A 261452-nucleotide genomic window follows, 5' to 3' on the forward strand; every position below is an offset into this window, starting at 1 on the left:
CAACCATGAAACGATGGTATGCCGTGTTCGTTAGCAACCGAAGGGCCAAGGTATATCTATGACCCGGGATTGGGCGCACGGGGGATGCCCGGGCAAGATGCGAGCATTAGATTAATTCCGTACGCGAACCGATACGCGGGGGGGGGGCTAGTAACGAACCCGGCCGTACAGCGTACAGTGAGATTATCGACAAATGATGAACCCTATGGTGGCTTGAAGCCTGTCCAAGCCCTTTTCCCGTGGATTCGTGCTCGGATGCAGTAATAGACAACATGCTCGTGTTTTTTTTTGTTGCTAGTTACTGGAAACTTTTCTACCGAACGAAAGCCCGGACAGGAGTTCGTTAATCGGGCGTTTCGGAGGAAAGTTTTCTGGAATTTTCCACCGGGAAGGTAATTTTGCACACTCATCAGCCTGCTTACAGTCGGGAGATAGTTTAAACCTTTGGTACGATGATACCGTTTACATCATCATGACGGTATGCTAAAAATTGAAAAGCACACCCCGAGGGCATAATTTAGAAAGTCAGTGACGAAATTTTGCTTCCGCTACTGACTAGCCAGAGCGCCATCCTATCTGCCATGGGGCAGGACTCTGTGTCCGTTGCAGTGTCGTTGCTGTAAAGCAACAAAGTAACACGAAATGTGCATGGCCGCCTAAAGTAAGTGATGGTTTACTACAAGAAACTTTGGATGGTTCGCAACCATAATGAATATTGAGTTTTTGGTACTAATAGGATTTTTAGTACATGTACTTAGTACAATGTACTAAGACCATTCTTCAAGTGAAATTCTTTTGCAAAATTAAAGTGGTAATACTGGTCTCGATTAATTTAAAGTAATTTGGGTGGCTCGGTGATTGGTATTGGTAGAGGTCTTCAGACAACAGGACCGGACCAAAATCCCACCCGGAACAATCTCCCGTACGACAGGACTGACTGTCCAGCTACGGATAAATAATGTCACAGAAAGCCAGAAATGCCAGGTCCAGGCCTGAGCGGGGTCCGATGGTGGTACTGTAGCGGCGTCGGTCTTCACACGATGGGATCGAGGTAAAAAATCCCATCCGAATCGGAGTCCCGTAGCAAGGACTGACTGTCTAGCTACGCGGTAAAAATAATGGTCAAACGAAATTTAAAACAGATTTGTTTAAATTGTAATTCCATTTTTACATATGTTTAAAACGAAAGAAGCATAAGAAGCAATAATATATTTTAAATAATGGTTGTAACAATGTAAGAATAATTAAAAACAATCATGTGAATCATATGAACTAACCTGTATGTAATCATTGCTAGAAATATATTCAATGTATTTAATCCTCTCTCCATTCTTTACTCACGAAAAATAGCCTTACATGAAACTAACGAAAACCGATTTTCTAAAATGTTGCCAACTTCGCCTTTACATCAGTGCAGGATCGTCTGATTGACAGTGACGGTAATTTATGCACGTGAATCTCGTTCTATCCCGCCGGCTAGTGCTCCATAAAAGTAGGCAAAGTTCCTTGATTATGCACTCACAGTCACCACCATCACCTTCATTTGCCTGCCATGCGGACCATGCTTCCATGCCTTTGGGGTGTAGCCGGTTTGTAGACACCCGGTGCTGGCAACGGTTTAATACGTATGGGCCAAAAAGTACTTGAACTATTTCACAGTTTTTGGAAATTAATTTCGGACCCACCCACCGGCACCGGTATGTATGGACCGGACTGTATGCTGAAGAGATTTTGAATTTCAAATTCATCACCGTTACTCAACGCGTTGCCGGCATGGGCATCGGCATGGGACTCCGGTACAAACGGTGCGGGAATAGTGAGGGTGGTGTTTGTTTTGTGCACATTGCGCGAGCAACCATTAGGTCATTATCATCGAAATGTGTATTTTGAGCTGTGTTTGACTTTTTTCTTCCATTCTTCTTCTCACCTCCAACCGGGACGGGGGGATTATACGCACATCTTCCACCCGGTGGGAGATAATCCGCTCCCTGGTGCTTCGAGTGGTCATGCAGTGGGGGTGGTCCTTCCATATCGACACTTTACAGACAGGCATAGTGGAAATGGTTGGGCTTTTATTTGGACAGATTTTAAAGTTGTTGCAATTATTGTACAATTAACTAATATTGCTTCCTTATATTATTACTAAATTGTTAATAAATTACAAACAAGATGGTAAATAAAATAATAATTTTAAAAGGCAATTTGTAATGTCAAGCAATGTTGAGTTGAACAAAAAGTTAGTCAAAGATGTGACATTTTTCTTAAGCATGTATAAAAAGACTATTACTATTCATTCAATTAATTCCAAGTGCAAAAATGTAATCAAATGAAGAACTAGGAGAATAATTAATATAAATTTTATGCTTATTATTGTTTATTTTTGATTGTTTGTTGTTTTATTTTATGATTGTATGTTTGCAGACAGTTGAATTCATTTTGCATGTATTCCTCTCAACTTTACATGTTCAGTTATGTTATCTTGCTTTTAGAGTAATTGTAGATCTACTTTAGATTTTATTTTTCGTTTTCCCAATAATTGCCTTGTGTTCCATATTGGTCTGCTCATTGTTCTTTAGGAGTGTTTAACTGCCTTTTTTTAATATTTAAGGGTTGAAATTTAAAATTATTTATAAAAAAATGTGTCTTTTTACAACACAATTGCAAAGTAATTAATATGAACGCAAATACTAGAAGTTTAGATAGATGTACTAAGAGATACTAAGCGATGTACTAAATTGTACTAAAACAAATGCATTCTTTACTACAGGACGTTGCATATTCCTATTGTCGGGTGCCAAAAGGAAGTAAGGGCAAATGTTTAACAAAAAATTATTCATTTCACTGTTTATTTTTTCTAGCAAGTGAAGCTTATTTCCAAACATTAAGTATTAGTACCTTTATATTCGTTTGGTAGTTTTACGTCCCACAATGTCCCACTGTTGCTTCACAAGTGGTCATCCCGCTGCAGTGAAGCACTGTGAGAAAAGTAAACCAACTACGATCACACCCTAATCCGTTCGTTCACAGGGAATCTGGATGGATGCGCAAAGCAAAAAAAAAACAGCCTTACAAAATGGCTAAACAGAGTGGGGGGATGAGGGGGTAAAAATGGCATTTGTTATGCCATAGCTCATTCCATTTATTTGCCAGCATTCCTATTGTTTCCACCAGCTGGACAGCATACTTGTTTTTTTTTTCTCTTCTGCCGATGAATTCTTTCCACAGAATGTTTCGTGTGCTGTTTACACTCGCGATGTCCATTTGTTTGGTTGCCTGGGTTTTGCTTTTAACTGGTAAAATAAATAACACCATTAATGACACCACCTGCTCGCGCTGCTTTAACGCCGTACGAATACTAAGCGACCACAACCCTCACCACGAAGCGACGCATCTAACGCGGTCGAATTTGTTTTGGGCTTGGCTCCGAATGCTGTTTTTTTTTCTTCTTGCGTCTTGTAAGCCGCTGGTGCATCATCATTTCCGGTTTTCACAGTAACATCTTCCCGAGGGGTAAGCTGGTGTAGGTTTCTAATCCCTAATTTATGGTTTTGCGCTAGCCGTGGAAGCATGCGCGGAAGCACACACACGAATCGGGGGTCCGATTTAAAGGTTGACATTCTTTTTCGGGTTATATTGTCGTTAGGCACTGCCGGGGAGATGCATCTTTGCCAATTCAACGCAGATGATGCAGCACCCACACCCACACAAAAGTCAGGCCTCCAGAAATCATGCACGAAGCGCGAAGAAAGAAACGGAAAGACACATTTTGTAAAGCGGATTGTTTATGGGTCTTTATTGGTGACGATGTTGACGCTCCGCTCGACAACATGTACACGAAAATTAGGCATCGCCGATGTTCGACACGTTATCTGGCGTGTTTGGAAATAAATTTCGAATCTTTAGTGCGTGCGGCACCGATAAAGCATGAGTTATGGAAGTGCAAGATCGGGCAACATGCGCACCCCTAATGGCGTTGCCCGCCGGTCTCTGGTTTGCTTAATGAGCAGCGAAAGGCACCAAAGTAGGCAGTGAGGTTTACAAGTTAATAATGACAACGATGACCTTGTAAACGGTAGCATCACAAATGGGAGTAATATTGGATTGTGATTTACGTCCCGCTGCGTAGCGTTGAATTAAAGTATTGTCAAACATTTCCGTTAAATATTTTCGTCTCAGTCAGTGTCTGAGAGTTTCAATTCTACGCTACCAGCATTATAGCGCTCCTTTAGGGGAAGAACTCTTCCTTAAATCCAACTCTGTCAACGAAGAATACCTTCCTGTAGGCAATAGACTGAAGAGGAAAAAAAATCAATTCTCCAGTACTGCACCCGCTTCTGCTTGCCTTACATTATGACAGTTTCATCACGTCACGTCATGGCAATGGCTTTTTCCCCTCTATCCGGGAGTTGCAATTCCTACAAACGAAACGAACACTACAATTCCTACGATGAGATATTAAAAATTGCAAAAAACCCCCCATGAACCGTTCGCATGCGACGAATATTAAAAAGCAACCAACCAGCACCGGCGGATCCCCAATCCCGGGAAAAGTGTTCCCGGGGATTCTTTCGAGTTTAAAGTTGACGTTGACAAGCGAGAAGAATGTGGCAAATATTTTGTGGCCCCGATTACAAGAAGGGGGGCTTGTGCTTTTGCGTCTTTTGCCGGAAAATGTGAACAAAACCAAGGGGTGAAGATAAAAAGTGGTCCCAGACAAAACAAAAACCCCCCCAACCGGGTGAATGGTCTTCACCATTTTGTGGACCACGGCTGCAAGCATTTGAAGGGCACGCAAGGAGTCACGGGTTGCAGAAAAATATCAGGCATCAGGAAAATTAAAAATTTGCACCCAATTTCGCCTCGCTGGTTTTCGCAACGCGCGTTGTCGTCGATCCTTTCCGTTATTATTATTATTTTGTCATGTTGCATTTCGGTTGCATCACCCATTCAGTTACGTTACGGCCATTTCCGCCTGCACTGTTTGGTGTATGCTATTAATGGGGCTGAGATGAAGTATGCCCGGGTGTAGTTGTTGGTTAATTGGGCACTGCGTGTGTTAGTTCACATTAATAACACCATAACAGTGCCGAAATAGAACGAAAACACGTTGCTATGGGGGGAGGGGGGCAATTTTCGGGGAGTTTTGGGTGAAAAGTTATTAACCCAAGCACCATCTGGCACATCGAGTGGTTATGTTCTCCCCTTTTGTAGGAACCTTGTCACAGCCATATGTTTGTTGTACGCGACTAAGAAACATTTGCGAATGTGTTTGGAAATTGACACATTATTAATTGCAGGCATAGTGATTGTTGTTTTTTTTGCCATTAAAAATTAACTTTAAGCAATTAATGCTTCTTTCTGTTAGAAAGCGGGTTCTTTAATTATTGGTTACAAGTTAAGTGGTTTCGTTGAACTTAATTACTCATTTATTATTTGATAAGAAATACATGCTTTCTGGAAAATTTTACTTAAATTTTCAGTGTTATTTTGCACTTTTGTAAATTTCTGTTTACTTCTGTTGTTCGTTTTAAGTTTAATGTTATAATTTCTTTCTTAAAATTGTGTCATATTCTATGTTTCTATATGTTTGTTTGTTTTTCTCACACATTTTTTGTCGGTCTCATATTTGTAGCACACTCCTCCATTATTTTAACACTTAATAATAATTATTTTAACACATTTTTACTGAGAAAAAGTCTAATATTTTTTATGGAAGATATAAATTAATTTTTTTTTTATTCGTTAGAACGGCCTGGCCGTATCGACTTATTTTACCACGTAGCAGGATAGTCAGTCCTTGCTACGGGGGATTGGTCCAGATGGGATTTTGGTCCGGTCCGTTCGTGTGAAGACCGGCTCGGCTACCATCACGCCACCGGGCCGCCCCATATAAATTGGATATATTATTGGATATATATTAATATAAAGATGATTGAATTATGTAATATTTTCAAAGTTTTTAGATAACAATACCTATTTCCTGATTTTCTTTTGGTATAGGTTAGGTTAAATTAGTTATTTTATTTTATATTTGAATAATTTCGCAGTCAATTTTTACATTGTTTTCACCTCGTTTTGACGTTGTACACGTTTTTTCTCTAATTTATTCCCTTCTTTAGCTTTCTGTGTTTTAGATTGCAATGCAATGTTTAATATGTGTTCTTTGTTAGTTTTGTTCATTTTTCTATTTAGTTTAACAGTGTAAAGTTGTTCTAAAACTACACTTATTTATTTCTAGTTGATTAATCTATTTGGTATATTGTAATTTTTGTCCGCAATCTGTTTATTTGTCATACCTTTCAATATTATTATTGATTACTGTTTATTTATGTTTGTTTTATGGAATTTTCAATTAAAGTTTTTAACAATGCTATTCAGGGCGGTACTAATTTGCTTTACACGTTTTTATAAACACTTCGTAACAAAAACAAACCAATTTAAATTAAATTGATTAATGTCATAACATTAATGAATTTTTTTAGTAGAATTTAAATATATAACATCGCTTCACCATTGCCTGAACCGTTCAAACATACATTCGCTCATATATTTACATACGATTAAGCACCCACTTTCAAAAGTACTATCTTTTATCAATTTGTTATTTTATAACCCGCAGTATGCGAATTTTAATGTTTAAATTAAATGTCCCTCCGCATGGTGTTGAACGGTATGCGCTAGAGGTGTGGGCCAACATCGATCCACATATTTCTCCCCTCCACCCCGTGTTTGGGTGTGTGGGTCATGAGAATATCCTTCACCTCGAAAAACATGCTCCAACGAAGACATAAGACTGCGTGTTTATGTATGGGGGGATAAAATAAAATGGGTGAGAACAAGAGAGAGAGATAGAGGAAGGAACAAGAACGTACGGTGGGTGCATAATTGACGAGCCGGAAGTTGGTTGGAATAAAATGTGAATTTCGTGTGGCACCAGCATCATAATACCGGCCATGCTCAACGAGCCGTACTATTGCCGCGCGCAATAATTTTTGCATAAAATCCTTCGTCGCACAGCTCCATCTTTCTTGCCGTTTCGTCTGTCACACCGCGGCTGGCTAATGGGAATGTATCACCATCAAGCGGTACTGCTACCGTTTTCGGGTCAATTTTTCGCATAATGCGTCTCAGCGTCGAGGCGAAAAGGGTCATGCGACCCCTCTAGACCTGATGATATGTAAAATTACACAACAGAAAAAAGAAACACATACACACAGGGCCACCCTCCAGGTGGGCAGGTGACGTCATGACGGTTTAAACCTGATGTTGTGGCACCGACGGAGCGCCCTCTGGATGGGGTTGGGTCGCAACCAGCGTGTACAACATCCATTCGCACGGGGGGAACCGTTGCGCTTATGTTTGCGCTTGCGGACGACACACGACGGCACTGGGACGGGACTTTTGCGGAAGTGCCTTCTTCTGTTGTCTTCCGCAAATAGTGAGCACCCACCCATGCGTGTGCTGCGTCCCACCGTACAACGTTCCGGGGTGCGTGTTTTGTGGCACTTGTGGCTTACCGCTGACTTTCGTGTAGAATGTTAAACGGAGTTGTCAATTATGAAATCATTTTATGCGAAGCTCATACTCAAGACCCACGCACAAGGTGCATCCGGTGGTGGTATCGTAGGGCAGGATGGGCAAGATTACTGCATGTCGAGTCGAGGCAACAACTGCAACACCGGTTGGGCCATCGGAAGAAACGCGCAAAGAGTTGTTCGTTTCGTTTACACCTTTTCGGGTGGTGACCCTGTTTGGACGCTGTGTGCACGTTGTTTTACAATGTCAACCTAGGGGTTTATTTTGCTTCATAACAATATCACGAAGCATTGTGGCGAAAATGTTTCTTTGTTTGAGATGTAATTATACTTATTCACAAACATATAGTAGCTGTTGAGTATATTCAACGGTCGATACGAATGTGACAGCTGGCTTCGATCGATTGACGGTAGAGGGCGCTGCATCGAGTGGCGAAACCGATCGAGCCGATGGCACCCGAGTTAAGAGAATCAACGACCGGGAGAAAGCGTACTCAAAACTCGATTTGGCAAATAAAGATTGCTAAAAGAAGTCCGTTTTGTGGGTTTTAATTATGTGATCGGCAGGCATGTCATGTGATTGATTAGAAATTGAATTTGTTTAACTGCACAGACAGCAGAATCCGAGGAGTCGGAAAAAATCATGTACGATTCTCTGTCTTCAAATTTCTTTGTTCTAAGAAATAAGTTATATACATTGGGTTTTCATTGCCGTAGAAGCGGCCTTAACCTTACCATCAGACCTTTTTTGTAAATTTTACCTTTCTCGATGTAGTAACGCGTCTACAATCACTTCCACTATAAAGTATTATTTTTGTTATAATGTGGGTTTTTTCATATCAAACTTGATTATAAGAGACTCAGGTTTAAGATTCTTGGAATCAAATTAATAGTATTACTTATTACTAAACACACAATATTTCTAATTATTTCTACTCGAAAGCAGCTCATAGTAGAGAATGTTGAGCAAATACCACCGAATATATAATATTCTTATAATAGCATAAACTACTTCGTCTTCGCCGTGAAACCTGCTGAAATGTACTTAAACTTCAAGAATACATCAATTATATTAGTCTGAGGCTGCACCTGATCAAAGACTATTTATTGAAAGTGATTACGGCGGAACTGATGTTCAAGTCTAAAGCCCGACAGTGAAGCACCCACAAAAAAAGAAATATAGTGAAGGAACGTGCCGTACCATCAATAAACGCCTTAGTGATTAACGTAAATTTATGGCGCTCACTGTTGGGATGAATTCAATGGGATCGAGTAAGATAGATTGTCTTCTCAATTGGAGACAATTACTTGATAGCATCGTTGTACTGACACTCAAAGTGAATGGTAGAGTGCTGTTCGGGATTTAACCTGAGCTAACAAACCTGTACGGCGCAGTGAGAATAAAGCTACCGATACGACTCTTTAGTGTGCTAGTACGTTCATTTCCCACCGATAAATGAAGTAATACAACATAACTTTATTCCTTTAACTGTTTCACACCCATTTGAAGCTAACGATACAGTAAATTCTAAAAATAAAACTGTTTCTTTGTTGTAAAAATGACTTAATAAATATTTGTAGGAGTCCAGTAAAAAAACTTAACAAATACTGGTGAAAATATATAAATAAAAAGTTGATAAAATTGTTTATGATTTCATCAAATCCATTTCGCTATCGTCTCGCTAATTGATTATTAATCGATCATTTATGTTTGCAACAAATGGAAAAAAATCATTAAAGAGTATCTGAATCAATATGAAAGCCGTCGTAAATAATAATCGGCTTTATCGTATCGCTTATGATGACTTGTGATCAATCGTAAAACTAAAGCGTTGTGAAAGTAGCTGCTACTTTTGATAATTTTGTCATTTCAAGAGGGAAAAAAAACCCAATTCTTTTTTGTACGCCACGCGATCGATTGCTCAGTTTCGCTCCTAATGTGGGGGCTATTCAGGTGCGGAATCTGATCTGCGCGACAATGTTGACGAGGACTTTGCTTTAACGGGCCTTGAATTCATAAATAATAAATTGATCCTTTATTCGAACAGAAACTGGGAAGTTTTATTTTTTTCCATGTTTTTGCCTTCGGAAAGAGACGTCGACTTCCCGGCACGACAGGTGCGAAGCGGAACCAACGTTTTTTTTTGTTTTGTTCTGCGTGCCGACAACAACTGCCACTGGTTGTGTGATCGAAATTCCACTTCCAACCTTTACCACATCGGGAGGTGAAATTAAGCACCAGCCTACTTTGCTAGGAAACACACAAAGAAACAATCTTCCGTTTGCATAAACCATCCTAATCAGATGGCAGCGTGGGGAATGGGTAGCTCGCTGTTCGCTTTGTATCAAGCACCGAATCAATAATCCACACCGAGCACAGTGTGCGAGCATTATTGTTTCACCCATGGCTCTAATTAATTAGATCTTTCTCTCATTTGTGTGATTTGTAAAGTTTTCCCTTCGTGGGTCGATGGAATAATTTCCGTGCCCGAACTCGTCGGTGCTAGGAAGCGATCAACAGCAGCTGATTCCGCTGATTAGGTCGTTACTATTCATTCATGGAATATATTTTCGAAAAATTGTTTTATTTTCATCCCGCATTTCCAGCCGCCGAACCGATGAATTGATTTCTCCCATGAATTTATGTTTCCCGAACTACGCAAATATTCAAATCACGTTCGCTTTTCATTGGCAGCCAGGCCAGGCCCGCTCGTTTGGGGTGTGGAACAGATGGATCACGGTGGTATATTGGGGGAAACGACTCGTTCGTCCGCGGATCGATCAAGACATTTGTTGATAATCGAAGTGGATCTCAAAACAGTAGCACCGATGTTTAAGTGGAAGGCTTTCGAGAAGCTAATAAAAAAGCTTTTGATTATAGTTTTGAGAGTGCCTATTGTAACATAAATATTTTTAACATTTTTTACTAAAATATCAAATTTTCGTTAGATGTTTAGAAAATACATATTAGATTACTATCGTTTACTTAAATTTTAGATTACCGTAATATTTAAATAATATAATATTCATGCACATGATAAACATGGAAAAGCGCAATATTATTCTTGATGCTGAAATATAGTCTTATTTCGTTTAATCAATTTGTAAAAAAATATAACACAGTTTTGGAACATGAAAGCAATTAAATACTAAATAAAAAATAATTCGTACTAAGGAAATAAAATGAAAAAAAAAACAAAAGAATTGAAACGATGGCAAAAAAAACAAAACATTATCTTAAGGAATAATAAATTAATGTCATTAACATGAGCGCACGAAAGCAGGTAAAAAGTTTAGCAAATTTTTTAGTTTAGATGTTTAAGATGTCTTGGTACAAGAATTTAAAATGAACAAACAAAAAATCTTTGAAAATTTTGCCATAACATTTTTTTCTTAGTTGTGAATTAATGATCTTTCGACTTATATTTATTAAGTTACTCAAGCAATCACTCAAGCAGTCACTCACAGCACAATTTTCAATCTTTCCCAAGCTGTCCGCATGCCTCTAGAGGATTTTGGTACGTAATTTCCGTTTAATTAAATTTAAAAATGTTAATAATTATTTTAAAAAAAACTTCACCAACAATTTCATTTTCATTTTTTCAAGACATTTTTAATAATGGAAAATATTGCAAATATCGCATCAAATAATCAAAAGCGAACTCAAGATGAATGACGGTTTTACTAAATGCACACTCAGTACAGTCATCAAATTGAAACGTCATCTTAAGGGGGTTCGCTCAAATAAACAACTATCCCCCATTGGTACGCTCTACATCACTCCACGTCTAACGCTTTTTGCAGATTACTGCACGTCCCCAAAACTTACAACTCGGTTGTGTTGAACATGAATAAATTAATCGTTTTATCTGACTTGCCCGTCGACCGCTGGACCAAACCTGGACGTCCGAAAACCACTGTCGTAAGTGTTATGTTATTCCAGGTTGAAATAATGTTTGGCGTTCGGTGGATTTTCTGTGATTTTAGCACACACTCCCACAGAGAGAGAGTTAAAACGTCTGGGGTACGATAAGCACCATTCCAGCAGGATGGTTTGGAACAAATTTGTAATTTGTCCACTCCACGCTGTCACACTTGAGCTGACTGAGGTGGAGGTGGATGTAAAAGTCGGCTGGTCGGAATGTATTCGGGAATCGTTTCATAGTGCTTCCGGGGCGGGGGGAAAACTTCGAGTTCCATTCCCGGGGATTATTACCACGAGCGTTCCCATTCCGGTTGTAAAGAGATTGAGGGATGATGGTGGTTTATTCTGTGGGGAATTCGGTGCACTCGTACGTGTACACCTCCCATCAGCATCGGTACCACTTCGCCGGCACTGCCACTGGTCTTTCCGGTATTGGTCGAGTGTATATTATTGAATTACTGGTCCGTTGATCATAAATTTTCGATGAAATCAACCCCTTTTTTGATGAAGGGGAGAATGTATATGCGTTTGCGAGCAAGCCAAAGGTGGTTCGATTGGTCTTGAGGTATAGAAACACACACACACAGAGCAATAATGGATGGGGAACATGGCGTACATGGACAGCCGTGTCCTGTTTGAAGTTCGTTACGGCTACGATTCGATGCGTAGAATTTAAAGTACATGTTAAGTGCAAAGTTGTACAACCATTGTACAGCTACTCGACAAAACGTTAGATTCCAATCCGGTAAAACACACGCAAAACACATTCCTAAAGTCCTATTGACAATCCCTATTTAAATCTGGATATATTCATCTTCCACTTTTGGTGCAAATATGAAAACCATATTTGCATCGGAATGTGTCGCAACGAGTAAAGGAACAACGAGCGAAACTAATATTCGTTTCCTCACCTTCAACTAAACCTTCTCCCCAAACTGCTTCGTCCCCTAGAACCCGAGCCATTGCTCCAAAAGTTCCACAAAAATCCCTTCCCCGCAGCCGAAAGTGAGAGTATCCATCGTGGCCGAGGGTTCTAATGGAGGAACGCCATTACATTCGGCAACGGCACGATTGTAATCGAGGGAAAACCAACATAATTTATGCCCAACGGCCACCATTTCGAAAAAGGAATCTAATCGGCCAGGAAGCACATGGAGCATGGAGCGAAGAATGGCAAGAAGCGCTGTAAGAGAGCTCGGTTTGGTTCGTTGGAGGGAAATGGAACAGGCAAACTAATGCGTCTGCCCAGAATATCCTTCCGCTTTTCCCTAGCGAGTGGAGCAACGTTTTGGGTTGCGTTTCGGGACACTAACCACACACACGTCCCTGGTTTGCTTTGCCCGCATCCCGTATCCTTGGCTGCCGAGGCGGATTATCCTTGGCTTGTGGAGGTACATTGATTATTTGTTTATAACGCTGGTGCTCTCCCGGACGCGGGGTATGTGACTGTTTCGTTCCGTACCATCGGAATCAGCGTGTGATGGTGTTTCGCCGATCAGTAATCAGTGCGTCCATAGCGACCGGTTGTGTATGAGTATGACCGACCAATTGTCCATTATTGTGTCACCCATGAGTCGTGGTCATGGAAAAATAATTACCATTCGTTATTGGATTATTAGGCGCGTAATCATGGGGAATGTGAAAATAAAGACCCAACAATGAGGGGTGAAAATGGGTATGACAGATCAGAGGTATTGAGTAGCGACAAATATAAAGCAAACATACAAACAGTAACGAAATACAAATGATTGCAATGCTTTAGATAAGGTAATGGAAATTTAACCGAAAAAAGGGCATCATATGTGGGATTAAGCTCTTTGGATGTCTAATGTGTTTAAATTTGTGGAAGCTTTAACGGAAACAACTCAGGAGGGTGTAAAATTCGAACGAAGGAACAGTAGGCGGATTTCGGATTGCTGTGGAAATAAAATGTTCGTCTTACTCGCTTGGTAGTTCAGATGGTATAGAGCAAGGTCTGTGTAGGATAGAGGTCGAGTAATAGCCAAGATTCGCCAAGTTCACCATTTTGGATTTCATTTGACATTTCGTCGCCCGTGTAAGATTCCTTGCGTCTAGCCTACTTGTTTACTATATCCCGATTAATCAACACAACTCCACACAAAACATTTGAACGAAAAAGGGCGTCCAAACGTCAAATCACGTGTAACGAACTTTTGGCTACTTGTCAAATTGCTCTACATTACTCGACCTCTATCCTACACAGACCTTGGTATAGAGCGTTTATTCAGGAACAATTTTCTGACGTCTGTTTGGACGAAACGTAGTACGTCTTCGCTAGCTCCGTTGATGCTTCTGAGTCGAGCGCTTGACATACGCTTGAATTATGTAACTCTCATTTCATGTAACGCTTCTGGCAGAACAGATTATATTGAACAGATAAGAATCAGATCAGATTGAACAGAATGATCAGATCAGAACAAAATAATGGGAAGAATAGGAAGAAAAGCACTTCAGATAAATACCGAAACATTCAAAGTTTTCAAACATATCGTTTAAACTATTCTGATGTCTATTCTTGCTTCATTAATTGAAATAATAGCTACATAATCTCCAAGTAATCTCCCTTTATTATTAATTAGTTCATTAACATCACCAGTAAGAAAGAATGATATTTTATTAACTTTTTCTTTATTATTTTTATAATAATAATTAGCTTTTTTTATTTTTTTATCAAAAATTAATTTAAAGAGCTAGTGTTCTTCAATCATTTCAGCACCAAACATTCATTCGTTTCGCGGGGTCTGCTGCACACAAAATGCACCCAATTCCTATCATATTCCCTTACTGAAGGGATGCTTCACTGACTTTTCATTTTGCGTTTGTGCTGTGGTCCGTGAGGATTTTTGTTTTGCGTTCTTGTTTGCTAAAACCGTAATTGCCAACGAAACGTTACATCTCCTCGGCATCTCGGTTTGGGTGGAACAAATCATTCTGGTTCTGGGATTATTTTTTTTTTGCGCACTGCTCTCCTTTACAGTTCATATCAATCCGAGAATGAATCGAATAGGATGTCTTTGTGATTTGCTTTGTGCTTTTACATTGTTTGGCGTTTCGTTCGGTTTATGGTTTGATCTAGTTTATGGTTCGCTTGTTTGCAATTTATCTGTCTGTTTTGTCAACGGTTTGGTTTGGGATCGTTTTTGGGAGTGAGGTTTGTTGTTGCTGTTGTTTTGCCGGTTTTACAAGTTTCACCAACCATGCCTTCTTGGATTTATTTTCTTGGCATGATTCGTCGAAAAAATAATGAACTCTTTGCACTGGAGCAATGCACCATTTTTGTATACCACAGGGTGTCTTGTTGTCTATCTGTCTGCTTTGATGGTAACCAATATTGGCTCTGCTTGAAATATGAAGTAACAAAAGGCATAATATTTATTACGTTTATTTGCACTTCAAAATAAGTTTTAAGGTATAAATAAAGTTCTGGTAAAGATGATTTATTTACATTGCACCAAATGTAAATGCAGATGCACGCAAATTGATAATAATTCTATTGCAATGAAAAATCTTTCATCTGACGAATACAAACAATTTTTCTGTTTTAAATTGAATTGAAAATAATTTCAGGGCTTTTATAGCTAGTGGCTGGATGTTCAAACAATTTTAAGCTTTCTACATCGAGAGAGTTCCAAATTCAATTAAGAACGCGTAACTGAACGTATATTGCGTTGGTTTTTGCTCACTTTGCACAGTTTTTTCGAGATGACACCGTTGAAACAGATATGTAAAATGGAACAAGAATGAAAAAGCGTTAGATGTTTTCTGCTCCATAGGCAGATAATTCAGTTATGAATGTAAAATGTGAAATGACAAAAACGTAAAATGAATCCAAATATAATTTAAAATTAAGTTATGGATGAAATAAAACATGCACAAGTAATTATGTCGGTTATACCAGTGATAGTGAACTTTCTGAGGATAGCTCCCCCCATATCCCATGTAGGCCGTTCCCTGGCATGAAAGACTGGCTATCACAGGTACGGATACACTAAAGTCAAAGTAGAATAGTATCTGCATTAATAGATATCTGCATTACATTTGGCAATACTTAGTTCTTAGAATTCTTAGAACTACTCACGCTGCAGCGCCCTCTTCTGGCAATCACCTACAATGGAAACATAGTAGACGTAGGGGGAAAGATTTTGTGATGGATACATTAACGACATCTCTTTGCTACCAATAAGGCCTGTGCCAAAGAGATGGGCTAACTTGTCTACTCTTCAATCTAGCGCTAGAGAGGGTCATCTGCGACTCGGAGGTGGAAATTTCGGGGACCATCTTCTAGAAGTCAATCCAGATCATGGCATACGCTGATGACATAGACATCATTGGTTTTCGACTCTCTTACATAGCAGATGTTTACCAAAGGATTGAGCAGGCGGCAGAAAACCTCGAGTTAGAGATTATTAAAGCAAAAACCTGTGATGTCCAATCGACAATGGAGGAGACACTACTACGAGCTCTATGAGCTGTCCGGTGAACTCACTGTCGTTCGGCGGATTAGACTCGCCTGGCTCCGGTGGGCTGGTCACGTCATGAGAATAACACCCAGCCCCAGCCCGTAAAGTACGTTTAGGTCGTCCACATCGACAGAGCTGGAGTAATGACGTTGATGCGTGTACAGTTTAGAGAGCTAGGTCATCTGGTGTCATTCTAATGGCTTAATCTACTCATCAAGTCTTGGCGGATCTAGATCTAGTCTAGTATAATACACAATAATATTATAAGTTCATTGTACTACTTCTAGTTCTCGTCTCTCAGCGTCTCCTAGATCATGAGTGTTGAGATTACAGGACTCTATGACTCACAGACATTTGTTAAAATTAGGGAAATAAGAGTTTAGTACTACGAAATGTGTTTTGAGTAAAGAAATATTTTGAAGAGGTTTAATCTAGTAAACTTTTATAAAAATCCCTTAAATTGAGATTTTAAACTTGGCTTTATTTGATTGGTCAAAATTGAGAGATTGAGATGTACTGCTAAGACTTTCATATTCCAAGTGTCCAAGGTTAAGGAAGCACCGTAAGACATACACAACCTGTTGAACACTGTAAATCAATCTCTAATTTTGTTTTAATCAATGTCATCAAACATTTCCAGCTATCGTCAAGATACCAGATGGACTTAATAGAATTAATTTAATTTTTAACCACAGCTGTCACTTGCCTGTGGTGTATGCTGTCTTGCCCCAACGGAACACTTTCTCTCGCACTATATGCGCGCTCAAGAAGGGTCAGTGTGTACAACATCACACCACAACCCGATTAAGGTTCTGGTTTCCTTCCTGTGTGTGGGGGGTTGCGACTGTCGAACAAATAGTGAACCAAACGGCATGCCTGCATCCTTCGGCGTCTAATGGTTTTTGGTCTTCTCGATGTTTGGTCCATTCGATCGGTGCGCCAGTCCATTTTCAGTGACTAATCAAACCAATCAGCATCATTGGATTCGGATATCTGTTAAGGCAAACTAAGGCTAGATTTGTGGGCCGCGTACGTCAATTGAATTAGCTGCACAAGGGGGGTTTCTCAGGTTTCGCCCCGCGCTTCGCTGTTGTGTCGCGAGATTTATTCAATTACGGGCTCTTGTAACGCATTCGAAGCAGCACAATAATAATGATGTCGGTCGCTTCATCTCGCCCACACAAACATGCTCCCCCACCCCACGGTACACATGCTCAGCCACATGCTAATGGCCGTTAGACCGTCTGGAAGCGATGCGTTGCGTGCGTGTGGAGGTGTACCCGGAGATGGGCACGATGACGCTCGGGTTTGTACTCTCGCCGTGAGGTGTTAATCCCGAAAACTATTGCGCATCGTCCGTGCATTCGGGTTCACATTCTGCTCAGCAGTGCTGTTTTATACCATCATCGGTAAGGAGTGGATCACGCCGGGAAGGGGAAAGCGGGCCAGGATGTGTGTAGGTTGAATTATGAGTTAATTAAATAATCTGAAGCGCATTCGAAGAAAGGTTGTGTGGAGATTTTGAGCACCACAGGCATATACACAACAGGCGAGACCGTAAAGGAGGTTAAATATGATTGATGGCGATTCCATATTTACGCTGGCCCGCTTTACGGTCGATGGAGACGGTTGAGTTTCGAATTTTGTGCGAAACCAAATTCGCAAGAGAGAGCGAGCGAGTGTGGCAGCGATGCAGTTCTGGTTGGATGGTGTTCCTTTTTCCTGATGCCCGTCGTGGGTTTTGGGTGTGCAAAATTCCACAACAAACGTTCGGATTCGATATGCCAGCAGGATGGGATTAATGCATCGGATTTTCCCACAGCACGCTTTACGCTGACGTGGCTGCGGACGTACGAACCGCAAAAAGGGGCCCGTCAGAACGTCGTGCGTCCCGCGAAGTAGCGCAAGATCCACGTAGCCGTTGCAAATGTTTTGACAGATGTCAAGATGGCAGAAAATGGGTAGCTTGAGGGGATTACATTAATTGCGATATTTCGCGTCCATTTGTAGAAGAATGTGGAACAAAGTCGGTGCGCGAGATCGATTGCACCCAGGGCACGGAGGGAGTAAAAATGGCAACATTGGAACACGAGCGACTGTGTGTGTGTGTGCGTGTGTTGAGCAAAATTTCATCCGAAAACAGGGCAAACTCGGGAAAATTGGTTCAACCCTACCGAAAAACCGTTCATCCCAACTGTCGGTGATCAATCACCTGGCCCGTAAAACCGCATTGGTTGCAAATTAAAATCAACAGCAAGCGAGCGAGCGAACAGTTTATTTAGGCTCGTCGTCCAGGCAGTGAGCACTGGATGAACCCTGCAGCAATGTCGGACTTGATTGATATCCTGCAAACTGTGGACGCGTGTGAACCCTTTTGCCCAATCTCTGTTGCTGCTTTTTTTTGCCTTTGCTTTAAGGGATGGTAAAGCTAGAATCACGATTAACCAAACATCATTTGGTGTGCAAATAATGTTTGCTGTCTTTGTACTAGAACATTACGAGGTTTGTTGTTGGGGTGCATTACATCAAATGGAAGATAAATAAAAATATTTCCAGGTAATACAACCAACACAACCCTTAGAACTCATCCCCGAATGGAAAGGGGTTTAATTAAACTCTTGGTTATAATTTTTTTGGTGTATTTGGGGATTGCAGGGTTTTCGAGTGCGATTGGTACAGCTCGAGCCATTTTTGGATTCTTTTCAAGTTGAACTGGAATTTGTAAATGTCTATTATTCGGAAGCTTTTACCAGCTGAAAATGTCACAAATCATACAATAAGTTAGAAAGCTTAAGCTTTTAGCTTGTATCTGTCAAATAATTCAGGTACCGGGCTGTATCATTCTGAGTAAAGTACATAGCGTTTTCACATAACGAATGATTGATAAGGGATCATTTTTGCTGAACCACAATTTTGAGAAGTTTAGATTTAAGTTTAGAAATTGAACTTAAAACTCAATCCATTTAACATAATGTGTAATTCTGGTAATTAAAATAATCCTTTATTTTATTGATTTCATTAAAAATTGTTTATTTACATTGTTAGCACACGGGAAACATAAACAAACTTGGTTCAGACCAGCAGGAAAATGCTTTGTTTCGACATTTGTTGAGCAGCTGGCCGAACCTTTCATTAGGAAAACAATCTAATTTTTTTTTTCATAGGCTTAACGCAAGGCCTGTGTAGGATAGAGGTCGAGTAATAGCCAAGATTCGCCAAGTTCGCCATTTTGGATTTCATTTGACATTTCGTCGCCCGTGTAAGATTCCTTGCGTCTAGCCTATTTGTTTACTATATCCCGATTAATCAACACAACTACACACAAAACATTTGAATGGAAAAGGGCGTCCAAACGTCAAATCACGTGTAACGAACTTTTGGCTACTTGTCAAATTGCTCTATATTACTCGACCTCAATCCTACACAGACCTTAGGCTTAACGTTTGTATGGGGCGCTGAAAGCGGATAAGCCGGGAAACGTCAAAACGCATACAAAAAAACTGCCTTAGAGTATGATTTCGACCTTGTAGGATTGGAAGCTAGTAAACCTTCTTACATTATAAATCAGTTGAGAAACCTTAGTGCATTAGTACCAAAATTCAAAAAAATCCTAAAAGACTCCTCGTATACCTCAACAAATTCCAGTTCAAATTGAAAAGAATAGACAAATAATTCTGACTTTTCCCCACTTAAACTCAAAACCCCTGCCCCGGTACACCATTTTGATGTAGTTATTCAGTAAAAGCCACACATAAGAAGGATGTATTTTTTCCGTTGCGCAACCAGCACCAGCACGTGATACCATAGATATATTTCTGTAGCGGTAAGCTATCTACATCAAACGCAAACATTACTCGCATTTATGATGTACAGTGCGGCGCGCTAGATTATACACCGTAATGGCAGGCTGGCGCTAATGGCAGTTCATCCATCGTAATGTTTTGTTTTGCTCCGGTATTTTGGGAACGGTGTACGGTGCGGGTGGAAATATAATTTGTTCTTCCGCAGTGTTCTGCCGCCAGGTGAGACGAGATACGGGATAAGATAAGCACTGCAAGCAGTGGGAATGTTTTCAACCGTCAAATATAATTAAGATGAAAGAATCTGCAGACACTGCCACCGTGCGTGGAAGGAGAAGAAATATTAAGAAGAAATTAAAACACTCCCATCGAGAAACGGGGTGGTATGAGATTAGAACCCCGGCCTGCTGTGGCCGTGAAGAGATATGCAGGATTAGTATCAAAGGCAGCAGCAGCCGGTAGTTACACTATACAGCGGGCTCAGATTCATCCAGGTAGAAAGTTAAGCAGAACAACAGCAAAAAAATCTCCGAGAACAGCAACTGAAAGCGATAGCGGGCTGATGTAATTAAAAATATGTAAATGAGAGTCTATGTGCCGTGAAATCGTGGAAGAAAGCGTTAGTGTTTTTTTTTTGAGCCACAGCCATGAAGAAACCACACCAAGCCATGTAAACCGTAATGTTGTGCCGTCAGTTTTGTGTGAAGCTGTTGACCAAGGTAATGGTGTATGTGTGTGTGTGTGTGTGTGTGCTGGCTTAATATTAAAACCAGCACTCATAATCATAGTAATGCGCTAGCGACAGTGCCTGGGGGCGCCACGAAAACAGACGGGCGGAAGAATATCTTACAGGTGGAGGTTTTTTTTTGTGCATGTCTTTTGCGCTTTGCACCATGCAATCTGGGCGAGGCGATAGTGAAAATATGGAAATATCAAGCTGCTACAGTTTACAGCTGGAACAGTTTTAATTATGGCTTTGATTTTGTTCTTTGCCTAACCTTCCGACGGGGCTGTTTCTTGAAGCTTGAAGTTCGCTTGTTCTACTGATTTAAAAGTTGCTACGTTGTTGGGGTGTAGTTATTAATATTACAGAAAAATTAGACAAAATTAATAAGTTATATACTCTCTATTACTAAATTTTTCAGTTTTATTATTTTTTTTAAAGATGAAACAATCATTTTTATATATTTTTTTCTTACATTCTAGGACATTTTTCTTAAAGATGATATTTACAAGTTGTTCTAAATTACCGTCTACGGTAGCTTGTGCTCGAATATCAAGGCAAAGAACCTCATCACTCTTGCAGACATCGGATGGCATGGTAAGTGTTGCTATTCTTTTCTTTCTAACAGGGTTTCTAGTCTTAGAGTCTTTTTTGTAAAGCTTACGAAAGATTGCGTACCACCGCGTAAGGAACTTTTCAACACAATTTAGAAGAGCGATTTTTCAAAATTCCAAAAAATTGAAATGTTTCTCCCCATTGCTATTTGTGATGCCTCCCTGTAAGAAAGTTGCAAAAACCCCTGCATTATACAATTGATTTTTGTTTTTGCCATCAACCTGCTCAAAGAAGCACCCAATGGCAGTGAGTGAGTGCCAACAACGGGTAGACACAATCCATTGCCATTAAATGGGAATGTTGGCACTTAAGAGTAGATTTACGCGATGCTTTAGCTATCGTTTCCTGCCAGTAATTAGTTGGTGTAGTTTTACCGTGATTAATATCGGTTTGGTGTTTGATTTCTGTTTTTCAAGCGACGACCAGAGACTTTCAATTCCAATTTCTTTGGGAACTTGTTTTTGCTGACGCTTTCGTAAAGCATTATCATTTAATTTCGCAATTGATCATTCGCATTCTTCTTGCCCCATCGATCATAAGCTTAATTCAGCACTGTTGACATTTTTGTCTGATAAGAAATTTATCTCTTTCTCAAGAATGGTTTATAAGGAAGACTTACTTATCTGGTTCAGTTATTATTATATCTTCGGTTTGAAAATTAATCCGAATCGGCATTGCGGACGGTGGGTTGTCCAAGATTCTCCCACGACAGTCTGGTAGACCAAGAGACCTGCAGAACACGAAGAAGAAGTTCTCTAAAATATCTCACTTACTTTGAGGAGTTTATTACTTTGTATAAAAACTTAAAGTTGCTTTCTGCATGCGTAAAACAGCTTCTATCAAGCATATCTCCAACGATTTTATAAAATATGGTGGCTTCCAGTAATAAAAAAAATCTACTCCCATTTAAAGGAATCCCTTCCACAAAGCGCGATAACCTCGTACGCTTATTTAAGACCAGCGTTGAAAAGCATTCACTCACTCACGCATTATTGTATTTCCGCGCCGTGGCATTCCAGCACAATGGGCCCATACTGCTGCTACCCCTTTTTCCCGGGGTGCAGTTTTACCGCACCGGCACGCAGATATCGCTCACTCGCTATCGCCAATTTTCTTCCCCGAGGGGTCGAATGGTCGTGGGCGTGAATTTCTGCCATGTTTAAAACCACCGCGCCACGGTACACAAGTCGGCGGTACTGTGCCTTCCGTATGCCGCGCTGGAGACGTTTAGCTTCCTTGCGCGCCGGCAAGCCGATGTGTTGATTCGCCATTTTGATAACCGACGGATACCCCACATGTTTCCCCCGGTTTTTGCCAGCTTTTTGCTTCCGGCAGTTTTGTGCACGCTGTGGCCTAAATGTTGGACCAAGCGTGGCTAAGGTAGCGTCCTCCCGTTCGGTTTCGTTTGCCGGGTTTACCGTTTTACCGCACGTGAAGTTATCGTCTTGATAACGCAAAATGGTTGTAATGACAAAGCCCTCGAGCTGGTCAGATAGGGTTTTGGCTGGAATATGGGGTGGGTTTTTTTTGCGGAACCGAGTGCCGACGGTACCGTACCAATTGGTACGAAAGGCACCGGTGCACCGTGTACACAGACACCGTCCGATGGCGGGTACTGCCATCCAGGGGTTGCTTTCCCGGACATGCTCTTTTTTTTTTTGTTTTGGAGAATGCCATTTCGTTAGGCGACAGGATAGAACCTATTTGCAGCCGCAAATCAGCATGCGAGGTTTACGACGGTTCATGCGGTTTGGAAGACGCTAGTTGTACGCTGGATCGATAGCATATGCCAATGGGAAAGATTTGCCGCTTAAAGAACCACAATAAAGGGATGAAACCGCAAAAGCGATTACTCCAGCTGGTGCCCGTGCAGGGCTGAATGTTTGGCAGCATTGGATGTTTGTGGTGACCTTTAAGTCGGGCGGAGTGATGTATGCGAGTTTGAACCAAAAGTGGTTGCTATTTTCAGAACGATCTTTTTCCTTTAAATTTGACAGAATGGGCTGAGGTTGGCCGCTGAATTCTGGTAAGACATTCTGGCTGGATGTTATTTGATGCTTTATTCCATTTTTATACGAGGAAGATTATTCTCCATTATTGAAAGTATGTTTAAAAAATTTTAGATTTTTTACTAAATTGTTATTAGGTACGATCAGACGATAACGAACTTTACGCACACTACGACAAAAAATCTTTTGGAAAAATATTTCAAAAAGTCATTCTTGTGTAATCTCCCGACTAAAGTCAGTATAGGATACAGATAGATACATTTGGAGTAAAATGACAAGTAGGCGTGGGAACGTTTTTGACAGTTAGATGAAAAATTGTTTAACGTCCATATAAAAGTGTTGCTACGTAGCGGGGATTCTTCCCAAGAGTGGACCAAGTAGGCATTTAGGAACCCGAACTTAATACAAATTGATATAATAATATACTAATTAATATACTGATTAATACAAATTAAGGAAGACCAGAAATTACCATTTAATCCGCAAAGGTAGCAGCATAGAAAAGGATACCATGTTTTACAGCATCTTATAAAGGTATTTAAGAATCTTTTTTACTGCTTGATTCACTGCAATTCTTCATGTTTTTTACTGTGAATTCTTCAACAGAATTGCGAGTGTGTTTCCGGAGTAGTTGTTTCATCTCCGTTGTTTACTTCTCTGTTTATATAGAGAACAATTTATCAAGCCTGCAACAAGGAGACAAAGAATTCTGTGAGGCAAAGTCCCAATGGTCAAGATACAATCAAATGCTAATAGGAAAAATACGTAATATTGCTACAAACTTCAGGAAAACATCTTTTGAATGAAAGGCTCGAATAAATCATCGGCAACAATCAGTTCAAACCACACCAGCCAAGAGAACTGGTTTTCTTCATCAGATTGATCATTGCACTTCCTGTTCCTGTCGATTAAGGACTCGCGATATTATCAAATATATTACCAGGCATATCTGATAAAATGACACCGTATGAAATCTAAACATGTATGTTCCTGTTACTGGAAGGGCATCACTCAAATAGACTGTATCTAAGAAAAAAGTCAGAAAAAAACTTGGGTAATCTGAGGAATCTGGTAGTGAAAGACGTCAACTTTCGACGATATTCCCGGAAATGCAGGAATGCATAGTAAGCACCATAGGGTATAATTTGACTTAAGGTTCTTAAGAACTGCTTAAATGCAACTTGGAGTACTCCTGTTGAAATGATATTTTGCATATGAGCATCACAGTCCAGGTGGGAGCTGAACGCAAACAGGGCGTGTTCGATATGTTTACGATACATTTTATTCGTGATAACTGACCAAGGTTCGAGGCTAATAAACTACAATGGCCAAATATCTAAAACACGATGCAAGATGTCCAGATCAGACAAATGGCTATCTCAGACTAAGAGACGAAGCCGCTAAGGCTCAATGTCTGTAAAAACCTAAAATAACAAGAATAGCTCTATGTGACTTGGATTATGCTTTGATTATAGTTTTTTTTATAAAACCTAAAGTTTCCCGAGATCCAACTTATTGAAATAAATTAAATAAAATTAACAACGTCAACTTATTGCGAGAAACTCTCTTTTTAAACATCATTGAGTTTGCATACACATCGGGGTTCTGTTGCATAGACCTGTAACCAGGCCGATTACCTAGTCAAGTGCCAAAGTTACCAACAATCATTGACGGATCCTACGGCATTCGATGTAGTGTCATTTTAGGCCTCGTAGTGAAGGTGATGCTCCTGTTCGTGCGAGGTATGAGAGTAAATGGGTCCCTTGAAGGTTGGCGAGCTTGAAGGAGACTTAAGAGTCTACTGGTGGGCGTCAACGTCCAAGTCTCTCATTGCCTTAAAGTAGTGAAATCCACCGCAGTAGCTACTTAGTGTGTGTATTTTGGTAGTTATTTTTTGTAAACACTTTTTCATCTAACTGTCAAAATCGAGCTCAAAATGGCGTACTAGATCTGGGTGATGCATCGACCTGTATTCCATATAGACTTTCCGATATTCTTCCGATAATTCATCATAGTAACCGTTGATGTATGGTCAAATGTCTGTTGAATTTCAAACAAACGTTTCGTGTCTTCCAACAACTCTTGGAAAGCAAAGACGGCTCAAATATGATTCGCGAACCCTCGTAAAACACGCCAATATTGTCACATAAAGTGGTCAACTTACAAAACTTCAAGCAAAAATCATTCCAATGTCGTCTAATCATACCTTTTTAAAATTCGTACAACGTCTTGCTAGAATTATTCTACTTTTAGGCAAGTGGACACAAGTCTCTACTACTGCTGCAGTCGGCTTATATGAGATTCTGTTCACGAGTTTCTGTGTGCTAAACGGAATTCCGAGACAGACCGCCCTGTTTTAAAGCAAAATAAATTGACTATAAAAGAGGATAAATGCTATCCGAACTAATTATAGCTTAAAAGGAAGGCTCCAATCAACTGATATGATTTTCTCATCCACCCGAACCTGATAATCCAGTCGAGATAGTGTCCTCTGCAATAAAAACCGCATCCCGTGCTATTTTGCATAAACCTCCACCCACACGGCACGGCACTGCAAAAGAACGCCACCGGACGGCAAAAGTCCATAGTTGCCACAGTCAAAATTGAATCCCCCATGAAATGGTTCTGCAAAACTTTGCGGCAAATAGTTCTACCGTACATTGTGCGGCAACATGCCACTTCTGTAGGGAGATTATTGGCAAAAGATTAAAATTTATAGCCAGTGATTGTTTTTGCGCTTTTGGTCCGCTTTCGCGCATACACAGGTTGCACCTTGGCTGGCGCAAATAGAAAAACTTCTCCGGGACACACCCTGTCCGCCTTCCGGCGATGGCCACCATTCGTTCCCGGTTATCCCGGTGCCGAGGACCCCAAGTTCAAGTCATTGTTTGCGATGGCAGGTTTTCCGTTTTGCGATAGTGCTGATTCAGCAGCGCCGCACTGGAGCATCTTGCCGGAGCGTGTACAGGTTTTTACGGGATGGGGGATATCGTTTCGTGACGGGCCCCGTCCCGAACGGAACGGAACGTGAAAGAAAAAGCCACCGAAACCTGCCATACCCGGAAGGTTTGTCGGTCGGAACTTCGCCTCTTGTGCATATTTTTATGCTGCATCAGCCCGCATCCTGTGACCGGGTTGGACCGATTTTCTAATCTAAATACTTTCACGGCCATTCGAGGGACGGTTTGGGGTTGCCCGGGGTTGGAAAAGGGGGGGATGGATAAAGATTTTACCAAATAAATCCCTTCGCCAAACCCTCGCAAAGAAAGGCCACATAGAATGGGCAATTTCTTTGCTGCTACTTTCTGCCACTTTTGAGTGGGAGGGATTGTTTTTCTTTTTTCGCTCTTTTTCCCAATATGATCCTCAACTGCGATCGGTTCGTCAGGGGCAGGTCCAGGTGCAGTCATATTGTGTCTCGCAGGAATGTTAATGCGGTGCTATTATTTTATTAACATTAGAAACGATCTAAAAGCCTTGCAGGGCATTTTTGTCCAGCTGCCAGCTTCATCTCTGCCGCGGAACCACCGGGTGCGGATTGTATCGGTTCGTTAAGGTGCCGTACCGGGAAGGTTGGGTCTAGAGCAGACAAGTGGCTTTTTCCGAATGGGAGCCACCCCAATGCATTCCTTCCGATAGCCGGTGCGGTTTTGGTCTTAACCCGGGACTAACCCGAACCGAACAGCCGCGCCATTGTGCCATATTTGTGATACTTTCTAGCGCGTTGATCCGGCCGCCATAGTCGCGGCCGTTGTTTGGGAGGCTGGAGGCCACGCGCTCAGGTTGCTTCAAACGAAAAAAAAACCAAAATTGACCGATACCACGGAAGCCTTCTAAACCTTCGCTCCGTACGATGCTGGACACGCTTCCGGTGGTCAAGCATCGCAAACCGGCACCAGCTGCACGAGGCAAATGTCCAGCTATCAGCTAGCAAGATTGCACCCGTACCCAAACATGGCTATTAGAGTAGTACCGGGCAACAACGCTAAAGTGGCTTATCGTAACATTGTGTTGCTACAGTTTTACGGCAAACCGACACGAGATGCACGCGCCTCATTGCGCCCGTTTGAAAATCACGTATCACACACCGGCAACACGCACGCAAACTACTGGACCTTTTTTTTTTTTGCTTTTAATCTTGCAGTTTGCACGGAGACGAGTGCGCGCCTGTTTGTTTGGCATTGTGGAAAAACAAAACCGAGCGTTACTACTGACGCTGGTACAGGCGGGGTACACATTCCAATGCGCCACGCTTTGTGGGGTGCGCGCGTAGGAAGCAAAGTTTGCCAATACCGTTATATTGACATATCTGATTGATAAACATAGAACAACGGCAGAGGTAAGTGCAGCCCTTTAGTGAAAGCATTCGATTATGTGGAACTCTCGTGGACTTCAAAGGTTGTGAGCTGGAAGATGTAGGTAATAAAGAAAGAAACGTTTTCAAACAGAGTGTGAAACATAAACTTGATGAAACATAAACAGTTTCAAAAAGGAGTTAAGTTTGAAGTTACGAATAGTGACTCCCTCTAAAGTCACTCAGTAAGAAGGAATAAGGAAATACTCTGTAAGAAGGTATAACACCGAAGAATCGACGTCGGCACTTGCATTAAAGAAGTGTCCAATATGAAGGGACTGTCACTTTCAAATGAGGAGATAACTTCTGTCAAAGTCGACTCTGATGACGTTTGGTTAAATAAAAAGAACGATTCAAAATGCAAAATGGAAAGGAAATGTACGGCTAATTTCTGTACAAATAATTGTGCAAAAACACAAGCAAATCATTCTATACATTTCCAATCTATAAAGTAAGATGTGAGAAGTGGGTGAAATATTGCGATTCTCTGGAATTGGAGGAGAAATGCGAACAAGGAGGGTTTCAAGCTTTATTAGAAAATATGTTGAAATATGTTTTCTTTCTATATACATATATTCTATGGAATTTTTGGACTCTTTCTCTCTGTCTTTTAACGCAAGCACCTTTACGTATGGTTTCCTAGCCTTATTTGGGTTGGTGTAACCTACAATCTGCCAATCTCAGAAAATGTACAATTAAATAGCAATAATAATCATAATAGTTGTTGTTGTGTGGTTGTTAACAGATGTATACAAGGAATTACAGCATAAAGTCCACTTACAGTTGTATACAGCAAACTGTGATATCAAAAGCCTGACAGTTTTGCGTCTGTGTCAAAGTAGAATAGTAAGCGTTTCTTTATAGAGATGGCGCTAGTGTAGCTAGTGTATAGTTGGAGTGTCAGTCCTGTCGTGGTCCTCTAGAACTCGATTATTGAAGACTTCAAAAGGTGTGTTGAAAGGTGGAAATTCAATGATGGGGTTTGCTTTAAACAAAAGCGAATATTTAGTGGTAATATCATCTCATGTAGAATAATTTCTATTCCTCATGATAATTGATCTCTCTCTCTCTCTTCTTGGCTTAACGACCTACTAGATATTGCCTGCCATTTCTGGCTTACTAGACCTGTTTTACCACCTAACCGGATAATAGTCAGCCTATTATTCGGGGGATCGTAGATTCGATCCACCTTGGGATCGATCCTCCAAATCTGATCCGAATCCCTCCTTGGGAAAAAATGGGAATGTCTTCTTCTTTGGTATTTTACAGAATATATTTATATACATCCCAGAGTAAACGTATTAGAGCATCTTTCGAATTCGGATGCTACGGTGCTGGACATGTTCATAATTTCAACACTCTCTTGACGTCAATGACGAAAATTTGTTTTGTGTAAATATAATTTGTTATTTTAGATTTTTGACGAACTGTAAATGATGCACCTAAGAAACACAAAGTCTAAATAAGCCAAGCAAAGAAAAAGGAGAGATGTATTAAATTAACAAAATTTTTATATATTCGATTTTATTGGGAATGATTCTCGATTCTTAAAATAACTAATGTGTATCCCATTAACAGGTTCTTATCATCACAAATCCCGTACAATTTGCATAAGAATTCTTGTTTTCTTATTCCTCAGATTCCCAACATGACAAATCCTCCGAATCCTCAGAATCATCGCCATGACAAATCCGAATCCTGAAGGATTCGAATCCGGGACTCTTGATTTTTATTTCGATCCTGAATTCTCAGATTCTCATCATGACAAATCCTCCGAATCTGGCCTCTTGTTTTGGATTTCGATCCCGGATTCTCGCCATGACAGATCCGAAGTTTGTTTGAGATTCCAATCAAGATGATTCTGGATTGAGGAATGAATCCGGAATGATCCGATGAATCCCAGAATCAGATCCGATCAGCCCAACACTAGATTGGTCCGGATGGGATTTTGGTCCGGTCCTTATACTACTGTAACCTTTATTATTTATATCAAAATTGATCTATTGTTTCTAATAATTCTGCATTAAAATTTTTTTATTTGGCTAAACTTTATAAGTTGGCGTTTTTGTGGATTCCAAATCCATATTGTCAATTGAATCAATAAAGATCTATTATGGCACTTTACTCCCAAAGGTTGATGTACGTTGATGAGTACAGAATGGGTCCTAAAGGGGTTTGATTGGAGAGTCCGTAAGTAATGAGTTCCAACCCTCGACTTTGAATGTGATGGACTCATCGTCGAGACAAGAGCCCATGGGACCATTTCAAAAATGACACTTGACAAGATTAAAAGAGGAAATGTCTTGAGTTACATAACTTCTTAGTGCAAGACTGCCTGATTATAGGTTTCATTAATAATTTCCTTACAATATTTCCTACGCTTGTGTTATACTTTTCATACTTTTTGCGTCGGGTGGAAATTATGACCTTTACGTTGTCTACAAATAACTTATGGATGTGAGAATAGCGTTTAGTCATACGTTACGCTGTAAAATCGCTCATACATCTTACAAACAGTTCATCCATTTCAAAAATGACACTTGACAAGATTAAAAGAGGAAATGTCTTGAGTTACATAACTTCTTAGTGCAAGACTGCCTGATTATAGGTTTCATTAATAATTTCCTTACAATATTTCCTACGCTTGTGTTATACTTTTCATACTTTTTGCGTCGGGTGGAAATTATGACCTTTACGTTGTCTACAAATAACTTATGGATGTGAGAATAGCGTTTAGTCATACGTTACGCTGTAAAATCGCTCATACATCTTACAAACAGTTCATCCATTTCAAAAATGACACTTGACAAGATTAAAAGAGGAAATGTCTTGAGTTACATAACTTCTTAGTGCAAGACTGCCTGATTATAGGTTTCATTAATAATTTCCTTACAATATTTCCTACGCTTGTGTTATACTTTTCATACTTTTTGCGTCGGGTGGAAATTATGACCTTTACGTTGTCTACAAATAACTTATGGATGTGAGAATAGCGTTTAGTCATACGTTACGCTGTAAAATCGCTCATACATCTTACAAACAGTTCATCCATTTCAAAAATGACACTTGACAAGATTAAAAGAGGAAATGTCTTGAGTTACATAACTTCTTAGTGCAAGACTGCCTGATTATAGGTTTCATTAATAATTTCCTTACAATATTTCCTACGCTTGTGTTATACTTTTCATACTTTTTGCGTCGGGTGGAAATTATGACCTTTACGTTGTCTACAAATAACTTATGGATGTGAGAATAGCGTTTAGTCATACGTTACGCTGTAAAATCGCTCATACATCTTACAAACAGTTCATCCATTTCAAAAATGACACTTGACAAGATTAAAAGAGGAAATGTCTTGAGTTACATAACTTCTTAGTGCAAGACTGCCTGATTATAGGTTTCATTAATAATTTCCTTACAATATTTCCTACGCTTGTGTTATACTTTTCATACTTTTTGCGTCGGGTGGAAATTATGACCTTTACGTTGTCTACAAATAACTTATGGATGTGAGAATAGCGTTTAGTCATACGTTACGCTGTAAAATCGCTCATACATCTTACAAACAGTTCAAGCGTATACAAATCATCTTGGCTTCGAGTCAACACCAACCAGTCCACGGAAGACGGACACACATCTTAGCAGACTTAGCCACCCAACGGCGACTCCCTGCACGGATTCTCACCGCCAGAAGTTCATGTGTCAATCATACAAATGCTCCAGCTGCTGGAAACGGGCTTATGGCGTCAGTTTGGCGTTGAGTGCAGCTGCATGGCAACGTATCCGACTGCGTAGGGTGAATGTTTACCTCAGCGAGCCGTACGTCCTATTTCGCACCAACGCACCCGCCTGGCGCGCGCGCGGCTGGTACATTTGGCCGGTTCGGGTGTGGTTGGGATATGATTTATTTGATCATCAACTCATGCTAAGTGCGCCCACGATTTGTACAACCGATAGCCATTTGTTGTAAATCTGGTTGTGAAATTCCTTTCCCAGATTCTATGGCGTGCCGTGGACAAATTGCAAGATTTGCAGAGCAGTTGGTAAAGAAAACGGCTTGCTTATCGTGGCCGGGTAGCAATGAAAACCAGTACTTCGTTGCACACGAATAGCTTTTTTTTTGCTGTTTTATGCCTTCACTCAAACTCCATTAGCGGCATGAGGTCGAAAATGGTTGCTTTCGTCCTTGACGCCAGTATCATCCCACACGGTTGGTCTAGGAGAGGCAAATTGCTTTTATTCTCTGATAACCTTGTTTGGTTCGGAGGGGTTGTCGCTCGGGTTGGACCCTCAAAATGAATCACTCTGGTGTTGCGTTTCGAAGTGTAACGCGTGGCCATATAGCGTAACATCTAAACGCCACTGCTAACACGTTTTGCATGTAAGCCGTGGCATGAATTGCACCGAATTGCAAATCTTATCCGTGTTAAGGAATGGTACGGTGGGGCACCGACTGCGATAGCAAATGCGTGTAATGCACCGTTTTGGACGTTGACATGTTAAGCTTCACACTGTTGGAAGGGATTTCCTTAAGACGAGTGTCAATCTAACTCGGTGTCACTGTTTGACGTTATGGACAAACTAGATTATTATGAATTGCTAAATGATTTTAACATTTATGGGTCTTTTGGTTATAAATAAATCAATCAATAAGTCAATATATCAATCAATATGTTTATTATGTAAATAAATGAATAAATAAATAAATAAGTAAATAAGTAAAGAAATAAAAAAATAAATAAATAAATAAATAAATAAATAAATAAATAAATAAATAAATAAATAAATAAATAAATAAATAAATAAATAAATAAATAAATAAATAAATAAATAAATAAATAAATAAATAAATAAATAAATAAATAAATAAATAAATAAATAAATAAATAAATAAATAAATAAATAAATAAATAAATAAATAAATAAATAAATAAATAAATAAATAAATAAATAAATAAATAAATAATTAAATAAATAAATAAATAAATAAATAAATAAATAAATAAATAAAATAATAAATAAAAAATTAAATAAGTAAATTTATTTTTTGAAAATACGGCATTGCCGTCATAATGAAATTTAAATTAAAAAAAAAATATTTTTTAACAAATAAATAAATAAATTTATTTTTTAATAAATAAATAAATAAAAAATAAAAAAAATATAAATAAATAAATAAAAAATAAATAATTAAATAAATAAGTAAATAAATAAATAAATAGGTAAATAAGTAAATAAATAGATAAATAAACAAATAGATAAACAAATAAATGAATGAATGAATGAATAAATAAGCTAGACAAAAAAATAAATAAAAACTAATTGAGAAATCAGAAAATAAAAAAAATAATTTAATTTACTCAATATTTATTATTAATTACAGCGGTCATGCATGAACATCAGCATGCATTTGTCAACAAAAACGAAGAAATTTTAGTGTTCATTCTAGGCAACAACAAAAAAAAAAGATTTGAAACATATCCACCACAACGAAGCATTACACTTGTAGATTATTTTCCAATTGGATTGTATCGCGTTAACTGAGCGCAACTGACCTCATGAAATATACGTTTAAAATTTCCGTTTGCCATTTTTAAAATGCACAGTTTTCCACGGTGCCATTTGCAGCATCCGCACGTTCATGTTTTATTTTCCATTTCCACTATGCGATGCAACGCGGGAGAAACTAGTTGACGTACACAGCCATACGTAGAGTGCATGGCTGCCTTGGATTGAGTTAGTTTTTATTCGTCGTTTGGTTTTCTTTTTTCGGCTAATACTTTTGCATGTTTGATTCTGGCATGTAGCAACGGTATGCGTTTTTGCAATTGAACTAGTTGGACAGAAAATCGCCCCGAAAGTGGGCCAAGTGGGTAAATTATTCACAGGGATTTTTTTTTCCTTTTTTTGCAGTGACAGAACTAAATTTTGTGCTCTTTTTCTACTTTTTTCGCAAAAGAACATCTTTTTCGGTACCAACTAGCAAACGTAGATGGGGTTGTCATCTCGTTTTTTTTTTTTGTGTGTGCCGTTCTCTCCCGTTCCCGTTTTGAAATTTTGGAACATCATCACCATACAGCAGAGTGTTTTCAACTCAATTGCACGTGATAGTGCAATATAATGTGGAGGACGCAAGCAAAAAAAAAAGCGTAGATTGTTCTGCATTTTTGGTGAAACATACCCTTCGACTGGTGCTGAGTGGGACCGTTCAGTTGCATCCGTATGATGGGTTTTTATTTTTTCGCACTCTCCTCTGGTACTCTGGGATAGTTTTCCACACCGTTCCATGCGAAGCTTCTTCCCGTACGTACATATTATCGCGCGCACAGATCAACGGTCTCCATTGAGAAAGTGATAGATAGCGATGGAACAGTACGAAAGGAAGCGTATGGATGCAACTGCAGGATGCATCGGTCCCGTGCCGGAATTAAATTTGAATAGGGAATTTATTCAACTCTTCCCGCTTTGCTACACGACCCGTGGATGATGACGGTTCTGGCTGACGATACATTTCCAAAAATATTCACCCCATTCCCCGCTAGCGTTAAACGATGTGAACTGTTCCATCTGTGAGGTGGAATAAGCTTCGGCTAGCGTGCGGGAACCATTTTTCCGACCAAAAGAATCACCTAATCGCAAAGGTGATAAAGTTGTATGCCTGTAGCTTCAGCATCGTTGAGGGGGATGCCTAGACCTAGACCCGCCCGAGCAGAAGCAGCAGACACATTCACCCAAGGTCCTTAGCGGCGAGATAAATATTCATTATTCTCCCGTGCGCCCCCGTAACTCAGTGCTGCTTGTTGATTTCCAAAGCCGTGGAGTTTTTATTGTTGGCCGGGGGATTGGTAGCGGGTGGAACCGAACAGCACGGCAGAACGGCGCTAGCCAAGCTAGTTGCTGCCAGGCGGGAGTGCATTTTCGAATCAATCAATTTCCGGTTCGTTCCGAACGCTTCGGTTCTGGTGCTTTGCTCATCCGAAACGGATGTTAGTGGGAAATGTATCAGATGCCGCTCGGTTACAGTTTTAACATGAATGTGGTTGTAAAACATTAAACAAAATCGGAGGTTGAAATTACCATTGTAGAAGAGATATTTGTTCTTGAAGTTTTTTTTTTCATATTGTCATAAACAAAAACATATTTTCTTTTATTTATACACTCTTTTGCATTTTTTATACTTATTTCCTTCATTAGGTAGTAAATTTGCTTTTTAAAGAAACAAAAACAAAAATTCGGAATGCGTTAAGTTACTTTTTTTTGTTTTATAAACTTAGCGTGACTTAAACGTATTAATAATGAAGCAGTCTTCCACAAAACTGATCGTAATATAATAAACAAGTACATACAAATGAACACAAAAGTGGAACAACACATATTGTAACAAAGGAAAAAAAAACTACCAAACAAACAAAACACAATGAAAAACGTTACAATAACCAAACGGATAATTAATATATTAGAATTTAACTAGGAAATAGAATTAGAATTAATAATATAAAGAATAGGTAAATAAATTAGCAAAGAAACATGTAACGATGAAATAAGAGAAAAGAGAAGAAATAAGATAGCATAAATCAATAAATTAATCGTTAAATTATTTAAAGAAATACGTAAGAACAATTAAATATATTATTGACAAATGTTAGAAACAAACAACGTAAAACAACAGACGAACAGAGAAACAGTTGTAAAACGTGTATTGTGCAAATTAAAAATATTTTGAAACTATTGTTAATGAATGACTTTGAAGTTATTTCCTGATTTTTTTAAAATAAACTAGCAATGTAATGTACGTCGTCCACGTTCAATGGCGCAAAAGGAAAGCACATCTACAAAGCCAGAAGTCATGCAGCATGATGGAGCACCGAACTAGTACACCAAACTAGTTAAAAGTTCAGTAAATCTGCACAAATGTCGTGTGTTCTTTTTCTCCCAAAAAAAAAACCTAAACTAATAAATTCGAAAGATCTAAGACCCCCGTGGAAGATACAGCATCCCCAGCTATGGTCACCGTTCCTTTGTTTTGTTTTCTTTTTCGGGGGGTGCTTCATCTGAAGAAACTCGAAAAGAACACACATCGAGCTGTAACACACCAGTGTACGGTATAATTTGTCACATCATTCCATCGGATACGTACCGCCTGACGATGGAGACAGCATGGACGCAGAAGGCATCGCCTCGGGCGACCCCGTTCTGTACCAGCTACCGGTTCCGGGAGCGCCGTGACGTGCGATGGCGCACGTTTCCTCGGAAGGAAGCGTGGGTGCGATGAGAAATTACTTTTGTGCGCCGTTTTGTATCACAGTTTGTTCACACGGCGGGCACGAATCAATCACACCGTTGTTTTGTCACAACCGTGGGTTCAGCGGGGTTATTGTGCGCTTCTCTCTGTGTGTGTTAGTTTTTTGTATTTCCTTTTTTTGTTTTACTTTTGTTCCAGTTTTTTTGTATTTCTTTGAACTCCGCAACGCACAGTAAACGAAACAGTTGCGTTTTGCTAGACGTGATCGCTTATTTTATGCATGTTTATTATTTGTTTTGATTTGTTTTTTAATGTTTTATATTTAACACTTCAGTTTATTTGAATTATTTAAACTTGTTAAATCAGTTAAATTAGTTTAGTTAAATTTGAGTAAGTCTTTAATTTAAGTTTTAAGAATAATCAATTTTCTTTCTTTATATTTGACCTTTTCCTGTTTTATATACCTATTTTGTTAATTTATTTATCGATCTGTTTATCTTTTTCTCTCTTTATTTATGTATTTCTTTCTTTTGACCGTTCTAAATTCTTTTTTATTCATTTATCTTTTTTATTCCATTAATTAGATTAATATATTTATTGTATTCATTTAATGAAAAATTCCTTTCGTTCATTCTTTTGACAATATGTTTTTTACGAAATTTTAATTTAAATTCTGCTGATAAATAAATCCTTCCTACGATTTGCTAACAATCACTGCTCGTTGCCTGTCTGCTGTAAGAATAGACTGATTTTGTCGGCGTGTTCTACGGATCATCGATAATTATTCATCGTTCAGTGACATTTCGTCAACCATTCCGCCACCGATACTAGCCTCCTGTCGCAAAACAATCTTCCACCAGCGCCAACCAGCGTGAAAGAAGTGCTCCGTATCGCCGAATCTCCGTCTATTGCTTCCATGAGCGGATCATAATGGTTCAGGGTGGAAAATAAATTTTTAAAATTATAACCACTACCAACACCAACAACACCGATAGGCAGCATCATTTCACCCTCCGGTATGTTGCTGTAGATAAGATTGTCTGTTCGAACCGAGTTGTGGCATGCCAATCGGTGCCCGGTTTGTTTTCACAGGACGCTTGACACGGTGTACCGTCGGTTGCGAGTTTTGCCTATCGAATGCGATACTGTTGTTTCTTTTGCCGTCTGCCTGTCTGTCTGTGTGTGTGTACATTTCATCCATAAAGCCCTTAATGCTGCATGTAGCCGCAAGCAACCGAAACCCGGTGATGTCACCATAATCTGGCTTCCAGCCGAAAACCGGGTGTATCCGGGGTAGGATTAATGTTTCTGTTTATTTTCCGTATTATTCGTACCTCGCAGCTTCACGCAGGCCGTACCGCACGGCTGTCCGCCGGTTAAACCCGGCCACGATAGTATCGGCGGGCACACGACCAAGGTAAACCACATGCTGATGCTGCTGCCATTCGATCCATCCGACATCTTGCTGCGGAAGATACGGAAGGAACTACGACGGCTCGCCGGTTCCTGCACGCCGCATCCTTCTCAACCGCGACATCACTTGGTCGTGGTACTGTTTTTCGTCGCTCGCTAGATTGAAACATGCAACGCCGATCTTGTTTCGAAACCGAAAATTCATATTTGCGCTTCACTACTTCACAGTTTAGGTCGAGTCGTTACCGATCGAATTTGTCTGTACGAAAAAAGTACGTACACGTTTAACAGTGTAACGCCGGTGGTACATGTGGTACTGGCTGTAAAATCAACCGTGTCATGTCAGCGGTTGGCGCAAAAGAGTCACTCACCGCATGTACCACTGCAGTCAAAGTTGACGTTCAATTTACCCAGCCAGTGCCAGTGTGCTGAGCCAGGTCGTAGTGCAATGGGAAGGACTTTAGTGTAACATCTTGACATTCGCTTTTGCTTCTCGTGTAACCGTTTTAGTTAGTCTTCCCACCTTCCCGGGGCCCTGGTCCTACCATTCCCGGCTGCTCGGAACATCATCAATATTTTAGAAACGAGATTCATCTTGCTCGCATGCTGCAGTTACTTGACTGAGCAAATAAACTCGTACTCGGAAATCTTTTTGCTGTTTCGCTTCCTTTTTTTTGTTGCCCTTGTCCCATCTTCCATCACAGGGACGCCGGTTTGCTCGGTGTGCAGTTAGTTTACTTTTCTCCTCGCTGATGCTGAGTGTTGTTGATTTCTGGTTGGCAAGTTTTTGTACGCCCTTCGAGGCAATGACTAAGAATCGTGCTTCCGCATGAAATGGTTTTGTACCCTGTGTTGATGTTTTCCTGAGCGTAGTAAAGTTGTTATGATGTACAACGAATGTGTTTGGGAAGTTGCACGGACTGTAGTTAAGTTTGTTAACAGTTTAGCAGTTCGTTATGGGGAATGTAATAAGTTCGGTGCTGGTATGTCATTTTTAACGTCTCTGCTGCTATAAATGTATTTAGTTCCAGTCGGCTGATGACATACACGCACAAAAGTAGCGTGGTATTAATCCTGGTTTTTACAACTTATGTTCGTCATGTTTGAAATGATATTTCATAATGCTCTGTTATTTTGCTGTTGTTTTATTACGTAGATCTTTTTTTCCTTTTTATTACTTACTTACTTACTTACTTACTTACTTACTTACTTACTTACTTACTTACTTACTTACTTACTTACTTACTTACTTACTTACTTACTTACTTACTTACTTACTTACTTACTTACTTACTTACTTACTTACTTACTTACTTACTTACTTACTTACTTACTTACTTACTTACTTACTTACTTACTTACTTACTTACTTACTTACTTACTTACTTACTTACTTACTTACTTACTTACTTACTTACTTACTTACTTACTTACTTACTTACTTACTTACTTACTTACTTACTTACTTACTTACTTACTTACTTACTTACTTACTTACTTACTTACTTACTTACTTACTTACTTACTTACTTACTTACTTACTTACTTACTTACTTACTTACTTACTTACTTACTTACTTACTTACTTACTTACTTACTTACTTACTTACTTACTTACTTACTTACTTACTTACTTACTTACTTACTTACTTACTTACTTACTTACTTACTTACTTACTTACTTACTTACTTACTTACTTACTTACTTACTTACTTACTTACTTACTTACTTACTTACTTACTTACTTACTTACTTACTTACTTACTTACTTACTTACTAATTTACTTACTTCATCGAAGTACACTTTTCGCATTTTCACTAGTTTTGATTTTCACTGCATTGCAAATACCCTGCAATTTCTTTAAGTACCTTTTCCAATACTTCACGTAAAACCGAATTAAAAAAACAAAGAAACATCAAATGTCAAAAATCAGGAAAACCAAACACTGGATACAAATCAAACAGATTACAAACAAGTTAGGTGCTGAACTTTATTTACATTCCCAACACAAGTACAGCAAGGCACACCTTTACCGGAATCAATTAGGAAGATGAAATATGGCATATTTAATCAAATACGCGACCTCAACCTATCGCGCCCAACAATGTCACTGACATTCTTGATTTATTGCCCCCGCCATTATACTTGTACTGATTTCTTTTCTCATCTCAACCCACACGGTTGCGCTGAATATTACACAAAATTTGAAATTAGATTACGAATTCCATACAAGGCGTCCTTTAATGAACAAACTTTACATCTCTTGCAAACTTATCATAAGCACTTCACCATCCATCCGAGCAGCCCACCATTAAGGTAGTATCAGTTTTTAAGATTTATTGGCACACGCAAAGATCAAGTTGGCAATAGATATGCGGAAACAATTAAGAATATTCCGCAAAAGCTTGAGAGCAAACAAAAATCGATCAGGATCGCCGTATTTCGCCCGCTCCAGCCAACCGGCAAATCTTCGCTGCTTTCGGTGTTTGTTGCGGCTGTTCCATGCGACCCGGTCTCGCCACAATGCGGGGCGCCACCATCGATGGAATCCAACAGATTTATTGCCTTTTATTGCAACCGATTTGGAAATCGACATTTTATTACAACGCGCGACCTGTGTGACAGGACATATTCCCATGCCGCGCTGAGGCGTTTTATGAGATCGTTTTAGCACTCTTCCTATCGGTTTCGTCTCACCACGGCCTGCTTCGACCTGACTGTTGATCATAAAAAAAAACGTTTCCTACCATCAGACGTTATTTATCCAGCATCAGGGCGCTTCTTTTTTTGTTGTTGTTGCGTACCAGTCTCATCTTTATTGACGGTTTATGAGAGTTCGGAAAGGCTTTACCTTATTCGCCATCCGCATTCGTTGCGCGGTGAATGTACATAAACGTGCGAACAAACAAAAAAAAAAAGTTGGCTTTAACATGCAAGTCTGCGGATGCGTCAACTGATCGTTCGTACTTTAAATCCACCCTCTCGGGAAGAAGGTAGCTTCTTTGCTGTTTTTGCTGTTCTGCTCTGGTTTGACTGTGTTCTGTTGTTGCAGACACTTTTACTGGTTTCATTTGTATTACCTCTGCCTGTCATGTGTGGTGTTTAATTCTTACTCTGGCAGGTAAATTGAAACAAGGAAGTGTGTTTTTGAGATGTGCAGGAAATAAAAAAATAAGAAAGAAAGACCTAAAAATCAGAAGTTGAACAAAAAGAGAGAAACTTGAGTGAAAAGTATTTCATTGAGTCATTTACGACTGTTGGCATTTATTTATTAAAAAAATACTTCCATTGGTGATTTTTCTCCTTTTTCTTGTTTCCTTTCAACAAGAAAATAATATAAATTACTTTCATTTGATGGAAAACGTTACGCAAGGTTTATTTTTCTTCAAAAATTCGTTCATTCTGATGGTTTTTATTTTATTCACTAAGTGTGAAAACGTGAAATTAGTTATCTTCAGTTTTCTTTATTCTTTATCTTTTATCTTTTATCTTTAATTTATTATTTTCAGATACTATTGATCCGTATTATGCCGATTACCATTGCGATTAATCTTTTATTCTTTTGTAATGCTATGTTAATAAGAACTACCTTCATTTTTTCCAATTTTATTTAAATCATTTATTTTTTTTGTTACAACTTATTTCGTGTTTACTTCAATATGTTAAACAATCTGATAAGTTTACGCTTAGACATTTATTTGATGTTCAACCCCAGTTTTATACATATTGCTCAAAATCTGTCATAATTTATTAGATATATCTCTCTTAGTCCTGTTTTTTTTCATCATTTATTCTCTACTGTCGCTTTTATTATCATTAGGACAGCGAACGAAACTGCCAGTCAAGCTGACTCATGCTCATATACATAAGATAGACAATTTGTAAAATTTAAATTGCTCATCTAACGAACGAATTGTCACACAAATGTCTTTCGAATCATTTGATGGATGGTTTTGCGGTTCGGGATGCTCTGATCCACACGCTGGGTTTCTCGAGCAAGTATTATTCGGCGATGCTTTGTGTGAAACCTACTCTATTAAATTACCATCATGGTCGGTGGTCGGCTACAATTTCCCCCTCTGCAGGCACTCGAGGATCGCGGGCGATGTGTATGTACGCACACGTACATAATCAATCCATCATCGTCTCAAGCGGCACGAGACACTCTCATGGCAAAAACCCCGTTCGTCGTGCCTTACGGAAATTCCCAAACCCGTAAGGGTGGGTGTTGTCAACGAGTTGCAAGTTTCAAGGTACCCTTTTGCTTGAATGACTTAATTGTGGCATTAACAAACATCTAAAACGCAAACGCATTGTTGTGTGGCAATCCATCGTGGCGGTGGGACGTGTTGCGCAAAGCAGGAAATGTCCTCCAGGGATTACTGTACGCCGGGGACGGATCGAACCATTATTTACTTGAGTTTCGACCGCCACCGGCGCGGAGAGACCCATGCATGGTTGAATATGGCTTTCGGGCTGTTCTAGAACCCTAAAGCCACCCAGACAGCTGGGCGTTTGAATGCACCGAATGTCTTCATGCTTTGCACTTCAAAAGCTTAATTATTGACGAGTGGATTTCAGCATTTGTTGTGTTACTTCATTTCATCGCTATCAGCACGCTTCGCTGGAACAATGCAAGCACGGTCTTCCTCACCCCGAATGCTTTCAACACAGGTTCTGGCCCGCTGACGGTAATGTGTGGAAGATGTGAAGTGAAGTGATATCCGTTTTCATCACTTCATAAGCAGGGAGGATGGTTTTCAATTTTATGCCTGCCGATACTGGGGAAAGGCAGTGATATGGTACATTATTTTTACTTCCTTTTTTACACCCTGTCATATCTGGCCCTCTCGCAGAGCTCAGCAGAGCCGTCCGCAGAGCTCAGCACCACCTCCTGCATGCCTGAGGATATGATTGATTACTTCTTTAAGTGATTTCATGTTTAATTTCTTGAATTGCTCGCGCCCAACCAATAAGCCCGTCGGGGAATTCCTCACTGCAGACGGTCTCGCCGGCAACGAGGGACATTTAATCGGACGATTACAAATTCTACAGCGGGGGCCATCGCGAGCGAGGAAGAACTAAAAACTAAAACACATCTCCGTGCGGGGACGAAACCGGATCTGGAAGGATGCGATCGGATGGATGGGCCCTGTAAAGGCAGACGAAGTGTTTGATGGTTTGATTCCACGCGGCAGGCAGGTAATTGAGAAAGGGAGGAAGCGAATGAGCATATCTCCACTGGTTGGGGTGTGCCGGGTACTGCATCATCAATCAACAATCAACGCACCAAGCTGCTCGTAAGCAAATCCAACCTGACGGCTGTACAGTTGCATGCTTTTTTGTTCTTCCCGGGAACGCATTCAAGACTGCAGGTAATATAGTTGATGACGGGTTCCATACTTTTCAGTTGTAATGAATGCTATAAAACCTTCCCGACAGCTTCTCGGTAGAAAATTGTCCAATATTGCCATCTTTGAAGAAGAACTTTACGATAATAGCTCTTTTAGTTATATACAAACTGTCTGTCATATTATTAATTATTTGCTTTAAGATCTCTAATTTGATCTCCTTTATCCTTTTACTCATTTGCTGAGATCTCTTTACTGAGCCTGCAATATCACTGCCCTGTTGGAGGCTTTGAGGGTTTCAGTTTTCAAAGAGTCGGGACATCTGGAATAACACAAACATCTGCAGCAAATGACAGCAGAAAATTGCCAGGGCTCTATATTATCATCCAGGGCTTGTGTCATTGAGATGTGTTCATGGAATTTTTAACCCTACATAACCTAGATAACTAGACACTCAGGGAAATTTGGGGTCGCAACAATGTTTACGAGGTTAATCAAAGAAAGCCAAGGTTTGAGATGGATCAGATGAGGATAATAATGATGGTGATTGAGAGGAATTATTATTACATCGTAGATTACTTCAGAAATGATTTGCATAAGGCTGATTGCACCTTTAATGTCGTCCAAAACTGCACCTATCCCTATACAGCCTGGAAGATGAATGTAATCCTGAGTCTCCGACAACAACTGCTTGCTAAGCTATCCAGATACGGAGTAAACGATGCGCTAGTACGGTGGCTTTCAAGCTATCTAACCAATAGGAGCATTATGGTGAAAATCAACACATCGTTTTCTGCTCCTTTCACCAATTCATCTGGAGTACCACAAGGCAACATTCTTGGACCTCTGCTGTCTGTCATTTTTATCAATGACGTCGTATATGCGCTATAAGATATATGTGCCTGTTTCTGACATTGCTGACTGTGCTACCCTACAGAACTGTTTGCTAAACTTCATGTCTTGGTGTTCCCGTAATTACAAAGGTCACCTTTTCTTTTTGACTATAAATTAGTTGGCAACTCAGTGTCATTCGCGATATAGGTGTACTGTTAGACTGCTGGTTGACACTTCAAGAGCATTACGAACTCACCATGTCCAAAGCGTTCCGTCTTTTAGGATTTATGTGTCGTGTTGGTAAAGACTTTAAGGACCCCAACAGTCTTAAATCCCTCTTTTGTACTATTGTTAGGCCAGTTTTAGATTTCGCCAGTATTATTTGGACACCAACCTAGCAATATAGAATAGATAGGCTAGAATCAATCCAAAGAAAAATTACACGCATACTTTTTATTCGTTTGTCTTGGTCTCGTGTTGCAAGTTATCCATGTTACCGTGCTAGGTGTCTTCTTTTCGGACTTGACTCTCATGACGGCGCAGTGCTTATTTCTACACAAGCTTATCAGCGGCAAAACTGACGCCCCGTCCACTCTAGAACAAATTAACTTTCATGTTCCTAGTAGGTATGTATTTCATGTATACTGTGAGGTTTGGTCTTACAGATCTTATAGCTACACAAGACATCTCTAGTTCTTTCTACAGTGTGAACAAAATGCTACCTTGAATAATTCAGTTATATGGTCTCTATAAAAAAATGGAAAATCGTTCTTCTAGTTGTAGCAGAAGTCGTAACAGGCCTTATTTCTGGAGAATTCTAGCTGCAATTGGATACCTTTCAGCAGCACAGCATAGGAACTCTAATAAATCCAAAAGTCAGCTTTCTGTCTAAAGTTTTCATACTCAAAAACAGTTGTGATCTTGCAGGATACAACTTCTACTTCAAAGTCATCAAAATTGTTATAAAAAAATTAAAACTTCATATAGGCCATCGATACCTGTGAAGAAACGGGAAGAAAAACCTGAAATGCTTAGTACATAAGCTAAGCTGGCAATTGAATAAAGTGCTGTTCATTTATAATTCGGTCACACATCACAAGCTGTAAAAGGACCATAATTATCATGTACGGATGAAATCACGGACTTTTCTTTTAATGCTTCCCATCAGCTTTCGCATAACCGATTTAGCAACTTCAGCAGTTATTTTTTCCACTATTATGCCAATTGTGAGGCTGTTTTGGTGGTTTTGCCTGTCTTTGTGAGCCCTGATGAAAGGCAAAACACACTGTTCCAGACTTTGTAAACTGTTGAGTTCATAGATTTATTGGTTATGAAAACCCTTGTTTTGAGGCCACAGCTGCAGCTAGCTTGCCATACGGGCAAATTTGTCGGCAAAAACGAACTTATAGTTATCGGGGACATCACCCCGAGCTGTGGCAATATAAAATTTTTGGCCAGTAACCTGTCTGAAATCCATTTTCATGTACGTTTCGTCATCCATGAGAATGCATCCCCTGTACCTCGTCAAAACCTGGTCGTACAATTTTCGGGCTCATGTTTTTGCAATTAAATTTTGCTTCAGGGTTCTGCTGGGTTGCTTAGATGCATGAAAAGAGCAGTAGCCTGCTGTTAACCAGATTCTTCTGACGGTACTTATGCTGACACCATATTTTTTACATCCCCATCGGAAAGTCAAGGGTTAGCTTTCAGCTTCCTCAACACCTTCCAGTTCAGCTGACGATCTACTGTTCCTGATCGACGATTTTGTTGGACCTTTCTAGTAGTACTTTGACACTCCCGAAACCGTTCTAATAGACATCCAACTGTAGAAGCGACGATTTTCAGTAATTTGGAATTTTTTCTCCTGGACAAAGTTGGATTTTCTAAGTGGGTGTGCACAATTAATTTACGACATTCCAGTTCCATGGTTAACCACAACTGTACACTTGCACGGACTTTCAAAAACTATTCCACTACTTGGATGCGTGCTCCAATACCTACACATAAATGTCAAAAGTTCCATATAGCACCACCGGTGGCGTTGCTATACATAAAATTGTCTCACCGAATTCTAGATGAACAGCGCTTTACTTGAACTGAAGCATGAATGCTTTAACTTGAGTAACAATTCCAGCTAATGACTGGTGTAATAAAATGTTTTGTCAATTAAACAAAATTTTGTTTAATAGTGCAAAGATATTTAACGATCATTACCCAGAAAATCGGAGCATTCTTCCATGTTCCACCTAATTATTAGCTTTAAAATTTTTAATTAATTCTTGAAGTTTTTATTTAAATATTTAATAATGATTTATGCTTTCGTAAAATCCAGTACATCGAACTGTCATCGTGTAAATAATCCACTGTACGTCACACGAGCTCTTCGAAATCCCCAACTCCCCAACTTCGGAAACACATTCCTCAAGAAAATTCTTACGCGCATGCTTTCATGTCGTATCGGTGTGCGGTAAGGTATGCTTTGCTTAACCGGATTGTAGCAACGAAAAAAAGAAAAAAGCCATGATTCAATGAAGAGATAAGCTAATGATGCTTAAAGAGTTGATTGAGCTTTTGTATTGTCAATGAATCAACTGTTGGCCGAACTGTGGTGCGCTGTCTGCGGGATATCTTCTCATTCTCCTCCTTTTTATTTGCTCATTCAATGTTGTGCGAGTTCTGAAGAAATAAGAACCAGAGTGACTGCTTTGCAAAAGAAGCTACTCCCGGCGTTTCCACCTGATGGGATGATGCGCGACCACAGACCGTTCGTTGCTTGTTATGCATTTATAATTATCCCTCGCTGCACTCACTCGAAACCCTGAATCACGGCCGTCAACTGCGGTACATTGATGTGACTATTAAACGGATGGTTTCCCATCTGTTTCCCAGCCGCATCAGCTTCTAGTTCCAGCACCGTTCCGTTAGTATGCAAAACACACATCCCGACTGTGATAAGTAACCTTCTTGATCGAATGAGTCTCGATCGCTAACCAATGGGATGGGAACAGCTGACGCCAACGAACCCGGTTCCTCTTGGCTTCAAGCTGGATGATTTGGATTGAGAAAAAAAGAGGAAAAGATCAATGCTGTGCCTCGGATTCGTTTATCGGTGACGTTGTCACCCGACGTGATATCCGACAGTGCAATCGTCGTCGGGTGCATTCCCGTTTTTTTTCCACTTCTGTAACAAGACCGTGGCATGGAAATTGGAGGCAAACAGCAAAAAAAAAAGAAACCATCAGTCATTTGAATGGAGATAAATTGAATTCTATTTTAGACGATTGTTCAGTCCGTCACCTCACCGTCCGTTTAATAAGCCACGCTTGCTACGATGCATTCGCAGCCCAGCCTTCATGCAAATGCTGCTTGTAATATTTCACTCGATCGATGATGTTTCCCACCACCGGGTTGATCTTCCTTCATTTACTGAACCGCGCTCCGTCCTTCTGAGACGGGCGTGAGCAGTAAGCAGATGCTTCCCGTATAGCGCTAAATGTTTGGAAATCTGTGAAGCCATTAGTCACCGTACACTGCGTTGTCGGTACACTCCGGTACATTGGTGTCAACCATTATGAATAGTTTATTTTTACACAATCAATAGATTTAATCAAAATTCATTGCCAGAACGGAGGCATTAGCGTGTGCCCGTTTTCTGCACGGTGTTTGTGCATATTTTGCATCCTGCTTGGCATGAGCTTGGAAGCTTGTGGAGAAAGTCTGGATATTGATAAATTTACTTCGGCAGGGTGATAAATATACTCGATGCACATTTGTGCAGGAGCGTGTGGAACAAATAGTTGGGGATGCTTCACATAAAACGGTATGGAATGTTGTTTGCTCATTGTTCAAACTGTGTAAAGGATTGTATTTCTATTGTATTTCTCCAAGACGTAAGAAATATGACTGTTTGTGATGAACAAAATTTCGGAGGATTTACAATCTAAATTGTAAGTTTTGTTATTCATTCCACATAGACACAAATTCATGTCAAATTCACGATCAAAAATGTCAAAAATGATCAACCTAGCCACACTGTACCGCATGGAGGACTGGAAGCTACATTACTAATCGAATATCGATAGAATCGAACGTATCCCCAAAACAAAATTAAACAATATGGACAATTAAATTGGTGGTTTTTGGTTACACTATTATCTTAAAATGCTGTAATTTTACGCTTATGAAACGTTTTCTATGTATTTGATCTGTGATTATTAATCCTCTCCAATTTATAATGATACTTGGTTAATAATTACTTATTCAGAGGCTTACCTTACCCTTTTAGACCTTTCGAGGACATAATGTTCAATTTTACTACTATGTTAGTACTATGTTGTCTTATTTGGACAATTTTATGAAAATGGTTTAAAATTCGATAGAGTATCTTATTTCCTCGAATACTACTACTGTTGATAAGCTAAGCCATGAATTAACAGCAACTAACATTATAGATTTATTTAGTGTTAGCACTACTTCTTAGGTTAATTATGGTCGATTACGGTGTTTTTCTTTTCTAGTGTGCAAAATACGTGTAAAAATCGAGTCCACTAGGATCTCAATCGACCAACTAGGATCTCAATCATAGACATTTGAAAGGATTCGATACTGCGACTTCTCGAACCCTGAGGATCGCCTCTCTTTATGGGTCATTCCTGAGATGAATTATAATGTCTCATGCAAATTGGTTTAGGATTTAGCACCTCTAGGATGTAATTTTATTTTAATAATTAAGCAATAATTGGTTAAAGTCACAGCCTTTTCAGTATCTCTTGAAAAAAGGTTGTACTGTATTAATGGTTAGTCTACTCAGTCATATCACCTGCAGATCGGAAATATGAGATATTTGGAGAAGAAAAATTGCATTCTTAATTTTCTTTTTCTTCTTCTGTACCTTGGCGTAACGACTAATGTTGTGTTTAATGAATCTTTTGTCTGAGTCTGAAATCTTTTGTCTGTAATGAGTAATTCATATGAATCTTTAACGAGGAGTCAATCAAATCATGAGTCGATTCTTAAATGATTGATGAATCCTCGAAATTCCTCGAGAATTATGAATCCTCAGAGATTCATGAATCGTCGAGATTGATGAATCTTCAAAGATTACTGAATCCTCAAAGATTATTAAATTCTCATAGATTCATCGGAAATATAATTTTTTAAATTGCTTTACTCTAAGGACAACGTAAAGCTACGGTCCCTAGAATACAATTCAGCCCGATTGGGTTTAAGCAATCTAGCTTTAAGCATTCTAGCAGTGTTAATACATGGTGCTAAGTCACTTTGGCTTTTCCATGGCATACTTAGCCCGTCTTGATTTCGTGAATGCATTTCGTATCCAATGAAGTATTTTCTCCCGCTCAACTTGTAAATTCACCTGCTCTATATGATTTGAGCTTTTTCATTGGGATTTTAGACCGAGAAAGGCCAAAGTGACTTGTGAAACCCTGTAATAACTTGATCTATATAAAACTTCTTATTTTCGACGCGATAATCATTAAAAACAGTCCTAAATTATGTTTCCGAAGAGATTCAATCTACTAATATTTGAGGATTCATGAATCTCTGAGGATTCAGTCCTTGCTACGGAGGAACGGATCCGGATAGGATTTTGTCTTGGGTCCTGTCGTGTGGGACGGGCACCTTTATCAACTACACCATCGAACCACCCGAAACTGCAACTATTTTATGAAGATGCTTACGAAACTAGCTGCAACCCATTTTCGATCGTTTGACCATCGATTGACAATCGATTTATTTTTATAATATCGTTACCAGCGACTATCGGCTGTTTAGCCGATTGTGATGGAGCGTATATCTCGGCTACATCAAAAAACGAAAAAGTCATCTTCTCTACCATTACCCAAGTAGAAATGTTTATCACGCCTGCTTGATAGTAAAGTTTTCCAATAAAAAAAAAACAAACTTCGCTGTTTTAACCGCACCAACTTTTGTTTGTCATAACCGCACCGTTCGGCAGTCCAATATATAGCGCCCAAGAATAATGCTAGCTACCGAAATTCGTAAACAGCAGAGCCACCGAAGAAACAGCTCCACCACTGCGCACTCCAATGATTACCAGCAGAATTTGTTGCTTTTTTTTGGGATTCAAAAAAAAAGTTTGTGTTTTTATTTACTTCAGCAATATGCTTCTTTACCTCCGCACCATAATGCGCATAGTTTATAAGTTGCGTCCTTTGGTGACTTCTTCGCTACGGCCAAGGGTACAACAATATCGAACGGGGCTGGTTTGGGGGATGATCATTATAAAAGTTTTCCAATTTAATCCACACATATTCACCACGTTCGTCCGTCGTTCGCTTCTCGGCCGTCGATAATACGAATCGTAGTGGCCGGTGGCGGCTTATGATGTAGAGGGATTTTTTCGTCGTCGCTCCCGTAGTCCTGAACGTGGTGAAGTGCCACGTTCAGGGTGGTTTGAAGAAGACAGTGGTGGTTTGAAGAAAACCTCCAACACTACCGAATGGACCGCGCCCCGACTCAATCGCAATAAAACCCTCCACCAAAGCTCTCAATTTTGAGACGTGCTTGTACGGTGCGGGCTCGTTAAAATGTCGCCATTCCGCGACAACATCACGTGGGATAAAAATCTCATCAAACTCACAATTCACAATCGACGCAATCGGTATCGGCAAGCCGTCCTAGACGAGCGGTACAATCGGATTGAATCTTTATGTTGGCGTTAAAACAGGCAGCCCATAAAATAATGTAATGCCGCCGTTCACCGTTCGGATGTGCCGATGGAATGCGATCGAGTCAAGTGTGAAGGATGCTGATCGGAAGCTAGTAAAACGAAAGCATTTTGCAAACTAACCACTCTATCAAGGGGTTTATAAAACCCAAGTCCCACTCCACGGTTTACGTCCCAGTACTTGCAGTATTTGCAGGCAAATGAAACATCGATCGAAAATTCTTGGCCCGTTTTTTTTTCGACTGTTTTTCTTTTGGTTTTTATTATGTTTTAAATGCATAAAATTGACTGCGAAGGATCACATTTTAATTGATGGACATTAAAAGTCGCTCCCAAAAAAAAAAAAAAACGAAACGAAAAACAAGAGGTTGTCATGTCTTACTCCTGTGTGTTTTTCGGTCTGATTCGACTGCTTTACGATGTCCGATCGGGGGGTTTTTGCGAAAAAACAGGGGTTTGTTTGAAGAAAAACTTTAATTTCGTGCCTTCAATTGCTGATCGTAAACTCCGTTTCACCTTTCGCATCCCGAAACTAAAGTGTTTTCGGGGTTCAAACGAATCTGTTCCGTTCGGGCTGTGGCTTGTATGCATACATGCATTAGGTGATGGCGGAGAGGCACAACAAAAAAAAAACGGGTTGAAGTGGCATTACCCACCCAGGTATTGTCGGGCGAATGTGTCGATTTGCTGCTTGCCACTTTTCCAACTTTTTTCCCCGCACAAGTTACGACCGGGTCTGGAAAGTCATAAATTTATCGTATAAATTTCCTGCGCCGAAGGCTTTTTTTGTTCGCTTTACTACCAAGTGTGCACAACATCAGCAAGGAAGGAAGAAAAAAAATACGCCACCGATGCTGGAAAGTTAGGAAGGCAAAAAGCAACACACCCAAAACACGTACTTCATTGCTGTTCGATGTAAAGTTTATGGTGAAGAAAGCAAAAAAAAAAAAAACAGGGAAAAGGATTCCCTGGCTACCGGGTGGAAGCCATCACCATCACCAGCGATCGGCGCGCAACCGTTGACGGCATCCTTGACGGTTGGCAGCGATATTCGGGAAGTAAATAAATTTTATTAGAATGAATCCTCTCACGGCGTTCGATGGCTTCCGATGGGTTTCTTGTTGCAAAATGCAAATCTCCCGTGCCGAACTTTGTCAGCCACTAGACGTGCGTAAAATCAGGCACGTTCGCGTTTGCCTTCGCCCGGAATCGGCCGCATCCGTTATCAGTGGCGGTTTGCCGTTGCTACAGGTTGCCATCGACGCATACTACGCGGTGAAAAACTGACGAAGCTTTGGTAATGTTTTGTAAGAATCCTGTTTATGCTACACTGGTAAGCTGGATGGAAAGTTTCAAGAAGCGGGGGTTTATTGTTCTAAGACTTGTTTTCAATAAGGTGGGTTTTACATACCTTTGGCATTTTAATGGTTCACGTGCGAAGTGAACAAGTTGTTGTTTTACACATTCGCGAAGAGTAACTATGATATTTTTTTACATAAATACTCAAATAAATTAAACAAGTGGCTGAGGTAATGTTGTAATAAGTTAAACGAACTTAAAGGAAATTAAAGCTGATGTATTTCAGCTTCATTTATTCATTGATTTATTCATCTCTTGATGTATTTTTCAACTATTCCTTAGTAATTTTTTAAAGTTTTATTGTATATGTCTTTCTTCAATTCTTTTAATATTTTTTTTAAGTTTTATAATTTATTTATTTATTTATTTATTTATTTATATATTTATTTATTTATTTTTTAATTAAATAAATTGTTTATATATTTTTATATATTTATTTATTTATTTATTTATTTATTTATTTATTTATTTATTTATCCATTTATTTATTTATTATTCTTTTCTTCCAATATGAGGACTTATGTCGTATAATCTTTTTTTCCTTTATATGTTTAAATGTTTTTTTTTCTGTCACTTATTCATTTCATTAATGTTTTTTATTAATCCGATTTTAAAACTAGTCGTTTATTCTTTTACTATTCTGTTGTTTTTTGGTTTGAAATAATAATGAGCTCTCGTTAGTAGCCGAATTAATATATTTTAATAAATCCGTTACATTGCATGATCTTGTTAGTGATAATAGCCAAAGAAATGAGTGGTATGTCAGCTGAACTAAAACGGAACATATTTTTAGGAATTCTTCTTTATCGGCACAACAACCTCAAGATGTCTAAGGCCTGCCATTCCTGGCTTTACTTGATTTTATAATTCCCCGTAGCTGGATAGTCAGTCCAACGTATGAAGGATTGGTCCGGATGAGATTTTGGACCAGTCTTGTCTGTCGTGTGAAGACCGGCTCCGCTACCAATACACCACAGGGCCTCCCCAATTTTACGAATAGTGTCTTCGAATTGAGGGGTCGTCTACTAAATATGTTGAAGCTTTTTATTAAATTCAAAACGTGATAATATATGGTCTTCTTAATAAGGTTAAACAATACAATAACTTATACGGCTAATCCCTATAAACGCCCCCGTGGTATTGCTATGAAGCTGTAATTTATTGTGTAAAAAGCAAACTTGCCTTTATTTTTAACGCAATCATATCAATCAGTCATACGAGGATGTATCAAGACTGCCCACGATACCATATGTGTCGTTGCTGAGCTACCTTTCTTTATGGAATCGAGGCTCGATTCATATCACAATCACAATACGGCTGAACAGCAACAGAGGTTACCATGGTCGTTATCATCTACTCCATCATCGGTGTGATTGCTATAGTTATGATTATCGTTTCGTACTCATCGATTGTTGGTCGTTTTCCTTTTACCTTTTGTGCCGTTACCTTTTGCTGTAACTACAGCTAGCGGATGACCGAAACGAAAATGACAGTCTCACATGAAGATGCTAATAAAGGCCCTCCAATGCGACCGAGAAAACGACCGAGATTAGCAGCATTAGGGGGAATGTTACAGTTCAAAAGCTTCCTTCATTGAGGCTGGCCGGGGATTTCTATCACAGCGTGCAGCACCGGTGTACTGGAGCAGTCTCAAGATGCCATTTACCTTTAACGGTTCACCACCGCCGAGGCCGGGACCGATGGTTGGGTCCGTTCCGATCCCAGTTGACCTAATGATGCTTGTCAGCGCGTACCGGTTCGCCGCACTGTCCACCGTTGCTAAATTGTGAAGACAAAATGTTTATTGTTTGTGTGGTGAAGGCATCTCGCAAGCCACGGCCAGGTGTGTTTCATCGGCGCTCTTGGGGCATGGAGATCTCCAATCTCTCCCCGTAAGAAGCCGGTGCCAACGGTAGGTTCTTTTGTTTCGATGACTCCGTTTGAAGTTTTCGACGACCCCAGACCACAGCACCGCTCGAGAGTAGTTCCGTCACAGAGCCACTATTTATGGTTATTGTAAAGGACCTGCCGACCCAAGTCATTTACGCTCGACTTCAATCCAAGTGGCTCTTTACCGATCATCGTCACCGGTTTGCCAGCGTCGTTCGATATTGCCCTGTAGTGATGGGGAACGTATGGCCGTTGTCTAACACATCTGAACCACCACGCTTTGACACGCTTCATCTCTCGCGGTACCGGTAGCGATGGGTTGAAGAGTATCAGGCTGGCCAGTTGTCTCCCGACCCGGCTCGGGGGCCGCGCGGGAATGTGTGGCACGGCAGAGTGAAAATAAACAGCCAAACTACCTGAAAATGAGAGTGCTTGTGGCCTTGCTGCCATTTAAGGCAACACTCCTTTTAAAGTACTCTCCACGTGCGTTTGGCTTTGGTGCTCGTGCAAATGGCGCGGATGGATGCGAACAATGGCGAACCGGCGCGTTCTAGTTTCTTGCGAGACGAGATTAATAATTAGGTACGGAGATGGCATTGACGTAACGCAGAAGGAACTCCGCCCCTACTCAGTGTTCAATGATGCTGTTATTTTCTGTTTTCTTTTTGGCACCAATTTCCATCGACGTTGACAGATGGTAGAAAGGCAAGGTCGGGACTGTTTTATTGCGGTAAAAATATTTATATTGGGACGAAATTGTTAAGAGTTGTGGAAAAACGGCGTCGTGATGTTAGCCACGAAACGATTTGGAAAATTCTGAATCTAAAAGAAAAATATGTCTAGTAGTCTATGACACTGCGACACAACCTTTCTTTTGCAAAACCCCGTATAGTCACTGTCACAGATTTAGTTAGTAAACAGACATAAATAAGCATCCAACCAGTTCTACTAATATTACTAAGTATAGTACAATCAATCTGGGGTACTACAGATATCATTTAACGCCATGCTATTTTGAGGAACATTACAAAAATTGCTAGTTGAAATAGCTTTCCTAGAGCGATCTTTTTGTTCGCGAAGTGATTCAAGACTCAAGATTCGAGGATCATCAATTTTTTCTTCATTCGTTGGCCATGTAAGGAACCATATTGGCTACAAATCCATATAAGACTACAAATTAGTATTGGTCAAGTGAGTTTGATTGTCATAAGACATATAGGCAATATTTTTTATGATTATTACTGCCTACTTACTGCAAGAGTCCTCTAAGCCACTCACGACCGAGTGTTCACGGTGGTGCTACCATCTACTTAGATTTTGCCTCGTTAATCTCTAACCAGAGGTTTTCTGTTGCCTGTCCAATCCTCTGGTAAGCATCTGCTACATAGGAGAGCCTTAAACCAATGATGTCTATGTTAACAGCGTATGTCAGGATCTGGATTGCTTTACAGAAGATGGTCGCGGATGACCCTCTCTAGCGCTAGGTTGAAGAGTAGACAAGCTAGTCCATCTCCTTGAGAGTTTTTCATCCACCATTTTTAATTACTAATTACTACTCAATATCATATAGAACGACTAGCCCGAATTGTTTTGTTTGATAACTATTGTTGATGCGTATTCTCAGGAAACAGGAAGTTCTGGAACTCAGGAAACAAAATAAATCGAAGTGATATTATTGGGGATTCCAGTGTTAGTAAGAGATCACGACTCCTTGACATTTCTTCTCGTCTACATACCAGTAGATTACATGGACCTAAGAAGGGAATAGTGTAGAGAACGGAGGCTTACCTTCCATTTCCATAGTTAATTGTTGGATATGAATAGTACAGTTTCAGAGTCTGATGGTCCGTGCCCTCCAAAGGAATCAGCGAATAATGGCCGGAATCATACTTTAAGCCAGTTTTTTTTGTAAGCGATTTGACGTTTCCAGGCTTATTGGCTTACAGCTCTCCATACAAATGACCAACTAAGTTAAGCCAAGGAAAAAGGATCAGATTGTTTTCCTAATGAGAAATTCAGTCAGCTGGTCGCATTGTGTGTAATGGTCTGAACCAGATTAGGAAATATAAACAAATATTTTTTTTATTAAATAAATTAAAACAGGATTATTGAACTAGACTTTTTCATGTTACTAATAATCAGACAATTCGATTTAAATTAATTAAATTTCACGGGGACTTGCTAAAATTATCCCTTATGTCATTTCTGTATGTCACAGTGCTTTGTCTTTTACGAATCTTTTCAGCATGAAACAGCACAACAGCTGTATTATTTGACAGATTCAGGCTGAAAGTTTATGCTTTCTAACTTACTCTGGTATGATCTGTCTCAATTTCAGCAAAGGTGGCATGATGCTAGCGGCGCCGGGCTTTACACGAACGGACATGGACCAAAATCCCATCCGGACCAATCCCCCGTAGCAAGGAATGATTATCCGACGCTAGGAACTCTAGTAAGCCAGAAATGGATAGGTAAGTCGCTACGCCAAGAAGCAAGAGAAAGAGAGAGAAGAGAGAGAGAGAGAGAGAGAGAGAGAGAGAGAGAGAGAGAGAGAGACCGATGTGATAAACTAAAGAACAGAAGACATTTCTGAAGATTTGCCCAAAATCAGAAACTAAGCATTCGATTCAGAAACTATTTCTAGTGGATATTCCCATTTGTTGAGTGTTGTTGATTATCTCATATTCTATCTAAAGCAAAGGCTTACTTACTTATCAGGTGTTACAATCGATTCGCGGTCTTGGACTGCTGCACGAGTCCTCCAAACTGTGCACGGTCGAGCGCCGTTACATGCTGCATTTGCAAATATCAAGTCATCTTGATTAAGAGCATCATGATAAACCAAACGTTGTAACGATTTTTTCATGGCACCTTTGATGGCCCAAAAGCCACGAGTTTACGAGATGTTGCACTAATGTTTTCAGAATAACCACAGTCGAGAAGGCTGTGGTTTTATTTGTAGAAACCTTGGCCAGGCTTTGAAATTTGGCAACTCAATGTCAGATAAGTAAGGTTGAGTTAATCAAGTCACCTATGCACTTCCAGCAAAGAAACACTGGTTGTATAAATAATGTTTTGCCACACTTCTCATGTCAATACTATTCAGTTTTGTACATGACAATGCACATCCTAAGCATGGCAAAACCCCTGGGTGTACATTAAATTAATTTGACATCATTTGTGCGATACTGTTTTACACTACACCCAGAATGGGAACAATGATCCACCCTGAATCTTATCAAAATTCTAACATACATCTTGTTGGTGCATAATGTCCAGCAAAAGGGAAACGGAACTGAGCTTGTGGGTTGATCTGTAAGAATGTGACCGCAAAAAAAACACAAGCATACATTCATCTTTCGATGCCATTGCCCCAAGAGTGTTTACCGTACAGCACAGAACCGATCTCATATGCATATCCTCTGCCTCAGTCACGCAATATCACATTTCTGCCTACGTTTGGAGTATGTGGGAACAAGTGTTCTGGATTTTGTTCGTTTTTTTGGTTTTTTTGACAGCACGAAGAACAATTTGGAATTGTTTTTAATGTCAGATGCTTTCTGACACGGAAAGTGATTGCTTTATGCAGCTTTCTTCTCGAAGTTTCGAAGTTGACGGGGTGCGTACAAGCAGTTCGGAGCAAGGGTGGCCTCCATGTACATCCATTGGTGAATTCCTTTCAGTGTTTCAGGAATTCAGAACTTCATCGATATGACGTCCAGGGGAGATAGAGTCTTTCTGCACAATTTTTCATCACACACTGCATGAGGTCTCCGTGTGTGTGGTGTGGTGCTTTGCTATATGCAGATCTTTTCATTTTTTGTGTGTTGTGGCGTTGTGGGTTCCCTGGTACACCGAAGTGTATTGGAAGACATCCATTTGGACGATGGCATGGCCTGGTTCTTGTACTGAACCAAACAAAAAAAAAACAGAAACCACAGTATCGATGTACATCCAAAGCACATATCTTCGCCTTCGATACGACCCCCGGTACACATTCTGGGCGGACCCAGAAAGTGCGCCAAAAGGTGAAACCTGAGATTCCAGTACAAATATGTATATTTTATTCGGCAAATATTGTCCTGCTGAGAGGCGGTTCCGGTGCAGAGGATGCAAGTGGTTTTGGGACGTTCGCAGGGGGATCGGGTCGGGTCTGGTGGTACGAGTTCGGTTTGACATTCTGCTCACTTGCCAAAGACTAAAAGGTTTCGATTATTTTCCTTTCGCTCGCAGGAAAGGAGAGCTTTCCAGGCAGCTTCAGGGTTTGAGAAAAGCTAGTCCGGCCGGTGGCATCCTGGGGGGAGGGTGGTCGTACTCGAGAAGTTTAACACAGAAAGCATCCCTATTGGAACTGTTAGCATGTGAAATGGATATTTGCATCAGTTTGCATTCGGTGTGTGTGTGTGTGTGAAGCGGTGGGTTGGGAAAAGTCTAAAGTATTCTCAAGTTTGTCTATCAAGCCGTGTCATGTTGGAGCCATGTTGAAGGTGGAGGCAAAACGATGCAACATAAAATAGGCGTCCCAATAATGACTCGGCAGAGAACTGGCCATCTAACCACACGAAAAATGTGGACATCCAACACATTTTCATACACCGAAAGACTACCGGACGGAAGTATGAGAACAATTTTGTGCTACTGAGAGCGCTTGTGCGTAATATTTTAGGTTCATAGAAAATTGGCAGGCCGTGTTGCTTGTGTTTTGGCCCACCCGAAGAAAGCAATTATCAAAACGATATGTAGCAGCAAGCATTATTTGGTGAATGGTTTTCCGGACAATTAAAAATTTAATTAACATCTCGCTTCGGGCACTGGTGGAAGCCTTTTGTTCGTACCTCACTTTGTGCGGGAGAGACCTCAGAGCAATCTATAGAAACAATTTTTAATATCTCCATTCAACAAGGATTCTAATGAGGTTTGAATGAGTTATGTTTTGTGTGGATAACTTCCATTGCAAAACTGGACAAACGGTCTTCATCTCGACAAGAAAACAAAATTACGTATCCATAGCGCACTCCGGCTTGAAGTTGGATCTTTTCACACGGTCTCTTAAACTCCGACGTGGTGGTAGCAGGGCAAAGTGTTGGCATTGGCTTTGACAGGCTTGTACCGTATCATTATCATTCGTGGTTTTGTTATTTGACCAAACACGGTACCGTCCATCAAGCACAGGCGGGTTTTTTGGAGGCATAGACAGCTTCTTGCCTCCAGGGGCCTTTGGTGTTTCGGTACCGGTTGATGATGTTGCTAACTAGCACACACATAATGAACAATAGCTCGTGATGTTTACAATAGAGTTCCAATTCGGATATTCTTAGTTACTGAATTAATAGTCCATTATGATTATGGCAAATCACTCTAGAACAGCCAAAAGGCGCAACGCTCACTTGCGTCATCTTTATGTTTAATTTAATTTTTTTTTAGTTTATCGAATAATGTCTGCCTGATGGGTCAACATACAAACTTTAAATTAAGATTAAGCCTGCATTAAGAGCTAAGAGTGGAAACTATTGGAAGGGGATATTTAAAGCGATATATATTTACAAAACGATATTATAATAAAATTAAAAAATATATTATGATATTATAAAAAAAACTATATGAAAATGAAACTATATATACAAATAGCAAAATAACCAAGGCGACCCCAAGAAAATGAGCTAAACAGTGTTCGAGCAACGAACCTTGCAATAAAAACATAAACGGTACACCAACAATTCAATAGGAAACTCACCTTCTAAGCGTCCCACACATTTGCCATCCAAATTTCGCTGTCCACTATCTTGAAAATTTCACCTTCGCCACATGTTCACCCGAAGGGGGCCTGGAACGCTTTACCGGTTACGTTACCGGTACGGTAATTACTAGTTTGATGATTTATAGAAGCCTTTCTGCTATTTGATGCTGCTCGTCTCAACCGTAACCATGGCGACGCGTCAGGCAAGCCGTTGAACTTAGACACGTAGCGTACGAAACGGCAACTGGTCATAATTGAATGCTCAAACCGGGTCCGAGTTTACAGTCCGGAAGGGATACCTGTCAAATGTGACCTGCGGCCCCGAAAGCGTCAAAGTAAAGCTGGATGGATGGAAAAGCTACAATGTGCGCCGTTTTTCCCGCCAAAGGGGAGGCTTTTTTATTGATCCCAGCGTGAACTATGTGGCTGAAGCGTATGACAGGGTTTATAATTAATATCTCAAGATACTGCAGGGTGGAATGGATAAATGGAAGGAGATGTTTTTTTTAAAGAAAAGTCACTAAAATGCCGCTAGTGACCTACATAAAACGAGCGTTACTTTAAGCTAAGCAACAACACAGTTACCAAAAGCTACGTTGTTATCCGGGCGTTTAAGGCATTTCATATTGATGGCTACTTTACCTGGATTATGTTTTAATAATTTTACGAGTTCCCATAACATAAAAGATATGCAAAAGTATTTCAATAGCGGTAAAACTGTTTTACCATAAAAACATATGGTGGGTCAAAATAAAATTTACTAATCAAAATGACTGGTCCGATGGTTCTAGTGTCGCACAAACGAATGTTATTATATTAAACAATATTTTTTACTTCGTGGTAAATATACCGTTACCATTGGGTTGACTTTTCATTTAATTGCATTTTTATTCTTTTTTGAATTAAAATTATATTATGGCACATCGGATGGGCTCACTGCTTTATGTAACAAAATATTCTTAGTTTAAATAAATATAAAACAAAATGATGTCCCTCAAACGGTGGTCGACTTGGATAATATTGGATTCATTAACCCCTGCGGTCGAGGTCAATCTGATGGTACCGCCATGATGGTGAGACGTGAAATACTTTTAAGGAATCATACAATGCGTTATTATTTTTTAGTTGTTTGATTTTTTTTATTTAGATTCTGTTTAACGATGTTTTCAAAACTGTGATGAAAAATTATCGTCGATAGTACCGAAGAACTATTAGTAACAAATTAACGTTCAAAACTTCTTGTAATCATAAACTGTAAATGTATCATGCTAGTATGTAAAACTCACATCATATAGGATTAGTTAAATTATCTCGTGATAGTATTTTACTACTCCTCGTAGTTACCTGCTAGGATCGTTCTGTTCATTTAAAAAAATAACCTGGTTCCGTTCCGTTCCGAAAATAATGGAACTTTTCCAACACTAGGTGTGATTTCATCCCAAAATGGAACTTGTTTGACGTCTAAAAAGCTTCTAATTTCGCCGAAATATTTTAATAATTTGGAATGGTTAGAATTTTTGGAATTGAAAATACCTGACTAACATATTTACGCCATATTTTTGTGAGACTAACGTACGGATTAAAAAAAATGGAAAAAATTTGAACGACATTGAATTCCATAAAGTTCGCTTGAATCCTATGTTTAATAAGCGTTCAGGAAAAATGCTACAAAGTCCGTTCAAGCGGACTACCATACGGCAACTGGTCAGAACCTTAGCGAATGCTACACTAAATAAAAATGTAAAAAAAAATATAAACAAATATGTTGAAAAAGCTTTTTTATGGTTTTTTCATTTTTTTTTTGTTTATCGTCAGCATCTTTTTATAGCTTGGTTATCAAACTTGGCTTGGCAAACTGGCATCGAAGTTTTAGAATTTGTTCTAAGATTTGCTATAAAAAATATTGTCCCCTGCTTACGAGATCCACTTGGGAAGTTTTAAGTATTCGTTAATACGTTATAACTAACCATTTTCCCTTTTTTTGATCGACAATTCTGGGAGATTGAGCTGCTATGCGACTCAGGTACGACTGGTCTTGATAAATTCTATAGTGTGGTACAAATAATAGTAATTGTGTTCTAGTCCAGGGAGTCCAAAGGATTTGTTCATTTGTCATTTGTTTAGCGGCCAGAACTAGACTAATCATTGACACTCTTATAAACTTTTATGACAGGCAGAAAATATCTACCATATGGAAAATCGTTGATCTTTCTCTTTTTTTTAATGGATACGTTACTATGCTTTTCTCAGGTTGTTATATGCACGGTCGTCCGGTGTCATTCTTGTGACGTAGCAAACCCATCATCGCATGATAAGTCTCTCGCAATGAATCACATCCATGCGCACCTATTAGAGATCGCAGTAAGCGCGAAACATTGTTGTGACATTTGTACCCGGTATATCGGTTAGGAATATTTAATTTCAATTTATTTACTTACCATAGTTTAGAATTAACAATGTTGTAAGTAAATAAATATTTATACATGTTAGTATTTTGTATTCTCTCCAAAATGATGATATTTGGTAATGTTTCCCGCAAGATGGTGTGCAACGAAACACATTCACTTGACTGCACTTTATCGCCGAAATGCATGCACATCGATTGCATGCTCGCAGCATAAAATGTATGCGCTTGACTTTAAGCCACACGAATCAATTATCGCAGTCGCCTTAAACACAAAGACCCCTTTCCTTTTCTTTAATAATGTTGCTTCCCCGTCAAACCAAACCTCCCAGCTCCCAGCTCGTGCTTCTTTTGCTCGCAAAGCAAGAAACCTGTTCGAAAGTGTGATTTTTGACTTTTGTTTTTCGAAGCCATACGAACATGCGTTACGTGGCATAATAATAATGTTCCCACGACCAAACAGGATAAGACCGCACGAAATAAAAGCTCTTTCCATGCTTTGGTTGCTGTCAACGAAACGGCGCTAAAGCATAAAATTGTCCTGTTGTCAAAAGCGAGGAACGATTTGGGCATTTGTGGACCGGCGTGTCATGAATGAACGCCAAAAACACAACAAAAGCGCACGATGAATTTATTTATAGTTCGGGTAAGGGTGGCTCGCACACGCACAACATTCCGACAGTCGCACACACAGCCCGAAACGGAAACATTAATGACTGGCAGACCGAAACAGCAAAAAAAAAAAAAAAAACACGCGGTACCCTTACGCCACGATCAAACAGCATCAAGCGGCATGATGGTTGCGGTCAAGCCACATCACGTGCGGTTTTTGGAAAATGAGCTCGTTATCGTTATGCTTCCCGCATGTTGAAAATAATACTTGCGCTTCGGGAAGGATCGTTGCTGTCGTGTTTTTTTTTTGTTGCTTTAATGCGTGATTAGTAACGTGATATGTTTTGAATGTGTCCTGGCTCTGTGCGGACAGTGGGGTTTTGAGCTTGGTTTGCGAAATTTGTAGCGAATTTTTTGCCTATAGTTGCTAACCGATCATTAGGCCTTAAAGGCAATTGAAGCTAAAATGTGTATTTGGGGTAATTAACGATACGATTTAAGTTGGTTTTAATTTTTTTTTTTCATTTCTGGTATTGTACGTTGTTTTATATTTTATTATGTTTCAAATGGCATTTTTCATAAAGTAATGTTTGTTAATAATTTTTTTGTTTTTCTTTTATTGTGATTGCCTTTTTTCATAGGAATATAGTTTTTAATTTGATTATTTCTTTATTTCTTTTGATAAAATTTGATCTTTTCTTGAATTTAAACACATTTATTTAATCATTTTTTCATTCTTCTATGTGATTATGTTTTATTAGTTAAAAGATATAATTTGTGCAATCGTCTACCTCCTGCATTTATTTTCTATTCTTGTTCTTGTAGTTCGTTATTAAATGATTCTTCTATGTGATTATGTTTTATTAGTTAAAAGATATAATTTATTCAATCGTCTTAATCCTCCATTTGTTTTATATATTTTTTTATCTGTTTTATTTGTTATGTAGCCCATTATTGAATGATTCTTCTCTGTTCTATTAGTTAAAAGATATAATTTATTCAATCGTCTTTCTCTTCCATTTGTTTTCTATTTTCGTTTTATCTGTTTTATTAGTTATGTAGCTCGTTATTGAATTATTTGTTTATCTTAATAGCTGTGTTAATGAATTTGATAACTTTTATTTTTTTTTATTTTTTTCCCCCTTTTGTAATATATTACATATTTGTAATAAATAATATATTTTGTAATACAGTTTTTACTTTTTAGAGATTATTTATGCACAGTGATATGAATCCTTCATGTTTGTGAAGTGTTAAATTTGCTACTACTAAACATGAAATTGTTTTATATAATTCCATAACATTGTTTTACCGCGTAAGCTTCACAGCTTGGCATAATATATTATTTTTTTTAACAGTACGGCCATGCCAGTACTTAATGGAATAACAATAAAAAATTATATTTTTCAAGGGCCATCAACCGATGCCCTTAAAGCGGAAAGCCCAGTGGGAGCAGCAAAAGTTCTAAGGCGTACGAGAAATTAATTGTTTGCGAGATTGCCGTTGTCACTTGTTTCGTACCTGACTGCACGCGTGAACAAATCAGCAGAAAAAAAGGGCCCCCAAGTAAAACCCCACTGGTGCGTGGTTACGTGGCACGTTCGTAAAGCTCGTTTACCGCCCCGAAAACGGCCCATGGAGCGTTCCGTGGCCGTGGGCAGCATCGGCAGACGGGCGACACTTACGAGGCGAGGTCATCTGCAGACAGAAAATACGCGATCATCTTGCCGCGAGCCATCCGGTGGGACTTAAGGGCAGAAACACCGGGACAACGAAAAAAAAAACGCGCGTTCCGCTCCGGATGGAACGAAGGTGTCGGATTTTGTCTGGTCTGGTGAGTGAGAAAAAGGGGTTTATGTTTTTGTTTTAGGCTCGTTTGCAACCAACGCACCAACGGTGTGATTCGTGATAGGACACTGCAGTGATCGACAATGTGATGGGCGGTTTGGTGTAAAAAATTAGCATTGAATCGATGTTTCGATGTACGTAGACACACAGGGACAGGTTATCTTTTCCACTTGGATAAACCGCAACTCAAGAGTGAAGAGGAATAAGTGCAACAGCAACAACAACCGTACATTAGTGAACAATAAACAAGAGCGCGTAATAAACCATAAAGAGCAGCAAGCATCATCATTTAAGCACATCTTTTAATTCAATTCCTTTGTTGATAAACATTGATTTTGTCTGTTAGATTGTTCGATCCACAAACCCTTAAATTATCTTTCGTCGGCTATCCTGCAAGCCTGTATAATTAGGGCAAGAAATATGAGTTAAAATGCCTGCATCAACCAAAACCAAAAAACAACAATTTAGTACGCTATTTAATCATACCCGCTAGAGCAGAAGGGGGGGAATAAAAGAACACTCACACACTTTGGATCGTGAAACACAGGCAGAAAGACATTTCACGTATGGGCGTTTAGGTGATCCAGAAGTGGAAGCGTTAAAGCGAAATGCTACCCGCGCACGGTTCATTGAAGGGCAATAAATATAAAATGATTGGACCACGCGTCTGGCCCATTTCATTATTATTATATTTCGTGCCCTGGAACCCAACCTGATTTCTGTAACAAACCCGCCTGGGTTTTTTTTTCTTCTGGCCAGTGTTCCAGGGCTGCCCGGCTGTCCGGGGTGCTTTGTTTATCGTGTGGCGCGTGATTTTGCGTGTCTGTAAGAGCACATGAACAAAAAAAAAAACGAGAAAAAAACATGCTCCAAATGTTCCTTTATCTTTGCGGCTCGTGCCTCAGTTTTATGTTTATTTGGAACGAAAAAAAACTTACTGAAACTTTAGGATACCGTCTCAGTGTAGTGGAAAATATTTACATTAATTTTTTGTTAGATTGATATGTGGGCATAATAGTTTTGCTATCGGCACACACTTTAATTTTAATTTGGTTTAACTACCAACTTGCCCCTTTAATATGACTTCCTAAACTTATTTTGAAGTCACAGATCAAAATGATCTTCCTTTGCTTTGAGTTGATGTCTAGGTGATATGCGAACCACAACCTGTTGATGTATTACACTGCCCATTGTGACACCAGTTGATTTACCATTACTACTATAGGGCAGCTCGTTAACGGCGCCTATCAGCCAACGCAAAAAAACTAAAGGATAATAGGAAGAAAAGAACGAACAGTCTGATAAAAGCCAGAAAACATCCCTCATTGGGGTACCCGCTAAGCGCCCGATAACATCCCTTATCGGGTTGCCCGATAAGAGCCTGATATCATATCATATCGGGCTGTCCGATAAGATACCCATAACATCTCTTATTAAGCGCCCGAAAAGATCCCGATAACATCCCTTATCTGACTGCTCGATAAGGGTCCAATAAGAGTCTGATTACATTCCATATCGGGCTGCTCGATAATATTCCTTATCTGATTGCTCGATAAGAGTCCGATAACATTCTTTATCGGGTAGTCTGACAAGAGCCCGATAACATTCGTTATCGGGTAGTCTGATAAGAGCCCGATAACATCCCTTATCTGGTTGATCGATAAGAGCCCGATAACATCCCTTATCTGACTGCTTGATAAGAGTGCGATAAGAGTTTGATAACATTCCTTATCTTCCTGCTCGATGAGATTCCGATTACATTCCTTATCTGATTGCTCGATAAGAGTCCGATAAGAGTTGAGCAGCCCGATAAAAGCCCGATAACATTCATTATCGGGCTTCCCGATTAGCGCCCGATAACATCCCTTATCTGGCTGCTCGATAAGAGCTCGATAACATCCCTTATCTGCTTGATCGATAAGAGCCCGATAAAATCCCTTATCTGACTGCTCGATAAGATTCCGATAACATTCCTTATCTGACTGCTCGATAAGAGTCCGATAAGAGTTGGGCAGCCCGATAACATTCCTGATTGGGCTGCTCGATAAGAGTGCGATAACATTCTTTATCGGGCTGCCCTATAAGAGCCCGAAAAATTTCCTTATCTAACTGCTCGATAATAGTACGATACCATCCCTTACCTAGCTGGTCGATAAGAGCCCGATAACATTCCTTGACGGGCAGTCTGATAAGAGCCCGATAAGATGCCTTATCAGGCTACTTGATAAAAGTTCGATAACATTCCTTATCGGGCTGCTCGATGAGATTCCGATTACTTTCCTTATCTGACTGCTCGATAAATGTCCGATAAGAATTGGGCAGCCCGATAAAAGCCCGATAATATTCCTTATCGGGCTGTCCGATAAGAACCCGATAACATTCCTTATCGAACAGTCCGATAAGAGCCCGATAACATGCCTTATCTGATTGCTCGATAAGGGTTCGATAACATTCCTTATCTGATTGCTCGATAAGAGCCCGATAACATTTCTTATCGGGCGGTCTGATAAGAACCCGATAACATCCGTTATCAGGCTTCCCGATAAGAGGCCGATACCATTCCTTATCGGTTAGTTTGTTCATTCTTTTCAAAGAACCGCAAGAGGTTGACGGTTCTTTATATTTTGTGACTACATTAGTTGTTACAAAGTGGTAGAATGAAATTTTGTTATTTATTGCTAAATTGATAAATTTAAGATGGCGTTTAAATTTCATAATACGAGCAGTGCGTAAAGTGGCGAAGCATATCCCATGAAGCACTATGTAACCGCGTCCCATACATTTCCACACCTTTTCCTTATTTACCCACGTATAAACATACCGATGTGTGAAGGTGTGAAATAGTTTTCCGCTTATTTATTTGGCAAACAATTCGCAGCACTTTGGTGACTTCACAGCACCACAGCGAGCGCCGGGTGGCCTCGTTTTACACCCATCGTAGCTGTCCCCTAATCGTGTCCCATCTCGGCCAAGTGCCAAGATTCCCATTCGGTGATTGAGACCACTGCTTCTTTCTGTGTGTGTGTGGGGATAGTTTTTTTGTTGTTGCCCAATCTGTCGAAACATAACTAATTAGTTCCTTCAGCGGCGACCGCGGAACGATAACAACAACCTGTCGTCGTCATCATCATCGTCGTCGTCGTCGTCGTTGCAATGCCCGGACGCCAATTGGAATGCCGGACCCAGAAGGTTTTGCCGCTGACATTACAGTCGGCGAAGGGGTGCTGGTTTCTGTGCTGGTTCGTTGTCTTTGGCAGCCAAGCCCACGGTTCGAAACCCACCGGCCAACACCTTAGCGAGGTGCCAATGTCGTCCCGAAGGCAGTGCGCGGTGCCAGAGAAAGTTGGTAACGACCTGCGGTGTGCGGAAAGCGGCGGTGGCACTGGATGCTGCCGGGAGGTACTTGGCGCCGAGTGGCCCACCACATGACATGCCGTGGCTGGAACGCATAGAAACTACGTTCGACAGCGTTCGAAAGAAAGCCCACGCGCTGCTCCGAAGGGGTTGCACATGCACACCGGACCTTACGGCTGCGGGATAATGGAATTTTTGTGCCATGCAGCCAACAGCAACAAATAAAAAAACACACACACAACTTGCGCTTGCCTTTATAATTTGCACTAGTTTCCTTCGCACCGTCATGAGGTAGGTGTTGCATTGCAAATGCAAATATGTTGTACCTTTTCACGGGGAGATCAAGTTGTTGTTCACATTAAGATGTTGTTGAACTAGAGAGCATTATTTACGTACTGCCAAGATAAATGCGGACAAACTTGACTTTGACTGGATCATTGATATGATTTTATTTTTCGTCGCTGTTGATGATTAAGAATTACAGAGCAAAATTACATGCAGCTTAAAAGAAAGTAGGGTTTTCTGTTAGTTATTTCTTAAAGGAGTTGATTCAACATGTCCAATAGGCCGTTCGTTCACCGAACATCTTACTTTAGCTAATATTTATTCTATTGACAAATTCGTTCTAATATACAATTCATGAATTTTACATTATTACAATTACTCTTTTATTTATTTAATTTCAAAATTGCCTAATCGAAAAACACAAACACTGCTTGAGAAAAAAGACAGTTGAAAGTGGTATTAACCAATTAAATAATAATTCTAATAAATAGTTAAAATAATCTATAAACTAAGAATTAAAATTAATCTACGATTTTGAAGTAAAATTTTTTAAAAATCATTATAAGTAATTTGATTGATTGAAATTTGATTCAGATAAATGAATCTGAATGAATTTTTGATTTGAATGAATGAATATGAATCTCTGTTCCAAAGATGATTCCTCGTCGACTCATGAATCTCTCTGCAAACATGATTTTAGGATTATTTTTTCTTTTTGCTTCTAGAATAAGAATGTGTTATTAAACTGTCAATAGATAGAACAATTAAATAAAGCAACCTTTTATAACCGAGATAAGAAGAATTACCACAAGGAAATGTGTGTTTATTTAATTGCACAAAGTTAATTGTGGCCGTCCATCATTGGATAAATGCATAAAAAATATAATTTCGGAATATGTTGTGTTTTTGAGTCAAGTTTTGCTTTGATTTCTGAGGGCACAAGCCGTAAATGGCATGTATGAATTATTAAATTAAATAGTCTGTACAAAAAACGGTAGCTTGATCGGTTTTAACTAACGAATGTCAGCAATGTATTAAAATTCTTATTTAAGGACGAAAAAAAGGACCTTTGCGGATTAATGATTTTTTCGAGAGTCTGGCTTGAATGATTCCATTGAAAACGCCATAAATTTAATAATAAGAATTTGTTATTCAAACTTTTATTTACTTAATTGTTAACTTCAATGTTTTAATTAATTTCCCTCTTTTTTTTGTTTATTTCTACAATTACTCTTATTATTTCAATCAAACTCGCAGCTGTATAGACATCTTCAGCGCAACCAATCAACCAACCAAACACAACCATTAAAAAATATATTATCAAGAATCTTCAAAGAAACTAAGCAAAAAGGAAATCCTTAAAAAGGAAATGCGTAAATAAAGTTTCCTCATCGAAAACTATTGCGCGTGACATGTTTGCTTGGGATCGGGCGACAGTTTTCCCCGCTGCGTGCAACAATCGCTTTGCTCTCGCGTAGTAAGATTTTTTACGCTTCCAAAAACTCCTGCAAAAGAACCGGAGAGAAATGAGAATGAAAGAACGAGAAAGAACTCCGCGAGAATGAGAAAGAAATGAAACACCGATCCGAAAAGAGAGAGAGAGAAAGAGAGCGCACGCCGTATCGATGAGCGGGAGCGAATTGGTCGAGTTTCGTCAAATTTACGATTGTTTACGATTTGTCGCGCTCTCTTCTTTCGGTCGTGCCGTGCCGGGCGAATGCTGGACAACTGAACGAAACCGCTCCACGACGGTTTGGACTGAAAACATTCGTTTAGTTTCTTCCTTTCGGTGTGTGCGGAAGCGTGTGCGGTGATTCCGTACGGCCGTGTTGAATCGTTCGCGTTCGCGGAAATAATACGCGGATTTCGTGCCAGCTTTTGGGGCTAAATAACGCGCGTATCTGGTGTGTCCGCGGGTGTGTGGTGTTGTTCCGTGATTTGGGATGTTTCGTGCGTGTGTTGATAAAGGTAAAGTGGGGTTATCCCAACAGCAAGCTGTGAGTGAAAAGTTTAGCACAATATAGAGCATGTTTGGCGTGAATGCCGTGCACCCCCGTGTGTAGTGTGCACTATCAAATAATGAAATGATTCTGAAAATAATCTTCCTATCACGCACACGCCGCCGTATTTTTGCGAAACAACGCGCGTCGTGTGTGTGGTGAGGTTAAAGGTGCTGTAAATTTCCGATCGAAAAGTGATTCCGTATGGTGGTGGCCCGATTGTAAGCGAAACAACTAGCGAGTCTCCGAGCTTCTTGCCATCGAAATAGCGCGTTCCCGTCAATATTTCGAGAAGGAAAATTCAATCTACGGTTGCAATAAAATGCATTTTACGACACGGATGCGTTCCACAACATCCCGCAGACCTCTCCTTCAAACGAGCCTCCGCCGCATCCTCGTATCTCACACCGTACGGAGGGAGTTATTAATAGTCACATTTGCTGCCCAGGAAGCACTGAAATGCAGCCGAAATGCAACCAATATCTTCCTCTTCTGGCAAGCCAGAGCAATACGCATTTCGACGACGACCCACCGGGGAATGGTTTTTATTAGTACGGAAAATGTGCATGTACCCCGGTGCGTGTGTATGTGGTTTTAATGCCGCCGTATGCGCGCATCTGTGTGTGTGTAGTGTGTGTTTGCTAATGATTTAATTGCTGCTGAAGATTAGTGCAATAAGCATGACGCGCTGTGCCGCTACTAGGGCCCGCGGTGTGCCGTAAATGAGCAGCAAAGGTGGAAGAATATGAAGACGAGGGATTTATTAAAAAGGGCAAACTGCTACGAAGGAGGGGGGATCTTGTGCGTCTACTGTCTGTCGTTTGCATTTTGACAGCGGTTTGGGTTTGTGAATAGCCGCAAGGAATTTCTAATCGAAGCAGGCGTGATCCGTTTTCTCATTCCCCAGTGTGCGTTCAGGCCAGCGATGGCTGTGACAAGTGTTTCGAGAGTTACGCCGGAGTAGACTTTTCCTGTACCGGTTGATGTCAGAATTTGCTGAAAAAGTGTAGTTTTAAAGAAAAGTGCTTTATGTTTAAGGTCTAAACGCGTATTTGCAAAGAGAATAATGAAGAATTATTATCAAGAAATATCGTTTCCTTGTGCAGTTAATCCAACGCGCATTTCTTTCCGTCGTTCAGTGTCCCCCGAATCTCCGGCTACGCTCAATTTATTTGAGTTATGTATCTTGTGTTTCAACGTAGATTTATTTCCATACATACACGCACCCATACGCACGCACACCTTCCGGAAATGTGGTTTCACCTAAAATGAAACGATAAGAAAGCAGCCCCCCCCTGAGAGTGTGTGTGTCCTTTTGGCCCTACGGAGTACGACGGGGGAGACAAATATCGCAGATCGGCACTGGGTAACCTTTATTGCCATAAATCAAAGGATTTATCAGACGTGGTTTTGTGTAGCCTTTGGTTCATTCCGCCACTCTCTCTCTTTCTCTTTCACCCGCAGGAAACGCGTGTCAAACGTCACAAATCGTTAAATCATGGGCCTTTTTCTTGGAGGTTTTCCCCCCCTAGTAGCTCCACGGACTGTTCCGAAACGTATCAGCATTTCCGCGAGAAATGATAACAAAGGACAAACACACCTCAGCGTTTTGGGGCACTTTTTTTCTATTGTCTAACGACCTTTAAACAAAGCTCGGAACTTAAACAAAGGAAATACGCTAGATAGAGTGTTTTCGTACGTAACCTCACTTTTCTGCGAACAGGATTTATTCGAGTCCTGATCTAGCAGCCTGTGTTGCCTATTTTTTTTTTACAAGGATTACTTTGTTGCATGTGTGTGCGTTTGTTTTGCATTTTTCGGTTGACACAAAAAAGGCTGTCAACAGTACGGGAAAAGAGAGAAGTTAAAACATCGCAGTCGAACGGGGAATGTGGCCTTTTATGTTGTGGCCATTTATTGTTATTGATGACGATTTATGGAGAACGGCCTGTGTGTGTGTGAGAGTGCGTGTGCGTATGTGTGCATTGTTTTTCGTTGTAAAATGGTGTCATATCCTTTATTTTCCTGTGCCGTGTCCTGTGCCGGAGTGGCCGATTTTTCGTGCAACGAAAATTGATGACGTTGTGTGATTTGTGGTGTGGGATGTAAATCCTGTTGTGTACATTTACGACTGGTGCGGATGATTTTTGTGCGTGAATTTTTATTCTGAAGTGTCTCTGTTGTTTGGGTTCGCAATCAGAGAATGAACGAGCTTTTGTGAGTTTTTTTTTCTGTTTATGTCAGTCCACACCTAATTTAATACAAAAGGAAATGAAAAGTTAAAAAAAAGTTACAAAAAATGAAGTTAAAGTTGGAAGTTAAAGATGAAAGATGAAAAAAGATGAAAAAGTTCACAAAAATTATTAAAATAATGTGTATTCTATTACAGGAAGTGAAAAGGTTGTGTAAGTTTGTGCTTTTGCTAAACCAAACAAATAAAGTAAATGTAGAAAGTTAGTAATAAAATCACCAAAAGTATGTGAAAAAAGTGCTAAAAGCTAAGGAAAGTTAAAAACAAATCGAAATTTTGTTTTTAAAACGAATAAGAAAACGTTATGTGAACAACCAAATCAAGCGAAAAAGGAAGAGCACGAACAAGTGTTTCAGTGAAGGAGCGCAAACAGCGATCAAATGTACGACGATCTGATTGGGAAAGAATAATACAATCCGAGGAGAAGATCGAACATTGAAATGGTAAGTAAATGAGGGTTGAGGAGTGAACTATTTTTCTATCGAGTTCAATCAAAAAAATATGTTGCTCAGTTCCTTTATGTTGAAGATGCTTTAACTCGAGGAGGAAAAAAATCTTATTTCAATTGAAAAATAAAATGGAAAGCCCATTTTGCTGTTGCTTTACTTGGAGGAGGAAGAGGATTGCGTTTAGTTGTGTGATTATTTGCTTTCCTTTCACCACAATGAATATTGAATTAGTGGAGTGGCGTTTTGCGAAAAGTGTGGAGTTCCCCTGTGTGTTTGGGCGTGTTGGATATTTAGCTCACGTTTCTTCTTTTCTTTTCGTCCGGTACCAAGGGGGGGTGGAGAGCATGGACAGTCTATAATTTAGACCCTTACACAACAATACTATCGAGTGGGTAAAAAGATGCGTTAATGTCTGAGGGGTTGGTTCGTTTTGATTTCGTTTATAAACGTTCAACTACCGCGAAGCTGCCACAACAATATTGGAAGGTGTTTTCCGTTCGATTTGGGTGATTATTTATGAGCGAGAGATGTGGCCGATCAGTGGGTAATAATTTGGCGTCTTCTGGACAGACCGGTTTTATCCTTGTTGAAACTGCTTGCTTTTTGTGTACATGAAATTTTCTCTTCCTAATTTAAAATGGCAGTTTTCTAATGTGGAGTCATTTTTGTTTTGCTCAATAATTACCCTCACATTCGACATAACCCCCTCCGAATGGCGTCTGGGTTGGGGGTATGAACGTTAAAAAGTATCTCTTGAAGTTCGTTAACTTTTTTCAAGCACTCCAAAGTTCTTTGAATGTAAACCAGACAGAGAAGCGCAGATCTGGAATAGCCAACGGAAGATTCTTCGTTGCGAGAAGGTCCTGCTGTGGTTTGCCCGGTGCAACCCAGACACCAGACATAGATGGGTATCGATGGAGGTTTTTGGTGGATTCCTTGTCAAACTTTACGATTCCTTGCCCCCGGAGTCTCTCTGTAACAAGCGCCGTAAAAGAAACCGCAAGAAGATGGGCCCCGGACGTGGCCATTAAAAATATCTGCTCGACAAGATGCTTTACTACGGGAAGCACTGCTCTCCTGAGTGTGATTCGTTTGCTAGAAGTTGTTCATTAAAATCGTATAACTGTGGAGTGTACGTCTTGACTGAGTCAATTCTTGCCACGACGTGAGAAGAGTGGCCCATATAATGACTGGTAGTTAAAGTTTGCACTTTCTGTATGATTCCGTTTCTATTACATTACGGAAGTTTGATTTACCACCGGTAATATTATTCTTTACTTTATCGAAAATAATATTCCTTTCCTGGTCATGACCGGAATACATCCCCCCCCCCCCCCGGCACGTACTTCGCCCTGCCCCTATGTCAATGTTCATTTCCTGAATGCAGCTAAATAAAATATGCACTATGGTATTTTCTGGGGCTGGGAAATGTGTATTTGGTTTACCCCGAAATGTGCGCTCTCTAATGTTACACCTCCCGGTCCGTGTACACACCACCCATAACGAGCCACCTCCTCCTCCTCCTCCTCCCCGTTCCGTAGACGGAACCACAACGATGAATCCGTTGGGATTTGTATGCGGTGGTGGCGGAATAGAATTCATCGACCGAAAACCACGATTCGGCAACCACCTCTCTCGCGCCGCGGTACACGCCACAGTTGCAGAGTCCGTTTTTGTGTTGCCCCTAGACACACACTGGAAACTGGAGAAGCCGAGCTGCAATGAAAATTCGGCAGTAAAGCAGGAAAAACTTTTTCCTGCCCCCGGTGCGCGCACCTTCACAATCTCCAGCCGGCCTCTCGGCATCAAAATTGAGTTCCAGGACCCGGGGGTGGGGAGGAGGAGTTGGGTTACGTTACTGGACGAAACACGGCATAAAGTGTATATTAAGTCCGGTGTGGATTAACCGCACACCATTACTGCCACAACAAAAACCAAACCGGAACCACCACGTCCCCACGTGTGTAGAGTATTGCTGGTAGGGTCTGGAGATGGTAGAATGGTGTGTTATTCCCGAGGCACGTCCCGAGAGACTGTCGCGGGGGAAGGTTAATGTTTGGGTTAGCGTTTGTGAGGGTGGCCAGCACAGGACGATTCGCCTTTAAACTGTTCCGTCTGCGCCGGTTCAGGGAATCTTTGGGTGTAGTTTTAGTCCTGTAGAAAAATAAAAATGAGCACGTAATTCGTGAAGACGGAAGGAATCTTGCCGAAGGGAGGTTGTGTTGTGTATCGTTTTCCAATGGACGACAACATCTTGCCATGCGCGCGCGTTCGCTTGAAGGTTAATGGACACAACATGGGAAACGTTTCATCTTTCGGATGTTTTATGCTTTGCTATGTTCGATATGCTCACTGATAGAAGAATATATATTCGCCGATTGGTCCAACCTAAAAGAGCATATTACCCACCATCTCTGATATAACACCTCATGCTTTACGGTCAAACAATTCTAATCTAACAATGCAAACAGTTCTAATAACAATCAAAATCATTTTGCTGTTTTAATTATATAAAATATTTGACGTTTTACAAAAAAAAAAATCAGGTCAATTATGAAGCAGGCCTAAAATGAAAACGGGTTTGAGTTGAGACGAAGAATTGATGACAGTGTAAATAAGAAAAGTTGAGTTAATTTCGATTAGAACATTGCATCGATATCGGGTAATATTTTCAAATGTTTTAAGCCTTCTACGTTTAAGTCCAAAAAATACAATAACACCCGTGCCTATCCCAACCAGCCAATAACGATCCCTCAACGGATTCCAATAGGATAAAAAAAGCAAAACAACATAATTTTTTACTCTGTCGAATAATCAATCAAATTTGTCATATCAAACCTGGGCGCGAAAGCATATTGATTGTGGTCTATCCCCAACAAAATCCCATTCGGATCCAATCCCTGTAGAATCCCTGTAGAATCCCAATCGGATCGAATCCTTATAGACTCCCAATCGGATCCAATCCCTTTAGAGTCCCAATCGGATCGAATCCCTATAGAATCCCAATCTGGTCGAATCCCCATAGAGTCCCATTGGGATCCAATCTCTATAGAGTCCCATTCGGATCCCATCCCTTTAGAGTCTCATTTGGATCCAATCCTTATAGAATCCCAATCGGACCCAATCTCTTTAGACTCCCAATCGGATCCAAACCCTTTAGAGTCCCATTCGGATCCCATCCCTTAAGAGTCCCATTCGGATCCAAGCTTTATCGAATCCTAATCGGATCGGATCCTTCCAGAATCCCGTTCGGATCCAATCCCTATAGAATTCAAAGCAGTTTAAATCTTTATAGAGTCGGATCCAATCCTTCTAGACTCCCATTCGGATTCAATCCCTATAGAGTCCCAATTGGATCGAATCCTTCTAGAATCCCATTCGGATCCAATCTCTATAGACTCCCAATCGGATCCAAACCCTATAGAGTCCCATTCTGATCCCATCCCTTTAGAGTCCCATTCGGATCCAATGATCCCATTTGGATTATATAAGTCCCAATCGGATCGAATCCTTCTAGAATCCGTCATTTAGGATCCGATCCGATCGAATCCTTCAAGGGATCGGATCTTCGAATCTTCCGAATTCCAATCTTCCCAACATTATTACAGTCGAATTTGGATCAGGACGCTGTAGTTGAGAAGTATTCTATACAAATTACAAAAAAACTTAAATTTTAGTCACATAAACCGTACAAAAAGTAAGAAAATTGAGTGATATCATGTTTTATCGGCTTATAATGTATCACCAATTGCTTTCTCCTTTCACGATCGAGCCTCGTCTATGCACGGATATACATATTCTCCAACAATGTTGTCTGAAGATGCGCTCCGCTAAAGATGTGTTAGCACATTCCGCATCAATCTATACGCGACAAATGCTGAGAAAAGCTTTGTCTGTTCATCTTTCTCAATCCTCGTCCCTTTTGTCGCATTACCTCCAACACCCATCCGGGGTAAATATCAATTAGTCCTCCAGCACCTTTCTGGTATCACATCACAATCAATTTACACTTTTATGCGCGCTCGCCCGCTCAATATGGTTTGGTCACGTTTTTCCCGTCATCGGCGCAAGCACGCGCCGGGAAAAATGACACTGCTGGCTTGGCTGCGAAGCAGATGAATGTCGGGGACTTTGTCATGTCTGCGACAGTCGTAATTGACACATCACCCATTTTAAGAGTAGAAAAGCGCACCGAACCGTTAAATGAGGCTGAGATTTAGCTCGCCTTGTACTCGGCTTGTAGTGTGGTGGTGGTGTGGCGCCTGTGTGGTGTGAGTCATTCACGGTAATTTGCCGATATTATTGTTGGGTTGGTGATGTCTGCTATGGACATAAATTTCATGCCCAATTTCTATCCATTCCAAAAGAATGTCTAAATAAAAAAATCATAGATGCCCGCACTAGAGAGATGTCTAATGTTTTATGCATCTTCGCCGGGGATTTTGTGCGTGGTTTGGCACCAATAAAACACGCAATAAATTAATAATTTTTTGAAAAAAAAATTACCACCACATTTGTTACCATGCTTCAAATGTTCATATTTTCCTTTATTGATGTGATTGCCTGTAATCTTATGACATCATGAGATGCTCTTTTCTTCACCTTTCATAGCGCAATTAAATGCACTTTAAGTTCAACGACATAAGGAAACGTCAAAATATAACGCCAATGAAACCTGAAAATGGAAATTTGAGAATGGTATTTTCCTCCGTATATATTCACTACCGTTGGCGCTGTGTGCTGCTGCACCAGGGCACGATACGCAGGGCTTTTCCCCCTTTTGTCGCTTTTTTGTTGTACAACTGCACGGTCGTAAAACATGAAACCGGCCTCAGCCATGTAGAGCGTCCCCTGACCACCTCTCCCACCCAACTGCTGCTGGTACCTTGTGGGCCACCCCTTGCGCGGACTCTGGTAAAGGTCGAAAGGTAGAGGTGGCAAAAGGAATAATCCACCCTCCATCTCGCAGCCAGTGCCTTTTGTAGACGAATTGTTGTATTTCGTGGCGTGGCGTGCGCGCACTAATGAAGGAATTAAAGATTACCCGAGGTGTGGGGTGTGTGTTCATTTTTTTTTGGGAAACACGAAACTTTATCGGTGGCTCCCCGGTGTCTGACAATGATGACGGTTTGATATCTTAGTCACCAGCAAAATCATCCACCATCCACGCCACGGTGTTTTCCGGTGAGGCTTTCACACTATGGCGGTGCGGTGTGTGTGTGATACCATCCGTTGAAGGAAGTTAAATGAAGAAGCATTAAAAAAAGAGGCATTATTGCTGAGGACCGGTGCTGCCGGTGGTCGATAATCTTGTACCGTGTTTTTGGTCGAGTGGGGTAAGAAAATGATTGAGGCGGGACAACGAAATAAGGGCTTGTTTTAAGATAATCTGTTAATTTACTTACTGCTTGTTTCGAGTGAATTCTGTGTGTGTGGATGAGTTCTCGTAAGGGGAGGTAATTGATAAATAAATTAATATTCTGCTAATGTTGCACTGTTTAAGTAAATCTGATTCAGATTCTTCAGATTGAATTACAGACAAGTCTCTGCAAGCTGAAGGGACCCTTATCTTAGAGAGACTTGCAGCATTGGGAGACATAACATTGAATATGAAGGGACTGTCGGAAATGTTCATCTTAGAGAGACTTGCTATCTTTGACTTCTGAATCTCAGTTATTCAGCTTCATGAAACTCTGAAGATTGCTAAATTTTTGACAATCTATTCAAATGTTCGGACAGAGTGCTGCTAACTCTATGAAAGCATCCATGAATTTGCAGAAATTCTTCAAGGATTAATTTTTGGAGAGTCAACTCAAATGCTTCGAATGACTATTTTAGCAAGACACTACAATGCTTTGATGGAGCGAGATTTTTGGCCCTTTAAAAGATTTAACTAAATAAGATGTTGCTCTTCTTCGGATATTGGAGATCTTCCATGTGTGTGAGGCTCTGCGGCAATCAGCTTCATGTACACTCTTAATGTATTTAGACATCTAAACCTCAAGGATTTCTAGTACTTGCCTACTTAGGCCATATGTGGTCTGTTTAAGCTGAATTATAGAATTGGATAATTATCCAATTCTTAGCTGGAAGAATTGGATCCAATTATATTCTGATGATAGTGACGTCACATTTGGATCGGGTACAGATCTTGACTCTTATTGCTATCACCTCTCGTTCCATATGTTTCCAATTTCATTTATATAGTTCCATCGATTGGCACAATAATTGATAAATACTCTTATGTCTCGAAATTTTACCAAACCTGACATTGAAACCCTATTCTCCCAAATTCCCTAACCATATGATTTTAAAAGTAAAAATATAAATGGAATTCTTACTTTATCAATAACGTCACAGGATAATTATCCAATTCTTAGCTGGAAGAATTGGATCCAATTATATTCTGATGATAGTGACGTCACATTTGGATCGGGTACAGATCTTGACTCTTATTGCTATCACCTCTCGTTCCATATGTTTCCAATTTCATTTATATAGTTCCATCGATTGGCACAATAATTGATAAATACTCTTATGTCTCGAAATTTTACCAAACCTGACATTGAAACCCTATTCTCCCAAATTCCCTAACCATATGATTTTAAAAGTAAAAATATAAATGGAATTCTTACTTCTGTTTCAAGCCCGAGTGTTGTCTACTTCCGACAGTACTACTGCTGCTTGTCTGTACCATCCTGCTACAGGGAAGGGAAACAGCATTGTATTGTTCTATTTTTCTTCATTTAAATGCTTCATCTAGCAAATGATGCTGCCCAGCGCCGCTTCATCTCCTACATGTGCAGTTGGTGGTGGCAGCAGCTGCTATTACAACCATGATTTTTCCTCCCTCTGTCTAATTGCTTGGCAGCATAGAAGCGATGAGAAAGCGAGAGAGAGAGAGAGAGAGAGAGAGAGGGGTGAAAATTCCGAGGGCGCTTTATGCCGCATGTCCCCGGGTCTCTCGGGTGCGTATGTGTCATCCTGACTCTTAGGGGCCCGGCCGGGTCGAACATATGTGCGTTTTTTGTCGTCAGCCACCGTTTCTCCGGGGCCCCTTCGGAAGGGTCTGTTGTGGCCCAGTGTGTCCCTCCCTCTGTTGCTGTGGCTGCTGCTGTGTCATTGAATTGCTGTCCCATTTCGCTCTTTACAGTTGCCCGGAAATTCGATGCCGGTTGAAATTCGAAAAATCAGAGGTGCTCTCAAGCCCCTTCCTTCCTATTCCCTCATACCGCAGCATCCCCTCCCTAACACCCCGCAGCGAAGGAGAAGGAGAGGCGCGTCGAAAAAGGCGCATATACATTTCTGGGTGTCCCAAAATTGGAAGCCACACACTTTGGTATTGTGTGGTGTGGTGATGATGCTGATGATGATGGTGGTGTGTTGGTGTGAGTTACATGCAGTTGATGCTGTCGATCCTTGACACGGGTTGCGAAGCGAACGACCCGAAAAGTGTGATCAACTGTGACGCTACAGGGAGATTCCATCAACGAACAGAAAGGGTCCGAAGGCGAGATCTTTCCACTGCTGTGATCCCTCATGGGTCTTGTATATGTGGGTATGTGTGTGTATGTTTTTTTTTATTATTTTGTGCTATGTTAACTCCTTTTCCGTCCGCTTCCCCGATTTCCGACCTCCGGCACAAAATCAGCTGCATTTTGCTATGCGCAGGCAATTGCAGGCAATTGCTGCGTGCGTCCCGAAGGAAAAAAAAAGAAAAGCAAACACACATACGCACGAAAAAATACTCTCTAATTGATTGCTATGTTGTTTCCGAAAGGTATAATTTTTAGCCATCCCGGCAGGGAAAACTTGCAAACTTCCCTTGCTGGAATGCGCCAGCTGGGGAGGAAAATTTGCGTGAAATTGCTGTTTCGATTTGGGTTAGCCCATGAATCGGCACACCTCAAAGAAAATCGGTAGCTTCGTGTGTGCCTTGTCGATGGGAGTTCGAACGTATAAAAGCCTCTGTCGGATTATCCACGCTGTGTGTGTTGTGTTGCGCCCAGGTAACGTTTAGGTTGAGCTTAACGCTATCAACGGGTAATAATTCGTTGCGATCGTTTGATGACAGGATTTTAATGTTCGTTTTTTTCCACAAACTACGAATGTGAGTCTGGGTGGTCTTTTGGTGATAGTGCTTTTTTTTCGCTTCGCAATTTCTTTGCTTACGCGAATGGGGTTTTTTCCATTCTATTTCATTTAAGCCAACCTATAGAGAACTTAAAGAGAGTAATGTACTCTGTGAGTTAAAAGGGATTTATTTTCATTATTAAATTAATATAAAGTGTCTATTTTTAACATAAACATTATCCGTTTTCCATAAAAACGGTCGCAAAGGTAAAGGTTGAGAGAAGTCTGTTAAAACTTCAATTATCGATTATTTGAAACGCGGCTAACATCATGGCTCACAAACGATTATTATTTTTACGAATTTGCTATAAATAATATATATATATATATATATATATATATATATATATATATATATATATATATATATATATATATATATATATATATATAGATATATATATATATATATATATATATATATATATATAATATAATATATTAATTAATATATAATATAATATATTTATATATCAATTTGGCGAAAAATTTGTTGATTCGTAATGTTTGTCATGTTCACTGAGGAATGTCATGTACCGCCCGGAAGAGATGCTTGAACAGTTTCAATAATTTTATAATTTTAAAGCAATAATCAATATTTAAATAATTAAAAATTATTTTATAAAAAAATAAAAATAAATAAATGTGGGAAAGGGGTTTGACAGGCCTGGTAAAAAAGGATATACGCGGTAGTTACAGGGCAGAGAGAGAGAGAGAGAGAAAGAGAGAGTAGTTGCTATTCGGCAGGCGAATGGAGAAGACTCTAGTAAAATTTACCGAATTATTAGTACACCTAAACCTACGTATCCTTCTCTACATAAATTGTGTATTTGATTTATTTAACAAATTCTGAAAAAAATAAAATTCTAAAATGAATATTTTTTTATAATTCTTAATACCATGAATCACCTCTTGTGAATCCCAAAAAAATTATTCCCATGATGGACGTGACTTCTAATATTCTTATATTCTTTGCGCGTGTATTAACAAAGCACAACTTTACTTCCCAAAGCGGCATTTAATAACTTTCTTTTTATCCAGTATCAGAGCAATCAAAAGCCATACAAAATGGCGCTTGGTGAAAGGGACATTCACGGCAAAGAATGTCACAATGTTTGTCCTTACACAAAAGGAAGGGGAGAGAATGCGTGCGTGTTCGTACTTACGGGGACTGTTGTAATAAATTTTCTGCACGCTCCCGAATGCTAACGGCGAAACGCAGCCCCCGTGTGTAAGTCGAGCACCAGCGCAAAAGTGAGATGTTATCAATTATCAAATATTTTAAATATGGATTTACGCCTCGGGCACAGAACCATTGAGACACACGCTCCTGTTGGTATGGTTCGTTGGAGATGGCGTTTTGTTTCTTCGTCAAGGTTTCGTCACCTCGTCCCTTCGGGGCCTACTGGCAGGTCAACGAATGGAACCGAATGCTTAAGCCTATGCCTGAAGGGCTTTTTGTGTTTTGGAGATAAAAAAACACAAATGTCCTTTCGGTTTGTTGGGGTGACTCCCATTTGGTTGCTGGTTAATCGCCTAATTCCTTAACAAATTGCAGACACCGCGTAGGAAATTGAGCATTTGATGTTGATGCATCTGGTACTAACGCTTGAAGGATCTTTATGCATAATTTAAACCAGTGTTGTTGGTGGTTAACGAAACAGGATCTCCCCCTGTTCTGTTATCGAATCCAGTATTCTAGGAAAGGATCCAATATCAGTCGTTCCATCATGGTTTTATGTGCTTTATTTAAGTCGACTGGTACGAATAGAAGTAATTTGGTTTGGTTTTATTTGAAACGCACTGTACCGGGACGTTCTGTTACGGAAGGTCAGCTACATTAATTATCGCAAGTTGTGTAGTTGAAGAAACTTTTACCAGCAAGCATTGCGGAAGAGAGTTTTCTCAAGCTAAATCTTCCGATCGGCCTTGGGGGGTAGCGATGAGAGATGGTAAACATGGATAGTAAACTTTGCTTAAACGATTTATGTTTGCAAAGACTAGACACGTGACCAGTGGAAAGATTTGCTCCGTTTGCTCCGAACTCTATATGTATGTATGTCCATCGATAAAGTAATATCAGATCAGAGCAGCAAATTAAAGGGAAAAAGGACACGCGCGGACACTGTGAAAAGATGCAGAGGGTGGTAGTGTGTAGTTGCTCAAGATTCGGCCAGCGACATGCGATAGGATTAGGTTGTAATTGGCTCTGCTAGGCAATTACTTTAACTGTTCGAGCACATCGGTATTGATGTTTGTTGTGCTACGCATCCTTCCCTGTGACAGATGGACACTAATTGGTTGATACGAATTAGTTTATTGGGATGAAAGGAAAAGTATGGCCAGCGGACAAAGCAACGCCGTAAGCAAAGAAGAGCTTAAGATATTACTTTGTTTGTTTGTGTGTGGGCGCTCTTGTCAGATTATGAAATAACTTTCAATTTATTTAACAAAACTTATTTCTCTAATTGATTTAGTGGAATGTTAAATATTCAGTAAGTTTACCGGATTTAGCCAGTTGATTTAAAAATATCAGTTTGATTTAAGAGTTTTATATAATATTTTATTATTTTTTTTATTTATATTTAACATTTTTTGAGATTATAGATCAACGCAAGCGCCTATCACTACAACTGCAGCAGGCAAGCACATGAAAATGTAATCGCAGCGCAGCTTATCACAAAACGGTATCACGACGGTATCAAGTACGATCCGACCTGTATAAACGCATTCTGAGAAGGATTTTGACAACCAAACGGTGTTTGTTTTGAACCGAAGAAATATTTACTGCATTTATCGAATTAAAAATGCTTTATTTCGTGAAAAATACAAAAATGAACATCATCGTCTGGAAGTGAATATTTATCCTAGGACCAGTGGCGTATTCAGGAGTGCGGAGGCCCTGAGCAACAATAGTATTAGAGCCCCTAATAAAAATGATTTTCTTATTAAATATATCTTACGTTTTATTTGAAAAAGATGGAAAATACCTGTAGTTCATTTTTTTCTTTAATTTAATTCAAATATTCTATTTTGGTTAAACTTATTGATTTTATTTTTTTAAAGTTTAAATTTGCGTATAAATGAAATGAAAACAATTTGATTCTAGTCGTTTTGGAGTTCATTTGCAACTGTATTTAATTTTGTTTCACTTTTCACTGTATTTAATTTTGTTTCACGTTTTTTTAATTACACTTTTCTATAAGTATGAGCTAAATATTTTTGCGCCTGACTTTGCTAATGGCGAATTCCTGCATAATTTTCTCTGTATCTAGTTGGATTAATAAATCTACATACAAAAGTGCTAAATTGTTTAGCTTTTCTGCTCCTAGTGTATTCCTCAAATATGATTTAACACGTTTTAAAGTGGAGAACGATCATTCCGCTGAAGCATTTGAAGCAGACATTGGGATGGTTAAGAAAATGTTCAATAATATCGCAATGTTTAGGAAAGTGCGTGACATTTGTTTTGTTATGTTATGCATTTCCTGAATGTTCAGTTCTGAACTTTGAATTGTGTCCTTATCTTTCATGAAATGTAAGTAATGTTCTAATTCATTACCTGTAATGCACTGAAGGGTTCTTGGCTCGAACAATTGTGCACACAATTGCTGTGTTCGCCTCCTACCGAAGAATGGTCTAGCCCAAGATCGGGGCATTCTTAGAACAGTAGATCAGTAGACTTTGTCTAATAAAATTATCTTGGATTTTTCCTGCATACTCGTAGCTTGTTTATTCCAATTTTTGCTTAACCCACTTCCTGAAAAAAGTAAATCCTCAACTCTCGTCCTGTCTCAGCTCGGGGCCTCCGTCAGCTCGAGGCCCCCCGCAATTACTTAGTTTGCTTACCGTTAAACCCGCCACTGCCTAGGACACGTTTATACTCCTCGGGTCGTACTGGTGTTGCGGTAATCTGTGCTGCGATTGTGATATCATGTGCTTGCATTGACGTATGTCTGCTTTGGTTGTGGTGTTTAGTAAAGCGCTTGCGGTGATAGGTGCTTGCATTGTTCTGTCATCTCAAAAACCCTGTGACTTCCTAATTAAAACCCACATTTAATTTTCTATTCGAAGCAGATGATATTAAAATTCTGCCAATTGATATCGATAGCGGATTTTACAAAGTCAATATAAAAAAAAAAATATTGCAGGATGGAATGAAAACTCCATTAATAATTTATGACTTTTGTTATTTTTCGTTATTGATAAATGAGCAGTTAGTGAAGTTTTCTTATCATTTCATTCATTTATTTATATTATTACCCTTTAATGCAGGTTTCATCTTTTTTGGGTTGCTTTCATCACCGTTTCATGACATAACTCTTTTCCTCGATTTTAATCATACCTGCAGGTCGCAGCGTTCAAAGGATTTCGCGCTTATTATGCTTGTTTTCAACGGAAACATTTAACACACTTCCACTTCTGTCACATTTTGCATGTCCTGCTATCATGCGCTGTGTGCATCTCGTCTGTTGTACATCTGTTGTTCGGGCACGAAGTGGAACAATAACCTGTGGAGAACACACGGGAAAATAGTGTCGTATGGAACCATCAAAACAAAAATAGTTCTTCCCTTAGCCCTTAGCTGCTCGGTACACCTTCGAATCTATTATTTTCTCGACTCGTTCTACATCGCTCAGCCCTTTTATGCTTGTCATTGATTTGTACGCGTCCGTGGCTGTGGTTGTTTGCTTGCTCTACCTGTGTCCCACAAACATAATCGTTCAGATGCATTCGAATTGGAAGATGGCTCTCGACTTGGCCTGAAGAGGTTCCGCGATCACGTGTACGCTGGCCTCCAGTGCTAGTGTGAGATTCCGGAAAGAGGAGACCCATTCGTTAAAAGGGGTACCCCCTTATCCACAATCCCGCGTTGAAGTCTCTGTGCCCACAGAGAGAACCGGTTCATATTGTAATGTTTTTAGTTCCTCCAGTACAACATGCATTGGTATTCAAAACAAAAACAAGAATAAATGCTAGAGGAGCCGGCCCGGGTTCTTCGCACACTAGAACCCCTGGATGGTGTTGTTTCATTGCAGGGACGCGATATGTGAAACCCGCTGGAGTTACCTTTACAAAAGCACTGGAAGAGATTCTACTCTCGCTGTGTTGGACAGAACCATTTGCCTTTCAGTGATGGTCTTCCTCAAATCATCCACCATATGGTTAGTGGTTTTTATCGTTCCTACGCTTCGTTTGCTCTCGTTTCGTACGTTTTTTTCCTTCCTTCCCTTTTGCTGGTTTAAATGCCACTCTTCTATTGCAACTCCCGGGGTTTCCTGCCTTCCGTGGTGCTGGCTGCGTGGTACTTTTATAGTAATGATATGCTTAATGTATGCACACAGTCTCATACCCGAATGCATATGTAACACGATGGCTTTGTGGAGAAGGTATTGTTACGGGATAGACACGGTGTTTTCCAGACTTGGTAAGCATAAATGAATGCATGAGAGCCGTCCAAAGCTTTTTCGGCCCAAATAAAAAAAGAAAACGACAAGGAACGTAAATGTGAGCGAGTCTCCGGTTTGCCACGGCAAATTTTTGTTCATGACCATGAAAAGTAAACCCCCTTACCGGGGGGTTGTGTGGGGCAAAAGGAGTCCGGCGAGCAGACCGGTGTCCCCCCAACACACACGACGGTAGTTGTTGGCGAATGTCGATCAACACACGGAGAGAAACCATCGTCGAAAAAGGAAACAAAATTGCACAAAAATAAAAGCAAAATAAAAAAATCGTATTATGTTTGCCGAGGAGAGCGAAGACCGAAAGCACGCGAAACCATCGCACAAGAGGCACACATTATGTTTATGGATACCAACTTTTGGGAAAGGATCAGTTTCGGTAGCTGGTTGAGAAGGCACCGAACGCGCTGTCTCGGTGTGTTGTGCCGCGTATAATGCACCACGTTCGCCATTGTGCCTAAGCTCTCCTTCAGAATGTTTGTTTGCACTGTGCGCGGAACGTGCTTGCAAAGTTTTGTTTCTCTGTGTGGGTGTTTTTTTTTTTGGCACACTGCCTTTGGAACTCTCTTCGTCGTCGTCGTACCCGAGCGATACTTTTTATCCTTTATTAAGTGCGATGATATGCAACAATCGTTCCGGATCAATTACATTTATTGTGGGGGTACATGACTGTAGGCGGCCTCCGGGGTGTTAAACGGTTGAGATGAAAACATCAGCCATCATGTTGGTTTTCTTCGGAGATTTTATGAAAAGCGGGTAGGTTTAGTGGGGATGCTGTAGTAGTGTTTATAAATATTGTGTATGTTTGGTGTATGAAAGAAGATCTTGTTGGTTTTTTCCTTTTTTGATTTATTCCTGTGTTTACATTGTTGCTTGTCATATAATTTTTTAATTGTTTTATTTATGGTTTCAACAAGTCTGATTTGTTTAGTAGAATTTGTTTGAAAAACTAAATTAAAATCGCTAAATCGCTAAATAATCAATAAAATAAATAAATAAATAAATAAACATATAAATAATAAATAAATAAAAATATATTTAATAAAACAAACATATAAATAATAAAATAAAAATATAAATAATAAAATAAAAATATAAATAATAAAATAAAATAAATAAATAAATAAAAATATAACATTTTTTTTATTTATATTTCCATTATGACGGCATATGATGATGATCGACATATTTTGTCGAAATTGCATGACTGTGGGCATTTCCTCAAAGTTATGAGCCTTATCCCGGGCTTGCTCGGTTGTTTTATAAACTAAGTTAAAACTATGGATTGCAGTGGCGGATGGTGATAAAAATATAAATTATAAATTTTTAAAATATATAAACAATAATAATAATGATGAATAATAATAATAATAAAATATATAAATAACAAATAAATAATTCAATCGCTTTCAATTTTATTTGATAGTAATTCGTTTTGTATGTGCTTTATGTGATGCATTTAACGAACGTGTCATTGGACAGGTCCCGTGGTCTTGTGCCTTAACAATTGGTCTGGCACTCCGAAGGCTGTGGGATCAAATCGCAACCGTTAACCCCCGATGTTCTTCTGTTACAAATGAGTAAAAGACTCTTGTTTATTTCAGAAAGAGCGCTTTAGGGATTTTTAAGCGGCAATCGCCGTTTGTCACAGCTGATAAAAATAGTCTCTCTTAATAAGGTGCAGGGCCACGAAAGCTGACAAAATGCTGACAAATTTGTCAAAACGGAGCTTTTGTCAAACTTCATTTTGTAGAAGATCCGCGACAAAAAGTTGCCAGAATCTTGAAAAAAACAAAATTTTGCACTGCTTCCTAATTAGGGCATTATGTTAATTTTATTTTTTGTCGGAAAATTATGTTTTATTTTGGATTTAAAGTACATAAATTTGATTTTTTAATGAACTATAACTTATATTTTATCACTATTCCTCAAATCTCTTCTTAATATTTGCACAAAAAAATAAAAATATGAAATCAGTTATTTTTTTGGTAACAACTGACGACAGCTGCTTCGATCATGTGGATATTCTTGTCAATTTATTTTGTCAAAGAGTACAATTGTGTGCGCGACAAAGGCATAGTGGTTTTTCGCAGCTTGTAAAGCTGATTTTGTAACTTGACAAATTTGTCAGCATTTTTTCAACTCTCGTGGCCCTGCACCTACACTCTTTAATAATTCGTCTATTATTGAACTGTTAAAGTGCCCACATACGATTACGATTCGATAGTTCATATCTTTGTTTCTTTCGTTTACAAAAGAAGTTTTTATGTAAAGTTCCACTTCATATTTAAAAGAAATAATAATATTAAATAAATAATATTAAAATAAAAAGAAATCGAGTAAAAACCTTCTCATTCCGCCTCGAATCTTAAATGCTTGTAATGGTTTAAGAGCGATTTATCGGTTTTTAAATTAAGTATACCATGAACGGGTCGCAATCGCAAATAGCAACCGATCCACGAGACCATCGGTCGATTCCAACATGCTTCCGCAATTAATGAACTTTAAAGTTTTGAGCGGGCATAATAATCTTAATTTGCGACTTCATTACTATTTAGTTAATTTGATAATGCGAAAATTTACCTTCTAAATATGATTTACTGCAATCCTTAAATAAATCTTGACTAAACGGTGCGCTTCGCTGTTACATGAATTATTTATGTAATTTATTATCCACCAATCGCTACTTGTGAAACGGTATCAACGACAGCAACTTCTTCGAATTTCGTAGATACCCCGTTATTATTAGCCCGGGAAGCAGCGAATCGCTTTTGATAGGCAAGAATGCGATGCGGTGGTTTAAACTGTGTGGTAGCAAGACAAGAAAAAAACAAAACGGAACCTAAAACCCACTACTTCACGATTTTTGCAACGCTTCACTCGAATCCGAAATGGTAACCCGTTAGCGTTGAGACGGTGGTGGTTTGCGCAATCCGTGTAACGGGGGTGCGGTTGTTTGTAAACAGCGAGAGAGCTACATAATTATTATAATAATCAAATGATTGTAGAGCAGCGCGATGTTTCTATCGTGGCCACAGAATTCGGACCACGCGGGCTGCTGGGTAGCGTGCGGTGCAGACGGTCGTCCGAGATGTTCCCGGGCGCACACGCGGGAAAATCACGGACACAATCATCATCCGGATTGTAGATCTTAGATCATTCGAGCGCGCGCTGCTGGACCTAAAAATGTGTGGATGGATCTCCCCAATGTTGGTGTGGAGGGTGCTTGCGCGTACTTCGCTCAACGCGGGGCCAGGCAAAGGAGTTAATAATGCTCTACATTTTGTGCATGGCATTGGTTTGTGGTGATTTCCTTCTGATTTGCGAACCAAATGCTTCATCCGCAACGGTTCGCGTTGCTCCATTTCGTCATTGTGGTCAAGCTGCAGAGAGAGCCCGCGCAACCATTAATATCTTTTGGGCCACCCGATCACGAAATAGGTTTTACTCGAGAGGAGTTACTTGGTTGGTTCGAGATGGGGGGTGGGTAGTAGCTGTAATTTGGGTTGAACATAATTTTTGCTTTATGCCAAGGAATTTGTGCACTAATGTTTCATTCTTTTTCCCCCCGCTCGGTTGCTGCTGTGTGCGGATGGAATTGTGTGCGAAAAAGGGAGTTCGCGCGTCCTCTCTCAACCTGCTTGCACCCAAATAAGGGATTGAGCATGGCAATGGTTTTTAGATCGATTTGGTTATGATTGAACTTTGCATAAGGCAGGCCAACCTTGCGGGGGGAACCCGCGCGATTTGCTAAAAGACTGACTATTGACCCGCGTGTGCAAGCGCGCGAAGCCGCCACTGTGTGCGATGGTGGTCGTGGTAAGAGCATGAGTGAGTCCATTAAAAAGAAGGGCTCCATGCGGAGAAGGTGGTATTGTAGTTGTTGTTGTGTGAGCTAAGATAACCTTCCCTTTTACCTGTTTTTTTTTTATTTTTCCTTAAGCGAAGCGTCACACCAACTCAGGTCCAAAAGGAGAGGATGCTTTTTCGAGAACAATGACCATTTAAGGGTGGGCAAGGGATTTGTACCGAAAGTACTCTTTACAACCTCTGGCTTTGGCGATGTGCAGCGTGGTTGTTTTGTACTCGCGTTGGCTATGAATCAGCCATTTAGCCGGGTTCCATCTGGGCATCCTCTTCTCGATGGAGCTCCTCTCTCCGGGCTCGAGTGTTTTATGGTGGTAAATGGAATGTCGTGTTATTTCCTGTCATCAGTTTGTTTTATCCTACGGTGTGTTCGCTTTGCCTGTCGGTGTCGTCTTCATGCACCGGGCCAGTCAATAATTGAACGTTGCATGCATGATTTTTCTGTAATTGGAAAGGAAGTGTGTATTGAAAATGTTGTTCTACAACTGGTTTGATGGTGTAAAAAAGCAGTGAAATGAACAGAAACAGAGAAGAGAAAAATCGAAGCTGTCACTCTAGATTTTTTTTTATTTACCCTAGAAAAGTAACTTATTTATGGGGTTTGAAAAGGAAATAAGATGTTTTTGAACATAAAATATCTTCATAAAATATATATTTACTGTTGCTAATAGGTTTTTGCAATAAAATTATTGCAGTTGAGATTTTATAGCAGAAGTACTCTAATTGTAAAATAATTTATTGAACTAAAATCAATTCGATTCCGGTTTTTGTTGACAAATGACTAAGCATTCGAACTAGAATCACCAGTGCACAGTGGGCAAATGTCTGTATAAAAATTGACAAACTAACTACATCGTTAGTAAAAGCCTACAACATTTTCTTAAAAAAAGATATTTAAACTTAGATAAAACCGAAATATCTCCTCTTTTGGTTCTATATTTTTTCAAGAAATAGCCCAACAAACTTTGATTTTCTTTTGTTTTACCTCAAAATAACCAAAACATTTAACAATTTTAAAAACCGGTATATTTAAACAACCAGTAAACCGATTTTTAAAGTTAAAGTGGAGACATATATAGTACAGCTCGTATCAAATAAATCCTCAAGCCTAAAGTGAGTATCGCATAGAGACTTACCTAGTTTATATAAAAAGAACTACAGTTGGTTTAAGATACCCTCAACTGTTCACCACATATTGGCACATATTGGAGAAATTATATTGCGAGCTTCAGCACCATTAGGCTCACTCGAAAAAGAAGCCTCCGAAGTTCGGTTCCATTTCTTGAAACATCATGAAAATCTCAATGTTAAGAGATAATGGACAGCACATTGATTCTTCACGATTACAAGTAAAGGTTGATAGTGATATCATTGAAAAAGATGACACTTAAGAAGACTTTTGAGTCCTTAAATATTAGCTTCACACCGGACACAAACGTTACTAAAGAACCGTGAACAAAAAATGAAGCATTAAATTTGAAGAAATACATATTAAATATATATAGCTGAAATCTTAATAAATGTTAACGTATAAGCAGTATATACTTTAAAGTTAACACAGAAACACCGTTTTTAAGATTTTGTTACACTGCTGTGTTTATGCATCCTTACAAACTCTTTATAATGTTCCTTGATTGAAGTAAAACTAGTCGATGTTTCAGCAACATGATTCCATTAAATACTTTTAATTCTATTAGGAATTTATATTAATTCGTTTAATAGACAATGCGATTTTTATAGCATAGACAAATCGTCAACGTGAACGTCACTACTAGTGTATTTGCATCTAGTCTGCTACAAGTACTTGTAATATTATGGCTAAGCCAGTACAGGCAGTCCTCGAGATACGCGGCTCCTTTTATACGCGGATTCGAAGATACGCGGTGTTTGGAAATTTGACCAGCAGAGCACAACATCTTAGCAAAATGGTGAAAAATTGGTCGAAAATACCTTTGTATGTCATACAAAAACATTTGTGTTCAACTTATTTTAATGTACTCTTTCTAAAAATCGCCTGATTCGCTGAAAACATTAAATGCAGAGAAAGTAGTCGACTCAGTGACTTTGAAGTATAAACGAAATTGCACCACGATTCGACTTACGCGGAAATTCAAGTTACAGAAAATCTTCCCGGATTATAGCGGTACGTACGTAGCCGTAGTACATGCAGACCTCCATATGTACTATTATAGCAAGTCGCTATAATTCGTGAGAGATCCGCGTGTGACGATTCGGGAGCAAAATGGTTTACGCTTGAAAATTAAGAAGTTGACTTCTTCCTTTGTTCGTAACTGTACTAATAACATGTGAGGCTAGTAATATTGCTAGTAATAATAATATTTTAGACAGTCTTTGCTATGAGAACTGATTCAGATGCGATTCTCTAGTCTCGAGATTCTGTGTTCCAGATTCGAAAGGAGCGGGATTATAGAAATTTTTCCATAAAAAGCTTGAATTACTTATATGAACTACGTTGCAGCTAGTTGGCAATTAATTTGTTATTGTATTTGTCGAAAGTTTCCTCAGCATCCCTACCTATATGTAAATTTCTTAAGCTACTCTTTTTAATATGTTATTTTAATTGTACGTAATTTACTCATACCAAATTTTTCTTCCTGTTTCAGTCCTGTGTGATCTCCGGGTTGCACATCAACAACGTACATGCTTGAAAAACACACGTAAGTTTTATTTACTTTTGATGCAGCAGTGGAACATTCAATAAATAAGCCAAAATTAAAATAAGCATCCAACACAATTAAGCAAACGGTTGATAAGAATCTCCACGTAGGTGTTGGTGCTGGTAAAAGTGGCACCTCCAGCGCGGGGAGGGATATTTAAAGAGGTCGTGCACAAATCTACCGTGACGATATTCATCCGCGTTTGTCGGGACGGTGTACCACCGTTCAACCCCCGGCATTAGTGCTGGACAAACTTTTCGCGTCCAGCTGGTCGTGGCGCGCCACCATGACGCAGTATTTCATGTGATTTTTTTTCTACTCCCTACTGCTGCTGCTGCTTGCTGCTGGACAGGGCAGACCCCTCAACACCGCATGACGTGATACCAATTAATTCGCCGCCTTATGACGCCACACCGGCGCATACAACGCCAAAACTTTCCGATGAGTGGAGGGGGAGAGGTGTGGGCAAGAAATTGTGGGATACTTAATTTTAATTTCTACCAAAAGCCCTTCGGCGAAGACTTAGCACGATTTGTGCATAATTCCGCCGCTTGTTTGTAATTTCTCGTACCAACAACCTCCATGATGTTGGGTAGATAAGATTCCCGTTTTGAAAGTATTTTGCCCTTTTTTGTAATGTGTTGTCGGTGTATTCCTATTTTATTTTTGTACAATGCAGTACCACCTGTATATGAGTACGGAAGACCGCTTGATGAGTGTGAGTGATGTGTGGTTCCTGCGTATATCCCAGGGCCTTGAGACAGCTAGGAGCTAGAATACGAATTCCATCTCCCTCCCAGGGAATATTGCTGTTATTTTGCTCAAAAACCCCGACACCGACCTTAGATTTATTAAACGTTTTCGAAAAGTAAATTGGAAGCTCTACCCCGAGCTCTACAGGCATTCCAGTAAAGCATTTACGCCACCGGGTCCATCAGTCGTAGTTGTCGGAATATCCTGCTGGGTATCTTCATTGGATTTAGTAATACCCGGTCTCGCGCTATAAACCGTTTTGGGTGCGTGATGAGTGGTACCGTCTTCTAACGCAGTTTGAAATACGCAGAATTGCGTTGCGTTGTTCCGTGCAAACACATCACCCAAATCGTGAGTCGACAAAATTGATGTAAATAATCCAATTAATAGATCGCCGGTGTACCACCTAAAGGGCGCACACCGAGAACACCCCGCTCCGACCTCTGGGCGTGAATGAAGAATTTGTTTTTAAAGTGTTTGTGAGCGAAGTTGTTTGTGGAGAAGTTGTTCGGCAGTGGATGCAAGAAGAAGGTGGGTCATATCATTCGCGTGCACATTCGGGATGAGATAAATTACTCTTTTCAATGATTTGAATCAGAGTCAAAGAGTGGATTTAAAGATTTCAAACATTTACTCACTTCTTTGAGATTCATTTAAAAGTATTACAATGCATTAATGTTTTAAGCCACTCTTTTGCGTTTATACTCACTCTCACTCTCTTTCTGTGCCGACTACCAGGTCACTCAGGAGTGAGTAAAACTGTTTTATGACTCCTTTTGGATTGAAATAATTTTTGTGGCTGTGATAAATTGTTCTTTATAAATTTTGTAATGTATAATTTGTTTTAATATTAACATATTTTTTGTACATCGCCAGCGGAAAACGCTGGCTTTGCCAGTAATATCCATCAAAATTGTTTATTGCAAACCACAGTAGAAATATAATCTAATTCAAATTGTTTTTTTTACCAAGGATTGTTAAAATTAATGAAAAATGATTTATTTGTACAAGTTTGCATTCCTGGTTAAATTCATAACGAATTAGAATACGACTCTTATTTCCGGTTTTCGGTATCAAGGTGAATGAAAAAAAATTCTTGCTGTCCCTCGCTCCCCCTAATTGACCGATTGCATCCTATCGTTTTATAATATACCATTTTTACTTCCATACCATTTATTTTTTTTTTATTTTTACCATTTTACTTTCTTTACAATAAACCATTTTACATAAAAAGATTTTGATTTTCATAACAACATCATTTATTAGTTCAAATAAAGATTAAAGAGAGATCACTTGGAATAAATCATATAAAAAATTCATGGAAAATAATTCGTATATCACATCCATCCATTAATTATTCTTCATAAATTTTTAATATATAATCACACCTACAGAATTATTTGAATCCAAATGGAGTGATAAAACACTTTTACTCACTTCTATCCATCGATTTCAATCTAAAAACGAATTATCCCTCTTTTACACTCTTCCTGTTTTACTCAATGTATACAATTCAACAAGAGAAACTCACTCACTCACTAACTCACTCATTCTTACTAACCCGAAATGCTCTGGCGGGCAGTAAAATCTGAAGAGAGTGACAAAGAGAGTGACAGTTCGCTCACTCATCATCAGTGTTTACAATCTCAAAAGAGTGGCAATACTCTTTTACTCACTCTTGCAGAGTGATTATAATCCAAAGAGTGATAAACAGTGAATGAGTTTCTAGTCGGCACAGAGAGTGAGTGAGGGAGTAAAAATGCAAAAGAGTGGTTAAAGGAGTCATAAAAAAACTCTTCGTGCTGATTTATACTCATTCACTCTCTCTAAGGTTTCAACTCACTCACTCACTCTTTCTCAGCACGCACATCTCTAGTGCACATACTATCTCGCTCGAAACAACACAACACACCCCCCGTTGATCTAGTCGATTTCCGCAATGGGTCAGGTATTCGTGGCCCTTGCGTCAAATTAAAGTGTAAAAATCTTGACCACGAACAACGGCGGGGGGCAAGTGTGTCTTTCGCCGTTTGCGGTCGAGGCGGCGGAAGCCTTCCATGCTGTGAGGCATGTAATTAGAGTGTTTTAGCTAAATAATAGCATTCCCCTCCCGTAGGTTGAGTGACGAAGAGAGATACAGCGCACAACGCGTGACTGTCTTCGGAGGTGTTTGTGCGGTTATGGTTGCGGTCGTCGTCGTTCCTGTTATTGCGGAACCGTTTGCTTTGGAATTTTTGCTCTGGATGAGTGTCGCTTTTTTGACAGCCAACTCTACCTCACCCCAACTTTGCCAAGCTCGGTTTTGTTGGGGAATGCTGTGGCCAAAGCCCAACGGACAACGGATTTGGACAAGCGTCTTCCTTTTTTTGCGGTACGGAACAATGCCCGTACGGGCTGGATTGGAACACGCTGAATCACGCAGGCCCCCCAAAACACACTGACATGATATTCCTCTTTAAAATCTCGCCCCGATGCTTGTGAGGTTTGTGAGAGAGGAATAGGAGGACCGGCCGGGGGTTCGTATGTTTTTCTGGACATCTCATAGTCACGAAGGCGCTCGCGCACCGTACGATGAAGTCTCTCCGCCAAGGTGTTTGCCGATAATGGTGTCCGGTGTCCGTCCGTCCGGTGGAACTAAAACGTCAAGTGCGGAATCAATTACGTTTCGCTATTAGACGCGTGTTGTGATGCAGTGAATGCTTGTCGAATTTGGCCACACTTCTCGGGCAAAAGAGATGACTCGTCTAAGGGGTGGATGCTACGGTTAAATAGTTGTTTTGGGGTCCAAATTGTCCTGCCGCGAATGAACCGTTATCGGATGAACCAAACACTTTTTTTTCGACCAGTGTGACTTTGTGTTGTGCGTGTGGGTAATCGATGATTCATGAAATGGAGAAAGGTTGCCCCCCCCCCAAAAAAAAAACGCAAATAATGTCAAACTTTGGAATCATTCCGTTTGTTGATTCATTTTAAGGTTATGTTTTGTTTTTTTTGCTGATGTCCGTAACGTTTGCTTTTAGTATCTCCGATGAACTCTGAATCTGCTGATAGATGGGATCGGTACGGGCTCGGTTATGGCTTGATGCATGTCAATCGAATTGGAAAATTGGGATCGTAGTCGCTTTTTCTTTTTTGCTGTTTTTGCTCCGCTTCATGTCAGCACAACCTCGTGGCGGCACTCGTCAAAATGGCTCTCTTTATATAGCGTACAGAGAGGGAGTCCTGCGAGTTTGTCATGTCGTCGAAACGCCAGACTCCACTCGAACGGTTTTTGTTGTTCGTCCGTTGCCTCGGTTTATAATTCCATGCGGAAATAAGGGCACACACGCATCGGTTAAATAACTTCAACTTTAGCATGAAATAAATTCTGGACCGTTACGTACGAGTACACTACTACTGGTGTGGCCACTAGAATCATCGCACGGAAGTGTGGGAGATTTATAGGGACATTCCTGTTGCCCGTTTCTATCCAGCTCCCTTCCAAACTTCATCCAAGCCCATTCGGTTTACTACCGACGAACGAAACTCATTTATTGGACGGAACCTCGGAACTCGGATGCTATGGCTGATGAGGGGAGTACTTCTGTTGGGATGTTGTTTCTTTTTCCCCTGGAACGTTCGACGAGTCCAAAAACTCGTCCAAACCGACCCGGGCAAATAAGCCCACTTAGTGTGTGTGTTGCGAAGGAAAATGAAAATGTCCGAGCTTCAATGTCGGACGATGAAGACACCATCGGAATGGCAAACCTCCCCCCTACTTGGTTACGGGTTGATGATCAGACTAGAGACACTCGCACTCGACTCACGACTCTTTCCCCACATTCGGGGGCGTTGCCATCTTTCATACGGCCATCCTATCATCCCGTACTCCTCTAGATCTCTAGTCTCTCGTTACCATGATGGCGAAAATGAACATTTTGTGCCCACCACACCGAACACAGAGTGGCGCTTCCCGTGTTTGGAAGCGGTCGTCCGCGCTTTGGTGCCATGTCCTTGATTGCCACTGGTGCTGCTGCTTCCTAGCGTGCCTAGACCCATTGGGGAACAATTTTTCGGCTGATTCCCTCCCTACTCCCCCATGGCTTTATTCGATCATACTAAGAAGATTGCTTTCTCCAAACACTTTTTTGGTCGAAAAAAACAGGCACCGAAATCTTCTGCAGAGGGGGAGAGATCGGCAAAGTCCCGGCTTCCCAGTGATGGAACATGGCAAGCTTCACTGTGCTGGAAACTGTTTTCGTTGATTTGGCAACGAGGAAATAACCATCAAACTCTACACCATCATCTCCCTTTTACCATCGTTCTATTTTGCTCCTCACTGCTGTTGGTGTCCAACCGTTTAGATTTTCCATTGGGTTGTAGAAGGTGGTGGGGGAGGGGAGGGGGGGACTAGTGTTGAAAAATTGTCGAACCTTTTTGTGTTTTTTTTTCGGGCAAGGCCAACACCAACATTCGCTCCGAAACCCCGCAAAAAAAAGCAGTCAATGCTTCAGAACTCTGTTTTTCCGCTTTGGTATCCTTTTCGGAAAATGCCTCCTTTAGGGAGGAAAAACGATCCTCCTTTCGCATAGAGAGCGTGTGTTTGGTGTGGTGTGTGATTTCTATCCTTTGCGCCCACAATCGTGTGCATGCGTTTGCGAGGCGATGTTTTCAACCGGACGACACAAAATCGGAAAATTTATATACTTTATGCGATTTTTTCCATTAAATTAACGTTTTTCCCCGTGTGTGTGTTTTTTTTTCGTTTCTTTTTTGACAGTAGGTTTTTTGGGTTTTTTTTTACATTTTTTTGCCATAAAAAATTTCACCGATTCATCCCTGGGAGTAATTTATATCCCAGATTTGTCCGTCGTGTTCGTGTGCGCGTGAATGGGCGCGCTTGCTTGTGATGATATCGGAATGATTACATCGTACGGCCCGGTTGGTTTTGTGTTTGCGTTGCTGGGGCTGTTTTAAAGGGAGCGACAGAGAACATTCTTCTCAACCCTTTTTAATGCGTTCTAAGCGTCTGGATGTTTTTCACCATGCATATCGTCGTGGGGCTTTTTTGAGAAGTTTGTGAGGAGGAGATATTATTTTTTTCGATGTGTCCCATCCAATCAATTTTTTTTTTGGCGAAACCTTATTTTTCGCCAACAGCAGCTTCTCACTGGCTTGGTTTTGCTTGCGCTTTTGTGAAAGAATGCGTTGAATTGGGTGAGAAAAGTTTCCTCTTCCGCCGTATGAATGGAAATTCTGTTTTTGGATTGCAGACAATTTCAAACCTGATAAGAAGGAAACGATGACAGTGACAAAATAATTGTTTTATTTTTGTGTGTTAATTTGGACCGTATTAAAATTTTTTCATTTGGTATACGCTTTTTAATGTAATGCAAGTTATTTGGTTTGTAATATATATAATATTTGAAAATTATATATTTTTAAAGTTCTTGTTAATGTATTATTGTGTTATTTAACGGTTTTATAATTGTTTTACTTGTTTGAAATCTAATTTATCAAGTACAGGCAGTCCCCGAGATACGCGGTTCCTCTTATACGCGGATTAGGAGATACGCGGTTTTTGAAAATTTGACAGCTGAGCTAGTTTATAGCACAAAATCTAAGCAAAAAGATGAAAATTGGTCGAAAATATATTTTTTTGTCACATAAAACATTTCTTTCTAACTTATTTTAATATATTCTTTCTAAAAACCGCTTGATTCGCTGAACAAATTAAGTGCAGAGAAGCAACTCGACTCTGTGACTTTGAAGTATAAACGAAATTGCACCCGGTTTCGACTTACGCGGAAATTCGAGTTACGCGGATTTTTCCCGGGTTTCCCGAGGGCGGATCTCGGGGACTGCCTGTATAAGCTAGAGTTGTGTGTACTGAGTAGGAGTGCGAGAGTGAATTAAAACCTGTGAGTGAATATTTAGGTTCAACTCACTTCGAAGATTTGTTATGAATACTTCGATTAGTCTTTCGCATTTCTACTCATTCCCTCAATCACTCTCTTCTCGCGACTCACTTTTTAAAGATTCTAATCACTCAATCCGAGTGAGTAAACATCCCACCAAACGGTTATTCAAAAATAGTGAGTTGTAACTCGAAAGAGTAGTTAAAGGATAAGTGTAGTTTATTTTGTTTATGAATCTCCAAAAAGAATGTTAAATACATTCGAATACCTACAGTCACTCTTCTGCTCTGATTCATTTCACTGAATAGAGTGATTATTCTCATCTTTAATGCAAAAAAGCAATTGATTTTTTTATATTTAATCCACGAAGCTTCTATTGTCGCTTAATATACGTGTCTAATATTCACAATATATTCAATATAGGAACCAGATTGGTTTGCTATTGCTCCACTGCGATATGATTTGGTCCATTTGGTGTGTTCTATGATCGTGAAAAAAAGTAAGGGCGTTAGGAAATCATTCAAAATCCGTGATTATTTTCTTTTTTTTCATGTCTTACCGAAATTATTGTTATTTATTAGCTCGTTTTTTTTGTTGGCTTTTGTTCACCAAAACATCTTATAAGATATATCAATGTTGCGTACTGTAATTGTACATGACTTTTGCATTTACTGCACCCCTGATTTGTTATTGAAGCACTCGAAACGTTTGCACCCTTTCTTTATAAAAAAACTCTCCCGTGATGCATACATTTTTAATAAATTCTAAAAAATAAGCCGGCTTTATTCACTTGTACAAACATGGCATCTTCGTCGTAAGTTTTAAGGGAGATTAATGTTTGTTTAACCGCTGAATTGATGGTGTTTTTTTGGGAGGAATGGGTTTTTGCATTTAGATGGCCGATATTGATACACGAAGGTATGTTTTATCCAAAGTCTAGAATGCCACTGGCCATATGACACTGTTTGATGTACTGTGGTTTGAAAGCCATCTGGCTTGTCTCCTGTCGAGAAAAAAGGGTTTGAAAAAGTTATTTTCTTGAAACTAAAACGTTAACTACATTACGTACGTTTATAATATAATTGTTTACTTTAATTCCTTCTCTTAATTCCACATCGTTCGTAGTTAACAATGCCAGAACAATGGATTAAGAATATTGCTGTGTTCTCTATATTTCTCCTTGCGATTGAGCAAATTGAATTAAACGTGGTGTAGGGGCGCTTGAGAAGAGATGTTATTTTTTATTTTGCAATAGTTGTGATAAAGTGCGGCGCCCAAAAGGATCAGCGTACAATAATGTTTTTCTTTCTCCCTACAATCCATTACAAAAATAGGAATCTGTTTTTATTTGGGGGAGTAGTGTGCGAGACACCACACACAGAGGATCACGGGCTAATCCACAAAACAAACAAGTGACACTTCCACGGCCCCGAGGCTTTTCCTTTGCCGGACCGGTTGGCGTCATGACAGTGTTTTTCATTTTCTTTCGGGATAACCCACCCCGTCCCCGACATTATTTGAGTTTTACTTACACGTACACGGATGATGTATTCCTACGACTTTTAGCCCAAAGCGACTACTGTACGGTTTGCGTGTCGCCGAAGGGCGAAGAAGTTTCATGAATATGTAAAAGATATTCGGCGTATGATTTATGGTTCATTTCAATCCCGAGTCAGAGCCAGTTGTTGTGGGGGAAGATTGGATTTGGTATGTGCGTTACTAACGATTTCTCGCGATCGACCGTGTCCTGCGGAAGGGCCAATTAGTTGACTGGTGTGTGCGGGTTTAGCATATTGGACAGATCAGGAACGCGCGGTGTATTAGAATGACAATAAATTATTGTGATTTTGTCTGTTTGTTATGCACTAGTGAATATGTTTAACTTGTAACGAGGTTTGTCAATATGAATTTGTCACAGCAATCAAATGATAGTTTCAGGATAAATTAAACACGAACAATGGTTTGCTGTACAATTTATCCAGTTATGTGACAAAAAATAATAATTTGGGTATGGCACTAAAATGACATGTTATGTTTTTTAATTGATAATTGATGAATTGAATTGAATTGATTTTATAAACAATTTTGAAGCTCCGAATTTCGAAATTCAAGCTTAAAATGAATGTAGAAAAATCAGCCATTTTCAATAATAAGTATGAGTGGTATATTTTTATTTTTGTTCAACAATAGAGAACTCGATTTAAAGAAATTTAAATAAAGGACACTAAAATCACTAAACTTGTTATATTTTTTTATTGATAATTGATGAATTGAATAGAATTGATTTTATAAACAATTTCGAGGCTCCGAATTTCGAAACTCCAGCTTGAAATGAATGTAGAAAAATCAGCCATTTTTCAATAATAAGTATGAGACGTATATTTTTATTATTATTGAACAATAGAGAACTAGATTTAAAGAAATATTAATAAAGGACACTAAAATCACTAAGCATGTTATGCATTTTAATTGATAATTGATGAATTTTATTGAATTAATTTTATAAACAATTTCGAATTTCCTAATGTCGAAATTCCAGCTTGAAATGAATGTGAAATGAATATTATTATTATTATTATTGACGATAGAGAGCTAGATTTAAAGAAATTTAAATAAAGGACATATTTCAAACCAAATAAATGAGGATACTTAACAATTAAAGATATTGTTAAGATATTAAAGATATTGAAAGTATAGTGAATTATAGCACATGAATTATAGCAATGAACTGGAAGATAGACAAATAAAAACTTTTTCCCAGATACTGGACATCCTAATAAGTCTAATGACATGTTCGTATGAAGTTAATTGCAAATATTCTGATATAAATATCCTAATTGGTATAATTTATTTATTATAGTATAATTCGTTATCATCTTCTTTCCCACACTTGAGTTGTGAGCGCTGTGTTATTATATTTATTCTCAGCATTGCATTGAAATCGCATTACTTTTGGGGGGAGCCACCATTAAACCCAATCACTGACATCAATCATCTCAAACACTTCCCGTCAAAGACCCGTGGTCGTGGTTTTCCGTATCGATTGTATTCAAATTGTTTTATGGTATCTCCTAACCAGAGCTCCTTTTCATGTTAATATCAGCGGTAACATAAATTTATATGACCTGTTTTTTTTTTACTCCTTCCTTCACCGCGCCCCCGCCCCGGCCCCTGGACGGTGAAACAAGGCGGAAGATGTTTACGGGTAACCGAGTGCACGAATGTCATTCGGTTTTGCCATATTTTATTGCCTTTTACATGCATCGTTGCACGGTGCCTCTGATGCGCGCTGTGTGCCCTCCGAATACCTTACGGGTTTTAAAGCTGGAGCGCTATTCTTTTTTTTTTTGCGCCACCGAAGGAGATGCGACCAATTGTGGATTAAACAAATGTAAATAAAGCCACAAAAAAAGCTTCATAAACTATGGCATAAAATGCCCGGCCACACTGTTCCTCTTCGCCGTGCCGTGCCGTGTGTGTTGTGCACCATTATAAAACCGTCATTGTACATAAATCATCGGCTCTCGGGAAAGCATTACACCGCGCGCCGCGCACTCGCAGGCACACCTCGCGCATATGCATATGGTTCGGTCGTTTATTTTCCGAGAATCAGATCATCGCGCACGGTGCGCCGTTAAAGCGAACCCATCAGGGAACGATGTGACCGCGGGTATATATGGAACTTACCAGCATTATCCATCCTAATCCATCGTTCGGATTCTCGTCCCGGTGCCTTTGCTGTAGCGTTTCGCACTTTGTTACTGCTAGCGCGATAGTTCGCTTAGTGCGGTTTATCAATATTTAATCAACAGCCGGCGAATGATAATTATTGCTGAATGTTTGTTTGGTTGGGGCTTATTATGTCTGGCCCATGGTAAAGGTTTTCATGCACATGTCGTTTTAGAAAATGACTGGGCTCCTTCACATGCCATTCCGGGTTATTTCGGGACTTTAGTTGCGCGCATAGTTCAATGAACGAACGTCATTTTTATTGTGATGGATTTTGATGCGAACAGCATGAGGAAAATGCAGATCCAAGCAATGTGAGTATTTATGCTATTGCGCAAGCAGCTTTCTTCACGTGTGTAAATGTTTCACTTTTCGGTACATTACCAAGGTACAGAGGAAGGGGCTTACTAGCCAAAATAATCCATAATATGTTGCAGAACAATAAATTGCCTCTCAGCAATACTGTCTGTCTGTTGTTTAGGAATGAAAAAAATGCCTTTTAGTTTTGGTTTTCAAAATTTTAATACTTTAGCGTTTTAATCTTTGCAATCTTAAGGTTTATGCTAAGCCAAGAGAATGTGCTCAACTGAATCAAGAATTTTAAATTTAGTATGTTTTAATCAATTCTTAGAAACACATTTTTGTTATAAATAATTATTTTTAGAAACAAAAATTTGTGTCATTCGGAGTTGTTTGACAATTCATGACTAATTAAAAAAATATGCCTGCTGCTGAATAACTCTTAATACATAACGAATATAATTTTGAGCAAAACTAAAGGCACTCTTTGACATATACTGTACAAGGCAGACCCCGAGATATGCGAATTCGGAGATTCGCGGTTTTTGTAAATTTGACAGACGAGCTAGTTTATAGCACAACATCTAAGCAAAAATTTAAAAATTGGTTGAAAATATCTTTTCTTGTCACGTAAAACATTACTTTCTAACTTATTTCAATGCAATCTTTCTTAAAATCGCCTGATGCGGTGAATAAATTAAGTGCAGAGAAGGAAGTCGACTCTGTGACTTTGAAGTATAAACGAAATTGGACCAGGATTCGACTTACGCGGAAATTCGAGTTACCCTTTCCAGTTTCAGTTCCAGTTAGTTTCTTTCCAGGTCTTTTATCTCGGGAACTGCCCGTACTTCTTATTCGCGGATTAGAAGAAACGTGTTGTTTTTATTTCACAAATCAACTAGTTTATGGCACAAATTTTAAGTAAAAAGATTATATATTGATTGAAAATGTTTTGATAAAAAACTATTTTGTTTTTAATTAGTGTCGACGGACGTCTGTAACAACGAAGTATAAACGATATTGCACCTAGAATGCGAGATACGTGGATGAATCGCGGATTAGAGCAGTCTGCTATAATACAGCCTTTTCTTGAGCTATAAAAATATATAACATGAGCTTGAATAATTATAGCATATCATCAGTGACATGCAGTCTACATGCTATTCTTCCAATGAATCACCTCACAAGAAACCTGTGTTCACGGTATCAATGACTGTGTTCGTGCAATTAATTCAATTGCTCAATTGTTTCGAGCCAAATAAAATGTAATAAAATTCGCTTACACTAAGATGAATTTCTGCTTCCCCCGCACGGCGGCATCATCATGATCGGCCGTATAATTGCTGTGACTTTCTGCATCATTCGGCATATTTTGCTGCGCCGCGCGGTTGTTTACGCGCTTTGTTTGCGGATGGAGAAGAGTGTTTGATCCGCTTCTTCCTGTTGGTTGTGTGCCGTGATCCCATGTGTGTGTATGATGTTCCAGGCCCGTCCGTCTGGCAAAACATGCTGGCAGTGCACAACACACAACGCTCTCGCTCTCTGTTTAGCAGGAAATGACTGACAGACCCTCGTTTCTTTCCGTTGATTCGTTTATTTTCTGCCTGCACAAATTTAATTTGCATCGTGGATGAGAATGTCTTCTATCTGCTGATTGATTCGGCTCGGTTCGATCCACCTAAAGCATTGGGTGTTTATGATTTTTAAAACGTATTTTTTTATGTTTCTGCAACATCCCACAGGTTTTGTGTGTTGGGTGAAAGTCTGAATAATTCGGAATGGAAAGTTAAACAACAACGGTAGCTTCTTGCTGGCGTTTTTTTTGGTGTCCAAGGGTGACAAATTATCTTCAAGCGTTTAATTGACATTTCTTTTTTGTGTGCCATTTTCTGCAACGATCATAAAGTTTTGGCATGAATGAAAGAGGTGGTGCCACATCGTTTGAGTGTAGGGGCCTTTCCCTGCTCATTATCGGCAACCATCATCATCAGATGCTGCAACGCTCACGGCCCAGAAAGAGTGTCCCTTTCGGTGGTTCTGCCATCCCATTGCTTTCTTCTCTTCCGATCCCTTTTTCCTTTTGATGCCCTTGTGTTGACCGTTTTTCAGTGCTCTCCAGTTAGGGCTACGGTTCACTGTCACCACCACCCGTATGTTGTCAGAAATATGAAATTGAGCATAATTCTCGTTTTTTTTTCATTTCGTTTCGTTTGTCTTCTTCGGCTCTTGTCCACCGAGGAGCGGGAAAAGCAAGAGGGCATGAAGTCGATTTTTTCGTTCGAGACTCTGTGTGAAATTCTTGATCCGGGAGATAGAATGTGCACTTCCACCACATGGTTGATATTTGCGCGTCATCTCACTGTTTTGGCCCCCCTGGTTATATACATGCCGCTGGTGAGGTTGAGCGGAACCATACGGTGCAAGCGCAACCAGTCCTACTACTAGCACACATTCTGGTGACATAAATACAACGGTGCTGAATAGTCCACGGCACGGACGGCACGTGGTGTGTCTCGCGACACATGGTGTTGACATGCTTGGGTTGGAATATTTTTCGTTGCGCCCCCGGTACATCATATGCAGCATCGGTAGAGCGCAATCATAATTGCTCCTAAATGACTTCTTCGAACACACCATCCTTCGCCCTCTTTCTGGTGCGAACGTTGGAGAGGGGTTGGAAAAAGAAGCACATTAAGCAGCCATCCTTTCTCTCCCCTTGTCGTGGATATCATCTCTCGCCCCGCCCCGCAAAAGTCGATTGCAATAGGGACACAGTGGCGCAGCATATTGGAACAGCAGCGCATAAATGTCAAGCGTCATCATTAATAATGCTCTGCAACAGACTCTAAATTTTGCACATCCTTCTTCTCACTGGCCGCCGTCTCGGGGGCGCGCGCCGCACCGTGATGAACGAGGGGGGCAGCATGACACACAGAGGGAGTTCAATTATTATTGTCAGCAGCAGGAGGCAACATTTGAGACCATTGATATATACTGCGCCAGACAATGAAAGAGGGAAACGGGCACAGTTTGTACACAGGAGGACGACGGACTCATATCGGTGGGAGGAGGATGTTGTTGAGTGAATTTCTTTCTCCGCCCTTATGATTGTGCTTTGGTTTGCGCGTGGACAGCAGTGAAGTTTAATTCTCAATACTACAAATCAAATACCAGCTGTTGCTACTGTTTAGTACCTGTTGGTGTACAGAACGGGGGTTCTGCCGTTCATGGTGATATAGAATGCGAGAATTACTTTAACATTTTGGATATTGGAAATTTACTGAGAGTATTATTGCAATCAGAGACATTTCAAGGAGAGCGATATCCGTAGGTTCGTTCGATCTGGTTGGGCAGGCTGGGGGTGTATTGCTAGCGGAGCCGGTCTTTACACGACAGACAGGACCTGTCCAAAATCCCATCTGGACCGATCCTCCGTACGCGAGACTGACTATCCAGGTACGGGGAAATATAAAGTCAAACAAAGTCAGAAATGGAAGGCTTTTAGACCGTTTGAGGTTACACAAGTCGAAAAATTTGACTTGTGCATTAACTGTCTGTCTGACAGATATTTGGCTTGAGTTAAATTTGAGTGTGTAAACGTGGTTCAAGCCCACGATCTCTGCCAAGCAACGATTATTGTTGGGTAAAGCAGATTCAGATTCATGAATCTGGATGAATCTTTAAATCAAATGAATGAATCTGAATTTCTATTTGAAGGATTCATAAATTATCAAAGATTCTTAATTAATTTTTTTTTCGTTAGAACGAGCTGGCCGTATCGGCAATTAAGAATTCATTATTAGTTTTGGAATCTATAACTATTTACAAAACAAAGCTTAGCTGCCTTATTCCGCTTAATTAAGCCTTAATTAATTGTGTGTCTTAATTATGTGAGTATATTTACAAAACTGATTTCAAAATGACATTTGTTCAATTTCTGCTCTGTTCGATTAAAAAGTTGCACAATTTGTTACCAAAAATACTAATTTCACGAGCAAAAACAACAAAAATTAGAAAATCAAATTTCCTAGAGATTCATGACTCTTTTAAGAGTCGAATTCTGATTCGACTGACTTCTCGTTATAGATTCATGTGAATGATTCTTCGTAAAAGATTCATTAAGCACAATACTAGTACAGTATTACAATAGTACTAATACTAGTACTAATTTTACAATTTGTAACAAATTACATGTGCTGACCAGTTTGCGGAAATAGTATGAACATGTAAACACGATCAAGTTATTCTGTTCATTAAGCGCAAATCGCTGTGCAAATAGTATGAGCGTGTATACCGGCCTTTACGTTCGTTCCCCATTTCAATATAACAGTATATTTTGGGATTTGATCACAATAAACATTTCATTAGAATTCGCAGACTTTCTATAAATTCTGAAATTAAACGAATCAAATGATGCATACGTAGACGAAGTATAAAAAAACATCTATATCCACGTATCAACTATTAAACACCTTCAGGACTTTAATCCTTACAAGCAGATCGTTCCAATGCTTATAACCGCCCGACGTATAGTTGATTTAGCAATTTGAGTGACTTTTGTTACTATAATGAACAATAATGAACAATAATGAACACAAATGAGCTACTTTGAGCAACTATTTCGGAACGGAAATAACTATCTTGTAGTCGAAAACCGGAGGCGTTGAGACCCCTTCTTAGTCATTAAGAGTAGTGTTACACTCAAATAAAAGTAAGAAGACGAAGAAAAATTAGGAATCGACGAATCCAAAACCGAAATTTCTCACGCATATTTCTTTTATGTAGTTGCATTGTTTCTTCATTTTATCATCGGTTATCTTATCAATGGCGATGTTGTGCTGTGGACCATCAGGTTTGAGCTGGACCAACAGCAAGTGCATTGTGCAAATGTTAATTAAAAACAAATCCAACCATTATCTTAATTGCGCTAATGAACGGTCTTAGCGTTGTCAATTATCTACCTCGTAAAGCCCTTCCTGGTTGTACCGATGGGGGGGCTTTTCGCTGTTGTTGTCGTTTGAAGTGATTAATTAAAATGAAATCTCACCGAAATAAAATCCACATTTAACAATCCTGCAACCTGAACCTGCAAACCCCGGCAAAACAGGCGCTTATCACGAAACGTCGCCAGGGAAACGCTTTCGACCACCCAATAAGGCCGGTCGACTGCTGCTGCTGCTGCGGATAATCGATGCGAAAATCGCGCGGCACCTTTAACGCACCTCTCTTTTATCTCGAATTAATTGTGGTTTTGTGGTGGGGAAGTGAACAAGAGTGCGGGCACACCGGGGTGCAGTAGTGCAAACGAATTGAATATTACTGTGCGCTTAATGGCTTGCAGCAAAACCGCACCACAGTTAGTTCTTGCTGTTGTGTGTTGCTAGCGTAAATTGCATCCTTTGCTGATTATCTCGTTGCCGTAATCAAAGCTGAACACAACGGTGTTTGTGTGTGGTGCTCCCATTGCTTCGAGCGACATGGCGTATAAAATGCCTCATTTTACGGACTCCGATCGGACAGCATCCGGTTCAGTTTTGGGGGGAAAGGCACCAACTTCTTCTATTCCGCTCGGAATGTAAATGTTCTTAAGGGAAATTTGTTAATATTTAAATGACGCTCCTGATGCTGTCTCGTGTTTCTTGTAAGCAAGAGCTTTCCAGTCTATTGGCTCCAGTGGATTTGTTGTAGTTTCTATGTCTATACCAGGGGTCTCCAAACTACAGCCCGCGACACTTTTGCTAATGTTACCATCTTAAGAGATTATCTTATTTAAAAATAAAAGTTATAATATTTTTTTTATCATTTAAAGTTATAGTTTATTAATATTCAACACTAGAAATTGCCGTGACTCGCGGGTTAATGTACGTTACAGTAGTTTCAACTAGAGATCTCAATAACGACTCTTTTTGGTGAGTTGACTCTGAGTGATTGAGTCATTATAATGAGCCAACTCGTTTAACGACTCTCTTGAGAGTCAAATAAAAATTTGCTACAACACAAGACTTACACAAACGTACAAGAAAACGGGTCTTTCAATCGATTTTATTTGTAGCGGACGACCTCCCAACGGTGTAAAATTATGATTCCTTGGTTAATTATACTCCATACGACGAACACTTCAAATATTTCACACAGAGCCATCCAAAAACTTTTGTCTTCTGGCCTTTATGCAAAAAAGATATTTAAATCGCCACAAAAAGTTACACGCGCTGTTTGTTTTGAAGCTGTATTGGTTCATTTTCGTTTCATTTTCACTCATTTATACTCTTTTCGTAAACGATTCTCCGACGACTGGTGACAAGTGAGTGAGTGAGTGAGTCAAACGATGTTGTTGTCGTTCGTTTCAAGTCGCACAAAAATGGCAAACCGCGGCCACTGGTAAACGCTCATGAGTGAGTAAAACAAAAAAGAGTCGTTAAAACTTCGTGTGACGAGTGAGTGCAACTCCCTCGTACGTTTCAACTCACTCACTCACTTTTACTCACCTTGCTCATAGCTAGTTTCAACCAACTGCGGCCCGCGGGCTGAAAAGTTTTGACGAACCCTGGTCTATACGGACGAGTAACTTGATCATTAAATTGTAGAAGATACTCCTTATCATTACCCTAGAAATTGAGAAATTATGTAGCGCTTTCGTTTCATTTTTTTATTCGTTAATAAATAAGTTCAAGTTACTCATATCACATCATAGAATTCATTACACGAACATCATCTGCGAACAGTTCTCTCGTCCCACCTAATCTAATATTCTAGGTCACTTAAAGCTCTCATTGTTTTCTTCACGCAAACGTAATTAGTTCACTTACCAATGCACTTTCTTTAATTTTATTTGTTGTTTTGTCTAACAGTATTTCCTCTATATTCACGCAATTGTTTTGCTTTACGATGTAAACTCGGCAATGCGTTTGTTTGGCACAGAAAAGAAGTGTTTGTTTTTATTGCTTACTTGTTTCGGACGGAAAATAAGTCCATTGTTTTAAGCTGTTAATTGGTTTTAATTATTTCGTTTGAAATCTGTTCTTTGTGGTGTGAAAAACTTTCGATAAGATGAGATTTATTGTACTAATTAAAATTGCTCTTGTTTTATTTTAATTTAAAGAAAAAAGTATCAAATTTTTGAAAAAAAAAAAATTCTGGGTTGTCTAATGCTGAGTTTTGAAATTATTCAGGCCCAACAATTCGTTCCACTGCGATGGAAAATTGATTGCCGAAAGGTTTGAAAACAAACATGTGCTTTAATTGAAGATGTTTGTAGTGACGATGGTCCCTTGTGTGTGTTATAGCACATCTCACCATTTAAGGTTAACCACTGAATTTACTTCAATCACTCGAACCACACGCACAATCGGCTATAAAAACGTACCTCCCTTTCAACCGGCGTTGCGGACAAACAGACGGACAGACACGGATAGGGAATGATTGTTGTGTGAGCGTTATGGGTTTATTTCGTTCGCTCTATTCAAAACAATCGGTATCAGTGGTAGGGCCATCGTCCAAGCGTTGGAGCCAAAACTGGAGAAGACAGCGACACGACGGAACGGTTCCTCAAATTTAATAATAAAATAAATGTACGTCGATCATTTTACCACCGGCCGCCACACCGAGAGAGGGTTGGACGCTTCTTCAATTGCGGTGTCATATCAAACCGCTGGAAACCGCTCTCTAGGAAGACGCGGCAGCCCAAGTAAAATGCGTCCGGGCGACCGCGACCACGAGAGGCTTCAAACGCCTTACCAACAACGCCTTCGCTCATCGTTTTGACGTTTTCAATGCTTACGAGTAAATTATGTTTATTTATGTTTAAAACATACATTCACGCACTGCCGCACGGGGTGACGGGTTTTGTTGTGCCTTCCTTTTGGCCGGTCTCGGAAACCGATTCGCCGCCCCATTCCTCCCTCTAGGGGTGGAACTGCAGAGGATTACCGTTCCCTTTCTGCTGTTTTCTTCCATTCTCCATGCTGCTTTTTCAACCCGCTCCCGTTGCATTGCTTGCGTTTTTCCGTCAAAAAAGGCCATTAACCCCCTTTATTGCTTTATTTTTCTTGTTGCTTCGGGTTACACATTTCTCTATTTCAAACGTGTTCTATTGCTCTATTGTGTTCCCCGTGTCCGTTGATTGAACCCGCCCGGGTGTGTTTACATCCCACCCACCCGATGTTTGGGGGGTGTCTGGTGCATGTGATACGTAATCGATTTTCTATTCTCCCCCCGTTTTTTGTTGTTTGTCATTATTTATGTTGGAGAATATATAGGTAGGTTTATAGGTGATGCCCATCTAGTTTGTTGTAGGTAAATTGTTCCCCTGCTTGTGGTGGAACCATAGTGGTTTTGGAGAAGGAGCAACATTTTTAATGGCTTAGCAATAGTAATAAATTTCTGCAACACAGAATAACGATCCTTTTTAAAACTTAGTTATGCATTTTGATGTACTTCATGTATCTCTGCATCTCACGATATTTCTTCTAGTCTTCGGGGTTCTTCAAACTTTTCAGGCATTGATTGAAACTGGTGGTGGGTCATATGATACATTTCTCGAGCCCGACCTGGAATCGATTCCGACTCGTGGGTGCAACGTGTTCCGGTCGGAGTCGGGTCCAAGTAGGTTCAGTAGGTTCGGTAGGTGGAAGGATTCCGATAGGTGCAAGTTGCCATAAGTGACTCCGACCTGTGGGTGCAGCGAGGTTCGAGCTGCAACCTGGCTGTTACTGGATTTACAGAACCTACTCCGACCCGAATTCGTTGCACCCACAGGTCGGAGACGCTATTAGTAGCTTGCACCTACCGAACCTACCGAATCTACCGAATCTATTGAACCTATTGAACCTACTTGTTCCCGACTCCGACCCTAACTCGCTGCACCCACAGGTCGAAGTCGTTTGTGGTAGCTTGCACCTACCGAACCTACCGAACCTATTAAATCTACTGAACCTACTTGGACCCGACTCCGACCCCCGAACTCACTGCAAGGGTCGGAGCCGCTTGTGGCAGCTTGCACCTACCGGACCTACCGAACATATTGAAAATAATGAACCTACTGCAAGGGTCGGAGCCGCTTATGGCAGCTTGCACCTACTGGACCTACCGAACCTATTAAAGCTACTGAACCTACTTGGACCCGGAAACGATGCACTCACTGGTCGGAGTCGCTTATGGTAGCTTGTACCTACCGAATCTACCGAACCTACCGTACCTAGCGTACCTACCGAACCAATTGAATCTTCTGAACGTACTTGGACCCGACTCTGACCCGAACTTACTGCACCCAAGGGTCGGAGTCACCTATGGCAGTTTGCAATTACCGGAATCTTTGCACCTACCAAACCTACCGAACCTACCGAACCTACCGAACCAATTGAATCTTTTGAACCTACATGGACCCGATCTCCGACCCGAATTCGCTGCACCCACTGGTCGGAGTCATTTATGGCAGGCTGCACCTACCGAATCTATTTGTACCTCCGGGTCGACTCGAACCTACTCGGGTCGCTTACGGATGGCTCCGACCCGGTAGGTTCGAGTCGACCCGTGCATCACTAGTTGAAAATACCTTAATTGGGGGCCATTTTCACAGAGGCTTGGAGGCTCTTGAGGGCCGCAGCTTGGAGAACCCTTCTCTAGCCAATAACATTCAGTGCTGGGAATTTAAAAAAGTTTTTGATAAATTCACAATAAGTGAGAAAGTAATCTAATGTCTACAACATTAAAAGAGAAAAGAACGTTTCATTTCAACGATATCTTTATTCTCAATCTTAACTGAGCGTTGCGTAGAAGTTAGAAAGGGTAACGTTGTTTAGAAGGTGGAGTTCATATCATTCTGGCCACACCTGATACCCTGTGCTTAACCCGAAGAAAATTGTGGAAGGTGGTACCATTGGCATCCGAGAAAGTTAATGGAAACTTCCAATACTGCTTATCGCATCTTCGCTTGCCGGCTTGACTCTTAGAACCCTGTGGAAGGTAACGATTATGTCTTATAAGATTGAAGACGCGCTGCAACTCCGTGTTTTAGAAACGTGCCCGAACCAATGATGAAGGATTTCACCATTTTCAGGACACAAACACACACACACGATCCTTTTGCTCGTATCGCCGACCCAGGCGCGCTAGTATTTCATGCCAAGGGTTTGGTGTCGGCAACCGAACAATATCTACCCCGGGAGAGAGGGGTTACGCGTCCAAAAGGATTCCCCGATGGTTATATCGTCTCTCGTCGGTGGAGAAAGCAGCAGTTCTACCTTGAATGTGAGGGAAAAATAGATGAAACCTTCCTTGGCTTACTGTGAAAGGCGTCATTAGGTTTTATGTGCCCAATCGGTAGAAGCGAAGGTAAGATAACGGAAATAGATAGGGGCGCGGCAAGTGCGAGCGTAAGGATAGATAGGTATTTTATTTCACGTATTTTCAGAATCCGACCGGGTCCGCACAAAACTACGCAGTGTGTGTCCTCGTATGTGTGGAAGATCCAGACGGAGCAGACACACGGCGATGATGAAAGATGGCACTTCTTCAGACCGTTGAGAGACTCATCGTCAACGTGTGTCCAAGGGAAAAGGTGGCGCAGTGCTTGAGCAGCAATCTCGTAACTTGAAGATGGCGCCGTATCCGGGTGGTGAGTGTGGCGGAGACTCACCAATCCACTTAGGACAAAAATGTGGAAAAATTGTTCCCAAGATAAGAGCACCGCTTTGCAATGCCATATGTGTGCGCTGTGTGTTCTTTATTGTGGGAGTAGTTAGTTCGCAGCAGCAGTTCGTGCTTTAGTTTTTCGGTTCCCTTTCGGCCCCGATAGTGAAAGGGCCCCGGTCCCCGGGCGGGACGACTCTTCGTTAAGCTCTAGCGAAAAGGTAAAGGATGACTAGAATTGATCGTGCCCCGGTCTTTGATCCACCGTTTATTTCGAGTGGCTTTGAGAACTGAGCAATGGTTAAAGGAGGTATCTGGTGCTAGCGCAGTGTGGGGAAAGGTAGCAAAAAAGCAGAAAGGAAATGTAAATGATATTCTCTTACTTTAAGGCCTCAGGTATATGCGGCAATGATGAAGGTGGGAAAAAGGGGGGGGATCACGATAGTGTGTTGGAGAGGGCAATTAAAATAAAGTTACTAAGTAAGGGATTTAACGTATGCTTTGGCGAAAATGGTTCTCCATTCTTATGGTGGAAGCTTGCTGCAGCGTTCTTGGGTTATATTATTCCGGAAGGGATGGAAGGAAAGCTCATTTCCCTTCGATTTACGACACGACGGAACGCTTAGAATGGTGTCTCCTGTAATGGGAGCAGCATAACTAACAGGTTAAACCAATGTGCATTTTTATGGCGACGCTTATGACCATAAGTGTCCAGCAAAAGTGTTCCTTACGCGTGATGATGGCAGTTTTTTATACGACTTTCAGTTAACGGAGCTCTCACTATGCTCGAGTGCATTTATCTGATGGAAATTTACTTGGTGGCTGCGTTAAACTGCTTTACGCTTACGAGGCGATGATGTTCCTCGCGACTGCTGTCACCAAGCCCCGGGATGTTGAGTAATGTACCTCTCAGAACCCTTCAAGCAAACCTTGAAGCCGAACAGGTTTTTGTGGACAAGAGATGTCTTCCAAAATCCATTAATTTCCTGAGCGCCTATATCGACGCGCTTGCTTGATGCTCCGGTCGTGTTATGCATTTGGAGATTCGAGAGTGTGATTAATGGAGTCACAGGTGCCGAGAATTTACTTGGCGTTAGCGATAGCAGCAAAAGGGACCACAGCGACCCGTGGTACGTCTTGGCTATCACTTCCTGGGAAGCATCGAAATCTTCCCGCCCGTAATACCGAAATCACCTTAAAAGTGAAACACAAACACACTTCAGAGATCATTTTCTCGAAGGCCCATCATTCAGAAGCCGCCAAAGAGAACATCAAAATAAAAGGACAGCAAACAAAGTGTGCGACCCTCTCGGATTGGTTTTGCTGGTGTTTTTTTGCGTGTCCCTCCCGCGGCTATTTACCGAAGAATCCCTGGCTTCTTCGCGGCCCAGTAGAATTAAGGCCCAGGGGTTTTTTTTTGGTTGAAGTCGTCCTGTTTATTTTGTTGTTGCTGACGTTTTAAAATTCCCTTCCGGGCTATGAGAAGAAAGTCTCTGTGGCCAAAATGTGAGTGGGGGAGGGGGGTTGCAGAAGATCGTTAAGCAAATCTAATTTCCCAATGTGGATGGCAAAAACGAACCACACCGAAAGTGAGTGAAGTAGCGAGCAAAAAAAAAAATTGAATGCAAACATTCCTTGTTGATTCAATTTAACGCCAATTTGAAGGATAAAACCATTTTTCGCTCAGGATGTTGGTTTTTGGTCCTTTTTGTGAGCTGTTGTTTTGGGGGGTGGAGAGGGCACAGGTAGATATTAAGTGTCTCGGCGGTCCCCGGTAAAATAGGGAGACTTTGGGTTTATTTGGTTATGTGGTACTTGGGTTTTCGGGAACCGATATCCATAAACCTGGTTTATTTATCGTGATTATTTTTTGTTTGGTTCTTTTGATGAATTTCGTTTAGTTTTATCGCAAAATCTTTATGATATAAGCGTGGGGGGCTTATTTTATTCAATTTACCTAGACACGTGCTTGTTTAGTTAGTTAGGTATAAAATAATTCAAAGTTGGAATATGATTTGTTTCTTGAATGTCTCTTTTCTAACGATTGCGGAAAATTTAATTAGATTTTTGTTGGAATAAATTCTATTTTTGGAGTCGAAAGAAGACTTAGAATTGAAGTGAATGACTTAAACGCATGAATATTTTTTAGGAAATGAACTACAGGAATGAACTCTATTCTCCTCTCTCTCGCTCTTTACTGTACTGTATCCTCGAGAATACGCGGTTCCTTTTATACGCCGTTTTTTTTTTGGAAATTTGACGGCTGCGCTAATTTATAGCACAACATCTAAACAAAAAGGTTGAAAATTGGTCGAAAATACTTTTTTTTGACTTATAAAAGATTTCATTCTAACATATTTTACTGTCTAAATCTGATATTTCTAAAAATCACCAAATTCGGTGAATAAATTAAGTCGCAGAAAAGGAAGTCGACTCTGTGACTTTGAAGTATAAACAAAATTGTACCAGGATTCGACTTACGCGGATTTTCCCGGGTTATAGGTGGTCCGTTATAATAGCGTATCTCGGGGACTGTGTGTAATATGTACTCCATTCTAAAGAAAACACAAATAATTATTCAGCAATTAATGAAACAAATCCATAATAAGTAAACTTGTGAATCCTACAGAATCTTCCTCATCATATCACTACCAAATTGTTGTGATTCATCTCACAATACAGTCAAATGTTTTCTCTTCCTTTTTTTGTAGAGTGTATCAAATGCAATGGAATATTTTCTTGTCTTTGTCAGAAATAAAATTTATTACATTAAGGCGCGTGTGTCGCTATGAAAACCAGCTTGTACAAATTTATTCAACCCCGACGAGTCTTGGTAATAAAATTTTATTACTTTCTTACTTCTGGCATATTCAGCAATAATGTGATGCACGTAAGCCTCGCCTCACTCGCTACGAAATGGCCACCGAAAGCAAAAAGGGGTTTTAAAATAATGACAAATCTTATGACATAAAATTAAAGAAAATAACTCAAAACTTCAAACGGCTGAGCCTCCAGTGGAAGCACATGTGGTGTGGAATCTAATGTGTTATTAAAAATCAATTATATTCTCAACGGGAAGCCAATGTTTGCGCGGAGGCTTCTTGTGGTCGCGGTGGTAGTAATTTTAAATGAAAAACAGTAAAATCTCGTTGGGTGAAAAATTTTCCTCAGGCTCACCGTCGGAAACAAACGACATCGATCCCGGGAGAACGATCCGATGTGTCGTAGTAATTCATGAAAAAGTGGCGTTTATGAAGATTCTTTCGCACCTCTTTTCGGGGAGGTTAGGGGCCGATCGGAAAGAAAAAGACCCCAAGGAGTACGACCTCTAATCGGCGTGTTTCTTCTGGTAGCAGCCACCACGTGATTGCAAGAGCGCGGGTTTGAACGATCCCCGCTACAAGTTGGTAGGAAATTTATGCGATTGTTTATTAAAACGTACCCCACGGTCACATTTAAGCGCGAGAGAATCGGTCGTTATTCGTGTTTCCTTCCAATATGGCTTACCGCAGAGCGAAACCCCTCGCACGGGCACAGAAAAGAATAAACTGAATCGTTTTTCTTTCGGGTTTTGTGTGAATTTGGGACCGGAGCAGCGTGGTGACGGTTTAAAACGTCGGTTTGTTCGTTCTTCCTCTGGAGTTTGCCTGTTTCTGTGTGTGAATGCATATGACCATACCATACCGAGACGCGGCACCAGCATATCGTCAATGAAATTCTTCTCAACTCTGGTTAGAACCATTAAAAATAATCGGTGGCAGCGTTACCATATGTTTCCGTTGCCGGACGGTGTAAACTATAAAGGAACACGCTCAAAATGAAATGAGAAATGAGAAAGGGAAAAACAACGGAGGAAGCGAAGACACACAATTTAAACAAGATTCTACCACCGACCTGCCGCCCGCAGGGCATGTGCCAACCGATGGGTAACCCATTTTTGGGTTGGGACTCTCTTGAGCTTACAAGTGTGCGTATGCGTTTGTGGTCAAGATAAAGGAAACGATTTTTCTTCGGCAATATGTCCAAGTGAACCAACCCGAACCTCGCTCTGTGACATGTGAGGAAATATATTAAGACGGTGCTCTTGTTTTATACAAAAACAAAATAACATTTTGCACAACTTCAGTGGAGTTTGTTGCATTTTGTACAGCGCACAGTAACGGATGAAACATTCCTATCACTTGGATTTCAATGTTTCACGCACTCGCCCTTCTACGGAAGAATTTTATTACCGAGCTAAAATAACCTTTGCTAACAACTCCTCCCGCGCCTGTTTGACCTCTCTGACCGTGAAATGATAATCCTTTTGTGGTGTTTTATTTCGGTTCTGACTTTGACGAGCGAACCTCCTCCGCTCACACACAGCTGTGAAAGAACACAGCAAATTCAAAATTGTTTGGAAAAGTCCGTCGTTTTAAATCGACCGGAACGCCGGAGCATATGGTTGGTTTTGTTATTTTTGGCAGGGCAGAAGTGTTATTTTGAATTTCTGGACTGGTCCATCACACTTTGGACGACGTCCGTTTGAAGGAGGATTTTTCAAAATTAGAATTCTTTGTTCTTCTTCGCTGAATATTGTATATTCTTTCGGAGTTGTGGAATATTAAAGAAAGGGGAATTCATTCGGGTATTTGTAGAATAGATTGAAACATTATATAGGGTAGTTATACTTTAATCCGTTTATACCCATAAGCCTCCTCAGAAATACGTCTTTGCCTAGAATCTGAAGAGGAGAGCCGTATATAAATATGTATGTCGAAGTCTGACAAATATGGCAAGGGTTGCCGTTTTATCTGAAATATTTATCCAAACATTTATCTGGAATATTCTTCAAGGATCTCCTGACATAATGAGTCAAGATCCAGTCAGAACAAAGTCTGGCGTGGTACTTTTTGCAGGAGTTGGCAACTTCTTCAATCAATCACAGAGTGAGTTCTATAAGCAAACAAAATTTACTTTTTCGTTGATCGTCAATCGCAAAGGAACCTTCTTAGGAAGCAATGAGGAAGTCGTAAAGGCGCTGAGCTTAATGATCAAGATTTTTAAGATCGTCCAAATCTGAGGAATTGCCGAAGGAAGGATTGTCGAATATCAGCGCAACATTTATATGAAATGTTCTTCAAGGATCTCCTGACATAATGAGTCAAGGTCCAGTCCAGAACAAAGCGCTACTTTCTGTCTGGCGTGATACTTTTTGCAGGAGTCGGCAATTTCTTCAATCGACCACAGAGGAGTGAGTTCTATACGCAAACAAAATTTCCTTTTCGTTGATCGTGAATCGTAAAGGAACCTTCTTAGGAATCAATATAATGTTGGAAGTCGTAAAGGCACTGAGCTTATTGATCAAGATTTTCAAGATCGTCGAAATCTGAGGAATATGGCAAGAATTACCGATCTTCAGCACAACGTTTGTCTGAAATGTTCTTCAAGGATCTCCTGACATAATGAGTCAAGCTCCAGTCCAGAATAAAGCGCTACTTTCAGTCTAGCGTGATACTTTTTGCAGGAGTTGGCAACTTCTTCAATTGACCACAGAGTGAGTTCTATAAGCAAACAAAATTTCCTTTTTGGTTGATCCCTCAATCGCCAAGAAACCTTCTTAGGAAGCAATATAATGTGGAAGTCGTAAAGGCCCTGAGCTTAATGATCAAGATTTTTAAGATCGTCAAAATCTGAGGAATATGCCAAGGATTGCCGAATCTTCAAGGATCTCCTAGCATAATGAGTCTAGGTCCAGTCAGAACAAAGATTTTTAAGATGCTCGACTCTTCATCTACATAAGATGGGGACGATAGTCTTGGAGTAGATCATCTATATTCGGTTATAGTTGAAGGGGCCTCACGATGTTTAAATTCCATCCACCAGAGTGTGGATTAAACGACGAAGAACTAAATGTCTCCACGTGTATTGCTACACATTTGGTAACGCATGTGGTGTTGAGTTGAAATATTGGAGGATATTGAACTATCTAAATACCTGGAGCATAGAGAGAGGAAAAAAACGTGTGTTCTAGAGGTTGTAATATATGAACAAATCGTGATACATAAATTTTGTGAAATTATTCCGTATGCACAACGAAATTGGCACCCCCAAACACACCCTCTACGCGAAAAGAAGGTGGCAACAATCATAAGCCCCCGAGGGAATGCTCTAGCTTTGGTTTTGGTAGCAGCGATAGGGAGGAGGCAGTACGGTCAAGTCGCGCAACCTTTGCTGATATGGGTAGCTTCCAACTCTGCTCCGAAACGCCGCAGGGTGAAAATCTGTCGATTGGTGGCGACGGTACCGGGGTTTGCTATTTTACGCTGCCGACGATCTCTCCCGCACAATCTAAACTTTAGCATTTAAGCACAGCCGGATTGGCAATTGTAAAATCACCCTCTCGCTGTGCTGGAGTGTGTTGTTTCCTTATTGGTAAAATGCAGCCTTACGCCTGGAAGCTCTGATTGGCCTTTGCGTGTTTGATCTTTAACGCGGGTGCGCAAGCTCACGACTTTATTTGCAATCATTTGGATAGAATTCGTTTGAATTTCAACTCCACCACTATCATCTTGCACAGGGTTAGCAAATTATTGGTTTGCGCGAGATGCGAGGTTTGCGTAAAATAAACAAATAAAAATTCAACCTCAACATTCCAGGTGGTAACTCCTCCAGTTTGGACGAACATTTCATATGTTAATCGATAGCAGCGGAATAATGCTACTGTAGCATTAAATAATGAATTTCAAGCTACTCTTTCCAACAAAATGAATATAAGAATTGAAAACGTGTGATTTACATATCTAAGCACCATAATAAACTGATCTCGTTTTTTTATTCTCCATCTCTTCCAGAGTTCCTGTCATATCTTCCACGGCGCGGTGTCGGCAAGCAAAAGGATTTTCTCAGAAAAGAGAATAGAGGGAACACAGAACTTGTGTAAATAGAAGGAAATAATTGGTAAACAAATTCGTTACCCTATCACGCATCGTGTCGCGTCTCCGTTCACATACATCTTAGGACAAAAAAGAGAAACCCAAACCAACAAAGCGCCCTCCAGGTCCAATTAGGGAGCGGGAGATATACCCCAACGGGTTTTCGGCTGGGCTGCGGAATGCTCGAGAGGTGTCGAATTCAGCAGACACACAACAATGTTTTGCGGGTCGCCTTTTGATGTGCGCGTTGATGCTGGAAGATGATGAACGCAAGGATACACGCGGCGTTGTATTTTCAACGCACACCAACCGGCCTAGGACCTCTCGTTTGTCTGTTCGTTTGAAAATAAAAAAAGCATAAAACATATGATAATGATGAGTGAGGATCGCTAACGACACGACACGACGACACCGCATAGCAAAACAATCCCATCGAAAAGCGAGGTGGAAAAAAGAGTGGAAAATATTTAACACTAAATATTTAACGGCAGGTGAAACACGCTCGTGTGTGTGTGTGAGCGTGACGTGTTTTATGTTGTGCAAAGGTGCTAAGTATGGTAATATTGTGGCGAGCGAGAGAAAGAAGAAAAAAAAGGGAAGTGTGAAAATATTCTAAACCGTAAACCGACGGAAATGGCAGGGCGTTTTTCTGTTGTTGTTATGGGTGTGTTGTGAAGAAAATTGCCTATAATCGATAATGATACAATATTGCAACGAAAAGTGAGATCGCGTGTGAGTGATCGTGTGTGTGTGTGTTTCGTTGAGAGTAGTGTTTATGCTGTTGTTCTGTGTGTTGTAGCAGCAAAGTTGGTGTGCGCAAATGTGCTTGATATAGGGAATAGTTAAAGTTGACGCTAGTGTTTGCCGCTGAGTGGAATTAAAGATTCCACTGATCAAACATGGATTACCTGGTGCTAGTAACGACGCTTATAGCACTGTTCATAAGCCCAACGATACAAGGTAAGCAACACTTTATGTATTTCTTATTTAATCATTTGAAAATTATAAAAGAATGCAATGCAAATGCACTTTGGCTGAAAAATTTGGACCAATTATTTACTTTAAATATTTTTTTTAATGACATTCAATGTCTTATTTGAAACAGTCTCACGCAGTTCCAAGTAATGGAGATTCCCTCAACGCTCAAAGCCATCATTAATGTTTGATATCTCAGAACACGAAATTTCGGTGTTCTCATTTGATATCATTAAATATTCCGATATAACGCAATGTCACCAAAAGATTTCGCTTTAGTGAAATACATTATCACAATTCATATTATGACCGATTTAAGACTTCCTATAAAGTTGCTATAAAACTTTTTTTCTTCTGCTTTTTAATGAGTCATAAAGGTGGTGGTAGTTGAAGATACTTTTGGTTTCCAATATTTAGTTGTTCAAAAATTATTTTCAATTTCAAAAAGTTTCCATTAATGCATATATCCTAGTGTTGTGCTTAATGAATCTTTTGCGAAGAGTCATTCATATGAATCTTTAACGAGGAGTCATTCAAATGATGAATCGATTCTCATAAGATTCATGAATCCTCGAGATTCTGGAGATTCATGAATCTTTTGGCGTGTTTTTATGATTTTCGCATCTAAAATAAGATGTTTTATACAAATTAAGATATTGTTAGCACTGCTAGCAAGTATCCGAAATCTGTAGCTTTGTGCAATAGATTACAATTTGTGTTTTCGATAATATAAGAGTAGGAGATTGTTATTTTGAGGATTCATGAATCTCTGAGGATTTATGAATCTCTAATGATTTATGAATTTCTGATGATTTATGAATCTCATAATGATTTATGAATGTATGAGGATATATGAATTGCTGCGGATTTATGAATTTCTGATGATTTATGAATCTCTGATGATTCATATGATTCATATATAATCTCTGATGAATGTATGAGAATTTTTTCTCGAAGGAGTCTCGAAGATTCATGAATCTCTGAGGGTCCATAATATTCGAGGATTCATGAATCTTTGGAATAGAGATTCAGTTTTATTCATCCAGTTCCAAGATTCATTCAGATTAATGAATCTAAACCTGAATTACCTAACACTAAGATATCCATCTTCAGCCATAAATATCTGATTTTAATACAAATCTTTTCTATACGTTGATAGTCTACCAATACCTGAAGCCAAACTCCTTCTGCTGTGAAGGAAACTTTTCCACGAATCTCTTCCCAATCTTAAGATGGAAGTGAAAGTCTAGTTTACCCTTCGTAACGCGCTAATTAATTTAACAATGTCATTTCGTTGACATCAATCAGATTAACTTTTTTTTCTGGTTTTCTCATCCCTAAAACACCTTCCCTTTTTGGAGTTCGCTTAAGTGCAGGGCGACTGAGAGAGAGAGAGAGAGATGTCGGCAACAAGAGGCACGTTGTTTTTCGCGCGAACCTCGGTTGGAAAATGGATGAAATATTTAATTTAATTTGAGCACCTCTTGCTAAATTCCAAACCCCCCCCTGTTTAAGCCGTTCCGAGCTCTCGCCCCACCACCAACCTCCAACACTGTGAGGTGGAAAGTTTGAAGGAGGAAAACATAAGGATCCGTGGAAAGTATTTGTAATGCACTTGATGATGGGGCCGTAGTGAAGATGTTACAACCGAGAGGCTTCAGACGACGCGAGAGTGGTGAAATAAAAAAGTTTTATTCACCAGAAGTGTATAGCGCACCAAACATTGCCGATGCCCCAAGTCTTCGAATTTGTTTTGTTTTATTCGATGTCGGTACACGGGGAACACAGCACGAGAAGCAACAACACTTCCGACAGCGTATGAACGCGTTGATCTGATCGTACCGGCCTCGGTGTACTACCGTACTCGACGTGGCTACGGGTGGACAGAGTAATTGAGATCAAAGTTGCCGCCGGCAAAGCAGAGAAGCTGTGGTGTTCTTTCCGAACCGGCACGAAGAAAACCTTCCCCAGAAAAGGACTTTACTCTACGCTACTGATGTTTCGTCCATCGTTAGGCAGACTCCACCGGGTGTCCCAGGGAAAGAACATTTCCGGTGTTCCCCGAAGAAAGTGCAAAACATTTTGCTCTTATCTCCGTCGACCCATCGAGCGGGACGGAAATGTCTTGCCGGAAAACGGTGCAGCCTTTCGGCCCCGCTGATGATGTATATAAGGCGTTACCACACCATACCCGGCCCGGCTCGGTGTGGAGATCTTTCCTTAATGAATTTACTTGTGCAAAATTTTCGGGAACGCTGGGCTTAAATTAAAAGATACTTATCTGCATAAAATTATCTCCGATATTCAGTGGCAGCACCAACCAAAGACTCTTCTCGGCCCGGCTTGTTGTTGTTTGTGTGCCGCCTGGTGTCCAATCACCAAGAGCGAGAAGAAAGGGGGGATGTGCGATGTTTCAAGACACCTTCGGCATTATTCGGTGCCTCTGCAATCTTCCTGGCCAACGCAGCAGCAGCCGACGAAAAGACGTCGTAATAATATTCCTTTTTGGCGGACCTTGGCCGGGTGGGGCAAGGTTGGATGGAAAGTTTTAGCGCCTTTGGGGTGAATGCGATAAGAACAATTTCCTGCAATCCGGCCGGGGGGACTAGAAGCAAGAGGCTGGGTGGGTGAAATGTTCCATCAACGACCCAGGGAGCATAACGCGAGGAGGAGACCGCCGAGGAGTTTTTGTGGGATGAAGAGACAAAAAGAATTTAATGAAAATTACCCGAATTAAACGACAGTTTCCGTGAGTTTTGGGCAAGACTCTGGTGACGACGGGTGGTGGTGGGACGCGTGAGCAGGGCATGAAAATGACTGCGGCTAGTTTGTTAACCGTTTGCTGGTTGATTACACGATTAAAGTTCTTTTTGCAATGCGAGTGCGAGTGGAGTTTTTGACTGAATTTGACATCCACAATGTTAATCAGTTCGTGCTGGGAGTTTGTCTGTGTGTGCAGCTGTAAGGGGGGTTGGGTGGAAGACGCATAATGATTTGGGAGAAATTTGACCAACTCGGTTGAAGGATGCTTTATTTTAAAGTACGGTATGGGCTAACCATTTTCAAGTCTATTTGGTCTTTTTTTTCGTTGGTACTTTTTCCATGTTGATTTCACAAGGAATGGAACAAAGTAATGTTTTTTTTCTGTTGTTGTATGACAGACACATACGCAAAACGTCGTTAATGTTGTATACAATCAGGCTTGATTTGTTGTAATGTTGTTTCAACTGAAGTTAATGCTAATGTTCCATTCAGTTAATTAAGCTTAAATTGGCTTAATGTTAAACTCGTTCGGTGCTCAGTGTGAATCAGTCAGGTTTCCTGCGGGCTCGAAATGTCGACTCTCGGAAATTATCAACAATCGACAGTTTTGCATGCGTTTCTTGGGAAAAAGAGCGTTAAAGTATTTTTAATAGTATAAATCATTACTTTAATATAAATAGAAAGCTTCTATGAAATTATGGACAATTATTGATTATCGCAAAAATAAATCTCTCCGGAGACATCAGGCGCAATAGATGTAAAACACAACTACAATTGAGTAAAACACAACTAGGGTTTTTAAATTTGGGATTCGAAAAATTTAGCGAAATTAATTAATAAAAACACGAAGAAATATGTGGAAATTTAATGAAATAAACGAAAAAAATAATTTAATATTTCATAAAATATTCACATGCATTCCAAAACTACCGTCCGGATGCGGAGAGATTCATTTAATGTCGTACGACATAAAACGTAAAACATAGATATTTTTATTTATGTATATTATGAATCTATAAAACTTGTTTATAAATGTTTAAAATTAATGTTTTATTTTACTTTCTTAAATAATAATACCGAGCTAGTTCTATTGTATCCGCAACAAAATGAAACAACACTTCTTCGTGTTGTATCGTAAGCGTATAAAAGCGTCACCCATATTTGGGGTGACACGAGTGGTTGGAAACATTTCTGAATAAGATTTTGGATCTATAAGCTGTTATGTATAATGAAATCAATTAGTAAATCTCCTGCTTTGGAATGATTTGCTCTAAATTAAGTAAAATCTTTGTTATAAAAGTCATCAGAAACAGATGTGTCCGCTTTTTCCAAAGCTCAAATAAATTTCGATGAACAACAGTGTTGCTTATTGTTCGTAAAGTTCACTTCGTTTCTTAAATGACATTCCGTTTATAGTCTAACAATTTAACTTATTAATTGATTGTCAATAAATAAGTGCAAAAACCTTTCCCCAAATTTTAAGACTTCAGTTTTAATGCTTTTCCTACAAAATCAAGTCCAGTAATCGATGACCGACCAGGGCAGTAAGTAAAACTTTTCCGGAAAAACTTTCTTTCCTTCCCCGGTCGAAATTCATGGTCCTCTTTGTGACGTTTACTGCGATATCGGCAGGGGAACTTTTTTATCAGCATTTCCAAATTAATGGTCAAGCCAAAAGGGGAAACCGAATCATGGTTAGAATGTGAAACTGCCCTTTTAAACATGAAACCAGAAGGAACGAGCTAAACAAACATCCTCTAAATTCTTGCTTTTGGTACACAGGCAAGCCGATGCACAGCAGCCTTTTGCCTTGAGCTGTAGCTTGTTGTTCCTTTTAGTGGTTAGATGGAATATTTTCATTTCCCATTTACAGAGCAAAAGGAGAGAAATACGTTGCTTGTGTATGCGAAGCGAAGGAAGATGATGATGGTGCTTTGCTTGCGAGGCGCTTTGGAGGAACGTTAGCTATTATCAAGTGTTTCGCTTTCGTTTATTAGATTGGAGCCAAAGTTTAGAAAGTGCGAAGAAAAAAGAATCCTTACGAGAGAGGAGAACGTTTAGACCGGAAAGTTCACCAGGCTTCCCTTCACTCTTCTGCACGAAAAACCTTCTTCTCGAAGGAGTTTTTTTTGTGGCGGAAGTGCTGAGAAGCGAAAAAAATAAAATCAATAACAAACTTTACTGCCTTTGCTCTCTATTACCTTTACGCACCAGAAGAAAGAGGCGAAACTTTTATTTGTGATTTTATTTTGCCCAGAACTCCCTTTTGGTGGCTAACACGGAACGTTGCGCGGTTGCCGGTTTCCGAATGGTGGTTTATGGTTCGATTTCGGGTTTTGATTGTAAATTTTCGTTCGTTTTCATTAATACTCGTAAAAGTGAAATCAATTTACGCGCGTTCGCGGATGGATGGTAGGTTTTTCGTGCTGTTGTTTGGGAGGTTTGAAATGTTTTCTTTCGATCGAATCCTTACATCGGGATACGCTTTATGGTGATAAGAGTTTAGGAACTTTTTGTAGTTTTGCTAGAAAAACTCTGGAATTGTTTTGTTTATTTTTGCAATTTTGCTGGCGAACCGAAAATCATTTCGGGAATTAATCAGCTTCAGGATATTTAGTGAGATGTTTTTTTTTTATTTTCCTCTCGTTACTTCTTCGCTTTGAAGCTCCTTTCGGGCATTAATGTCGATTTTGCTCACACAATAAATGACCATCTTTCCGTACCATTGTTCATGTTGTTTGGATGAAAAATTTAAAATAAACAATAGGCACCCGAAACGAGACGTGAAAACGTTGGTTAATTCGACAGGATGACCTATTCTTTCCCGAAGCAAGATTTATATTTATCCTTTAGCCGTCTTCCATTCATGCCGCCGTTCGTGTCTCGCTGTCCGTTTTTTTTGCAACAATTCAAAAGGTGGCTCCGAAGTTCCTTCGGGCTCCTTCCGATAGCGGTCCGAATTATGTTGCCCCCCGAAGGATGGCCACCGGTTTGTGGTAGCAGGTGGAATTGATTAACTTTAATTTTCCGTCCATTGTATTGTTTGTGATGGCCCGTTTGTGAGCCAACTCGGTTCCCCAAGCCCTATTGGATTTTTGCCCCGTTTCTTATTGCCCTTTGTCAATAATTTATTCCAAAACAGTCATTTTACAAAAAAAAAAAGAAATAAACATGGCTGAAAACACGGAAACCATCGGTGGAGTGTGAGAGCGAGCAACAAGAACCGGGCAGTGTCCTGGTCTGGGCAACGGCCGGAGGAAGGAGAAACAGTCGATAATTCTTTGGCTGGTGGGGCTCGTAATTTATGACTTTGCTGGCGCCCTTCGAAGCATTCTTCCTTTCCCGGGAGAACCTTTTAAAAACTCCCTTCCCCGTGTGCTTATTGGCGAACCGCGTGGCATCCGCTGGACAACAACCAATTACTCTCTCTCTCCCTTTTTTTTTTTTCTTCGTGTCTTTACCACCATTTACCACCGTCGCATTGCCACCGGCGCCAATTCGATTGTGTGTGCCTACCTTTGGTGTTTTTCGGGATGTAGTTTGGAGCAATGTTTGATAACATCCATCCCGGTAGCAGCTAGGTCTGCAGAGTCCTCGTTGTCCTTTCGTGTACTGGAAGGGAATTTCTGGTGTTGGAAGGGATTTTCGGCAGCAGCAGCAGTGCGGTAAAAATGAAAGTGTATTTTCCTGTCAACAACATCCCCCCCGACGGTCGGTAAAAAGTCGGAAGTCTCATCGCGACGGTAGCCGGAGAAGTCGCGCGGATTGCATTGTTTGAACATGACAGCATCTTCTTTGTTGCGGGAAGCATAAAACAGTTATTCTTATTAGATCGGGAATTTTATATTTTTAGGCGAATAATGGAAGGGAAATAAAATGTTTATCTTGTTACAATATTGACATTTCGTTGTGTATCACAACTCGTCGGCAGCCATGTTAACAATGGCGTTTTTGGCTGGGAAATAATGTAATATTCAATGTCCTCGATTCGTTGCTTCCGCAATAAATGAGGTTTTGCCTTATTCTGTTACCACCATCGTTCCTAATCCATCCCTTCTAATGCAATGGAGAACTGGCAAGGAAGCTCGGCCCTATTGCTTCCTCCCCATCCTGCATACAGAAACAAAGACCGAAAGGTATTTTTATTGATTCAACCTGCAGCCGAACCGTTTTCGGCCAAATGTTACTGCCGATGCCCTGTGGCGTGACTGTTGTCCTTGGAACCCTTCGGTCCATTTTAGCCACAACTCGTGAAATGAACGGAAGGAGGAGACGTGCGTTTTGAATCCCTCACGTCCCACCAGGACCGGCATTGTGTGTGATCCGACACTCCCGCACACACAAAATACTGCCCAATACGCCCCCCGCACCCTCTCCCGTGCGTCATACAGTGGTGGTAGTACACATGCGCGCCCCAGCCCTTCAGGACATGGGAGCATGTGTATGTGGGGTATCATCGAAGAGTTTTTGTGTCCCCCACCCCTGCTTTTCGGGGGTCGTTTCGACCTTATCTTGAACTTGATCTTGGTGGATACCCACCAAGTCTCCGTGGTCCGCGACCGGTCCCGATACCGGCCGGAATTCCATTGTGGAACGCGGACGTGAACGAGGCAACCAACGTTCGTTACGCCGGGGCACACACAATGGGTGTTTTCTCGCCTACATTTAAGGATGACCGGGGTAGAATTCGGGTGTGCTGGCTAATGGGCAAGGGGACGTTGGAAAAAAGATGCAGTGTTGGAGGAGAGATTGTCAGGGGTGTAACAAAGAGTAATGTACAGTGCGTAAAATAGCTTTGAGTGCAGATATTCCTTTTTAGAGGTACTGGGATAATATTAAAATTTATTTACTTGAACAACATTTTGTTTCGATTAAATTAACCGTAGCTTTTAAAGGTACACTTTCACATTGTCAACTTTTAATTTTGAAAAGATCTTTCACAACAAAATTGTAACAAAGATATGCAGATTTGATATGAAATTTGATCGAAGTTTTCCTAGTCGAGCGGTTGAAATTCGAGTAACAACATTTAAGTATTTATTTACTATAAGAAATTTTGCAAAGGAAGTGGTTGATTAACTATTTTTAAAACAAATTTGGCACCATCAAGAATTATTAGATTTTTTTTTATCATTTCTATGTACGCGTTTGTTAACGTTTTAGTTTTATTAAAAAAACAAAATTAGATCAATTTTGCAGTCCCCGAGATACGCTATTTTAGTGGACCGCTATAACCAGGCGTATCTCGAATTTCCGCGTAAGTCGAATCCTGGTGCAATTTCGTTTATACTCCAAAGTCACAGAGTCGGCTTCCTTCTCTGGACTTAATTTATTCAGCAAATCAGACGATTTTTAGAAATAATATCTAAAATATAGTTAAAATAAGTGTTTTTATGAGTGATTTTCGACCAATTGTTCACATTTTTACTTAGATTTTGTGCTATAAACCTGCTCAGCTGTCAAATTTCTTATAACCGCGTAACTCCAAATCCGCGTATAAGAGCAACCGTGTATCTCCAGTACTGCCTGTATCTGGAAGATACCCAGTGAGATAAATGTCGTTAAACTATCCTTGAATTACCTCCAAGTTAAAGGGTAAGATAAGGTTAAATTAAGGGAAGTTCAGCAGTCCTTAATTAAGCCTTTCGAGCAGTTTTGACATGTTTACATTGGGTCTTTGCGGTATGCTGTTTTCCCCTTTATTTACCCGTTAATAATACGGTAAATTAACGGGAAAATCTTTCACTGAGTAAAGAAGGATCTTCACCAAGGGAGGAGTAATTGTTGTGAAGTGTTTTAAAAGCTCTAAAAAAGCAAACTGCTCGAATGGGGGTCAATCAAGATCGCGCAGTTCGACTAGATACTTTCGAGTAACCAGGCGTTAATTAATCCTTTTGTTTATTAACTGCAATCCAGTGCAATGCAAACTTTAGTAGCATGGCTGGGTTTCTTTGGTATAAACTAGTGAAAGTTAAATTAATTATTATCAATGTACTTAAAACTGCTCGAAAAGTGGTTTATATACCTGTTTGAAGGTTTTATTGTTCAATTCTTCTAATATAAGCTCACAAAGTTGGTAACTATTTCCTGTTCTCAATCTGCTTTCCTCTCGTGAAAAATTAGGCAACAGTTCGTTAGTATTTTAAATGATTCTGTCTTATTTTTTTTCCCACCACTGTACCCATGCAACTGTACTTCCTTTTTGCGGATAGCTACACCATTTCCATCAGACGGTCGAAAGAAGCAAAATGGAAGCGAAACTCATTTTCCCAATTTTCTTACGAATTTTTCTTACACACCCTCTGCGAGGGCTGCCGCGAGAACCGCGAGCTGACTGTGAATTGAAGCACCCGTCCCCCGTAACGCTTCCGCTACATGATAAAAGCGAGCATGTGAAAATCCTTAGCACAATTTCCTTTAAACATGCAACCATGTAGTGAGTTTTCCGTTCCGTGGGGGGAAAGGCACGGAAAACGCACTATCTGCAGTCCAAAAAACTCAACCCGTCGCACTGCACCTGGTTTTCTCTCTCTCCACCCTTCGGTGGAATTTTCAATTCTGGTGGTGGCGGTGGCGCCTCTTTTTAACGTCGTGTTGTGTGCCCGGTTTTCACCAAATTGTATCTTTCCTTCGCGCGCGTCACTAATACTCTACGATCACGTGACAAGAATTCGTGAAATGTCTGGCACACGGATGGAGGCCTTGAGTTTTGTCGTCCTTTACTGTGTTTCCCTGCGATTTTCGGTTTTCCTTCTGTTGTTGTTGGTTGTTGATTCGCTCCTTGCCTGCACCCCAGCTCTGTTTGGATGGATCCTTTTTTTCGGGGGGTGGTATTTTGTTGTGGTTGTTGTGTTGAGTCCGCTCCAGCAGAGTCCCTTTTGGATTTTTCGAGACACGCGCACTTGTGACTGTCAAGGAAGAGGAAGCAGTAAGTGTGTATCTTGACACCGTGCCGTGGGTAGTACGGTGGCGGAGTTCGTTGGCATGTGTAGTGTATTTGTTTGTCTTCGCGACGGTCACCCCATCCTACTACTACTGGCCAGAGTTTACTCCTGGCGCGCACGGTTGGGCGAAGGGAGGCCAGGGTTTTTTTTACGAGCACAACCAGGAAACAAAACACCTCCCAGCCCAAGTGTTGATGGGTGTTTTCTTTGTTTCCGAAAAGGACGTACTTTTGCGTTGTGGGTTTTGAGCACCTATATGAAGCTTTTAGTGTTAGTGCATCGTGTGCCTTCTGACTCTTTGCCTATTGTCTCTGTCTCTCCTACTTCCCTCTCTGTAGAAGTGATGACAGGATACGATATGTTACGTTTATGCAGCGTAATTGAGGAAGGTATACGGAGTAAGGACGTGCATTTTGCTTAACTTTTCGTTTAAGGCAGACCTGTCAAACATAACAAGAACAACAATTTTTATATCGATATTTATACATTTTAATAAATATTAATAAAAACAAAATGCGTTCAAGAATTACCACAAAATCATCTCAACAGTGTATTAAAAGTTGCTTGCACCCACACAATAAAACCTAATATTCAAAAGATAGTCAAAGATAAGAGGAAGCAGGTGTCAGGAAAATCAGGAAATTTATAATGTTAAACATTTACATGCAGAATGATTTATTCTTTACTTTTACTGATACTACAATACGACTGAATTTAATTTCCTTACTAACTTCTTCCTATGATTACTTATAGTGGAATAAATATATCTAAAAAACATAGTAACTTAGAACCTAGAAATGTATCTTATGTGTAAATTTTTGGAATTTGAATGTCTTTGCAAGAGTGTTGTGTACATAAATATTAAGTATGTTCAAATATAATGGAATACCCGGGCAGTACAGTTGTACTAATAGTGCACCGATTAGGACAATTGCAATTGTACGATTAGGGGTACGAAGAAGAAGATCTATTATTTCTCAAGTTTATTAAATATTAATGAAAATAATTTTTTATCGGTTTTTTTGTTTACAATTTTTATTTCACTACAATGTTTTTATATCACAATACATCACACGATCGGAACATCCTATCACGACGAACGCAGGATGATGATGATGCTCACCGGAATGATCATGTACTTCCAGTATTGCATTGTCCTCGTCCTCGATGTTTGTCCGTGTGCCGAAATCGTCTTCCTGCGGTTGCTGCTTGTTCCTGGTTGAGTTCCTTGTGCCCTGTGCCATCTGGAAATATAGTTATGATACATGTTTAATAGAAACTGTGATTTTTTCAACAGTTACAGCTAATGTATGTAATAAGTACTTACTTGCAGATGCATATTCGTTGCACAATCTTTGGTCAGTTGTTCTGCTCTTTTTGATAAACTTTTCACAAACTGCAACTAATGCAACTTTACGACCGTAGATTGAAAACCAAACAACGCAAGGTACAAAGAAACTCAAGACAAAGATACGATGACGAGAGCTGGGTGACAGGCACGCTTGCGATCACGCACATATCTACATACGGTATGCATAGGCTGATCGGTTTGACAGCTAGCCTATTCGTACAATTGTGCCGCCAGGGTATGAATTATGCCGCGGGTAACTATAATTTCAAATCGCGAAAAATGTCCAGGCTGGATGCATGTAATGTAAACAGTTAGGCAGGTTTTGCAACACAGAAGTGATATTTTTAGAATTTGGGCTCGTAAGCCAAAATGAGTTTGACATCACTGGATGAAGGCGTTTTTAGTCCATTTTCGTGCCATGTTTTGTTTGCATGCGTCAATGATGAAAGGTAGCGTTAGATAAGAGTTTTTATGTCCTGTACACGGTTTCGCTTCGCAATTTGTGCATTTGAAATATTGCTCAGTTGGACGTAGGGGCTTTTTATGTTGTAATGTTACTAAAACTTTACTGTTATCGCCTGCAGATTTTATTGCAAGTTGAGATTTTGTTCATGGTTGACCTCCTATTCTTCATATCTGTCAGCAATTATTATGTTGCTGAAATTCAAAATTTTATCCCTTTTGTAAGTTCCTTTCGCGTCGACATCTTAATCATTCGTTGCAATGACATTTAAACCCTGACAGAAGGTTCGTTTGCTGTTGTTTGCGAGATGTCAGTACCAATTTGTGTGCCGCAACGTGTTTCGAAAATACGCGCGCCGTAGCTTAATGAAGCGCGCGTCGTCTACTTGTTTTTCCAAAAAGGCATTGACGTTGGTGGCTGGCGTTGGGTGATAATTTAAGCGTCACTTTCTTCGGTGTGTCTTACACACGGCCGCACTCTGGTAAGTTTATTGGAGGCCACCGAACAGCAGGGCAATTCGATCTGATCAAGGTGATTAAGCGAATGGGCCATAATATTTAACTCTCCCCCATCTTTCCCCCAGTATGTGCGGTCATCTGGCGAAGAATGTCAACTTCATCAGTTAAATTACGCGTTTTCGTGGTGTTGTTGCACCCTTCACTCGCCGACTTCCGATGTTCTCGGTCCAGACGTGAGGGGGATGGAGTATACCCTTGAACGCTCGATATCAATTTCATTCGGAATAAATGATATTTCCAGGTGTGCGGCGAAATCGTAACCATAAATATTGTACGATACCTTTCGAGCTTTACGCACAATTTCTCAATCTTTATCTGCGCCATTGACATGACGTTGTCAATGGGTTACAATCATTAAGAAAATAAGCAACGAATATAGTGTATCAGCTTACCGCGTTTCATAAGCAAGCGGGAGTTCCCCATTTAGAAAGTTCAATTTTTTTTTAAATCATTTCTTTTGCAATGTTGAGCATTTTTTTGAAGATCATTTACGATCAACCATTTAAAGTCCGAAGCGCTACGGAAAAGTATTTTTTGTTTGTTTAGCACTTGATCGATACACTTACATTCATATGGGAATTAGCCATCTGGGCACATCTGGGGTGCAATCGAGAACGTGTGACGAAAACGCTTCTAAACGATTACAACGCTCTGCCGCATAGAGTAGTTTGTTGTGTTTGTTGATAAATTGTGCGTCCAATGAAATAAATAAGCCGCGCGCCGTATGTATGGTGTGCCCATTAGTAGAAGTGTGTAGAAGCCCAAAGCGCAGGGAATATCGTAAAACAGTTCATTCCCACAGATTGAGAACGACAGTGTGTGGTGTGCTGGATGCGATCTGGATTACATCAAGCCACCGATTAGGCTGTCATAAAGGGCTCAAACCCTGAGAGGAGGCCATCAAGGGTCACTTTTCCAACACGCTGACATATGCTTTTTCTCCGCCCATGAGTGATGGCGGACCATTGGCTGGCGCAGATCATTTCGACTTTGGCTGGTGCGCGCGCTGTGGCGAGGGCATTGAGCAATGAGAATGTCTGTAACGAGCGGGCAAACATTCTTCCACTGCTCGAATTTCAGCTTAGGGCTTACGAAAGACATAAGTCATATCAATTTATCAAAGTTTATTTCGGAATGAAATGAATTATTTTTTGTGTGGTGAAGAGCACAAGTGCCACGTGTTTTTGATTCTTTTTGGATGACATCTTATATATACTATAGCTATATTACTGCGACAATGTTATTTGATTGTTTTTAAGCATTGTTTTTTTTCAAGATTAATTTTTCTGTTAAGGAGCAAATAAGATTAAATTTATATGCATAACTCTGAGGTTGTTATGCCGATAAGGAAAAGGAAGCTTCTACATTTTTATCTTAATATCGAACACTAAAAAAATTTAAATATTAACTGCTATAATTACTTTAACCAGCTTTTTGTAAACTTTTTTGACGTTTGAAGTTTAGAGTATCCCCCTCACAAATTGTCAATGATATAAATTGAAATCAATCAAATTAAATCTATTGAAATTTAATTAATTATTTAATTTTTTTGAGGAATTGAAGATTAAATTGTTCTCCCAAAACCTTATAAATTTCTAACACCGACAAATGTCATATCAAAGCCTTTTCCAGAGTTGCTTACTAAGGTATGCTCATGCTTCATTTGTGCTAGAATTGAAAGCATATCGTTTGATGAAAATGTGTTTTTAATGAAAATTTATGTTTATTGTTAATTTATGTGATGTATTTTAAGTACAGTCTTTACCCGAGTTACACGAACAATGCGTGCCAGAGAAATTGGCGTAACTCGAACTCCCTTTTATAATTACGTTTTTATTTAGTATGCAGGTATCGATTTCTTCTCTTAACGTTATGAAGCACATAATTAATTTTTTTTTTACATTTATTTCGACAATTATAGCAAATTTCGACCAAGTTTTTTAAACAGATTAAAATGTAACGAATTTGTGGGAAAATTTTGAAATTTGACAAATAAAATATTCAATTCCACATATAAAATTACACGAACAATCCAAATTTTGAGATTCGCGTATCTCGAATTTGCGTAATTGGAGTGTCGCGTAACTCGGGAAATTGCTGTAGTTGTACTTTGCTTGATACTTGAATGGAAATCTTTAAATATTGTGTTTCCTTGAGAACGGGCAGACCGTAGATTAAATTATCCAAGAAATGACTCCGATACTAGAGGTGTATCATTCTTAGAGCGACTTAATACGCGGGCCGCCTAAGGGTTCCTAAGCTCCAAGGGTTAGCTGGAGAACTAGGATGATCTACTGATATAGATAATATAACAAACAGGCGTTATACGGCTACCACTACTACTAGTGGCGGTCCCAACTACCTTAAGGGTGGTTTCTAAGAAGCTCAATCCTCATGGCTTAGGGTTACTTAGGAGCTTAATCCGCCTATGTTAAGCGTCTATTGTTCATCTACAGTTCATCTACAGCATAGCATAGCATAAATCTGCTCAAATAATAACTGATTTACAACAATTACTATCAGTAACCGTTCTATCAGACGGCGAAAATTGTCTCGGAGACTTTTTATCCGAGACTTTCATAAAAGTAGCTCAATCCTGCAACAAAAGCTACGTTTATTCGCAACATTTTTAAGCTAATTTTACCTCTAATAAACTAAATAATTGTTTACAAACTGATTGTTTGGAAGTTTTTTCTTATTTAAAACATAATGAGTGATAAAATTTAAAAAAAATTAAGTTTGTTATATTATTACTAACTGGCCAGTCGCCATTACCATCCTTACAGCGTTTGTATCAGCATCATTCCGCAGGATGGTATCCTGCCATCAAAAAATAATATAATAAATTAATTATTAAAATAAATAATATTTATTCAAATAAAGGTATAGTTCTGTGCTTAGAAATGTCTATGGGATCAGACGAGATTCTATGTTTGACTTTCGGTATATTAAGCCGTATGACGAAACATCGAAATTGGATCGCCTTTGACGTAAACCGGTTCAAACTCAAAAAAATAAAAAAAACCCTATCACGATAATGAGAACAGTTTTCAACTGCAATCGAATTTTATTATGCTAAATACATTAGCACTTCGCACAACAGAACTGTATTGTGTTCCGCATAGCGAATAATCATCGCACACGCGGTCAATATTAAATGGCCTCAATATACCGGCTAATGTCGCTGCTTTTGCCGCACTTATGTTCTAAATGTTTCGAAATTAATTTTATTACTTCATTGCAGACAAACGCTACGTAATTAACGTGTGTGTGTGTGTGTGTGTGTGTGCAGCATTATAATGGCATCACATTCTGCAAATTTCCATGCGTTGAGTACGGTCCGCGGGAGAGTGTTGTTGGGGGAGGTTGTCGTATTTAAAATGCCACTGATGAGCGATACTCAGTCGATTGCATGATGATAACGCATCCACAGCATCCAGTTGAAAAAAAAAAACAGGGGTGTTTGGAGTGCAATTATGGGTGATTTGTGTGAATTTACATTTTAGTAGTAGCCGGGCAAATGGGCATTCTCACACCGCGCGGCGCCGGTCAGTCAATAAAAGTCAATTCGCATTAATGATGTGTACCTGTTCATGATCGGTTACAGGTGATTTTGTATTTAAATGTTTATTGGGGAGCAATAAGAAAAAAAAAGATTGTTTGTTTAGTTTTTTAATCAAGTTTTTTAAATGTAATTTTACGTTTATTTTTTTATTTTATTTCTATATTCTTTTTTTTCATTTTCTTTTTATTTATTTATGATTTTTTTTTAAATTTTATTTATTGTTTTGTTTAAAAAAATATGTGCAAACAATATAAATCGAAATAAAAAAATGAAATAAAATGAAATAAAAAACATTAATTTAAAACAAAAGAAAAAAAAGCATCGAAAGCGCATATTTTAGTTATTGCTGCTTGTATTCAATTTTCTTGCTACATAAACATGCGAGACATGTATGCATTGAAATTGGCAAACAAATAAAAACATACTGAAACAGAAGGTAATTAAAATTCGTACTATCGCGCGCACTAACAAGCGGCGAATCCATTGCAGAGCAACCGATCGCGTGTACCTCTGCATTTTAATTATTCGCAATTAAAAATGTTATTTCCACCGAAACTATCGAACTCAGGGGACAAAAAATAATACAAAATAACATTTTGCATGCGTACAACACACTACGGGTGTTCGTTTCAAACACACGCCCCGGGCTCGTAACTCGTTCCGCGCATTTCTGCAATTTCTCCGCCAGACATTTATCACAGCTGTGACGGATTTGTGGAGAGGACACGCAGGAACGAACCGAAGAAACGGTTTGCTGTTTATTATGACTGGAACGATGTTTGTATTGGCATATGTCAAATATGCATAGAGGAGGAGAAAAGGGCTCTAATAGGCGTGAAGCCCTGTTCGGTGTCCAGCAAAAAGAAAAAAAACACTGTTCAGGATGGAAAAGTACACCTGATTCTAGGCATCAATTCGTAGACGTTTATGTTTCGCTCGGTCTCTGCGTGTAAAAAGCGCATACATGGATGGCCATCATTCGTTGCTGGCAGGCATGTTTTTAAATACTCCACCAGAGTGTCCTGGATTGTAGCCAATGGAAAACCCAGGCAGCGAAAGAAAAGCATGCAAATTTTGTCTTCACGCGCGCGCGGCCGGCTGTAATTTTTATGAGTACTGTTTAACGTCGCCCCAAAACAAGCAAAAACATACAATTTTACCGCCTTGTTGTTGTTTGTCTCTTCGCTGCTCCGGTGGTGTACGACTGGAGTTTGCTACCAGATTTTTACGGCCATGCTAGTGTTGTATTTTGCTAGTGTAGTGCCACGCTGTTGTATTTTTTCTTCTCTCCTAAATGCTTGTATTCCTTTTCTCATACACCATCGGCTTTTGGTGTTGGTTTGTGATTTACGATAGTGTTTCTAGTTGGGCCCCGACGACGCGTAGTTTATGGCGCATTTTATGCGGTCTCCGGAATGTTATCACATGCCTTTTGGGCAGCAAAAATATACCCTAATAAAAGCATTTCATCACACAGCCTACGGAACGTGTACGGTACGTACGAGAAATTTGTGACCGAAGTCCATCACCGATGGCCGTGATTTTGCGAGCCATAAACTGTTTCTTTCTGACGCTCTGGTGGCGCTGTGTGCCTTAATTTTTCCTGCGCTGGTGAAACATTTTTCGCGCCACACACACGACCTAAACGTTTGTGACTTCTCGTACCGGCGGTGACATGTGTCTCTTGGAGTCTCTCATCCTCATGGATTATAAGGGGAAGAGTGTGTACTTAACCGGTGCTAAATAAATTAGCATTGCATGCAAATGAGGATCGCCAACGAACTCCAAACGGTGTTTCTCACGTGTGAATCCTTCCCGGTACACCCGCCAGCAAAGAGTATCGCACGGCTTATAGTGTGTACTAGTGTTGGGCGGATCGGATCGGATCGGATCGGATCGGATCGGATCGGATCGGATCGGATCGGATCGGATCGGGTTCTGGGATTGGATCCCTTCATTGGATCAATCCGGATTGGATCCTAAACCCAGGATCCTCTGGATTGAAATCCCAAACAATCCTTTTCGATCCGGATCTGTTATGACGGGATACTGGGATCGAAATCCAAAACAAGAGTGTCCGGATTCGGATCCTTCAGGATCCGGTTTCGTCAATACGAGAATCTTGGATCGAAATCCAAAACAAGAGTCCAGATCCCGAATCCGGATCTGTGTCATGATTGGAATCTGGGATTTTGATAGGGATTATTTTCGAATGCGGATATTTTGTGCTTTATTGTTTTTTTATTCTGTTCCATGTGAACGCATTTTCTCTAAGGTAGGGCAAACTTATACGGACAGAAGAAAAAGGTTGCTCCCCAAGGAAACTGAATGAAATATTATTTCTAAAGTATAATTGAAGCGAGAAAGACATAGAAATAATTGAATATTTTTATTTGGATTTGGATTTTTATAGCTTTGGTTTTTATTTTTTTTTAAATTAATGCATTTGGTTTAAGACACATTAATAAAAAAAATCACATAATGTATTTGGTTGGTCTTGAATTGAGTAAAACTTGAGTAATTAATTTAGTTTCCTATTTAAGAAAACTAGAACGTTCAATTTTTGATGTCCATTCCTACATAAAATTGTGATATGCTGATATTCTGCTGATGCTGAAAAATGATAATCTCATGAATGTTGAGTAATACTGAAATCGATTCTGAAAATAATTAAATAAAAATGAGTTTTTTAATAATGAATAAAAATAAATAATTTTAATTAATTTTTTTTATTTCACATAAGCTCAATTGTGAACGCACAAGAAAAAAAAATGTCGTATTAGCATATCTCCTATGCATTTTCTTTGATTACAAAACAAAGAATTGTTTGTGATCATAAAAAAATCTAGTAGGATTCGGATCGGATTCGGAAGATCGATCCCAAGTCGGATCCGGATCGGTCGGATCCGGATCGGTCGGATCCGGATCGGTCGGATCCGGATCGGTCGGATCCGGATCGGTCGGATCCGGATCGGTCGGATCCGGATCGGTCGGATCCGGATCGGTCGGATCCGGATCGGTCGGATCCGGATCGGTCGGATCCGGATCGGTCGGATCCGGATCGGTCGGATCCGGATCGGTCGGATCCGGATCGGTCGGATCCGGATCGGTCGGATCCTGATCGGTCGGATCCTGATCGGTCGGATCCGGATCGGTCGGATCCGGATCGGTCGGATCCTGATCGGTCGGATCCGGATCGGTCGGATCCGGATCGGTCGGAACGAATCCCACATGGCAGCGACTTTTCCCATCACTAGTGTGTACCTTCAATGGAATTTCGAAGTCCTCAGCGCACTCGCATCTCGCGTACATTTTATTGCACTTTTCGGTTTTGTTTTGTTTTTTTGTTTTGGTCCATGAATTGTAAGATCTGTCCTCGATATGCTTCACCTAGCGCCCTTTACTTTTACATCACGCTACTATGTATTGGTGTCACACACTAATGGTATTTCGTTGTTCTCTTCCTTTACCAGGTATGTTGCATCTCATTAACTTGCCAGTAAGCCGGCGAGGGATCTTCGATCTGCTGGTTGAGAGTGCTGTTTAATTTGCTCTAAGCTGTGTGTGAAACTTCCCGCGAGCTGGATCCGGTAAAGGAAACTGGTGGTCAAGAAGACACTCTGTCCGGATGACCTTACCCCAGGACAACAAAGTGCATTAAATTAGTGATGCATACTATTAACTTAGACCGGGAAGGTAATGCTTGCCATTATCATTACCCGCGAACACCTTCACAGCATCACAGATGTATTCATTTATAGTGTCGCTGTTAGTCCCCCATGCGGTCCCCCCGGTTGAGGACTCTTGGGGACCTTTTGCGGTAGGACAATGAAACACACGACACGCGGGGTCGAGAGTCTTCGGAACGATTATCATTTTTCGTGCTAAGATCATTAGCACGATCTGATGCTGCACCCCTTTTTTTTCCCAATTCCCTGGCGCCTTCTTTTGAAGTTCTCAAGCGCCCCAGTTCCACAGCTGAAGATGCGATCAATTACGCGAGATTGCGGGCGAGAAAGCAGTGTTATGTTTTCGGGTGCAAGAAAATTAAAACAAATTGCAATTTAAGCAGCTCCACCTCCATCTAGGGCTCTCTGTAATTTGGTAAAAAAGCGATTAATTTAGCACCTTTTTGCGGGGGGTTTGTTGGTAGAATATGTGTAAGATTTGCTGATCGCGCCAGGCCGATGAGTCTTTCTTGGACGAGTCCATTATTTTGCATATAAGAACTGCTAATGACCCAACCCCCGGTTTTTTCGGTTGAGGCTGTGATTACAGATACGGATAAACGGTTTGCTGCAGTTTGATTTCATTGTAACCTGCCTAAGGAGTACAACCTGGGAACCGAGCCTTAGATGGTAGTGTTGGCATTTTCGAGCCGAAAAATATTGGCTTTACTTACTGTGCTGTGTGGTGGAGCGTGTCACGATTGGAATCGTTCGACAGGGCAGCATCTCCCCATGATGATGGCTCTATTTGGGCATTTTTGTTCGTCCCTCTCTCCTCGTCCAGGCGCACAGGTTGCAACAGCAGCAGGCAGAGTGGAACGATGGTTACGTTCCGAGACTACCGTGCATATATGCCGCACACGCCTGCCTGGTCGCGGTTGATGACCAAATCGTGATATTAGCGATCGTTGGACAAAACGATTCAAAGGCCCGTTTCTTGTGTTTTCTTTTTTTTTTCGGCTCCGAGATGGTTGATCCTGTTCTCGGGCAAACGTTTACCTTTAATCACCTTAACCAGCCAGCCAGCCAGCCGAGAGGGAGTCGTGTGTAAAACTTGTTCAGGGACCCGACGAGAGTCGTCAGAGTCGTCGCCCACCGATTGGCGGGGAGAGAAGAGAAGAAAAAAAAGATGTCGTCAAATCGGTTTTTTGGCCTGCGGGTTGGCACGATTTCAATAACAAATGTTTCAATTTAGCTTTGAAAGTTCGTGGTTGATGTTTTTTTCTTCTTCTTCTGTTTTAAAACCCAAGCCCCCCCCTCCTCCCGGTTGCTTTTATTGGTTTTCGTTGCGGCGCGTGGGAAAGGTAATTTATTGTTGTAATTAGTTTTTCCCTAAATTACTTTACACAGTGTGCACGCCGTTGGATTTCTTGGGCCCTGTGGCCTGGAACTGGTGAAAGGCATGTCAAATGTGAACGAAATGCCAAGGAGGAGGAATCTGGTGCTCCGCGGGTGTGGGGAAGACGGCCATGTTAATGATCAAGCCGGGGGGAAATGGTCACTAAATTAGCTAACTAGTGCAGAAACGGTTGAACAACATTGAAGCGAGAAAATAGTTTTACTGCTTTCAATGAAATATTTGCCAATTAGCCGACAATAATATGCTCTCATGGGAATATGCTCTCATGCCTCTTGCGTACGCGTCGTAAGTATATGTAGTTGCTTCCGGGGTGTTTAGCATATCTTGACCAACTCTTTGATTGTGTTAGAAGCATAAAAAGCGTACGAAAATGGCGAAAGTTCGTTACCCAATCCTTTTGCCTAATGAAAGTATGATTTATGTGTTAAATTTAATGCTAGCCAAATTATGAAGCATAAACGAGGTTTATGGTGCTATAAAATTTTTACCAATGGGCGATGGTGATGCGCCCCGAAAGGAAGATGTCGTTCGACGGGAGTTGAGTTGAGTTTTAGTGTTATGGCTACCGAAACTTTGAACACATTATGAGTTTCATTACAATTAGCCTTCAGATAGCTGCCTCCTCTGCTTGGGTGTGTGAAAGCTGTAATTAACTTGTGTTTTACGTTTCAATTACATTACTTTTAACAGCGTGGAGTGGACAATTGCCCCAAAACTATTGGTTGAAGCAGCACTAATTAAAAGAAAAACCGAATTCATAAAGTTCTAAGTAGGAATGTTGAAATTTTTAATAATATACAAGCAGTCTCCGAGATACGCGGATATGGAAATACTCGGTTTTAGGAAATTAGACAGATAAGCTAGTTTGTAGAACAAAATCTAAGCAAAAAGTGAAAAATTGGCCTAAAATATCTATTTTTTTTCATATAAAACATTTCTTTTTAAATTATTTTAATGTAATGTTTTTGAAAACCCCCTGATTCGCTGAATAAATTAAGTGCAGAGAAGGAAGTCGACTCTGTGACTTTAAAGTATAAACAAAATTGCACCAGGATTCGACTTACGCGAATTTTTACTGGGTTATAGCGGTCCGCTATAATAGCGTATCTCGGGGACTGCCTGTACTTGATTTAAGTAGAATATTCACTTATCACTGTTCATACGAAAAGTTCATTCGACTGGTTTTGCAATTTATTGCTATAATTCATTTGCTCCAATTATAGGTAGTGCTCCGAGATACGCGGTTATTCTTAGACGCGGATTTAGAGATACGCAGTCTTAGAAAATTTAACAGCTTAGTTAGTTTATAGCACAACATCTAAGAAAAAATCTGAAAAATTGGTCGAAATTACCCTTTCTGTGTCATAGAAACGTTTGCTTTTAATTTATTTTAATGTATTCTTTCTAATACTCAAGAGATTTGCTGAAAAATTAAGTGCAGAGAGGTAGCTCGACTCTGTGATTTTGAAGTATAAACGATTAAAATCCCGGATTCGATTTACGTGAAAATTCGAGATATACGGATTTGTCCCGGGTTGCCAGTACATTTGAAATAGTGTACAATCCAGATTCTATTTATTAGTTGACAATCGTTGTTTGTGCCATAAACTGCACTAATTTTGTGCTATAAATTATTTCAGCTGTCAAATTTTGTAACCTTTTATTACAGGGTTTTACACTTTACTTCAGACTGGCAGCACACATTTTTTGACACGCCGCACTCGATTTCTTGTCGCGAGCGCACATTTTTGATTGCAAGCACCGGATTTTTGATCGGGAGCATTTAATTTCAACAGCCAGACGCTTGAAAGCTTTTCGGCCGCATGTTTATAACCCCCCTTGTGAAAGATTGGTTTATGCAGATTTTGCATAAAGCATTTGTTTATATGCAATATTGTTTGTTTTTTTAGTTACTTGATAAGTTTTGGTGCAAAATATGTTTAAAAAATTGTGAAAAGGTTTAAAAAACATGTATTGGATAACGTATTTGAAGAATTATGCCCGAATCGCTCTAATTCTATGTATGCAACAGATTTATTTAAATGTGCAGCAGTGGATCCTTGGAAATAAACCTATGTCCATAGGATTGGTTCAAAATTGTGCTAACCGACAGAATGGCGGCAGATTTCTAATCTTCTCTTGAGCTATTCACGGACATCGGTGTAATCATTTTGCGTAAACCTCATATATTCCCACGTAATACTGCTGCTGCTTACAATAGTGTTGTGTGTCATTAGACAGGTACGTAATTGTTCGTCCGAAATTCTCTAACTCACCCACGATCCTGTTTACACGTATCACACAGGTATCACAACGTGTTACACATTAGGAACACATTTAGAGCTACGCAAACAAATTAATTGGAAGCACACAGTGAACCTAAAGAAAATTAGTACGATTTCAAGCTATGCATTTCTTAATATTTAATGGTGTTATAAGCTCAATAAACTTTATTAAATCCTCGATTGATGTTTAGCATTTCTGCAATATCTTTGCCGGATGCACCATTTTCGTACGCTGTAACAACACGGTTTCGATCTTCGTCAGATGTAGTTTTGTTACGGCGTCGAGGTACAGCCTCCGATGTATCCAAGTTTGCTGTAGGATTATCATGAACAGAATTATCTCCTTGTTGTATTGCAAGGATAAAATACACAGTACCTCTTTGAAATGCGTAGCTCTAAATGTGTTCCTAATGTGTAACACGTTGTGATACCTGTGTGATACCTGTAAACAAGATCGTTGGTGAGTTAGAGAATTTCGGACGAACAATTACGTACCTGTCTAATGACAGACAACACTATTGTTAGCAGCAGCAGTATTTCGTGGGAATATATGAGGTTTACGCAAAATGATTACACCGATGTCCGTGAATAGCTCAAGAGAAGATTAGAAATCTGCCGCCATTCTGTCGGTTAGCACAATTTTGAACCAATCCTATGGACATAGGTTTATTTCCAAGGATCCACTGCTGCACATTTAAATAAATCTGTTGCATACATAGAATTAGAGCGATTCGGGCATAATTCTTCAAATACGTTACCCAATACATGTTTTTTAAACCATCTCACAATTTTTTAAACATATTTTGCACCAAAACTTATCAAGTAACTAAAAAAACAAACAATATTGCATATAAACAAATGCTACAAGCTCAAACCAATCTTTCACAAGGGGGGTTATAAACATGCGGCCGAAAAGCTTTCATGCATCTGGCTGTTGAAATTAAATGCTCCCGATCAAAAATCCGATGCTTGCAATCAAAAATGAGCGCCCGCGACAAGAAATCGAGTGCGGCGGGTCAAAAAATGTGTGCTGCCAGTCTGAAGTAAAGTGTAAAACCCTGTATAGATCCTCGGTGCATCTCGGAGACTACGTAAATAATTCAGTTTATGCTACTTGTTTGACAGGTTGTATTAGTAATCAGTAGAATTCATAAATACATGTTGTAATATCTGTAATGTGAGATTGATGTATGATTCTCAAAAAGTTCAAAAAAATACATGGAAATATTTACTTAATTTCCTTTTCCCTTCTTAGCATTTTATGTTTACTATCTCCAGCATCAATTACATAGTGAACAGCTTCTGGAGTCCTTCCACTCATGCCATAAGGATACGTGTTACCGTACAAATGAGTTCTGTAATGGGTTAGAAAGTAATAAAATTGGCTGAAAAATGATAAACTGCCGTCGGAGCTGAGTGTGATCCGTTTAACGCTTGGCTGAACGCTCGCTAGGAAATAGGAAAGCTTTCATTCTCTCCGGTCCTAGCACCATGTCCTGTTGCTGGCCTGCCGTGGGGACACATAAAATCCGCCACCTAATCTGATGCTGATGGCCATTAACCAACCAGTTGGGTTTGGCTTCCTGTTGTGGCCGTCTCTAACGGGTGGTGTTCGTCCGATTGATAGCGCTGCTGCGACGACACACAGTGGTGTCGGTGTGGGGTTTGTCTCCCGCCTCCCCGCCTATGATGCACACATCCGGAAGCTAAAGTTGCTCTTGTTGTGCCGATTTTTTCTCGTTGCTCCAGTTGTTTTAGGTAGCCAACGGACCGAAGACCTCTACCATGGGTCGATCATCTTTTTGTGCTCGTATAATTTACTGCCGAACACACGTCGTCACCGGCGATATGTTAGCATGCCTCAGGATGGAGAACGAAAAAAAAAGAGTTCTCTTTCTCCACATGCCTAGACGAGGAAGACTCAGCTACAGGGAGGAGGCGTTGATCAATTAAGCATTTTACGAGTGTGTCTATCCGAGAATGCCTCTCTACCGTCGTGTATTTTTGTTTCAAACGAGCAATGTGTTCTTCAATCTGCCCTCAAGCTACGGTCTCGTGCAGACGTGCTGGGTCCATCGCCCACGTTGACACACTTTGTCCCTTTGGAATCAAATTTAACTCCATCACCACACCGACGTTGTGTGTGCGGCGGCAAGCCCAGCGATAACAACTCATTTACGGAGGGTGTTGTTGTTGCTGTGACGTTGCTATAAAATACGCTCGAAAGTATGATAGCCAAAGCATCAAACAAACACCTCGATGAGAGGAGCGTGCCCACGGGACCCCGAGGGGACCCGTTAATCCGGGCAGACGCCGAAAAAAAAGCAACAACTAAAAACTGTTGTTTCGGAGATGATTAAGACGCGCGGAAGTATGCCATAAATAATTATCAAAACAAATAGATGCGAGAGAGCCCAGCTCTCCAGTGCCCGAAATGGTTCATTATCAATATTAATGTCTTGCACCCACCGGGGTCGGTACACCATTCTTTTGCGTTGTTTTGGGCGAAATATACATTTTTCTTTTTACTCACTGGCAACTTTAATTTCTGGATAGTCTGCCTCACTCTGCTGGGCGAAAGTAGCACAGTGTGCAGCGGAAGCTCTCAGCATTTTCGCTCGTTAGCCTGTGCCTGTGGCTGTCGGTGGACGAGGCCCCCGAAGTGTGTATCCGCGGCGCCACGCTTCAATTCACGCTGGGCGTCAAAAATGAACGATTCTGCGGGACCTTTAATCCGGTAATTAGTGAAAGAGCAATGAGAGCGCAGAAATAAAAAGTGCACCACTTCCCACAATTGCATTTTGTAGCTGAAAATTAATTGCTCATCCGTTTCTCACCCCGTACACTAATCCGTAACGGGGACCATCCAAGACCTCGCTTTATATAGTCTATGCCATCCTTATGGTGTCCATCAACATACAATTGCAGCTTTTTTTTCCTTCTGGTTTCTGGCCAACAAAACGAGGCTGGCTGTGTTCGTGGGCCACACGGGGAATGATGGTACCCCGGTTCACGATTCCAATTTGTTTGTCGTGGCAGAATGGCATGATGGTTGACCGCGAGACCGCGGGGGTCAAGAGGTAGAGGTATAATTTAACCAAGTTGGCTTGGGTCTCGGGTGGTCACGCCGGCGGATACTACGGTATCGCGATATTGGCGTGAAGTGTCGACGGTGATTTCTGATGGACGGCCTCCGTCTTCATCACCCAGAGCACCGACGCTAATGGTGCCTGGTAATGGTTATGGTTTGTTGATAATGTTGTGTGGGCCTGTTCCCGAAGGTGCAACACTCTAGGTCTCTGCCCCGGGAAGAATCATTTCGTATTGACGAAGTGGCATAGCGGCAGGAGGTGAAATGGTACATTATTTACTTTACGTCTCTGAAGACTTCATCTCAACCACAGGCATGTGAAAATAGTTCAGCTCACGGAAGATATCCCACGATGTCCGGGAGCTGCATCGCACTATATTCTATCAGAACGGTTTTTTTTGTTGCATCCTGTGCTCGTTCTGTTAGCAAAGTTTCGGATTTCTTTAGTTAATCTTTAACAGCCTCGTTTATATGAGAGACGTCTTTTACTCGTTTGCAACTGGAATATGGCTTGATTCTCGAAATGTAAACCCCTTTTATTTGCATTGATGGTAGCGCCCTCTCGCGTCATTTGTTCTAAGCTCCCATCTTCCGAATGGGCTGGTTGTGTCAAAAAGTTTGACACGTTCTTTATATCATGTTTGATCTAACAGAAGCTCTTGCCACTATTAACTTTAACTATTAATTCTTGCCTCTCGATCGGAGATATAGCAGTCAGCTGCCCAAATGAGGCTTTTCGGTTTGATGTGGAGCACAAATTTGCATATTCGCAAACGGTACTGTGTGGTGGAGCACTAAGACCTAAAATCCTTGGTGTGCTGTGTCTGATTCGAAGCAGCCAGTCAGCGTATTTTGCCGGTAGGAAAACCATCGACTTCAATTAGCACGCCCTTACGGCGAGAGGAGGCCACCCGATAGAGATGCGCTTCCACTTATTCTAACCACGTTTGCACATCCAATTTCCGTCGACGAAGACGTCCAATTCCTGGGAGCAATTACGTTGGGAGATGCTGTACTGATGCTGTGAACCCTGTTTCCCCCGGTGCTGTCAAACGCAACTCTCGAATGGGAAGTGGAGGCAATCGAGGTGGAGTTGAAATGGGAAAGATATGAGCTGTATGTATATTGGTTTTGGTGTGTGCGGTGTTGTAGTGTTTGGTGGTGCATTATGCTAAATCTGGCATCCGTCGCTAGTTTGTAAGACATCATGGCCTCTCGCCTGTATCTCTCCCGTTCAACGGAAGACGGCGAGTGTGTGGGCGACCATTCATTTTAATGCCGGTTCGTGTATCGATCTGAGAAAACATAAGTCACTCGTTGAGACGAACATCTCCTTTAGACTATTAGCACCTATTAACCTGGCGGTAGTTTACGTAGGTGTGCCATGCATATTGCCATTGCGTTTGACATATCGATTCTAATGAAATGTAGTGTGTATATCGAAGGTATCTTTCTAAGGGATTTACAACCTCAGGGGTAAGGAAGTAATGCAACTAAAGCTCGATTATGTTTAAAGTTAACTGAGATGGATGAATTCTACGAGGTTTGGACCACATATGGAATAGCAATGGAACAGGAGGAGATGCCAAACTCCGTAGCCGATATAAATTCTTCACCGCTCCATCATCATAGTACTGTAGGCAATCTATCAAACATAACGTTTTCAGATGTGGAGAAGACAAATGGTGGAATTCGCTAATGTTTTTTTTTCTGTACCTTTTCGAATTTTTCCATAAAACTCCCAACCAACCAAAGGTGTCCCAATGGTGGACAAGAAGGTACTGTGATAATGAAAACATACCACGCTGTGTTACCCAACCCGCGTGTATGTATACGTGTCCTTGAGCCTCCTTCACGTGATTTTTTCTGCCGTTTTCGGCGTGTACGGTAGCTCCTCTGTATGTTACTCTTTATCAATGGGGGCACCTGTTACGGTTACTTGCGTTTCATTATTCTTCCTGTCGGAAAAGTTATACGTTGCGTGATGCGTATATAATTTGGATGGTTTTTTATGTTATTTTGTCTGAATTTGTAGGCCATTACTCACCGCATTTTGGACGGCTCGTAATGGATGATAATGGCAGTTGACAAGCATAGCACCGGTAGCAGAATGTGATTCGGCAATGAGAGTGTGTGGCCGCGTGATGTAAATTTGGGGTATGATTTGTGGAACTGGCTTTTGTTGTAGCTTTAAGTTTGTAGAATTTTTGAAGGTGAATATATTGATAATAAAAATTGATTGAAGTGTTAGCAAACATACAGATTGGAAATATTTAAGTTTTTTTTACTATTGTTTAGATAAGTGTAAATATTGTATAACATATTAATATTAATCTAGCTCGTTTTTCCAATTTTTCATGCATCGTATGCAATTAATAAACGAAAACAGATGTTCTGTTAGGCCGTACTCTCTTCAATGTTATGAAACAAGCTGCATACCAAACAATCATTAACTCTGGAAATAATAAACTTCACCCTCTGTTAGGGTTTTCCGTCCGTTTATCCGCATTAATACGTGAATTTCATCTTCCCTACGAACGCTCTTCAACAAAATATATTGTAGGCGGTAAAGCAATGTACCATTCAAAAAAAAAAAAACCATCCCACAACAACATCCCTTTAAAAGGGAAAGGTACAGAGCGGCCGTGTTGCGAGAGATGAAGTACCATGTGAAGTGCAGCTGCAACAATGCACAATTGTTGTGCGCGAACAAACAAATATCTGGCACTCTCCACTTCATACTTGCTGAGCTGTCAAGCAAAACGTACATACAGCGCCGACGGGAGAAGGTTTGATTGCGTATGTTCTGCCTGTGTTCGCGCTGTTAAATCGTGGCTGCTTCTCTCGCAGCGGGCAAAGAATTGCTTGAGGATTTGTAAAAGCGCGTGGTGTGCAGGTTGAGAGTTTTTCCTTTCATTCAGTTTCCTTTCGCTTTTTCTCAATGCATACGATTTTGCTCTATATAGAGTTAGGGGTACGCGCTCCGTTGGAATCACGAAGGAAAAGAACGTTTTTAAATGGAAATTTGTATTATTTTTTGAATGGAAAAATAGTTCGCTTTAGATTCTTTATGGTATAGCGATTGTTTGTTTTTAGTTTAGTTAAATATTTTATTATTAAATTTGAATTAATTCTTATTATTAAATAAATTATATACATTTTTTTTTATTTTTGTTTCTTAATACGAATAAGTTGTGTTCAAATATAAATCTGCAAGTATCTCTTGTACCAGGGGTTTTTAAATTTTTAAATTATTTTGTTACATAAACTTCCACGTGATAAAGATGAACAAAGGCGTACACTTCATTTGTCGGGATGAGAGGATGAGATAGCCTCCTTAAAAATAGGAAAAAAAGTGAATTGTGGCAAAACTTCCATAATTACTTCTGGTCGTCTATTTATAACACACACAACAAAAAAAACGCTATCTGTTTTGTTTCTATAGGCGACAAAGCGCCTTTGGAAAGAAGGCAAAAAAAGATGAACTTTGTGTCTTTTCTTCTATTCTCTTGGCGTGGAAAAAGTATCTCCAATTTTCCAGCACATAAACCTGGAGACTGGAAAAAAGTCCTGTCGATGATGGGGGGTGCCCATTACTTTCCCTGCTTGCTCCCTCACCGCCGCTGCTGTTGTACGTCGATTGTGTGGCGTAGAAAAGTGAAAGCGAAAATCTGGATAAACCACCACCCAGCGACCCCCAAGGTGTGCGACTGTTGTTGTTGATACTGTTGCAACCCACTTTTTGCACGTCTAGTCACGAATAACTCGCGGGGATTTGTCCAGAGATTGCAATTTTTTCTCTCTCTACTTCCACTGTAGCTTCCGGTCCTGCCACAAAAAAAAGGTTCCCGTCCCTCTAACGGGTAATGTTGATGATATCCCTGCCCTTGGTCATATCGTCACACGGGGGCCCCGTCGTCGTTTGCATCGGACAAGTTTCAGAAGCCTCCGGGTTGAGGTGTCTTCTCTTAAGCGCGCTTTGGATATTCTCCTCGAGCGGAATTGATGCTGCGTTTGTTGTTGCTGGCTCCATGCGGACGTGGCTAAAGTTTCTCTCCGCCACGAACGGTCAATCCTATGGTATTTAATTATTAACAATGTAATTATGAATTATGTGTCTAGTTTTCTAATTAGATTACCAGCCAGCGGGAAACTTTCATTGAGCGAAAAAGTGTCTGGCGAAAGGTTTAAAAACACTATTATTGAAGATTGAATACTTAGGGCAATGGAAAGTAAAACTGTGATATTGAAAAAGTTTATCACCGGTAGTGTTTTGCTTAATAACTCTTTTGAGAAGAGTCATTTATTTTAATCTTTAAAGAGGAGTCGTTTAAATCAGGAATTGATTCTTGGCAGATTCCTAAATCATCAGAGAATTTTGTTCATCTATTTCATGGAATACGAAATTTTTCACAGTACTAAAAGGGCGATAAAGATACGGAATTGGTAAAATTATTATTTCAGACGAAAAATCCTCAAATTCTCGTTTGTGAAGATATTCATTAATTCCCTGAGGATTCACAAATCTTTGAGGATTTGCGAATCTTTGAGGATTTGCGAATCTTTGAGAATTTCTGCGAATCTTTGATGATTTCTGCGAAGCTTTGAGGATTTCTGCGAATCTTTGAGGATCTGCGAATCTTTGAGGATCTTCGAATCTTTGAGAATTTGCTAATCTTTGAGGATCTTCGAATCTTCGAGGATCTACGAATCTAAGAGGATCTTCGAATCTTCGAGGATCTACGAATCTAAGAGGATCTACGAATCTAAGAGGATCTGCGAATCTTTGAAGATTTGCAAATCTTTGAGAATTTGCTAATCTTTGAGGATCTGCGAATCTTTAAATATTTACGAATCTTTGAGTATTTGCGAATTTATGAGGATTTGCGAATCTTTGAGAATCTGCGAATATTTAAGGATTTGCAAATCTTTGAAGATCTGCAAATCTTTGAGGATCTGCAAATCTTTGAGGATTTGCGAATCTTTGAAGATCTGCGAATCTTTGAGGATTTGCGAATCTTTGAGGATTTGCGAATATTTGATGGTTTGTACAATTATTAAAAAATGTAATAAAAGAGACCGTATAGTCTTGCGCTGCGTCCTTTGATCTACTACAGCAAAAAAGTCGAGGATCGAAGAAGAGAATCGAGTCAACTGAACCAGACCCTTGTTCTTCTACGTGGTAAAATTATTTCTAGTAAATCGTTAAATTGTTGGCATCATCTCGAACTGTTGATCTCAATCAGTTATGTAACAAAATCACCCATTGACAACGTTATTTACTGTCCGCAGCAAAAGTATTACGATTCCGACCCGATCCGGATGTATCCTGCAGGTGCGTCTGTAATATCGTTTCGGTGTCTCGTAAAACATCGTTAAACAGCACCAACAAATTACAGGCATGGACAGGCCAATAGCATAAATAAGACCACCAGAGGCACCGGATTCCCGTTGCTCTGTACACGAGCGCGCGCAGGTTTGGAAACCGTTTTGCAGAAAATTTCTGCCATCGCCAGCGCGTATCCGTATTCCGGGATTTGGTTGGGACATAATTAAAGCATAGCTGCAGGGTCCTTTGGTCGGCTTTTAATTAAAATACAACTGCGCGAGTTCGGCCCCGTGGTACACACACACACACACAAACACTGTTTACTCGACACTTTATTGCACATTAAATTTCAGGCTGACTGGGTACACTTGGTAGCTGAGTTGTAGCGCAGTACACGGGACTGGTTGGTTGGTTTCGGGAAAAGGTGAAATTGGAATGTAATTTTACCACACGCTTTTTACACGCTGTTTCGCGTTGGCGACTAAAGTGTGTTGTAGTGCGTTCATCGTACGTGTGGAAAGCACTACCGATTGTCTAGGTGTTTTTAGAAATAGTGCTCTAACGTATTCGTCGTCGTCAGGCCTATGGGCTGATTCTAATTAGACCGTACCACTGTTTGCATATAAATGCGTCATCGGTGCACAAACCCCGTGTGTGTTGATGGTTACATCTGCAAAGGGGCGCACCTGTTGCGTTGCATGAGCAAAAATTAATTATTTTCATCCTGAAGCACCGTAACAGTTTAGAATAATTGCATCAGCTTAGATAGAGCGCTGCTATTGTGATGTAATATTCGCCTAAATTAAAGAGGAAGTTTCATCTCTCTCTTCACATATCTTATATAATTTAAAATTTATTCCGGATTATTTACTATTTTATTTATTCCCGATTAAATGTATTGTTTATTAATTTTTTTTATTTATATATAATATTTTTCATTAATTAATTATTTATTTATTTATTTATTTATTTATTTATTTATTTATTTATTTATTTATTTATTTATAATATTTTTTTATTTATATATTTTTTTTTATTTATGATTTATTTATTTATTTATTTACTTATTTATTTATTATATTTCTTTATTTATTATTTATTTAACGCGTATTAGAATATTCCGTTCCAATATCATATCCTATGTTATGTCAGATTGAGTTGCTGTTGAGTGATGGTTCAGCATTCTTTAACTCTGTTACCAAAATTCGATACGGTTGCAGAAGGTCACTTTGTTTACCAGAAACGGCATCCAAGTGCCCGACATTGGCCGGCATTTTATATGCCCCGTGTCCGACCCCGTGGCTTTTATGGACGATTTGCATAATGCTTACTGTTTCATGCTGCTTTTGCCGGCGCATGGTGGAAAATATGCATGAAAAATAAAACATTTAAATAAAACGAAACACTAAAAGGCGCTCACACGCGCAGTGTGTGCTGCTGCCCATCGCTCACAACAGTCGCAACCATTGTCTTTGGATGGTTATCTCGTTTGTGTTAGGCAGATGGAAGAAACATTTACGCATACGCATATCTATGCTCTCCACACACATCAGCGTGGTAGGACAATTTGTTTGCAAATGAGGCGAGATCGGCTTTCGGTACACATTTCACTCACAACTCGCACTATCCGTTCCGACGGCTGACTCCGGCTCGGCTGATGATGGTCCTGGGAGGAAGCTGTCCTCTCGTACATGGCGCAGAACGCATCTCGTCGAATGGGGAAGATAAAGCTTCCTGGAACACGTCGTCCAATCGATGGCTCCTCGTGGTCGCTTGGGTGTTACGTGTTAATAAACGAAATATGATCCACTTTCCGTGATTTCCCACAACATATATATGGTCCGCGCGAGGCAATATTTTGTCTGCAAGCATTAATTTATTCAAAGGTGAAGGAAAACCGTCAATCTCGTGTGTGTAACCATAGCTGACTCGCTCTGTCCGGCTACTCTGGATTTGTAAAGCATAATAATAGAGAACCATCAATTCCAGCTTGTTTGTCAACCCAAAGTTTGGCACATTCGTTTATTCCTTTGTGGCTTCACAACTTATTAAGCACGCTTCTGTGAACTTCGCCCGAGTTGTGCGCATTACTTTGCATCACCGCGAGATGATGTCCTCCGCTTTGGACATTCTTTATCCAGGCAAGGCTCCCGGTCCCGGATGAAACGAATCTGTCAAGCTGCGATGATAGATTGTGTGCCTCTTGTCGGTTATGCATGATGATAGTGGAGTCAAACTGGAGCAGAGACTATTTTTCACTATCCATCATGTGTCCTAGTTAGGGGATTTCCATGTTTTCCTTCCGCCGGCTTCAGCCAGCAAAAGGAAAAAAGTCCAAGCTGGAAAGTTTCTTTTCATCGACATTGGAGACTTACGTTACTCCAACTCATAGTGGGGAGTGTAGAGGAAAATTCTGACAAAATTACTTCTGGCGTTAATCCGAAAAAGATGGAATGGTCACGTTGTAATGAATAGTGTGTGTGTATCCGGTGACAGATGGGCGATCTCCGGAGTTTTGCCTTCCGATAACGACGCAAAAGCTGGGTTTTCCGATGTCAGTTTTCGAGATGGCGGCAATCTTTCTTTGTCTGCCAAAAGGGGTCAATACGTATCTTTCCGGGGTGCGTTCCACCAACGATAAGATGAGAAAACGATAGCTCCTTCTTGGGGGGTAGTAGTAGATTTTTTTAACCAAATAGCCTTGCCTTGCGCTGTGTCCTCTGAGAAATTAGAACGAATCTTCCAAACTTCGGTCCCTACGGTCAGACTATTCCCAAATCTTTGCGATTATCATGTGGCAAGTGAGATTGATTACATTGATATGCCCGGCACGTCCATCTCTCTCCGAGTAAACCCTCCGAGTTCTACGCTCCGTTCGAACCGAACTCTTCTCCATCGTGTGTGATGGATATTGTCGCCATGAAACAGACGGACGCCGCGAGATGGTTCTTGGATAAATTTCGTCTATCAGCACATTTTTTTTACGACAATCCCCCAAACCCCCCTCTGGACAAAGCAGCTAATTTTTCGCTGCGTCTTGTGTGCTAGAGAGACCCACCAGAGACCCATCGGTTTTACGAGCACATGATGGGGTTGCGTTTGTTTTTATGGTGAATATTTACATTTTGCTGAAATCGAGAGGCCTCTTCCGCCGCCGCGCTCCGGCTAGAATTATTCATCTGCGTGATCTGCGGCGAAAATAATGAAGCTTTGTGAGTTTATCTTGTTGTTCAGGGTTTTTTGTTTTCTTTTCAGTTCATCTGTTTATTTATTTTGTTCGAACGTTTCTAGTGGAGGAAGAAAGATTTGGTTGCAGAAAATGTTGAATTTTTGTTGTTTTATTTTCTTAGACTTGTGAGGCAGAAGAAATCTCACATTAATTACCATCTCCTCACAAACATGTTCTATTCGTTGGAAAAGCTCGAGCATCTTTTTTTCTTCGCTGCTGTTCGAAGATGTCGTCGAGTTTGTCATTAGCTTTTTGACAGCTTCATTAAAAATGCCACAAATTTTATCTCACATCGAACGCCGCTCTCCACCGCTCCTTATGGAGAGGTTCTAATTTTTGGGATTTTTTTTGTTTTTGTTAATCCGAACCGGCGCAAGCTAGAACGGAAGTTCGACGAAATGAAGCTATTTTTTCCGCCCCGAAACCTGTTTGATGTTGGAAAGCGATAATTTGATGTCTTCACCGCAGCAATTATTTTGAATATTTGATGAAATAATAAAAAAAAAACCCAATCCCGATCAAGGGACGATTCCCCAAACGCAGGATGATCAATTTTTTTTATTGGAATTGGCTCTTCAATGTCACCGGTTTCGTTTATAGAAATGGAGCCACGAACCAGCAGAAGAGCTAGCGGATCAATTTTAATCTATAATAAATTTTCGTAAAACGTCACGCTCCTTTCTGACGCTCGCTGCATCCCGCTCACCCAACACGGCGATCGTGCCGCGTCCGTACGGGATGGGTATAGCGGATCGATCGCAGGGGTGCTGCACACCGTCCCCATACATGGCACGTTCAGCGCAAAGCGAGAAACGTGTGCAGCACCACTGCCCACCCACTTGGGTGGGACGATCGGCTCCAGGTTGTACAGTATCAAACGAACGTGTAGCGCACCCGTTTCCATGCCGTCCGCATTTATTCGCCGCTTTCGGTATGGGATTGGGGCCCAATTCCAACGTTTGCCATTTGTTCGTGCAGTACTGTCTGCGCTCGGTTCGGTACACGAGTGCGCCCGAGCGTGAAACCGTCTCAGCCAATCACAGCATTTCATTCGCTGACCGTCGACCAGCGCACATCGCTCAGCCAAGCGCGCACCGAAGCTTGGTGTGTGAACGGGTCGGGGTGGGTGAGTGGTATGGGTGGGATGGGTGGGACGGGGTTGGGTGAGTGAACGGGACGGGGTGGGTGGTAGAATGCGCCCGCTTTTAAAGCGCGCACGCACTGGGCTCTATCTTCTTCATTTATGATCCGATTTTGATCCGGTTTTCTGCCAAATGCTTGATTTGATGCGGGGAACACAATTGTTTGATAACACGCTAAGTGTTTCATATAAAAGTTCCATGAAAAGTTCGAAAAATGTGTTACAGCACTTTCATACCGTTTTGGTTCGTAAGCACCATGTTTTACGGGCCAGGCGCATGTTTTCTTTGTAAAATAAAAAAACCACTTCACTTAAGTTAGTTAAAATACTTTATATAACTTTAGCGTTATATAAAGTTATACTTTATACATATGTGTGTTATTTAAAGTATGAATTATATACTTTAGTTATACTTTATATAATTAGCGCACACACGGACAGTGGTGCTATACCCGCCCGTCTCTCTATGGATGGATCGTGTTCAAAGCGGCAAATAGGTGTAGCTGTATGCGGCTGTGTGTGCAATCCCGGAACGATCGCTCTCACATTCTTATTCTCTCTCCGGCGAGAGTGCTCCGGTGCTTGCGTTCGCTCCCTCATCGCTACCGCTGTGCTAAACTATGCGCGCAATCAGATGATTTCCAATCAATGCAATGTTTTGTCAAACAATAGTGCAACTTACTTTATTATTTGCATTATTTGAATGGTTTATTACACAATCTCTCCCTGAGCAAATCCTTCCGATGGGTCGCATGGTCGCAACACACGCGGGTATGAATGTGTAAATTACTACATGATTATTTGCGCTATAATAATGGATATTACAAAATAGAAATCCACACACAGAAACGCCAGTATCAAACGATCCCTACGACCCCGCAACACTTACCTGGGGTGCGTGTGCCTGTGCACGCATGTGTGTGCTGCGATTGATGAGAGGATCATTAATATTCCATAACATGATCAATGTTTCATACGATGGTACGAACGCAAAGCGCATGTTTTTATACAATTACAAACACAACTTAAGTTGAGTATAAAATGTCACATTATTTTATATCACACTACATAATGGTGTACGGGGTTCGATAACGATTGTGGGTAATGTTTTATTGTTCTTTGCATTAGCTGTTGTTTACATTTTAATACATTAATTTGGATTTGCGGTGCGTAAGGTGTGTATGGGCCGGGTAACCGGCAAGGTGACGGGACAAATCGCCAGGCAACAGAATGGACCGGGCAACAGAACGGACCGGGTAACTGCCCAGGCAAGTGAATGGATCAGGTAACAGAACGGCCCGGGTAACTGGCCAGGAAACAGAATGGACCGAGTAACAGAAAGGACCGGGTAACTGGCCAGGAAACAGAATGGAACGGGTAACAGAAAGGACCGGGTAACTGGCCAGGAAACAGAACAGGCCGGGTAACTGACCAGGCAACAGAACGGATCGGACAACAGGAACGGACCGGGAAAATGGCCCGGCAACCGGAACGGACTGGCCAACGGTTCAACAAAGGGTAACTGGCCAGGAAACAGAATGGACCGGGTAACAGAAAGGACCGGGTAACTACCCGGGCAACAGAATGGATCGGGTAGCAGAAAGGACCGGAAACTGGCCAGAAAACAGAACGGGCCGGGTAACTGGCCAAGTAACATAACCGTCGGGACAAATGGCAGGGCAACAAAACGGAACAGGTAACAGAATGGATCGGTTAATAGAACGGTCCGGGTAACTGGCCAGGAAACAGAATGGACCGGGTAACAGAACGGTACGGGTAACTGGCCAGGAAACTGACCAGGCAATAGAACGGGCCGGGTAACTGGCCAAGCAACAAAACCGTCGGGACAAATGGCAGGGCAACAAAACGGAACGGGTAACAGAAAGGAACGGGTAACTGGCCAGGAAACAGAATGCATCGGGTAACTGGCCAGGAAACAGAATGGACCGAGTAACAGAAAGGACCGGGAAACTGGCCAGGAAACAGAACGGGCCGGGTAACTGGCCAAGTAACATAACCGTCGGGACAAATGGCAGGGCAACAAAACGGAACAGGTAACAGAATGGATTGGTTAATAGAACGGTCCGGGTAACTGGCCAGGAAACAGAACAGGCCGGGTAACTGACCAGGCAATAGAACGGGCCGGGTAACTGGCCAAGCAACATAACCGTCGGGACAAATGGCAGGGCAACAAAACGGAACGGGTAACTGGCCAGGAAACAGAATGCATCGGGTAACTGGCCAGGAAACAGAATGGACCGAGTAACAGAAAGGACCGGGTAACTGGCCAGGAAACAGAATGGACCGGGTAACTGGCCAAGTAACATAACCGTCGGGACAAATGGCAGGGCAATAAAACGGAGCGGGTAACAGAATGGACCGGGTAACTGCCCAGGCAACAGAATGCATCGGGTAACAGAACGGTCCGGGTAACTGGCCTGGAAACAGAATGGACCGAGTAACAGAAAGGACCGGGTAACTGGCCAGGAAACAGAACGGGCCGGGTAACTGACCAGGCAACAGAACGGATCGGACAACAGGAACGGACCGGGCAAATGGCCAGGCAACAGGAACCGGCTGGCCAACCGGTCGGACATCCAGGCGCTTCCCTCGAGTTCCTCCGTCTCTCCCCCCTTCACACCCACAAGCCCGGAGTTAGCGTGCGTAGCCCTGTAACCGGGCCTCTTAAGCTAGTCTATATATAAAATTTCGTTCGTTGTAACGCTGCCGCGTCAGGTCAGGCGAGCGAAGCGAGCCAAGCGAGCGAAGCGAGCGAAGCGATGAGCGCATAGCGTGATCGTACCGCGAGAGAGCGGCGAGAGAAACTTAGCACATACACGAACAGTGGTGCTTCACCCGACCGTCTCTCTATGCATGGATACCACCACTGCATGAGCGTGCGAGCGAGCGAAGCGATAAGCGCAAAGCGTGATCCGAACAGATCGCTCTCACTTTTTGTTCTCTCTCTGGCGAAGCCGCGTGCTTGCGTTCCCGTTCGCTCTCGCATCGCTACCCCTGTGCTAAACTATGCGCACAGTCAGATGATTTCCAATCAATGCAATGTTTTGTCAAACAATAGTGCAACTTACTTTATTATTTGCATTATTTAAATGGTTTATTACACAATCTCACCCTGAGCAAATCCTTCCGATAGGTCACATGTGTTTGTGCGTATTTGAATCTTCTTTTTATCGCCAGGACACAAAGCAAACACATGCGGGCAAAACATTGCGCTATTTTAATGGATTACAATTACAAAACAGAAATCTACACACAGAAAAGACAGTATCAAACGATCCCTACGACCCCGCAACACTTTCCTGGGGTGCGCGTGCCTGTGCACGTGAGTGTGTTCATTTTTTATTCGCCTAAAGGAGGAAAAAGCTACCATAGCAAAAGCGCGTATACATGTGAGAAAGCTCACTACAATATTTGCGCTATTTTATTGGATAACAAAAATGAAACCCGCTCACAGAAAAGCCCCTCACTTCCTACGACATTTGCACTTGAGTGTCTTCTTTTATGCGCCAGGAGGAGGAACAATCTACCACAGGAGATCCAGATCGAGTATCCATTTATGAAAAACTACACTTAACGTACAGAATGTATCGCTAATAGTTGGAGAGGTCCAATCCACTCACTTATATCGTTTTGGGAGATCAGTTCTATGTAAAGCGTAAGTATGCCTCCGATAGCACGCTCATCAAATTTACTTCATCAATTGCAACAGGACCATTTTGAAACTACGTATCGCCTTACGCCTTTCTTAGTTTTATTCTGCAGAACATCCTTATTTATGTTCCCTTCTTGCAACGTGCGTGGGTATTGTCTTATTCGACAGGAAAAAAACATTAATCAACCCCACAGAAAAGGACATGATATGAGATGTTTGGTCATGTAAAAAAGGCTTTCATAGACTGTTTGGATTGTACCTGTGTGTGTATTTGAATTTTTAAATCGTTTTTTATGTAGACCAATAAAATTACATAACAAAGTAATAATTTTGTCTTATGCCGTGCGACAGCCTGCCGTACACATCTCAGAACAATGCAAGAAGAGCTTAAATCAACACCGCACTCTGCCGAAATCGAGTTGTGTGTTGTTGGTTACCATCAGCATCTGTTGTCGCTACATAATCCGGACAAACGGAGACCACGGTTCGAGGGGATTTGGACGCTCATTGCTTGGCATGGTAGCGGCACAGTACGCCTTTTTGAACGAAAACTACCATACGGACCAAACACACACGGAATTACAACTATTAAGCTCACAGCGCAACTGCACTTATTGTGGTGCGATCAAGTGGTTGGCGTGGCGTGGCCAAAGTAGACATGTTCTGCTGGACCAAAATTCGATCCCATTCCCTCTGATTCTCTTCCCATTGCCAAGACGGTGTGGTTTTTGATTATCAAATCCAGAGAGATCGAGGTAGCAGGTCTCTTGCTGGAAAGAAATGCACCGGTCTGCTTACTGACGGCGTAGAAATATGTCAACGAGCAATTGACGCGAATCAATTGAACAAAGTCAAATCTACGATACCTTGCGATTGGGTCTTGGAGGATGAGCTGACGCGAAAAGGTGCATTGTAACTTACAGCCTACGGGTTGGGTAGCGTCTTGCAGAGCAATTTAGGTTCAGATTTTGATAAATTCAGGGTAAATTGTTCGCTATCAGGACTAAGCCAAGAATTACAGCTCTTCTAAAACTAACCTAAACCTAACTTATAAACAATCACGACACGGTAACGTAACAGAAAAGAGGGATTAAATAAACGACAAGCAATAGGAAGAATAGATTACAATGTGCTCACATTAATGAGACGGTTACAGAGAATTTGTAAGGATATATTGTAATCGAACACATTGGACATGGCATTGAAATTTCTTATTGCTCTCATAATCGAAGATTGGCGATAGATAAGACACCTGCTTCAGGGTAGCAAGATTTATGCTCCTCACGATGTGACAATTGGCAGCGTACATTGTAATCAGGTATTGGTACATTCATGCTACTAAAATCCATGTGAACCGTCTCTTAACTTTTTCAATTCTGACCATATCAGTGCTAAAGCCAGGGGCTCAAATCAGGCTGGCGCTTTCGACTATTGGCCTCACCCAGGAACAGTACAGGGAACGTTAACTCAAGGGATCGTGCATATCGTTCCGCTAACGACATTGGATTGGATCATCTTTGCTCAGCTCATTACCCTATTAATCTGTTCCTTGCACTTTAGAGCTTCATCTAATCATACTATTAAATCATTCACAACCTGGAAAAGTTGAACAGCTATATCACAGATGGAGTAGATCGTGATAGTCACCACTCACAGATGTATAGAATACATGGGAGAGGATGAGGGCCAAGAACTAGCTGCAATTTTGCTACAAGTAAGACAACAATTCTTAACAGCTTCGTGCAAAAGTGTTCCTTCTGGAGTTATGGGATGAGGCTGCTGACCAGCATCCGTTCAACGTCTGGCCCCATTCAGACCATCATTTGGGGAATTGCAGAGTGTACATGAAAATATTAGCAGCAACAACGCTACAAATCAGCAACAGCACAATCCATTGTCGAACTATTCAATCCACGGGAATACGTTGTTACTTCAAATCCATCCTTTGTTGTAAATTAACCGGTACAAACGAGCACAATGCACAAGGATTCGTTGACCTTGGGGAAAACGAATCTCTTCATTACTTTCAACTGCAATCTTAAGTCGCCCGAGATCACAAAAAACCCGATCAACACGGTAAGAAATGTGTGCTGATCTCCATCTGATATTCATCCTAAAAAATTATCTATACTACGAGAAAATCGTTTCAACCGGAAATTGTAGATTCGGCCAACCAACAGTTATACCACAAGGTAACATTTACACCCTAAAGTTTCCATAGATCCTTTAGATTGTATGCTAGAGTTGAGAGTATCCCGGAGTTTGCGGGCATCCGGTAGGTTCTACCGGGCCTTAACTAGTTGGGTGATAAATGAAACTAGTCGACGGTGGCATCAAAACTGCGCTCAGAGGGAAAACCGGGAAAAGGAAAAGAAACACCGGGTATAACAAATCTGAAACGCTTTAGTTTTGCAGTTTGCTCTGTAATAATTACCATGGTACCGCGCGATTAAAGATTAGAGTGGGGGCCATCGTAAATCATCGTCACCATATTATATTGCTGGACAGCAGCTCCCTAAACCCACGCACGCACGTGTGTACAACTGGGCGCGTGCCTCGGTATTTTCACGTACAAAATATGCGATATAAAATTAAACTGGACCGAGTCGGGGTGGTGGTGGTGGGATTGACTGAGTAATACCTCCAAGGATGGATGGATACATATAAAATCTGCTCCTGAACACTGGCTGCCACCTGCCACCTGTCTCGTTTTGTTGCAGTTCTTCCCGCCGTTGCGCCGGGTCGGTCGGTTCGGGAAATATTTCATCCCTCGTTTCGTTTTCATCCCTCGTGCGCCGCCGCCCTCTCCAGCACAACAAGTCGCGCTGAGCTTGCTGCGGGGCCGGTTCTACCAGATAAAACGATAGACAAACAAATTGGAATGCATTACTCGTAACAACATCAGTTTTTAGCTGCATGTTGAATTACGAAGTCCGCTGAACGACAGGTTGAGTGATGGTTTGTTAAGAATTAATAGACTAATTTCTGCCCCGGGTTTGGACCGCGCACATACGTGTGGTGCGGTGTTGCTGCTGTGTTAATGTGAACGTTGATGGAATGCATGCCGGTAGTCAATTTTACACCACGGTTCACGGTGGATGAGTGTGGTTTTTGTTGGTTTTGTCTCAGTGCGCTAAAAGTGGACGAAATTCAATTAAAAGTACACAAATTTGCTTAAGTTTGTTTAAATAATTAAGAACAGCATTTTGAAGATGTGAAATGCCGAAGTACTAGAACTCTCTGATATGGCAGTTACAATTCCTGGGATGTAGCGACCAAAGGGATGAATATAAAATTTCCTCCCGTTTTGTTTGATACTTAGTTATATGACTGTCTTAGTCGCGAGGTTAATAGTAGAATTCATCAACGTTGTTTCCCTGGCGGCACAAATGCGCTAATAGTACACCGATTAGGACAATTGCAATTGTACGATTAGGGATACGAAGAAGAAGATCTATTCGTACAGCTCAGATTGACAGCTCAGATACTTCACCCAAGGTTCATAATAATTGTTATGTCTCTAGGTTATTAAATATTAATGAAAATAATTTTTTACCGGTTTTTTTTGTTTACTTTTTTTTACCCGTCCAATAGAATTTTGCACAAAATACCATCTTTCTTATTACTTATCTACTAATTCTGTATATACCATATACTTTGCTTCTCAAACTGTAACAGTAACTTATGTTTACATTTTCGCAAAATCTTGAGTTTAAACCTAGTTGTAGTGAATTTATTGACAGATTCTGCTCTGTTTTTTGCTTAATTTTTCTAATTATTATCTTAACACACTGTGACATACCCGTCTAATAGAGTTTTGCACAAAGCACCGAATGTCTCGCAACTCTAGCGAATGTTTATCCCTCATTATCAGCATGATCAGAAGAAGGCCTCCCTCGGAGGATGTGGTGTGGCTCCCGAAAGAGGCATAAAATCAAATGGACTCATCATTTCAGATTTTACCCACATCGCTCGACGAGTACAACTCCCTCCATGCGAAGCCCCTATACACGATGCAGCCATTTTGCGAGGGAATCAATTCTGGATGCTCTCCCCGAAATTCTGTTTGCCGTGCCAGAGGAATTGAAAAGAGGGAAAACATGACCGTTGAATGGAACGGGTTCTGTTCGTTTCCACAGTGGAGTTGCGGCTGATACGGTGTCTATTCACGCTTTTTTTCGCTCTCCCCATTAGGCGCTATGGCGCAATCGTATCGCAATAGAGGAAACATCTCATTTTATTTCATTATTAAATCCGATGGAAAGATAAACACATACACGACGATGGGTCACAGTCACAGGCAGATTGTGAACACTTGACTGACATCGTCACCCATGATAAGTGTGTGAGGTTTTTGCTATGGAACCCCACGGACTGGTTTGCCCTTTTTTTGTTTGGTGGAGTTGACACTTGAAGAATTTAATATCATCGGTGTCTGCTTTAGGGGAGGTTAGAATTTGACTCCTCCGTCTGCTCTCCGTCTGGGAGTTATGGGGTAGTCTTCAGTCTTAATATGTGGACATCCGTTTGAAATTAAGCCAGAAGCGACACAAAAACCGGAAGTCATCTCCCATCCTCATCCCGGGCTCTGGTGTACGGCAGTGATATCGCAGCGCAGTGTCTTATCTAGCGCTGGTAATCGTTTCCAACAGCTCTAGGGTGCCACCATACGCGGCACTGGAGCCAAAGATATATTAATCTAATATTCCTTTAGGGGGATGTGCCGGGAGGATCAGTTCGCCTTTAGTATTCCTGCGTTGTTCCCACTTTAATGCGAGATCCTGCGTATCCCTCGTGCGCTAAGGGTGTCAATTTTTGGTCGTTGTTCTGGCAGTAGATTCAGCAGCCAAGATTAAACGGGCTCTCCAAACACAGGGTGGGTGGGTAACACCGCGCATGGTGGTACATTTAAAGGCTCCAGTTTGTTGGTCGGATTGGCTGCAAACAATGGGGCGGTCGACCCTTCATGATTTTCGGTGTTTGGTTGAAAATTGATAGAGCCTAAAGGGGACTCTAGGCCATTCATTGTCCTTTCCATGGTGGAACGTAGTATTTGTGTATTTAATTTTAATTTTAAATTGCACACGGTACACAAATACACACAGCAAATGGCAGAAATTAAGTGAACAAAGCAAAAGTGGGAGTTTGAGTGTGCCATAAAAGCAAGTGCTGGAGTCCTGAAGTACTAAAGTCAGGAAGTTCCGATAGTAAAAAGGGGTTATACCGATATACTACTCCTCGTTGCTAAAAACAAGCTCAGAAATATTTGAGGGGAGAAGCTGTTCGAGTTTAGAACTTTTGGAAACCTATCACTCCTTCGTAGGCCTCGTCTGAGGATCACAGGTACTGGGCGGGAGAGGGAGAGCATAGTACATTCCAGCACGGACTCTGCTCGGAAAAACCAACTTTTTGGGGGAGGGAGCGTTGAAATGACGATTACAGAAATCCTTTTCCGGCAAACGATTTCACATCCCTTGAATTCCCCCACGAGCCCTGGGTGTTGTATAAACAAATGGGTTTGCGTTTGTGCGCGAAGCGCAGACACACGATGATTTGCATTTTAGATTACAATTTTTCCGACGGTCTCATATTTTCACAATTTAATTTCTCTCTCTCTCGCTTTGCAACACTTGGCCCCCTTCAGAAGTGTTTTGTGAAGGGAAGGAGTGTCTTATTGATGCGATGTTTTAGAACGATTCAGGGTGTGTGTAGGATTAAACCCCGAAGTCCTCTCTCGACGACGCTTTCTATCGACAACGGCGCACATAACACGTAATTGTAAAGGAATGATGGTATGAATTTTAAGCACTTCGTTCGTAGCAATTGTTGTTTTAAAGCTCTTCATCTTCCTGGCCCTGTATATGATGATGATGTGTTAACTATCGGATTCTTTTCTATATATATTTATTAGAAGCGATGCTGTGTGTGAGTGTGCTTAATGCGGTAAATCTGGAAATGTCTTTATTACAGTACGAAAACATGCACGGACGTGATTTTGGTTTACATACTCTTGTGGAATATTGATAAGCGTTATTATGAGAATTCCGAACTTCTTGGTGTCGCCCGGAAAAGTGGACAGACGTTGACGAATCCTCAAGCTTGTTATGCTCTGCTGACACTCATTTCTTCACCTAATGACAGGCAAAGTTTTCACACAGAAACTATCATCCCCCCGTACCCAGGATCAGATTATTCGCTTCTCCAGGACTTCTCGAGTTCTGACAGGTTCCGTTTCAAAACGTATGACTTATTGACATCCAGTTTTGAGGTCTAACTTTTTTTTTCTTCGTTTCGATGCGTTAAACTACAAACGAATAAGATCTGTGTAAGCCGCGACGATTGTCATCAATATTTCAGCAGGACGACCTAGCTCTCCTCTAGCCGGGAAACGGGTTTTGGGAGATTTGTGAGGCTTCCTCCGCGCTAACAAACCCATCATTGCCATAATCCTTAATTTGTACCAATCACCTCAATCAAAAAACAAGTTCACCACCACTCGAAAAACTAAACTTGATAGCAGATCATCCGCGCTTCATTCCGTCGTATTCTTCCCCTCCCAAAAACTGAGAATGTTGTTCTACACTTTCCGGACACTGTTTCTTACCCTCACAAATCTTCATCTTCGCTCTGGACATTGTCCAAAACCAAAGTGGTCATGATGGGAAAATAAAGCCAAGCAAGTGGATCAGCTTATGTTGTTCTGCCGTTGACTCGCAGCTTTCGGACACGTTGGTGACTTTTCTTGAAGAACAAAAAGACACAAACCGAACAGACATTGTGTCCGTTCGATGACTATCTTTTTGGCGAATTAATGAAATTATGATAATCCTTTTGTGCGGTGTGTGTGAATGTGAGAGTCTTCCTTCAAAAGATCTTCGAAAGAGTGCGATGGAAGGCTCTTCTTTCTAAGTCTTCTGGTTTTGTTATGTTCGCCTCGTTTGAAATGCCAACTTCTGCAATACTCCACCGAGGTGTCCACCGCGTGAACAGAACTCCAACGGAATATAATTAAGTGTGCTAATTGATTTTTATGCTCGTTTTCTTTCATTCCAGGTAAAAACTCATCCCGCTTCGGAGCTGCGCTACAATGTTTGACTAGATCAACACAGGAATTGTTTCGGGTGATTTTTAAATCTGTTTGTTGTAGTTGATGGAGTTTAATATATTTTAAAAATGCCATAAATTATTGTGATGAAATGTAATGAAATTTTGGAAATATTCTAATTAAACATACTTCAAGTGTTGTTAACTACAATAAACTTTGATTCATGATTAAAAGTTTCTGTCAAAAATATTGCAAGTAAGTAATTTAATAAAAAAATCTGGGCTATCTTCAACAATTCATATAACATTAGAATTCATTTCGTTGTAAGCTAATTCTAATTTGGATATCTTAATAATATAATGTTGTTGAACTATAATTAATAAAAATTAATATAAATGTAGGGAATGAATCACCCTGTGCTTGGTGACAGTTGAGGCGTTAGCTGGCAACACGGTTGTCAGGAGGAGCTAGCGAGGATAGCGGGGTCAGTTTGTTTCGGGAACTGTCCGATGTTGGATGTTAATAGAATAAAGGAACTTGCATTTTTTTAATACCCGTTCCTACTTAAATTATTGTATTATTAATTAATTTTCGAATTGTTTGAAAGTAAATTTTATATTCAAAGCATTTTAACGATTTTTTTCAAAGCGATTTGTTACGCATCAAGCCATTCTCCATGCACAATCAAAAGAAATGATTCAAACCTGATACCCAGATTTGTTACATCTCAAGCAAAAGGTGACTCGATGACGAAAAACAGAACTTTGCGTTCGAGCAACATTGTCGGACAAATTCTCGAGCATTACAAACCGCTTTTGCCAAGGGACTGTTTGTGCAGGTCCGATCCCTTTCATTCCTCGCTCCAATTATTTGACTTTTTGAAGAGGGGCCCGGTCTTCGGGACGGGGCAGGGGGTAGAACATCTAGTTTTTCGACGAGTGCGCCGACAAAACGGGGTGACGACTTCGTGAAGATGCTTTTGGAGCCGGTTTTCGTCACGGTTCGCTGAGCCGTCTTTGCTACGTCGCAAGGGTTAACCCGCTCCACAGCGCGAGGCTCAGAAAACAAGTCCACGCGCCCCGGTTCTCTTATAGTGATGAATCGTGTACAGCGCAAAGTGAGACATCTTGGAAAGATGGATGATCCGAACGCTTAAATTTAGCATTTGTTTTGGCGTTTCAGTTGTGTTGCCGTTTCGGTGATGTCAACAACACGAGCTCTTTGGGGGTTAACGGGGTGGTTTTGAGCAGAAGAAAATGTGTGCGTGTGAGTGTGTTTTGTTTTCTTCTTTCCGTTCGGGTCGTGTAAAAGTTGCACGCGCTTTTTTTCTGTTTGAAGGAAGGCAGCATGTTTTGATGGTACACCGGATCGTTAGAAGCTGCTGCTTCACCACCAGATATGTGCAACCCCGTGCAAGCGGTGTGAGAAAAAGCTGAATTTGTTGGAATTGTTTCCCTCTCACGGTGTATGTATGTAAAAAATAGCTTCAAATCATTCAAACCGCGGTGCTGCCGCCCGAGAGCTGCTTTTGGGGCCAGCAACAATTTTTGTTTGGCTGTTTGCTGCTAATGGGATTATTAATGATGATTTGTTGAGCAGTTTGAGCATGTTTTCCCTGTTCGCGCAAACTGGAATGAGTTTTTAATGTCTAGCTCTCTCTCTCTGGTTGTGCGTGTGCCGTTTTGGCAAAAAGGTGTATCTGTTTGAACAGATGATGATCGGTAAATGCTGGTTGGTACGCTTTGGACTATTTACAGTTCATTATCTCTAGTTTCCGTGATGTATTGCTCTGCGGGTGATGATTTATGTGGCAAACGTCATCGAGATGAATATCTCAATTAAACAATTTGAACAGTTTTGGGACTTTATTAATATTTTGTTTTCGAAGTTTAAATAATTCTTTTCATTCATTCATTATTTCTTGTAATTAATGGCTTAAATGCACTTATTATGTTCTAACACGATTCAAAAATAAAAATAGAAAGCTTCCATTAAATAATATCAAAGTTTTGATCGTGAAACCAAGTCCTCTGTCACAACGCTTACGATTACTGACGTGTGATAGAAACCTTAAAAATAGTTGTTTATTTCATTTAAAATAATACAATACTAGGCTATAGAAAATCCTTATTTACATTTATGAGCTCGTTCTATTGATTGCGTATCAAAAATGCAAACGAAACCTTTAATTTAAGGGCACAAAAGAGCGTCACCCATTTTTTGGGTGACGCACACCATTGGAAACGTACCGTGTCACCCATATCCTGGGTGATGGCGTACGGAACGTGTTAATGAGCTAAAAAATCTAAAATAACAAGCTTAACAAAACAAGCATTTTTATCGTGACAGATGTGATGATTTGTTGCAAAAAAAAAATTTAGTACAGGTGTTAAGTAACTCCGGTGATAAGTAGTATACGGAATTCAAGCTGTGAGTAGCTGCCAGTGAACTATCAAAACACGCTTTATATTTTCCCTTTTTTTGTTCGATGAAACATTAATGGTAGAAAAAATAACCCAACTGTGCTTCAAATATTTGACATGAGACGAAGAAATTGATATACTGGAAAGGGCAACGAACAGGGACGGGAGGTTTGGGGCTTATCCTAAACGCACCGAAACTTGTGTTACTTCTTGTCATTGTCGCGGTGCGGCCGGATAACTGACGCCCGCCCGCCAAATGTTGTGTCGTTGTCTGGGCGCGTTAAAGTTCGCAGGCGAATTTTTGCATGTCGTGTTGATTCAGTACATTGGGAAAAAGGGGGAAAAGGGGGGTTAACCGAAAGGAGACGGTGGAATCGAGGACTGCGTTGGTTCGATTCCGAACCGTGTGCGTGTGCCAACAGAGGGAGACGTGGTTTGGTCACGGCAAAAGGGGGGAGAACTGCAGTACCACCCGACTACTACTGGGCCGGTGGTTGGAGAGTAATACCAGGCGCAAAACAACAGCGAAAACATAGACCCCTGCTGGTGGTGTGGTGTGTGATGCCCACGTATATACAGCCACGATTTGCTACTAGCATTGATGCTGATTTATTGAAACAGTATGTTTCGGCGTCGGCTTTACCCACCAGCCCTAGCGATGATGGTAGCTTTAAACAATTGGTGGCGGTATGGTTGGTTAGACAGGTTTTTGGACCTATCCAGGACACAGCCAACTAGGGTCGATGTTTCGTTTTATAAAATACATCTGTTGCACGGCTAGCGCTCTTGTAGGCATAATAAGAACTCATTTGTGATATGCTAAACATTAATATTATTTATTTTATTTTATAATAATTAATAAGTTTAAATTCGATAGAGTGGCCAGTCTTGCATATTTCTTCAATTTACAAATATAGTTGAGTTTTTAATTAATTCTTATGTTCATGAAACATTCTCATCAATCGTAATTGCAAATTCATGTGCTGACATTGTGATGTATGTGCTGTTATTGTTATTTAACTCGAGAGAAACTTTTATATTAAATGAGGTAGCAAATTTGAGGGAATTTGTCTTCAATTAATTCAAAATTAGTGATAGTTATTGGAATGATGTGTCCATTTTTCTCATCAGTCATGGTCAGTAAAATAGGAATGCAAACTTCCCTTACTTGATATACGAATGTTCCTACTATACCAGTAGTTAGGCGCATAATTTTTTTTAAATTTATTTATTTTTATTTTATTGTTTTTATTTCTATTTTATTATTTTTATTTCTATTTTATTATTTTAATCTCTATTTTATTATATTATTTTCTATTTTATTATTTTACCTTCTATTTTATTATTTTTATTTCTATATTATTATTTTTATTTTTTTATTATTTATATTTTTTTTATTATATTTATTTTATATTATTAAGATTTTAATTATTTATTATTTATTTATAGCATGTTATATGTCAGGATAAATATTTTAAAGTGAGTCGAAGTGAAGTCAGGAGGATCGTATCGGAAGACGGTAATCGGTTAATGCAAGGAAAAGGAACAATTTCATACATCAGCTAGAAAATATGCGGCTACGCTGATGCTGCTTTGCACACCCAATACTTTGTTGTGTATGAGAGTTTTTGCATGAAGAATCTATACCCGCAGCTTAAAGTATACACATTCTGCCCGTGTGTCTGCCGTATCGAGTAGTTGATCTAAATTATACGTTACCGACTTTGCTGGTCGTTGCTTCATCCAACACCGCACGCGCCACCAAATGGTGGAGGAATCATCTCGATGGTGGTCTCCGCTGGACATCATTTCCTAGACGGCGGCGGAGGTTTGGGAACTAAACATAGTTGCGCTTAAATTTCAGTCAGTAAAACTTTCGAACGCGAGAGAGAGAGAGAGAGAGAGAGAGAGAAAGAGAGAGAGAGAGATAGAGAGAGAGAGAGAGAAAGAGAGAGAGAGAGAGATAGAGAGAAAGAGAGAGAGAGAGAGAGAGAGAGATAGAGAGAGAGAGTGCGAAATCGGAACGAAACCGCCTCCAGAAGTGGCGAGCATCATATGCTGCATGCATATTTTCCGCAACCAGTTGTATTAACGTCTGTATCTTCCCAGGCCTTGTACCGTGTGTTTGTGTGACGGGGGTGGTGGTGGAATGTACATTCGCGATGAAATTCCGTTGACCGCATCCCACACACAGCACAAACTGTCCAGCCCGATATCCAGCTCAGTTATTCGAGGGAGAAGAAAATAATTTTCGTAAGGTATCATAGTTCGCGCTGCTGATGGCTGTATTTGGAGTTGTAATAAAAAGCTCGTAAAAATCTTTCCAATATTGGATTATCAGCGGGGGGTGGCTTTATAGCAGAAGGGGTTGTGAGGAAGTTGGATCACTGGAGCCGTTGTTCATCAGTATGACTGTTATGAAATTGGATACATCCATATTAAAGCAAGACTGACTACCCCGGGGATCCCTGAAATACCGGTTAACAACGCAACTGAGATGTTTTCTAAAAAAAAGCATGTCAATGTTGTTACCACCCGGAACAGTCATTTTGTAACCCAAAAGCATGACATTTTCCGGTCAATCTGTAGGATTTTCTGTCTTTAATATAATTAAATAAATTCATGATTTCTAATTTTGTTGAATTAAGGAATTTGTCTTCATACTGCAAGACTGGACCCAAATGTCAATCTATTATTCTATTTTTTTCTCAGATATTTATACATATCCATTTTTGAGTACAATATTCGTAGCTTAATACACTTTAAATAAAAGCTTGAAGTCGGAATAATATAAGTTATGTATTTTTTTTAATAAAAAGAAGAGCAATGGAGGAACCGATAACATGACGAGGCAAACTAACTGCGGAGTAGACTCACCAGGCCGGAGCCTGTGGGCTGGTCACGTCATGAGAATAACACCGGACGACTCGAAAGACTTTTTAAGTTTCCACTTGGGCAGAGGAATCATGGTAGGCCCAAATTCTGATGGATTTGAGTTGGAGTTGATGCGTCCGCCAGAAAGGCCGGGGATTATAGATTCGCAGACGAATACAACTTAACCGTGAACAGTTTAGAGGACTCTAAAGTTGTTAATTGATACAGTCGTAGCCGTTAAATTTTGTTTCAAAGTCATCAACTTTTGGCAGTTTGAATATTTTTTTGTCTCATTTGTATCAATTTTGGATAGTATGCAACAATGTTTATCTCTTTTTCATTAATTTATGTCACTTTTTCAAGAATTTTTGTCTCTACATAAAAAAAACATAATCAGTTTATCAGAATTTTATGCACATTCAGGACAATTAAATCCTGACATTATATGTTATAGAAAAAGTGAATATATTTATGCAAAAATATAGGTAACTCTTTTTTCCTTGTTATATTATATAAATACTAAAATAATGTAGCGTTTTTAACGTCAACCTTTCCGATCAGATTCAATGCAAAAATGGCTTCTTTCACCATTTGTCTACGAAGCCGCATTAAGTTAGGAGAAATAAATAAAAAAATAATCTTTGATTGTTTTTTTATTAGTTTTCATTTACATAATTTTATCTAATTATGTAAGTTTACAACCAAAAATTCGTAGTTAAATCCTAAATTTCCTCAGAATTTGAGAATTTGATTTCCTGAGACAAAATTTGTTGACTTGCAGGCAAAAATTGATACCCACTGTCAATAGTAAATGTAATAGAAGCCAACATTGATGCACACTGTTCAAAATTGGTTAGTTGGACACCTAAATCGATGCGTTTGAGACTATTGCCATTGCCAAATGAAGTGACAGCAACTGTACCCCCATCTACAGCTGTAGCCAACTTAACATTCGGTAGTAATTTTGGGCAAAACTATTTTATTGTGCCATAAAAAGCCGAGTTTGTTTTTGTTTATCGATACAAAGCTACAATGGATGAAAGCAGGAAGCTTTCCTTCCCGACATAAAATAGGTCAGGATCGTTTAGGAAAATCATCACTAATGGGGGGGAAAAGCAGACGCCCGGTTTCGGAGTAAAAACGCTTCCAACACACGGGCGCGCTCAGTAAGCGAACACCAACGAGGCCCAACTCTACTCGGTTAACCAATTTGCGTAAAAAAGCATTAGGCAATTAGGGAACAGTAAAAAAGCCTAACCAAACGTAGCCTCGTTATTGTGCCGTACACGATGGTATGGTCCCCCTGTTCAGCCAGCGTTCCGTGGAAATCTCACTGTAAATATTCTATGAATATGAAATGATACGCAACACCGAAATGGGGTTGGCGTGTCTAAAATTAATTAAATCCTCAAAATGGGGCCCCTCTTTCATTCACAAAAGGGACACGTCCGCACGACGCTCCCATTTCGGTGGGGGGCTAATGGAAGGATCAACACAAGCTTATTTGTTGGTTTGAAGGGAATTTGGGAGCGCAAAAAGGACACGGGACGATTTCCACAGGCCGCGCATATTGACACTGTTTGCGTTTAGGTGGAATCAAGCCAACAATTGTGTCCTTTCCATTCCTTGGCCACCCCTTCATGTGTGCGTATATGCCGTTTTGGGGATGAGGAGCGCAGCGGTTGTGTGGCTTACCGGGAGCGCAAATTTAGTGTACATCCGCATCATTTTCCGTTTTTCGTTCATTTTACCCGCACACTAAAAGGCCAGGAGGATCCTCCTGCGCGTGTGGCACAAAAAGGAAGGAAAGCAAAACCACTTGCTGTGTCTGCCAGAATATTTTGTTATTCCTAACAAAACTGGCTCACCGTTTTTTATTTTCGGAATGTTGGGTTTATTATTTGGAAACTTTGCGTGCTTTTTGAGTTCGTTTTATGTGAAGCCAGAATTAATGACTGCAATCGATTTTCACTCTGTGTGTGTGTAGTGGTGTCGTAGCACCCAAATTAGTTCCAAATTTTCGGACTATTACCGGGACAGTTTATGTTAAAGTTGGATCATTCCGCGAAGTACCGTTTCGCGAGGGAAGGCTAGGATTTTTTTTATGTTGCTCCAAGGGCTCATCCCTTTTAAATCCTAAAGCATCGGCTAAAAGTGGCTTTTGCCCACATTAGCATATAGCCGCTCGATGATGTTGATTGCTGGTAAATTAGGTTATGTTTGGTCGTTGCTTCATAATGGTCTGCTTAGCTGAGATTAAGCTGAGTTTAAGGTGATACTCTCTATTTTTGTGGGTGGTCGAGATTATTTGAACTTTTCCCTCGATACGAGTTTAATACGTTGATATGGAGCTGTGTAGAGGTATGAGCCTTTGAAGAACTTTCTACTTCATTCCAATAAATACCTTTTTAATGTTAATTTACATTTTTTTTCTAGTTGATTTACTTCCTTGTAATAAATAATGTCCAAACTGCAAAGATGTTTTTTGACAATAAATTTCTAGATTTTGTTCAGGATTTAAAATCGATTAAATAGAAAAATACTTCGATTTGACGGTCTTACTCGTTTACTGTCTTTTTTATTCTGTTTTTATTTATTAAATGACAGCTGTCAAAATTGTGATCATCGCTCAATGCGCGTTTACACGTACAGGCAGTCCCCGAGATACGCGGTTCCTCTCATACGCGGATTCGGAGATACACGGTTTTTGGTAATTTGACAGCTGTACTAATTTATAGCACAAAATTTAAACGAAATGGTGAAAAATTGGTCGAAAATACCTTTTATGTCACGTAATACATTTCTTTCTAACTTATTTTAATGTATTCTTTCTAAAAATCGAAGAATTCGCTGAACAAATAAAGTTCAGAGAGTCGACTCTGTGACTTTGAAGTATAAACGAAATTGCACCAGGATCCTACTTACGCGGATTTCTCCCGGGTTATAGCGGTCCACTTTAATAGCGTATCTCGGGGACCACCTGTATATACATTATTGTTATTTAATTTTTTTTAAAACTTACAATAGTAAAATTTATAATTTCTCTATATTGTTCTATATCCTTTATATATATATCTAATATATTAGATAGTAAAGTATAGAAATGTTCTAAAACTACACCTTTACTTTTGAAACTGCATTGGAGAACTCTTTGACGTCCAAGAAGCGTGTTAAAAAAGAACTGCATTCCCAACTCTCTCCGGGGAAAAAACCACGAAAAGAAAAATGGAAATAGTTGTTCATGTTGACAGCTTGCAACCTCATTATACCCCATCCCATGTCTCTCCACGCACTCAGCATCGTGAGTTGGCACCGGGGAGACTGGCAATGTCATTCTGGTTACCTTTGCCCTGAACACCTCTAGCACACAGTGCTTTTGGCTGGCTGTTGTGTGAAATGGGTGGCATTTTTTCAGCTTCATCTGGTGCCCAGATCACCGTCAACTCGGGCGGGATAGCGAGGTAATTTTTCACCGATTGAACCTAAACCTTTGGGCCACTAAATGTTCTCGACTGCACGCGTTTGGCAACGAGCCCGTTGAGTCACGACGAGTCAACGAAGTCACGTGTCTGGTGTTGATGATGATGATGAGCATTGAATGAACGCCCCGGACCAAAGGAGAAAACACATGACACACGGGGATCGTTGACCACACAGCTTCCCCCCCACTAGGTGTGGTGACGGTACACTTCACCGGTTGCAAGCTACGCCCGAGATGAGTGATTAACCCACGTCAGTTGACCCTCCGCTCCAATGCAATAGTTTAGCGTCACCCAGCGTCGGTTTGCGATGAACTACAAGCACTAATTGGAACTCCATATCCATCAGTTATGCTGTGCAGCAGAAAAGCATAATTTGTTTTGAACGATCTTTCGGAGGCAGGGAGTTCAAACCGTTGTCCTTAATTGAGCTAATAAATGAGTATGGATAATCATGCACACTCTCCAAGAAGTGCTCCAGAAATGATGAAGCTCACAAGGGTCAGTGTGGTTTAAAGGTGATGAATTTTCGCTATTTAAAGAGAAGCCTTTTAAAGTTTGCAATGAATTGTTTGAAGTTCTCGTTGGATGTTCTCTTGAGGCGCATAAAAATGACCCCATGGCTGATGTGTCATAAATTTCCAACAGCGGTGGCGGCGACGGCGGAGCATAGTAATCTAAAGTTTGGACAAATCAAGCGGCGTCCGTTACGGAACTGGCGATGATACGCTTTTTGTTCTTACTCACACACAGAGGGGTGGAGCATGTGCTAGTTTGGTCGTTAAATTTGTCAAAGGCACCGCCATTAAAAACTATATCAATAAAATTTCTCAATAAAAACTATTTCCCGTGGGATGGATGGTGTGGATGGGAGATGCAATAAAAGTGCAAGGTCTATCACCATCCAGTTGGGTTAGGGTTGGCGTCGGGCCGCACAACGTACAACGATGGTTTCTTTCATCCTGTGGAGAAGATCCTCGTGCGATTCGTCGCTTCAACGTCACCGGGGAGCAAAAACAGGACGGTTTGGATTGGAGGGTCCGCTGCCTTCAGACGATTATAGTATCGCATCGGGAAAGTAGACCTTCGCATCGTCACCCATATATTGAGGGAGTGCCATCTCACTGCACAGCTCATAAATTTTCGGGATGCAAAACAACACCGTTAAGCCTGGGCCTGGTGGTGGGGGTCGGCAAAGATGCACACAAACGCGCAAAGGAATGTTTGTGGCGTAGTTTAGAGAGAGAGAGAGAGAGAGAGAGAGAGAGAGAGAGAGAGAGAGAGAGAGAGAGAGAGAGAGAGAGAGAGAGAGAGAGAGAGAGAGAGAGAGAGAGAAGCTGGTGTGTGGCGCCTCTGGAATGTGTTGCTCTCCTTACCCCCCATACACCAGGGGTCGGCACACTTTTCTCAAAACGGGCCAGACATTAAAAATACGCCTGGAATTGCGGACAAATATACCCCACACTATTTTTTTTAAATATGAAAAAGGGGATGTCATAAAATTATAGTAAAATCATGCATAATTTGGAAAAATGTAGTACGAAAACAATAACAGATGAAAATGTTTAATAATTTCATTATAAATTTATTTCAATACTATACTTACCTTATACTTATACTTCAATACACCTGTACCTTATACTAATACTACATTTGTAAATAAACAAAAACTACATTTATTTCTGCCCTGACATTATGTTATCGTAACGAGACTCTGTTTGTGTGCATGAGCACACGAGAATTTGTGTTTTTGTTGAAGAATGATACGCAAGGCTATAGAACAATCTACGAAATATCTATTCGAAAAATGTATAGAGATATTAGGTCCGCAAATAAATAACGGCCGTTTTTAAATCGATGGGGCCACTGTGGACTATGGCGCGATTTTCACGTTTACAAACGTCATAAATCAAGTTCGGGGATGACATAATCAACCAGAATGACCGGGAATGACTGAGTAACCAGATTAGTGATTATTTCGTGCGAGTAAAAGTTCCTAGTTCTCGAAAATGTCTGATTTTGAGCCGGATAAGCGCCATATGCGGGAGGTGTTGCTGTTTTTGTTTCGAGCGAAGAAAACGGCAGCCGAAGCGCATCGAGAGCTTTCGGCGATGCTGCTCTAAGCGAAACAAGGTGTTGGGATTGGTTCCGACGCTTTCGAAGTGGTGATTTCGCCGTGGAGGATGCTCAACGTGAAGGAAGGCCCAAAACGTTCGACGACGAAGAATTGACGGCTTTACTGGAGGAAAATCACTGCCAAACGCAAGAAGTGCTTGCAGCCGTGCTTAGTGTAACTCGTCAGGCAATATCATCACGGCTGAATGCGTTAGGCATGATACAGAAGGAGGGCAAATGGATACCACACGAGTTGAAGCCGCGGGACATTGAACGCAGACTCTGCATGTGTGAATTGCTGGTCCAGCGGCACAACAGAAAGGGGTTCCTGCACAGAATCGTCACGAAAGACGAGAAGTGGATTTTGTTCAGCAATCCTAAGCGCAAAAAATCATGGGGATCCTCCGGTCATACCCCAACATCATCAGCTCGACCGAACATCCTTAGCTCGAAAGTTATGCTGAGTATTTGGTGGGACCAGCTCGGCGCCATCTACTACGAACTTCTGAAATCGGGAGAAACAATCACTGGTGAACGCTACCGGAAACAATTGATGAGTTTATGCCGAGCACTGCGTGAAAAGCGGCCAGAATACTCATCACGCCACGACAAAGTTATTCTGCTGCATGACAATGCTCGGCCACATGTTGCCCAACCTGTGAAAAACTACCTTAATACCCTCAAATGGGATGTTTTACCGCACCGGCCATATTCACCGGATCTGGCACCATCAGATTTCCATCTGTTCCGTTCCATGGCACATGGTTTGGCTGACCAGCTGTTCTTCTCCTATGAACAGATCCAGAATTGGTTGGATACCTGGATTGCGTCGAAAAACGTATCATTTTTCCGAAAAGGAATCCGCGATTTGATACTTTGATACTTACTTACTTACTTACTTACTTACTTACCAATACTTTGATTGACCCAATTTCTTCAAATAAAAATGACACGAGTAAAAATAAACTTATGAAAAAATGGCCGTTATTTATTTGCGCACCTAATATTACACAGTGGCATTTATTTGGATTCGCCGCACAAACAAAAAAACTGATGGCGTCATAATGAGGGGTTTTGTGTGTTTCATGAGTCTTGCAAACAATTTCTCGCGGGTCGGATAAAATCGGCTGGCGGGCCGGACTTTGCCGACCCCTGCCATGCACCATGGCAGGATGACATGAGCCACACACATCACACACACGTACCTCAAGACGCGATGTTGTTGATTAGGTGTGCGCCGTTGCTTGTTGATAACGATTTTAATTAAATTTGGTTGAATTGGGTGGCGGCTTTTAAATTGGAGGGTTGGGGGGCCAAACCATTATATCAACCCCAATAAACCATCGTGGGAGAATGCCAGCTTTTTTGACAAATGTCGCCGGCTCTTGCTCTCTCTCTCGTTACTTCCTACTTAACGGGATGATGAATGGTCAACCATCACGCCGCGGAGTAGTGCGATCATCACAATATTTCGGAGTGGAGAAAAAAAAACATTACAATACCCCACGGGGGGAACTCGCTTTGCTTGCTTGCTTTTTTTTTGCATGATGATTGGCGTTGATTTATTTATGGTACCCAGACTCACTTTCCCGCTTGTGGTGTGTAGCGCGTTCCGTTTCATCCATAGCGCCCCCCATCACCACGCTGCCCTGCCGACGGTGGAATTTCGAACTATTATGTCAAGTGGTGGAAGCGCGAGCAGTTCACACCGAACATTCAGAAGTAGACAGCTCGCGCGCAACAGCTTGTGTGGAAAGGAAAATATTTACTCATCGGGCGTACAAGTCGGCGTCCGTCCGACTGCCAGTTTTCCCCGATTTTCTCACTTGTTATTGCGTCGGCGATGGAGGGCGGCGAAAAATCAAAACACAAGACCGTTTGAGACTCTCAAACGCGCGCTCCTGGACGTGCGCGAATGGTCGTTCTCGTGGCCATTTGCGTTTGCGGATGATGTTGTCAGAAATTTCTTCATCATCAGCGCGCATCTTGCTCATTCAGCGCTGCAATTCAAACGAGTTGACTGGTTGAGTTTGAATCAGCGCGATTTTTGTTGGGAGAGAAGAACATATTAACTATGGAATGAACTGGCAACAGAGTTGTAGCATTTGGTTGGAACATGTTGCATTTTTAAAGGTACGAACTTTTCAACGAAATCGTAAACTAGATGGGGTATGAGTTATGTTTAACACGGAATGTGCTTCGGTAAAAAACATGTCGTCACATTTGCTATATTCATTAATATACCTCCGGAGAAGAGTATGTTAAGAGATACATAATTTTCGTGTCTGTGATATTCTTGGTGTTTCCATTTATTTTTCTTTATTCGAAATATTGGAAATATTGTGAAAATATCATAAATTCCAAATATTTGTGAAATCATGAAGGTTCTTGTATAGCTCAGTCAGGTTCCTGAGTTCTGAGAAGATATTTACGTTATGAAACATGAAGATGTTTGGGAAGATGTTAGGGAAGCACCTAACCTCAGTGTGGGGTACAGTTTGGTCCATAAAAAATGCGAACATCTGTCCACCTTCCTATAAGATCTTGCTCTTATGGTTAAGTGTAGAAAAACAACAAATTAAACAACAACATTTAACAACCATTCTATTCCATATTATTCGTTATGGCCACCGTGGTTTTCCAGTACTTACTCCAGGTGGTCAAAGAAACGGTTGCATATCTTCCGAATGTATAAACCATACAACAAGTTCCGTACATTTGTAATATGTGGCACTGGAGTGAAATTCTTCACAGGCTTTTACATGAACATTCGCCCATTCGGAGTAACCTTGGGGGTTCAAATATAGGCTGCCAGGAGGACAAACATCGTTACGTCAAAAAGTCTTGATATTCTACAGGAACCCCTTGACTCCCGGCGCCTAAAAAAAGGGCTGAAAAACACATCGGTATTCGCCTTCCTTCAGCGAACTTCGATGATAAGTCATTTCAACTCATTTCATTGAACTGAGTCATTTTCAACTCATTAGAAACAACTGCTCTGAAAGCCTTGATTCCGGCCATGATTTCCTTCTCTGGAACATCCTCCAGCATCCAAGCATCTGCGTCGAAATTAATCTAACTGTGGGTGAATTCCAGGATCGCTCCAGATTTGCAGGATCGCTGGTGAAAGGTTTCTGTTGAGAGAACACGACGATCCGATGCCTCTTCTCGAATACCTTCAACAAAATCTTCGATCGTTCCAACTGTAGTGCTTTGATCCTGTCCGTTATTAGGCTGGCATTTCACTCGTGTCCTGGACCTTTGAATTTTAGTCATCTCTGACCAATTGCCCCATTGAAGTGTTGATGACATTGACATCTTTCGTCAATTGCCGGAAGGATCATACTGGATATCCTTTTAGCATTTTTATTTCACGGATTTCACCACTTTTGAAGTGCGACTCTTGGCTTGGCTAAAGATGTTGATCATCAAGAACGATGCTTTTAATGTAATTGGCGCCCCAAAGCCTCCTCAATTTGTTTTGCAAGTTTTCCCGCGTGGAACAAACTAAACATGACTGCTTTCGTAGATATAGTACACATTTACGTTTTTAAATATCACTGTTTTGTTAACATCTCATGATAGCTTGAACCTCAAAATATCTGATATAAGTGAAAATATCGCCTCAATATAACCAAAAATAAAGTTCAAAATGGTTTCGCATTTTTTTATGGACCTTACGGTACACTTTTAACAGTAGCCAGAGAATAATAAAATTAATTCATTTCGCTAAAGGCTAGTGATGCTCAATGCTTGAGTAATTGGAGTCACCCTATATCTACCTTCTCGCTGGAAGACATTTCTGATGATGGAAAATAAGCAAAAGAAAAACAAAACCCCAACCTGCTTTACAGACCCGAACAACCATATGGCCATTGGGAAGAACTAAAGTTACTTAAGCTTGGCTGGTTGAACGGCTTTAACGCCGCCTTACCCCGCCACGTGTGAATGCAGGAAGGGGGAATTTTTTTTGCCAACATATCTCACATTAACGATGCCTGCAGGATGTAGTAAAGAACCGATTGCTTTAGCACATAAACTTCAACCCCAGCGTTTGAGGTTTTGGTGGCGGAGGTTTACGTAAGTCGATCTATGCAGCTGAGCTGCGTCTTTGGAGCTACGACAAAAAAGAAAAGGAATAAGGAATCGAGGAAAGGAAAGCAAAAAGCGCAAAGCGTAGTAAAAGCGACCCCGATTATGGTGCATTTCATACCACGCACACCAATGACATTTCCTTCAAGACAATGGCTAATAAATGTGCAATTATGGAACGGCTCTAGGCGGTTGCATCCCACGTACCGTCCGTCGTCGTCGTACGTTTATGTGTGCCAAGTTGCCATCATGTGCGTCATGTGCGTCGTTCAACCCCTCGGGCCGAGTGGGGGGCCCCGTATGTGCGCGCAATAATAACGCGTGCAGAAATAGGTAACCCACAAGCCCTCCCCCTCCGAGCGTTGCAGCTGTAAGGCGATAATGCGAGGTCTCCACCTGATTGATCTTCGATCTCGATCCGCGCTACGTTTCGGGACCCTCTATAGCGCCATTTTAGCGGACCGTGTATCTGGTTTCCTTTTAAGCGACGCTGGGGACAAGAGTGGGTGTGATAGCATTGACAATTGCGACTCGCTGAATTGTGTGTGCGTGTGTGGGGGTGAAAATGGTGTAGGCAAGATATGCTTATGAATGTTCGTTTTAGACCTCAATATAGTCGTGCTGTTTCCCTGGTGAAGGCTTACGTGCACTTTATTAATGTTATTCCATGAGGTTACTTACCCTTGAGATATGCAAAGCTTTGGGCGATGCCTTGATTAAAGCTTTCTCCAAAAATTATTAGTATTTATTTAATGAAATTTGGCCAGTTTTATTTACTGTAATCTACCAAAATATTTGATGAAGCAAAGCAATATCATCGATGTCTTGAGTAATTCCCAATATTAGTGAAGATACCAAAGAACACATAAGCTCCCATAGCATTATTAGTGTTTTTAAGAATAGTGACGTATGACAGGGTTTCGCGAAACATATAAGGTAACATTTCAACCGTTTGGGAAAAATTTCAATTTATTGTGTGATATTTGCAGTTGATGAAGAGAAAATTACAATCATCTAGGGGAAATATGCAAAGGTATAGGGGAATTCTGTTAAAAACGATCTGGAGAGCAATCAGTTGATTATCATCATTTGAGTTTGGTTTCATTGTCTTCAGTTTCGGCTTAAATTTCGTCGACAAAATCGCAACTTAGAACTCTTTTAACGAAGAGATTTTCACAGTCATCTTTTTCACTCTAAAAACTCAACCTTCATTCTGAAGGTTCTGAAAAACTAAGACTCTTTTCTTTAATGTTCAAACGTAAGCAAATTCAGTACTTCTCCACAGAAAACCTTAAACCAAAAAAAAAAGAGCATAACAGGAAAAAGCTTAAAACTAACCGGATAAAGTTTAGCAGCTGCTGTGACAATCAAGCCCTTTAGAAATAGGTATGATTTCTTTGCTGTGTCGTTCAAAGCAACTTATTAACTTTTAGATGGTTATGAAATGATGTCGTTTAAATGATTAGCAAATATTTAATTAATCTAAATTATATAGTAAAATATTATAAGGTGACCTTTCACCGTTTGGAGAAGGAAATGTCTTCAAACGAATGTGAATTGTACAATAGATTAAGTTACTCTTAGTTGTAAGCAATACGGCCTGGCCGTCCATGAATAAATAAAAAATTATATAGTAAAATATTGCCGAAATTGATTTTGAACACAAATTGGATAATACAATACAATTACAAATAATTACAAAACCCTGTAGTGAAGTCGTCAACCAAAATGTCAAGCGCCTCAGACATGAGTTGCGGTGTAAAAAATAATTCCAGTAAACAAGTTACTTGTGCATTATATTTTAATCTTCTAACCAAGAACAATTATTCTATACAGCACTAAAAAGTAGTCCACTGTTCGGAATCCATTTTTTATTATATTTTTCCCTTTTTTCTTACTGCGTCGCATCTTTCTTTCCCAGTAGCCGTATCACCCAAATTTCGTTTGCATCTTTGATGATAAATTAACAGAGCAAACCCTGTAAAATTTTAATTGAAAATTAACAACAAATTAGGGATGTAATTGCTTCACCGTCATGTCATGGAGGTTTAATATCTTTTAATGTTGTAAAATTTCAGAACATTATAATCACATTTACAATTAACGTCCCAAGCATTTAATGCAGAATGGACAAATTATAATTATATTTATATCTTTCGTGTATTTTTTATTTGCATATGGCGATGACATTTCAAGTCTGCAAGAAACGTCACTGACTCGTGTTAATCCTTATGCACTAGTTCTGGGAATAGATTTACTGAGTGCGTGGTTTGAAGGACACAATTTCCTCGCCTGAAAGCTGTTCAAACCAAAGGAAAGATCCATCTCGCTTTGTGTTTTGAATTATAATTAAATATAATTAAACAAATGTTTTGGAAATCATAATTCAAACCACATTTCGTAAACACAATTTTCGTTCTAACATTTATTCCAGATGGTTCCCCTAGACTTGCTCACATTTGGCCTGGGCCATCATTACCATCGTCATCATCTTTTTCTTTGCCGCTTTCCGGTGTGGTTTGTCAGATGCACTTTCGCTGCAGGCAGAACCAACTTTACGACGACAGGTCGCATTCAGACGCCGTTCGGAGCTTAATCCGTGCAAGAAGACGCTCATGAAGCGAACCAGTTTGGTGTTGGTCCTTGGAAGCTGGCTGACAAATGTACTGCCAAGGCTGCTGGCTGCTGGCGAAATTGCTCTGAGAGGTCGTTGCTGCCCGGTGCATAAGAAAGTGCAACGCGAAGAAAACTCGGACCGCGGGGGACACGGGGGATCCGTGATGGCACTAGGGTTGCGTTGATTAAATGAAGCTGTCAAATTGAGTGTATATTAAACGGCTTCCATTTGCATGGCCATCCATTGCAGACGAATCGAGCTACTATCCTTCCGGTGCTTCTTATCCGAGTTGCTGCCCCGACGGTCTCCCAACCGACCGGGTGCGGTTGTCCATAAGATATTGGGATCATGAAGCGAGAACTTGTTATTACAGAGCAGGAGGGGTCTCAAGGCTGTCGATTCTGCTGAAGCCGCGCTTGGTGCGGTAGCGCTAACGCACCGCTTGTATAAGCTGCTGTGAGTCATTTGAAATCATTACGTAGAACATGGCGCTATCAACAGCTTCCCAGTCGCGTCTGCTGGAAAAACACACACAGGCTTTTGGGATTAGTTTCGAACTGCCTAACGGGTCCCCATGCGAACGGGGAGTAACTTTAAATTATAACTTTATCAACTTGTGCCATTTGCCCCATGCTATGGTCCTTGGTGTTTATTTCTCCCTGGAGCCTACGGAAGGGTTTCAGTATTATAGCTTCCAGACCGGAAAGTATCTGTGTGTGTGTGTGTCCATAGTTGTATAAAATTTGCATATTTGACAATGATCCGGATTTCTACTGTTAATTCTTGGGTGGTTGAGTGGAAGGACTAGGGAAACGGTGGAATGTTTCCTGTTTAAATAGACGCAAAATATTAATCGATCGGTTCTGTCTCTTTGCAGCCCAGTATCGTCCTCCCCGAATCATCGAACATCCCAACAACCAGATCGTGCCGAAGAATGAACCCGTAACGCTGAACTGTAAGGCCGAGGGTGTACCGGAACCGACCATCCACTGGTACAAGGACGGCGAACCGGTGAAGCTTACGCCGAACCACGTGCTGCTCCCGTTGGGCTCACTGTTCTTCCTGCGGACGTTGCACAGCAAGAAGGAGAACGATGCCGGTGTCTATCGATGCGTTGCCTCGAACATTGCCGGAACTGCCGAAAGCCGCAACGCTACGCTACAGATTGCATGTAAGTATTGCGAATATCGCCATGGGAAATTGAATTTCTTGCTTCAATTTTTGGGTTTTGGGCTTTTGGGTAGCTACCCTAGGGGGATATTGGAGCATCTTCATCATGTAACAAATTGTTGGGTTAGAGTGTGTTTAAAAAACAAATATTGGAGAATAACATTTTTGTAGTAGCATTTTCCTCAAGAAAGGCCCTTGTTTCGGCGATCACCTCTTCATTCGAGGAAAACTTCTTCTCAGAGTACATCCTTTTGAGATATGAGAAATGGAAATAGTCACTGGGGGCCAGATCTGGGGAATACGATGAGTGGGAAAGCAATTCGTAGTGTAATACATGAATTCCTGCCATTGTTTTCACTAACTTATGAAAATATGGTGCGTTGTCTTGATGAAACAAAACTTGATTTTCTTCAAATGTGGCCGTTATTTGGCGATTTCGACCTTCAAACTCTCCAATAACTTGATATAATAGTTGCTGTTAATTGTTTTTCCTTTTTCAAGATAATCGATGAAGATTATTCCTTGTGAATCCCAAAAACCTGATGCCATAACCTCGCCAACTGATTGTTGCGTTTTCCTTTGATTTGGAGCAGGTTCATCGTGTCCAATCCACTCGGATGACTGTCTATTGGACTTTGGAGTGAAGTGGAGAAGCCAAGACTCATCCATGGTAACATACTGACGCAGGAACTCGGATTTATTTCGCTCAAACAGCTCCAAACACTGCTCAGAATCATCAAATCGTTGTTGTTTTCAGTTAAATGTGAGTTCGCGCGGCAGCCATTTTGCACAGAGCTATCGCATATCCAAATACTCGTGAACGATATGTCCAACACGTTCCTTAGACATCTTTAAGGTGTCAGCTATCTCGATCAACTTCACATTATGGTTGCTCTTAATAATTTTGTGAATTTTTTCAATGTTTTCGTCAGTAATCACCTCTTTTGGGCGTCCACTGTGTTCACCATCTTCAGTGCTCATTGGTGCTCAATGGTAGATTTTGGTGCAGCAGTGTCCAAAAACTCTTCATCAAGCCATTTTTTGGCTTCAACTGTATTTTTCCCCTTCAAAAAGCAATATTTTATCATCACGCGAAATTCCATCTTTTCCATGATTACTCAAAACACTAAATGCCCCAGCCTACTAGGTTATTGTCCGATAGCTGTCACATTTTGACAGATCTCGTTTGAAGGTTGGTACAAACTAAAAATGATATCGATTTAAATCTTCTAGCGGCGGTATATGTGTTAGTCCAAACAATTATCAGCCGATTTGTTATTTAGAATAATCGACTTAAAGCATTATGAACGTTATGAGTTATAAAATTAATGTAAAACAATTCATATCTCTCACATTCTGCCTCCAGCCTCCGTCGAGAGCAGACGTGTTCCAGACGAGCGCTTGCGTTTCGATTTCGGCAGATAGCGGTCAGTGCCCCGGTTGCGATAGCGACAACGCCGAGAATCTCGTCGTGGCTGTGTTGTGCTAATTGGTGTTGCGTTATTCTCCGATATTCGCTAGGAGAAAGTGTTGTCTATGTGTCGATCGTATGCGTAGGGTAACTCACGAGAGTGTCCTATCATAGCGATCGCAGTTAGTTTTCACTGTAGTGTGTGTGAAGTGTTTCTGTGCGTGACGGTAAGTCCCAATCCCTGTCCCCAGTTGACAATTCTCGGGCTTTACCAATATGGTAGAGTCAGACCCATGTAGTGACTCCGACTCGGAGTTACGCAGTGGGGCAAAGCGGAAGATAGGACGGAAGAAAGGTGCGCCAGCATCAAAAAAACTCGCTAGCGAATGTTCGTCCAATTCTGACCCTCAAGCCCAAGCATCAGCATCGCTGAATAAGGGCTTAACAAGATCGCGCGCTTACCCCGCTTCCTGGCAGGGTAAGCCAATAGTTTATTTTATGCCACGTACGCGCCAGTTGGATGTGAGATCGATCGCCACATCGATCTTAGGCAAGTACCCGGGTGTAACCGATATTTATCGGATGCGCCCGAACAAGATCAAGGTCACCGCAAAGGACCGGCTTCAAGCCAATGCCATAGCGGCCGATACGGAGTATGCGGAGCTTTACCGGGTGTTTATCCCTGGTGGATCGGTGGAGGTAACCGGCGTGGTCGAAGATTTCGACTATCCGGAGGAGGACATTTTAAAAAATGGTCTCGGAACTTTTCCGTCGCCAGATACTCCAAAAGTGCGTGTTTTGGAGGTCAAAAAATTATTTAAAGCAGTGGTATCCGAGGAAGGTGGAAAAACCTTCGTCCCGACATCCTCCCTCCGGATTACGTTTGAGGGAATGGTACTCCCACAGGCACTCGTTTGCGAGGGTCTAAGAATACCCATCCACCGGCCATACATTCCAAGGGTGGCCACCTGCTCTAAGTGCAGTCGTATAGGCCACTCCGAGGCGTTTTGCACTGGCAAAATAAGCTGCGGTAAATGTAGGGGGCAACACTCCACCGAGGAATGCAAAACCTTGACCCCTAAATGTTCGCATTGTCGGGACGAGTGGCACGAGGTGGTAGTGTGCCCTGTTTATAAAAAAATAAAAAAAGAGCAATCAAAAACAATAGCCGAGCGGGCACGCGGCACGTTTAGTGAGGCTCTTAGGAGTGCTCAAAATTCGTTTGAAGTGCTGGCCGATGGTGCGCCAAATGTACCATCTTTAAATCTGACTGCATCAGAGCGGGTGGTCATGAGACCAAGAAAATTATTGAGATATTCCTACAAAAAGGTCCAAAGGAAGGTCTTATCGAAAAAGGGAAACCCTGTGGCACCACAGCGTCGCGCCGAGAAAAAGACGCCATTCCCCACATCTAATTGTCCTAGTCGTGGCGCTGATCCCTTGAAAAAATCATCCCAAGCTCCCCGGGAGCAGACCAAGAAGAAGCGATCCCCTCGGGCCGAGGCCCTTGTGGACACTCCTGGCTTCACCACTGAACCTAGGAGCTTCTCGAGGGCTCACACCCCTTCCTTGACCGAAATCCTAGAGTCCCTTGTTATGTCCTTGAATCTTCCCATCCCACTACAAATGATCGCTACTTGGGCTCTCCCGTACCTAAAGGGGATGATCAAACAGTGGCTGACACAATGGCCATACTTGAGTATGATGGTCCGTCTTGATGATTAAATCAAAATGGCTACCATCATACAATGGAACTGTAGAAGTTTGATTGGAAAAATAGACTCTTTTAAAGCCATAGTTGGCGAATATAATTGTAACGTCTTCGCCCTCTGTGAAACTTGGCTATCGCCCAATACACTATTAACCTTCCCGGGATATAATTTAATCCGTGAAGATCGAATCAACCGAGGAGGAGGGGTGTTGATTGGTATTAAAAAGAGTCACACTTTCTCAAGACTAGCAACCCCCAGACAGGATATAATCGAAACTGTCGCTATAAAGGCAAAGATAGGCGATCTTCACGTGACAATTGCCTCTATTTATATCCCCCCGATAGCTAAGGATGAAAAGAACAGGATTGAAAAGATCAAACAGGATCTTGGAAATCTAACAGTGGCTCTGCCTGGGCCACTTTTAATCCTGGGAGACTTCAACTCCCATGGTTTAGACTGGGGATGTGTAAAGGATGATATTCGCGCTCCCTTAATCAGAGAATTCTGCGACAGACATAACTTTGCAATACTTAACTCAGGGGAGGCAACTAGGATGCAAACAGCAATGAGTAGGGCAAGTGCACTGGACCTGTCATTATGCTCCTCAGCTTTGTCCTTGGATTTTAGTTGGAAGGTGATCCAGGACCCTATCGGCAGTGATCATCTGCCGATAGCAATCTCTTACATTAAGGGAGGATACTCAGTAGATAATTCGATCGTTAAATGTGACTTAACGAGGAATATCAATTGGGTGAGATACGGTGAACTTATGACCGCTTCACTCTTCCTTGATAAACCCGATTCATGTCCTGTAAAGGAATATAAAAAACTCGAATCATTGATAATCGAGTGCGCCCTTGCCGCCCAAACAAGGGGCTCCCACCAAGCAAGGACATTTAAAAAACCTCCCACTCCTTGGTGGGACAAGGATTGTCAAGCGGTATTTAACATGAAGCGGACGGCTTTTAAGGCTTTTAGAGACACTGGCTCCAGACACTTGTATATACAGTACAAGAGTTTGGAGAGAAGGTGCAAAAATCTTCTTAAAGCAAAAAAGAAATGCTACTGGCGAAATTACGTAAAAAAACTGAAGCCCTCTGTTTCATTAAAGTCACTTTGGAGAAAGGCTAGAAGAATGCGGAGTAGTAAACATACTAACGAGAGCGAAGGTTTTACCGGCGACTGGTTAAAGGATTTTGCCTACAAGTTCTGCCCTGACTTCGTTCCTGCGCAAAACTATTCTCAACATGCGCCTGGTAGTGATCCTAGGATGGATTCACCTTTCACCATGATGGAGTTTTCTCTCGCTCTCCTATCTAGCAACAATTCTACCCCAGGTTTGGATCAGGTGAAAAGCAAATTGCTTCAGAACTTACCAGACGTGGGCAAGAAACGATTGTTGGATTTATTCAACCAACTGTGGGAGTTTAACATCGTCCCGCCAGACTGGAGAGAGGTGAAAGTTGCCACCATTTTGAAGCCTGGTAAACCGGCATCAAGACACGAATCGTACCGCCCTATCTCGTTACTTTCGTATCTGAGGAAACTCTTTGAAAAGATGATTCTTTTTCGTTTAGAAGAATGGCTTGAATCAAACGGCCTTCTTTCAGCTACCCAATTTGGTTTTCGCAAAGCAAAGGGTACAAATGACTGCTTAGCGCTTCTTACAACAGAAATTGAACTTGCTCGTGCTCGCAAGCAAAACATGGGATGTATCTTTTTGGATATACAGGGGGCTTTTGACTCAGTTTCTCCTTGGAAACTGTGTCAAATGCTAGAAAATGCGGGGCTGGGTCCGAAGATGAACAATTTTCTCTTCAATCTTTTGTCGGAAAAAGTAATGAATTTCGATAATGGTCACGTAAAAATGAAACGGACCAGCTTCCATGGACTAGCACAAGGGTCCTGTTTGAGCCCCCTGCTATACAACTTTTATGTCAAGGATATAGATACCTGTCTGGCGGCCAACTGCAGCATTAGACAATTGGCAGACGATGGTGTTATTTCAGTCGCGGGCAGACGCACCATCGATATACAAGAAGCTTTGCAATCCACTTTGGATAATCTCACCAAGTGGGCAGATAGCCTAGGTATCACGTTTTCTGCGTCAAAAACTGAAATGGTAGTCTTTTCCTGTTTTAGCGACACGGTTAATAACAGACAGAGAGGACTATTTGAACCAAAACCTGATGTCTTTTTGTACGGGGAAAAGATATCAATATCCGACAATTTTCGATACCTAGGTGTTTGGTTCAACTCTAGACTGAAATGGAACACACACATCGCCCATCTGGTCCAAAAGTGTTCCAAGAGAATCAACTTTTTGAGGACAATCACAGGCTTCTGGTGGGGCGCACACCCATTAGATGTCCTGCGATTGTACAAGACTACAGTACTATCCGTTTTGGAGTATGGAAGCATATGTTTCCAGTGGGCACCCAAAACGTCGATGATACAATTAGAAAGAATACAGTACCGTTGTCTTAGACTCGTACTAGGGAGCATGAAATCCACCCACAACATGTCCCTAGAAGTGATGACTGGGGTGATGCCGCTGAAACTTCGTTTTGAGCTGCTCTCGCTTCGCTTTCTGGTCCGATCCTCAGTATCAAATCCCTTGATTATAGAGAATTTCAAAGCACTAATAGAGGCAGGTTCAAAGAGCAAAATCATTGATGTATATAATGATTTTGTCTCCCTACAAGTACACCCTAGCGCTTCACAAGCAATAAACCGTGCTGCCCTTCCTGAGGCCTACAGTTCTTTTGTATGTACAGACTCCTCGTTGCGAGAGGAAATCAAGACCATTCCTAATGATCTTCGCCCGAAGGTCGTCCCGGGCATTTTTAGGAGAAAGTATGGCCATTTAGACCCTTCAAAACAGTTCTACACTGATGGATCGTCTTCTGGGGAGGGTACGGGCTTCGGTGTTTTTGGCATAACAACGGAGGTCGCGTTCAAGTTGAGGCAACCATGCAGTGTATACACTGCTGAGTTGGCCGCAATATTTTACGCGCTACTTATCATAGCTGCGAGCCCTTCTGGTCAGTACTTCCTTTTCACTGATAGTTTAAGCGCAATTGAAGCGCTAAAAACAGAGAAGGCTGTTAAGAGCCATGACTATTTTATCCACAAAATTATGGAAGTATTTGGCTCATTGTTTGAGAAAGCTTTTAGAGTTTCGTTAATTTGGGTTCCTTCTCATTGTGGAATTCCCGGCAATGAAAAGGCCGACTCACTGGCCAAAAAAGGCGCAACCGAAGGCGCATTTTACGATAGACCAATCTCAACCCATGAGTACCTTCGCTCCCCACAGCAACTTTGTCTGTCTCGCTGGCAGAGCATGTGGGAAGCGGATGAACTCGGGAGATTCCTTTTCTCGATCTCTCCGCAAGTGTCCCTGCGGCCCTGGTTTGGTGGGCTCTCTGTGGATCGTGCGTTTATCCGCATGATGTCTCGGCTTATGTCGAACCATTTTGCACTGGATGCACATCTACAGCGCATAAACCTGTCGGACACGAAAGTATGTAGCTGCGGGGTTGGATTCCACGATGTGGATCACCTTCTGTGGCACTGCGTGGAATTCGAACCCGCCAGACCTGACTTGCTGAGGGCAATCCGGGGTATCGGACTGCAACCGGGTGCTCCGATCCGCGACGTACTGGCTAACAAGGACTTGAGGTATATGATGATTATACACCGCTTCTGCCGAGAGAATGGTCTAATCCTTTGATTCCCTTCCTTAAGTTCCTTTCCATCCTTCCAAATGTTCCATTAAATGTTAAATGTTGTCCTACGTTATATTCGTATTGTGCCACATAGATTTCGACACCAACGCGACCCCACTGGGACACGGCAGCATCTCCGAACATCCACGGAGGCAGAAAAATATAGCTACAATTAGCACGGTTGTATCGCTCCTTGTTGTAACTGTTATAAATGTTACACTAATATTACGTGCCTGTTCTTTGTCCTACACCTACAACAATAGACCGGCAACAACATCAATAGCTCAGCATCACATCCACCACCATCGTTTCAAAAACACTACCACCACCACCACCAACCACCACCATACAACAAATACCACCACCAGCATCAGCATCACCACCGCCACCATCATCGCCATCACCACAAAGCTTCAACCGCCACCACAAAAAGACCACATCACCATCCGCCACTGCATTCCATAGTTTTAAGTTAGTTTTTAAAAACAACCGAGCAAGCCCGGGATAAGGCTCATAACTGGGAGGAAATGCCCAAAGTCATATTATTTCGACAAAATATGTCGATCATACGGCCCTTGGCCGTCATAATGGAACAATAAATAAATAAAAAAATTCATATCTTCATCCACCCCAATTTTCTGAGTGCTCAATCTCTCGTGCCCATGTGGGCTTGCAAGTTCAAAGTTATAATCCTAGTCACACACCCAAACATCGCCATAATTTACGATACGAAAGCACTCCTCTAGCGATAAGCAAATGCACCACCGAAAAATAAATGGAACTTCTTCAAACTTCCATTCAATTATGTGCCAGGGGTCTCACCGGTGACCGATCGCTGCATCAATGTGTTTGGCCCCTAGGAATAATGTACTCTAGTGTCCCGGGACTGCATCATTCACTCGTTCACTCCCTATCCTTCTTGTTGATGTCGGAAGTGTTGGCCTTGCCTTGCTTTAACCGATAAATGCAGATAAGTCCGTAAAACGGAGAGACGACGACGACGACGGTGTGTGTATCATGGCGCCATTCACAACCTTTTGCTGCTCGTAAATGCCTACCCCCCAACAAGGGTAGTCTCGTCGCAGACACAACAAGGTGCACGACGCATCTATGCTGCGCTGATTTGCATAATTATTTATTACAACAATAATCCTACCTGATCGGAACAGCGCGCTTTCATGTGGCCAGCACCTCAAATGGCAATGCCGTTCAAACCACTTTGTCTTCTATCTCTCTGTACGGGGGTTGCTGCCATCACGCGTTTCCCTTCCCCACAACAAATCGAACCTCGTCGGCCCGTGGCTGAACTTGTCGGTTCGGTGCGAGAGTAATGATGCTAATGGAAGAAAGGGCAGGAAATTAAATGATAGCACTAACCCGCACCGCTCGGTGGTGAAGATCCACACAAACCCCCTCGAGAAGTCTTCTTTGTTTCTCCGCATTTCGCTAAATGGTTGGTTGGTGGTGCTTCCTGTGCGCGCCGGACCGCGCGTCCATTCTCAAGGTGGAGTGATGTTGTGTCACATTGAAATTGATGCTTTGTCACTTTTATAAATAGGCATGAAGGTGTCGCCGAGGATTGATGATGTTCGATTTTGTTACGCGCTGCAGGAGGCATAAATCTAGCACGGCAAAATGGATATACGGGACATAGTGTTGTTATGCAGATTGAATTACGGCCGGGCATCATGCGAAAACTATCGACGGATGGGTGGTGGTAGCGTAATGGTGTTTCCTTTCTGTTGGGTTCTGCTTTTTTTTGTTAATTGAAATGATTTCGTGATATAATGATCAGCATTTGTTTTCTGTTTGATGCTATAGGTTCATTTTGGTGAATTTATAGCAGGTTATCTGTTGACAAATGTGCGTACAGTGGTGGTCATTTATGTGAGGCAACCACTGTAAGCAAGGCACATCCAGATCATGGACATTAAACTAGCTTTAGACTATTAGAATCCAGGAAATTAAGAGGTTTTAAGTATATTGTTTTTATTACTTCTTTGCACCAAAAATTAGAAGAGGTTTATACAGGGTGTCTCGCAATTTTTTGACACTTTCCCAATGCTTTTTGACTGCGTTCCAGCTATTTTTGAATCTGTTTTGTTTTTTTTTCAAACTATTATGCCTTGAATCCTTGATCCACCTTCGTGATCATGCTTTCGGCAATGTACGAAATTAAACTCGAAGAACACTATTCCTTCTCTTTTTGTTTTAATTTTAAAGACTCGTAGCTAATTCTATAATAATTGGTTTTGAAATTTTATTTACTTTATTAAATTTTTAAGTTACTTTTTATACATGGACCCTCATTATTTGTGCTTTTCAACATTATATTTATACAGCTGGCTAGAATCACTCTTTGGGATAAAATATTTTCAGTACGAAGTTCTGGATCCATAAAGTAGCTTTCAAAATTGTATGAGAAACCGTAAAACAACTTCAGGAAGTATTCAAAAAATTTTTGGGATGCATTCAAAAAATCTCGAGACCGATTCATTAATAGCTGAAAAGGTGTTAAAAAATTGTGAGACACCCTGTATATGACAACAATGGAGCATCTCAGTAAGATATATAAATGAATAAAAGGAGATATATAATGTCCTTGAATCGTAATTCCTTGATGAGGTAGTGTAACAAAAATGTATCACTTTATTGATTGATTGAATTATCGATCAGTCGCTCTTGCACTACGCGTCGCATTTCTTCCTATTATTTATATATCCAATCCGGTTCTGTGAGTGTTATTGATCGATCTTTAGCATACTTCTGACATATTTTATAGTTGCTTTTATTCTTTTTCAAATTGACCCCAAATTTAACAAAAATTAAAATTTATTTTAATTTAAATACGTACACCTTGTACAAGTAATGGGTCAATTTTAATAAAGCAACGTTGGCTTGCTTACAACAACTGCAGTACAACTGTGTATGGCTTTATTCTCAAATGTTTCTATTTAAGCACTCTGAATCAGAAAATGTTTATAAATATGTTCAACATAACCTAAAATATCTAAGAATGCTTCAAGAAATTCATTCCCACCCATACTGTGCTGACCACCACTGTATTTTTGTGTTTAGATTTTAGCACACTGAAATCCTCTACGGTTACGAAATTTCACGTCAGGCTCGAATTGCTGTCACATTGCATTTAGGTACTACACTGATGTCGCAAAGCAGTAATTGTCTATACGTTTTTTTGTTCGCATGTTAGACGTCGTACCCACCTACATGCATATTAATACAGTGTGTCTAATTAGAGCGTTCGGATGTGTGCTTTTACTCCATGATGGCATTATTTGTTCGACAGGTTTTCCCTGTTTGATATGTGCTTGCACTCGCTAATGAAAACAAATCTGCATAAATTATGCACCTCCACCCATCCCCAACTACTGTGTGTCCACAAGCCCGTAGTCACCTCACACACAGCGCGTAAGACAATGGAAATGTTCTGCATATAGCGCTCGACGATAGCCCGTCAAAATGTTGATTAACAAAACCGGTGAAGTGCAGAAAGCCGACACAGAAGAACACCCCCTCTGTCCTGTCCTGTGCTTGTAATGATACGGGATAATGACATACTTGACATGCATCGCGCCCAATGGCGCACCGGGTTCCATCTGACCATTTCGCGCTTAGCCAGTATCATTACAGGCACACAGACACTGGGTTTGGTTGCCGTTTTACATCGAGCGCTCGCTCCCTGTGTGTGTCACTTGACGCTTGGCAAATGCATGTGATGTCGGTGAGTGATAGCGCAGCGATGGTGGCAAAAAGCCGGTAAGGACAGGTTGAACTCGTTGGCTTTGCTACGGATCAGCGACGACCGTTCAGCATAGCCATTAGAAACACGATTCTGTTGCATCTCAACTAACCTTTATAATTGAGCTCCTGTTCGTTCGAGCACAGGGGTCTCATAATTACCCTGTGCCGGTGATCCACCTTCGTGCATCATTGGGCACAAGTCCGGCCATCCAATTTAACCATACATGCACCGTTGCTTGTACCTTTACACCCGGCCAACAGCACCAGCAGCAGCAGCACCGATGTGTCGCGCAACCGATGATGATTTCCGAACGGGTTTTTCTGGACAAATCTGAGCGCCTTGTAAAATGGTGTCAATTCGATGATAATGATAGTCGCTAATGATAGCAAATAACAGCATTTGCATCTAGCGATGTAACGAAACCGCGCTCTCGGCGCTGCATTTCCCCCCTGGATGATGTTTAATTTCTCATTGTGTTTTTTGCTTTTCTCTTCATTTTTAGTACTGCGAGATGATTTTCGCGTCGAGCCAAAGGATACGCGTGTGGCTGCCGGTGAAACAGCCCTGCTGGAGTGCGGTGCGCCAAAGGGTACGCCCGAGCCAATGATCCGCTGGATGAAGGATGACAGCTTGATGGACGAGCAGCTTCGGTTCGCCAAGGAGATCGGTCGCATCCGGATCGTGGACGGTGGAAATCTTCTCATCAGCGATGTACGGCCGGCCGATGGTGGGCGCTACAAATGTGTAGCGTACAACACGGTCGGTTCGCGCGAAAGTTCCGTCGCACGGCTCACGGTGCAAGGTGAGTGGACATGATAATGAGTGCATTTTAAGTAAGATGTAACCAGCTTCCGTGCATTGTACTTGACGTGCCGTGTCGATGGATAACTACATAATGATTTTAAAAGGTCTCCCTCAAGAAAGATAGAAGGTTAGAATTCGATGTAGATGAAGAAAAGAGGAATCCGTTGGAGATGGAGAGAAGATGGAGTCAGAATTCACTGGAGATTGTGGGACGATGGAGTCAGAATTCGTTCGAAATGGATAGAAGATGGAGTCAGAATCCGTTGGAGATGTAGAGAAGACGGAGTTAGAATTCTTTGGAGATAAGAGGAATCAGAATTCGTTGGAGATGGAGAAAAGATTGAGTCAGAATTCACTGGAGATTGTGGGACGATGGAGTCAGAATTCGTTGGAGATGGTGGGAAGATGGAGTCAGAATTCGTTGGACATGGAGAGAAGATGGAGTCAGAATTCGTTGGAAATGGAGAGAAGACGGAGTCAGAATTCATTGGAGATTGTGGGACGATGGAGTCAGAATTCGTTGGACATGGAGAGAAGATAGAGCCAGAATCCGTTGGAAATGGAGAGAAGATGGAGTTTGAATCCGTTGGAGATTGTGGGAAGATGGAGTCAGAATTCTTTGAACATGGAGAGAAGATGGAGTTAGAACTCTTTGAGGATCAAGAAAAGAGGAATCAGAATCGTTGGAGATGGAGAGAAGATGGAGTCAGAATTCCAGATTGCGGAAAGATGGAGTCAGAATTCGTTGAAAATTGAGCAAAGATGGAGTTAGGATTCTGTGAAGTTGAAAAAAGAGTAATCAGAATTCGTTGGAGATGGAAAGATGACGGAGTTAGAATTCCTTGAAGATAAGAGGAATCAGAATTCGTTGGACATGGAGAGAAGATGAAGTTAGAACTGCTTGAAGATCAAGAAAAGAGGAACCAGAATTCATTGGAGATGGTGGGAAGATGGAGTCAGAATTCGTTGGACATGGAGAGAAGATGGAGTCAGAATTCATTGGAGATTGTGGGATGATGGAGTCAGAATTCGTTGGATATGGAGAGAAGATGGAGTTAGAACTCCTTGAAGATCAAGAAAAGAGAATCTCCGTTGGAGATGGAGAGAAGACGGAGTTAGAATTCCTTGAAGATAAGAGGAATCAGAATTCGTTAGAGATTGAGAGAAGATGAAGTCAGAATTCATTGAAGACGCTTTAGACATCTGCAAAACATTTCAAAGTGCTGAAACGTCCAGTACCTGGTCACATGGTGCTGAACAGATATGATTTGAAAAGCAATTCAATGTTAATTTAACTGTGTTTTAATTCCATCCTGCAAGCAAATTATTTTTCAACATTCGCAATGTATACTGGAGAACGTACTAGTGAAGTTGATTAAACAAAGTCAGCGGTAATGAATTAAATTATGTCATTGTTATTACATCTTTCCATGTTACGGACACAGATGCTAGTTAGCTTCACAAGAGAGAGATTGTTTGCAATGGTAAATACACTGGGCAACATTTCCATTTCTGCAACTGCTGCAGAGAAAAATGCTGATCCAATGCTGCCCTTTTTATCTCCCCCCCCTGCTCAGTGTTGTGTAATCGAATTGTAAATTAGCAGCTGTCGATATCATTCTTCGCTCCCGCAGGCCACAGCATTTGCCACAGCACAAAGAAAAACCAGCACACCAGCCTTGGTTTGTTTTCCATTCGATTGGTTTTTATCCTGCTCATAAATTTTTATATTACTTTCCTTGCTTACGCCCACCGTTTCTTTTGTCGAGTTTGGGGCGTCACTTTCGCTCCCAAAAACCTCCCCCCGTAGAAAAAATACCCACCGCTTAAACGTCCTTAGGAAGAAGCTGGGGAAGCTAAGATTGGCATGGCGGAAATTCACCCCCCCCCTAAACTAAGCAAAACCCCTCCAAAAGCAAAGACCTTGTCGTCGTCCCCCACGGTGGTGAGCGCACCTTCTGCGAAAGGAATCCATAAACTAATCAAACGAATTTCTTTGGGGGAGCAGCGCTGGGGAAGGATTCTAATGCTTCCTTAACAGCTACCGCTTATATTGTGTGGTGCTGTTGGAGGGATTCTCGTTTCTGGGATTTATTCTTTTGCCATTGCCGGTTCCGGTCACGCCTGCAGTGTTCCGCTTGATGTCAGTTGATTATTGCTGACTTCCGGGGTATTGGCAACGAATGCACACTCATTGGTGTGGTGTTTGCCACTGCTGTGGCTGTGGCTGAACCGAGCTCCAACAACAAATGGCAAACGGTGATTGAGAGTTTGTGTTGGATTGTTTCGTTTTCCGTCATGAATTGTGAAGGGGGTGGGAGCGAAAGTCTTTCCCCTTTTGAAAAGGCAATGAAAATTCCTTAATTCTGGCTTTCCACTGTGTGTTGGGTTCAGCATTTTCCTTCAAACAGTCTTAAAGCTGAAGCTACTCGAATCATGCAATCGGCAAGCTCTCTCACACTACTGCCACCTTTTGCGCATACACTGATGTGCACACTGTGCCTACAAAACCCCAAAACGATCGACCACAAAGAAAAAATAAAGCATACCGGCCCATTCAATGGTGAGAAAATTGGAATATTGTGCCTAGTCATAAATCAATTCACCGTTTTAGTCCGATTCATTCTAATGATAGCACCACAGAGCCCGGGCATGGTGTTGAAAATTGCTTCCTCCTAAGGGTATTCTGTTCTGTGTGTTCGGTCATGATGGTGCTGTGGTATAGAGCCCCAGCCCCCCGGCACCGGAAAACGGCCAATGCGTGCGAAGCTATTTAGGCATAGCACAAAACAAGCAAAAAGCAAAAAAACGAAAAACGGAATGAAATGTGCGAAAAGGGTCCTATTTTGCTGACAAATGGGTGTGTGTGGGGTCTGTGCATTTTTATCTTTTTCGTCCTATTTTTACGTTGGACGCCCCAAGAGATGGATAACAATAAACAATCTTATTGTGCCAAAGGTGAAACACGGTTCTAGTATGTGTGAATTGGTGTTAGAAGTAGAAGGAAATAAAAAAGGTCCTTAAATGATATTCCAACATTACTTTGCGTATGCGTATCGTGTAGCAAATGGGGTTTACTACCTTTTATCATCTGCTTTTTATATATTTTCGTATGCTCGATTTGCTTAGTTTGAGTTTTTTTGTGATTGATGATATATTAAATTATTTTAAATATTTTTTAATATTTATATAACCGTAGTAATATATAAGAAAGCAATAAAAAACATACTATGCTTCGCTTGTTTATATTGGCGATATAACTCTTCGATTGGCAAGAGTCGTAGAATAGTGGAGATGTTGTAAATATTTTAAGAGGTTTTGGACTCTGGTGGTAATAGGGGAAAAAAAGTTTGAAAAGGAAAAAGGAAAGGATGTGCGAGGGTTAAAGTTTGAGATTTTGAAAAATCTCGAACCTAATTACCCAGGATGTGCCATACGATATAAAAATAATAGAATCTGCACCTTGGGGAAAAACAGGGTTGTTAAGGTAGCCCAAATCTATTGCCATTAAGAACCGACAGACTAGTGATATAGTCGAATTCGCCCAATGTTTTATTTTTTATTCTTCTCTGAAATTAAATATAAATTATTATTAGATTATACTTGTAAATATGATGTTATATTTGTTTATACAGTTTAGTTTTTTTCAGGAATCTTAGAAGATTCCTCTGTTCTCTAGGGTGAGGCGACAGAACTGTGTCTAGGTTAAAATCTAGATCGCACTGATCACTGTATTTACGTACCGGTAGCATGTTCAGTAAGAAGATGCCGAACCGTGATTTGGGTACCGCAAAATAGGCAGAATGGAGTGGGTGATTTTGAGAGTAGGTAACTATGTTTAACGAAAGTATGACCAATACGTAATCTTGATAACACTTGTTGGTCCTTGTTATTGTAAAGGTCTTCCCAGGGTTGGGTAGAGATTTTAATGGATCTTAACAAACCTGATTGATCTTTTGCCAGTTTCTCTGCCAGGATAAAAGAATATTATGTTTTACCTGATTTATAGTGTCTTTTCTAGAAATGGAGTAAGTACTTGGATATGTTTGATAGTCAACCTTCGTTTGTCTGCTATTTCATTTCCAGTGATTCCAATGTGGCTCGAAACTCAACAAAATGTGATTGATGTGAGGATCTGATTCTATTGCTTGAATAATGTGGGCTTTAACTTGCCCTCGTTCATTCGCGGCTAATACACTTCAGGCACTGTCAGTAAAGATCACGTTGGGTTTTATTCCGAATTGTAATTTTCTTCTCCTGCGATGCATATGCCAATAGCCTTCGCGAAGAATATTGATATGTGCTCTGGGAGTTTTATTGCACAATTTGTATTTGAGGACTGTAACATCCCTGCGGAGTTGGCAGAAATAGAACCATAGGTGTAAATTGTATGATGTTTGGAAAATTTTTGGTTTATATGGGCTACAGTCAGTTGATGTGTTTGTTTGCTGTTTAGTCTGTTTCATATTACAAATAGTCCAATCTATTTCGGGAGAGTTTATAAACCAAGAGCGATCAGATAAACGGGAAAGGTTGATAATGTCCGGCAATGTGCCGTTGGTAATATTTTTGTAAATGTTTTTGGCTCTTAGGACAAGAGAAGTATACTCCATATCTTTTGCTAAGCTGCGTAGAGTTGTACCTATCAAGCGAAGAGTGATGATATGTGAAAATGGCAGCATGCCACTTTCACAAATCAGTAATCTTAGAGGGCTAGTAACGAACGCTCCCGTGGCTCTTCTAATAGCCGCATGGTATATTAGGGAGAGTATTTTTTCGAATTTGTCAAAATCTAAACACAACAATTGTAATCCATATAAAATTGTAGCCATATAAATTTTATAATCTTCAAGTAAATGTTGTAACAATATTGGGAGATTTCCTTGGAAACCCCAACGAACCAGTTGTTGGACTATTCCGTGTCGCCATGTAGAATAGTGGAGATCGTAAGGCACTGTTCTTCAAACACATCCATGCAGGGTTCAAATCTAGATTACGACACTAATTTTAGCCACCGATTTCAACCAAACACTGACAAAGAGTTTTATGAAGCTCAAATATAAAGAAGAAAAAGAAGACATTTTCTGTCCCCAAAGTTCATTGTTACGAATTATTATCGTCAATTACACCTAAAACTGTTTCAGTGATTTATATCGTAAATCAATAATTCAATGTCGTCTTGTGCAGATATTATTTATTCTGCTGTGTATCCTTTCGGACACACCGTTCACCGTGCTGAGCGCCTGTTGGTGGAAGAGGCCCTAGCTCTGTGTGCACGATGAACATGGTGAAAGATAAATTCCTTTCAACCACCATCCAGTCCCGGAGGGTAACACCATCCCTTCGTTTTGTGGTACGTCCCAGACCCCCGCAACACGGAGATAGGGTGGTACGGCGGCTGATGCCTGTCCGTCCCCGGGAGCTTTTGTGCTTTCCGCACAATTTCTGACGCTTGTCGAACCCTTCAGCCGAAGACCATGAACCCAGTAGGCACATCAGAGTTTGGCATCCCTGTTGCAGGAATATCTCAACAGTGTAACACGTGACGGGCTCCCTCGGTGGAACCAGCCTCTCTGCGCTTCGCCAACTTTTTAGAGTTCGACTGTTGCGTTTTCGTCAACCGCCTCCGGGAGACTCAAAGAGTAAAACAAAAAAAAAATCAGGGGGTTGCAAAAAAAAAAACGCATCTTTCCAACCCTTTTTCGTAAGTTTTTATTTTTGATTGATTGATATCGGTAAATCTGCGCAGAAGGCGTAATTTGATAGTTGTTTTCCACGGGGTCCGTTTAACCTGCCCGAAACGGTCCGCGCGCGCGGCGTCACTGTGATCATCATCGTTGGTTCTTCGCCCCCTTGCAGACCATCAATGCAGACCCGGCCTGACGATGTATCGTTGGCTGCCGTTAATTTTCGTTACTGTTTTTGCCCTTAAGGGCCGGCGGGAAAGGAGGACTTCGATGCATCCGTCAAAGAAGCGAAACTGGAGTTAAATACCGTTGCGAAAATTTTTTTTTTTGTGGTGGTTTTGTTTTTGTAAACCGATTTTTTTGTTTTGCTGTGTGGTGGCTCAGGATATTATCATGAAATGCGTTTATTTTTGTTTTTTTCGGAGAATCAACGTATATTACCATGGGAATATGGGCGTCACTATATTTTACGCCTCTTAATGATTGATTAGTTTTCTTGTTGCGTAAAATCTTATCGCTCCCATAGTCCTGGAGGGAAAAACGTTAAAGCAACATCCAATTTTACGCTTGTTAAAATGTCCAATGTTAAAATGTTAAAAAAATAAATAAATTAGTAAATAAATAAATAAATAAATAAATAAATAAATAAATAAATAAATAAATAAATAAATAAATAAATAAATAAATAAATAAATAAATTAATAAATAAATAAATAAATAAATAAATAAATAAATAAATAAATAAATAAATAAATAAATAAATTAATTAATTAATTAATTAATTCCGTTTTGACCGTAGTAATAAATAATAATCCGTAATAAATTAATTAATTAATAAATAACTGTTTGATCTATCTTATTAAATTTCCCCTTAATTTTATCTCCTATTTCAGTTAAACCATACTTCAAGCTGGAACCAATGGATACGACAGCACTGGTGGGGCAACGCGTACAGTTCCTTTGCGCGGTCGATGGCGATCCGCAGCCACAGATCATCTGGAGCAAGGAGAACGGTCACATTCCCGTTGGGAGGGCCGACATTTTAGAAGAAGACCGCAGCCTGGTTATCCGAAGCGTGGTACCGAGCGATCAGGGTCTGTTCATCTGCGAGGCGCACAATACGATCGGTCAAATCAGTGCCAAAGCGCAACTAATCGTCAACTGTAAGTGTGCATTAAATTTAGCGTATTTCCCATTATTTATTATCCAAATTGTGCCCAAAAATAATAAAAAAAAAAACAAAACAATTCGTGAATTAGATTCCACATTTCTTTGTTAGCTTTAGACATGCAGTTCACCGTTCATATTTCACGTACTTAAACACCTGTCACCCGATGTTGCATTACCATTAATCATTTGTTGATGGTGTGTGTGTGTGTGGTGGGCTTTCACAAGCTCACAGCCAAGTTTACTCTTGCCTCCGAATAGTGCCACACATTCATCGCTAGTTCATTCCCAGTATGAAGGAAGTAAATTTTATCCAGCTCTACCAGCGGGAGCTCCCTAATGGCATCAACGAAAGTCCGATAAGAATTAACGTCAAAGATTTACGACCTGGTACATCCTTTACTTTTGCTTCGGAAGGGGTGAAAACTACCACCACTGCGTACCATTTCGTACTTGCAGTTGGTTGAGAGTTTTTTTTGTTGCGCTTCATGCGCAGCGTAATATATACGTTTTAAAGTATCTCTAGGTATGTGTATCATCTCGTGTTCTAAACCGATACTACTACTGCTGTCGGAAGCCGGAATGGATTTTGCTATCATCCGCACGGAACGCCGGGTTTACGAATCGTTTTTCTACCCTCCATGAGCGTTTACAGCTTTTTCGTTAAATTTATGGCGCTGAACTGATTCTACGGATTGTTCACATTGTTTCCATGGGGATTAAAAAAATGGACCTTTAAAAAAGCTTACTTTAGTAGTATAAAGTGCAATTTTTGTAATAAAGAAGTCTTACGATCCTTTTAAAATACTAATTTTAAACAAACGGACATGGATTATCGTTTTGTTTTGATGCGTTTTTAACTCTTCATACTTATAGACCGCCTTTGATCTTGAGATATTCCCATCATCTGCCATCGAATATGATCATTTCGATTGTAATCCGCTCTGTTTCTTTCTTTTTTTCGTCCATTCCAGCTCCACCAACATTCCTGATAAAGCCGCAAGATCAGAAGACGGCCCTGAACGGGGTGGCATCTTTCAAGTGTACCGCCTCGGGCAACCCGCAGCCCTCCGTTTTCTGGACGAAGGAAGGCTCCCAGACGCTCATGTTTCCGAACAATACGTACGATAATATGCAGGTTTCGGTACAGGGGACACTGCAGATACGCGGCGTGCAGAAAGATGACGATGGGTACTACATCTGTTCGGCGCTGAGTGTCGCCGGTTCCACGACCAGTAGAGCTTATTTACAGGTGAGGTTGAAAAAGGACGCCCAATAACACGGCTCACAATTCACATTCTAACGCCTCGTCCCACCCTCCGTTATCACTCAATCGTGATACTCTTGCAGGTTCTTACATCGGAGGACAGCAATCCACCCCCGATACTGCAGATCGTACCGGCTAATCAAACACTGCCCCGGGGCACGGTCGCTATGCTGCCGTGCCGTGCCAGCGGTAATCCGACGCCCATGATTCGCTGGATGAAAAATGCGACCGATATCAACCTTTCCGGCGGTAACGGGCGCTTTTCAATCATCCAGGGTGGCACGCTAAGAATTGATGGTAAGCATAAGCTCTCGTAGCTACAACAACGTCGTCCAATGATATACGAACCAGATTGGGGGGTGGAAGAAAGATTGTCGACTGGCACGAAAAATATGTCCCCGTCCGCTGCTCGGTGCGTTCGACCAAGCACAGGAACGCTTTCGTTTTTAGTGCCTTACTGCCGGGACGAATTCGAGACGAACGGAGAAATATAATAATTGAAATACAACGAAATGGCTCTCGGATGGCGCTTTAAGCTTTCCACTGCGAGCATGTGTAAACCGTCACGCGCTTGCATGCTGATTTATACTAATTTCCGTGAGCGATACTGTTTGGTTTAGCATTGCCCCCACAGAGACTTCCTTGTGCACACGCTACCGTCCGCGCCAAATGTCGCACCACCCTCCCGAATGTTACGACCGTTTGCGAAAATTCTAGTCGCGTTTCTGTAAGGCGATTGCTAATCTTTGTTTACAATGCTAAGCTGAACGTAAAAATAATTTTCAAAGTGCGTGAGAACGATGGATTATGGAAGCCGCGCGTAGCGTGCCCGGTACGTATTTTCGAGAACAAAGAATGGGGTAAATGGTTTAGCAAGCTCTGTACAACACATGCAACATTGTTTAATTGTGCTATTGTGAATGGTTGTAGATAATTGGTGAAAGCTTGCCACCCTCCCCTGCAAAAAGCATGCAATTGTTCCTGAACAACGTTGCTAATGTTAGACAATTAATTTTAGTTCTTTTGTTTGCTATTATTTATGGTTAGATTTCGCGTGATTTTTGTTACAAAAAACAACAAATCCATGTTGTGGTCCTAAATGAACTTTGTTTAAGGTTAAAACACAAACACTAAGATTAATGAAGACAATTCTTTGTGAAACACTACCGTCCAGTAGTAAGATAAAGTAAGGATGTAGTGAGGAAAATATAAAAAAGGAGCACCATTTTAAAGCATCTCCTTCTACCATCTCAGCTGTCAGTGGAATAAAAGTCTAACGTCTTGATAACAGGGGATTTAATTGTCAGGCTTTTGCTCGTAACATGAAAGGCAGGAAAATAAAACGAACATCCCACTCACATCCTCCCCAATACCACCTACCAGCACAGAAGATGGAGATGATAAGAAAGAGGGAAGGCGATGCGTTGACTTGGTGAAAAATATAATTACAGCTAACAATGCGGATTACTTCTAATGCGAGTTGAAAAATGGTGAAATGATAAGAGGGCAAAATGCGCGATAGACTCGCTCCCTCCGCCATTTTAATAGGAGATGAGCGAAGAGGAAGAAGAAGAAAAGAAAAAACCACAACAGCGAAAGAATCTTTTGCAACCCGGCACCACCGAAAAGACCATCACCACCCGGAATGTAGACGATCGTTCGTCTTTATCATGAGGGGGGGATTTCTTTTTTAATACCTGTCATTGCCCGCACTTTTGCGAAACGAAACGAAATGGTTTGACAGAATGCTTCCGGCCGGTTTGCATCCACAGACGGAATGCGGGTTTTTCTTCCCTGTTGTGGTTGTGGTCTACCTTCTTCAGACCTTTGCAGGAGAGCAGCATTATTCGCAAGGATAACTTTCCGTTAGGACACGCGAGTGCATTTTCCACCCTGTTACACTTGTGTGTGGCAGAAGAGAGCGGTCTTATCAATGTGGGTGGGCGACTAAAACTAAAAGTTAATTTATTGCTCCTTTGTGACTCTCCTCGACGCAAGCAAACGGTAATTAATCCCGTTTTTTTTCTTTTTAATTACGGGGTTGTGCTGACGTAATGAAGCAATACTTTATATGCTTTCTTGAAATTAATATTTTTTGTTCCTGTTTATCAAATATCAGTTATTAATATTTATATTTCTGGGATGGATTCCTAATTATCTTTAAATATGATGTTGAAGAGCCGATGAACCTCCCTTTTATATTTTGTTTTTCCCTTTTCTAAATATTTTTATAAAAATATTTAGATTTAATAATTAATATTAATATTTATATTTATGGAATTCCGGAGATGAAGATTAATATTTATATTTCTTGAATGGATTCTTAATTTTCTTTAAATATGATGTGCAAGAGACGATGAACCTCCCTTTTATTTTCAGTTTTTCTCTTTTCTAAATATTTTTATAAAAATATTTAGATTTAATAATTAATATTAATATTTATATTTATGAAATTCTGGAGATGGAGATTAATATTTATATTTCTGGAATGGATTCTTAATTTTCTTGAAAAATGATGTGCAAGAGCCGATGAACCTCCCTTTTACATTTTGTTTTTCCCTTTTCTAAATATTTTTATAAAAATATTTAGATTTAATAATTTATATTAACATTTATACTTCTGGAATTCTGGAGATGGAGATTAATATTTTTATTTCTGGATTTCTGGAGATTAATATTCATATTTCTGAAATGGATTCTTAATTTTCTTGACAAATGATGCTCAAGAGCAGATGAACCTCCCTTTTATTTTTTATTTTTACCTTTTTTGCCATATTTTTGTTGTTTGGAGATTTTATAAATTGTTCAAAGCACTTTTTTTGGGGCATTTTATTCAATTTTTAAAATGTTCCTTAGTATTCGCTCTATGAATACTAAAACTCTTTACGGATGCGGCCACATAACAGAGCACATTTAAATGAAATCTTTCCAAGGTCCGCTTCAATCCTGGAAAAGAATCTCAATGGTTGTTGCTTGGCGCATCATAATAGTATTCATAAATAAGGCAAACGATTGTCGGCTGTCTTCGTTTTGTTTGCCGGGTGGAAAGTTCCGCTAGTGCACAGTTCTAAATCGTTTTCCGGCGCAATACACAGCCATGTGCAATGGAAATCTCCACTTCCACAGCGGGAGACAGTCAGTGCTCATGGTGCTCAGTGCCAACGCTTCCACTGCAGGCAAACAACTTACAGTTTGCCCGATTGCTCCGCTTGCATAAACAAGCGAACCGCCCCGAGAACCGACCGTAGAAAGTAACAGATCATCTTCGTCACCGCATAACCCGCAAGCACAAGTCATAGGAGGGCACTTGGCAGCGCATTCGCGTATCTCTGTTGATCGGTGATATATCTGACATTTTCCCAAGCATCAGCAAAGGAGTCTCCCCGTCCCGTCCCGCCGGTCGTCGGATCAAGTTAATCCACGGTCGAGCGGCGGATCGGTGGGGTTGTTACCGTTTGTTCGGTTGAATATTGTTCGTTCACCCTCTCTTTTAACACGAATTGCTGCCGGTTTGAAACCTATTTGCAGATTTGCGAAATGAGGACAGCGGCTGGTATCGATGTGTGGCGTACTCTGAGAAAGGTGAAACCTCGTGGAGCGCATATTTAATGGTAAGTCCTTCTTCCGTACATTTACTCCAAAAAAGCGTAGGTGCACAACATCTTTTGCGAGTAGTGTGTGTGTGGGGGGAGAACATTTATTTCCCCCACCAAACGATTGTTAGATTAACTAACCCACTTTTGACTTTTGTTTATTATTGTTACATGTACACGTTACCGTTTCGCAGGTTGAAAGTAACCTTTCCTCAATGCAGCATCGTTCGCACAACGCTGAACTGCTGCCATCGGCACCGGGAATACCGAAGGCAGTCAACATAACCAACAGCAATATCACACTGACCTGGACCCGGGGTCAGGATGATCTGCAAATGAATTCCGTCACTGGTGGCTACACGATCGAGTACTACAGCCCCGAGGAAAAGGCGGGCTGGATTAAGGCGATGAGTCGTATACCCGGCTACACTGCTACGGTTAGTTCAAGAGAGTTCTAATTGGAGAAGGAAGAATTGTTTAAGAATATTTCAATTTTTGCATTAAATTATTATAATCTGCGTGTTTTTTTTTTTATTATTTCCTTATACTCTCTCTCTCTCAGATAACGAATCTGTCACCTTCCACTTCGTACATGTTCATTATTCGCGCTGAGAACTCGTACGGTTATTCGGCACCGTCACCAACATCTGCCATTATTCGCACGCTTTCGGCAAACGATGGAGTTACCATGCCGGAAGAAATAGAAACTGCACGACTGGTGCTCAGCGGACAGGTTGGTATTCTTTCTTTTAAACCAACACTCTTTTCTCTCACCCTGCAAGCGTCACTTTAACAGGTCGGCTGATAATTGTTGGGCCTAACACATAGATCGCGCTAGAAGATTTATATCCATACCATATATCGTTTGTACCAACCCAAGGTCTGTGTAGGATAGAGGTCGAGTAATATAGAGCAATTTGACAAGTAGCCAACAGTTCGTTACACGTGATTTGACGTTTGGACGCCCTTTTCCGTTCAAATGTTTTGTGTGTAGTTGTGTTGATTAATCGCGATTTAGTAAACAAGTAGGCTAGACGCAAGGAATCTTACACGGGCGACGAAATGTCAAATGAAATCCAAAATGGCGAAACTCTATCTTGGCTATTACTCGACTTCTATCCTACACAGACCTTGGTACCAACCTTCAAACGAGATCTGTCAAAATTTGACAGCACTCGGACAATAACCTAGTAAGCTAGAGCATTTTGTGTCACTCAACTTTTGTGTTTTTAGTAATCATGGAAAAGAAGGAATTTCGTGTGATGATAAAATATTGCTTTTCGAAAGGGAAAAATACAGTCGAAGCCAAAAATTGGCTTGATGAAGAGTCTTTGGACACTGCTCTACCAAAATCAACCATTGAGCACCAATGAGCACTGAAGATGGTGAACACAGTGGACGCCCAAAAGAGGAGGTTACTGAGGAAAACATTTAAAAAAAAAAAACAAAACAAAAAAGCACACAAACTATTAAAAGCAACCGTAATGTGAAGTTGATCGAGATAGCTGACACCCTAAAGATGTCTAAGAAATGTGTTGGACATATCGTTCACGAGTATTTGGATATGAGATAGCTCTGTGCAAAATGGCTGGCGCGTGAGCTCACATTTGAGCAAAAACAACAACGAATTGATGATTCGGAGCAGAGTTTGGAGCTGTTTAGAGAAATAAATCCGAGCTTTTGCGTCGGTATGTCACCATGGATGAGTCTTGGCTTCTCCACTTCACTCCAAAGTCCAGTAGACAGTGGACTCCAAGTGGACTGGACACGATGAACCTGCTCCAAATCAAAGGAAAACGCAACAATCAGTTGGCAAGGTTATGGCGTTAGGTTTTTGGGATTCGCAAGGAATAATCTTCATCGACTATCTTGAGAAAGGAAAAACCATTAATTGCGACTACTAAATCAAGTTATTGGAGCGTTTGAAGGACGAAATCGCCAAAAAATGCCCACATTTGAAGAAAAACAAGTTTTGATTCATCAAGACAACTCACCGTGCCACAAATCAGTGAAAACAATAACAAAAACTCATGACTTTACTTAGGCTACGAATTGCCCAGATATGGCTCCTAGTGACTATTTACTCTTCTCAGATTTCAAAAGGATGTACTCTGAGACGAAATTTTCCTCGGATGAAGAGGAGATCGCCGAAACTGAGGTCTTTTTGAGGCAATGTACAAATACTACTACAAAAATGGTATCGAAAAATTGAAAGACCGCTATAATTGGTGTATCGCCCTTGAAGGGACGTATGTTGAATACAAAAAAATAATTTGGCCAAAAAAAAGTGTTTTACTCTCATAGGCCAAACAATTATCAGCCCACCTGCTATTATATTCCGTTTTAATTGAAACGTGAAATTTGTTTGCAATCAATCAATAGATCCTGGAATTGGTTGACGCAGTTGCAATCAACTCGACGACCATCCGCCTCGAATGGCAACTCCACATCAGCAACACGGAAGAATACGTCGAAGGTTTGTACGTGCGGTACCGCAATCTTTCCGCAATCGATACGCAAAGCTACAGCATGCTAACCATACCGATGAATCCCTCCGAGACGTATGTCATAACGGGGTTGGAAAAGTTCACCCGGTACGAGTTTTTCCTGACGCCCTACTTCAAGACGGTCGAAGGACAACCGACCAGCTCGAAGGTGGTACAAACTTTGGAGGATTTCCCCACGGGCGCCCCGATGAATGTGCAGACGGGCATGGTCAACCTAACGACCGGGTTGGTAAATTGGTCCCCACCGTTGGAACAGCACCTGAACGGTGCGCTGCTCGGCTACAAGGTACAGCTACGTGCCAGCAACTCATCGAAGGTTCTAGCCCAGATCACACTCAACGGCCCAACGACATCGATCGTGCTGCACAGTCTTACGACCGGCATGACGTATACGGTGCGCGTCGTTGCGTACAACCGGGTCGGTGCGGGACCATACTCGAAGCCTGCCTATCTGATCATGGATCCTGCGCACGTCATCGCGCCGCCCAGGGCCCACAATTCGCTCAGCGAAATCGAGGGTTATCGGCAGCAGGGATTGCTGCACGAGACGTGGTTCATGGTGCTGCTAATCGTACTGCTGTTGGTTATCTTGACCAGCGGATGTTTCGGTGCGGTAATGTTTTTCCGCAACCGGGCGAAGGTTAGCAAAGAGCTGATGAATGCTACGATCGCTGTCAACGGCAATATGGATCCGAGCCGTCGACCGATGATGGTATCGCGCCGCGATGGACTGTGGATAGATCGTGGTCGGCGATCGCTCGATACGGATAAGGATTCGGGGCTGAGTGAAGCGAAGCTGTTGGAAAGCTCCCAAAACACCTCCAACTATGCGGATGTCAGTACGGATTATGCCGAGGTGGATCCAAGAAGTATAACGTCATTTTACAACAGTCGCAAGGTAATTATTTAAATGCTGATAATCTTGCAACTTGAGGAATTCCTCACCGGATTCTTGTTTGCTTTGTTTTTACAGTCTCCAGACAATCCCTCGCCCTATGCAACGACAGTTTTGGTGAATGGAAACTGCAATGAAAATGGTAAGATTTGCTACCAAGGGCTAGACGGGTATATATCCGGTGCGTCCACCAATCGTTCAGACCCAGCAACATATCTGGCGGGACATCCGAAAGCCTTCACTCCGGTGCCATATAATCAAGGTAAAGTTCAAGGTTGCCATCTCTTGTATATAGAACCTTAAAATGCTAACATTCTGATGCATAATAATAATGTTTGCTGTACTAATTTGATAAAAAAAAACGAACTAATCTCCCCCCCAAAACATTCTCCAGCTCCTGCCAACTGGATTGATTTCCTTCCTCCTCCACCGGAACATCCGCCACCGATTCCACAAGCTTTAGACCACCACATACATCTAAATCATGTGTATCCCTCGGAACTGATCGGTGGCGGTGGTGGCCTGCCACCAACCACGACTGCGATCGGTTCCCAGGGATCCGCCGTACGCTGTGGATCGGCCCAATCCGGTAGCTATAAGTAAGTAGCAATTGCAATTGTTTCGCCTTTCGTGTGTAATGAAGAATTTTCGTTTGCCGGTGATTGGTGCTAAATCTCGATCGTGTGCAAAACATACTAATACAGCTTCTCTTCCCCCGGCTCCTCCTTTATTCGCATCGTGGTTGTGTTTGATTGCTTCAACGAATGTACTAACAACATCATTGGAAATAATGACACTCATGGGGCAACAACAACATTATCGCGCGTTTGTGAAGTAGCGGTAGCGCTCAACACTCATATCAATATGTAGATCCATCCCTGCTAGGACGCGGATCATCTAGGAGCAGCTCGAACGAATGTACGATGCGTAACGTTCCGCCGCTTCCGTTGCCGCCCGGAAGCCACCAGCAACAGCAGCAGCAACAGCAGCAACAGCAGCAGCACTTCCTGCCGTACATGAACGGTACGCCCGGTTCCGCGGAGCAGTCACCCTACTTCAACGATGAAGTGTACAACAGTCCGGTGAAGAACGGTGACATTAACTATCATCCGTATCGGATGCCTAACTCATCGTCGGCATCTTCCATATCATGCTGTCAGTCGAATCATTCCCGGAGCAGCCATTCGGCCGGTTCGAAAAACCATGACTTTCTAGACCAACAGCAACAACATCATCATCTGCAGCATCAACAGCAGCAGCAGCAGCATCAGCAACTTCACAGCAATATGATGCTGCAAGGACCGCCTCACATAACCAAGTAAGTATTGAGTGACGTTTGCACTAATTTTCGAGATTGTTGTTTTATTTTAGTTTTTAAATAGAAATTCCCTTTAGGGCTCATTCAATTATTACGTAACGCTGATTGGTGGGTGAGGGGGTCAGTACCAGCGTTACGATTTGTTACAAAGGGGGGGGGGGGGGGGGGGAGGTTTAACTTTTTGTTACGTAACATACAATAAGATTATACTTAGATTCCCGCTTCATACTATATGTATGAAAAATTAACTTATTTTAGGGATTTTTATACAAATTCCATGTTATTTATTTACTTGTTGATTGTTTTAAAGGTCAAGTTTCTTGATATCTTCTGATACCAACTTATCGATACTGATGTCCACTAAGATGGTGATTTTGAATTCCGGTTTGTAGTAGTGGATGCAGTTTATACCCATTGTCACATAACAAGCATCGTCGACTCGTAAAACAAGTATTGAGCTTGAAGAGCTTTAAATAGTCTAAGAATCGTCTTGCGTTTAAGCAAATGCAGCAAATTTTTTATTTTTTTGTTTCGTTAGAACGGCCTGTCCGTATCGACTGCAAAAAATTTTAAATCTACTAACATATATCCGAATCAATGTGCAAAATTACAAAAATATTGCCACGTTATTCATCAAAGATTTCCGCTATCTCAAAGAATTTCAGTTTGCAACACACATCAGTTCATTAATCACTATCATTTAGTGCTCGGACGCACATTCACGATACAATGATCAACTTTCAACAACTATAACGTGCTGCATCGCAATCGGTACTTATATGACTGTGTTTGAAGTCAACATACCAGCTAGAATAGTTGTTTTTAATGGTGCTGAATTTTACGATGCCTATCAATTCAATTTAACCGTTTTTTTCCTAACCAAATGCAATTTTTCAATTGACATTCTAAATTAATGATGATCAACTGGGTGTTAAATGATAACAATGGGTTTGAGTTTTTCCGGCACTTCGTGGTCGTGGCCTGCTGCAGGAGTCCTCTAAACCACCTACGGTCGAGCGCCGCCGTTAGTCAATCCATAATCCCGGTCTAACTTAATTTGGGCCTACCAAGCTTCCTCTGTCCATGTGGATGACCTTAAACGGCTTTTTGGACAGGGTCGTCCGGTATCATTTTCATGACATGACCAGCCCACCGGAGTTCAGGCTGATCTAATTCGCTGTACGACTCATAGGTTCACCGTACAACTCATAGAGCTCATCATTGTAGCGGCTCCTCTATTGGCCCCCACATATACGAGGCTAAATATCCTTCTCAGCTAAGAGGGTTTTGTCAGCTTTGGAAAAAGGCCATGTCTCAGAGGCGTATGTGAGTACTAGAGCTATATAAGTTCTATATACTCCCAGCTTCGTTAAACTGAAAATTATTCACTAAATCTACTTTACCGACAAATGTATTCATACTTTCACCATTTTTTAGATCTTTTAAATCTGTGTTTTATATAAAAAAGTTAGTCAAAAGTAAAGTAAATGAATAATGAGAATGAACAGAAGACAACTACGCAAAAGAAAGGTTGCTAGATAAATAAGAAAGGAATAGTTCTGATAAATAATTAACGAACGAATTATTTTTCTTAATAGATTACATCGATTCAATCGAATTCATCGAAAATTGACAATATTTGCGTTACGTAATAATTGAATGAACCCTTTAAGGAGGATGTATTGCTTCAAACAAATGTCTCATTGATGAAGCTACTTTCGCTCAAATTTCCTTTTGCAGACTTAATGGAATAGGTAGCTACGATGGGCTTACCCCATCGAAGGTGGTATCGTTCAACGAGCAGTATCAAATGCTAGATGAAAGCAGCATCGTCAACGGTGAACCGGGTGGCCGAACTGAACACGAAAATTGCACCTACTTCACCAACTATTCCGATGCGTCCGGCGCCAGCAGCAGCAGTGGCAGCGGCGGTTTCCGAATGCATCCCAAGTTTGTGAAAACCGTGCACGTAAATATTGAAAATGCCATCAACGGTAACTATCACCATCAGCATCACCACCATCACCAGCAGCAGCAAATGCACAGAGATCAAACGATAGGAGGGACCGTGCAGCAACCCATCATCACCAATGGCCATCACAATCACAACCACCACCAGCAGCAACAGCAGCAGCATCATCCGTACGTGTACAATCAGCAGCCGCAGGAACCGATCACCGAGCACGAGGAGACTGAAACCGACAAAATGCTAACCGGTGGTGGCGCTGGTAGCTTCAGCGAAAACGATGACCACACGGCGAGCAACGGTGGTTCCGGGCCGGATTCCGACACCCACGACGAGGTGACGAAGAAGCTTTGCCGGGAAGATGATGCATCGATCTGTTGTCCGGTGTATGAGGAACCGGTGGTGCATCAACCCTCATAAATTAGTCCCGGGCGCCGCTACCGTAAGTAGACATGCGCGCTTAACCTGTAGATTTGTTACGCCACAACACGCGGGTGTAAGAGTTTTATTTGGGTTCCACTCAAACGCTCAAACTCAAAGCGCGATTTCTTTCAACTGCGAGCGGAATCGAACCGGCAAGAGCGATATCTGCCTCTGATGAACGGGAAATTAGAGGAAGACAAACAAAAACTTGCTACACATGGTCATATAAGTCAATCTTCCCACACCCATAGGGTCCGCACGATTGAACTGTTCGATACCAAAACATGTGGCGCAGTCCCTAATAGGAAAGTAATAATTTATTTAAGCAAGCAAGCAACCATCATATGCAATCGGTTCGATTATTGAATTGCTGCCTGGTTGGGTAACTCCATTTTGAATTTTCTTCACTGCGAGCAAGCATTTTTCCCCACCATTTTCGTTAACTAATCACGATTTAGTTCGAATTTATTTCGTTTTTTGATTTGCTGTGTTTGCATCTCACCATCCACCGTGCGACATCAATGCATTTTACTTCAAATCTTGAATTTCTTGCAAAGGAGAAACGGTTCTAGCGTGTGGACATGATTAATTTCACCTTCTTCCTGCTGTCGGACGTGCGCGGCGACGTACGGCAGCATGTGTGCGATGCTGTGCTGTCGGTGGTGGCTCTTTACGTCTGGTGTAGAGCGAAAACTTAATATGACAACACACTTCCGTTGCGTGTTTTAACCCGTCCAAGCGGTTGGGCTTGGAGTGTTATCCTCTCTTTCGGGTCGCGATGACAGGCGCGCTTGTGTTGCCGAACCTTCGTCTAGCTGCTGGCAATGCGCCCCGAACATGGTTCATAATTTATATTTAGCGAGTGGCGGCCACTCGTCTCCGTGGAATCGGTGGTGTGGTATGGAACCATAGAACCATATCTTGCGGTGTTACGGTGTGGCCCAGTACTTAGGTTGCAGTGTGCATCCGCCCCGAAACAGAGAGCACCAGGGAGGAGAAGGAATCATGTCAAAAATGTTTAGTATCGTCCAGATACCGACAACTGCGCGCCGCCGAGCTGTGTTGAGCGGTTTCGGTGTCTGAAATATTGTTCAATAATGAAGAGACGAGCTCGCGCGCGTGTGTTTCGTCTGGCTGGCTCCAATGGCCTCGGTAATGTCTGCTGCACTTCATCAGTTCGGTGCAGACTGGTGGAATTTGGAATGCGTTGCAAAATGCCATCGAACACGATTCGCCAATTTGTCGGGCGAATGTTAGTTTGGCGTGTATCTGGAAACTTTCACTTGTCGGGTGGGTTGTTTGGAATTAGACGTTCTTGAAAAGGGAGTGAAGGAATTATGGGTAATAGAAGCCTTTTTCTTTCTTCTATTTTTAACATTCTTTGTAGAAGTGGTATGAGTATATTATATTCTTTGTAAACCTTTAAATCCTTTTACATTTTAACGTTGTACAATACTTATTGTGTGGTACGATAAACCACCAGAATAAAAACAAAAAACGAATGCGAAACACATGTTTTTTTTTTTTTGGGGAAATCGAAACAATAATTCATCCTCCCTTAAAGTTGGTCTATGTGGATGTATCATTTACGACCACCATACACCATTGTTTCAACCCCAAGAAAGCATTAGCTCCTTTCTTCTAAGGGTAGGTTATTCATCATCCTGTCGGAAAGAACGAAAGCTTTCTTTAATTTCCGCCAGAGGATTCTTGAGACGAACGGTGTGCGGTGGCCCGTCCGTAAAATGGCTGAATGTTTTTTTTTGTGTTGTTGTTGCTAGCATTTCGTTGAAGATGTTTATTGTTATTGGCATCATAAAAGTGGGTCTTAATGTTCATCATAATTGTCGCCATTAACGTACGGCTCATGAGAAGAAACATTTGTGGGACGCGGTGGAAAGCATGGAAATGGTTCTAGTAAAATTGCTCATGCGAATGATTAGGATGATGATTGCCCCTGGAGTTGTATGATGGATGTGTTTATTACTGTTCGAAATTAGTTCACTTTATGTTGAATTTGTTTTATTATTTTCCCTATTATAAAATTCCTTTTTTTAATTATAATTATTTTCAACTTTGATTTCGAATTAAACAATATCTCGCAGAAGAAGAAAATTATTTTTTAAATGAAGTTGGACAACCTCATCCAGCAGCTTTTCATGTTCCAGCAATGTTGTGTTTGATGCACGGTGCACGGTATCACGTAAACGGAGCAATATCAATTAATCATAATCAAAATTTAATTAATTCGTAACGAGCAATGGGTAGCAATGAATGACACTTTCATCAAACCCGGTAGCGAATTGTATTGCAACGCGAGATAATTTAAACTCAGTACAGACAACACGCAAAATAGAGATACTACATGATCGAATGGCATGATGATATCAGTTTCTCATCTACTTTGGGACAATTAAGTTGCGATGATTGATAAACGAAAGAGAGAGAGAGAGGAGGAACAACATCGGCAGGTAGTTAATATTCGATCCTATTAAATTCTCGTTTAATCGAAGGTGAACAAAAAAGAAAAATTCTGATGTGTGTGTGTGTGTTGTATTTGTACCTGTGATATTATTTAATGTGATAAGCAAATACTCTGAATCGGTAGCAAGTTTCGTGAGGTTCATCTTTTCAGTTCTCATCAGTAGTCGGTTCTGTTTTCCCCTTGTACTTTGAATTGCTTCTTAATCAGAACGGGTGGAAAAAAGATAATCATTAGTCTCATTGTTTTTCCCTCTGATTAAAAACAATTGCTACTAAAATGTAAAATCTCTCTAAGTGTAGTATACCCCCTATCCCTTAACGGTACCGACGATTTTGCTAGCTTCTAAGAAGAAATGAAAACAAAAAAAACATGTACAGGACACAAATGCATACTATAAGCTCATTGAAATGATATCAATATACCGCCATAAACACAATAATCACAAAATGCTCCACAGAGTAGTAAACTATAGCAATAATGTTGCGCTCATGAGTAGAGGAAAACATTGCTGTGGAACTCACAGCTAGAATTGGGACAGACAAGAAAGAAAATTCAGAGGCAAAACACACAAACTCTGAGCGTTTGTTGTTGACTTTAAATGAGTTCCATTACCGAATCAAACCAAGCGCACAAAACGAGACGGGAAGGTAAACGACGAAGCGAATGAAGCGCTTTTGAATAATAGAATACCTACATCATTATACAAAGCGAAACGTGATTTGTTCATGCATATATACAGTAAAGAATCTCGCAGACTTACAACCCTATAAACTCTCTATAGCTAGGCACATAAGACAACGGCGATCGTAACGCTTCGAAGCAATCTTATTACTAGTAACCAACGTAAAATAATCCCGACTATATTGCAAGCATCGTTGCAACAACCCGCAACTACTTCCTCAAAACACTATTATTCCCTATCCTCCGACAGAATGCTTCAAGGTAGTAGTGCAAATGTCGCTTCAAACTAATGTAGATGATGCAAAATTCGTAAACATGAATCAACAGAGCAGCAGATAAAGTGAACCACCCAAGAGAAAGTAAAACAAAAAAACAAAAACCCCCCAAGAGCTAACATTTTTGAAAACGAAATCCACACGTGTGTGTAGCTTTTAAGCGCAACAATGAAACAGGAATACAAACGGCAGGACGTATTACTTTACGGCATGATTTTTCTACCGTTTTTTCTACCGATTTTGGCCCGTTTAGGAGCGAACCACCGCGAGTGGGCGAACTCGACATGAGAAGCTGCTATAGGTAGGTTACTTACTGGGTGTAGGAGGGACAGTGGTGGACAGTGGAAGAAACGGGGGAAGGGGAACAGGGTAAGAAAGTAGTAGTAATGTGATTTCGATGTACACACTGCTTCGAAATTAGTGGTTTGGGAGGATTAAAAATCACATTGTGGTCCGCTAAACAGTGTGACAAACATTGTGGCTGGTTATTGTGTGGAATTGGTTTGGTCGGTTACAGTGACTAGCAGTGAGGAGATCATGGCAAGTGTAGAGAAATGGCAAGAGTTGTAAATAAAATATTAAAATGATAATATGATGTATCTAATCAAGCAGTACGACTGGGAGAAAATTGAGAAATTATTGTCTTTTTTTAAAGAAAAAAATAGCTTATTTTCCCTTTATTGTATAGCAAATATCTTCCATTTATTTATTTATTTATTATTTTATTAGTTGATTTATGGGAAGATGTTTAAAAATATGGAAAAGCGTATGTTTTTTTTTATTTCACATACTATCAAGAACATTTAGTTTCATTGCGAGCGCCACCTAGCGTAAAATTAAAGTAACTGCTTCAATGCTTGCAGGATCGATCAATCAATCATTGCTCTAAGCAGGCTTTTTTGAACAAGTACTTTGAATCTTCAATATCCCTGTTTTGTTGGGCAATGCACATTGTTCTACAATTGTTCTATTTATTTAACTTAAAAGATTATTTTACCATGTAAGTGCAACATGAATGGTTAAAATATCATTTTCTTTTGGCTAATAAAAATGGTGCGAGTACTAAGTAAAACATTTAAAGCAAAGTAAAACATCGTTTCAAAGTGATAGGCGAGACGTTTTGGGCAAGAACTTAAAACTTAAAAAACAACTATAGCGATACAATTATTTTAAAATTGTTTTACATAATAACAAAGATTTCGAATTTATTTCAGCTCTATCTATTGAAATTGTGTTGGTTCTCAGAGGTGCGTTGTAGCAACCGAAGAATTTGCCAACTTTAGACAAATATTAAACTTTGATGAGTAGGAAACGGTATTGCTGTGGTCGTAAAAATAATCAAAATCAATATCAATTCAAAATAATCTTTAAAAAATAGCATCGCAAAATTTCTTTGTTCTTCAAAGGCTGTCCAAAATGTACTGCCAAATGCCTTAAGAAATTAAAGTGTTCTGAATCCATTTGTTTTATGTTTTAATTCCCTATAAACCTGATATTAATCAGGATTTCATGCTATCGTTGCAATTTCAACCGAACTCGGTTGATTATTTCCCTGGGATTGTACATATATATACTTTCTTCTCTATCAATCTCATCTTAAGCTACACCATTTAGCACACACCGGTGTGTTCCAGGGACGGATTTATGATCAGTAACGTACGAAATTTCCGCCTTGCGAACGTGGCTCCGAAACAGATCACCGGTACGGCGGGAATTTAATCAAGAAAGTGCTCCAAGCTTACCAGACGGCCAAGCACACGGCCATTTGTGCAAGTTCTGTGATCCATCCATACACTAGCACACGCTGAGAATGAGAGGGACCTGGTAAGACCTCTCTAATCACAAAACCATAATCAAATGAATACTTACTCTGACGTTTCGGTTTCGCCCGTGTACGGTAGCAGATGGGCAGAGAATTACTTCGGAAAACAGATTCCGATTTTATTATAATGAAGAACTAAATCCCCTTGATAAGAAACACCAGGTAGCTCCATCAGACCAGATGGATGTACTCGGAGAGGATGCCGAATGGTTGAGCATGAACTGAAGCAATCAATCGTAAGTTTTGTAAAATTATACGGAAAACTCCGCAAAATAATAGAACAATTTATAGAATTCTAATAAAACTTCCTTCTATTTCAGCATTCCATTTCCGTTAAAATACGGTCTGCTGCAGACACGCGAACCGGTAAGTGTAATTTACAACTTTTTTTAAACCTAATGTGGAGGAATAAGGCATTGATACGTCGCTTAACCTTTTGCAAAACTCTTATCGCAATCTCAGAATCGTCACAAGTTTATTATTTCAAACCTTCTCTCTACGGGGTTTTGTAATCATGATCGAAATTCCGTTACTGCCCTCTGTGTAAACGCTCAAGTACTTTGTCCGTCCAGTGTACCTCACGTTAGGGGGCCTTTCTTTAATGCGTTTTATAATGTCAACGAAATCTTCTTCAGAGCTTCCGGCTTCAATGGGAAAATGGAATATGAAAAAACAATCTGTTTCCCATACACGGGCTGCTACGGGCTGCCGATGTCTCTGATAAGATCTCGGCGAGCTTGGAGAAATTGAAATAATGGAAATAAATGCCATCTCGCACACACATAACCACCCCATTCTGCATTGTCGATGAAAGTTTTGTACCGCAAGGGAAGAAGGTTTTTTGCCTTATTTATGCTTTGACGGAAGGAAAAAAGGGTGATACCTTTTGGCTGGCCTTTGGTGATTTTTTGCCCTCCCTAGCGCGCGTACATATGCTTCCATCATCTTTCGTTGCGCGCAAAAGGTTCCGTCATCGGTCGTCGCAGTTTGCAGATGGTTGGTTGTGCTGGTTGTGCTGCCGAATCCCAACGAAGAAGAACATTCCGACGGTGCCCTTTTGCATAGTGCGGGCTTCTGCTCTTCACGAGATCCATATCGGAACTCCATTCAGCCTTTTGTGTTGATAGTCAATTCAGCTGCACACCACCGGAGGTTATGTGAGGGGGAATGAGGCTTTATCCCGTCTCACTCTTCATTCGGCATCAAGAGGGCATCACTCTCACCTTCCGAAAGTTCGCCTTATTTCGTTGCCTTTGAAGCGAGGGTATGAAAATCTGCCCATGAATTATGACTTTGGTCTACTTTGCCATACACCGCACACACCTGGCGCACACACAGGAAAAAGGAAATCAGCTTTCCTATCAGATTTTGGGAAGAGGCGCATTGATGAATGAAGTTTCTCCGGGGCAGATAGATAGAAAGGCAGGAAAATTATGCTATATTCATCACTCGGCTAACAGTGTGCGTGCAGTTTGAATATGTTTTCGTCATCCGATCGTAATTGACATCATTTGCATAACAATTCAATGCATGCTGGGATGATAGAAGTGACGAAGAATTTGGACGAATGGACAAAAATCGTTAACGAATAATAAATGGGAAAGAATTAAATATTTAACAACACAAGTAAATGAGATATTGTACAGGGAATTTATACTTAATTGAGTGATAATTCTCGCAACACACAGACGTCACTAAACAAATGCAAGATGGAGATGTCCTTTTTTTTATAGAACCGTTTCCGTTGCTTAAACTTTGCTTTCCGAATTGCCCCATGTCACGGCAAATGTTACACCGTAACCGTCGAATTGTTTCTAAAAAGAAAAGAAAACAGCGAGAGAAAACTTTAAAGCAAACGATTTGCTACTGCTGCTTGCTTTTGCAGCCTGTTGTGTGGTGCTCCTTCGGCCGCCGCCTTGGATGCAGCAAAAGTTTGGCGAAGAAAATCAAAAGTCAAAATGTTTCTGTAAGCAACGAAAACGTAAACTTTGCCGAGTGTAAAAATTCGATCCGTTGCGCACGATTGCGCGTTCACCCGGCATAGGGCGGGTGTCTTTTTCGGGGATTCGATCCTTTTTGTTCCTTGCTTGGGTGCTTTGCTTGGCTCTGTGGGCACCCCATCACCACCACCATTACGCCACCACCCCGTACAAGATGTTACACTTCATGCAATGCAAATGCTTCCAGTCAACTGGTTTTTACCTTTTTTCCACGTTGAGAATTCGGTATCGGAAGAAACTGTTTTTTTTCTTTTCACTGTTTCCGCTTCCCATGTTTTGGCCCCCCGCCACTCGACAATTGTAAAAGACGTAGGTCCGAAGGTGGAGTTTATTCTTGCTTTCTACCGTATCCACCGTATCTTTTTTGGGGAGCTGCGAAAGGATCACGTCCCCGGGCTTATCCTCTTCAACGCTCCTTCTCCTTCGAGTTCGAGAGGGGAACGGAACTAACGCCGTTTGTTTTATGAATATTTCAACCGTAGAAGTTCGTTCATAAATATGCAAGATTTAAAGTTTGCAAACACCCGGGGAGTGTATTTTCCCACTCTTTTTTTTTGTTAGCTTCATCCAAAAAAAAATGGTGGCTGCCAGGTTGTGACCGTTGGTCGGAAGTAATGGCCGCGGTGTGTGTGTGTGTTGGATAGCGCTGGAAAAGCGCAAAGTTATCGCCGAGTGCACAACTTTCGGATACGCATCACTAAATTGCCATCAGGGGCTTCAGGGTGTATGCTTTGCTTTTTTTGTGGTATTTGTTGTTAGCCGGCCCTGTTAACCGCCGCTTTGGTAAGGTCCTTCTGTCGAAAGTTGTGGTCATTGGTCGAATATTGAGTTGCTTGATTGGGTGGTGCTGGATGGATAATGTGGCTGGCACGTACCGATTGAAATTGTGGCTGCCGAAGGTGAAGCAATGTAGTAATGATATTTTCCTTATATATGGTCGAGTTTTACAGCTTTTGATTTGGGTCGATGGTATGGAAACGTGTTTGTTTTCTGACATTTTAGCAAATACGTGAACATGTGATGTGCATACGGTGCTTTTCGAAACTCTTCTTTCTCTTATCCTTTTACGTCATTATCTGTTCGTTGTAACTCATTGTTATAATCCTGGTGAATCATACAGTTTTTATGATTAGTTTTTTATTTATGGTTTTATTTACTTTTTTATTGTATTTTGGCATTTTTAATACAATTTTCTAAATAATTTCCTTAGAGTTATATTTTTGGAGTTAACTCTAATTGTTACTTAAATCTATATAAACAATAGCTTATTTTTAAAAGTGGGAGCCCGGTGACATGATAGTTGCGGTGCCGATCTTCACTTCTTGCGGAAAAGATCAAAATCCCATCCGAACCATTCCCGCCGTACGCAGGACTAACTCTCCAGCTTACGGGTAAATAAATCACAGAAATGACAGGCCTAGACTTCTTGAGGTTGTAGTGTCAATAAAGAAAAAAAAGAAAAATAGAGTATAAATAATATCTATATAAGCCATAGATTTATGTAAACAACTCTTTCTGTATTTATTATTGGTTCAGTTTTGAATATTTCTAATCTTTTCTTCTCAAGCCTTCGCATTATATTGTGTTTAATGAATATTTCAAGGATTCTTTGGAAGGAGTCATTCACATCAAGGTTCTAAATCATCAGGTTCACATCTAAAAAAATCATGTCATCCTCAGCGATTTATGAATGCTCTGAAATGTCATGAGTCTTCAGAGATTTCCACACTGCTATGTAAAGTGCTGTTCATTTAGAATTCGGTCAGACAATTTTACGTATAGTAGCGCCACCAGTGGTGCTATATAGAACTTTTCGACATTTTTGTGTAGGTATTGGAGCACTCATTCCAGTAGTGCAATAGTTTTTGCAAGTCCGTGCAAATTTATAGTTGTGGTTGACCATGGAACTAAAACGTCGTAAATTAATTGTGCACACCCACTTAGAAAATCCAACTTGGTCCGGGAGAAAATTTTCCAAATTACTGAAAATCGTCGCTTCTTCAGTTGGATGTGTATTAGAACGGTTTTGGGAGTGTCAAAGTAATACTAGAAAGGTTCAACAAAATCGTTGATCAAAAACAGTGGATCGTAAACTGAACGGGAAGGTGTTGAAGACGCTGAAAGCTAACCCTGGATTTTCCGATGGGAAAGTTGCAAAAAAAATCGGTGCCAAAGAACAGTGTGTTTTGCCTTTCATCAAGGCTCACAAAGGCCCAGTAAGGTTCTGGCCAGATTTGGTATGCTGTCACTACAGTCGGGATGTAGTACAATGGTACACCAATAACAACGTGGACGTCATCAGCAAGCATTTGAACCCACCAAACTGTCCAGAATTCCGGCCGATAGAACAATATTGGACGATAATGAAAAGAAAATTGAAAAAGACATGCAAAACCACCAAAACAGCCTCACAACTAGCATATTATTGGAAAAAAATAACTGCTAAAGTTGCTAAATCGGTTATGCGAAAGCTGATGGGAAGCATCAAAAGAAAAGTCCGTGTTTTCATCCGTTCATCAAAATTATAATTTTTTGCTTATTTTAGTAAAAAAGCAAATAAAAAAACCTTTCATTTCATGTGAAAGTTATACTTGTATGTTAAAAAATGGCCCATTTACAGCTTGTGATGAGTGACCGAATTCTAAATGAACAGCACTTTACCTTATTGGACACAACGGATATCTCTTATCTTCAAGATTGTTCTCAAAATGGTCAAATTTTACTAGTGGCGGGCAGTAGTGGATCGATTTCCTTTTTAGGCCTTGGACAGTTGATGATCGTTGGGGTCTATTAAAGGTTAAGCGGTTTGAGAGGGGGGCATTGTGTTTGTTTTAAATCGGATGATCGTAGGGGGATAAGGGGTACTTCGTGTTTAAATTAAGAAATTTAAGAGACCCTCTTGTGGTACACTTTGGAGCCAATCTAACATACGGAGAGGGTTAAAGCGTCGATATTCTTCGGGTAGGACCCACCACAATAATAATTCATACACTATTAAACACTAGACTTACTCAAACTTTTTTAAAGATCATTAATTTGCCCGGCCCATTAAGATCACTAAGATCCTCCCATTTGGAGGGGGAGGAGGACATCCGCACAAGGCGAGGATCTAGGCGACTGTCCATTCCCCCCATCCTTAGATTAAATGAATCACAATTAATGAGCTCTAGATCGCCTCTTTAAAAGGCACCTTTTCGGTTTTATTGTGTATACATTTTGGAGAGGACTTAATGTGTTTTATTTGATACGAAATGAGCTAACAACTTATCCCATTTCACTAAAGTACTGCCAATGCTATTGATTATCCTGGAAATGTTTTTTTTATGTCATTAGATCAGCTAGGCCGTATTGACTTATTCTACCTCGTAGTCAGATAGTTCATCCTTCCTACGGGAGTTTGGTCTGGAATGAATTTTGATTCGGTCCTGTCATGTGAAGACCGCTGCCACCGAATCGTGCTATCCTTGAAAAAAATTATTACAAAAAAACTGAGCAAAATTTGCGTGGTAAGCACTGTAGAATGTACCTGTTTAATGTTTTAAATGCTTATTTGTTAAGATTTTCATGATTTCAATTTGTTAAGAGAGTAAAACCAAGACCGTCAGTATGCTAAACCAAATGCCGATTCCTAAGGCCAAGGAAACCAAACCAAGTATTAAGATAGGAGCTCTTTGGCACCATGGCCATCGTTTGTAAGAATACTTTATTAATGTCGAAACGATTTTTTGAAGTGCCAAAGGTTTATAACAATAGAGTTAAATACAGAGAAAGAGAGAGAGAGGAGTAACTGAAATAATACTCTCCATCGTTCATGTTTCTATAGCGTGAAATACTTAATAATAACTCTTCAACACGGGTGAGGCCAATTAATTTTCCGCACAATTTCACCCCACACTCCCCACATTGCCATCTTCCGGCCACCCTCCCCCTCCTTCCTCATCTCAGGACACACGGCGGAACGATTAATGGGCAACAAAAATAGAACGTTCACTACTCTACATTAAACTATGATAATCATCGGAATTGCAAATGATTGCGAGTGAAATGATATAAATTTGCTGAAAAATGTAGCGAGCATAAAATTTGCCTTCCACCACCGCCACCGACCGGAACGGAAACGAAAATGGCGCCTGTGTCTGACACTTTCGTCCGGTTGGGCCCAAAAGCTTCCTCTTGCGCATTCGGGAGGAACGCATCGTGCGTGGAAATGAAATTTTGTCACAAGATATAGAGTGTGTGTACAAAAAAAAAAAAATAAAATATCCCTCCAAAATGGCCAAGTTTCACTAGTCGCGGATATGCGGCAGAGGCGGATTGCATATAATTTTAATTACGAGCTCGAATTCTCCACCCGTAACCGTTTATCTGCGTTAATTCGGGATATGCTGCATAATTCATGGCATTCCGGTTTGGTTGCTGCTGGCTGCCTCTGTCCCTCCCCACGGGACCCACTCCCGGGGAGTTGCGTGTGGCGTTGCAGAGGGAATGAAATATCGTCACACGGCCGGCGTCGTCCGGCCACAGGTAGGCAGTGAACAGTTTTAAAAGCATTTTCCTTTTTTTCGTTTTGGTTGGTTCGAGGATTTCCTTGCTTTGTGTGTGCCGTTTTCGTTTGCAAAACATGCGAATGTTGCTTTTGTAAAAATGATTTATTGAATTATCCTTATGAACGTCATTGTCTCTAGCGGCGGGGTCCAAAGGGTCACCAGAGCTCATGACCAGGAGCTGATTGGATTGTTTCATTACAAAAGAAAACCTTTTACTTTTATTCCTCTGTTTTCTGGTTTGGAATATAAAAAAATTACGTGATTTAAAGTATGGAAAAGTAGAGAAATTTTTAAAAAACTTTTATTGTCAGGGTAAATTTCCAAAAAAAACTATTGGAAAAGGTTAAATTATCTTTGGGTGTTGAATATATTCAACGGTCGATACAAATGTGACAGCTGGCTTCTCGATCGTTTGACGGTAGAGGGCGCTGCAGCGAGCGGTGAAACTAACCGAGCCGATGACACCCGAGTTAAGTGGACTCATAAAAGGCTATCCCGGTGATCGAGGACGTGATTTTTTACGCGGTTCTAATTAGCAAAATCTGTGGCAATCGATTTGGCAAATAAAAATTGCTAAAAGAAATTCGTTTTGTGTGTTTTAATTATGTTTGTGCAGTTAGTGTTTTATGTAATTGAAGGAACGCTATTGCAAGTGGTATCATTCGGAATGTAAGCTTTAACTTTAACACAGTTAGATTCACCCGGTAGTAGACATTTTTCTATGCGGCGTTTTTTATCTAAAACTAAAAAAACGATGTCTATGCGAACATGCCCGTTGGAGTCCGATTTACAAGTCGTCAGTCTGCCTGAGGGTCATGGCTTACAAAAAAAAAAACACAACACAAAAATAGCTACCTCAATCTGCTTTTTTCCCATTCTACAATGTCTTGGATTCCCGCTCACGCAAAAGAAGGCATTCCGACAAGGAATTGCTTCGTGCGGATAGTTCGCATGTTGCACGAAATAGCCCGTTCCTCAATCTGTGCACCTCTGAGGCAAGAAGCAAGGGAGCCCGGTCGGGCGGTTATCGTGTTTCCGTGTGCCCGGTGTACCGGTGGCGATCGGAAACTCGGTGACATCGAGGGTTCAACACGATTAATTAATTTCGATTAGTTTGAACGCAAGCTTCTGCTGGCATGCGAACCGAGGGAATGGAGGGGACAAGTATTTGGCTAGTGTCACGATCTCTCGGGCTACATACTGACGTGAAGCAAAACCAGAGGGTGAATAGGGCGAACAAATCGAGTCGGGATTTTCTTCCAGTAAAGCTTTTTTCTAGCTTAAAGTAAGTTTAGAGCGGTTTAAATTTCACTACAAAACTGATTGAGTGAACTTTCGTACTGAAAGTAAACGTTGATATAGAGAAAAAGCATCGTAAAGAAATCAATCATTCCACCACCAATTCCACGCTTTGGGCTATGGGAAAAGAATTGCAATTTTGGGGAACGTTCTCGTCTGTTGGGCTCTGCTTGAGAAAAATATTTCATCCATTTTGCTTCCAAATCGATGGATGATTGAAGAAATATTTCCAATTCCTATTCCCGATGGATGGGATGGATTCGATTTTTGGAAGGCTTCTCCATCTGGTTGGATATCGCGATTGCAATTTTATGTTGATAAATGAGGTTTCCTTTGGGGTACGTTATGGAATATTGTTTTTCTTTATGTTTAAGTGAGATTTATAGTAAAGTTCGTTTAAATTGCTGGTATACAATGCTTATTTTCGAAGAAACTTCTAAGAAACTCTAACATCACAAGCAAGTGGACAATGAATGTGTTATCTTAGCCGAGAAAAGGTTCGTTGAAACCCGACTGCGCTGTTGAAGGAATAATGTTTTGCAATTAATCTTCCTTATGCTTTCGCTGTAGACGCCAGCCCCAGAGCTAAGCTCTCCATTTATTCGTTAATGATTTCGGCGCAATATTGAAGCCGGGATTCTTAGTCCCGAGATTCATGGTGGGTAATTACGGTTCTATTTACCTTGTCTGTGTGGTCGCTCTGGGGTCCATTTTCTTAAAGCTTGCCTGGAATTGCAGCTCAAATCGGTACTGCTTGGTGGTGGTAAATCCAGATAAATGTTTTCATTTCTAGTGTATAAATGCCTTATTTACCTTTTCTTTTAGAAGAGTTTAATTAATTGTTTGAATTTAAGCTGTAGGAATATGGCTTGAAGTATGCAAATAACCCGTAGACATAACAATCCAAACACTGTAATTATTGCGCCGTAACTCGTCTTAATTGCTGAAAAAAACCCCCGACTTGGTTAGATTCCTTTTTTAAAGTGTAGTTCGCAACATAATGACCAGCTAGGCGGAATCGAAACAAACACGACGTCGTTGTGAAATGCAGTCACGCCATCGAAGGAAATAGCTTTCATAAAACCATATCTTAAGCCACCCTGGCCCCTGCTTCTAATCAACTAAATTACACATTCAAAATCAATTACCTTGCTGAATAATTGGTTTGCCAGCACTGTCAACCGATTTGCTCTGCGAAGACGCTTGTAAACCGAACTAAATCATGCTGCCGAGTGTACAGAACGGTGAACACGCACTTAGGAAATTATTTGCTACGTTTAGCTTAGAATTATAAACAAAGCCGGTGTACCGGTAACCCGTTTGCGTGGTGGTTTATTACGAGTTTAATGCTGAGTTTGGCGAACAGGGCTTTAAGGCCCACAGCCTGAAACACAGTTTGTTGTATTTCAATTATGGCGCTTCTTGGCTCAATCTTTCGGCGGGTGGGGGGAATTCCAAAGAAAGGTTCCTTGACGCAGCCCATAGCACACGGGAATGGTGAGGACTTATTGTTCGTACCGGGGTCGGTAATATTTCTCCCTCCCATGAGGGAGGCCTGCCATCAATTCTTAGCGTGGTGCCACCCTGGATGATTGAAAAGCGCCCGTTACCGCCGGAAAGGTTGATATCGGTCGCATTTTTCATCCAGCGAATCATGGGCGTCGGATTACCGCTGGCACGGCACGGCAGCATAGCGACCGTGCCCCGGGGCAGTGTTTGATTAGCCGGTACGATCTGCAGTATCGGGGGTGGATTGCTGTCCTCCGATGTAAGAACCTGCAAGAGTATCACGATTGAGTGATAACGGAGGGTGGGACGAGGCGTTAGAATGTGAATTGTGAGCCGTGTTATTGGGCGTCCTTTTTCAACCTCACCTGTAAATAAGCTCTACTGGTCGTGGAACCGGCGACACTCAGCGCCGAGCAGATGTAGTACCCATCGTCATCTTTCTGCACACCGCGTATCTGCAGTGTCCCCTGTACCGAAACCTGCATATTATCGTACGTATTGTTCGGAAACATGAGCGTCTGGGAGCCTTCCTTCGTCCAGAAAACGGAGGGCTGCGGGTTGCCCGAGGCGGTACACTTGAACGATTCCACCCCGTTCAGGGCCGTCTTCTGATCTTGCGACTTGCGGAATGTTGGTGCAATGGGTCTCAATCGTATGGGACACAGTCCATATATGATATATATATGATGATGAAATAACACGAGATTAAAGTCGGATTATGTTTAAAGATCCTAACGACAAACGAAGTTGTAAGGAATTAAGACAAATGCCTCAGGTTATGTCTTCTTAATGATGCTGCAATTGAGCTCCGAATTGTTTAAGAATGCATTTTTGACCCAGTTTATTTTTTAAGTGGTGGAATTCTTTGGACCAGTGACATATTTTGAATGTCATTCAAAAAGGTTCAATTGATAAACTATCATGTAACAGTTAAACAGTTTAACAGTCCGAATCTTGTGGGCTAGATCTCCAAACATATGTGTGACACCAAAGGACGTGGACGATGTTGCGTCTTAACTTGTTATGTTCCTTCTACAAAGCCGGTCTCCAGCGGGACTACCATCTGCAATAAATACCTTTACCGATACAACAACTTCTCCACTCAAAACGCCTTTCGAGACGAACTGAGCTGGGACTATATAGAACTTATATAGTTACTCACTTACGCCTCTCAGACAAGGACTTTGTCCAAAACTGACGAAACCCTCTTAGCTCAGAAGGATATTTAGCCTCGTATATGTGGGGGCCAATAGAGGAGCCGCTACAATGATGAGCTCTATGAGCTGATGATGATGAGCTCTGGTGGGTTGATCACTTTATGAGAATGACACCGGACGACCCAGCCCGTAAAGTTCTTCTAGGTCTTCCACATGGACAGAGGAGGCGTGGTAGGTGTGGAGGACTCCTGCAGAATGCCAAGACCGCGAAGCGGTTGTAGCGTCGGATAATTTAACAATACAACCGACACAACAACCTCTAAAGGTTTAGGAAGACCATTTCTCTAATTCTTTGATCTTCTTTGGTCCTCAGCTGGATAGTCAGTCCTGTAAATCTAATGACTGCATAGGCGCATCTACTGCGAGTCCATCAAAGCAAAGACTCAGGTATGCTCAAGTGTAGCGAGATGAAGTACAAGAACTTCTCTAATTAATGGCTTGATAGCTGGAGTGTAACGGAGTGCAAAGATATTACAATTAATGGGAAAAACTATCCTCAGAACTACCTCATTGAGTCCATTGAACATGCCTTTCAGATTCCCACGGTTTAGTTCTTAGCGATATCCAGATACTTTCTAGATAAAACAATCAGAACTCTAAAAGGCCCTGTTGTGGGAGATTTTCTATAACCTTTTCCTTTTTATAATTTGGCTAGGTTATGAAACTAAAGTTCAACATTTAATTGCGTTTCTTTTCTACCTACTTTCGTCCCTATTCTTCGCCAATGCTTCGTCACTTCTTAGCTTTTATTTGTATCCCTCTTTTGTTCGCGTGTTTAAGTCGTTTTGCTCCTGTCGCTGACGCTGCGATCGTTTCGTCCTGTCACCTGTCACCGCGCCAGGGATGTCAAACTTTTCGTCTTAGTAGGCGCTAAAAGGAAATCAGCGACCTTTTGACACTATATTGAGTAAGTTCGTCACAATTTTTGTTGTTTGAAAATAATACAAATTGTTTTTTTTTTATTTAACGGAAGAACGGCCAGGCCGTATATCTAATAAAAATTGTTAAAATTAAAAAAAAAATGCTTGTAGATGCTACTGCATCAGCCAACAGTACAATATGGACTGCGTCAACTGGAGTCAACAGAAGGCCAACAACAGATGCAGAGACAATTAGCAAGGAGTTTGTTTAGCAAAACTGGAACTGTCTATCAACAAACAGCGAGCATATTTGAGCTGGTACTGCTCATGTTTTGGGAAAATCATTTCCACAACAGTCATAACTCTATCGATCAACGAAATAATATTCGATTCGCGTTCAGCACAGTCGTTTTGTGCATTTCAAGCGGGAAACATTTCACCACTCATTGATAACCAATCGACCACAACGACGACTCTGATGTCCCCCCCTCCCTCGTGAGCGTGCCGCTCTAATTGAACTAGCATAAATTTTTCAAAACCGTAACATCCGGCCTAGAGAGAGACTAGTGCCCGGGGACCTAGTGCCCGGTGCGTTGCTCTGCGACTCAATCATCACCCATTTAATTCCGGCGTGTGTACTGAATTGTGCGTGCGTGTGCACACGAATTCGTGCCGCCATTGAATGGCGCGGATTTAATCAAATTGTCTGCCCGTGTCAATTTGCATAAACGATGAAGTCACGCTTTTGTGGACGTCGCTGGGGATTGATGAGCCGCGGGTTGAAGTTGAAATTTTAATCAATTTAACAACAATCGGAAAACAAATCACTCGACAATTACCGGTTTTGCGGGATTGCTTCGGATGTGCAATTATGACATCTCGCCGGTACCACTCGTCGGGTTCCGCGTAGGTTCCGTAGTATTGCCGGGCGTACCGTTTTGCTGCCTCGTTGAAAACCCAATCAATCATCGTATCGAGACGACATCGTTGGTGGAGGATGACGGGTGGCGGTCCAGTATTGGGCAGGTGGATTGAAAGAAGGGACGAGATTTAGTCGCGTCTAAATCAATGACCCACCCTGTTGTGTCGCACTGAGACCCACTCCATAGTGCTGTTTAGATGATATACGATTAATCAATAGATTTTCCTACAATGTGGAAAATATGTTTATACTAAAAAGTGTTGAAATTAAGCAATTCAATCATAAAACGTCGGATAGCTTGCTGTACACCTTTGTCGAACACATAAAGAATGGCTAAGCAAAAGTTTGTCCCATGTCACCCATCGATGGTAGTCACATGTATCAAAGTCATCCCAATCCCACAGCTCTCGGTACCACAGTTTGGTTCCGACCATCGGGTCTCCCTCCATTATACGAAGTAATTTCCTTTCAGCACAAGTGCATGGTGTGCCGTTTTAACAGATGTCACCATAAATCTTACGGTTTCAATGCGAAAACTGTCTGCTAGTGCAACTATAAATTCTACTGAAGGAAGGGGGGAGAGTGTGCCTTAATGCGTTCCATGCGCTGGTTGTTGTTTTTTTTATAAGAGCTCTACTATGCTACATGGAAAAGGTGCAAATACTTAACTGAAAACTCAAACCAAAAATTGAATTACGATGATTTATTGTAATAATTCGTGTATTATTTTCCAATTGGATTTTAATTTTTCTTTATAAAAAACCGCTTCTTAATTTGCAACTCTTGGGTTTGTTCAATACATTATGCAAGGGTGCATTACGAAGAATGCATTTTTTGTTTCGTCAAATGGTTATCGAACCTGAAATCAGCTATGCACTCGACGTATTACTTTTATGACACTCAACGTTCGAGTGTGTGCCGTACACACAGACGCATTAGTTACACCGGGAACCTCAAACCGTTTGACATGCAATTAGGATCACTTAACGACGTTTACAGAAGAGGTTTTTGGCTGACGTTGTTGCAGCGGTGCGCAGTTAGCGAAGGGGGTTTGACACTCCAAAACCACTGCAAACGGTAGGAGCGCAATCGGTAGGAGATTGATTTAATTAGACTTTCGGCAAACAATTATCGCTTAAACGAGAAGTTCCAAGTGCATTTCGGTAGCTCAACAGCGGGGCAATAATTGTTTAGTTGCAAGTGTTGTGACTGGTTCAACCCGAATGTTAATGTCAAAGTACGTAATTAATAACTGTTCTATTTGCTGTTTCCAAAATACTAAGCATAAAATGCAAAATAGCATCACGAATTATCCGCTACATATGGTGGCTTTAATATTCCTCCAGCAAAAGAGGGTACAAAAGCATACATTAAACATCAATTACCACGTGGTCTGTGGCCACCAGTATATCATCGACCCCGCCTACATGGGGCTGGTGGGAGAAGAATATTCACTGATAGTGTTAAGCAAACCGTTAAGATGCAACTATGAACGTGTACTACGCTAGGTGACATAAAAAATGGGGAACCCCCCAGTGAGAGCATATAAATTCCTGGGTGCGCTTCTGTGATGTGAAATTTATTGAAGCCATAAGCAGAATTTATAGTGTGTTTCAGGCTACAGCTTAGCGTTCTTCGTTTGGAATGGTTAAAAAGATGCAAACGAAAAAACCGAACAACCGAACATTCCAACACGTTTCTTAAAATGAACCATTTCGCTGCGACAATATGGTTTATTTGATGTTTCCTTGAGGTCGTTTATATTTTTATTATAATTTTATTATTCAAATCACTTAGGATAGCTCATACAGTTAATGGCAAACTAATCTCTATGTTAATTTATTATTTTATATACCTTCTCAAACATTTGTTAAACACAAGTGTGCTAACGCTTTAGCAAGAACACTAATGAATTAATGTTTTTTTTTATTAAATTGGTGACTTTTCTAGTTTCCTTTTTCCTTTTTACTTTGATTATACATGAATAGGATTTAGTTTCGAACAATTGATTTTATTTTCTTTTTTGCTGTCATTTCTAGTTGTACGATATGTTTTCAATGAGTTTTATACTTTTTTTCCTCATTTTATACGTTATTTAAGTTAAAAGTTTTTAACTCCTTGGGGTCGTTTATATTTGAATTCCATTTTTATCATTCTAACGAATTAGAATAGCAGACAGTTAACAGCCAACTTATCGCTTTTTTATTATATATGTGTTTATTTATTTTTTTTACATTTAATTTATATTATGACGGCAATGCCGTATTTTCTTATTTTATATGTGTATTGATTTAATTTTTTTTACTGAAATATTTTTTTATAACAAGCGAGCGAACGTTTTGATTTTAATCTTTATGATTTTGTAATTTTGATAATTATTAATAATTTTTTGTTTGTTTGTTTTGATGACCCGTGAATAGAATTTAGTTTCGAACAACAGGTTTTTTTTCTCTTTTTTGCCGGCATTATCTCAAAAAGATGACTATTCAATGGGTTTTCTACTTTTTTTCGTCATGTTATACGTTATTTAAGTTACAATTTATTTAACTTCTTGAGGTCGTTTAAAACTTATATTCTAATTTTATTTTTCAAATCACCTAGGATAACACACAGTTGATGGCAAAATTTATCTCTTTGTTAATTTATATGCTTATTGATTTTCTCAAATAATTTTTTTAACAAGCGAACGAACAATAGATTGGAAATTAATCCTTATGATTTTGTAATTTTGATAAAAACGATGATTATTCTTATTAATTTTTCGTTTGTTTGTTTTGATGATACATGAATAGAATTTAGTTTTGAGCAATTGATTTTTTTTTAGTGTTTTTGCTGTCATATTTTAGTTGTTCGTTTATTTTTCAAAAGAAAAAGCTTTCGTTCTCATGTTATACATTTTTTAAGTTTTACAAAATTCTTTTTATAATGTCTGATGCTGATGTTTTTAACTTGTTTACATACATATGTAGCTGTTTTTTTTCATTCGTATCGTAGTATTTCATGGTTATTTTACATAAATATTTCAAAATAAACAACTAACATCATATTTTTTATCCTTTTCCTTGTTAGCCACACTAAAGTATGGCTATTTGCTGATTTTACAGCACACACTTGGGGCGAAATATGTTATCTTCCCATTCGCGGAAATGAACATCGCAACACGGACAGCGTAATTTGATTTACAACGGCAGTCCACGGTATGCGTACCATGGTTTCCGGTGGTAGGTACCTACGGCCATTAGTTTGCGAAGATTTGGTCTCATCCGGAAACGTAATCACCCATTCTAGCGCCCGTCGTCAGGTCATTACGCGAGGCATCGTTAGATCGACGGTGGTCTCGCTTTTTTCTGGCGCAATTTCGGAGACTGTTCCGCTGTTAGGACAACGAAGGATGTAAAAGGACATGCTACCAGCGCCAAGGCGTGCAATTACGTGTGAAGGGAGCCATGTAACCCTAGCATGGTATTGAGTTGTTATTTGAACATGTATTTGCACGATGGAGTAGGACGTTAATCAGTTTTGGGTTAAATTTGACTATAAGAACTGAAATGTTCATATTTGATTTATAAAATTATTTTAAATTGTATCAATACTTTATTTTTAGATATAAAACCCGACCAGTGAAATAATCTTCGACCGATGCCAAGCAACGTACAAAAAAGCACCAAACTCTTTCGGAAGAAGAAAGTTCAAGTGAAGGGTCATTAACGCCTTATATGCAAAATTACATCCTTATCGAAGATGTTATCCCCTCACAGCGATGCTTCTCACGATGTTACGGCGCGCCCGAGTCGATGGGGGTGTTGGTCGAAATAATTGGCACCATCCCGAGCGAGCCTGGTGGTGACTCCCTCACGTAAACGGTTCCACTTTAATTGGGAAGAACCAACAGCCGGACGAGATAATTTCTTCCACACTCAACACTGCACACCCCCAAAAAAGTCATGAGTGCAAAAGATCGTGCTAATGATCGTGGCACGAAAAATGGTAATCAGATTGGTAATTTTGTTGTTTTTTTTTGGTGTGAACATTCTGTTTGAGGATTTAGAGAATTTTGTGGACCTGTTTAAGAAATGAAAATGAACCTTTGTACTGCGTGACCTGTCCGTTTGTGTAGGTGGCGCTGACCAACGATGCGATTATGTTTTACAACGTGACGAAGCGGCTGTGAATCGAATGCGTCGCTAATTTGATGTTATCGTGATCGATCGATACTACAGTAGTTTGGTGATTTCCCATATTTATTTTGGCTTTTTTTAAACAAATTTCTTTATTTCTCCTTATTTTATTCTTTATACTTCATCTACTTGTTTTTAATTAAATTTTTATTCTTGTTCACATTAATTTTTGTACAGCAGCAGTGGCGAGATCCGAGATATTCGAACCAGTTCTTCGACTCGCAGACAAACACTTGACAGATGAAGGAAAAAAAAAACTACATTAAACTGACGCAAAACCTGAAAATAACACCTAACAACGAGGGCAAACTCTACCGCGATCTGAACATTTGATGACGCGTTTGATCAACGCCTTCGCCGTCGAACTGAAATCCTCTTACAAAACATACTTTCTCACTTTGGGCGAGGTATGAAGAAAGAAGAAGAAAAAAAACGCACACACAAGCCCATTAGCAGCGTGGCTGGCGCACTCGACTGCGTGCCCACGGGTCCCGGAATGACAGGTCACCGCCGGTCCGCCGCACGGTAACGGGGAATGGATCAAATTCCACCGTGGTAAATGATTTAAATCACTCAATCAAAGGCTTCTCGATGCGCTGCACTTTGGCTAGAAATTGATACACACGTCCACGACCACCCAGTGCCACGTGCCGCACCCGACGGGACCATTACGAACTGGTTTTGCCGGCGAGCCCAACCGAAGGGCGGACGCTAATGTTAGAGTGACGAGATGCCCCCGTATGAGGAGGGACTTTTTTTTGTCGTCCTCTTCTTCGTTGGCCTCACTCGCCTATGGTCGGTTTAAATTTCTCTGTCCAAACTGCTGTCCTCTTACGCGGAAGCCGGGCTCGTTTTGTGACGCGATGGCGAGGTAAAAGTTGAAGCACTTGTTCTCGGAGTTCGAGTGTGTAATAATTGTTTTTGTGTAACTTGTTCGGGTGCTTTTCTTTCCCGTGAAGAGGAAAACTTAGAGAAAATTATCTTTCTTTTCCTACTAACTTCAGCGTTATTTGGTTTCGTTGGAATGTAGCTAATAATAAGAAGAAAAAAAAACGCACACAAAAAAAATAAATTGAAGTATCGTAGAGATATCTGCGGGATGCCAATTAAATCAAGCCATAAAACTTCGTCTTGATCTTTTTTGTTGCTCATCGAACCATAAAAACCGCATAACAATGTAAATGTGTTCGAAAAGGTACAAAGTACACTTGTTATTGGATTGAGTCGTCTAGAAAAGAAAAGACTCTTCCACCACCTAATGTATTTTAAAAATTAATTTAAAACAAATCAGTCAAATCACTTTAATTTAGGTAATTGTTTGAGATGGTTAAGAACCAAACAAGACTTTTGATGATATTTTGTTTAGTAATAATTGTACTTACTTAAATACAATTACTTCAATGATGCACTTCTGGGCACTTTTTAATCATTGTTTTGCCCACCCTTAATGGTAATAACAATTTTTATGACCATCACTACAGTGTCTAGTTCCGGAAACCACAGACCTTTCTATCCTCTTCATCGTGCGCATCGAGCCTCAACCTCTTTCTGTCGTGCTTTTTTTTTTCGTTTGTTGTTGTGTCTATTTTTTAAACCCAAGTCTGTCTCGCAATTATTTTCCACCTCGAAAAACAGCAGACTGGAAAACACGTCTTGAGCGTGGAGTTCCAAAGGGAAAACCGAAGAGCGAAGCAATAATAAAAATGATATAAAACGAGGTAACCGCAAGGAGGATTCTTTGTTGTAAGTCTTTCTTTAGTGCACGGAAGAGCTCCATTGTTACTATTGTTATTTATCTTAATATACTGAAATGAAGTTCTACTTAAAATCATTTTTTTATGAAATATTATAGAAAGTTACAATTTTGTAGTCCTTGTTATACACTGCTGAGACTGACTCAATTTAAAATAAAACCCTAACCCAAATATAATATAGTTTATATATAATTTAAACTAACCCAAATAAAATGTTTCCAGTGCTTCTTAAGCTAATGAAACGCTCAGCATTGTGTGTGTATCGTGTTCCACATTTAGTCTTTTGTCTTAAAGCATACACAAAGAAAAACATTAATAGTGGAAAATGTAGGACATAAAATGATCTAAATATGCTAGTGAATTCCAGTGAAGTAAAAAAAAAAGCAGGAATAGAGCATAGATGCCACTTGTGTACACATCATCGTTCAAAGCAAATGCTTCACAATCAGTGGACACAGGACATCGCCAGGAGCTGCGCTGTACAGTCCCCAACGGCCTTCAAACAATAATGCGATGCAAAGTCCCGATGGGCAATGCCTTTCTCGCTGTACCATGCTTTTCTGCGGCAACCAAGAAACAATCGCTCAAACAATGGCGCCATACTATGTGGAATACAGGAAAAAAGGTATAGCAGACGGAGGCAACCCTGTGGAGCCTCGGATTACTTATTCAGAGTAAAATCGAGCATGGAAAGTATTACTTCCTATTCGGTGAATGTGTGTGTGTTTCTCGTCATGTTTACCCGAGGCGGTACATTCACTAGAAGATCTATAAAAGATGGGTTTTTTTTATCCTTCGTATAAAATTTGTATCTCTACAGATGACATGCTTTTCTGCTCGGCTGGTAAATACAATGATGCGACAATGCTTTCGCTTTAACGTCTTTAAGAGCAGACACACAATTCTTGTTATTGCAAAACATTTTCGTCGGAGTAATTATTACCAGTATTTTCATAAGGAGAGCTTTAAATGGAGTAAAGCGTTTTGTTTGTAGAACCGCATTTGGTACTGTCACTGTGGCTCTTTGTCGAAGATGATACATCCCATGCAAAGCTTGCTACAATTTTATCAGATATTATTATTGCGTGCTTCATGAGAATATTCATATAAATTCTAGACATAGTTCAAATTTTCCCTGAGAACAATGTGATCTTGTGATATATCCGTATCCGTTGGGTTTGGATGTCTCTATTACTGGTTTGAAGGATATCTTAGTTTGTAATGTACAATATACTTTAAGTTTCGCGTCACAATATTGAATTTTAAGTACTAAATGAAATATATTGAGTCTGATAAACTCAATATGATGTCTGATATATTGAGTCTAAGAACTAGTAACTTTTTCAATCACTATAGTGAGAAGAGAGAGAAGTAGAGTAGAATTAACACCCTGAAATGAAATTGGCAGAGATTGGCAGAGCAGCTCCGGGGTTTGTGTGAGATGATTTGATAAAAGTTTTAAAGTGGAACAATTCAAAGTTAAAGTGAAATCTTTACTTCTTTCTGGACGTTTTTGCAATTTAAATATTAACTAGCACAAATGACATCAAGAAAATGGCATGAGAAAAATAGTGTCACTTAAAGTATTTTTTTTGCAAACTTAAAACAAAAGATTCCATATCAACCGTAACACAATCTACTGCAACTTCCAGAAAAAAACGAGAAATTCTTTTAGACTTAATGCGTATATCTTTAAATACTTGTAAACCTGAGGTCACTGTATACTATTTTCGGTATAACATAGAGATATCCTCTAAAAGCAAGATAAGAAGTAGTATGAAAACAGTAAGAGCTAAAACTTAAACAATAGAAAGCACTATCATGAAAAATACCCAATATCTAACCAATGTTCTACAACATACAGTAATAAATAACAGAGATAAATGGAACAACTGAAAATACGGCATTGCCGTCATAATGGAATTTAAATAAAAAAAAAAAAAATTAAAATAAATGGAACAACTCTGGAGTATCTAGTAAAACATAAACTAAAACGATATCTTCTAGCTTATTAATAAATAATGAATAAGAGTACTAATAGTTATCCATTTTATACAAATTATTTATTACTACCCATACTAAGTTGAAAACTTACCAATAGAATAGAAAACTACTAATATCTAACCAATGTCCTACAACAGACAGTAATAAATAAGAGAGTTAAACAAGTGAGAGTAGATAGTTAAAAGTGATATTAAAACATAAATTAAAACGATATCTTCTAACTACTTAATAAATATTAAATAAGAGTACTAATAGTTATCCTTTTCATAAAAAATATGTATATAATTTGACCTTTTTTTACAACCCATATTTAGCTGAAAACTATGCTCTATCAACGACTTACAAGCTGGTCAGCAGTAGGCATAACATAGCTCTTCCACATCCTTACTCTAAACGCTCGATATCATTAGCTGGCACGATAATCATAGTCATGATCATAACTGGTCCCATCATCAGTCTGGGTAAAGCACAGAAATGACCGTTCGAATATGCTCATTTCAGCACCACATAACCGATACGGACCAATTATTCCAACATTCCCGAAGATTGCACCATTAATATGCCAGTAGCCAAACGCTGATTAATTCTTTACGAGCCCGAATCATGCAGGGGGGGGACCAATCATGCGCAATTGTTTGCCCTGCTGTGGCAGTATGTGGGTGCTCTTTTTTCCTGTGTTTGCAACCTACTACCCCCATGAAAGGACGCTAACGCTTGATATCTCGCCTATCGATCGATCGATCGGGGAAAAAAAGCCAATGCTCCATATCGATGGCTCCAAGAGTAAACAGGCGGTAGTTCGCATCGTGTACCCGTGGCCGGCCGGCACGTTGTAAACAAATAATCAACGTATCAAAACTAACCCAAGGCCAACAACTACCAGGCAGGATGTGGATAACCCCACAAAGGAAGGGAGAGGCATGGGTGGATAAACGTGCTGTGAATATCTTGCATGGACACTGTGCAAATCGACGGACCCACCGACACCGACTGCCCCAACGAACCTCAACCTCCGGTAGAGGACACATTACTCTTCGCGTCTGAAGTACTCATCCCTTTAGCTTCCCATCCCGAAAGTTTTGGGGCCAGTAAATGGAGCTGCTTTAGGAGAGGACCCCATTTTATTGCCGAGACCCACACACTGCCACACCGTGGAAGAAGGAGTTGCTTTGGGGCATAAATTTGCCCCTCGATTGCAATCGAGATCCTTGGCTCCTGGTAATGACTTTCCCCGACCGCACCGCACTGGATGCTTCTTTCCTTCGAGCACAATGCCGTGCTGGTGGAGTCGTTTTCCAGCACTGCCTTCCGGAACTCCTTGAAGAAAACAACACAGCAACACTTGTGAATGCTTGAAGGAAATGAAGGAGCGCACCATTTACCGAGAGTATTTATCGTCGTTCATTTTGCACTGTCAAACTCTCTTCCCGTGTCCCTGTGGAGGAAGCTCGCTGTAATTGTGGTGAAATGAAAAGTTGCAACACTTTTCTGCAAAAAAAAAACCCAATGGTGGTAAAATTTAGTATGATCGCCACATTGCCAAACGATACGACGGTACATTAGGTGGTTGGCAGTGAAAAGGGAAAGCGCAGCCACACGAGTCCACATCGGGAACCGGAAGCTTACGTACATGGGATGGGTCTCACATGCAAAAGGCATGCCCGTGCGATGTGACCGGTGTGTTATTCCTAAGTACCAATAAACCCGGAACCCGCAGGCCGGGAGGTGGGATGGACAGAAACTTCCCCAGAAAATCGTATCCTGCGCTGCACAAATACGATCCGTACTCGCCACACACAAAAACAAGTGTACCAGACTTGCGGTTGGTGTCCGCTCCTCGTCTAACCGGGGCATTATGGTGTGTCATGGCAGAATTTATGATTTACGGACGAGTAATTCAATAATGCCAACGATACAAACCTCCGGCTGCGTATATAATCACGACAGAAAATGGCAGCAAAATAGCGAACCTCTATTTGGCTGCGTGCTAGCACGGCCGGACAGCGGGTCCGACTTGTGTTCTGACCCCCTCCCATTTGAGTATGGTGTAGTTATTGGGCCCTATTATGTTTTGGCTGCGTTACACGGCCGGATTATAAAACCATCCGGCTGGGATGCTGGGCAGCGAAAGTATTTGTTTTACAACTCGCCCCAAATCGATCGAGCATTATGCCCGTTGAGTTATTAGGTTGGCAAGGGATGATGGGAATCGATTGCTAATAAAACATTATAAGCCCTTCATGTTCTCTATAGCTAGCCGTATTTTTAACCTTCTTTGTTTTTATCTGTATCGTCGTGAATGCTCGTGAAGTTCGATGATGTTGTTAACTATTACTATTGTTTTAAATTCAGTATAAATCATTAGTTTATTTTTACTAATAATGTTTCCTACTTTTATACAATTAGTATCCAATCAAGTTCTTTTGAATAGTTTTGTATTTTTATGTTGCTTTATTATATTTTAACGATTTGATTTTCCTATTCTAGTTCTTGTTTCATACTTTTCGTAACATACGTTTACAAGTTTTCTAAATCTTGAATTTGATTCGAACGATATACGACGGTTTTCTGATCCATTTTTCGCTTTTGTTCGATCCATCATGCGCTACACGTCTTTTGTTTGGACATTTTATGGTAATCCTATCAGCGTTGTATATTCATATTTATAGTCTATAAATAATAAATAACTCAATCGGGCAAATAGGTCATCATCCTTGCTTGGAGCGTTATCTAAGTGATAAACTCTCTTACCGTGTAGGACCGTTTCAATCTCGTGTATCGAAAGTCTAAGCGATAAAGCGATTACTGAATTTTGTTAAAGTTGTGTCAAGGAAGATCCGGAATTCTTTCTACAATCAGGAACTCAAAGATGTCTGACGGAATGCCTTAACGGAATTGATTTAAAATTTTTCCAACAACGATAGTGATTTAAAGCTGAAGCTCCTGATAGTTTCCCATTCACTTTGATAAATTCCAGTTTAACCTGAACAGAATTCTTTGAAACTTGTCTACTGGAATGCGAAAATCCTGTATTTCCTTTTACGATTTGAGTTATTAGTAGATTAAACGAGCTCTGAGCAGGTATTCAACTATATTTACCCGTCTTTGGTGTTCAAATTTATGAAGCCTAATAATTTAATATCTTATAGACAATTCCTTTGGGATTGGAATTAGAATTTCGTATAGAATTCCAATAGATGTAAAGGTGCTGCTATCCCAGGAGAATTCTTTTTGAGCGAAGATGAGACGAATAATACAAACTATAAAGTGAATCATGAACTCGATGCAAGTGAAGCAGTTGAAGCAATACATTTTTCAATTTAACTTTACTCTATAAGCCATTTATCTTAACATACGTTCCGGTACTACTCTCGTTCTTTAAGCCTCTCGACAAAAAAAAAACGATTATCACCGTTAAACACAAAAAAAGGGTTTTATCGGCATCGTTGATCTTCCTGGAGCTCCCAAAAAAAAAAACGAAAAACAATGAACTTTTAGAAAAAAAGGTTAAAACTCGGCGCGAAAAATGCAAGAATCATAACATCACCATCCAGGGAGCTTATGAGATTCAGCCCGGCACTATAAGCGCAATCCAACGGGCCAGCAATAATAATGCAATTTAAAACTTCACCAGGTGCTGACACGGAAAGCTCCAAGACCGGAACGTTTATTTTCTTTGTCCAGAAGGTGCTTAATGCAAAAATCCGTCGTGCGGTGCAGTGTGGCACCAGCACCAGCAACACCACCGAAACAGCAGCTGGATGGTGAACAATTTAAATCCACCCACCGGGGGGTTGGAGGAACTCTCTAGCTTTCATTGTAGATGTCTTTTCTATCCCTTGAAGGATGTTGCTGCAAAGGACGTGGTTGGAGGGGAATTATGCAAATTGCATCCGGAAAAATGTTGCATTCCCACTTAAGGTTTTGCCAGTGGTGAACTTTGCATCCGCCTTACGGTACTTGCAGCTAGTCCCACCAGTAACACCTGGCCGGAAGCCACCGGGAAGGAAAACGTCCGCAGAATATCGATCTTTTGCCTATTGTCCGAAAAGGTCCCAAAGCGAGCGATCTGGTGAAGGAGTGGGGGGAGGGTTGCGTTCCCTAGGGGCAAACGATGCTTAATGTTTTGTCGTAGCAGCGATATTCAGGTGAATGGAGTGAGTTCATTGAAATGCAAAGCTAGCTCCCGTTTGGCGAATAAAAAATATACCGCACACGTACTAAAAATTATGTCATTCTTTCTGTTTTTCCAAGAAAAAAAAAGACAAAACGACAACTCGTAGATGCGTGAGCAGATTGAATCGCAAAATGTCGTCCGTTGGCTTGATAATTAAAATGAAAAAAGGATCTTATCATGTTCCTTTTTGTTAGAATTATTTATAATTTCTATTCAAACAATTACTTATTGTTATATGACTTTCTTGGAGTACATTACGCTTTACTCACTTAGTGACAATTGTATTGTATTCTTGTTATATGAAATATTTTTTGTATTTATTGATGTTATCGTAAGATAACTGTTTTATAAATTCATTTTTCTTAATTAAAAGTTGCACAAAGTCTTAAGACCGTCCAGTGGCCTTGTCGTATTACTAATGGAGGCGCCTAGTGCTGTAAACGAGTTGATAGTGTTAAAAAAAGTAAATAAGTTTTATAACAATAAGAGGAAATATTTGTTATATAGTGTAGCTATTAATGCTAATTTAAACAGAAAAACTAGTGAAGGATCCTCTCATTACGAATCAAGGGCAAGGTGTGCAAATTTCAACTGGTTTGTATTGGTTTGTCACCAGGAGATCATGCGTACACCACCACCAGGTGCCAGTACTTTTATTATTTTTATTTCATTCCATCATGACGGCTGTGGGCCTTATGATCAGTACTTTTATTAAGTTACTTAACATAATGATGTACTCTCTCTCTTAGAGCAAGTAGAACAGATTGAAAATGAATTACGACCAAGAATGGCCACTAGCAAACTTTTCGTTTATTCAAGGAAATATGATCGATAATGCTTTCTTATTGATTAGTGGAGTGGCCCGATGTTGTGAGGTGGAAAAATACCTCAATTGAATTACCTCCAAATTGAAGAATTTCACTTCAAGCGAATTCACCATGTGTTGTAGCGCCCTCTATGATAAAACAATCGAAGCTACTGATATTGATAGTGATAGAAGGTTATCTCACTATGATCTTGGAGTTGGTTTTCTTTCCCGTTGTAAATTTACGTTTATGCTCACTCGTACGAACTAACCGAGTTGGACCTTATGCTTCATAGTGCTGGTCATTGCAATAATAATAATAAAGAATAAAGCAAATATATTTTTTTTCTTAATGAAAATTTCATTTCATTTTCAAATTTTTTGTAGATTGAATAAATTTTAAGGTAGTACTTATCTTAGACTTGCCCAATGGGGTATTTTTCTCCTATCTCCGAGTGGTCACCTTGCATTATCTATTAATGCGAGTAAGGTGATTTACTGTGTTCATCTTTTGGTTTCAGACGTCATCAGACGTATCATGTTTCCTATTGATATAATTGAATTTTAATATCTTATTGTTTAAGAAATATTTCTTTTGTTTTTGTTCTTTTTGTTACTCTTCTTCTTCTCCTTCTTCGATATTATACCGTTCCTGTTATGTGAGAGATCTGCACCACTACCACTACCACCACTACGGTCGCTTTCGCAGCATTGTATGTATTAGTTATTGATAAATTAGTTATTAATTTATTAGCGAGTTTTATTACATATAAATCAGTCCTGCTTTTTGCGTGCTTACGTCAAGCTTCATATGAAATAATGCGTATTTACGGACCATTTCAACAGTTGGCACCATCCCTACCTTTTGCTTTACAATTATACATTTCTTTCTCAAACAAAACCAACGCTTATAACCGAACTGCAAGGGTTTGCAGCAGCTGTTGAAGCCTTTCTGATGGATTTTTGAAAACATTGCCGTCATTTGTCATCTGTTGCCCCATCCATTCTTGCCCCCTTCGTCGTAATTGCACACTGCACGCTTTCGGCAAACATTGTTTTACGTTGCTTAACCATACCATACAGGCAGTGTAAAGTTTTGTTTGCTGACAGATAAAATATGTTATTTCGCATGCGTACGTTGGTGCGTAAGGGCACCAAAATTAAAAATTATTACACGCATTACCATTAGCACGGGCTGCAGAGGAGAATGATATGACGCGCCAACCCCCCCGGTGTGGTCCAGCATTCGTTTCCGCGCTCTAATTGCAATCATCAGCGTGCTGTCATTATCACGTGCTTTTACGCGCGGTGCCCAGCGAGGATCACGCATTCCAACAGTAGGCGCTTTTCCTTCGTGGCTGAATTCTTTTCGGAGGATTTTTTTTTCGGAGTCGTTCTTCTATCACGTTCACCGTAGGCCTTGTAATGGCCTACATCATTAGTGGATGATGATGAAATTTTCGTCCCATACTCCGCCGGCAAAAATCTTCCGTAATATTGGGACGTAAATGCCAAAGGTAAATGGCGGAAAAAAATGTCAATCCCGCTCATCATTATCACCTTTTTACCATCAAATCCAATAATCGTCGTTAGCAGTAACATCACTTCCCATTTTGCACCTTTCGTTTGGTATTAATCGGCGTATTCTTGCCGTCTTTTAGCGCAGGGGAAAATTTCTCAGAGAGCGGAAAAAAAGTAATTGTTTTCTTAAAAATTATATAAAAACCTCATATTGCATAATTATTTAAAAAAAAGTCGCACTTCAACTCAACTCACCTTGGATCTATTAGTTTATTTTTGTGCACATTTTCAATTTCAATTCTGTCAGCAATGATTGCGCTGCCTTCGAACCGACCGGTTCCCACACGTACAGTGTGTTTATTTTTATTGTCATGTCACACCGTCAATACTGTCACGCGGGCGTGTCAAAGACGCGCCTGCCGACTGAATTTGATTGCAATGATCAACGTACTTTATGAGCTACTCGCGATTCGAAATATCATCACCACCCCGGTGGGCAGGAAGTTGGTCTTCCTGCTTAAACCAGTAAACCCCGGCACCGAACGGTAAGCAAAGGTCGGTTAGCGTTTTTTTTAATACTTTTGGTGACTCAACTCAACTTGAACGGAACGCAAGCCGCTGAAATCTTGAACACGATCAAAGAGCACCGTCCCGTAATCCGTGCAGAAGCGGCAGAAGGCGATAATTCAGCAGAAGTAAGTGTTGATGTGCGCTATTACAATAAAGCAGACGCCTTCCACCAAACGCCAATCCCAACACACCCTTGAGGACATTTTACGTACCACAAAAATAAAAAATAATAATAAATTTGAACGCAGTATCATTACTTTCAGACCGGCACTCAGTTTGATGCTGAGGTCGCACGATGAGGTCAGCAGCTAAGTTTATTTGTGTGTTATTTTTGTATTAGCTAATTGTGTGACATAACACTGGGTTGGTTAAAAATAATTATCATGTGCGATGGGAAAAACAGCGCAAACAATATTGGTATTATTTTTAAAATCAATATTTTTATTACATCCTCTAGAACCATTTCATGAAATGAGAATATTGTTTAGTTAAATGTAAAGGAAGAATATGTAAAAGATGTGTTGAAGCGCTGTTGAACTGTATAAAGCAATATCTAATTAAATATTAATTGATAAACACAAGTAGTGAATAAAGTTTGCATCAAAGATGTACAAACCGAACATGACAAAAGACTGGTACAGCTCGAAATACATTCCAACAGCATCCGTCCCGTGTGTGAGTGACAATTGCACAATGTCACAGGAGCGAGAAGAGGAGTAAATTAATTTAATGTTTCCCATCCGACCGGGTATGTACACACACGCTCTGTGCTTGGGAAAAGTTTGGCCAGGCATTCGATTCCTGGTGCAAAAACAATACACCACCATCCCTCGGGGTGCTTATCGTAAACCACAGGATACCGTGCATTAGCATTGCAAAAGTTACTTCGACTTAGTGCTTCCTGGGCACTTGCCATTTAATTAAGGTCTAGTCCGATGGAAGCTGGAAGAGTTTCGCTCGCTTTCCAATTATCGGTATTGTCCTAATGTTTAATGCTTTGTGCGTTTGTTCTGCAAACAAAATGGGATCACTATTGTAATACGGTTTAAGCCAGAAGTGGTGTGCTGCTGCTGAGAGTAATTGGTTCTGCTGCTGTACTGAGTGTTGGGTGTAGGCTGTTTGTAGCTCACGCTGATAAACTTTGGGTCTTGTGTGGTACACGGGCATGATGAAAGAGTAACTATCGTCATTCGTTGATGCTCTTCGTGTGAGGCATGCATGCGGTTGTCAACAGGGCCGCGAACAATATTCCACTATAAGAAAGGAGTAAGTTTCTTGCTGTCGAATTGATTTCTATATGTAAATGTGGAAGAAGTTTCTCCCACTGGAAAGACACATCTTGTTCTTCTATTCGGTGCAGTACTAAACTGTACACGTTGTGATTGGTTCAAAGCGATAATAAGTTCATTAACATTATTTCTAGACTGGGTAAGTTGACAAAATCGTAACAATTAACAGGTCTTTGGCGCTATCTGTACCTCAACGCTGTAACACTCGGTGCCTTTGTATCATTCAGCTTGATAATCGTTGTCTTACTTATAGAGGAACGAATTTGTTAGATAATTGTTGACAAAAAGTTTTAGTATATTTAAAATCTCCATACTTCACATTTCCAAATTAATTATACATCTTATTCAAGATGGACTTGTGGCTTGAAAATGGTGTCTTTCCGGATTTTTTTTAAGATTACTAGTAATATGTTTACAAAAAGAATACTGTAGGGTAAAACACGAGTTTTCTCAACTTTGTAATAACAGCCAAAACTGCGTGCTTTCAGGTTCGTATGTATAACGATGACTACTCTCGTTTATTTCTAACAAATACAACTAAGTTTGCTGGTCGACTGTTTAAGTTCGCTGGTCGACGAGTTTGATAGCAGTTGCTATAAAAACGCAATAATTCATCTATAATAATAATAATTTCTCTCTCCCGCTCCACAGCGCAATAATTCACTCAACAAATACATTTGCCAATCTGTTCCTTCCACCATTGTTTGGCTGTAACGATTTTTTTTCGGTCAATAATTAAATAATAAACAGAAGAAAATAACTCTTTGAAAACATTCAATCATATAGTGAAAGATATTTACATTTGCATGTTTGATATTTTTGTTTATTTTAATTAAATTTTGAGACAATACATATTTTCTCTTATCTTGTTTATTGAGAGTAACAAAAGAATTATGCAAAACATATGTTAATTTCAAGATATACTTTAGTAAAAGAAACACATATTCCTTTGAAAAATGTGTAGATTTCACATTAAAAAAAACTAATAAACTATTTCGTCAAAAACCATGTAAAACCATGAAACCACTTCATACTCATATCGATGGAACGTTCGTTTAAGTATGTCAACACATTCCATACCCATTGTTCCATTCACAATTTGCCAGCAAGTACTCAATCACGCCAGCAATTCTTTGTCGCTTTATGAACTAATTCCGCATGCAAAACGTTCATTCATTCAACTTCTTTTCCCCCAATGGATTAGCTCACCACCAACCCATCCCATCGGTGCACTACAATTTCTATGCACCCCAATATTACTCCCGCAGTCGTTAGGAACTGGCACTGGTTGCACTGCATTCTACCACGCTGTTCTTGGTCCCCTCGGGAGGAGGAACCATTTCGTTTCGATGGCGAAAACTTTTGCAAATGAGCCGTGCTTTAAATGAGATGCATTCGTACAATGGGTAGAACAAATGGAACCTTTTTTTCATTGCAATGGAACTAAATCTCGCAGGATTTAAAGACGAGAAAAGATGGCAAAAGAAACTCCTTGGGAAGACTGTAATTATAAGAGCTAAAAATCATATCAGAAGATGAATGTTGTTACGTGTTTAGCTTTATGTTATTAGACTGTAAGACCTCAGTAATTGTATAGCCCTTGTGGCAAACAATTTGACAAATAAAATGAAATGAAATAGTTACAGCGGGAAACGTAATTGATATATTTTTGTTTCCACTTGGAGTATTGAATTTATTTACAAGCATTTGCTCAAGAGCCTAAAGATATGCAATTGGCGCAGAATCAACGATCTAGTAAGCCAATCATTCAAACTAGCCAATAATTTATTTTCACTCTAGCAATTCCAAGCGTTTCAAGCGTTTTTCTGATTGATTCTTATTACCTATATATAAACGTTTGTATGAGCTAAGGAGAACCATAACGCCACTACTTGGATCATACTTTCTACGATTTACGTACATTTACGATTCCTGATTAGTCCAACGCCTTCTACGATTTTTTGCCCAAGGTACAGTTTTCAATCGGTTTACTTCTTCGGTAACAATCAGCGAAATTTCTTAGAAAGCTGTTTCGCTTATGTTGATGTTTTTTTAATTTTTTTATGTTGAAATTCACCGCATGCTCTTCTGTCAAGATATTGGAAGAAGAACTGCAATGAACGCAAATTACATAAGCCGCGCAATTAGAACAATTATTAATCACTCACAAGTTGCAAGTACACATTCAATGCACACAAGATACAGGTACAAATCCAATAAGCAAAACATAAAAATCATACACCCTAATCGCATCGATGTAAAAAAAAACCCATGCGACAGGTGCGCTTCACGCCAGAATAGCAACCTTTGCAATTGAGCAATAGACCCTACACCCCTGCGCTTGACTTGGTTCAAGTTAGCAACAGGAAACGACCCATCCGTACATAGCTTATATGGAACAATCACCTAATAAATAAGTCACCCAATAAATAAGAACTAGAACTCAAGAAAACAATTAAACCAACCAATCAAAATTCAGACAAACAAAAGCATCAGTTTTCTACTAGTCCGGTATGTAGGCTAATGGAAATTTCTATCAAAATTGTTCTCACAGTGTATACCCAAAATTCTGATATAAATAAAGACTGACCGATCACTAGAGTCGCTCGCGGACTCGCAGACTCGCAGTCACTTCCACACACGGTAACTGTCGTAGTTGATCGTCATAACTAACAAGGAAGTCAATTGTTATTTGTGTTATGGGGGACTCTGTCCTGTAGCCCGTCCGAAAGAACTATCGCATAGTGATCAATTTACATATATAATATAACGCGTCAGCAAATATATTACTAGGCAACTGTGACACGTTACATCTATACTATACTATACTGTTATATATACTATAAAACTACCAGGTTCTGAATTTATAGTACCAGGAGAGCATGCACGGAAGAGGTACCACCTAGTACAGCAATTTTGCTTGAAAACCACCGAAAACCTGCTTCTAAACCTACCAGTTTTTGAATGTATAGTACCAGGAGAGCATGCACGGAAGAGGTAGCACCTAGTACAGCAATTTTGCTTGAAAACCACCGAAAAACTGCTTCTAAACCTACCAGTTTTTGAATGTATAGTACCAGGAGAGCATGCACGGAAGGGTAGCACCTAGTACAGCAATTTTGCTTGAAAACCACCGAAAAACTGCCTTGAAATCTACCAGTGTCTGAATGTATAGTACCAGGAGAGCATGCACGGAAGAGGTAGCACCTAGTACAGCAATTTTGCTTGAAAACCACCGAAAAACTGCTTCTAAACCTACCAGTGTCTGAATGTATAGTACCAGGAGAGCATGCACGGAAGAGGTAGCACCTAGTACAGCAATTTTGCTTGAAAACCACCGAAAAACTGCTTCTAAACCTACCAGTTTTTGAATGTATAGTACCAGGAGAGCATGCACGGAAGAGGTAGCACCTAGTACAGCAATTTTGCTTGAAAACCACCGAAAAACTGCCTTGAAATCTACCAGTGTCTGAATGTATAGTACCAGGAGAGCATGCACGGAAGAGGTAGCACCTAGTACAGCAATTTTGCTTGAAAACCACCAAAAAACTGCTTCTAAACCTACCAGTGTCTGAATGTATAGTACCAGGAGAGCATGCACGGAAGAGGTAGCACCTAGTACAGCAATTTTGCTTGAAAACCACCGAAAAACTGCTTCTAAACCTACCAGTGTCTGAATGTATAGTACCAGGAGAGCATGCACGGAAGAGGTAGCACCTAGTACAGCAATTTTGCTTGAAAACCACCGAAAACCTGCCTTGAAATCTACCAGTGTCTGAATGTATAGTACCAGGAGAGCATGCACGGAAGAGGTAGCACCTAGTACAGCAATTTTGCTTGAAAACCACCGAAAAACTGCTTCTAAACCTACCAGTGTCTGAATGTATAGTACCAGGAGAGCATGCACGGAAGAGGTAGCACCTAGTACAGCAATTTTGCTTGAAAACCACCGAAAAACTGCCTTGAAATCTACCAGTGTCTGAATGTATAGTACCAGGAGAGCATACCACGGAAGAGGTAGCACCTAGTACAGCAATTTTGCTTGAAAACCACCGAAAAACTGCCTTGAAATCTACCAGTGTCTGAATGTATAGTACCAGGAGAGCATGCACGGAAGAGGTAGCACCTAGTACAGCAATTTTGCTTGAAAACCACCGAAAAACTGCTTCTAAACCTACCAGTTTTTGAATGTATAGTACCAGGAGAGCATGCACGGAAGGGTAGCACCTAGTACAGCAATTTTGCTTGAAAACCACCGAAAAACTGCCTTGAAATCTACCAGTGTCTGAATGTATAGTACCAGGAGAGCATGCACGGAAGAGGTAGCACCTAGTACAGCAATTTTGCTTGAAAACCACCGAAAAACTGCTTCTAAACCTACCAGTTTTTGAATGTATAGTACCAGGAGAGCATGCACGGAAGAGGTAGCACCTAGTACAGCAATTTTGCTTGAAAACCACCGAAAAACTGCCTTGAAATCTACCAGTGTCTGAATGTATAGTACCAGGAGAGCATACCACGGAAGAGGTAGCACCTAGTACAGCAATTTTGCTTGAAAACCACCGAAAAACTGCCTTGAAATCTACCAGTGTCTGAATGTATAGTACCAGGAGAGCATGCACGGAAGAGGTAGCACCTAGTACAGCAATTTTGCTTGAAAACCACCGAAAAACTGCTTCTAAACCTACCAGTTTTTGAATGTATAGTACCAGGAGAGCATGCACGGAAGGGTAGCACCTAGTACAGCAATTTTGCTTGAAAACCACCGAAAAACTGCCTTGAAATCTACCAGTGTCTGAATGTATAGTACCAGGAGAGCATGCACGGAAGAGGTAGCACCTAGTACAGCAATTTTGCTTGAAAACCACCGAAAAACTGCCTTGAAATCTACCAGTGTCTGAATGTATAGTACCAGGAGAGCATACCACGGAAGAGGTAGCACCTAGTACAGCAATTTTGCTTGAAAACCACCGAAAAACTGCTTCTAAACCTACCAGTTTTTGAATGTATAGTACCAGGAGAGCATGCACGGAAGAGGTAGCACCTAGTACAGCAATTTTGCTTGAAAACCACCGAAAAACTGCCTTGAAATCTACCAGTGTCTGAATGTATAGTACCAGGAGAGCATGCACGGAAGAGGTAGCACCTAGTACAGCAATTTTGCTTGAAAACCACCAAAAAACTGCTTCTAAACCTACCAGTGTCTGAATGTATAGTACCAGGAGAGCATGCACGGAAGAGGTAGCACCTAGTACAGCAATTTTGCTTGAAAACCACCAAAAAACTGCTTCTGAACCTACCAGTGTCTGAATGTATAGTACCAGGAGAGCATGCACGGAAGAGGTAGCACCTAGTACAGCAATTTTGCTTGAAAACCACCGAAAACCTGCCTTGAAATCTACCAGTGTCTGAATGTATAGTACCAGGAGAGCATGCACGGAAGAGGTAGCACCTAGTACAGCAATTTTGCTTGAAAACCACCGAAAAACTGCTTCTAAACCTACCAGTGTCTGAATGTATAGTACCAGGAGAGCATGCACGGAAGAGGTAGCACCTAGTACAGCAATTTTGCTTGAAAACCACCGAAAAACTGCTTCTAAACCTACCAGTGTCTGAATGTATAGTACCAGGAGAGCATGCACGGAAGAGGTAGCACCTAGTACAGCAATTTTGCTTGAAAACCACCGAAAAACTGCCTTGAAATCTACCAGTGTCTGAATGTATAGTACCAGGAGAGCATACCACGGAAGAGGTAGCACCTAGTACAGCAATTTTGCTTGAAAACCACTGAAAAACTGCCTTGAAATCTACCAGTGTCTGAATGTATAGTACCAGGAGAGCATGCACGGAAGAGGTAGCACCTAGTACAGCAATTTTGCTTGAAAACCACCGAAAAACTGCTTCTAAACCTACCAGTTTTTGAATGTATAGTACCAGGAGAGCATGCACGGAAGGGTAGCACCTAGTACAGCAATTTTGCTTGAAAACCACCGAAAAACTGCCTTGAAATCTACCAGTGTCTGAATGTATAGTACCAGGAGAGCATGCACGGAAGAGGTAGCACCTAGTACAGCAATTTTGCTTGAAAACCACCGAAAAACTGCTTCTAAACCTACCAGTTTTTGAATGTATAGTACCAGGAGAGCATGCACGGAAGAGGTAGCACCTAGTACAGCAATTTTGCTTGAAAACCACCGAAAAACTGCCTTGAAATCTACCAGTGTCTGAATGTATAGTACCAGGAGAGCATACCACGGAAGAGGTAGCACCTAGTACAGCAATTTTGCTTGAAAACCACCGAAAAACTGCCTTGAAATCTACCAGTGTCTGAATGTATAGTACCAGGAGAGCATGCACGGAAGAGGTAGCACCTAGTACAGCAATTTTGCTTGAAAACCACCGAAAAACTGCTTCTAAACCTACCAGTTTTTGAATGTATAGTACCAGGAGAGCATGCACGGAAGGGTAGCACCTAGTACAGCAATTTTGCTTGAAAACCACCGAAAAACTGCTTCTAAACCTACCAGTGTCTGAATGTATAGTACCAGGAGAGCATGCACGGAAGAGGTAGCACCTAGTACAGCAATTTTGCTTGAAAACCACCGAAAAACTGCCTTGAAATCTACCAGTGTCTGAATGTATAGTACCAGGAGAGCATACCACGGAAGAGGTAGCACCTAGTACAGCAGTTTTGCTTGAAAACCACCGAAAAACTGCTTCTAAACCTACCAGTTTTTGAATGTATAGTACCAGGAGAGCATGCACGGAAGGGTAGCACCTAGTACAGCAATTTTGCTTGAAAACCACCGAAAAACTGCCTTGAAATCTACCAGTGTCTGAATGTATAGTACCAGGAGAGCATGCACGGAAGAGGTAGCACCTAGTACAGCAATTTTGCTTGAAAACCACCGAAAAACTGCTTCTAAACCTACCAGTGTCTGAATGTATAGTACCAGGAGAGCATGCACGGAAGAGGTAGCACCTAGTACAGCAATTTTGCTTGAAAACCACCGAAAAACTGCTTCTAAACCTACCAGTGTCTGAATGTATAGTACCAGGAGAGCATGCACGGAAGAGGTAGCACCTAGTACAGCAATTTTGCTTGAAAACCACCGAAAAACTGCCTTGAAATCTACCAGTGTCTGAATGTATAGTACCAGGAGAGCATGCACGGAAGAGGTAGCACCTAGTACAGCAATTTTGCTTGAAAACCACCGAAAAACTGCTTCTAAACCTACCAGTGTCTGAATGTATAGTACCAGGAGAGCATGCACGGAAGGGTAGCACCTAGTACAGCAATTTTGCTTGAAAACCACCGAAAAACTGCCTTGAAATCTACCAGTGTCTGAATGTATAGTACCAGGAGAGCATGCACGGAAGAGGTAGCACCTAGTACAGCAATTTTGCTTGAAAACCACCGAAAAACTGCTTCTAAACCTACCAGTGTCTGAATGTATAGTACCAGGAGAGCATACCACGGAAGAGGTAGCACCTAGTACAGCAATTTTGCTTGAAAACCACCGAAAAACTGCCTTGAAATCTACCAGTGTCTGAATGTATAGTACCAGGAGAGCATGCACGGAAGAGGTAGCACCTAGTACAGCAATTTTGCTTGAAAACCACCGAAAAACTGCTTCTAAACCTACCAGTTTTTGAATGTATAGTACCAGGAGAGCATGCACGGAAGGGTAGCACCTAGTACAGCAATTTTGCTTGAAAACCACCGAAAAACTGCTTCTAAACCTACCAGTGTCTGAATGTATAGTACCAGGAGAGCATGCACGGAAGAGGTAGCACCTAGTACAGCAATTTTGCTTGAAAACCACCGAAAAAACTGCCTTGAAATCTACCAGTGTCTGAATGTATAGTACCAGGAGAGCATGCACGGAAGAGGTAGCACCTAGTACAGCAATTTTGCTTGAAAACCACCGAAAAACTGCCTTGAAATCTACCAGTGTCTGAATGTATAGTACCAGGAGAGCATGCACGGAAGAGGTAGCACCTAGTACAGCAATTTTGCTTGAAAACCACCGAAAAACTGCCTTGAAATCTACCAGTGTCTGAATGTATAGTACCAGGAGAGCATGCACGGAAGAGGTAGCACCTAGTACAGCAATTTTGCTTGAAAACCACCGAAAAACTGCTTCTAAACCTACCAGTGTCTGAATGTATAGTACCAGGAGAGCATGCACGGAAGAGGTAGCACCTAGTACAGCAATTTTGCTTGAAAACCACCGAAAAACTGCCTTGAAATCTACCAGTGTCTGAATGTATAGTACCAGGAGAGCATGCACGGAAGGGTAGCACCTAGTACAGCAATTTTGCTTGAAAACCACCGAAAAACTGCCTTGAAATCTACCAGTGTCTGAATGTATAGTACCAGGAGAGCATGCACGGAAGAGGTAGCACCTAGTACAGCAATTTTGCTTGAAAACCACCGAAAAACTGCCTTGAAATCTACCAGTGTCTGAATGTATAGTACCAGGAGAGCATGCACGGAAGAGGTAGCACCTAGTACAGCAATTTTGCTTGAAAACCACCGAAAAACTGCTTCTAAACCTACCAGTGTCTGAATGTATAGTACCAGGAGAGCATGCACGGAAGAGGTAGCACCTAGTACAGCAATTTTGCTTGAAAACCACCGAAAAACTGCCTTGAAATCTACCAGTGTCTGAATGTATAGTACCAGGAGAGCATGCACGGAAGAGGTAGCACCTAGTACAGCAATTTTGCTTGAAAAACCACCGAAAAACTGCCTTGAAATCTACCAGTGTCTGAATGTATAGTACCAGGAGAGCATGCACGGAAGAGGTAGCACCTAGTACAGCAATTTTGCTTGAAAACCACCGAAAAACTGCTTCTAAACCTACCAGTGTCTGAATGTATAGTACCAGGAGAGCATGCACGGAAGGGTAGCACCTAGTACAGCAATTTTGCTTGAAAACCACCGAAAAACTGCCTTGAAATCTACCAGTGTCTGAATGTATAGTACCAGGAGAGCATGCACGGAAGAGGTAGCACCTAGTACAGCAATTTTGCTTGAAAACCACCGAAAAACTGCCTTGAAATCTACCAGTGTCTGAATGTATAGTACCAGGAGAGCATACCACGGAAGAGGTAGCACCTAGTACAGCAATTTTGCTTGAAAACCACCGAAAAACTGCCTTGAAATCTACCAGTGTCTGAATGTATAGTACCAGGAGAGCATGCACGGAAGAGGTAGCACCTAGTACAGCAATTTTGCTTGAAAACCACCGAAAAACTGCTTCTAAACCTACCAGTTTTTGAATGTATAGTACCAGGAGAGCATGCACGGAAGGGTAGCACCTAGTACAGCAATTTTGCTTGAAAACCACCGAAAAACTGCCTTGAAACCTACCAGTTTTTGAATGTATAGTACCAGGAGAGCATGCACGGAAGAGGTAGCACCTAGTACAGCAATTTTGCTTGAAAACCACCGAAAAACTGCCTTGAAATCTACCAGTGTCTGAATGTATAGTACCAGGAGAGCATACCACGGAAGAGGTAGCACCTAGTACAGCAATTTGGCGCGAAAACCACCGCAAAATCGCTTCGAAAGCTACCAGTTTTCGCATGAAAAGTACCAGGAGAGCATCCACGGAAGAGGTAGCACCTAGTACAGCAATTTGGCGCGAAAGCCACCGCAAAATCGCTTCGAAAGCTACCAGTTTTCGAATTAAAAGTACCAGGAGAGCATCCACGGCAGAGGTAGCACCTAGTGCAGCAATTTGGCGCGAAAACCACCGCAAAATTGCTTCGTAAGCTACCAGTTTTCGAATGAAAAGTACCAGGAGAGCATCCACGGAAGAGGTAGCACCTAGTACAGCAATTTGGCGCGAAAACCACCGCAAAATCGCTTCGAAAGCTACCAGTTTTCGAATGAAAAGTACCAGGAGAGCATCCACGGAAGAGGTAGCAGCTAGTACAGCAATTTTGCGCGAAAACCACCGCAAAATCGCTTCATAAGCTACCAGTTTCCGAATTAAAAGTACCAGGAGAGCATCCTCGGAAGAGGTAGCACCTAGTACAGCAATTTGGCGCGAAAACCACCGCAAAATCGCTTCGAAAGCTACCAGTTTTCGAATGAAAAGTACCAGGAGAGCATCCTCGGAAGAGGTAGCACCTAGTACAGCAATTTGGCGCGAAAACCACCGCAAAATCGCTTCGAAAGCTACCAGTTTTCGAATTAAAAGTACCAGGAGAGCATCCTCGGAAGAGGTAGCACCTAGTACAGCAATTTGGCGCGAAAACCACCGCAAAATCGCTTCGAAAGCTACCAGTTTTCGAATGAAAAGTACCAGGAGAGCATCCACGGAAGAGGTAGCAGCTAGTACAGCAATTTTGCGCGAAAACCACCGCAAAATCGCTTCATAAGCTACCAGTTTCCGAATGTAAAGTACCAGGAGAGCATCCACGGAAGAGGTAGCACCTAGTACAGCAAATTGGCGCGAAAACCACCGCAAAATCGCTTCGAAAGCTACCAGTTTTCGAATGAAAAGTACC

At 40.7% G+C, this 261452-nt stretch overlaps 2 protein-coding genes across 2 annotated transcripts; one reads left to right on the plus strand and one right to left on the minus strand.

Moving 5' to 3' along the window:
* Positions 1–92268: 92268 nt before the first annotated feature.
* On the plus strand, positions 92269–217894 carry LOC128301594 (protein sax-3-like). Its single transcript, XM_053038166.1, has 15 exons — positions 92269–92323; positions 120462–121502; positions 186480–186773; positions 197889–198188; positions 204771–205040; positions 206019–206296; positions 206395–206608; positions 209840–209922; positions 210099–210341; positions 210467–210637; positions 212287–213309; positions 213385–213568; positions 213701–213905; positions 214142–214624; positions 216365–217894. The coding sequence occupies exons 2-15, from the start codon at positions 121442–121444 to the stop codon at positions 217008–217010; spliced, it is 4455 nt and encodes a 1484-aa protein (XP_052894126.1). The 5' UTR covers positions 92269–92323; positions 120462–121441; the 3' UTR covers positions 217011–217894.
* A 6130-nt stretch (positions 217895–224024) lies between these two features.
* Positions 224025–242948, minus strand: LOC128299250 (roundabout homolog 3-like). The gene is made up of 4 exons (XM_053035157.1): positions 242910–242948; positions 231997–232251; positions 231641–231898; positions 224025–224090 (listed from the first exon to the last, which is right to left on the minus strand). The coding sequence occupies exons 1-4, from the start codon at positions 242946–242948 to the stop codon at positions 224025–224027; spliced, it is 618 nt and encodes a 205-aa protein (XP_052891117.1).
* Between the last annotated feature and the right edge of the window lie 18504 nt (positions 242949–261452).

This window comes from Anopheles moucheti, chromosome 2 (assembly GCF_943734755.1).
Source record: "Anopheles moucheti chromosome 2, idAnoMoucSN_F20_07, whole genome shotgun sequence".
Classification (NCBI taxonomy): domain Eukaryota; kingdom Metazoa; phylum Arthropoda; class Insecta; order Diptera; family Culicidae; genus Anopheles; species Anopheles moucheti.

Coding starts and splice junctions, on each gene's coding strand:
- LOC128301594 (XM_053038166.1), top strand. CDS start 121,442: ATGGATTACCTGGTGCTAGTAACGACGCTTATAGCACTGTTCATAAGC. Junction 198,189..204,770: donor CGCACGGCTCACGGTGCAAG/GTGAGTGGACAT, acceptor CTCCTATTTCAG/TTAAACCATACTTCAAGCTG. Junction 206,609..209,839: donor TGGCACGCTAAGAATTGATG/GTAAGCATAAGC, acceptor ACCTATTTGCAG/ATTTGCGAAATGAGGACAGC.
- LOC128299250 (XM_053035157.1), bottom strand. CDS start 242,948: ATGTGGAAGAGCTATGTTATGCCTACTGCTGACCAGCTT. Junction 231,899..231,996: donor CCAGTAGAGCTTATTTACAG/GTGAGGTTGAAA, acceptor ATACTCTTGCAG/GTTCTTACATCGGAGGACAG. Junction 224,091..231,640: donor GAGAAATATTACCGACCCCG/GTACGAACAATA, acceptor TTTTCTTTTTAG/AAACAATTCGACGGTTACGG.